The sequence below is a fragment of the Salminus brasiliensis genome, chromosome 5, assembly GCF_030463535.1.
Source record: "Salminus brasiliensis chromosome 5, fSalBra1.hap2, whole genome shotgun sequence".
Taxonomy (NCBI): Eukaryota; Metazoa; Chordata; class Actinopteri; order Characiformes; family Bryconidae; genus Salminus; species Salminus brasiliensis.
Window position 1 is genome coordinate 38,300,981 of NC_132882.1, and position 239,386 is coordinate 38,540,366.

At 37.0% G+C, this 239,386-nt stretch overlaps 5 protein-coding genes across 23 annotated transcripts; 4 read left to right on the top strand and 1 right to left on the bottom strand.

Moving 5' to 3' along the window:
- Positions 1–5,526: 5,526 nt before the first annotated feature.
- Positions 5,527–40,646, bottom strand: dtna (dystrobrevin, alpha). Of its 3 annotated transcripts, XM_072680270.1 has the most exons (23): positions 40,378–40,646; positions 34,912–34,973; positions 34,734–34,814; positions 33,451–33,664; positions 32,780–32,865; positions 30,822–30,976; positions 30,540–30,645; positions 29,624–29,790; positions 28,265–28,389; positions 27,965–27,973; positions 27,772–27,855; positions 26,329–26,400; positions 23,951–24,043; positions 19,103–19,193; positions 18,802–18,890; positions 18,473–18,586; positions 18,146–18,242; positions 16,591–16,753; positions 16,021–16,110; positions 15,649–15,766; positions 8,735–8,846; positions 8,287–8,314; positions 5,527–8,112 (listed from the first exon to the last, which is right to left on the bottom strand). In XM_072680270.1, the coding sequence occupies exons 2-21, from the start codon at positions 34,970–34,972 to the stop codon at positions 8,741–8,743; spliced, it is 2,121 nt and encodes a 706-aa protein (XP_072536371.1). In that variant the 5' UTR covers position 34,973; positions 40,378–40,646; the 3' UTR covers positions 5,527–8,112; positions 8,287–8,314; positions 8,735–8,740. The 3 variants fall into 3 exon arrangements, with proteins under 3 accessions (XP_072536371.1, XP_072536367.1, XP_072536370.1); XM_072680266.1 differs by lacking the exons at positions 23,951–24,043; positions 26,329–26,400; positions 27,772–27,855; positions 27,965–27,973 and having other exon boundaries at positions 40,378–40,641; XM_072680269.1 differs by lacking the exons at positions 23,951–24,043; positions 26,329–26,400; positions 27,772–27,855; positions 27,965–27,973 and having other exon boundaries at positions 8,735–8,843; positions 40,378–40,637.
- ccdc178 (coiled-coil domain containing 178) lies at positions 40,394–79,593 on the top strand. 9 transcript variants are annotated; one of them, XM_072680258.1, is made up of 22 exons: positions 40,394–40,523; positions 41,079–41,137; positions 44,622–44,692; positions 44,900–44,941; positions 45,593–45,693; positions 46,889–46,947; positions 47,035–47,120; positions 47,256–47,447; positions 47,693–47,913; positions 50,235–50,377; positions 51,827–51,980; positions 52,155–52,238; positions 52,799–52,935; positions 54,013–54,196; positions 56,545–56,607; positions 57,904–58,056; positions 59,334–59,447; positions 59,544–59,689; positions 60,276–60,435; positions 67,052–67,201; positions 71,021–71,155; positions 77,915–79,593. In XM_072680258.1, the coding sequence occupies exons 3-22, from the start codon at positions 44,641–44,643 to the stop codon at positions 78,059–78,061; spliced, it is 2,523 nt and encodes an 840-aa protein (XP_072536359.1). In that variant the 5' UTR covers positions 40,394–40,523; positions 41,079–41,137; positions 44,622–44,640; the 3' UTR covers positions 78,062–79,593. The 9 variants fall into 9 exon arrangements, with proteins under 9 accessions (XP_072536359.1, XP_072536362.1, XP_072536363.1 ...); XM_072680261.1 differs by having other exon boundaries at positions 45,598–45,693; XM_072680262.1 differs by lacking the exon at positions 44,900–44,941 and having other exon boundaries at positions 45,598–45,693.
- A 13,145-nt stretch (positions 79,594–92,738) lies between these two features.
- On the top strand, positions 92,739–104,519 carry klhl14 (kelch-like family member 14). The gene is made up of 8 exons (XM_072678988.1): positions 92,739–93,695; positions 95,746–95,867; positions 100,721–100,810; positions 100,943–101,021; positions 101,131–101,321; positions 101,461–101,619; positions 102,807–102,964; positions 103,394–104,519. Exons 1-8 carry the CDS (start codon positions 92,818–92,820, stop codon positions 103,532–103,534), a joined length of 1,818 nt encoding a protein of 605 aa, XP_072535089.1. The 5' UTR covers positions 92,739–92,817; the 3' UTR covers positions 103,535–104,519.
- A 465-nt stretch (positions 104,520–104,984) lies between these two features.
- Positions 104,985–132,274, top strand: abcd4 (ATP-binding cassette, sub-family D (ALD), member 4). 2 transcript variants are annotated; one of them, XM_072680271.1, is made up of 19 exons: positions 104,985–105,375; positions 105,549–105,667; positions 108,159–108,286; positions 109,669–109,808; positions 109,993–110,109; positions 110,800–110,925; positions 111,784–111,834; positions 112,019–112,113; positions 114,095–114,216; positions 117,578–117,669; positions 117,959–118,024; positions 122,802–123,007; positions 124,292–124,383; positions 124,515–124,551; positions 124,635–124,684; positions 124,872–124,924; positions 125,605–125,681; positions 126,902–127,017; positions 130,872–132,274. In XM_072680271.1, exons 1-19 carry the CDS (start codon positions 105,344–105,346, stop codon positions 130,938–130,940), a joined length of 1,788 nt encoding a protein of 595 aa, XP_072536372.1. In that variant the 5' UTR covers positions 104,985–105,343; the 3' UTR covers positions 130,941–132,274. The 2 variants fall into 2 exon arrangements, with proteins under 2 accessions (XP_072536372.1, XP_072536373.1); XM_072680272.1 differs by having other exon boundaries at positions 117,620–117,669.
- Positions 132,275–135,044: 2,770 nt separating this feature from the next.
- obscnb (obscurin, cytoskeletal calmodulin and titin-interacting RhoGEF b) lies at positions 135,045–233,396 on the top strand. Of its 8 annotated transcripts, XM_072680279.1 has the most exons (71): positions 135,045–135,102; positions 141,978–143,079; positions 144,010–144,279; positions 144,521–144,781; positions 145,278–145,583; positions 145,986–146,252; positions 148,521–148,627; positions 153,276–153,444; positions 158,705–158,980; positions 159,250–159,525; positions 159,769–160,056; positions 160,391–160,678; positions 162,695–162,970; positions 163,502–163,777; positions 164,200–164,475; positions 165,007–165,282; positions 165,708–165,983; positions 166,408–166,683; positions 168,097–168,363; positions 168,867–169,136; positions 169,266–169,532; positions 169,674–169,940; positions 170,039–170,151; positions 170,261–170,414; positions 170,699–170,860; positions 171,979–172,083; positions 172,256–172,522; positions 173,000–173,269; positions 173,641–173,907; positions 174,824–175,090; positions 175,220–175,486; positions 176,434–176,703; positions 177,451–177,720; positions 177,990–178,256; positions 183,405–183,671; positions 183,780–184,046; positions 184,246–184,515; positions 185,018–185,287; positions 188,431–188,697; positions 196,748–197,023; positions 199,559–199,831; positions 200,362–200,652; positions 200,922–201,191; positions 201,622–202,902; positions 203,169–203,450; positions 204,422–204,503; positions 205,421–205,554; positions 205,795–205,992; positions 206,113–206,151; positions 206,352–206,450; positions 207,722–207,940; positions 208,225–208,252; positions 208,385–208,428; positions 210,708–210,809; positions 214,876–214,932; positions 216,968–217,107; positions 217,744–217,944; positions 218,194–218,267; positions 219,566–219,736; positions 219,895–220,054; positions 221,729–221,845; positions 223,471–223,635; positions 225,237–225,395; positions 225,572–225,749; positions 226,688–226,801; positions 227,105–227,272; positions 227,364–227,466; positions 227,711–227,840; positions 228,027–228,129; positions 230,443–230,485; positions 231,121–233,396. In XM_072680279.1, the coding sequence occupies exons 2-71, from the start codon at positions 141,987–141,989 to the stop codon at positions 231,587–231,589; spliced, it is 16,518 nt and encodes a 5,505-aa protein (XP_072536380.1). In that variant the 5' UTR covers positions 135,045–135,102; positions 141,978–141,986; the 3' UTR covers positions 231,590–233,396. The 8 variants fall into 8 exon arrangements, with proteins under 8 accessions (XP_072536380.1, XP_072536377.1, XP_072536378.1 ...); XM_072680276.1 differs by having other exon boundaries at positions 174,824–175,486; XM_072680277.1 differs by having other exon boundaries at positions 174,824–175,486; positions 208,228–208,252.
- Positions 233,397–239,386: the final 5,990 nt, after the last annotated feature.

Genomic DNA, 239,386 nt, shown 5'->3' on the forward strand with positions numbered 1-239,386 from the left:
GCCTTGGTTTTCATTCAGAGCACAGACAACAACTGGATTGAGACCATTAATGGCAACCCACATTCTTCCCAATCAGATTTACATTTTATTTACTGTCAGATTTGTAGATTTACTGTAAAAACATTAAACACTTTTGGATGATAACCACTACTGTGAAAAAGTCCATACGTACGTACAAATATTTATTTAATGCAACAATCACGGAAGAAAGTATTCTTTCCTAAATTGCAAATGCACATGATTTTTTTTTAATTTTGAGCTCAAACATTGATACATAGATTGTAGTTTCAAATTAGAAATACATTGTAATTTTATATATAGTATTTTCCTTTATTATAAAAGATTATAAAACAATTCCAGGCTGCAGCGTACATTGGGGGAACTGCAGGCTCTGGAAAACTCAGATAGAGCTGCTCCTATATTATCAAAAAAGACAACTGAAAACCTCCAAAGCAAATGACTTGCGCAAGGTTAAGCCAACGCTAGACTGACACCTGACAAACATGAACTGCATACAAACGTCATGAGAAGGAAAAACGTCAATGTATGCAAAACAAAAGTCAGCTTATGTAAATCTGTAAATGTGAAAGTAATGATGTAAAACCTACAGGCATTTTGGAAAGAGCTGTAAACTGATGACACAATCAGCAAATGTATGTTTGGAAAAAATGTGTTTTGACAAAAAGATACCTTGGCCGACTGTTAATCATGCGGGTGCATGATTCTATTGTTATTTTGGGTTGTGTGGCAGGCAGTGGAACAGGCAACATTGCATAGACGGAAGAATTAATTTCACTTAATATAAGCAAATTCTGGAAGCAAATGTGACAGTCTGAAGATTAGAAACAGCCTGGCGTCTACAACAGGACAATGATCCAAAGCAAATCTTGAAATCGCAAATGCAAGCGGAAGCTTGTGGAGTGGCCCTGTGAGTAGATCTGTGGGTAGATGAAAATGTCTCCTGCCACGAAATATCTTCTGCCTGATGACTATACTAAAGTTCACATGGACTCATTGTTACCACCTTCATAACCATCATTACTTTCATTATTCTTACCATCACTACTGTGAGGCATATTAGGCACATTATATTCTGACTGTATCAGCACACCTGAGCAGAGGAACAGTCCTGTGTAGATGTACAGTGGCTTTTAATTAATGAGTAGTTTTTCCTTTTTCCTTGCCCCTTTGGCTTGCTTAACAGAAGGGTTTTCTATTACTGGATTCCTGTAAACTTTGTGACAACGGCAGTTGTAAAGTGATTTGATGTACAGTTAAGTCCACACATATTTGGACAGTGACATTATGATTTTGTCTCCATGCACCACAACAGCAGTCAAGATGTGACTGAAGTGTAGATGTTTAAATTCAAGGGGTTTCACAAAAATATTGCATTAGCTGTTTAGGAATTACAGCCATTCCTTTCCTTGTTCCTCCATTTTACAGGCGTTAAAAATCCTAATACTTCTATCAGTACTCACATTAGCAATCCAGTTCCATTGGCAGCCATACATGCTGGTACCATTAAAGCGCCTGCACCATGGTTGACAGTTAATGTGGAATGCTTAAGATCATTAACCCTTCCTTTCCGTCTCAAGTAAATTTGGTTTCACCTGTTCAAAGCACTTATTCCAGATCTGAGCAGGCTGCTTTAGTGTAATATGTCTAATATGACCTCTCTTTTCTTAAATGTGGTTTATGGGTTGCATTAAACCCTCTGTACTCAAATTCCTGAAGCTGTTCCTTGATTGTAGAGTTTGACACTGGTATGCCTACCTCTTCAAGAGTGTTCTTGACTTGACTTAGTTTTCTTCCGTGGTCTCCCAGGCTGTTTGTGAGTGTATTTATTCTTCACAAAAATCTTCCAGATTGTTCTGCTATTTCTCTGATGTGGTTGTTTTGTTTTATTCCAGCATAATAATAACCTCTCTCACCACATATTAAGAATAAACAGCTACAAAATGCAAATTCAGCTGCTGTAAAAAACTATGAAAAGACTATGTAAAATGCCTTTAATTCTAAAACAGTTAATGCAATATTATTTTGTATTTTTGAATGCTTTGAACTTAATTGGTCTATAATATAGTCACACCTTGGATGCTTAATTTCAAATTCACTGAGGTGGTGTACAGAGGCAAAATGACAATAATTGTGTCACAGTGCTTTTTCTTGTGATAATACAGTGCCATGTGAAAGGTTACCCCCACCCCGATCAAAATCATCTGTTACTGTGAATAGCTTAGTGAGTAAACAATGATTTGATTTCTGAAAAGCAAAAAAGTAAAGTATTTCTTTAATAGTTTAAGAAGGATTACATTTGTATTTCCATCTTTTACAGTTTTAAAGGAAAAGGGCCTAAAGTTTTGGAACCTTGTATGTATCTGTACATTTTGCCAATTTTTCTTTGCATAGTGCTTCTAGTTCAATACATCCATCTGGGTTGTCTATATGTTTCTTCTAAAACAAGAATTTGTCTGGAGGATGCAGGAAATGTTTTCTCATGATGATTCTTATATAAAGGTCATATTTGTGTAGGTGTCTGCTAAATCTTCCTAAATGACTTTTGCAGTCAAATGGGAGGTTTTAATTTACCTTTCTGGCAATCCTAAGAGCAGTTCCCTCCGAAAGTTCTTCCAGAAAATAAATTGACCTCCACTGTTCCTAGTAACTTCCATTTCTTAATTACATTTTTCATCTGACTTGCAGCAAATGAAAAACAACAGCCATAAGAATTAACGTTAAATAACCCAATTGAAATTCAGTGGAAAAACAAGCAATTTACAGAAATATTAATTAAAGTTTCTGTAGAGACAATTATTTTACAGATTTTTCCTAAATATTATGACCGAACACCATCAAAAAATGACAACACTACAAGTTATGCAGCAAACAAATATATCTTTGCTATTGGCTTCTGGCACCATCTAGTTGGCACCATCTACTGACACTTAGGGCAATGTGTTGTCATTTTCAAGCAAGTTGCCTTTTTCTGTGTTGTACTGTATTCACTCTTATGCAACCACAGAATTATTCTGTCATTGTTTGACATAGTTTTTTGTTGCAGAACTTTTAGCACTGTCCCTTTATCGAAGGTAATTGATTGTAATAATTCAAGAAAAAAATGTAAACAACCGCATTTCTCTGCAGAACGTTTAGTAGTCACTATATAAAAGAGACATATATGAATTTAGAATAAATTCAATTAAGGATTAGGATTACCAAAATTATTTCTATTTGCTAAATGCCAGAATAATGAGAGAGGGAATTTTTAAGGCATGTTTATTACTTTCTTCATAGTCAAACATTTAAATATACTAAGATTACTATGTCTTTAAACAATTTGGTACATCCCATATGATGATGTCATGTCTTCTGATAGGTTGACAATATCTGAGTTAATTAGAGACACACCTGTGGATGTATTTAGGCACACCTGAAACACACTGCTTCTTTGTGTAACATCATGGGAAAGTCAAAAGAAATCAGCCAAGATATCAGGAAGAGAATTGTGGACTTGCACAAGTCTGGCTCATCCTTGGGTGCAATCTCCTGATGCCTGAAGGTGCCTCGTTCATCTGTACAAACAATTATACGCAAGTACAAACAAGATGGGAATGTCCAGCCATCATACCGCTCTGGAAGGAGTCAGGCTCTGTGTCCCAGTGATAAATGTGCTTTGGTTCGAAATGTTCATATCAACCCAAGCACAAAAGCAAAAGACCGGGTAAAAGTGTCATTATCCACAGTAAAACATAGAAACATAAAAAGCCAGATTAATGTTTGCAAATGCACACAGGGATAAAGACCTTAATTTTTGGAGACATGTCCTGTGGTCTGACAAAACTTAAATTTAACTGTTTGCCTGTAATGACCGTTGTTACATTTGGAGGAAAAAAGGGGAAGCTTGCAAGCCTGAGAACACCATGCAAGGTGGCAGCATCATGTTGTGGGATTGTTTGCCTGCAGGAGGGAAGGGTGCACTTTACAAAATACATGGCATCATAAGGAAAGAACATTGTGTGGAAATACTGAAGCAACATCTTAAGACATCAGCCAGAAAGTTAAAACTTGGGCGCAAATGGGTCTTCCAAATGGACAATGACCCAAAGCATACTGCCAAACTGGTTACAAAGTGGCTTAAGGATAAAGTCAATGTTTTGGAGTAGTCATCACAAAGCCCTGATCTCAATCCTGTTGACAGTTTATGGGCAAAGCTAAAAAGGCATGTGCAAGAAAGGTGGCCTACAAACATGGCTCAGTTACACCAGTTCTGTCAGGAGGAAGGTGCCAAAATTCCAGCCAACTATTGTGAAAGATATCCAAAAATGTTTGACCCAAGTCTTACAGGTTAAGGGTAATAGTACCAAATACTAATGAAATGTACTTAAATCTTTGACTTTAAATAAAGTAATAGCCTTTATTCTGAAATTTAGCAAATATCAATAATTTTGGCAATTGACCTAAAATGGGAAACGTTTATTCTGATTTCATGTCAAACAGTGAGAAAAAAAATGCATGTGTTATTTTATATAGTGCATGAAAACCTCTGGTTTCAACTGTATATAATTATTTCTCATGGTCAATGACCTTCTGGGTTTGCATTCTGCAACCACCACCTTCAAAATTCCACCACATATTCTCTTTGGGGTTCAAGGCAGGTGACTGTGATGACCACTCCAGAATCTTCCAGTACTTCCTCTGAAACCAAACCTTGGTTGACTTGGAGGTATGCTCGAGATATTGTAATGTTGGAAGGGCCAATGATTCCCAAGCTTCAGCTTACTCACAGAAGGCGTGATGTTTTCTCAAAGAAATCTCCTGATACTTGATTGAATCCATCTTGCCCTGAACATGCTTTTTCCAGTGCCAACGGAAGTAAAAAGCCACAGAGCATCATTAAGCCATCACCATGCTTCACTGTCGGCAGGGTGCTCTTTTCACCATACGCTTCCTTCAGCTTCTTCCTTCTCCAGACATGCCGCTGATCTACAAGCCCGAAAAGTTCCAGTTTTGTTTAATCGCTCCACAGAACAGATTCCCAAACTCTTGAGGCTTATGTATATGCTATTGAGAGTATTGGAGCTGACATTTTTTGGATAAGTAGATCTGTACAGGCATAGAGACCTTCAGCGTTTAGTATGAACCTTGCTGTGCAAACTGTAATCTCAGTGCCCGCTGCAACCAAATCTTGCTTCAGGTCGTTTGCAGTCAGGTCTTTGACCACCTGCCTCTTCAGGAATGTGGTGGTGCAGTGATCAGTAACTTTAGGAGTTTTTGGAAAACTCTCATGACTTACGTCTTACTTATTGTTATATTTTTAACATGTAATCACACATCACAGTCAACAAACCCCTAGTCAGTCCAGGTATTTGATGTTTCATCTCAAGCAGGCGTTGGCGCAAAAGTTAGTGGGGTGTAAGATAGCAATCAGCATCGCACAGGGTGCAAGATAGGCCCCAGGTGACCCCAAGTTGCTGATTTGATTCTGTAAATGTTAACAAAAGCTTAGGTATGCCATGATGGTATGTGAGGCATAGGCCTAAACAATGCAACTAACAACAACTTTCCCAAAGGTTTCACAAACAACATTCTCATATCATCAATATAGCAGTACAATGTAATATCTTTATTTTGCTTTGCAGCATGCAAAATATAAGCAACCGATCCAAAATGCTAGATATATAATTCTTAAACTGGGTTTACACCGGAATCAGAATACGATTTACACTATATGTCCAAATGTTTGTGGCCACCCCTTTAAATTCAGCTACTTTAACTTGCACCATTGCTGACAGATGTGCAAATGCACACACACAGCTTATCTAGTTCCTGTAGAGAAGTACTGCCAATAGGATTCTCTGGGGCAGCTAAAAATAAACCTAAAGGCATCAAGCCTTATTCCAGGCTTGGGCTAAAGGGTAATAAACCCCCCAGAATTGGTGCAAAGGAACTGTGTTCTCTGAATACTGTTGGTCAATCCAATACTTTTGGGATGAGTTAGGGTGTTGGAGGTGATGATCACTAAGGCTCTTGTCACTGAATGGGATCAAATCCTCACAGCAATGCTCCAAAATCTAGTTGAAAGACGTTCCTGGGCAGTAAACAGTTGTTCCAACTAAAGCAGTTGTTAACTGCTTAACTAAAATCCTTTTTATTTTTGGAAGAAACAATGAGTAAGCAGGTGTCCCAGTACTTTTGCCCATATAGTATATTTTACCATTACTGTTGTGAAAAAGAGTGAAGAGTGTTAGTGGAAGTCTGCCAACCCTTTTTTAAACCTTTATTAAATTACTGAAAAGATTATAGCACATGCTTTCCACTGCTGTCTTGTGCAGCACATAACAAAATGAGTACTTATTTTCAGTGCATGAAAGGCATTATCACTAAGCAAAGTGATATTATATTTTACTCTGTAATCACAGCTGTTTTAAAGCTGGTCTTGCAAGCCTTATTTACTCAAATATTTGCATTGTTTTTGCATTATTGTCTTCAGATACTTATTTATACACTGCTCAAAAAAATAAAGGGAACACTTAAACAACACAATATAACCAAAGTAAACCAAACTTCTGTCAAATCAAACTGTCCACTTAGGAAGCAACACTGACTGACAATCAATTCCACATGCTGTTGTGCAAATGGAACAGACAACAGGTGGAAATTATTGGTAATTAGCAAGACACACTCAATAAAGGAGTGGTTCTGCAGGTGGGGACCACAGACCACTTCTCAGTACCTATGCTTTCTGGCTGATGTTTTGATCACTTTTGAATGTTGGTCGTGCTTTCACACTTGTGGTAGCATGAGACAGACTCACACAAGTGGGTGCGAGCTGCGGCAAGAAGGTTTGCTGTGTCTGTCAGCGTAGTGTCCAGAGGCTGGAGGCGCTACCAGGAGACAGGCCAGTACACCAGGAGATGTGGAGGAGGCCGTAGGAGGGCAACAACCCAGCAGCAGGATCGCTACCTCTGCCTTTGTGCAAGAAGGAACAGGAGGAGCACTGCCAGAGCCCTGCAAAGGACCTCCAGCAGGCCACAAATGTGGTTAGAAACCGACTCCATGAGGATGGTATGAGGGCCCGACGTCCACAGATGGGGGTTGTGCTCATACAGGCACGTGGAGGCCACACACACAATACTGAGCCTCATTTTGACTTGTTTTAAGGACATTACATCAAAGTTGGATCAGCCTGTAGTGTGTTTTCCACTTTAATTTTGTGTGTGACTCCAAATCCAAGCCTCCATTGGTTAATAAATTTGGTTTCCATTGATTATTTTTGTGTGATTTTGTTTTCAGCACATTCAACTTTGTACAGAACAAAGTATTCAATGAGAATATTTCATTATTTCAGATCTAGGATGTGTTATTTGAGTGTTCCCTTTATTTTTTTTTTGAGCAGTGTATATTAAATTGAGTATAAAACTGCTTGAACAACTGGAAAGGTACAGATTCCATTAAGCACTTAAAATGTCAGTAAATAAAATGATTGCATTCAAACCGTAACCAAATTACATGGTGAAGATATAAAGTACTTTACTGCAACATCATTTTAAACATTATTTTACATTTTAAAATAAATGTAATGTTTGGACATACAATCTAATCTGCTAAGGCAGCATAGTCATTTGGGATGTAAACACAGAAATCTCACAGAACACAGAAACACAGAAATCTCAAGATATCACACTTCAAAACAAAAACAAAACTACTGATCAGATTCATATTAAGAAACTCAAAAAATTGGCGTGCAAGTTCGGACAGGATATTTAGTGTGAGGAGCAACACGTTGGCTAGTTGTAAAGATAGCAGCTGTATTAAACCTGCTTTGCCCACCACTTTTTTTTTATTACAGTACTAAAGAAAAGCACACACATTCACAAAAAGCAAATGTAATATAAAGGTAATCTCCATGGTAATTGATTTTATGGCACTAGTGGTATTGTAGACAGCTGCTCTTCATCTCTGAGTCAGTTCACAGTGTTTCCTTAAAACATTGAGGGTCTATGAAGATACTTCTATATTTACAGAAGTAGTGCTTGTTTGATTCAGTAGACACCCTCTCTGTCACCCTGGTATACATGCTGGACAGTGCTTCTGGACTGCCTTACCCTCCTGAGAGTAGAACAGACACAACCTTTCTTAAATTGTTTCCCAATTGTTTTACATTTTACATCATGTAAGCACTTGTTTGAAATGTTAAATGTACACATGTTTATTATTTAGTGCATATCCTATAACACAATCATATGTTTTGGTATGTGATCTAGTGTGTCACAGAGTACTTACCACTACCATTAAAAGGGCCACGTCAAGCCTGAACAAAGACAGTTAGGATGATTATCATTTATTGAGCCAGCATGTGGTGAAATAAGCAGTTTACCATCAGAAACTGAGACAAACACTTGACAAATGGGAGGACAAACTGGAAGAGTCATCTCTCTAAAAAGCATGAACTGTGCTGCTCTACAAAAAGTAAAATGTAGAACAAGATTTACGGAACCATCTGCAAAACTGGCAAAAAAGTGTCCTTTTTATCACAACTGTTATTGTTGGGTTTAAAGCAACTGAATTAACAGCCATTTTTAAAGTTTTTCCATTTTTACAGGCTCAAAAGTAATTGCACAACTGACTGATAAGCAGTTCAGTAGCTAGGTATGACCCGTTTCTTCATTAATTTGTGACAAATTAAGGATGAAGACGCTTTTGTCCATATAGTATATGTGTGTGCATTCACCATATATTATCCTGTTGGTGTTTGCTCCTCCATCATCAGTTCTCTCTCTGGCTGCTGCTCCAACTCATTCCCAAACTCTTCTTTTCCACAGCCTTTTGTAGTTGCTACCCTGCTGGGCCCACCCCATCACAAATAAGCAAAGGCAATTGTTAAACAGAAAATAAACAAATCATATTCTTTTGACTGTATGTTTTGGGCAGTTCAGAAAATTGTTTAATACCAAATACCAATTTTTTTTATCTCTCTCATTTGAATTTTAAGTCACATTTTGAGGAACATGAACTCGATAATTGTATATTTGAAAGAGTCAATTGGATTATTGAGAGGCCAATCTAAACTCTAGAGTAGATTCTACACAGAGGGGATGGAGCAGCAGAAAATTTCTACTTTAATACTCTGAGTCCTCATCAGAAGGAACTGAATGAGAAGAATTAGGTACCGTTTAGCTAGACCCTGTTCAGCTGTGTTATTTTAAGTAGCCTCGTCAAAGTTGATTATTATTAGATGTATCAAATACCAGATGACTAAATTTTACGTCTGCTCTAAACAGCTTTTTTTGTGCACTTACAAAAGCAAAAAAGTATAAACACCCCCATGCATGTCAGGATTCTTTAGCATTCTATGAATCATAATAATGTACAAGTGAAATAACAGCACAAGTGAAAATCTTTAGAACGGACTGAAAACCTATTTTTTCTAACCTTTCTCCCATTTCTGTTTGAAGTATAAACAATATCTTGTTATGATGACACCTACTGGTGCAAACATTTTAGTAGCTCTTTCCCCTAATGCTAGGGAATACTAGTAGCTGCATTCCATTCCACAGCACCCATGTGGGGTGCCCTTGTATTCCCTACACACTAATCACGTGATATCGGCTAAGGGAAGTTCAGTTGGTAATTCCTTCATTCAGAATACCCTGCAACGTAATCACGAAAAAAAAGACAGCAATCTTTAGCCGCTCATTTGCTTTCTAAAGTAACTGGCAAACAAATGAACTGCAGCTATGTATCATATTATGCAAAGGTGTCAAAAGTATTCACATTCATTACTTAGGTAGAAGTGTAAATACTAGGGTTTAAAAAGTCTTTTATAGAAGTTGAAAGTTTTTTACTTAAGTAAAAGCGTAAAAGTACTGGTTTCAAAACTACTAAAAAGTATAAAAGTAAAAGTAATGTAAAGAAAACAAATGTTAAAAGCTTAGTCCGTGCCACAGGGGCCTATAGTGTACTACCCCACCTACATTTTTCTAAAAGCCATAATGAACTATAATGTTATATTAAAATGTTAATGTTGAAAAATGTTGGGATGCACTAGGCTACCTATTTCAGCTGCATATCTGCCCATTGCAAATTAATGCATTTTAGTAATACCAATTATATTAAAGGACCATCTATGTACACTATTGAGCATTAGCATGGAGCACTGTAATGGTGCAAAAAGTCAAACTTCAGAGGCCATGTTCTCTATAACCTTTTTCAGAATGTAAATGTGGTACTTAGTTGGAACATTTCACTCGAGTTCTCTTGGGTTTCTGCCATGGACATCTTCATACTAGGCTACATACGACATGCTATGTCCTTGCTGGAGTGTGAGGTGTCATGTGCGGTGGATCAGTTACAAACCAATAGGGTGTCAGAATGGTATATGTTTATACTTCCCATCCAACCACAATCAAATTCACACTTTCTGGATGGCACGATTTATCTGGTTAGGTTTTTTTTTTTAACGATGACAAGCCAGAATGAAAACAAACAGATAATGAAATGTGTAAAAGGAGGAGTAGAAGTAAAAGGTCAGCTGAAAAATAATTACTCCAGTAAAGTATAGGTAACCAAAATTTCTATTTAAGTAAGGTAACTAAGTTTTTGTACTTTGTTACTTGACACCTCTGAATATAGGAATAAATGTAATTTATATGTGACATACAACAAGGTCGTGTCAGGTTACACTGTGCAACTTTGCTGATGAGAGCAAGCTGTTTTAACCAACAATGACTTATAGATACATTTTACTGTCAGCTTCCTGTGCGGTGATCAACTTCAAACTGCATAGGGACTAATGAGTTTAAGTTGAACTGAACACTTTCACTCCCTATGATCTCTTAAAATGCCTGAATTCCCATCATCAGAGAACTGCTGGGGTGATTGGTATGTACCTTATGTTTCTTCATTCTAATCTTGGAGACCAGGTAAACTTGCTATGATTCAGGTCATCAAAAGATTGATAAACATCTGAGCTGAATCAGGTGTCTTAGAGAAGGAGAAACCTGATGGACTACTGATTAACTAATAAAAAGTGAAAAGGTGCCACATGACCTGCTGGACAAGATGGCGACTTTGTTTTTGAGTTCAGGGCTACCAAATTATTTTTATATTTATCATATCCATTTTTTTTCTCAATTGAATTATCTCAAAAATACCCAGGCAGGAGTTCTTAACCAATTATAGTAACCAATGTTCATGTCCTTTTAGGGACTCTATGTTAGTACTTCTGCAGGTTTGGGATACGAGTGTACACTAGTAACTGCTGAGGCTGAGTAGCCGCAAAGGCTTTGAAAGCTGATTGATTGGGTTACACTTCCTGTGTTCTATACTGTGTGTGCATTGAAGAATGGTTGTATCTATCTACCCTCACATGTTAAACTGTACTGAAACTGTAGTTTTGTGAATTTTAATACCTTGGTTTGCTCATCTGAGGTTTGGCTGCCAAGGGTGCTGCACTGTTGCATATAAAGGCTGTGATTCTCATTTTGTGAGACTTAAATAAACATTTTTAACAAATTGTTGGGTTGCAACTATGTCTAAGCATGCCCTATGTCAATGGTTAAGGTTCACCTCAGTATTTGTTAGAAGCTTTATAGCTGGTATTCATGCTTTTGTTGTCAAAGAAATGACTTGGGCTAATTTTGGTTGTTTAATCTGCAGGGGAGTAATGAATGATCTGAGAATAAATTGTAATGTATAGGACACCTCTGTGTATTAATACCACCTTGCTGAAAAACAAGATATATATATATATATATATATATACACACACACACACAGTGGGGAAAAAACGTAAGTTCTCCCACTTAAAAGATGAGAGAGGCCTGTAATTGACATCATAGGTAGACCTCAACTATGAGAGACAAAATGAGAAAAACAAATCTGAAAATCACATTGTCAGATTTTTTATGAATTTATTTGCAAATAATGGTGGAAAATAAGTATTTGGTCACCTACAAACAAGCAAGATTTCTGGCTGTCACAGACCTGTAACTTCTTCTTTAAAAGGCTTCTCTGTCCTCCACTCATTACCTGTATTAATGGCACCTGTTTGAACTCGGTAACAGTATAAAAGACACCTGCCCACAGCCTCTAACAGTCACACTCCAAACTCCACTATGGTGAAATCCAAAGAGCTGTCGAAGGACACCAGAAACAAGCAGCTTGGTGTGAAAAAAATCTACTGTGGGAGCAATAATCAGAAAATGGGAGACCTACAAGACCACTGCTAATCTCCCTCGATCAGGGGCTCCACGCAAGATCTCAGCCCGTCAAAATGATTACAAGAACGGTGAGCAAAAATCCCAGAACCACACGGGGGGACCTAGTGAATGACCTGCAGAAAGCTGGGACCAACGTTACAAAAGCTACCGTCAGTAACACACTACGCCGCCAGGGACTCAGATCTTGCAGTGCCAGATGTGCTCCCCTGCTTAAGCCAGTACATATCCGGGCGCGTCTGAAGTTTGCTACAGAGCATTTGGATGTTCCGGAAGAGTATTGGAAGAATGTCTTATGGTCAGATGAAACCAAAGTAGAACTGTTTGGTACAAACACAACTAGTTGTGTTTAGAGAAGAGTGAATGCTGAGTTGCATCCAAAGAACACCATACCAACTGTGAAGCATGGGGGTGGCAACATCATGCTTTGGGGCTGTTTCTCTGCAAAGGGACTAGGACGACTGGTCCGTGTACATGAAAGAATGAATGGGGCCATGTATTGTGAGATTTTGAGTGCAAACCTCTTTCTATCAGCAAGGGCACTGAAGATGAAACGTGGCTGGGTCTTTCAGCATGACAATGATCCCAAGCACACTGCCAGGGCAACAAAGGAGTGGCTTCGTAAGAAGCATTTCAAGGTCCTGGAGTGGCCTAGCCAGTCTCCAGATCTTAACCCCATAGAAAACCTTTGGAGGGAGTTGAAAGTCTGTGTTGCCCGCTGACAAACCAGCTGCCAAACCAGCTGCCACCTACCAGTCCGGCCAGGGGGCCCCTCACCCGCCACCACCCATGGCGGACCGGCGGCTCTCCCGCCTGCCGCTGCTGCCTGTTTGGTGGCCGTATTGAAACCTAGATGGACTCGTGGCTGTCTGCCACTATTATTATCACCACTATTAACTTTCTGTTGTATCTGGTTTAGTAATTTTATCATTAATGTTTAAATAGTTCTGACCAGAGGAGGATGGGTCCCCCCTTGTGAGTCTTGGTTCCTCCCAAGGTTTCTTCCTCCAGCTTTGAGGGAGTTTTTCCTTGCCACTGTCGCCGTTTGGCTTGCTCACGGGGGTCCTTCATGTGCCAACCTCGTGAAGACGTTTGACCTCTGTCATTGCCAACAAAGGATATATAACAAAGTATTGAGATGAACTTTTATTATTGACCACATACTTATTTTCTTGCACTTAACTTGCACAATTGGTGACTGACTAAATACTTTTTTTCCCCCACTGTGTGTGTGTGTGTGTGTGTGTGTATATATATATATATATATATATATATATATATATATATATATATATATATATATATATACAGTGAGGAAAATAAGTATTTGAACACCCTGCGACTTTGCAAGTTCTCCCACTTAGAAATCATGGAGGGGTCTGAAATTTTCATCTTAGGTGCATGTCCACTGTCCACAGACATAATCTAAAAAAGGTCGTTAGCTGCATACAGACACCTGTCCACCCCACAAAATCAGTAAGACTCCAACTACTAACATGGCATATCAATGATCCTAAGAAAGATGAGGAATCAGCCTAGAACTACACGGGAGGAGCTGGTCAATGACCTGAAGAGAGCTGGCACCACTGTTTCCAAGGTTACTGTGGGTAATACACTAAGACGTCATAATTTAAAGTTATGCATGGCACGGAAGGTTCCCCTGCTTAAATCAGCACACGTCCAGGCCCGTCTTAAGTTTTCCCATGACCATTTGGATGATCCAGAGGAGTCATGGGAGAAAGTTCTGTGGTCAGATGAGACCAAAATAGAACTTTTTGGTCTTAATTCCACTCGCCGTGTTTGGAGGACGAAGAATGATGAGTACCATCCCAAAAACACCATCCCTACTGTGCATGGGGGTGGAAGCATCATGCTTTGGGGGGGGTTTTCTGCACATGGGACAGGACAACTGCACTGTATTAAGGAGAGGATGACCGGGGCCATGTATTGTGAGATTTTGGGAAATAACCTCCTTCCTTCCAAAATCCCTGCTGCAGTGTGTGCAAACCTGGTGATAAACTACAGGAAACGTTTGACCGCTGTAATTGCAAACAAAGGCTACTGTACTAAATATTAACATTGATTTTCACAGGTGTTCAAATACTTATTTGCAGCAGTAACACAAAAATAAATTATTAAAAAATCATACATTGTGGATTTCTAGATTTTATTTTTAGATTATGTCTCTCACACTGGACATGCACCTAAGATGAAAATTTCAGACCCCTCCATGATTTCTAAGTGGGAGAACTTGCAAAGTCGCAGGCTGTTCAAATACTTATTTTCCTCACTGTATATATGTGGGTATATATATATATATACATAAATTTATGTCCAAATAGAATTTTAATTTTAAGCTTTAACAATGGCTCTGTGAAAGATCCTAGAATATTACTGGATGCAATACTAAGGTTTATTAGAAGTAGCACTGCATGGTTTTGCTCTAATATGCATAAGGCTAGAAGTGGATTTTGCAAGACTGGATTCTGAGCTTCACCACAATATTTACACAATTGGCAATGCAGAGATATTTGTTTAAAAGAAATTGATAGTTTAAAACACACTTCAGAATTTTTCAGAATTACAGACAGACTACTGATTAATGCATGTTTATTTGTTGATCATCTTTCATCTATTGGTGAGAAAATGTAGATGCCTATCTGGCTTTAAAGTTGAATGGTCAAAGTCTCTGCCTTTAAATTAAAAATTGTATTAGGAATATATTTTGGCAAAATACGCTGGAATGGAAATCAGAGGAAAAAGAACAATCAATCTGATCCGAAACTGCCTGTAGTGCTACAACATGATATCTTTAGTAACCACTTGATAATGTTATGTGATGATAGTAGGGTTAAATGACAGTATGGCGTTGCACAGTGCAGGAGTATTGCTCCTGAAACAAACTAAAGATATTGATGCCCTCAGACACCAGTGTGGGTTACCTTCTAGTTGAACTCAGTTTAATGTCCATCAGATTTGTTAGATTACTTTCAAAAGAGAGATCACTTATAATCACAGCTGTAAGAATATATCATATATAATTAATAATATAGTACATAGTAAATTAATTCTGTTAGGTATATGATCCTATGAAATCCACTACAAACCACGCAACTCTCTCTCTTTATTAGATTCTCTCCTTTTTAGCTGTAGCTTATTTGGAACTATCCACAGTTTAAAATAATGACACCAATAAGACTAACATTAAGCACTAGCTTAACACAGTTGATAATGGATAAATCTCTTGTAGAAACTGTAATATCCATCTTGATCATCATCTAATCCTAATCCTGTGGGCGTACTTGCACACAGAGTATGAGTCTTGACACCCAAGAAGACGGTATTGCCACCAAATTGCAGCCCACACATTCCTGTTGGGAGATGATAGCAAATGTAGAGGTATTTGGCTGGAAATACTTTTGGTTACCATTCTTTGGAGTGGTTGAGCTGTGCAGACAGCCTTTCTGCAGTGCTTAATGTGAAGTCATCAAACTGTGAGTGTTCCGCTTTTGCATCAGCATTATTGTCACTCTCACGGTCCTCTTCTAAAAAAAAAGATACACTGTGGATAAGGTCTAAAACAACCACATGCTATATTAAGTTCTGAAATTATATATAACTTCATATGTTATGTCCCTTGAAAGTTTTAAAACAAAACTATACAAAACGTCCTTTGTCTGCCCATAGAGGGCAGTATATAGACATGTACAATTACAAATTGTGCGTCTTAATACCAGAAATGTAGTCAGTTATATTAATTTCTGATTAGAGTTTTAAACAGTTTCAATGATCAGTTCACCTGAATGGAGCTCTTTAACCAGTGAGGACATTGTACTGGTAATGGAGTCTGCAGCGACGAGTAGGTCATTTCTTAAGTTCCGTCTGGAGCCTGGAGTAACAAATGCATTCATTAATAATTTCATAAACATTGTTTTAAAAAATCTTGCTGCTATAGTGCCAAATTGTGAACACCGTGATGGAGGGCAATTATGTAATGTTCTATGCTACAAGTCATGTACTATAGATTAATGACTTCCACTGCAGTGTTGTGGTGATCACTATAACCTCTTCCAAATCTTCACAAGTGTGATATCAAAAATGCAAGAATGAAACTAAGAATGACAGATCAATATGTGGTTTCTTCTAAAAGTACACAATTAGGCTAAATCCCTATGCAGGAAACGATTAGGGAAACCTTTTGATACCATAGGCAGGATAAACTATTTTGAAAATATGCATGTTGGAAGTGTACAGTTTTATTAGTTCTGTACACTAAAACATTCATGTAATTTTAGTCCAGGGATAGGTGGTGTGTGAACATTTAGACCCTAAAGTTCTAGGAAAGAGTGTGTGGTGTTGCTATAGTTACTCTGTGCAAATGCCTGCTGCACGTCTCCTCCTAGGCCCATAAGTGAGTCCTGAGGTGTTTGACTGGGGGTGTTGTTACCAGAAGTTGACTGAACAGGCATGGGGATGGAGCTGCTCACTGTGTGGCTTGGGGAGGAGCGAGGAGAGGAGCCAGCGCCTTGATTCTGACACAGAGAGAAATAAAATTGTCAATCAATGGATAAAATACCAAAAAAACAGATTAATAAAATATGTGCACCTTTACCTTTAAAACAAATGCACATGCTCAGTTCTTATATGTCCTGATTAACACACACAGTAAGAAAAGCAATAAAGCCCCTATGCCTGATTCAATCATAATCATCTAGTTAAGCATTTCCTCACCAATAATCTAATCAACATTCTCATTTCAGTGATTATCTAATTAACATACTCTGATCACGTAATAGAATGGCTGCTGCTAGTGAAACATGAAAGTATTCAGACTAATCAACACAAAAACATGCCTACACTTCATTGAGCGATCAAACAATCCTATTTTTTTAATGATTGAGAGTTGAGTTGAGTCATAGATATGTGATAAAAACTAAATTAGTAAAGAATTGACAAATAAAAATGAAATGTGTAATTTTACATAATGCTTGTTATACAAGCATTGTGACACACAGAAAGAGTCATCACAGTAGTAAGTAAGATTTATTAATATGAAACCACATCAGTACATACACACAGACATGTCAATCCACAGCCATTCACTTCAGTTTATTTCTTAGGGGGTATTACTATGCATTAAATCCAAAACATATTTTCAGAAGTGTTATAACTTACCGTATGCATTAATTCTTGTTCCTGTGAACAAAAATCTTTAAATTTTACACTGACATTTATGGCCTTTACTAGATCCAGAACATACCAAGATATTAGGAAAAATGCTGATCAGGTGAGACGTTACTGTTGTTTATTTGTTATTGTTCTTTCTTACAAAGAGACTATCAGAACAATAAACAGAATTTGCTTTAAAGAGTTTTTAAAACTCTCCCTAATTTAGTCTTTTAGCAATTTTTCACTCACTAGCTGGGAGGGTGAAGGCTAGAATGCACTTCCACTGAAACACAGGTAAACAGCCACTGTGTTTTCTCGAACTGATGTTAGCATGTCACTGTTCAGCTCATTTGCCAATTCTGTTACAGCATCTAACAGACACCTGTATTGGCTAGCATCTCAATAAGTAAATGGGGAGAAGAAGAGCCAGAAGACCCACCCATGAAGGTCAATTTTGCTCTCACAGACTCCTGACTGAATAGCTGTGGCATTGTGGAGTATCAACTTGCAATCTCCCAATGATAGTGCCAACACAGTGTTGCCACTTAGGGGCCTGTGATGTACCATTTTTGAAGAGTAAAAGAGCCATTAGCTAGTATATGAAACATCTAGAAGGACCATTTTTGTTGTAGCAGTGTGTTGACAATAAGTCAATCATTTGTTTCAGGAGCCCACCATAAAAGGAAAATCAACATTTCATTCTGAGGCAAAAAAAACCCCAAAACACCACCACGTGACTAGTCAGCAGTATGCACCTTTAACAGAAGCATGAGCTGCTCCAGCTGCACCATGAGTTCTCTTCGACCCTCCTGAAGAGCTGACATTCTCTGTTCTAACTCTTCTTTCCTCTGTCTAATTAAAGACATAAAGACAAAGAAATGTGCAAGATAGTTGCATGCCATAACAGATTTATTACATATCACAAATGTGTCATCTTTTTTGTATTTGGTAAAACAATTCTACTGAATTCCAGTGGGCTGAATTAAGGACGAGAGACATGCATTTAGTGAAGCAGTGAACTTGATTTGATGTGCAAACCTCAAAAGAATCCACAAAGTGTTGTTTGATGTGTATTTATGTACCTAAGCTGTCTTAGCTCTGTAAGCAGTGTAGGGTTGTGCTGGCCTTTGTCATTTGATGGCTGAGATGCTTCATCATGCTGCTGCCTCAATCGCTGAATCTCCAGAAGAATCTCCCTGTAAATATGTTAAACAAACTGCACACTACTTGACAATATATGCATAGTCTCTAGGTACTTAAATAAAAAGTTATGGAGCAAGAGACCTCTTTCAGAAAGCATACACTTTTGACAAATGTTATGTGCCGTCCATACAGCGCATGAAAATGGTGAATGCAGTAGGTACAAAAAGTCACATGTTGTGTAGGGAGATTCTTCTGTCCATTTCCTTACTTGTTCTTGCCTTCCAACTCAGCAATGAGCTGCCTCTGTTGTTTGTTTGTGTCCAGGCAAAGGGACATTTCACCTGGTGCTCTGGCTTGCTAGTGAGTAAATCAAATATATTTATTCACAGTTCGCCAGAATATAGATATACACCAAAATAATGCACTACCACAGATGCCACTGTATAAGAATGATATTTAAGAAAAAGAAAACCAAAAACTTTTTTTTTTCCAATTTTTTTTTTTTTTACATCCTTGTAAATATGTAGGTAATTACTACTGTAACCAAGAATAGTGATTGTCTGTCTTACCGCTGATACTTCATCAGCAGCCAATCGAGAGGCATAGCGGGCAATCAGGTAGTGCTCATCATCCTGGTTATTACTGCTGTTTTCCAGCAAGCTAAAGAAAATAGTCATATTCACAAGCAAAGTCATATTCACAAGCAAATTCAGTAAGTAGCACTTCAAATTAATTTATGTGGGTTACTTTATAAAGCTGCCAAGCTGCTGTAATAACTGAAGAAATGTCAAACTGCTGCTCTTCCAGACCACAACTCTGCAGAGATTATTGTTTCCCCTCTTCTAAAACTCAGAATTCAGCTCAAGAAGATCTTTCCAATTAGGCAATGAGCTGAATCAGGTGTGTTTAATGAGGCAGAATGCTAAACACTGCAAATCTGTTCCATGAAAGGGATCTGTTTTGACACCTTGACATAGAAAAATGATTCTCTGCAGAAGCAAACAGCACATGACAAAAATGGTTAGGGAAAACAATGGAATCATGGTTATGAGAAATGATTTTTCAAATAATTTGAATCATATATGTCATCATGCTTTATTTTCATATTAGGTCTATTTAAAGACTTGCAGACAAGCTATTGACATCTGCACTGGCATATTTTCCCCTCACTGCATGGGTGTAGCTATGTAGGAATTGTGTAAAAATATCAATATCTTCAATATCAAGTATTCAACCTCTAAATCATAAATGACAATTTTACTTTTTTTTATTTTAAAAGACTGACACTAAATGGATTTATTCTACTTCTATTGCAAATTGAGTTCATTAGTGTGCAATAACTCAAACAAAACAAGAACACTTTAAACAGTTCAACTAATTTTAACAAGTAAACTACTAACAAGTGGTTTCTCCAAATTCAACACAAAATGCCACTTTTAATGACTAATACAGATTGCAACTGTGTATTTAAAAGGATTGGTTAGTAAAATGCCACTTATAAATAAAAATCAGTTTTCACAAAATAAATTTATCCCATATTTTTTCAATGCGTAGTCACTGTTAACAAGTGAAAAAGGAATGTCTTTGTTATAAAATCTTTTTTTTGTTGCATAGGTTTGCTGTATACATTTGTAAGTCACAATGTTTCTAATATGTACCACAGGTCAGTACAACCATACAAATTAATAGGTTAATAATCAAGCAATGTTTTTAAGGTAGGGATGCACAGTCCTGGTCATGAAGATGTACCTGGTAGAATTTAGATCTAAACACCAAAATCTTTTATTCAGATTCCCTTGATGGCTTTCAATTGTTGAATGTTGCTATTCAAAAGTATGACAATAAAATAGTAAAGAATAAAAAAATATATATATATACAGTGGGTGAAATGAGTATTGAACACGTCATCGATTTTCTATGTAGATATATAGCATTTCTAAAGGTGCTATTGATTTTGTGCTAAGGATTGTTGTTAACAACCCTTACAATCCACAAAAAGACATCATAGCAAAGAAAGCATAGATGTCCATAAATTATGTGTAATAATGAGAAATGACACAGGAAATAAGTATTCAACAAGCATTGAACATTACTGAAATATATTTAAGACTCTGTACAAAAGCTTTTGTTGGTGATGACAGCTTCAAGACACTTCCTGTAAGGAGAAACTAGTCAAACTTTAAAGGCTCTTCAACATGCTTTTTGTTAAGCAATGGATTCTTGCGTGGTGAGCGTGCATACAGGCCATGGCGGGTTAGTGCATTATTTATTGTTTTCAAGAGGTGTGAAGTAACAAAGTACAAATACTTCATTATCTTACTTAAGTAGAACTTTTGGTTATTATTACATATTATTATACACTGCTCAAAAAAATAAAGGGAACACTTAAACAACACAATATAACTCGAAGTAAATTAAACTTCTGTGAAATCACACTGTCCACTTAGGAAGCAACACTGATTGACAATCAATTTCACATGCTGTTGTGCAAATGGAATAGACAACAGGTGGAAATTATTGGCAATTAGCAAGACACACTCAAAGGAGTGGTTCTGCAGGTGGGGACCACAGACCACTTCTCAGTACCTATGCTTTCTGGCTGATGTTTTGATTACTTTTGAATGTTGGTGGTGCTTTCACACTTGTGGTAGCATGAGACAACCCACACAAGTGACTCAGGTAGTGCAGCTCATCCAGGTAGGCACATCAATGCAAGCTGTGGCAAGAAGGTTTGCTGTGTCTGTCAAAAGGTAAAGGTAAAGGTGCACATATTTGTCACTGTACAGTGTGCACTGTACAGCGAAATGGGTCCTCCGCATTTAACCCATTTGTGGTAGTGAACACACACTCACACACACACACTAATGAGCTAGGGGCAGTGAGTACACACACACACCCAGAGCGGTGGGCAGCCAACTCCAGCGCCAGGGGAGCAGAGAGGGTAAAGGGCCTTGCTCAAGGGCCCAACAGTGGCAGCTTGCCAAACCCGGGAATCGAACCCACAACCCTGTTATCGGACTGTTATCAACCCTGTAGGAGGGCAACAACCCAGCAGCAGGACCGCTACCTTTGCCTTTGTGCAAGGAGGAACAGGAGGAGCACTGCCAGAGCCCTGCAAAATGACCACCAGCAGGCCACAAATGTGCATGTGTCTGCACAAACGGGTTGAAACCGACTCCATGAGGATGGTATGAGGGCCCGACGTTCACAGATGGGGGTTGTGCTCACAGCCCAACACCGTGCAGGACGCTTGGCATTTGCCAGAGAACAACAGGATTGGCAAATTCACCAATGGCGCCCTATGCTCTTCACAGATGAAAGCAGGTTCACACTGAGCACATGTGACAGAGTCTGGAGACGCCATGGAGAGCGATCTGCTGCCTGCAACATCCTTCAGCATGACCGGTTTGGCAGTGGGTCAGTAATGGTGTGGGGTGGCATGTCTTTGAAGGGCCGCACAGCCCTCCATGTGCTCGCCAGAGGTAGTCTGACTGCCATTAGGTACCGAGATGAGATCCTCAGACCCCTTGTGAGACCATATGCTGGTGCGGTTGGCCCTGGGTTCCTCCTAATGCAGGACAAAGCTAGAGCTCATGTGGTTGGAGTGTATCAGCAGTTCCTGCAAGATGAAGGCATTGAAGCTATGGACTGGCTTGCCTGTTCCCCAGACCTGAATCCGATTGAGCACATCTGGGACATCATGTCTCGGTCCATCCACCAATGTCACGTTGACCACAGACTGTCCAGGAGTTGCCGGATGCTTTAGTTCAGGTCTGGGAGGAGATCCTCATCAGGAGCGTGCCCAGGCGTTGTAGGGAGGTCATACAGGCACGTGGAGGCCACACACACAATACTGAGCCTCATTTTGACTTGTTTTAAGGACATTACATCAAAGTTGGATCAGCCTGTAGTGTGTTTTTTCACTTTAATTGTGTGTGACTCCAAATCCAGGCCTCCATTGGTTAATAAATTTGATTTCCATTGATGATTTTTGTGTCATTTTGTTGTCAGCACATTCAACTTTGTACAGAACAAAGTATTCAATAAGAATGTTTCATTCTTTCAGATCTAGGATGTGTTATTTGAGTGTTCCCTTTATTTTTTGAGCAGTGTATATTATATATTATTATTCCAGGTATTTTTCATGCAATTATCTGTACTTTCTACTCCTGACATTTAAAAAATAGCCTTGTCATTCCGGCTTGTCATCTTTAAAAAAAACAACAAAACAAAACAAACAAAAACAAACCCTATCCAGATAAATTGCGCCATCCAGAAAGTGTGAATTTGATTGTGGTTGGATGAGATGATGGATAAGTATAAATATAAACCATTCTAATAAAGGTTATTAATAACATGGCTCTGAAGTTTGTGCTAATGCTTAGTAGTGCACATAGATGGTCCTTTAATATATTTGATATTACTAAAATGCATTCATATATGTAGCTGAAACAGGTAACATCCCAAAATGTTTCAACATTAACATTTTAATATAACATTTGGCTCTTAGAAAAAGTTTTTTGAGGAGGTGGGATAGTGCACTATAGGCCCCCGGTGCGGCCTAAGGTTTTGGCTTTTGTTTTCCTTACATTACTTTTACACTTTTACTTAAGTAAAAAACTTAAGCTTATACTTCAAAATCTGTAGAAGTCTTTTTTAACCCTAGTATCTACACTTCTACCTGAGTAATGTTTCTTAATATTTGTTGTGTGGCACCTTGGTAATACGACACCTTTTTATAGGCTTTTTATAGTTGAAAAAGCTGATATTAATTCGCACAAAATGGCAGGATTGCTTTCTAAATACTGATAGATTTCAGGTGTTGTCATGACTTTTCATGGCTTTTTGCACCTCTGTGTTAAATACTTTTTTCCTCTGTCACTTCTCATTACACATAATCTATGGACATCTATGGTTTGATTTGTATGTGCAGACTGGATGGGTTGTTACCAACATCTGGTGAGAATTTCACGTCAATAGTGACACTTTGGTGACGTGTTCAATACTTATTTCACCCACTGTATGTTAATGGTTTGTTAGTTAGGACCAAAATAGCTGATAGATTTAAAGTAAAGTATTAATCAAAGGAAGATCAATTATTGTAAAAAAAACAACAACAACTAACCGTTACCTAACATTATTAAATTGTACATAGCCTCCAAAAAGCCTTGCCTTTTAGCAAGCTGCAAAAATCACAAAAGTAAACTGGCCACAATAGTCACCATGCCACATCTGGTCACACATAAACCCATTCTTTATTAAATGTAGTGCCAAATGTTCACATATCTATTTTTACCTCAAGAATGTATTACGTTTACTGTCAAAATAGATGCTGTCATTAGACTTAAATGGTGACTACAAAAGTAGATAAAGCAAGAAACCGCCAGAACAACTACAGCCAAGCTGGCCACACTAACCATGAACGGTTCTTTTGGAGGAGGTTCACATATAGCCCAATGAGGACATGTTCATCTGCAAGTCTGTCCGCAATATCAAGACTGTACTGAACCCTGAAAGCAGTGTTTCACAAACACACATTAGATCATGGACATATTCCAAGCCTGGTCAAAAATAAGGAAATAATATAGTGCTATAGTAAGGTAATTACAATTAAGCAAATTACAATTTAAGCCATTTCAAAAAAATACAAAATAGTGGGAAGTATTTGTATAAATAACTAAACAAAAAATAAATAATAAAAATAATATATAAAATATAAAAATATATAAATATAAATATAAATAATAAATAAAAATCTATTATATTAACTATTTAAAGCCTGGACAATTATTTAATTGACAGACATTTCTGATTATATAAACTAGTGTTTATTTGATATTCTGAACAATTACTGATTATTATTCTGAACACTTTGCCTAAATAACACATGACTTATTTTGCATCACATTTAGGTACATTTGGAATATAATGCTCATAGCAGTTTTTTGTTAAACAAATAAAAACATATAGAACACAAAATTGTTTAATGCCTTATACTACAGTGGGGAAAAAGTATTTAGTCAGTCAGCAATTGTGCAAGTTCTCCCACCTAAAGATGAGAGAGGCCTGTAATTGACATCATAGGTAGACCTCAACTATGAGAGACAAAATGAGAAAAAGAAAATCTGAAAATCACACTGTCTGATTTTTAAAGAATTTATTTGCAAATAATGGTGGAAAATAAGTATTTGGTCAATAACAAAAGTTTATCTCAATACTTTGTTATATATCCTTTGTTGGCAATGACAGGTCAAACGTTTTCTGTAAGTCTTCACAAGGTTGGCACACAGTAGTTCAGGTCTGGGAGGAGATCCTCATCAGGAGCGTGCCCAGGCGTTGTAGGGAGGTCATACAGGCACGTGGAGGCCACACACACAATACTGAGCCTCATTTTGACTTGTTTTAAGGACATTACATCAAAGTTGGATCAGCCTGTAGTGTGTTTTTTCACTTTAATTGTGTGTCGTCCTAGTCCCTTTGCAGAGAAACAGCCCCAAAGCATGATGTTGCCACCCCCATGCTTCACAGTTGGTATGGTGGTCTTTGGATGCAACTCAGCATTCACTCTCCTCCAAACACGAGTTGTGTTTGTACCAAACAGTTCTACTTTGGTTTCATCTGACCATAAGACATTCTTCCAATACTCTTCGGAACATCCAAATGCTCTGTAGCAAACTTCAGACGCGCCCGGAGTCCCTGGCAGCGTAGTGTGTTACTGACGGTAGCCTTTGTAACGTTGGTCCCAGCTTTCTGCAGGTCATTCACTAGGTCCCTCCCGTGTGATTCTGGGATTTTTGCTCACCGTTCTTGTGATCATTTTGACCCCACGGGCTGAGATCTTGCGTGGAGCCCCTGATCGAGGGAGATTAGCAGTGGTCTTGTAGGTCTCCCATTTTCTGATTATTGCTCCCACAGTAGATTTTTTTCACACCAAGCTGCTTGCTATTGCAGATTCAGTCTTCCCAGCCTGGTGCAGGTCTACAATTTTGTTTCTGGTGTCCTTCGACAGCTCTTTGGTCTTCACCATAGTGGAGTTTGGAGTGTGACTGTTTGAGGTTGTGGGCAGGTGTCTTTTATACTGTTACCGAGTTCAAACAGGTGCCATTAATACAGGTAATGAGTGGAGGACAGAGAAGCCTCTTAAAAAATAAGTTACAGGTTTGTGACAGCCAGAAATCTTGCTTGTTTGTAGGTGACCAAATACTTACTTCCCATCACTATTTGCTAATAAATTCGTTAAAAATCAGACAATGTGATTTTCAGAATTTTTTTTTCTCATTTTGTCTCTCATAGTTGAGGTCTACCTATGATGTCAATTACAGGCCTCTCTCATTTTTTTAAGTGGGAGAACTTGCACAATTGGTGACTGACTAAATACTTTTTTTCCCCACTGTATGTGATTTGACACTTAGTTGCCTTGGATAGTACATGGATAATCCTCCAGGGGGCAGACAACCCTGCATTTAATTTTACTGCCTAATTTAGGTTATTAATCATGAAACATGTTAAAATATAATACATGCTAAAAGGTTACAAAATAGATATATTTTTCTATTTAAAACAATAATTATTTGTTGCTTGGTTATTTTTACTTTTGCAAAAAAGTTGACACAAAGGTTTAAAATAAAAGGAAGATAAATCTGCAGAGGTAAAACAACAAGCAATATTTATTTAAGCAATATGTAATAATATTTCACGTAAAAAAATATATTTTTATTCAGTATTCATTTTTATCATCATGTAAAACTTGGCTAGTTCACACATACTTTTTATATTCACAGAAGGACTAACTTACCCTTTCCCTTTTAAAAGGTCTGGGGCAGCCCTAGCCAGGAGCTTTCTCTGCTTAACTTCATCATTTGCATCTCTATTTACACCGGTAAAAAGTGTTATCAAAGATTAGGTATCAAAGAACACAAGGGCAACACACCTACAATCACCTATATGTACATGCAATGTGTAAAGACATTTACCCTATGTCTAAGGTAGTTTCATTGTAAGGTAGTTCTATGACAGCTAGAAACATTAATACAACTTTAATTAACTTATTATTATTACTTTATTGCAAGTGTTCTTAGTGTTGATCCTGGAATACCCTTAAATTGCAGATTTAATAATTTTCTCTAATCCTAAATTGAGTCAGGTGTGTTGGCTGCAAACAAAAGACTAAACAGTAGACTGGCTCTGAAAGGTGCTGTTAGATCATGCATAACCTATGATAAAATAATTGTTATAACTATTAAATGTGTAAATATTCTGTGGTAAACTGTGGTATACTTTTATTTTCATTTTCATATATATATGTTGATGCTTGTATGTTTTCTCCTTTTATTATTTGTAAAATGCATAATTCGGCTAGTATCTATGTGCAACACTATTTTTTATTAAACAAATTTGTTAAAAAAAAATTAAAATTTGTTAAAAAGCTTTTATTTTTACTAATATAGACCGTTAATTCCCTTGCCAAGATTGCATTGAAAAGTAATGCTATAATATTGGACTGTGGCAAACACAAATGCAGATCTTACTGTTGGTACAAAAATGAGAAACTTTTTTCAATTTAAAATTACATCAAAATGAATATCACCTTGCTTACAGTATCACACTATATGTCAATATATTGACTTTTGCCAATACATAGTTCTACTATGTCCCAACACCACAAAACCTCCTAAAGTGAAGGATAACCTGAATCACTATGGGAACAAACAGATTTGTATGAAGAAATTTAAGTATTTTGTATTTTATGTTTCTATACATTATGTTTTAAGAAAACTGATGGTGACAAATCAGTTTTCATACCCAAATGGAAATCTATTTATCTAAGTTTTAAGTACTTTTTTCTTTAAACTGTTTGGAATGTCTAGAAAATGTCCTAAACACTACTAACTGGTGTCAGATGTGATTTGGGGTAAATCCTTCTTTTTGTACAGCTCATTTTAAAAAGGGAATCACTAAAATGCACATTTTAAGGGTACTTGAGGACCAAGATTGTGAACCTCTTTATCCTAAATCTTCACGTTGCACCTGGGGGCCCATTGCCCTGCACAGTTTTAAGCTCAACACAACTGATCCAGCAGATGTTTAGGTGTATCAATGTTTGATCAATGCAAGACAGCAGATCCCCAAGGATACTGCCACATTTATTTTAACTAGTTTGGTGGGCTGTTTTCAGATGGTGGGGATGTCTTCAGAGGTCTGTTTAATAGTGGTGTGTACAGGAAAAAGACGCACTCACAATCTGCTGGAGTAAGAGTTGCTGGTTGAGGGCATAGAATGGCACAGCATGTACTCATTCCCACTGTTTACTGGCCTTGGAGGCCTGGAGCACATCCATACAATTTATATGCAATCAGAAAAGGGAAAGAAAGTGAGACAGACAGATTTTTTTTCATAATACTACTATTAAGAAAAACATTTAATTTACTTACCAAGTGTCCCTTTTTTGTAAAAAAGGGAGGGAAAAACAAAAAAACCCAAAATGTTATTAAGACATAAAAATGCACTGATTTTTAAGATGGTTCATGGCTAAATGAACTCCTGAATGAACAAATATCATTTCAGCCAACTACTTTATTCTAATTGTGTCAGGAAAAGCTTGAGATATCAGACTGTAATAAGTAACAAATGTATACTGTGTATCTCACATGAAGAGGCACTAAATCAAAATAGTTTCATTGTGACAGTAAACAACAGCTTATTGTTACATTAGACAATTGGGGTGTACTTACACAACATGCACAAGGTTCAGATGTTTCTCAGGAGCATCAGAGAACATGGGATGGAGTGGCTCGTGGCTGGAAGCACAACTCAGAGATTTACTCAAGGCATTTGACAGCTTTTTTGCAGGGGATTTCTGGAAGACAAACCGTTTTTTTCCAGTGCACATATTAGAAAAAAAGCTCAACACTCACTTAAATTATCATATTCATACTTACTTATTAGATTGCACCAAAATTATGACATTTATTTAGCATCAGCCTATGCAAAGACAGTTTAGTTTTAGACTGAAAAATGGAAAGAAGCACAAAGCAAACGTAAATTAGTGCGCTCAGATAACTTTTACCAATGTCTCAGAACCTAATTAGGTTGTTAGGGCTATAGCTTCATCATGATCATCATTAGGTGATGCACATGTTAAATGTTTATATATACTCTGACTCCTCAAACCTGAGCAGCTGCTGAGCTAATTATTGATTGATGCCCACAAAGCAGGAGAATACTATAGAAGATAGCAAAATCTTTTCAGATAACTGTTTCTTCAGTTCATAATGTAATTATGACATATGAGTTAACATGAAAACTTTAAGAGAACAAAAAACAAACAAACAAAAAAACACTTCTCCAACTGTTATTCCCAAAGCATGACCGATTCACCTCCGTGCTTATCATCCAACATGTAGTTTGGCAAAGCTGGTATGCTGGTGATGGAATTAAACAGGCTAGGGGCATCAGGGAGAAATCTGGAACCAAGCTTGGTTCTTCAAACTAGCTAACATGATATTAACTACCTTCTTCAAAATAAGAAACTGGTGTGGATATATATTTTTATTTCTTTATTTAATAATTGTATTACTGGTTATTCATATTCTAATGTGTTAAAACTTACGTTAGAATAATGGTTTTAAATATTGGACTTAGGTGCCTAAAACCTCTGAAGAGTACTGTATACCTATATATCTAAAAGTAACATAATTAGCTCTATTCTGCTTTAGGGACACCACCTTTCGGTTGAACTGAGGTTAAATGCTATTAAAAGGTTAAATGCCTGTAGTCAAAGAAAAACATTAAAGACATCTTGAATATATTTAATATAAGGAAGTCTCTAATATATATTTCCACAGACACACTTTGATTCTTTGTATATACAGGGAAGTGTAACAAATTGTTCATGGCATGAACTGTACAATATGTTTTTCATTACATGCTCAGTACTAAGTCTCCATTCCAGGTACTGTTACCAGTGGGCACTTAGCTGCACACACACTATTCTGTTCCATCATTTAGATGAACAGCACCATCACCTAGCTTGACAGAAGGATATTACAGGAAGTAAGGGACACAGACACACATACACACCACCTTCGTACCCATGATGTGTATTCCTTCATCTGGTGCTGGTTGCTATGGGAGCCAGAGGCATGGCCCTTCCAGAAGCACTCCTGACAGAGCTGGTAATTATGACATTGTTGGCAACGGTAGCGAAATCCCATCATGCTTTGGCTGTGGCAGTGGGAGCACTCCACAGGGTGGAAGACTGGAGAAGAGCAAACAAAAAACGAGGAGCTGGTGTCACTGTTTTTTTTTCTTTTCACCATGTTCCCACTGTGCAGGTTACATCCCATCCCATCCCATCTTATTCAAACTATTGGGCATCATTCAGCTTTGTAATGTATGCTGTTACCAACATGCTATTCAGGTGCACACTGAAAATACACAGAGTAACATTTACCATTAACAGTAACAATAACAGTTCATTAGATACATCCTCCAGTGTCATCAAAATGGTACATTCCAACCAATCAAATATGTCAAATGACTGTGGTATGTTGTGTAAATCAGGCAGATCAGGCTAATTAATGTTGAAATTGGCTAAACAAGGGGCTTTTAATGACTTTTAACATGGCAAGATAGCTGGTTCTAGCATTATCCAAACAGCAGTAAACTAGTTTCACATGCAACCACTATAACGATTTACTGAGAACTACCACTGATGGGCAATCTTGTGGATGAAGACAGCCTGTGGATCAGAGGGGTCAAAGAAGAACAGCAAGAAGTGTGCAACCATATGCTGACAGACAGACCACAACTGGAGAACCATATCCAAAATAAAAATCAATGTACAGAGAGCCATCTCAGCACATAATAGCTATCAAACTTTACATCAACTATCCGCACAGCATAAAGTGTTGTGAGATGTTAGTAAAAGCATACTTCAATGTTGCACTGGCTATGACAACCTTAATTCTGCATTCACTTGATAATAGAATGAATAAAACACATTACCATTCTCCACATTAGCAAGCCGATGCATGAGTGGCAACCAGACAAGACATTGTGTGGGAGGGTCAGACATGAAGGCTTCCAGGAACATGTTCAAGGAAACCTGTTTCTTTACCAAAACAAAAAAGACAATAGTGATTACAGTGAGATTCATGAGCACACAAAAAAAAATTATTTCAAGTAAGAATTCTTGTGTTCATTACAGACTGAGGTCACAATTGGGGAAAGAATATATTAAATTATTTACTTTTTATAAAACGGTTTGTTATATTAACAGTTACCTACTTGTTGTGCAAAGCATGTTTTGGTGGTCTGCTCCGTGTAGCCAAAAGATGGCCCTTCAAAAACAATGGCAGGCAGCTTGAGCACCTCCTTCAGGAATTGGTCAAATTGTGAGTAAATCATAATCCCTTTGGGGTTTGCTATCTGAGAAAAAATATCTGGGGGAAAAAAAACATAAATTATTGTAGTAAATACAATGGGCAAGAGGGGCAGAGTCCACCACAGTTAATTTCTCTGCTCCAACAGATGTAGTTTACCTGGCAATTAACAACAGAGCACACACCTTGAATCAGGTGTGCTTTGAGCAGTAAAAACAAAAAACGGCAGAAATCCTTCCCTCCAGGAAGTGTGATATATAAGGAAGTAAGCAAAATTGAGACAGCAAACAAAATATATATGTAAGTAATAAAAAAAAAAAAATTCCAACGTATTTTTAAATACCTTTCCAGTTTAGAAAGATATCTAGTCTCAGAACTTAATGAACTCATTAGGCCTTAATCGATTCATTAGGACTGACTGGGCAGGTCAAAATTTGTTATTGGTAACTGTCAGCATCTAGAGCGTTTTTAAATGATCAAACTCCTCAACCCTAATGTTAAAACTCAACAACCACAGACTTAACTAAATCAGAAACATGATTCTACCTGATGTGTGTAAAACAGGGGAAGGCTATAAAATATATCAAAATATATCAGTTTTTTTTATTAGACCAAAAAACCCTTATTAACTTATTAGACTAAACTGGACTGAGTTTTCCTAAAAACATCTTAGGACAAAGATAAAATAATAGGGCAAGCATTACATAAAAAAAACACTCTTTATATGGAAATCTGGGCCCTGCTAATCTGCTGACCAGAAAGGCAACTCTCTCCTATGACTCCAAAGGACTTGCAGCATGGTTTAGCAGACGCAGGAACAATAGTATTGTTCTTTTTTGCAGCAATGCTCGCACAAACATGATTTGCACAAAAATTCATCAGAATTTACCTGTGGCATCATTAGTAACCGCTAAAGTATACAATATATATATATATATATATATATATATATATATATATATATATATATATATATATATATATATATAAACCAGAGGCATTTCGTTGTGTTGTGGACTGATGACATAAAATGGAATGTTTGGAGAACAAAGCAGTAGCATTTCGCAACCAGCAAAATAATAACTTGTCAATAACTGTTCAATGTATATTATGCCTTCCGGCAGTAAATATTCTCTCATTTGTAGGTAAGAACACTGCCCCAACATCTATGTAGATTAGCTGACTTAATGGTAATGTGACTGCTCTTTCTGTTTATATTGTACTAACAGTGTTGATCACAATATGCTTACTTTTATATACCCTCACTGACTAGACAAAACCTTTTCAAATACTGCAAACCAAACCAGCATAAATCAGTTTAGACAATTTTAGACTAACATGGAATTCTTGCTGGTCTAAGCTGTTGATTTCAGCCACATGTTTAAGCATTTCATGATAGATAAAATCAAATAAAATAATATGGTATGTGGTAATAAAATGGTATAAACTATAAAAAATATTACAATTATAAATTTTATTTTAGAACTAGAAACTTTTTGCAAGAAAGACTCCTAGCTAGCTGCAAAAGCTTTTGCAATCTGTGATATCTGCCAAGGAAAGTGTTACTAAAAAACTGTCTAAGGGTGCCCACACTGCTTCTGCTTTTAAATGGTTATGAATAATTATTAAGAACGTAAGAGCAAAGTTATGAGAGAAAGTTCAATGGCCAAGCATCTGCCAGTATTTTGACTAGATGCTAGACAAGGTCAAGGTCCTGGATAATAACTGAAAATGGCTTTCATGAAAATGACATTATCAAATTATGACAAAAAGGGAACATTTAGCACCTCAGTTTAAGTTATCATCAATCAACATTACTTTAAGGAAAATTAGTGTAAAGGTAAAATTCAAGGTGGAGCTTACATCTTAATTTGTCCAAAATCTTCCCCCCACATAATGTAGCAATGGCCATCTTTACAACAAATACTGAAATGTTGCCTTTACTGTCCCTGCAAGAGAAAGTTTTCAGTAAAATGATACATTCAATATTCAATTTGAAACAAGAGCAACTGTGGATCTATTTACAGGTTTCTTCTAACTTGGCAGAGCTAAAACACTACTGGCCTTCACCCCAAAACACCCCGGCTCACTCAGCCTAATCTCACTCACTCACGTTTTTCATATTCCCACAAGCACACAACATACTTCAGTGGAGTATTTTATTTTATTAGTAACTGGTATTTTATTTTTAAATCTACAAATTGACATTTTAGGGTATCTGTTTCACAATCTTGTGATGATTACCAGTTACCAAGGTTACTCTTTGGCTAGTACCACTCAAGTAAAGACACCCTTCTTGCTTCACATTTGTAATGGTGATAAATTATGTTACACTTTACTAACAATTTGCTTCTCTGAGAATATTCTCTGGGTAATTATACAACACCTACATACCTATACATTTAATTATTAAATTGGATTTGGTGCAGTTCAGTATGGGAAATGCTGAATACAAATCACTGTATCCACATATTTTAACAGTTTATATATATATATATTTTAAATGTGGCACTAGTTTTTCATATACAACTCACGGGTCATATGCAGCCAACAAGAAGTTAAGCAATAGCAAGGTGGATTGCTCCACACTAATCTGGTGTGTGGTGGGCATACGCTTGTTCAGCTGGTGAAAGATGGTAGACAATATTGCTTCAAGTCGAGCCACAGTGAACTCTGTGTTGAGGTCCATGGTGTTGAGGCCATTCTCCCTGAATGCTTCAATAACATTCCAGATATCCACCAAGTGCACTGTGAGCAGAGAAGTTAGATCCATTCTGGTAACTATATTGTAAGGTTACAAATATCAGAACTGCCCACTGTCACATCTATTACACATTTTACACAATTAAGAGAAGGATGGATAAATATGTGAATGCTAATGTTTTGCTAAGAGCAAGCTAATAATTGTTTAATAGCAGGCTTTAGGCTCTGTTTTGGTGGCCATACCGCAAGTGCAAGAATAAAGTGTAACACTACAGTGGTGGCAACAGATACAGTCATGTGAAAAAGTTAGGACAACCTAAATTTTAGATCTGTATTAAGAATGAAGAAATAAGGACATATTTTCTCTTCTTTCAAACAGTGTCTATAGACAAGTGTAACTGCATCAGCGTCACAGCAGCAATAAAACATTCACTTTGTTATTATTTATTTAAAAAACAAAATGAAACAAGATACCAATTTCTACTGATGATGAAACGTTAGGACACCTTATCAATCTCTCTGCAGTCTCTCTCTGATGTCAGATGCATGTACATCAACTGTGGCAAGAGATACCTGTAGTTCCAGCGATGACATTTTAGGAATGCTGGATACTACTTATGCATCTTGTGGTCTGCTCTTGGGTCGCTTGTCATGTTGGCAGTCGTTTTAAATGTTCTACGCTTGTACATTATTTTCCAGACAGTGCAATAGCTGATTTCTAATAATAGATCTTTTAAAAATCACTTCCTGGACTCATATCCATCTACTGTACAACCTTCTTGCCATGGTGATACCACTCATTTCAACATTTAAAAGTAAACCAAACTAAATGTCTGAGATTTAAATAAGACAGTATCCTCCAAAATATTCTCCAATCATGTTCTAATAGATGATGTGATGCGCCTGAGTCTAATTTTAGCCATATTAAGTGGCAATATTTTTTGGGGTGTCCTAACCTTTGCTTTACTAGAAAATTGCATATCTACTATTTTCATTTTACAAAAGGGAACTTTGCACAGAGCAGCGCAACTGTAAACAAATTAACTGTGAACATTTTATTTGAGATGCTATATATTTGATCATTTAATAAGTGGTTACTCCTATGCATACTCACAATTACACCTTTTCTGAACAAATCTTAGCTTGCAAGCTGTTCTGTAAGTTGATAATCTGATTGAATCCAACTCCAGGGCACCTGGAAGTTAAAAAAGTATCCTTTTAAATAGTGTAGTAAATCAGTAAATGTGTTTAAATTGTTAGATATAGAATAGAAGATATGCATTGCCACTTACGCATCTCGGCAAAGAGTTGTCTTCTGTCTGCCATAGTGCAGCTGCTGTTCTCCTCAATCATTCTGAAAAATTAAGCCAAGCCTACATTAATAAAGTGATGAAACCTGAGTGCTGGTACTCTATGCTAAAAGAACATCTTAACTTGAAACAGCCTGCTTTGACAGGGCTTTCTTTTTTCTGTTGTCTTAAAATTACACAAAGGTATAACTATTCAGTACTGTAAATATTAACTAGACACAAAGCATTTTTAAAAAGGGAACATTTATTATTTAGATTTATCTAGATTTAGATTTGCTTTTTAGGACATTATGTGTTTTATCCATAAATACAGCTAAAATTAAAATGTTGCATTGTTATAGATTTTATTGCCCAGCACTCACTGTAAGTAAGGTTGTGTAGTGAAGGTAGTATTTTATGCAGCAATGAAATAAATAAATGGCAGTACTATGTTACTGTGCAAAAAAAGTATTACCAAGAAGCAGTATATGGAAAAAGAACAAGCCTCTTAGGGAAAAGTATTTCCCCTGTACCAACTAGAGGTTTAATGGTACACAAGTTTAGGTTTAAACTTGGTTCAGTACAAGTATTGAATTATGAAAAAAACAAAACAAAAAAAAAGGTTCTTTTCATTTAATTTGAACAGATGTTAAGCAGTAAAATAAATGTAAGCATGTTCAATGTGATCCCACACACCCAAAAAGACAGACAGTTTTCATTCAATCCATCATGATTTCATGAGTTAAAATAAAATATGTTAAAAGACAGAATATCTGTATATACTTATACTTATTTTCAGTCATTTCAAATCCAAAAGTGAAAACAGTGAGAGATTAAGAACATGATCAATGAAAGGGAAATTGTAAATATTTTTGCATCCCAAAAGACTTGAGCTCTCAGATAACTAATCACTGTCTCAGACCTTAATTTGCTTAGAAGAGCTATTGTTTGTTCAAAAGCATCATCATAAAGGGCCAGGTGATTTAAATTTCAAAGCTCCAAAGACTCCTCAAAACTACTCCCAAAAATCAGCAGCCATAGGCTTCTACAAGTAGCTGCCTAGCATTCTGATAAGGGAAACAATTGAAGCATACAGAGACCTAGTTTGTATTATAATTGGCAAGAAGAAATGGCCATTAACAAGATATGCAGTAACACCTGTACAAATATGACACTGATTCATGGTCATTGATATAAACGTCCTTGCACCCTCACCACAAAGCATCAGAAGTTTTCAAAGAAACATTTAATAAACCTGATGCATTTTGTAAACAAATCATGTGGACTAATGAAGTTAAAATTAAATGTTCTAAACATTAAAAAACTCAAAATCTACAACATAAATATCATCAATGTATTAAAAGAAATGTGTCGTTTTGAGTTAACTTTTTGCAATCAAAATTCAACTACCATTGCAAACAGGTTTTGGTAAAAGGTTTTCAGCTGTTTGCAATCTACCAATCTGGAAGGAATGCTTCCAGAAGCTGGTGTCTGGCTATGCATCATGTTTGCAGCAGGTCATAACAGCAAAAGGGTGTTCTACAAAATATTAAAGATGCTTGTTATGAAGTGGTTAAATAATTCTGCAGTAGTCATTAAAAGTGGCATTTTGTGTTGAATTTTTTGCTTTTTTTTGACAGCATGGTTTCCAACTTGGCATACCTCCCATTACATTTAAACTTGTGCAGTCACTTGGATCTCACTATGGTGATACAACTCACTACAACAATCAAGAGCAAACAAAACTAAATGTCTGAGGTTTAAATACAACCGGCACCTTAAATCGTCTCTAATGATGTTCAAATCATCTGTAGCTGATATGCTAGATGCCTAGGCAAACACTGTTAATGTAGTATACTGGACTTGAGCTTTGGTCAGAGAACATTGAACTAGGCTATAAATAGCTGTGACTTATATGTTATACATGTCCTTCCAGCTTGAAATAACACAAACACAGAACAACTGCAGGAGAAATTAACCCAGCATTCAAGTGTGCCTTCTCCTGGGAGAACACTATTGACAGAAAAAAAATCTATTTTAGTCTATTGTCAGCTACAAGAGCTTTGCTGGCACACTCCATTTCATTGTCAAAAATGTTATGGGAAGACAAGAAGACAGTTTGTTTTATTTCAAATAGCATATTAATGTTTCTCTCTTTTGGTTATTCTGTTAGTATTTCAACTTGAGCCACTATGCCCTTTTACATGAGTCCTTGATTTAAATTGAATCCAAAAAGATTTGTCTTACACCATAGTTGAAGACCATTCACTAGGTTGTTTTGCATATTATTACTTACTTACTATAGCATATTCATGTGACACTTACCAAGACCACTGCTTTGTGGAAAAACCCTGCATAATATAGACACATGTAGCAGATCAGATTGCAGCAACTGATTAACTGAATACTCTTATTCATTAGAGCTTCCACTGAACTGTGATTGGTCAAGATGCTAAGATAAAAAAAACTGTAATTGTTATACTGTGCAGTCCTAATGTAACTTTGTATAATATAAATAAAATATAAAATATTAAACATTTGGGAGTATATTTAATTAACAGAATGTTTATATAATTAACACCAACAATATGTATTGTGAATTCAAAAAGCTTTTTTTTTTATTACAATGCACTCCTTGCTACTAACTGCTTTGAGAGAAGCCAATCCAAATGATCACAGACCAACACATGGATTAAAGTAACAGAGAGAAACAAAGATATGGGATCTGGCAATCTCACAGATTGTACTTATCCAAGCCTATTATTCTCATCAGTGCTCAGTTTGAAATGCATGATTAAGTTCAAAGAATGTGCTGCCCCCAATCCATGAAAACAAGAAATAAATGAATGTCAATGAATGATACTCTGTACAAAAAATAACAAAACATTGGAAAAACTAGAAAACTAGAATAAAATACAATAAAATGTGTTTATCCGAGTTTCTTACTAAAAGAGATGCAAATTGATACAAAATGCTAGGGAATCACTGCGGATTCACCAGGAAGGCAAATTGTAATTAATGTTTTTTGTTAGAAGTAAGTAACTGAATTTCCTTAGTAATCATGGCAAGCTTAAACTCAACATAGCAAATGTGCCCATTAGCGATTGGACACCTGACTTTGCAGTGAAGTCAAACAACATGACACAAAAGACACAGACAATAGTAAAATGTGGCAATGATTTTCAAAGTGTGTGAATACATACCCTTCAGAGAGCACCATGGTCCACCTCACTCTTATATGTACACTGTGTCACCACTAAAGGTTTGCAGACTGTAATGTCGCTCCTGCTATAGACGCTCCCTTTGCTTCTCAATAGGCCCACCACCACAACAAAAGCAGTGCAGTGAGGCGAGAGTGGCTCCCTGAAATTAGAAACTGTCAGGCTCCAGCCTGTGCTGCCCCTATCTTTAACTTCAAATGAGTGAAGCCTACATTCTTGCCCTACTTGCCTCCCCTAGCTCCAGCCACAGTTGCTATGTCTCTGGACGCTCCAAAAGCATCTCTCCTTTTACACTAGCGAAATGTACAGAGTTAATGAAATAAAAAGTTTACAGTGCAATGGCAAGGTAATAATTACTGTAATTTATGGAAAGAAATGCAAGCGTTCTTTGCAAACAGGTATTCACTGTCTCTAAAAAAGTAGTTACCAAAACTACTTTATAGGGAGCCTGTCCAGCTCATTCATTCTATGAAATGAAACGAACAAGACTACTAGAGGGCAGGCAGAAGTCCTAGATAAATGAGACTAAATGGAGCTAAAAGGTTCAAATGGTATACATGTTTGTAGTCTTTCAAGGGCAAACATCTTTCAATTTTGGCAAAAGAATGATGTAATAACTGAAACTTTAACGAGAACTTAACAGTATAAAGAACTTACTCAGCATAAAATAGACACTGTTATAAATCCATGGTACACCCATTGTTGTAAATGTAAATCACACTGTTGAAACATCATTATCAATGGAAAAATCATATAATTATTTACTTTGATTTGAATATATTATATAATGTTGTATATTATTATAATAAATTAATGTATTAGTTAAACATGCTATGTTATTTTATTGTATTTTGTGACTATTGTTTGAAATACATTCAGATGCCCTGCAGCAGATTATTGTTTCAAAACATCAGACTTGCTAAATTTATTGCCAACATAAACACTCCATAGAAGCTCACACATGAGTAAACAGCCCCACAGAGAATCACTGACAAGCACACTCTGCTCTTTAGGGGGGGAAAGGAGCTGGTCTGCCTGAAAATCACTGCAGCTAGCCAAACCACATTTTTGATAATGTGTTCCTTCTAACTTAACCCATTCTTACACTTGTGCCTCTCTGCACCAAGTTATTGCCTGCACCACCAGCCATTTTGCGTCTTATTTGTTTCTTGATCATAACAATGGGAAACAAAAGCTTCATTAATTTTTGGACTCTTGTGAGTGCCCTCTAGTGTTCTATGAATCCGCCCTTAAGACATAACTTAGAAGTTAAACTTCTCTATAGTTACAACAAGTCTACTGTATGTAGAATTGTTTTCAAAGATAATTTATAAGGATAGTGTGAGCATCACACTGATAACTCTCTCCACCAGTTATGATGATAATGGTAAAATTCTTATGGGAAATGGGCCCCATTAAGTATGGTGTTCACTTACCATAGCTCCTGCTGAAATGTACTGCTCTGACTTGTTTTAAAATGCTGCTTCCACGCTAGTGAAAATCCACTTAATAAAACCATTATAAATAAACCCTTATAAATAAAACATTTTACATATTAGACATCAACTTTCCTGCACCTCAGTCAAACATTTCTGGTTACAAAGAGCATTACTAATCAAATGGGTGTTTTAATTAATCACTGAGAATTACTTTGCGTGGGCTGCCAGCATACCGAATAACCTCAGATGCTTAGATGCTGACAAATCAAGAGTTCATGCAACCTGGCAATTCACTGATGTTTCTGTAGGGAGTGCTGTGACTGTAATGAACCGAACAAGTTAACGGACGAATTACAGAAACTGTAACGTTGTAACTGTAACAGTAATGTTGCTAAGTTTACGTGTTCACATAGCAGTGTTAATGTAATGTAATGATCACGAGTACAATAATAACAGCATCAGCATATTTTACCAAAGAACTGTATGTTTCCATCTGAAAGCCACCAAATAATCAAATCTAACATGTCATTGACAAACAGAAAATGACATTCCAATGAAATGTTTATTAGAACCACGTGACGTGATTATTGTGCTGTTTTTAAAGAGATATTCTGAGATGCTGGTCCTCTCTTGTGCCACATGTAAAAGAGCACTGCGATGAAATGTGTTAGTTTGACATTGACAGTCATAAACACTTTGTATAAGAGCTACAAGCAAACCAGACAATCAAACTCTCCTTTTTTGTCAGGCTTAGCTAGCACAGTGGTAGCACAGCTAACGTTAGGATTCCGCTTGCACTTGCTACTCACCAGCCCTCCACGGCATCACTGCAAAAAAAGGGATGGTTGTTTGCAGCCGGTAGCTAACTGTGGTGTCCCCAGTGTCTGCAGGCACAATAACAGTGCATGTCATTAATATGAAACTACTTTGTCGTCGTTTCCAGCATACTACAGATGTAAGTACGAGCTGTAACCAAATTCAGATCGGTTTTTCTCTTGCCTATCACGGCAAGGTCTGTTTCAATGACGTAATGCGGAATTTCTCCACGGGGCTGTGCGCAGGCTGTGTTTATAATACATGGGTTCACGTAGCGTGATTAAAAACCTATTTGAACCTGAACTGACATTTAGAATTCAGACATGATCAGTTTAATGCCAGACACGTTTCCGAAATTGTTTCGCATCCCCTTAGAAATAACATATGTTTATAAACGTGTGTTTTGTGGGTATTTAAAACTGTTTGCGCAGTTTTATGCGCGCGTTAAAGGGGGCGAGCAGCAAACGTTTTGCGCAGCGCAGCCCAGTCAACTTAGCTAGCTTGTGCTAGTTACCTTTTCGCTGGAAAGTTCATTTGTAAATGTTTTGAGACAGAGTTGTTTACTTGTATTTAACTTTTTACTGTTTTTTTTTCCATGGATGCCTTACATTTTCTTCAGCATGTAGCTATTGTTTATTAGGTAGCTAGCTAACTAGCTTCTGCTTGTGCTTTTGTTTGCGTGCTTGTTGCTTAGGAACCTAGAACTCGAGAGACAAATAAACATTACCATCACCCGTATTTGGACCTAAACAGGTAAGTTAGCTAGCTAATCCTAAATAAGCTCAAAACATTCAATTTATGAGCGATATAAGTGCTATGTAGTTAGGGATTGGCCTTTTGATATCATCAGTATATCGTGGCTGGTGTAGCGCAACAGTTAAAACTACTAGCTAGCTACCTGCCAGTGTGCTTCTACACAATGTGGAAGACCAGGGGTTCGATTCCTGGTCTGGGTGACTATGCTCTGCTACACCAATTAGCTAGATAGAGTTCTTGGGCAAGACTCCTAAAACTACACTGACTCACCTCTGTAAGACGAGTAACCTTGTAAGTCGCTCTGGATAAAAACGTCAGCTAAATACCGTAAATGTTAACGGTCTGACATTTGGTTTTTACGTTAGCTAGCTACATTACATTTAAGGCATTTAACAGACGCTCTTATCCAGTACAACAGTTTTTAATCACACTACAGTGTATACATTTTCCTTCTATTGGAAATAAATACGCAAATACGCAGTGTGGCAAGTATGAGGCCGTCTAGTTAGTGCTATACTATTTCTAAAACCAACTGAAAATTGTGTGCCAATAATGGTCCACTAGCTTTGCGTTGCTGATGTGATGCAATACATATGTCATATGTTCGTAAAGATCTGGAATTTAGTTGGTTACAACCATGGTCAACCTGCTATGTAATTTTGGAGTTGATCCGATTTATCGTTTTTAATAAATTTAAGTGAAAAAAATAAAAATCTCCCATAGAAATGCATTGATGAGATGTTGACATTTGAATTCTAACTGATAGCTTAAATTCACACTCTCACGCACCACACAGACTCACAGAGCCCAATGTCTCACATGCTCACAGCCTAATGCACAACAGCAGCAGCACACCTAGCAACACCATAGCAACCACCTGTGGCACTATATCAACCACCTAGCAACACCTTAGCAACTACCTAGCAACAACATAACAACCACCTGGGACACCATAGCAACCACCTAGCAACTCCATAGCAACCACCTGGGACACCTTAGCAAACACCTGCGACACATTAGCAAACACCTAGCAACACCATAGCACCCACCAGGGACACTATAGCAACCACCTGGGACACTATAGCAACCACCTAGCAAAACACCCCTTAACAAGAACTTACCACGTTTCAAGCACTGTTGTAGTTCCTTGAGGAAATGCAATTCTAGTTTTTAATATTCAATACCATTTCAACTGCATTACGTACCTTTGGATTTGCACTTTTCTTATTTCTAAAAGATTTTCAACCACGAGATTTAGTATATAATACAAAACCATCTTAATTTTTTTTGTCTTGTGGTTGAAATCCTTTAGAAATAAAAAAAAGAGCGAGTCCAAAGGTATGTAATGCAGTTGAAATGGTATTGAATATTAAAAACTGGAATTGCATTTCAACCACACATAGCTATAACACTGGAACTGGAACTTGAGGCTCAAAGTTTGAAAATTTGAAATCAAAGCAATCCCTGCTAAAATAATTTTCAAAAATTAGAATTTTAATGGCATTTCAACCACAACACACACAACACAAAAAGTAACTATGAATTGAGGAATCTAGGTGCAACTGATGTCACACAATCATTGGATTTTGGGTTTAAAACAATATCTACTTTAAATTTATGTAAACATAAATTTGTGAATGCAGAAACTAAGTGGTACTAAAAACACACAACCTTTGGATTTTGGGTGCAATGATAAAAAAATAATGATTAATAAAAAAAACACCTCTTCTCACAAGGAAGAAAATAAACACATAAATACTGTGACAATGTTGTAGGAGAATCTCTCCAAATTCAATACAACTATATAACTTTTAATTCCTACAGTTTCAGAATTATTTAACCCCCTGAGTGCCTTATAATAGCACACATGTAAATCAGGTGGCAAATTATCAAATAAAATCATCAAAGCATCAAATATGTGGACTGGCTAGTGGTCAGGCATTACACAAACAAGAAAAATGATAAAGATACCACAGGCACTGAATGTTGCAGTTGAAGGCAAAGTTCACTAGTTTAAAGTTAAAGAGACACTGGCTACATTACCTGGATATGGCAGAAAGAGGCCACCACGGGCTGCCACCAGATTCCTGAGGATGCAGATGGTCAAAAACCCTTGAGTGAGGGTTGCACAATAGGGCACATGCTAAACGCTAAGTGTCTCCATGTCCGTACACCTCTACTGACCAAAAAACACAAAAAGTCTGTTCTGTGGTGTGATTAAACAAACTTTTCAGGCCTATGGGTCAGCGGTATGTCTAGAGGGGTAAGAATAAGGCATAATGCTGAAAGAACACTTGAATACAGTGATGCATGGCGGTAGCTCAGTGATGATCTAGGACTGCTTTGCTATGGCACTAAGAACCTGCAGCATGTGCAGGGCAAGATGGATTCAATTAAGTATCAGGGGACAGAGAAAATGTCATGCCATGTTAGCCCATAGATATTTTTGCTAGCCGTCTGGCTGTGTACGAAACGGAAGGCAGTTGCATCAATGCCTTGCTGCCTGTGCTATCCTATAAGTCTGTAGGCAGCATTGTGATGAGAGTAGCACTACCTACAACTGAATCGCGTTTGAGAGCACTTTGAGGGCAGCAATACGTCATAACAGTTGGTGGCGTAACAAATAAAAAATCTTTAGACATTAAGGTTGCAAAATTGCAAAATTAATTATTACATTATTACACTCGCAATTTCTCATCCAAAATAAAATATTAAGGGAGAGCAAATTTACATGTGTATAAATTGCTGCTTGCTTCTGCCATGTTACTCTTCCTTGAGTCGGACTTAACCCAGAGGGTCAAAGCTAAGATATGCAGATGTATCATTAGCTGCCTTCACAAATTGTCAAGCTGAAGGTACCTTAGCAGGCATCATTTTAAACAAACATTTGATTTAGACATTACTCTGTACCTTCCTGACTTCAAAAACTGCATGAGTAGGCAGTGTTTATTAAGTTTTTAGACAGCAAGTTTGTGATGCGGTGCTAAATTTCATTCTGCGCTTTTTGTTGTTATGTAATAATATTACAGTATGTAAGTAATTCAATATTTTACTGAACTGGTATATCACCTATCACTAATATCTATTTAGAAATGTATTAATTGACAAATATAGCTATAATATATATGTGCTATAACATCAAGTGACCCTCCAGTGAAACAGTGGAAAGTATGATAACTATAATATTGTTTATAACTGAAATAATACACATCATAGTAAGCGAAAAATATCTATATTTTTAAATGTTAACTAACCAAGGAAATGCTGTTTAACCGATTTCATTTCCTCAGGTGCTGTTAGGTTATGCTGATAATTAACTCATTGGCTGGGTTGTTACTGTGCCATAGTTGTTAACCCAGCAGCTGGATTTAGGGGCGAAGAAAAAGAACTATGAACAATAATAGGCAAAATACGAATACAAAAAGTTTACCATGCAGTCAGTATAACTACATATTTACGTATACATATTTTTTTTCTCCAGATTTTGATGCATTTGTACAATGTCTGACACTGAACTATTAAAACTTCCATTAGAGGAAGGCAGCGTACAAGGTACGTTCTGATTTAAACACAGTTTCATAAAGTGTTAAAAGTTGTATAGTATTTTCATAGTATTTATTGTATATTATAGTACTGTTTATATTTATTGTGATTTAAATTTTAGTTTGTTTATTATCCATTAATATCTTCATACGTATCTACTTTTAACACTTAAAAAAAAACTGGTAAGAGAATTGTATATATCTTTTTTTCTGTCAGGTGGCTTGCTGTGGCAGGAGGCAGGAGTTGATGTACTCGCAGGTAGTTTTATTCACAGATATGTGGAATGGAGGCAAGACAGTATACAAAGAATGAAGAACTAGGGGACTTATGAACACTAACCAGACAAACCCAAGAACATAAACTGAACGATGCAATGACCAGACTTAGACAAGAAAAACCTAACAAGAATGAACTCTAGGACGTAAACCACTAGACCTTGACTAGACACACATAAAGACATAAACTGAGGGAGGTAACAATGAGACACTGACTAGATAAACATAACTGCATAAACTGAGCGAGGTAACAATGATACACTGACTAGATAAACATAACTGCATAAACTGAGCATGGTAACAACAAGACAATGACAAGATGCACTTAGGAACATGAATCAAGCAAGGTAACAACTAAACACTGAATGGACAAACCGCTAACTGACAAGAACATGTTGAGTACAGGAAAAACAAACACGTGCACTACATGCAAGGACAGACAATGGCAAGCTTGAAACACAGGGGTATATATACACAAGAAAGGATGAAAGAAAGCATATGGCAGGGCAAAACAAGGGCAGGCTAGACAAACAACTGAAACAGGCATAGTAAAAAACAGAACAGAAGAGACAGCAATGACAAAAACAACATTTTTATTCTTTCTTTTCTTTGTTGTTGTTTTTTTTTTTGGCAGATCAGGGTATGCTGACAAACAGTCCATCACCATGTGCAAAGAAAGCAATATGGCACATTAAAGAACTGAAGAAACATCTAGAGAACAGCAGGTGCCAACAGGTATCTTAAAACATGCACCTGTAACCTTGAGTGTCCACGTTAACTTGGAACCACCAGAAGCAGCAATGTATTCTAAATTTCACAAAGAATGTATATGTGTACTGAATCACTGGAACAAAAACAGTCTCTGAAATCAATATGAATTTAGTACAAAATTAGAAATTTTACTAGTAGTAAATGAGAACAGTTTAAGCATTAGAATAGGATTCTACAGTATCACCCAAAAACTAATTCACCTTTGGCCACTTTTTTCATTTTTTAAATTGAGAAGTAGTAAACACAACCTCAGCTTGATGTCCATAAAAAATATCAGCGTGTCCTGTGCAAAAATGTGGATGTCTTAAGCTCTGCAAAGACATCGCTATGGCTAGAGATAAAATAATGATCTTATTTTATATTTTGGTATTTGGTATTTTAGTTGTAAATATAAGACTGATGCCTCTTACTACAACATTTCTGTCTTTTTGAGCTCCTCTGTGGTTCATTCTGTTTGTGACTGTTCATAAAACATAAATGCTGAAATAGTCAAGTCAAGTCAAGTCAAATTTATTTGTATAGCGCTTTTTACAACTGTTGTCGTCACAAAGCAGCTTTACATAATTAGTACTTAATAAAGAACAGAGACAGAGAAGAAAGAAGGAATAACATGAAGCGTCAAAGACCCCCGTGAGCAAGCCAACGGCGACAGTGGCAAGGAAAAACTCCCTCAGAGCTGGAGGAAGAAACCTTGGGAGGAACCAAGACTCACAAGGGGGACCCATCCTCCTCTGGCCAGACTGTTTTAAACATTAATGATAAAAAATAAATACAAATTATCCTTGTGCTGCTGATGTTTCCAGTGCAAAAATCCCACATTTGTCATAGTGCATATATTTTACTCTTATTTTAATTTTATTATTAAACTAGTTTTAGCTTTGTCATGTGATGTTTTAGAAATTAGGTTTTCAGCGCGTGATTTCTGTAGACTGGATATATTTTTACCGTAGAAATTTTATCTATAATTTGACAGGAATTTAAATGTTTTATATACACATTCTTCTTTAAGCAGCCAGTAAAAGTCCACACCCACACAAACCTCTGTTTTTAAGGAGACAAAATGCAGTTAGCAACTTTAGATATCTAGCTATAGATAACTCGGAAAATTGAAATACAATATTCAATACAGAATTTAATGGATCTAGTTCTTCTGTTATAGGGGACTAATAATCAACATGATTATTCTGAGGGAAAAAAACTAAATGACAACACCAGGAGGTATGTAATTTCTTATCAAAATCATTAAGCCTATAACTATTGTATCACATCATTATTGGTTTGTTTGTTTTTATTTTATATTCTTAGGTTTAATTCTGTACATTCTGAAGTACCAATAAAACAGACTAAGCTGTGTACTGAAGGCACTGACCTTTGTCTGCAGAGTAATGATGGTATGTTTATTTTTCTAACATTTTGTACATTAAATACTGTAAAAACATAATTTAGTAAGGTAAACAAATTATACAGATATATTGGTTCTGAATGGCAATTGTTTATGTTAATCCATTCTGTTCTATTCACTTTAGAAAATGACAAATGCAAAAAGGTAGCTGGTGTCTTGCAAAAGGCCATGATGCTTATAGAGCGTCTGGAGTCAGACCGACAAAAGGGCATGGAGGCACTGCAAAAAGAAAAACTCAAAAGGCAGACACTAATGAAAAAGCAGAACAATCTTTTTCAATGGAAACAGCAGCATTTTGCTGCAGCAGTGCAAAATGGTAGTTGTGAATGATTTTGAAATGAAAAATGATTGTAGTAATTACATGTTTAAGGAATCTATAGAATAACAGCTTTTTGACACATGTCTTTGTGTTATTTAGTGTCAGGAGACTTGTAAAGAATGTGTTCCCAAATTGTAAATGTCTATAATGATTTGAACAGTATACTTACAAACAGTAAATGTGTTTGTTAATTTAAGTTTGCTATGGTATTTGAGCATTTTTCTGTTATTGTTGCATTTCAGAGTATGAGGCCAGCAACAGAGACATCACTGAACTGAGAAGGCATCTTAAAGTAAAGAAAGATGAAATGCAGAAAATGAGAAACAGCCTGAGCCACACAGAGAGGCAGAATCGTCAGCTGGTTGAGGAAATCGATTTTTTGAGGAAGCATAGCCCACTCATGAAGGAGAAGTTGCAACTGGAGAGACAAATGACGAAGCAGCTTAGATCAGCCCAGGCTGAGGTGAGAACAGTCTTTGCTGTTTACTGTTTATATGTTTTCCAAAGTAAACAAAACATGAGCAGGTTTGCTTACTTTGGAAAACATATATAAAACTTATATAAACAACCAAACTCAGACACCTTCCTTTGACCAGTTTGATCCAGTTTGCACACCGTATATTTTGATTTGTAAAGTTTGTACATTGCGTTGTATTTTGTATAGCTTGTACATTGCTCTGATGGTATTACAAAATACTAACGTATCAAATCAAATTATATAGAATTTATTTACTTATATATTTACTTTTTACAACTGATAAAAACAAATCATCTTTACAGAAATTCAGTAATGCAACAAAAGATGAATAAGGCATAAAACATAAAAACATAAAACCACTCGTTGAGTTAGCCAGGGGTGACAGTAGCAAGAAAAACTTCTTCAAATCTGGAGGAAGAAACCTTGGGAGGAACCAAGACTCACAAGATTCACAAAGTCAAAACCACCTTTACTTATATTAATAAAAAGTCACCATACCACAATATAAGTTGTTATGCCCAGGTGTACTGATATAGTCACAGTAGTGATGGTAAGATAATAATAATAATAATAATAATAATAATAATAATAATAACAACAGCAACAATAATAGCAGCAATTAAACCTCAATGTAGTTTGTAGTGATGGGTGGGCAACTAGTCAGAGGTAGGTAGCAGTAGCTGGAGGGTCTGAGGTAGGTAAAAGGAGAGCCTGACAGTCAAACTTTCAACAGTGTCAGGCCAGACAGATGGGCAGTCATTACCTTGGAAAAAGATAAGGTAGAATTAGTTCTGTTTGGATTAATGGAGTACAGAAAATGTGAATCATCAGTTATCAGAGTGTGGCGGATGACTTATGTTATCAGCCTATTTAAAAGGAGAATGCCAGAAGGTAACACAGACAAGATAGCACCCTGAAACATTGGCATCCATATGCTCCACAGATCTAAGTAATCATATGCAAGTGGCAGGATGGCTCCACCAGCATCTCAGTTTACCACAATTCCTTGTGTCTATGAACCCCTGGATTTGCATCATTTATGTAAAGGGAAACATTAATTGCCAAGTTAAACCAAACAAGTGAGTTTTCAGCCTAGTCCTGAAGATTGGGACAGTGTGTCCCGAACAATATCTGGAAGGTTATTCCAGAGTTTGGGGGCTTTATGCCTATGGATTTAGAATTCAATGTCATAAAATGTCCTGTCTGTGTATAATGTCAAATATCTATTCTGGGTCTGTCCAGTAAATAGCCACATAAGCTCAGTAGTCAGAATAGCAGCTATTCTCTGTGGTACTCAGTAGTGTTATTGTTGTCAAAATGTTTATAAATGTGTTTTTTGGGGTGAGCAAAATGTTATCCTGCTAATTAAGCTATAGCAGAGTGATTTAACATTTTAAAATGTGTTCACTTAATTGGTGACCCTGTAAGCAAACTGCTATTTGTTTTTGGTTGTTTTTATGGTCAAAAAGAGTGAATAGTCAATTATTTTAACATATTTTATTACATTATCTGTGAACACTGCAGTGATTGATCTGATAGTCCAGAGGTGTTCCACTGATTTTGTCTAAATTCACATTTCTAATGCCATGATTCAAAATCCATAACGCTCTTAAGACAACTGCAAAAAACATTTGTTGCTGAATATGTTATATGCTCCTGGACTATAGTCCAGGAGCATATAACATATACTATAGTATAACATATAACATATACTATAGTCCAGGAGCATATAACATATACTATAGTATAACATATAACATATACTATAGTCCAGGAGCATATAACATATTCAGCAACAAATGTTTTTTGCAGTTGTCTTAAGAGCGTTATGGATTTTGAATCATGGCATTAGAAATGTGAATTTAGACAAAATCAGTGGAACACCTCTGGATGAACAGTACAATTTAGATCATTCCATCATTAAGAAAAGTTAAATAACTAGAAAAGGAAATTAATATACAATATAAATTTTTTGATATATTGGAAGACAAAAAAAGCAAAAAGAATTATGCAAATTAGCACATTACTTAATGATTAGTTGATGACATTACCTGTGTACACGACATGGAACAAATGTAACAAATGTAAATAGGAGTGACTAATTGATCAGGTTTGGTTTCAGATTATCTGGAAACACAAACTATGTGGCTTTAAATATGTCTTTGTGTATCTAGCAAACTATATGCAAAATACATTAATGGGTAAATGCTACTGTATTTACGAGTAGGAAGTAAAGAGACAGTGATCTTAAACACTGGAAGCTTGTCCTCAAACCCCTTAAAACAGTTCTGTGTATTTTCATTTAGGCTAGTGAGGTTTTCACCCAGCTGTCCCAGGAGCTGAGAGGTGCACAGCAGGAGCTGGACAAGGAAGAACTCCTGCATAATAAAGAAAGAGGAATGTTTACCAATGAGCTCCAGGATGCCCGCAGTCAGCTTAAAGATGAACTGTGAGCCAGTTAATCAGTATCAAGATGAGTATATTGTCAAATAAAAAATACCAATAAAGTTGATAATGTGTCTACTGAATGTACTAGATAGGCAGGGACCATCTCCTGAATTGTATTAATATAAAATATAATATAAACTGTAGTAAATTGTCAGGTACTAATATAATAAAAACAGACTATATTTTCTATTATCAAAGTGATTTTACTGATTTAAATGTGTATGAAAAAAATAATTCATTTTGTTTATGTGGAACCAATGTAACAATTTAAATAATTTAAATTCAAATCACTTTTTCCAGTGTAGTCCTCAAAGGTGCACAGTAAGAAAAAGAAAGAAGTAAAAAGGTTTAGATCACTGTCTGTTCTTTTGTTTGCATGTTACAATGCAAATCTGTAATGTTATATTTTACATAGAAATATATACATATAATATATACATATACAATATATGCATTTGAAACTAAAATGTAATGGGTTATACTATATTAAGAAAAAACATGCCTATTAAGATCATAACACATTGTAAAACATTGTAGGAAACTACTGATTAAAATGAAAAACATTGCAGTAATTCTTTCCCAGTAAATCAGATTGCAGTATACACATTCAGTACTTGCATTACATCAAATAAGGCAGTGGGGGTCACTAAAATGCCAGGCTCTAAAGACACTCTTGGATCTAAGCATTATTTTAAGTGTCTCCTTGGAGAGTCTGTTTGGAGTCCCATTTAAACCTGTCAAGGCATGCTTTGCTCTTAAAATTGTAGAATTATATAACATTACATTTCATAGCAATTAAAATACAATATATTTAGTCTTATCAGATTCCAGATATTGTAGTGTTAGGTATAACATTCCAACATTCAATTAACTTAATTTAGTTAACCAAAAATTGTCAGTCATAAATGCAGATAGCTGTGAATGTAAAACACACTAATATTGAATGATTTTATGTTTTACTGTTGCCACAAAGTTTTAACAAACACACAAGACCATGAATTAAATGAACCCAAGGAGAAAAAAGCTGTTGAAATATATCAGTCTGAAAAGGTTTCCAAAAGCATTTTAGGGTTCTAGGGAATTACTGAACTATAGTAAGAGTGAACCACATTATGGACAAACTGAAAAACATAGTGTTGATCAATATTTGCAGGAGTGACCTGGATGTTGTTTGTGACTACACAGTTAGAAAGTGACTGGGCAAAACTATGAAAAGTGGTAGGAATAGCATAACATTCAAACATATTGGTGGGGCAGTATGGGGATGTTTTTTATTTTTTTGCTGAAAAATGATTCAATCCCTGACTCTGAAAACGTGTTCTGAGTTTTGCGATCCATAACACCACTACTATATTAGCTATAATACTTGCACTTACCAGCTCTCCATAGACAGAAGTGATTTAGATTAGGACGTGAAATAAGAAACTCTTTTCTTCTCTTTTGCTTTTAGCACTAATCTTCAGGAGCTGAAGTCCGATGGGGACTTTCACTGCACCAAAATTCTTGAGACTAAGAAGAAGGCTGCATTAAAACAAAAACAACTTGATGCCACGCTCCAGCAGAGTTTTTTTCTAGAAGCACAAGAAGCTAAAATAAATGATTCTGTAAGTGATGCAATAATATGTTTGTGTATTCTGCCCCATCACCCGAGTTACAATGACCAGCCGATGAAATTCTGCATAAATATTCAATGAAACCTATAAATTCCATTACATAAACAGGAAAAAAGGGTTCCTTGCTCATCGAAAACACTAATAATAAAAATTAATTTCCTTTAGATTGTGGAACTAAGAGCGAAAAAAGAAGGTAACATGATTAAACATCTTGGTATTGAACACCTTAAAAAACAGATCCAAATAACGGTAAGTACATATATTTAATATTAATTACAAGGAAAAGGTGCACTGTGTTACCGGTGATTGTTTAAGAGTAGGTAAATGAGGGTTATTATTATGTCATTGGGACGCATGTTATAAGCGTCGTTACACATGTCCTCTGGAGGGCAGGAAAGGCCCATGATTTTTTTCAGTTACCAGTTCATAGTGTTCATAACCACCACCATTTTGTTCTAACACAACACTCATGTTTCCAAACTTTGTATGGAAGTGTACAAGAGAAAAGTAAGAATAAGAGACTTTTTGCTGTCACTGAGTAAGCTTCAGTATGTACAGTATGTCCCCATCTACATATGCATAAACCTTGCATAAACCTTGACAAATAATATATTTCTCTGTGTCTATGTCAATACACCATATTACAAACCAACATTATATTTAACAAGGCATTTAGGCATTTGGGGTTTATGTATTAAAAACAAGATCAAACCTCACTTTTATCTGTGTGCATTTGTTCACTGCTTGATATGATATTTGAGCATACATGAATGCATCTACAAAACCATGTATCTCTTGCCATTTGTCAGAGGTCTGAAAATGAAGCAAAGCTTTCTGAGTATGAGGAGAACTTTAGTATGAAGTTCTTGGAACTCCTGCATCTGCGTGATGAAAATAACAAGCATGACATGGAAATTAAGGACTATAAAGGAAAGATCCACCAAAGGTTTGTAGGCCTTTATTAACAACTATTGTATGTCCTGAATGCTGTTAAAGTCGAACTATGTTTTAATCGAAAACATTACTTTGACTGCTACTTAACTGAAGCGAATAGATGTTTGCTCTCTAACACGTGTCAAATGACATATGTGTCATTCAGGAGTTGTGTGGATGCCTAATTATATCAAATGTCTGAAATGCGTTCACAAAGTGTTTTTAGTTTGGTAAACTCTTTGTCATGTCTTTTGAAGAGAACACTTTTATTAATGGGATTTTTAAGACATTCATTAAGTGTTTTTATATTTTAAGCATTCTTTATAGATGCATGGCTGCTTGTTGCCAGCCAACCTACCTAATGGAAGCAAGTAAACTCCTAATGATCGATGACCAAATTCATGGTGGACTAAGGAGCAGCTGTATCAGACAGCTTGGAGTCCACAGTTGTACATTTTGTAGTTAGTAAATACACTAAAAGCAAACAGGACACAAACATGTCAAGCCACAAAATGTAAAGAGAAATTCACACTCCCATGCAGCAAAAGAACATATGTAGACTCAATTTAAGTTAAATTATATTTAGTTAAATTAAATATTATACAGTGGCAAGATAGGCCAGGTGGTGCAAATCTTTATAAATTGTTTAACTTTAACGGTCAGAAGCAATGCTGCCTAGCACTCAAAAAAATTAAATAACTGATCCCCACAAAGCAGAAGGAGACTATTAAAGGATAGCAAATAGCTTATAGGTAGATGCTGGTAGATGGAAGAATGAAGCAAACATCACAACATCTATAAAAAAAAAGCTGATGCTGTCCATAATGAAATACCTGGTCAGCTGAAGGTTTTGCCATGGTTTACAGTCCCCCAGCCTAAACATTATCAGAACTCTGTAAATAGACCTTAGTAGAGCAGTGCATGCTATAATTTGAAATAGAGGCCTTTTTCGAAGAAAATGGGTGAAAGGAATACTGCTTAGAATATTAAACACCCAGACTGAGAATCAAACCCCAGTCTTGATGTGATAGCTCTTACTTATTGAACATTACTTATTTAAACTTTTATGTGCCATATCCACTTGTTGTAGCAAACAGACAACGGAGCAGCTGCAAAGGGACCGTGAGCAGATACTGGAGAAGATCAGTCAAATTGAGGAAAAGAGAGAACAGGCCGAAGGTAACCTGTCACTGTGGGCTGCCCAGCATGCAAGGACCAAGGCCAGTTTGGGCATCCTTAAGCAGCAAACCTTTAAACAGGAGCAGAGAAATAGGGTAAGTCAGATTGTAGGTTATTCTGGTTCTGTAGTTATTAGTTATTTGTATAATATATATATATATATATATATATATATATATATATATATATATATATATATATATATATATATATATATATATAATGTATTTTATATATATATATATATATATATATATATATATATATATATAATGTATTCCACCCTGTTATTCTATACTCTCAACTCACCTTAGCACTGCAGTATTTTTTATACATGACTTCAGTAACAGCCAACAAACAGATAAAACAGCTTTCATTAACAAAAGAGCCATTTAGAACTACACATCACACATAAACTATGTTTCTAAATGTTTGTGGATACCCTTTCTAGTGAGTGCTTTTAGCTATTTTGAGTTGCACCAATTGCTGACACAAACGTACAAATGCACACACACAGCTTGTCTAGTCCATATAGAGAAATATTGCCAATAGGACTGCTCCATCCAGTACTTTTGGGAGGGTTGGGGATCATTACTGCAATGAGAGAGATACACAGACACAAACAAAAGGGAAAGTGCTTGTACGTAACAGTCATGATGCTCAATTCAAAGCTTTTAAATATAGTAGTTAATCAACAGCTTGTGTTGATGTTTAAAACTATTACAAAAAACATAAGTAAATAAGTTTTGACCTCCTACTTACCTAGAATTCCCCATCATTTGTCACAAAGCTATAAGTATGTGTGCTGCCGAGGGGAAATACGTCTTAGGTAAGCTAAAGTTGGGTCGGCTTGCTCAAAATAATATTACACACAAAAGGTATGAGGACGTACAGTGGCATTAATGTATGTGTCATTGTATTTCTAGTATTGCTACTGCGCTGTTAGCGCAATGTCTGCTGGCCTTGCCTAGCATCGCTATTGTGGTGTTAGCACGCCAGGCCTCCAGCTTCGCCCAGCAGTGCTTTCGTGGGGCAACAGTGACAGTGGTTGGTGTGGTGCAACAGATAACACCACCACCTACCATTGTGTTACAACAACACCATGTGGGAGACCAGGGTTCGATTCACGGTCTGGGTGACTATGCTGCGCTACACCAATAAGAGTCCCTGGGCAAGACTCCTAACACTACATTGGCCCACCTCTGTAATACGAGTAACCTTGTAAGTCGCTCTGGATAAGAGCGTCTGCTAAATGCCATAAATGTAAATGTAAATGCAAACATTGCTATAATGCCGGCTGCCTTCCTTGCCCAGCATTGCTAGAGCAGCGTTAGACACAGCCATGTTCATGAGGTCTAGGCAGTGTCTTATGAAAAGGCACATAAAACATTTTACATATATATAACAACAATAAATGTGATTTTATACCACAGCACCTTTTCCAAAAATTAGAGCATATAATTCTACCCCATTGGTGAATTGCCATTCTATGATGATTCTACACAGCCAATGGCGGTCTGGCAAACTAGGCTTGTTTGTTTTTTTGTGGTTGCTGTGGTTATGTTAGTACTGTGTTATGTTGGTGGTGTGTGTGGTACAAAGTGGAGTGTGTGGTGTGTGTTTGTGGTGTGGATTGGAGTGTGCAGTGTGTGTGCTGTGAAATGCATGGTGTGTGTGATGTGTGTTTGTGGAGCAGAGTGTATAGTGTGTGTAGTGTGGAATGTGTTTATTCAAACTTGCATGGTGCTCCTTTCTTTTTTTCCACTCTGAAATTGTACAAAACAAAACATAATACACTGATCTTGCTTAAAATATTGAAAAGAATAAATTATGTAGCTTTATGTGTAACTTTTAATCTTCTACTCTGTGCATTACTATATTAACTGTAACAGACATTTTGATCAGTGATGCCCAAATGTTTGCATGCCCATGTATAAATGACTTCTGCAATTTTCACCATAAATACAGCAATCCTAGCAGAACCATGACCACAAAACACTGTTATAGTTAAAACAATAAAACACATGTAAACTCTGTTGCATGAGGAAAACGTATTAAAATAAGCAGACAATTTGCAGGCACGCTGAAAATACATTATAAAGTTTACAAGTTTACAAGTATTACAAGTTTAAAACTTTTACTCAGTAGCAAGTAGCTACGCTGTATTTACTGTTTATTGGCTTAATTAATGTTGAACATAGATAAATGCACAAAAAAATGACCACAGGGAATTAGCTAACTTATTCTCACCTGAAAATTGTTGAAAACCAACAAATCATGTATTGTGAACGGTTTGTTGTCCAAACTGTTGTGCATGGCTGTGCATCATGTTTGCATTTTTAAAGCTTGATTGTACAGAATGCTCCATTACTTAAAAGCAAAAAAGTAGATTAGTGGAGACTTGTACTGTTTAATAAACAGCTTAGTTTTCTTTGTTTATAAGGAAGAAGAAGACAAACACAAGATACAGCTAATGTGTGAGAGGAATAAGGTGGTAGCCCTCAAGGTAAGTCATATATTTGCTTTAAGAAAATTAATACTGATAAATGTGTTACTGCTGGTCTACCAAATTCTTAGTCCATCTCTATATTATTATGAGTACTGCTGCTTATACTAGGGTTTGTAGGATCTAAGTGTTTCTTAGTAGGAGTCCTCATTCCTAGTACTGGAGTACCTCTGCCCTGCATTAACAAATTAACTTGCCCTTTCTGAGGTAAACTGAATCTGTTAGAGCAGGAAAAACACTACTATGTAGAGGTACTCCACTACAAGGTTTGAGAAAACCACTTCCCTATCGCCTTTAAAACAGTTTAGAATTGGAATTTTATTTTACAGATAATGTACAACACAATTGAGACCCCTGTGACCGAAGGTTTACATACACTCATCATGGACATGAATGGCAATATTGGATGTTCAATTATTTCTTTCAGGTGTTCCTTTTCAGGGGCATAATGAGAGTACAACATACATTTTTATTCTTAATAAAACACAGGATTATAATTATACATCTTTTACCTTGCCAACTTCAACTTATTGACCAATATAGACCAAAACAGTACAATGTGAAAGCCCAAGTGCAGGTCTGAGAACAATTAATGTTTTTACACAACTGCAGATTCCAAGATCATCCGTTTAAACAGTTGTACTTAAGTACAATGTATTGTGCTGTAGCCACTTTAGACAGAGTCACTGTCTAAACTTAAGAGTCTCACATCGCTATGGACTGAGAAACTGCTGTTCAACACCAAAAAAAAAAAGACTGTGGCCCAATATTGACACTTGCATGCTTGATACCTCCCATGAAAATGAAATTTGTGCAGTCTCTTACTGATAACAGATGCAAGTACACTGACATCAAATGTGACAAGAGATACCTGTAGTTCCCCTGATGACATTTTAGGATTGTTGTAGACTTCTTTACCCATCTTGCGGTCTGGTCTTGGGCTGAACTTTGTTATCCACTTGGAAATTGTGAAATAGTTGATTTCTAATTGTGCTATGATTTTAAATTACTTCAACAATTGAGAGCAAACCAAAATCCTCCTAAATCCTCTAATCATTTGCAGCTGGTGAAGTCATTTCTGTCATTTTGTTGATTTAGTTATATTAGTCCCTCAATATTGTTATAATGCAGATCAAATGCATACTGTGGAAGTCATCGAGTACACTACACTACACTGCACTGCACTTTTAAACATAGAAAATGAATTTGTGGACATTGTTTTGTGGTAAATATGTTTTTGTGAAGAAAGTCTTTTTTATTGTTGTGTGGTGTTTTTGGTTTTTGTTTGTACTTCAGGACAATATATCCTCACATGTGGAAGAGTATAATCTTTTCAAACTGGACTGTAAGAAAAAGGAAAATGAGCTACTGAAGGAATATGAAGCTGTATCCTCTGCAGCTGCCCAGTTAGAGACTAAGATGGTTGAACAGAAAAAGATACACACTGAGGTATTTTGTGTGTGAAAGAAACCAATTCTGTAAAATTAGGATTATTTGAACAATTTAAATACTTATAAACAATAACATAATACTTACAGTTCCAACATGTTTAGAATATGATAACTGTTTCTAAGATCACATAACAGAAGTAGAACTTTAAACTTTACTGTGTGTAAATTGGTTACATATAAGACATTTTTATGCTGGCAAAGGATGGTATTTTTGCCTTACTGCGCATGCAATTATATGACAAAGAAAGCACTACTGACTTATGACATGACAAAGTCACACAACTTTCTGAACAATCACATGAAACCCTCCTGGGCTTTAAGTGATTAACATAGTGATAACCCTGTGACTGAACCCTGTTGAACCCTGAGGATAACAAAATACCAAAAAAGTCCAAAGGTAACAACACCCTCACCTTCTATTTGCAAGAACACATTGATTTAGTGAATGTACTGAATAACTATAGCCATTTCATCTCTATAGCAGAAAGGCCCCTTAGGGCTACCCAATACAACCCTTGTACAATGATCTTTACTCAACTCGGGTCCAGCTGAGGTTCAGGTAAAGTGTAGATATTGATGAGAGAGTCTGTTCTTGAACACAGCTTCACCATGGCCTAATAACAAACAAAATGTTAACTCACCACTTGTCAGTTGTGACATAGGGTTGATATAAACTCCAATAGATTGATAGATTACGTTGTAAACGTAGTCATGTAGGCCACAAGTACACAAGGTACACTAGTCTGAATGAGGGGACAAATCCCCGTAAAATGCCCCTAAAAGAAAATCACTATGACACACCAGTAGACATTTGAAGATGTGTTGGTGTGTTCCCAGGATGATGCCTGTAAACTAAATGTGTATCTTCCTTGTGCACTCATTTTATCAAGTATTTATATGTTTACTTTGCCGGTTTGTGTGTAACATCACAGCATCCAATTTTAGATATGATTAGGGCGATAGACTATTTCTAACACAACACTGACATGGTGATGGCATGGTAGCATGTGTGATGCTGTTATGAGTGTATCAAGCACAGTGGCATCAGCAAAATGTCCATAGGTTACTGTGATGATGATTTTCAAGATGACCAGGCTTAGCAGACAATGGACCTTATCTTGTTTTGTCTCTTTGTCAAGCTGTGTATGTAGCTGACACCACCCAAAACAGCCTATGTACCATTACTTCTGTGCCGCCTGATAGGACAGGTTTCTCCTGCTCACTTAATATGATATAATATAATATAATAATGACTGTTTTTTGTTTTTGTTTCAGCAAACTGTGGAACTGGAAAGGAAATTAAGTGATACTATGACTAAACGTAAAAACTTGTCTGATGAACTTGAAGAGCAGAGGAGTGCCTGTCTCAAGCACCTAGAATCAGAAAAAGTAGTTATGATATGTTTAAAAGTGTTTTTTTTGTTGTAGAAGGGATTTTTGGTGTTGGGTGTATATTAGTATACATGTTGTAATGATTGTGTGCAGAAAGCCCTTAGTGCAGTTTTAGTGAGACGTGAACAGGCATCCTGCAGGATTGAGGCGCTCAGACTAGGGTCTAAGAAATATACAAAAGCATCGGATATGATGGAACAAATCACTACCACCATGCCACACGATATAGAAGAACTACAGTAAGTACACAAACATTATGAAAGCTACAATATGCGCTATGTACATCTACAATTTAATATAGAAAAAATAAACACAGAATATTGGTCTTTTTTGTCTGAGCAATGTTACAAAGGAAAAAATAGTGAGATGAACTGTTGTACATGTGCATTCTATGAAAGCTATTGAAGGAGCTCTCTGAAGGCTATATAGAGGAAAATATAATTTTAGTTTAAATATAATTTAGTTTTCAGATGCACATTGAAAAAACATGGCTTGTGACCCCAATTTGCTATGGGAGTATGCAGATTGTGATAATTCACAAATCATAGTCTTGCTTGCTGGTGGAACAAAGACTTTTGTAGATTTTGTCTCTGTAATTACACAGAGTGGAACAGTAGATAGAGACTTTTTGATAGTTGCATTAAAAGACAAATTGTGCCGCTATATACACCATTTATATTATAACTAACTGTAAAATGTCATGATTGCATCAGGCCTAAAATACACTTTGGTGAAGGGCTATGTGTGCTTTGATATTGACTACTGAAACCTTGTATGTTTTTCAAAAGTTTTTGTTTATGTTTTTTTCAAACATGTTTTTTTAAGGAGCATGCATGACATGTTGGATTATAAGCATAAAACAGTCAGTGTAATGATGAACAGCCTGCAATGTGATGTGAAGGCCTGCAGAAACAGAAATAGGCTTTCTGAGGAAACCTTCTCTACTCTTCTAGCCCAACGGCAAGCTGTTATGCTGGATATTGAGGTCAGTGGTCAGCAGATTCAATTCTTCCACCATTGTCCAAATGTCCTGATACCATATTATTTTGACTTTTTTTTATTTTTTATTATTTTATATTTACAGATACAATGTATATGGCTATTTCCCAATGAATATAGTCTAAGTGTGGAGTAAGTTGCAATGTTAGTGTGGTTTACCATGAAAAATTTTTTTTAGTCTGGGCTTAGGCTTCATATGTGTCTACACTGAAAAAAGTGAAATGACCATGTCATTCATTTAATGTGTATTTAATGACATCACATCAGATCATTCCTCTTCCAGTGTTGCTGTCCACTATTACCTCACTTTGAAAGAGAAGTGTAAATAAGAACTCTTTAATGAAGTCAGTTGTATATATCTTCCATTACTGTTGAATACAGATGTATAATTATAATCCCTTTGCAGATCCATTTCTTTGAGTTGAAACAACTTATAATTAAGTTTAGTTAGTTGTTATTGGCAAATGGATAGTGATTGATCCATGCATTTAATGGTGAAAACACACAAAAATAGAAACTGCACTGATGTTGGATTTACGCATTTCTCCAGTAACTGAGTCAGTCATCTATTTGCATATTGGGTGTGTTGTGCTCCCTCAGGCACTGTTAGTGTATAGTCATACCCCCGGGCTACCGCATTTTACATAATCAGTAATAATATGTATAATGATTGCCTGGCCTCAGTGTTAAAAAAACTGTAAGAGCAAGTTACAACAGTTTATAGTCTTAACAAAAAAATTTAAATTCATTGTTTTTTTAATTATTTTTAATTGTTTGATTATTTTAATATACAATATACAAAAATAATATATTTAGGTCTAACAAATTAAAGCTTTTTCTTATTGATCAAAAGTATATATTTTTTTGAGATGATGAAACTAGTTCATGGGGAAATCAGAATCATACTACAACACTAGTGTCAGAGAAAGAAGTTCTCAATGTGCTCAATAGGATTAGGATAGATAATCAATAATGATAATAATATACATGCTGATGACCTTTAAACCATTCAAAATTCAAAATACACATATGACATGTGATGGTATTAAAAAAAGTTGTTCTGTAGACAAAATACATCACAGTAAATAATTGTTACATATATATACAAATATGTAGAAAATGAGGTTTTTTAGTTTTATGTTAAAACACAAGATTAATCTTAAAACAGGGTTGTCTACACTTTACAGTGTGTTAGGGACTTGTTTTTACAGCAGCGCACCATATTCTGATACCTAGAGTACAGCATGTTTTTAGCATAAGTATAGATTGTTTGTTTTAGCATTATCTCCTCATTTTATATTATTTATATTATCATTGATCAGTGTATGTCTTTTTTATTTCCTTTCATCATAGCTGCACTATCTTGCAAAGGCATGCTGATAATACATGTTTGTTCTAGTAATGCGATGCAGCCTCATATAATTTTCTGTAAGAAAAAATATGTTATGTGTTGCATGAAAGCCATGAATTATCACTTCATTTTCCTTTGGAAAAGCCATTTATTGGGGGAGTTGAGCTTCAGGATTATGGCCCCAGTCAGAGCCTCGCGCCTGATGAGAGTCTCACATGGCTTATCTAATGTGAAATCGCCATGTGGTATATAGTTTCATTAAACGGTGATCAAGAATGCATTAGTTCAAAACAAGAAAAGGCAATGGAGCTTAATCCGCCATGCGCGCACGGGTGCAGCAAACTCCAAACAAGTTGTTGGTGCGAGACAGGCGCAGAATTAAAAGTCTTCCCTCATAGAGCCAGCCTCCCATTAGTTGGCTGCAGAGCAGCAGAGCAGAGCACCTTTTCAGGCCTTCGCACTGAAAACAATAAAACAGCAGCACTTTCACTCAGTAGAAAAGTCACCATTTATATGGGTTAAAAAGAAAATGATTGAAAAAAGGTTTGAAGGACTTCCCGTGCATTTCTGTGAACTGTCAACATAAGCACTATGCAGCCAGTGACTGATCTGTGACAGTCTCTTGAGATCAAGAAGCTTTTGAACATAGTATGATGCAAATAAGACAATGGGCCCTATCTTACACCCTGCACACGGCATGTCATGGCGCTTTTTGCTCTCCTACACTCTGCCAACGGTCTAGTTTCACACCATCCGCCAAAGCACACCATCAAGCAAAGGTGCTTGCAAATATATCTAAGTCGATGGGCGTGGTGGTTTTGAAATGAGGGGTGGGTTTAGGTAAATTTCTGCTGTATTGCTATCTTGGCAGCGGAAAACACAGGTGCTCCACTGACTGAAAACAATTGAAATAGCAATTCGCTAAAGTCAGATCGCACCTGGCTCTTAAAAGGAATGGCGAGTAACACACTGATTTGTTTATTGCTCGCCCGAAACACACCCATGCTTAATTATGAGACTAAGTACATGCCTGTGTGTTTATGTGTTTTGAGCCGTGCAAGGCCTTCCGTTTCTATCCTTATGATAGCAAAGGCACACTGACAGGCCCTAAATCAAGCTGCACGGTGCATGGTTGGCGGCTCGACAAAAGATCGCTAAAATACGGCCCAGTGATGTATATTAGTTTGAATCTCCTCTTATTTTTTAAGTAAATGTATCTAATGGCTCAGACCACAACTAGCTGTAAATCATCCTGAAATGAATTTAAATGTAGATCACCTAGATATGTTTGGAATCAGTAGTTTGCTTCTTCAGTTTTGCATTTGGGCAACAGTAATGAAACATTTTTATCTCAACAATTGTTGTAAAGACTGCATGCCTAAATGATCTCATGTGCCAAAAACATGTCAACTTAAATTAATTTTCAATCATGTGTGTGTGTATCATGTGGCCATCATGTAGAATGTCCATAAGGCATATATAAGTGGTTAGTAGGGTGTTAGAGCTGAAGAACTTCATTCTTCATTCTGCATCCATGTCTTTAAAAAAATGTAGTAGTCACAGACTCCAGTAGTTTGTTTATTTGATCAAGAACCATTCTCGTCAAGGAGAAGAAAAGTAAAGAGAATGCAAAGTGCCGACACCATCAGTTTCTTACAGCCAACAAAGCGTAATTTGTTCCATTTACACTTCGGGGGCGCTGTCAGACAGACTTTGTCAGTGCCGCATGCAGTAATTAAGCTTTAAATCAATAGACTGCATTTGTCATGTTTACGGCCAGTCCCAGTGCTGGGTTCCACTCATCAGTTAGCACTGCACTGTTTTACTGCCCAAACGCACTCCATTATTTGTACAGGTATGCCGGAGAAAACACTTGGTCTCTGTCTCACCCACAGCTGTGAGAGCGGCATGGAGATGAGATGAGACAGGCAAATCAACCAGTTATTTATTGTAATTTGTTTACATGCTTCTCTAAGTGCCGTCTGATTATTAGTGTTTGCGCATGTTGTAGCAGAGTTTTTTTTTTGTTGTGACATGCAGAAGCTAGTAAATGTGTGTGCGCATGTGGTACAGTAAATTTAGTTATTGATGTTTATTATATACTCAAACAATTAGGAATAATTATAAAATAAATAAATGGGTACAGATGATGATGTTATATTTTGCTTGGAATAATTTCACCCCACCTAAGGCATACTGGGACAAATACTGGAGAAATAGAATTTAGCAGTAGTGATACATGTAACTGCACAAGTTTCCATCAGACACATATTGGGCAAAATGAAAAACAGGCAGATTGAGATTAGATTGATGTGTACTGTGAGAATAGATCAGTTTAAAAAGTAATGTATGTATTTACCTATATATTTAGATATGTACATATTTTAAATACATTGTGTAAAGGAGCAGCAGTTTGTATTGCACTGGATAGCATGAAGTAGTGAATGTCATGGCAGTATTAAGTTTAGACTTTCCTTTTTCTTTTGGAGGTAAAATAAGTGTACAGCATGCATCTGTACACTTTTGTTATTATTATTTTTTTTTTTTTACTTGAATCATTTTCAACTTCAAATGCATGTACAATGCATGTGTACAAAGCATGACTGTTATGAGGTGGAGTAGTGAAGTAAGAGTGAATTACACTTCCCACCTGTAGGGAGAAAATACCCTTACCTTTCTGTATTAGTCCTTCTGTTCACTTCTTATTTATTGTATACAATGGCTGTATCATCAGAGAATTTCTACAGATAAAATGACTGTACCTTATGTTTGAGGTGTACAGAGGTAGTATAATCCCTTGGGGGGCCTGTTGGTACATGTAGTCACGTATGAGACACAGCTCTGCACCTAAACTGGAGTCAACCAGTCAGACCGTAAGCTGATGGATTCATGCATTCTTTCATTAGTCAAAGCATGAATGCACTAGAAGAATAAAAGAACATGATTCCTATGGACCTGCCTGCAGTGTCCTGTTATCCTGGTGTGTGAACTGCAGAGGATTAACAGTTTGACCAGTGGTCTCAGGTTAGCCATACTATTCTCACCATTGTTTTCATCAGGTGGGATGTCAAAGTGATAGGTTGGAAGTCATTCGGTGCTGTTGATTCCCTTTTCTTGGGGACAGGAACCACACAAGAGTTTTTCCACTCGACTAAGAATCTTTCCACACTGCAGCTCAGGTCAAATATGTAGTGACAGATTTCACACAGCTGCTCAGAACAGAAGTTTCAGTACCTCAAGCTCAACACTATCTGGTCCAGCAGCTTTCCCCGTTTGAGTTTCCTCAGTGGCTTCTTCACCTGGTCAGCAGTGAACGTAGGTGTAGAGTTGCTGGACTGCTCAGTAGGGTGTGGGGATTGTTTGTGACAGTCAGTGGTTGTGTGTGGTCAGATTTGTAAATGTTTAGGTTGAAGGGAGACACTGTGAGTAGTCACTGGTGATTTATTATTGGAGACGCATTGTAAAGTCCTTGACAGTATAAGAGATGCATCCCATTCACATCTCATTGTTTAGACTTAAAGCATCTTCTCAGTGATTGTACAGTGGTGACCACTTCCTAACAATCCTAATGTTTACTGGGTGTATCTTAACTAGGGGCCCATACAGGATAGTGGATATTTGGTTTGGTAGTTGATTGTGGTAGTAGAATTGGTAGTAGATTGTGGTTTGAATAGCCCAGTGGGAGAGCTGTGTCGTTATACAGTGCCTTTAAAAAGTATTCACCCCCTTGGACATTTTCCCGTTCTATTGCTTTTCTAAATTGAATCATGGTCAATCTAATGTTGTTGATTTTTTGCTTTGTTTTTCTTTTTTACAATATTTTTTAAAATTCTATTAAAAGAACTATTAAAATATATATACAATGTAAAATATATCATTGCACAAGTATTCACCCCATTAAAGTGAATGACCTAAATGAAATGGAGATCACCTGAGTGCAGTGAATTTGTCTAAAGTATAAAGAAACCTGAACATCCTCTGAAATTCAGTTAAATTCATCTTTAAGAAATGGAAGAAATTTCATATGGCACATGTGTACATTTGACTAGAGCAGGCCGTCCTCACAAACTGAGTGACCAAGCAAGAAGGAGATTAGTGACAGAGGCCACCGAGTGATTGACTGATGACTACTCTTAAGGAGGTAAATGTTTCAGCAGTTGAAATGGACCAGACTTGACATATGGCAACTGTTGCCCAGGCTCTTTACCAGCCCAAGCTTTATGGGAGAGGGGCAAAGAAAACATGGCATGTGGGGAAACTCAAAGGTCAACCGAAAGAAGGTTCTTTTTGGCCACCAGACTCGATGCTATGTTTGGCAGACACCCAAAACACTGTACATCACCACAAACACATGAAGCATGGAATTGGCAGCATCAGTTTAACTCCTTCAGAGTGACATAGGTGTTGTAGTTGCTCACTTTTTATGCAATCACTTATTTTACATGCTATATTTTTATATAGTCATTGGCATTGCTTTGTGAAGATGTGGGATTTCTTTGTAATTAAGGAGTTGAAAAAGCATGATTGCATTTTAAAAGCAGTAAAAGGAAAAAATATCCTACTTGACTACTTTTTATAGGCACTGTATGCATCCTTAACTTTAGCATACAGCAGATCCAGTGTCCTGTTTTCTGTGGTTTTGGATTCTACAAACTGACTGAATGTGGGCAGACACATAGAGAAAGAAGTGTGATTGAGGTTACTTGACACTGCAATGAACACACTGGGACTTTGATTCTGTACAGCATCAGTATTTGGAAAGGTAAAATGTAAACAGTACAAACAACGGCTTGCAAATACTCATGAGGCAAATTGAATGGACCAAAAGCTACTTACAGGTCAGTGAGGCAATTAATAACTCAGAATATATATAATTGTCCTAATATTGTTGGACTTGTAGATTTACACATAATGTACTTAAGCATATGAAAATGTATCAAATTAACAAATTAATAAAGAGATTCATTCATAAATCTTTACAGAGATAGGAGTCGTGACGTCTGCAGGGCAAATATAGCAATTCTATTTGCTATTACTAGTTTCATAGGGCATTTAACTTCCTTAAAGTGTCTGACAAGTCTTCGCATGCATTTTCAAAATACATTTTGTGCACACAACATAGAATGGATAGATACTGTATCTCAAAGCTAATGTTTTGAATAAGCTTATTTATAAATATAGACAGCAGTTTGTATTGTGCTCAGTGTAATGTATGTTAATTTTACTAATGATTATACTCCTGAACATGCAGGCTAATTTGAAGAAAGCCCTAAAAGAGAATGGGGAGCTGGCACAAGAGTACATTGCACTGCAGAAAGCTCTACTGATCGCCAGGCAAAAGGTTGCCAACACATTACACGAGAAAAACGAAGCTGAAGCCTCACTTCATGATTTAAAGCAGGTAAAAGATCTGCTATGTCACTTAAATATGCTATATTTGCTGCATATAATTTGTATGTAGGTTAGTTTTGGGGTCTGTTTTTGTCTTGTACAGTCTGATAGGCTAACTAAGTCTGGACCAATATATCATGCAACCCTACTCCACTCCCAATTCTGGATGCTTTCACTTCATGACTATGGCACAAGTAGATGATTTTTCTACTGTCACCGGACTTCATGCTTATTGCACCTCATTTATGGATTATTAGTTAGCTTCTATTGAATTGCAAGAATTTGGTATAGACGACAATAAAATCACTGTTATCATCTCTGCATGAAGGTATGCAGAAGTATGGCATATCCAGTCTCCACACAGCCTGTCAGTGCTGGCTGGTTTTAGTTGGGCAGTCAGCAAGGAGGCCACTGCAGTAATCTAATCATGATGAGATAAGCCTTGTGTAGGAGTGTGACAGCTAGTCTCTAATGTTTATGTGTGAGTGTGTGTATTCCTCACCTGGGAAAGCATGGAAACAGCAGCGCAATGGTTTTGAACATGGCAAAAGTGAGGTTATCACTCTGAAACATTCCACAAAAATGTTAATATGACATGCAACCATCAGCAGTGTCTAAGGACTGGAAGTTAAGATGCTATTTGTCATAGCTGCTTTGTGTTTCTGAAGACAAATATATATTCATATAAATGAATTTATGAAGCATGAATTATATGCTTTACAGGCAGTGACTAATATATGGTGACAATGCTGCATATACAGTTGTTGGGCACTCTTGGCTAAATGACACATTTTGTTTTGTTGTGTTTTATTTTTGTTTCTGTCTCTCTAGCTAATTAAACATGAACACAGTATTTTCAGTATCTCTAATGCACATTTGCTCTGTCTTTTATCATGTAAAAAATTTCAAGTTTGTTTGGGTTGTCTTGTAAGCACCCTTGTTACAAATGATTTTCTATTTGCTTCCAGGATTTGATGATATTTTGTGAAATTCTTTTCTCCACCCATGCAATATTGCCATAGCCACTATATATAGCTCAAATCATGATAGATCTGGCAAAGTATTATTTTCATGAAATGAAACTGAAAAGATTACGTTTGGACAGACATCACTGCACAGTGGAATGGTGCCCCACCTTTTTGACACAGCTAAACTTTTATACAGGATGTTTTCTTTACCACAGATCTTCTAAAACTCATTTGATTTAAACTTACAGCCTGATTTGCTAATAAAAATACCAAAGCCTATGCTTGGGGGGTCCAAATGTTTGTACAGGCGAGAGTAACTATGTATTAGAATTCAAGAAAGAAAATTGTTTAATGTTTGATTAGCTACAGAGACTGTGCTACTACAAAATGGCCAATAGTGCCCAAATTTTGCAATACATTGTATGTGTATTGTTGCTGTAAATGTTCTGGAAAAAGCTGTAAAATGGAGAAATTATGTTTAAAATGTAACATATCATATCCTATTCAGCTCAAAACATAATGCATTCTGTATATATTTGTTTAGTTAATAAGATCAACATTAGGGCATACCTATGAATAATCACAGATGGTGTTTTGCTATTGTCATTACAGCACATAACATAACAGATAAAATGTTACCTTTTAGTAGAGTTTTGTGTGATTTCTACAATGCTACATTGTTTTTCATCTATTATTTTTGATTTAGACTAACTCTATAAAATAGCAGTATAGTGTATACATTCTGTAGTATTATCTAGCATTATCCTACCACCAGCAGCAGACAGTACAACTCTGGCAAAAAAGCAAAACACACTGTTTGTTCCCCAAAAGGCTAATACTTCTACAACTCCTCATCTAACTACATGAATGTTATCAAGTGAGAAATGCATGCAAAAGGCAAATCCTGTGGACGGGATTCTCCACGCTCATGATCAAAGCCTGATTTTCTTTTACTCAGTATTCAGCCTTTTACAGTTTGTTGTTTATTTTCAAACTAAAGATTCAGGGTTTTTTTTCCCTATATTCACAGGAGAGCGTCTAATGCACATAAAGGCTGTGAGGGACATGCACTATGCTATAGACAGCCATATGGGGAGGTGGTGATGAATATCTGATATTTACGCATCCACATGCATATTATCATAAAAGCTTTAAGCATTCTACTCTAATAGCGGTACTGTTAATATTGCACATATTTGATACATATAGAAACAAAAACATATAGAATTTAGATGGTGTATAAAGTATATCATGTTTAGGACGCTATTGAACTACACTCTGCAAGTGACACTGGAGAAATAGAAAAGACAAAGCAAGGATTCATTCTTGGACTCTTCTACAGTTTGCACATCCCATTTGACATTTAACTTACATTTAAATCACACTATTATTTATGGTAAGTAATACTTACCAATTTATCAGTTTACAGCACCAGAGTATTCACAAGCCCCCCCCATCCCCCCTCCCCCAGCAGAAAAGTACATTCAAAGGCATGGTCAGTAAGCATTTTTTCCAGAAATGCACATAAAAATACATACAAATTAATTAATACACAAAACATTGTGATTTGATGTGTGTGTCTGTTTACAGACCTATACCAAAGAAAAGCAAGTATTTACAGAAAGCATCCAATACTTTATCTAATCAAATTTACATATACTTCAATAAATGTAATCAGATGAGCTGCTCTAGCTCATTTTTATGTCATGACTATGTACGAAAAACATCACATGCACCCACCTGAGGTTTCGACTACACTGTATTAACCAGAATTCCCTAAAGGAAGAAAAACATCATTTGTTCAGTACAGTTATAGGATTCTATGCAGCTGATGCCCATGACCTGTTATAGGTGTTAGGAAAGGAATACCACTGTCTTTTTTGGTCTCTGAAGCATCTTACATAGATAACAGTCTAGTCTGAGAATGCTTCTTGAAAGTATACATGTCTTTTCCTCTTTTAAGTATTGTTATATTATATTAAAACTAGTTTACACATTTAACATAGTGTTCCATGTGGAATAAAATCCATTTTTTCTTCCTTCAGCAGTTGATGGCTGAGCTAATTCTCGTTAGTTCTTTCATGCTCTGAGGAACACATTGCCAAGCAATGATAAGCTTAAAGGAAGAGGAAAGAGATGGGGCGAAGCAAGCTACAGCATCCTTCAGAATTGAAACCCCCTTTTTTTGACAAAACTATGCTGAAAAGAGAAAGAACAGCATGTATCTCTCGCCCTCTCTCTTTCTTCCCTTCTATTTCTCTCTCTCTCTCTCTCTCTCTCTCTCTCTCTCTCTCTTACACACACACACACACACAAACACACACATGCACACTTCATTTTATTGTCTTCTTCCAGTGGACTCAGAATAATTTCTAATTGCGGCAGGGGGTTCATGACTCTTTGTGTATGTGTAAAATATGTCTTGAGGGGATTGGTATAAAAGTTAAAGTGGTTGAAGTCGAAATATTTTACTCATCAGCTTTGCAGTCACAGAGTTTGCCTCAGCTAGAACAAAACCGCTGAAGCATTTAGAGAAAATTAACCCCCCATCCTGGCAGCCAGATGTGACTGGATTCCACCCAGTGCACATGAGTGGGCAGGGAGAGCAGGAGACTGTGAAATTCCTGTCAGGCCCGTGTACTGCAGAATGGGCTATTGACTGCTTTCTCTATTTCCCTCCATCATTCTTCTTGAACACTGCCATTAATTTCCTTTCCTGCCTTACCAATTCTCTCTCTCCCTCTCTCACTCTCTCTATCTTTCTCTCTCTCTCCCTCTCTCTCTCTCCCTCTCTCCCTTCTTCTTCTTCTTCTTCTTCTCTGTTTCTCTCCTCTCTCCCCTGCTCTTTCCCTCCTCCCCAGCTTTCATTGTTGCAGAGGAGGATGCACAAAGACATGCTGGAAAACTTCGAACACCGCAGCGTCTACAGCCAGGCAGAGCTGGCCCATTGCCAGGCCCTCTCCAACGAGAACAACCAGAAAATGAAAGCCCTCCAGGTATGGGCTGTTTACTACACACACACAAACATGCACACACACACACACACACACACATATATAAACACAGCTATTTGTGTTGAAACAGTCTGTACACACTCAACAATGGGCACTTAGCTCAGATGAATTAAGGATGATTTAGTATAAGAGATCCTATTTGTGTCACATGATAAGGGTTAAATGGATGTAGGGGCTTATTAGACCACAGTAGGAAGGGCACATAAAAGTGGTTCTATCTTCTGTCTCAGGAGTCTGACCTAACTCACTCTCAGTTGGTGTCAGCAACACCCTATTGACTTTGCAGGAATACTCATATGTTGGCATAGATCAGTTGTCACAAACTATGCCTCTATGCAATCATGCAGTCCATTAATGCTGAATATCAAACAGGCCAAGCTTATTACTGAGTTTTTTCTGACATTTTGGCTAGTATTAAGATGTTTGCACCCACAAATTTAATGTCAGTCAGTTACATAAAAACACATTAGACATGGTCATATGTTGAAAATTTGTCAAACAAAATGATGGTCTTTCTTGGTACAGAAATTCTGAAGAAAATGTGGATTCTTAGTAGTGGGTGTGATGTGGGTGCTGTAATGAGGTGAGCTGTGGTGTGTTTGTGGCTCAGTCAAGGGAGGCCAGCTCAGGAAGTCAGCCTGGGGAATGAAGCATGAAGGCGAGGAGTTCTTAGGGATCCTCCAAGTGTGAAGGACAAAGGAGCAGCCTTACTCAACTCTGTCACAGCTTAGCATAGGTCTCCTCCCCCATCCCAACTCAACGCGCATGCACTTACATCGACACACACAGACACACACACACACACACACACACACACACACACACAGTTGATTTAATACTGTAATAACTATAGTCGAATGTAGTCCTGCTGCTATTGGTAAAATGCCTTCCATAGAAAGGGTGTACTGTACTTCACTGCCATTCACTGATCTATGTAGTAAATGCAGAGGGACAGCTTTTGGGTTTGGTTTTGCAGATTGTATGTACAGCATATAACAGGTTTACAGCTCAGTATTTTCGTAGCATCAGTTTGACCTCAACACTTGAAACATGCTTGAAACAGAACACCTTTAATTTAATGCATAAATGCTGCATAGAGCTGGCTTGCTTGATACTGCAGTAGCCATGCAGTCCAACACTGAGAAGACCCATGCTGCACAGTACAGTAGCTTAGAGCATCATCACTCTCCCTGTTTTAACTTGTGTAATGCATTCTGCATAGTTCAGCAGTGACCTTAAAAATCATGTAAGACACTCACTCAGCATATATCTAGAGCAAAGGATTAAGTACGAGTATAGGCCAAAGATACTTGTCAGTATCATTTTGGTTGGTATAGTACATAAAAAATAACCAAAAACCAAAAGCATACTAATAAACTTGAATAAACTTCTTATTTAAACCATATCACTCTGCTATCTTAAGAGTGTGCAGTACTGCTGTAGTGTGGCATAAAATAGCCATGCTCAACATCTCTAGCTCATAAGGGCAGTTTTCAAAAATATGTCAGTACAAAGTACAACCAATATGAACATTTTCACATTTTTAAACAGGTTTCTAGAGTTTAAGCATAATTTAAGCAATGCTTTATGGACTACAGTAAACAGTCAAATATGTTGTTTGATTTTAAGAAACCTGTTGAACAGTCTGACCCTACTGCATAGCATGAAACTGACTCACAGAACATTGTAGCAGGGGGAAGAAACTATACATTTGTAATATACTGCTTAGCATAGGGCTGCTCTTCTCAGTTGATTGGGCCCAATTTACCAGAAGCAAGAGGGTTGTATTACATTGGAGCAGTGAGAGTAGTAAAGTTTATTATATTTTTAATCCAGTCCAGAATTCATAACTGTAGCTAGCCTATGCTGCAAAAAAAAAAAACAAAAAAAAAACACAAATGCATAAAACAGAGTCTTTGCATATCTCTTTCTAAGGTCAAGTCTGACTTGTGTTTCTTGTGTGAAAGAGATGGAAATGATCATTGTATTAAAGAGTATTAAATGTTAATTCAAAGCCATTGTCTATTTATTTGAGTGCCTGCTGACTCAACAAAACAACTGCCATCTTGGTTCCAGAGCTTGGTGCCAGTATTGTAATTTGTATCAACTCTTTACCTAAGCTCTACCTAAGTTCTATGTGCTTAAACATGCTTATTTCTGTTTTTGAAAGTTTCCCAAGCAAAGCAATAGTGTGATATTACAGGATAGCAGGCCTTACACAAGATGCACATTTAGTCACAGTCTCACTGAATTAAAGAGCGTCATGTGGGATTACTCTTACCCATTGCAATAAGACTGTACAAAGCGTCTCCCTACAGTAGGGACAGTTCAGTTCCCGTTTGCTCACTGTGCTGATTTATACTGTACAGCTCAATGTTAACAGTATCATGACATGTGCTATGCTGAATTTAGTAACCTGCTACAGCACCTAAAATGTATTCACCCCCTTGTACATTTCCCCTCATTGCTTTTATAAATGGAATCATTGTTGACATAGTTTTTTTTATAAGAATTTACAAAAAACATATTTAATGTCAAAGTGAAAGCAGATGTCTACAAAGCAAGGTCAACTAAATAAAAAATATATCATGTGATTGCATAAATATACCCCCTAAGTGACTGACCTAATTTAGAGTTCCAGGCACTTGGTTCTGGTAGTCTCACGGTGAAATGGAGATCACCTGAGTGCAGTGAATGTGTCTCAAGTCATTGTAGTATTAAGACATCTGCCTGGAAGGTCAAGACAACAGAACACTCCATGAAACTCAGAGAAATGTTATTTAAAAGTGAGGTTATTTAAAATCAGAGGATGGATACAAAAAGATCAAACCTGGATACCAAATGTGTCTGAAAACAGTCTAATACACTCCTAAGACCATTCCGACTCTCAGGTATCCTGCTTTATCCTCTAAATGGGTGTGATTTGAGCCTCAATTAACTGGAATGCGGACTGTGCTGTGGTGTTTAGCATGCAGGCCAACTTATCTAAATATAGCTAGATAGTGCTAGCTACAAGTCCTAACACGGAAGAACCTGTCTCAATTTGCCATTCCGTTGTTCCCAACACCAGCTCAACTTCAACTTTGCTCTCTCAAACACAAGTTTTTATTCTCAACACTTGTCGGTAGGTCAGCAGTTAGTCAACAGCAGCTGCACCAAACTGTCTGATACTTGTTTGAGCTGTATCTGAGCTAGATAAGCAAAGGCTAGCTTAGCAAGAGGGCTAAAGATCCAAAACCATGGAGAAAAAAACTTTAATGGTAGTTACTCGATCTGAGTCATTCAGCTTTTATAATTGTGCTTTTTATCAGTCGGACTTGACTGTTATAATGCAAACAAAAGTAATACTAATTACATTTATTGAACGACAAATATAAAATTGTGCTTGTCCTGCTGTTTTTAAAATAACTCAAGTTGAGGTGCTACAGAAGTCACGAAAATGTACAACCATTTGTGATACTTGCTCAACTTGCAGCCACTCACCCCCTCACGCCTGGTAATACAGCGTGCCGCGTTAATTCTTTGAGACTCTATGACTGTATGAAAAAAGTATATTCCTCCCAACGTTACTGGATACTACCAGTTCTGTCAAGAAGAGTGGTCAAATGAGTCTCATTACTGTTCATTTAAAACTGCACCAACTTCTTGCTTTTGATGAATGTATACACTGAGCCCCAGAAAAAAAAAAAAAAAAAGTGTGCAAAAGGAAGAAATTTCAGGTCAACTAAGGTCAACTATCACTGCAGCAATCTGGGCTTTATGGCAGAGTGAAGGCCTCATAAAAGACACATGGAAGTCCCTAAATGACTCTCACTCTGACTGTGCAAAACAAGATTCTCTGGTCTATTGAAACCAATATTGAACTTTTTTTGCCTCAATTCTAAGCGCCACGTCTGGGGGAAACCAGGCAATGCTCATCACCTGCCTGATACCATACCTACAGTGAAGCGTGGTGATGGCAGCGTCATGCTGTGGGGGTGTTTTTCAGCAGCTGGGACAGTGAGACTGGTCAGGATTGAGGAAATAGAGCAAAGTACAGAGATATGTTTACTGAAAACCTGATACAGAGGACTTGGAACCTAAGACGAAACTAAAAGGTTACCTTCAAACAAGACAGTGACTCTAATCACACAGCCATGACAACACAGCAGTGGCTTAGGGACAGCTCTGTGAATGTGCTTAAGTGGCACAGCCAGAGCCCTGACTTGAACCTGAATACACACGTGGACAAAATTGTTGGTACCCCTCGGTTATTGCTAATTAGTGGACACACCTTGACTTAACGTCCCTTTGGTCATATTATTTTCAGTGGTGCCATTATTTCTGTCCAGGCCTGTTTAATGAGTTTACTTTTGTAAAAATAATTCTCATTTTTTCATTTTCATAGAATTTTTTTATTTATTACTTTTGTCAGATTCGAGTTATTTCTGTGACCATTGTGGGTTTTTCTTTCATTAACCGAGGGGTACCAACAATTTTGTCCATGTGTGTATGTCTACTGCTGGTTCCCATTCAACCCGATGGAGCTAGCGAAGATCTGCAGAGAAGAATTACATAAAATCCCATCATACTCAAGAAGACTGAAAGCTGTAATCACTGCCAAGGTTCTTCAAAGACAAGTACTCAGTAAAGATTCTGAATACGTATGTCAATGCAATATCTTTTGGGAAATTTGGGGGAAAAAATCAAAATTTTATTTTCTCATTAAAGGATTTTGAGTACAGAATGATGAGGAAAAAAACCTCAAATATATATCAAAAAGTGGAAGAGTTTAGGAACCACAGCAACTTCGACAGCAACCTGTCGAAGTTGTCCTCCTGCAGAGGGACCACCCATAATAATGGATTTAGAATTGGATATCATAGAAACATCTGTAGGTGTAATGTGTAGTAATACCTTTGTTTATATAGTGTACTGCAGCCCCCTGTGTGTTTTTTAAAGAAAATCACTGTCAGTATTTCCTTAGACACTTTTATGTAAAATATAATCAAAGCATTAGGAAATAGCAGTTCACTAAAATGCTATTTTAGTAAAATGATTTGATTTAGGGTTTATTTCCTTCTTTAAACTAAGAATATTGTGACATGGCATTAATTTGAATTGATTATTTGGCATGTAAAATAATAAATATATTTGGAAAATATTATTAACAACAGACCTCCAGGAGTCTGGGTCTAAAGTTTTTGTCTCTATTTATCTCTGACAGGAATGAATGGTGTTTTTAAACATTGCTGCTATTACTTCCTGTATTTTTATGTTTTTCATCAAATGTCACTAGATCTCCTGAATTATGTGAAGTCATTTAGGAGCTGAAACTATGATTGCTATAACGTGTATGCTAATAGATGGTAAAATGCACATTCAACAACAATCCAATGTATTGAGTTAGGAACATTCTTGTTTATCACAGGACATGATAGCTGGGATTTTTGAAAATCCCATTAATTTTTCTCAAAGAGAAATCTATTCCTAATGCGGGCATGATGCTGACTACAAAATAATCAGATGACTTCAGATGTCTATGGTAGGCATTTTAGCACCAACATAACAAGCTTAATACTAAAAGATATTGCAATCTTAGTTTAAGTCCCTTTTATCTTACACCATTTTGTTTATTATGTTGATATGACCTTCCAGTATTGTACTTGGTGGCTAGCAGCTTGAGAAATTGGGAGGCTAGATGGTTTAATTTAAAAGATCTTTCAAATCAACCCTACCCTACCTTTAGAAACATTCTCTGCAACTTTTGAAACTTCTTATCTTAGACACTCAACTGACAAGGCCTGAGCACCTGTAACAAGAAGTGTGCATAACAGATGCCTCAAGCAGACATATATTCACTTTCTCCTGCAATATTTTTCCTGCAGTGTTTGATCAACACTGGCTTTATTTAAGCAGCCAAATTCTTCATCGGGTTGCACAGGCAAAAAGACGCCCACACGCCCACTGGAGAGGAACGCCCATCACAAAACTAGCGCCACTGATTTGTCACTGTGTCTTCCTAAGGCACAAATGACTGCCTCCAACTAGCTCAAGTGGAGTGGAGGGATGTAGTGCAGAGAAGAGGGGGAGAGAGAGAGAGAGAGAGAGAGAGAGAAAGACAAAAAGACAGAGAGGGAGAGAGAAAGAGCATGAGGCTGTCATCTCGTAACGCTACTGCCAAATCGGGCACTCACTTCTGGGTTATGCAAGTTTACACCAGGGATAGCATAATTGACAATTGCTAACAACAGAGAGCAGGGTGGAGAGTTGTGAATGGCCGGTAATAATTGGAGCGGATGCCTGCTGTGCTGCTCTCGGGGGACCGTAATCCAAGATCTTGTTTCTGATATAATTGTTAGTCAGAGAATTTCTGCATGGCTAGGCCAGCTCAGATTCCCAAGCTGGTTGACAGTGCAAGGCAGTTTAATAGAAAAACTGGTCGCTGAGGTTTTTTAAAACAGATGTGCACTGAACCCACATGCACAGTTCACCAGGAGAGGTGCACGCCATCTCTTTCTCCTTTCTTTTCTTTTTTCTTTCTGTCTTGTTCTCTCCCTCGCTCTGCTTTCGCAAAAACAGTAGAGCCCCGGGCTGCTCTCAGTAGGCTGTGGCTGTGAAGGCACAATGCGAGGTTGGAGCATCTGTGGCAGTCTTCTCCAGCACCCTGCTACAGCCAGCTTTGGCTATAGCCACGCTGCCTCTGCTTCCTACTATATTAGTCGTCTCTCATTGATTCCATTTGCTTGCACATTTAAACAGGAGCAGTGTTCAGGAGCAATCGACCACATTTCTGCCTTTCTTCAAACACTGCCAGATGACTCAACTACCAGCCATGATGCCGCAGCAGACAAACAGAAGCCCATGGACAACGATGGATTGAACAAGGCAAAGCCTACAGCAGAGTAATTGGACACTCACCTGTGTACCAGACAACTCACTTATACCCCCCCCCCCCCCCACACACACACACACACTTACACACACCTCCAGCATGCTTCACTCTCTCCACCCTCTCTGCTCCTTGCAGCCCTATCCATAACAATGAAACAGGTGACTTTCATGCTGCTGTCAGGAATGATCTAATTTTAGCTGGGTGAATGATTGCAATTGGCTTTGCCTCATCAGATAATTAATCTATGTCACCATTAATTGGAAAAGAGAATAATTACGGGGCCGTGTTGACAGAAATTCTACGCTTCTCCAGATTCCAGGATCTAATTACACCTACTAAAACCCTGCTGACCTTATCCTGTGGTTAGTATACCTGCATAGCTCTAACTAGTATCTGACTAGGCTATGTCCTTCCTTTCGTGCACACTGTCTCTCTTTTTTCCTCTTTTCTTTTTTTTTTGTTTATTCCCCCTTTTCCCCATCTTCCCTGAGAGCTGTCTCTCTCAATCACTTTTCAATATTCAATCTTAATTTTGTGGAAGTTTAGCATTTTCAATGAGCTGGAGATGAATGATTAATGAATAAATTTAAATGCTTCATTTTGTCCATGGATCATTAGTCAAGTCCTTTGTGGGAAGGACCTGCAAAAAAAGGAGGGAAAATTATTGAGACATTAGCCTCAAGCAATCCAGGGGTAAATAGTATGCGCAGAAGGATGTTGCGTGAGCACTACCCACTGGCATTCCTCAGAACCCCATGAAAACACTACTGTCTTTTCTCATCACATAACAGATGTGCACTGGTGATGAGAGTTCATTTTGGAATGAGTTTCTCATTTCATTTCTCTGTTTTATGAGTACAACATAGGAGCATAGGAATGGCGATAAATAAAGAAATACAATTAACAACTTGCAGGTATAAAGCAAATAGGTTAAAAGAGGTTTCTGTAAGGAGGTATGTACAAATAAAGACAATTATATATAGGTTTAGTGGCTTTGCCATTGTTCAAAAGCTTTCAATGGTCAGCCCTAGCCAAATATTTGAATCACAAAATGTGGGTATGTAAAATCAGCATATCAAATAGTTGCAAGGAATGTTGGCAACCACACAGAAATTGTAGTGCAACACAGTTTTGTCAATATACCTAAATGTAGAACACATTGTTTTTTCAGATGCATTTTGTATGCATGTGAAAGGTCACACAGGTATCAAATTATCAAACTAATGTTGACATAGGTGTGTAGTTCCAAGTCATCATTAGTTGATATATTAGTTGTATGAAACTTTGTGTGTGTGCTGCTCTGTTGCCTTTCAGACTGTCAGAGTGAGCACAGCCAGATTCTTCTTCCGTCTAATGGCAGCCGCTACCACTCCTAAATCTCACTCTAGAGAGTTGTTAATGAAACAAGCCTTAACTATTGGCATTGCAATCATGTCAGATAGGCATACCGCATTGATAAAAAATCAGTGATTCTATTTCTTATGTAAGCACCTGTCCCATGTTGAACAAGACAGTCCTGAAAAGATATGTCCTGCATCCGACAAAAACAAAACCTTTTTTTAAATTATAATATATATAATATATATAATACTATATATATATATATATATATATATATATATATATATATATATATATATATATATATATATATGCTTGCATTGATAAAGTCAATGAATTCATGTTTCCTTAGTGTTGGTACTCTATGCAAAAAGAATACTGAATCCCTAATAGCTTATTTAGATGAAACATCAACATCTTATTTTTAAGTAATTACACCAAAAGACACATGAATAAAAGTTAAGTCTGAATAGATTAGTCATGTGTCTTTTGGTGTAATTACTTAAAATTACTTAAAAATAAGACTGTTTCATCTAAATAAGCTATTAGGGATTCAGCATTCTTTTAGCATAGAGTACCAACACTAAGGAAACATGAATTCATTGACTTTATCAACTGAATAGAAATTACATTTCCAAAAAAGGGATTTGGAAAGTTTTTTTGAACTATTCTTGCAAAACTGTCACATCCCAAAAACTGGGAAACATGAATTAAAATAATATTTAATTATAAAAAAATGAAAGTATACTAAATATATAATAAAATACTAAATAATGAAAACAAATTGACTATGCCAGTCAACTATATATTACATAGCACTAGTTCAAATGTAATGTATCTCTATAGCTCTATATATTTATAATGGACATCATCACAATGCAGATTTACAAAAAGCCAGGTCCAAGCTCCTAATTAGCAACACAAGGGCAACAATGCCAAGACTGAAAAGGAGAATCCTCCTTCCTCTAGAGGGAAAAATTACAGTTACAATGAGAACTGTTTGAATTATTCTAAAGCATTAAATAGAAGCATTCAACCCAATCAGTGAAACACATTAAATATTGTTAGAAGTCCATCTAAGATGATATAAAAAATTGAATGAATCTGGTGGAAAATATCTCATAGAAAGTCTCTTTGTAGTCCTTATTTTACACAAAAAATCCACAGCTTGGTTAGATTATTCCTTGTTCTATGCAAAACTAGTGTTCAGTTTAAATTAGTATGCTGCTGAGGGTAAATATTCCAAGCTCCATAATATTTAATTGTACAGCATTGTCTTATACAGCATTGCCCTACTGCTGTCCTGTATATCTCACATATGATATAGGACAACAATGTTCATGACATTCAGAATTAAACTCTATACTTTCACCTCTGTTCCTGCTGTGTTCTGCTTTGTAGTGCAGTGACTCTTGGTGGTCTTGGTGTAACTGTCTCTCTTTGTACAATAAAAGCCTTGTTCCCCTGTGCGCTCCGGATGCCATGGTCATGTTTTGAAGGATGAAGTGTCTCTCAGCCATCTCTTCCAATTCGGGCAGCCATATTTTAAATTAGTACACTTCCCAAACAAATTTATCTGCTCACCCTATCCTTCTAATCAATTCTGCTAAATAAATGACATCAAACCTGTAACGCCACTGTCATTAATTTAACCAGAAAAGTGCATCGAACCATGCACTAGTAGGTGCTGCTCAGATGCCAGTAATGTTTCACAGACATACATTTATGCACACACATGCACCATGACCAAAATCTACAAACTCAGATATGACTTCCTTTTGTAATTCTAAATCAAGGGTGTATGAATGCAGAGATGTAGTGTATATCGACTGCATAGTATTGCATAACAGAATATTTGTATGGTCCATGTGTAGTTTATGTATGTAAAGGCATTTTGTTAGCAAGATGAACAACTGTGAGCATTAATAATTAGGATATTGTCACTGTCACACAAAAACCTGGGATCTCAAAAATGGCAATTCTGCAGGAGAAGGAAAAGGTTTTATTCCATGTAATTTTGGAGCATTTCTATTGGTCTATTCACCATGATTTATTTCAGTGTAAAGAACAACCTGATTTAAATGATGTCAAAACAGAAATTTAAATTATGCGAAATGAAAATACATTTTTTGCGTGATAGTGACAGTATACTATATTATCTCATTTACATATGATATTATATACATATCATATACTATTTTTATCTCTTATGCATCAAGTTTGCCCTCTGTATGTGTAGGGTTTGATGAATACATCCCCTTGCCAATAATACTGGCCAATGTTGAGCTCACAGTCAGTGTTGACAAAAATCCAAATACTTAGTGGCTTGCTTTATATTGTAATTAACTGACACCTCTGATATTACCTTCAAGCAGAACAAAGAAAGAGAAACAAGAGCTACTTAGAAAGCAACAAAACTGCTGGGAACTGCTGGTAAACTCTTTGTAGTGTTAAAAACTAAAAAGAAAAACATTTCTCATTACATAATTTTAGGATTATAGCAAAGTATGGCATACATAAAATATTTAATTAAAGGCTTATGAAGACTGGGTTGTTCCGTATTCCGTAAAGTATTCTGCTTTATTTATGTTTACATTCACCTATAGTGTGAACATCCACTTTAAGCAGTCATCACCAATGAAATGCAATATATAGTCATTTAAAGCAGACAACTGTTGGTAAAAATACAGTCAGAAGTGATAGCCTTCAAAAGGCAAAAGGCAAATTTAAAATCATATCACAAGTGGACCTTTGTGGACTAATGTGTTTGTTTACACCTGTGAATTTGGAACTGATACAGTGACAATGGGTTGAGCTGTGTGAAGGATGCTGATGACTTTTGTTTTCTCATTTAAGGGAAAAAATGTCTGGAAAAAAATGACAAAAAAGGGAGGAAAGTGGCAAACAAATTCATCAGGAAAATAATGTATGTTCCTTTTGTCTCCACACTCGCCTGCTCTCCCACACATTCATCTTAACAGGATAATAATTTGTGAAAGTCTCTGACATTTGTGGCTAGCTAGCATGGTAATAAACCCATGGCTTGGAACGTTTTTTACTTAATTAGAGTCAATCAATCCAAACTTTTGCTCACTTACCGGTGTGAAACAGCGATATAATGAGCAGAAATCAGCACGGTGATTGGAAATACAAATTACAGCTGTTTAAAGGAAACCACACACTCTACTACGTGGCCAGCGATGCAGGAGCCTGCTGGGGACATCTTGAAGGGTTTGGTGCCAAATCGACGGCTACAGTAGCTCAGGGAGAAAAAGAGAAAGAGAGAGAGAGAAACAGAGGGAGTTAGACTCTTTATGCAGTGCAGGCTTTGGGGCTAATTCAGTATGACTACTGAAAATATGGGCTGTTTCAATTTAGCCCACTTAACAAGGTTGTTACTAGAAGGTGCTATTCTATTTGTGATCAATATTTAGTTTTACCCTTAACTAAATATTAGAAAAAAACTAAAAGAAAAAACTGTCTAACACCATCAAAAACAACATTATTATTTGTACCTAATAAAACATCCAGTGTTTCTTTATACTAGCACCATGTACTGTTGTCGAACTGAAAGTAAGCAGGAAGACTCGTCTTGCTGTTGCCTGTACCAGGTTAGCTAGGGAAGTCATTACATTTTCAGGCAAAGAAAAAGTTCATTTCCAAAGTTCCTAAACTACACAAGCCGAGCTTGGCAGCCACAGCTTGACGTTGTGTTACAGTTATTATTGTCAGACAATCCAAGGAGTGCAGATAATGCAAAATGCTCTGCTTGGTCCCCGTTTGTTTCACTGCTGACTGGAGGGAGTAATTGGGTGGTGCTGACCATATTAGACACAGAGAACATTTTCAAATGGGTAACACCAGTGGAAGAACAAAAGGAGCGGGAGTAAAATTACAGACTTAATGTCTGTGAATGTCTGTTTTTATGCACCAAATATATTTTTGTAAAATGAGCTGCAAAATAGCATTCAAAGAGTATTGCTAAAATGAAACTTATTTGGGACTCTGGTCCATGTAGACTGAAATTCATCACGTAATTCCTGCTCACAGGTGTACTTACATGCTGCAGATCTTCCAATCTACCACACCCCAAATGTGTTTAATTGTATTTCGATCTGGTAACTAGAAAAGCCACTGAAGAACACTGAACTCATTGTCATGTTCATATAACCAGTTTGAGACACATCAAATGGTTCAGGATCATGCTGGATGTAGCCATTTAAAATCATATCATAGATGGACCTTTGTGGACCTGTGAATTTGGAACTGATACAGTGACAATGGGTTGAGCTGTGTGAAGGATTCTGATGACTTTTGTTTTCTCATTTAAGGGAAAAAATGTCTGGAAATAAATAACAAAAAAGGGAGGAAAGTGGCAAACAAATTCATCAGGAAAAGAATGTATGTTCCCTTTGCCTCCACACTCGCCTGATCTCCCACAAATAAATTGTGGCCATGAAGGAATACACATGGTCAGCAACAATACTCAAATGCTTGGCTGTAGCAGTTAACTGATGATTGTTTGGTATTAGCCCCATACCATAAGACCACCTCCACCAGCCTGAACCGTTGACACAAGACGGTCTTGATGAAGTCATGTTGTTGGAGCCAAATTTTGAAAACTGATGCCACACATGATTGGATTAATCGCATTAATGAGAAGATGTACAAGTGCTTGGTAAGTGTATATGCAATGTATGGTCACAATGGTTCCACATTCTTAACTTGGATTGGTCAGTTGATTTGGGCTGAAAGATATTTTGTTTGTTATTATAATTATTTTTCATGTGGTGTAAACTGTTTTACACACTGTTTTAACTTGCATCATTTGTACATTATGACAATTGCATTTGATAATATCTGGAATCTAACTATCTATATTCCAGCATTCCACAAGAATTCTAATGTATGTGAGTCAAGTTAAGTCAAAGTTAGCAGCTAATACAGAGATCTGGGCCTCTAGTGAGGAAGTCAGAAGTGACAATATCAAGGAAAAAGCCCACAGAATTACATGCCATGAGGGCATGTTATGAATATTTATTTATTGAGTTTGTATTCATAGGAATGGCTTTAGTAAACGTTGTATTTCTTCTTCTTCTTCTTCTTCTTCTTCTTCTATTATTATTATTTTTAGTAGTAGTAGTATTACATAGATATGTAAGTATTACATAATCATAGGATTGTTGAGCATTTACTCATTTCAAATAACATTCTGTAGTTGTATATCTGGAAGCCATGCAGAGATCTTTGTTTCTGTGGCGTGTCTCTGCAAGTGGCGTTTGGGCGCTGGTTTAACTAATAAAATCTCCCAGTTCTCCTCAGAAATAAGCATCAGCTCTGCTCCGGTGGCTTTACCTTCCCCAGGTGATCGCGCCACTGAGCCTGCGGCCGCTCCAGCGCACACGCCTCTACCGCTGCTGCCAAGCCTGAGGGTGGCTACCCGTTAGAGGCACACACACACACACACACACACATATATGCACACTAACACGTATGCACTCAGGTACACATACCCAGAAGCAGACACACTCAGACATGCCATTGTCCCTCCAGTGCCCCATCGTGCCTTTGCCCTAGCTGCCCAGCTGCTCTCTTGGGTACACCTCACTACCTCCCCACCTCCATCACACACACACTCTCTGCTGCGCTTTCTTTGTCATGAATGATCATCTGCTGGTCTCCAAGCGCCTGGGCCCACCTGGTCGAGAACTCGCCCATTAGAAGCCCATATGTGAAAGAGAAGCAGCACGTCTATGTTTCTGCACCAAATCAACACCCATGTGGCACACATATTCTCAAGGCAATCCTTGCAGCATGCAAGTATGCTTGCACACACCCACCCACACACACTGTACTAATGGTGATTGCCTACATACAGTCCCATCCAATGCAAGTAATAGTAATAATAATAAGTGTAGTACTAGTAATGTAACACACATATAACACATGTCATAGTGAAAACAAGGCACATGAAACTGAACCTGCTTAAATATTTTTAGACTCCTGACCATGATGGGCATGACGGCTTGATGGGAGTCAAACTTATGAGATCCTGTCTCTTCATAAACACTTCTAGAGCTCTCTAGAGCTGAAATCATACTTCATGAAGTAGTATAGTTCTGGATAAATGTGCCTTTCCTTTCTTGCTTAGCCACAGAAATGTACATAACTTCACATATCTAGCAATGGTGAATTTGCCTAATGGCATGCTTGTTGAGAGACAGGAGATCATACGTTTGAATACTGACAACACAACAGCCATTGTTCATAGTTAGGAGTCTTAAGGGGATGTGATAGGTGGAGTTCTAACATGCAGATGGAATAAACAGTAAACAAATTAAGGGTGAGGGACACAGACTAAACATTTTACAAAATATTTAACCAATTCCAACTAGTTACAACAGATTCAGAACTCATAAATGTGAGATTAGAAACATTTGACTAATCTAAGTTGAGTTAACGCTCTGTAATCAGACCTGACTTTAAATATCTTTTTACAGTATGGTATATATACAATACAATACAAGCAATACAGTATTGCCCATGTCTTATATTGGGTATTATGATTAGTGATATGAAAGGTCAGATCATAAGAACAGAAAATAAAATAAAGAAAAAATCATATCAATCAAATAAATTGTTCATTATTTAGATTTTTGATTGAATACAGTAGCTACAGTAGCCAAACAAAATTACTTGAATGAATATATATTTACATCTTAACTTCCCTTAAGAGTTATGTTTTGCCTTCTCCTGTAAAACAGTTGTTATTCTCACTAAATAGAAGTAGGTATGTACAATCAAATTACCAAAATCAGAAGTATTAACAAAATCTGGTTTAAAAGAGTGCCTCGAAGATTAAAATTTCCTATAATTGGCCCTTCTACTTTGACCCTAACTAAATAATTTTCTATATGTTAATTCATATCTTTTAGGTGGGGGGATACAGATATATTCTATAATGCTGATACCTAACCCACATGCCCCCCCAGCCTCAAACACCAAAAATGCTACTTTCTGAAGGTTGCCATCTCACCACACTTAGTTAACAAAAATATTTCTACAAACAAGATGATATCACAGCACTCCATGATATTAATATGATATGTTCCCTGATCTGTAAAGCAGCTGGTTATCTTGCTTGCCGGCGATAAGAAAAAGTGCTGCGGATTTCCAGTTTGTGAGCACATTTGGGCTGAATCTTTCACACGTCACAAATTGCAGATGGGAAGCGGTGATCTTGAACAGCCGATCACCCCAGCGTGACCATCTGACACCTTCCATTTAGGAAAATAATACTTTCTATCTTAGCATACTCTCCCCTCTGCAGTCAGCCAAAGGAAATATGCCTGGAGGAGTTTCTGCTACTAACTTCTTCCTTCTCTCTCTCCCTCTCTCTCTCTCTCTCTCTGTCTCTCTCTCTATCTTTCTCTCAGTTTCTATCTCTGCTTTTTTTATTTAAAAAAAATAATATCTGTGCCCTGTACAGTGAACATTTAAATCTACCTAAGTGCAAAAATATATATATGTCCGTGAGTTTTATAGATTTACATGTAGGAAAAAGTACACTGCAAAGCACACTGTATATTAGCATACTGCAAAGCTGGGCAATATTAATGCTTATTCCTGTCTGATATTACAACAATATAATAGCTGTCATATCAAAAACATACGCCAATCAGCCATGACCATAAAACCACCTGCCTCACTGTGTGTAGTTCTCCCTTGTGCTGCCAAAGCATCTCTGACTAGTTGTGGCATGACTACACAAAAAGGAAACCTGTGGTATATGGCACCAAGATGTTCACAGCAGATTCTTGTAAGTAGGGGCCTCCGTGGATCAGACTGGCAGGGGGCATTGTCCTGCTGAAAAAGCCCACTGCTGTTAGGAAATACTGTTGCCATTAAGGTGTATACTTGGTTTACAACTATGTTTTTGGAGGTGGTGTGAGTCAAGAGAACATTCACATAAATGCCAGTAACAGGATACATGTAACAGTGTTACATAATCAGAAAAAAAACATTTATTGTATTTGTAACAGTTACATGGATTGCAGTTATATTTAAAAAATAGTTATTATTAGTAGGACTACATTACATCCTAAAATGATCACTATTCTTACCATATTTGTTTCTAATCAAGTGAATGTGTTCTTGTTTGTGAGATGCAGTTTTTATTGTTGATGTCCATTGTGACTTTTTCTTAGCCACCCTATAAAAATTTTGAGCTTGCCTCCCCTGGTGTGCTGGAAAAATGCCATGAACTAATAGAAACTTAATTTTTGAAGCAAAAATAAAAGCCATATTACTCTTCAATGTAAATTAGAGAGTCCAAGCCTGACCTGCTGAAGAGTGCCCGCTGAGGTCCCCTCTACCTGCTTCAGACTAGCTGCCACCTACCAGTCTGACCAGCAGCACACCCTCCTTCTACTGCTACCTGCCTAATGCCAATGTTAAAATCTAAATGGACTCTTAACTCTCTGCCACTATTAATATTACCACTATTAACCATCATTACTCTGACCATCACTATATTAAGTTATACTATACCATGATTTTTATATTATAATTATGATTATGTTGCACACCTGAGCAGTACAACAGTTTAGATGGTTTGATAAACTTTATCAATAATTTATAAATAGTTCTAACCAGAAGAGGATGGGTCCCCCTTGTGAGTCTCGGTGCCTCCCAAGGTTTCTTCCTCCAGCTCTGAGGGAGTTTTTACTTGCCACTGTTGTTATGTTTTATTTCTGTAAGATGTCGCCAGCAGGGGTAGTCAACACCAGACCAGCATGGGATTTACACGGGTCTAAGTTTGATGTTTTTTTTTTTGATGAGCCAGATGTTTTTTTAATTAATTTTTCACAATTACCTTGATAATATACAATTTTTTCTTTCCCTACAAAGTTTTGTAGATTGGGTTTTGTTTCAACAGCAGTGATGTGTGTATATATTTAACAAGTAAAGTAATCCTCCCAACCCTTCACATGCATTCAACTGTTCACACAGTGTAAAAGAAAAATGGATTCATCAGACCAGGCCACCTTCTAGAAGATTGTTGGGATGAGTGAAGTCCTTCAACAAGCAATGCTTGTAATATATGGTCTGCAGGTCAGAAAGCTTGATCTGCTAAGTGCACTACCCTCTGGACAGCTTGCCTATCCTGCTTGGTGCTGCTCCCAAACCAGGCTGTGATGTTCCTTGTGCGGAAGCTTTTAGTGGTGCAGGTTTCAAGTTCCGCAGCAACTTGGACGGCAGTCCAGTAGTGGTAGAGAAGCTGACAGGCCTTCTTCGCCAGGGAAATTATGTGGACCATGACAGGTCCTGCGAGATGTGCTGTCTAGACAATTGGCACATCACACACATTAGTGAGTCTCAGTTGTCCATGACGCTGTGACCAGTTCACCCTTTGTCTTTTTTCGGATCACTTTTGGTAGGTATTAACTACTGCTTACCGGAAACACCCCACAAGACCAGCTATGATGGCGGTACTTTGACCCGATCATCTAGACATCACATATTTCACAACATAAAACATCAAGCATTTAAGCTTAAATGCATGTAAAACAAATTAGCCTATAAATTGCTTCTGTTTTTGAAGGTCTTGATTTGCCAATTTTATTATTGTGTAATGGTCAGAGATTATAGACAAGGTTTTCTATCTAAATCTATTTGTTATCAGAGGCACTTTTATACACACACCTACACACCTCTGTCTGAAGCGAGGAACAGAGATCTAATTCCCTGCTATGCAGCCAATGGACCACTCATGAATGCTACATTTTTTAATTTGAACGATAAATAGGAGTTGGTTTAACAGTTGGGCAGAGAGAGTTGTAAATGTTCTTTGTGATTCGCAGTCTCAGAGGGTTTAATTAAGTCCACAGACTCTGCTTTAACATGATGAGGCTCACTCTACACCCCTCCATAACATGGCACACCCGGAGTGCCCCACCATCTCAAGTCCACAGGCCTCAGGAGAACTGAGACGCTAGACGAAGCTTAAAGACTCAGAGACTCAGAGACGGCCATCTCAGATGGTATAACAAGTCAACGGAGAATTGGCTGATATCATATCAATTTTGACTGCTGGTTTCTTCTTGTAGTGTAGTTGTACTACACTAAGGACATGTGGATATTAGTAATTACCATTATATTGTAGGTGCAACATAGATCTTTTATCTTTTATCAATTAATATTGTTGTAAATATTTAGTTACACATTGTTTATACACTTATTAGTCTAATGGATTTTATCTCTCATATAAGTCTTTAATATCAAGTCACAGTCCATGACAAATGAATATTTTTAGCTTCCATTTGAATTAATTCCAAGATTTTGGACCAATGTAAAACCTTTTTTAAGCATTTAAAGCACCAATGTAAAGCATTTTTAAATATACCCCCACATAAGTATTTAATACATGCCACAATAACCAATATCCAGCATGATTGATTTGGTATAGTGTGTCATGAACCGGTAACACAGGTCTCAGTCTTAGATTTGATAAAACATAACTACAACTTTGCTATGTTACTTTTTTGCTTGTTTGTGTACTTCTATCTGACCTTCTCTCCAAATACTCTCATTGCTCTATTTGGATGCCATTCTAACTAAAACAAGGGTGAAGGGGATTATAGTTTGTAAGCAAATTGGAAAGCACTATTAAATATATAATTTTGGACTAGCTAGTGAGTACCTTAGCATTACTGGCTAATAACGCCCTTTGTGGTAACATATGTAGTTTACCTACCATTTTAGTTTACAGTAATTTGAAACCTTATTGAAATGATAACTGGGTAAATATCCATTGGGCTATTTAATTATGGGTTTTACATTAGTACCCATGACTAGAGAGATATTCCATGTATTCCACATATTCCAAAATCCCTTATAATCTTTTTGAGGCTTTACATTCAGTTGAGTAGTTTATAATATAGTAATTGTGATATAGTGCATGCATGCCATAAGGGGCCCAGTTCCACAAAAGCATATAAGTTTTAATATCATCTTAACTGGTACAGGGAGTGGTCTGTGTGATGTGCTTTCAGACATTTAGGAATCATTTTTGTGCTAAGATGCTTTTGGGAAAAAGCAAACCCTGAAACCAACCCTGCAAACTGTAAGTACAAAGACAGGAAAGAGCAAAGTGTGGGTGTTTCTGTTCTGTTATTAGGCATATGGGTGCACAGTATTATTAAAGGGAAAGTAAGACTTATCATTTATAAACCATACATGAAAGAATATATATATATATATATATATATATATATATATATATATAGAGAGAGAGAGAGAGAGAGAGAGAGAAAGAGAAAGAGGGAGAGAGAGAGAGAGAGAGAGAGAGAGACCAGTTGGACTAGTAATGTAACTAGTAAGGAATTAGTGGTCATGTGTATGGGATAGGGAAGTGGAAATGTAAAGTGATGAGGGAAGGTCTGAAATTATGGAGTTGTAAATGTTTTTTTTTTTTTTTTGCAAATCTAAGTCAAATGGAACATAACTTATAGTGGTTATGTGCTTCTTGATGTCCATATGTTACTGACTAGGGGACTAGGGGACATCACTCACTAGTAAAAAGTAAAAGGAGCTTTCAAGCTAATTGTTTTTTAATCATAAATGAAGGTATAGTTAAATGCATCCAAACATACAGACATTAGCTTTCTGTATTCAGACTTAGTATTTGTAAGACAATTTTTACTTGTCAGAATATGACATACATTCTGACATTAATAATTAGGACAACGTGCTTTTTTTGCTTGATGCTGATGCAGGACTAAAGTTTGCCTCAAGTAGCTTCTTTTGAAGGACTAGCAAAAAGAGAATAAGATGGGGTGGGTTATTTTGGCGATGGAGATTAAGGCAGGGGCTTTTTGTCATTTGTGCGAGACAAGCCATTCATCCATCCCGTTCTCAGCCAAAAAAAGGCTGGTCCCAGAAATTAGCAGTTTCAGCTCAGCAGCGAAGTCGTCGGGCTGTGAAGGCACAGAGAAATTGACTAATTAGCAATGCGCACTAAAACTTGACGGTTCTCTCTATAACGGCGAAGGAAAGACTAGCTTTTTCCCTCTCCCCCTTTTTCTCACCCTTCTTTTCTTTTTTCCATAGATGTTTGAAATCGCAGTCATTTACGCTCGACAGTTTTTACAATAGCCTTGAGCCATAATTTTGCCAGTCTCTCCAGCATCCATACCCCTGCATGGTCTCTCTCCACCGGCCATGCACGACCGTTTCTCTCCCCAACCGTGGATTTCCTATTACTCTCGTTACGACTCACTGAGCCCCAGGCCCAAGGATAATGATGTGTTGTTTCTTGGTAGCATAATTTGTCACACGTATATTTCTTCTTCTTCTTCTCTTGCAGAAAGCACAGCTCCCTCTCAGACTCACACACTTCTTGTTAATTCCGAAGAACAAATGAGCAACGACAACATATAACGCGAAATAAGACTGTATGAGTTGGATTCAATGACTGTTTTCGAGCACCGACTGTAGACTTTTTTTTATAAAGAAAGCAAAGGATTTATTTAACGAAGGAGAACAAAGGAAAGTCCCGTGAGAACATTACGGAGCCGACGCTACTTTATTTCCCCTCAAGTCAGGTAAGTTTTGCCTTGTGTTGTGAGGGCTGGCTGCTAACGTCGTTTAGCCGTGCCAGGCGCTTGTTGGAGAAATGTGGCGACGGCGAAAGTGGGAGACGGTGGCAAGTTTAGCCGCGGCGCGTCGGTATGTGTGATACATTTGTCCTCGTACGAACGTGTCGACACGAAGAGCTAGTGTCAGTCGAATAGCGAAGGGGGGTTTACCTTGTCGAATATTTCACAATAACTCGCGTCGTCGACGGAGAGGCGCTTTTCTGCTGTGGTCGCCGGAGACGAACTAATTGCTTTTGTATCGGTCTGCGTTCATATCCTGAACGTGCAAATGCCTATATTAGCTGGGTATGTGTGTGGGTGTGTGTCAAAATAGCTGCACGACGTGTTCGCAACACAACCTGACCGTTATCAATAGCCTGTGTAGATAGATAGGCTATTTCGTAAGCTGCCTCGATGCCAACTTGAAGTTGCTGCAGTAGGCTGTGGGGCTAGTTTGTTTTGACTATGCGCTTCAGCCCGCAGGGTCCATTTGAGATGAGCTAGTCACGAGTGACTGAAGGGATGAAATACAAAGACCCACAGCACATACACGCACTTTAATCTTGTTTTATCCTTGCAGTGCAAGTTACATTGCCACGCATATGCTCCTGGCAAAACCACCGTGTCGCTGTAATGAAGAGCTCTATGGGCTACCAGTAACCGTTTTCTAGCCGTCGTTAAAACTTAAGTCCAGCAACAGCATAACAAGAGAAACTGTCGTCTTATACAGAAACTGAGACCAATGGCTCCGGCATTGTTTACTTGTAGGAGGCGTGAGCAGCTTCAAAGTCATGTCCAGATCGGGTGACCGGACCTCCACGTTTGACCCGACTCACAGCGACACGCTGCTGCATGGGCTGAACCTGCTGTGGAGGAAGCAGCTGTTCTGCGATGTTACTCTGACCGCTCAGGGACAGCAGTTCCACTGCCACAAAGCGGTGCTCGCCTCCTGCTCGCAGTACTTCAGGTCTCTGTTTTCCACACACATGTTAAACAGCGAGGGGCTCGGCAGTGGCAAGGACCAGGGCAGCAGTGGCACCCCCTCCTCCTCCCCGGACGACAAGCTCCTGCCCAGCCCGCGCTCCATCAACAACCTAGTGCTGCAGGGCTGCTCCTCCATCGGCTTGCGGCTGGTGCTGGAGTACCTGTATACGGCCAACGTGACTCTGTCGCTGGACACGGTGGAGGAGGTGCTGTCCGTCAGTAAGATCCTCAACATCCCCCAGATCACCAAGCTCAGCGTACAGTTCCTGAACGACCAGATCTCCGTGCAGAACTATAAGCAGATCTGCAAGATCGCCGCCCTGCACGGGCTGGACGAGACCAAGAAACTCGCTAACAAGTACCTAGTGGAGGACGTGCTGCTGCTCAACTTCGAGGAGATGTGCGCCATGCTGGACGCCCTGCCACCCCCCGTGGAGTCTGAGCTGGCTCTCTTTCAGATGTCCGTGCTGTGGTTGGAGCACGACCGCGAGACGAGGATGCACTACGCCCCTGACCTGATGAAGCGGCTCCGCTTCGCCCTCATCCCTGCCCCGGAGCTGGTGGAGAGGGTGCAGTCTGTGGATTTCATGAGAAGCGACCCGGTCTGTCAGAAGCTTCTGCTGGACGCCATGAACTACCACCTGATGCCCTTCAGACAGCACTGCAGACAGACCACAGCCAGCAGGTAGGCACTTAACGCACTCTCGCATCATATACATATTGATTATTTATGTAAACATGCCAGTGTTGCTATGCTGCTTGTTTCTGTTTTTTTTATTTGGGCATTATAAAAAGATGCAAATGTGCACATGTATATATGCATTTATATCTCTTAGCTCATATTGACAAAAATAAAAAGTGCCTCTCTTTTACATAGCTAGCTGTTTTAGTTGTAGTTGATGTAGTTATTCTTGTCAGTTTTATGCATGTTAAAGTTGGGATGTTTTCTTTTTTTCAGTCACAACATTTATAAAAATAATGTTAAAATAATCTATATCTCATACAAATGAATGTAGAAACAAAAGAATGACTGAATACCCCAAGGAATTTATTTTACATTAGTGTTCCTTTTATTGCTGATGATTTTGCTTGGACTTTTAACACACACACACACACACACACACACACACACACACATACACACACACACACATACACACACACACACACACACACACACATACACACTGCTTTGTGGTCATGCTACACTTCTTATTATGATTCATTAGGATAGAGTGCAGAAAAATGTATGAAATCATTACAATACATACAATATAATATAGAATACATACCATTATGTATGTCGTCATTATATATTGAATTGCTAAGCTACGTGTAGAAAATGTTGGTATTGATTCAAAGTAAATGTGTGAAAAGTTTTAGTAATGTCAGTGCGAGTGGGATAAGGTTAGTCCACTAAAGCACTAAAGGCAGAATAATAGTTTTTTTTTTAAGAAATTGGAAGTTGTCATAGTTCACTTATAATAAGCCCAGTGGTCATTTACATGGTCCAACTTTAGTTATTCTAACTTCAGTACTTAGTATTTACATTCTTATTGTAATAAGTAATCTTACTGCAAACTATGGTTAGGTACATAAAGCAGTGGCATAAGTTGCTTGATAAGTTGTCTAATGCTAATGTAGTTTTCATTGTAATGTCATATTGCCATGAAAAGCTGTTAATTATCTGTTCTGCACTACAGTTTTATCCACCCACTCTGATCTATACAAACCCATTTACTGGACAATTGCCTATCCTATTAACTGGTTATCATTTTTAGTTGTATAGACTGTTTACAGTATGGGATTTATTGGACAAAAATGTGAAACGTTTATTTGTATCCTTTCTGTTGACTACACTTGAACAAGGCTGAACAATTTGTTCATTATCCATTTTCACGTGCCACCATAACCGGGAATTGGTCTGGAGTTCTGACTGCTCATTTGGGATTTGGACCATTGAGTCTTCAGTGGTGTTCAGGCCTACTGTACTATCACTGTACTCATTTACCAACAAACAACATTAGGGTAGCAACACAATGATTGAAATAGCTACCACATTTTCCCATCTAGTTAGACTACCAGATGGCAAGCTGACACACAGGTTCAAATTGCAGTCAAACACTCAAAGTTCCAAGTTTTTAGCAAGCGCTGGTTACTTTATTATTAGGGTTTTGCAGTTACTTGCATTGGTACTACATTATGATAAAATTAACTCTTTTATTGTTACATCACCAATGTAAAAATGAACACTTACAGTGTTGCTTTAACAATCATAGTGTTGATTTAATACTCGCAAATTTACTGTGCATGCATTATGTTAACACAACTTTAATTGTATATGTGTAGACAATTGTAAGAACATTTACACCATTTAAAAAATGTTTGTCTAACACATGTGCCAGTTTGTGTTTTCTGGATAATCACAGCAATTACTGGTAAAACAGCCATTTAAAATACATGTTTAAGTATATGAAAAACATGACAAATGTATTTTATGGCATAATCAGTAATGTGTAATAGTTGTACTAAACAGTAATGTTTAGTACTTCTCACTTCACTTTACATATATATATATATATATATATATATATATATATATATATGAACCACTTATGAACACAGATATTTTGTCGATAGTAATATGATTATCCATCCCACTGTATATTCATTTATTGGAATATGAATTGTTATTAAGTTTGTATCCCCATCTCTTCTACCTTCTGATATTTCAGGATTCGCTCCAACAAAAAAATGCTTCTTTTGGTTGGAGGTCTGCCCCCAGGTCCTGATCGTCTCCCCAGTAATTTAGTGCAGTATTATGATGATGAAAAGAAGACATGGAAGATCCTTACAAGTGAGTGCCCTAATCTTTCACTGCTCTCTTTCTTGAAGGATTGTAGGTGCTTGAAGTTATGTCTTACCACAGATTTAACCTGGAGTAAAATAGAAATTTGTGCTCCTTAGATGCTTAAGGTAATGATGTATCACTATCACTTTTAATGTAACTTCTTAATCAGAGCGTGACTGTCTTCACACCATTGTGAGCTTCATGTCTGGATTCCCTTGCCTTTTTTTCAGAAGTCTGCTAGCATTAATTTTAATCTAATGATCTAGTGAGGACTTATTGCAGATGATCACACACATATTGATCTCACATATATTTATATTGCATCATATTAGGGCAAAAACTGGATCTGTATTTTTTCTCCTCAAGCAATATTCAATTAAATATTACAGAACTGTTTTGATAGAATTAACAGACTATTGCCTAATTTTGTTTCCAACTTATATATATATATATATGCTGCTTTTTTTGTTGCATTTTTATTTTATTTATTTTTATTGTAATACAAAACGTGTTTTAGTCAACAGTCTCTATTAAAGCAAAAATAGTAATTTGATAAAAAATAAAAACAGGACAAATCACATAAGATCATGTTTGGTAAATATTAACTAAAATAGACTACAGTGCAATTGATTTACTGGATACACTGCAATGAATTGTGATTAAACAAAGTCGTGTTTCAGTTTGATACTTAAAAAGAAGCATCATCTTTATTATCATTATCATCATCATTAAGTCCATTAAGTTCTTAAGTGTTACCTCACTTTTCTTTTTCACAGTGGGCTTCTCTTACAGTGGGCTTCTCTTCCAGTGCACTCCCCCTTACTTGTTCTGATCTAAAATAAAATGTAATTAACAACATAAAAACATTTTTAAAATGTAAAAAAAAGACATTTATATAACTTTATTTTATACAGGGACATTTTCTGCGGTTGCAACTTACTGGCTGTACCACCTAACTTTGCAGCAAAGTTAAAATGTAATAGGCTTCCAAATACAAGCTAAAATTTTACTATTTGCTTTTGCTATTATGCTGCAAAAAGCATTTGCTTAAGGGAAATTAAATGTTTTATGATCAAATAATATTTTCCTAGTTACATTAGTTGCACTACCTGCCATATATACTGTACCTGCCTACATATGTGATGAAAAAAACTATTTTAGTATTCAAGAAATATCTACAAATATTTTTACTCAGCCACAAAGTTTGCTTGGGGTCCTGTTGATGATACGTTTACAGTTATTACCTCTTTAACCTCAAACTCCAATGTTAAGGGTTGTGCCACCTTAAACTCTAATGTTGAGGGTTGTGCCATTGGAGAACTTAACATTGGAGAACTTAACATTGACATTGGAGAACTTAAATTTTTTTTATTTCTCTCAAGAGCTCTAAAACCTTTGATATTTTTAAGAATTTGTCTATTTGAAGGGTTTCAAACATACAATCATGCCATTTTTGTTTATTAGCTTGGACTATTGCTACTGCCTGACATGGTCACGAATCTCAAAACATAAAAGAATAGACAGGATTGAATACATGCAAATGTGGAAATACTGCAGTTGGACACAGAAATATGCAAGTCATACTGATGACAGGTTGTGTTTTTGACAGTTGCTGTGTAGTTTTCTATGTATGACATTTTTGTCTAAATGTTAACCTGTTTCCCTTTAAATAAGAGTCAAGGTTAAGTTGATGTAAAGTCATTTTTCTAAATATGTGTATATAATAACTGAATATAAAGAAAACAATCACTTGCTGAAATTTTAACTGCTAGTTAACGTTTATTTAAAAATAGATGCCTTGTAGGTATAAAACAGACTGTCTAGTTTATTTAGATAAGTAGATAAACAAGTACATGTGCCTTAATAAAAATGAAAATTATATCAGGAATTTTGTTGGTGTAATCTATGTATACAACCGCTACGTACTGCATTCTGACACATAATTTGTAGTATGCACTGTAATTCATTATTGAACTACATCCGCTTCCATATATCACATTCTTAGGGTCATATTGTAAATTTTTTTGTTTAGTCCATAAGCTTTGTGTGTCAAATGGCCCATGACTGATCAGAACGTCCAGACCGCAGAATCGTCCTCCTAACACATCAGCAACCCCACCGATGTCATTGGGGTGTGCAGGTTATTAATCATTAATCATAACTTTGCAATGATCCACAACCCAAAAGGGGAAACATGTTTGATTTGGAGGGGGAACATATTCTATCAGCACTATTTGCCATGACATGATGCTGCTTCTAAGATTTGTCTTCTTTTTACATAATGGAGTGAGTGCCATCTAGTGTGCTCAAATGGTCAGTTACCATGATATGAACAAAAGTAGTTTGTGCAATTTAATTAGTAATTTTTGATGTTCTAAATTAGCCATACTGTTATTGGCACAATGACTATTTTTTTATTTTAGTGTACAAGGCACATGACTAATCAATGCTTGACTGCTTGACTATTCAAAACTACTACTAATGCTGTGTAACCCTAGTCATATTTGAAATCCTCTAATATTGCTCTAACTTGTGGTTCTTTAACATCTCGTTCCTAGTACCAAAATAGTGTAGTGATTCCACTATCAGTATCAGTCAAAGAACCCCTTTTCAGTACTTAACAGAACCTCCTTGGCTTAAAATGCACTGTTAAAATGCAACATGATATACTAAAAAAGGAACATCATTTAATGTAAAATATATTATTTACACCCAGAGAGTTTCTACTCAAATTGATTCAACAAGATATCAGTGCAAGAAATGGTCTACACAGAACTGCTTTACCACAGGAAATATACCACATGTATAGTATATCTGTATTAATACATTTGAATCATAATGACATGCTATTTGATTTACATATGATATTTAAATAACAAAATATAATAAAAAAAAAAGGAAAACAGCAAATATGTCATATGTATGCCAAGTATCATAAAAATATATCATTTCAGGTTTTCACATTTAAATAGATAGACATTTTTTTCTAGTACATGCTTTTTTTTCTTTCTTTTTTTACCATGCATCAGATTCCTGTAATGGGACTGTCTATAATCCAGACCTCCATCTTTAACCTCCATCTTAAAACCTGCTAGTCCTCATGTTATTCTGCGCTTTAGAGCATGTTCACACTATGTAATTATTGTACTACTTGAATAAGAACAGCCATTAGATGACACACTATCCAGTGTTTCTTACATTATTCACAAGGCCAAAGAATGTGTTAAGCGATTTGGAGCGGATGTGTACAAATCATTGCCAGTTCCTGCTATGTGTGAATGAATGAAGTTCTGCAGTCCTAGACATCGCCTTCTTGACTTCTGTAAGATAAAGTTGTACTATCCTGACATTCCCTCTGTAGCAGTGCTTTGATGTTCCAGTAGCAGACTGACATTTGATTTCATCGAAGTGGCCAATGGAAAAAAGTGAGATTCAAGGCTGTCTAATTTTACAGCAACTGCGATCCATCAGGCAGCAGAGGGGTGACAGTGGAAATGAGTGATAGAGACAGACAGGTGGCTCTTAACGTACGACTGATTTATGCGGCAGAGGCATGGGCCAGAGATTTATTGAGTGAACATGATCATGTTCATTATGACTGCCACCCCAAGACCATTTCTCTCTATTCCAATGGGGGTCACTTTAGCAGTAGCGAAAAAAGTTAGAGAAGATGGAAAGGGAAAGCAGACCAGCTACACAGTCCTGCTGGGCTCTACATTTTCTACAGCATGTACTACGAAATAAAAAGGGACAGCTGAGCAAGACTAAAAAGACTAAAAAAGTATTCAAAATTTCTGCATGCTCAAATTATTTGAATTCTTCTTTGACTGTGATTCTTTTTTGACAGACAAAACATTCAACACTGTATTAAAAAAATATTCTCACATAGGCAGTAGCAGATGCATTGCATTTGTACTGAGTATAAAAAATGGTTTACATTCTGCATATAATATATAGCTTGATAATTTTTGCATTTTGTAATGTCTATTTATATATGCACACATTCTGCCAAAACATATTACTAGCATAATATAATAATATTACTAGGGTTTAATAATTTATAATGAAATAGTTTAAAAATAAAAATATACTCTTAACAATAAAGATGCAACCAATGGATTTTTGCAACTCTTTATGGAACAACCTTTGGATCCATAACGAGTCATATTTGTAAAATAGATCTTTGCAGCAACTCACATATTCTTTGCTTGATGTAAAGGTACGGTACCAATTTAAAGATTCTTCACAGTCATGCATCTATTTCAGAGGATTGTTTTTTTAGGGAACCAACGGTGGTTCAAGAAGTGGCCTCTCTCAAAAGTTTTTTTAGGAATGTACTCAAAAGTAAAGAGATTGCTTATGTGTTCGATACACAGATGCACAGATGCACAGATGCACCTGTCCAACACAGTTAACCAACAGAATGAGTAAATGATTTAAAAGTACAAAACTTGCAATCTTGAGTAAACATCAAATCAGCTGCCAGATTTGTCATACATTAATTAATTACACATGATCTTCATTACAACACAAGAATGTGTTATTGCTTTAAAATAGGACTGTATGTATGGAGCCAAATACCAGTATTGTGATTATATTGTTAGAGCAGTTAGCTATTGTGATACAGTTTGCAGTATGCCTATGTTAAAAATGCATTTTAAGTAATTTTACATAGTAAAAAAATTATTGACTTATTCATCCTCATTCATCCTACTACAACAATTATTTTACATATGTAAAGAATCATTGTTATAATTAACAAATGTGTCATTATAATCTGATTTATAATCTGAATGTGTTACACATCTGAAATAAGTAAACTAAATAATCTGTATAACTGCATTAATTATGTTTTACAGTAATGCCTTATAACAGTGCTCATCACTGTGTAGTAGAAGTGGAGAACTTTCTTCTGCTACTAGGTGGAGAGGACCAATGGAATCCAAATGGTAAACTGAATGAAAACAACAATCACTGAAACAAATAGTTAATTATAAGTCAAACAGTGTTTAATTTACTGAATAGAAATGTTGAAAAGAGATATTAATGAATGCACATTTCTTCTGATTAATCCTATACAGGCAAACACAGCACAAATTTTGTTAGCCGATATGATCCAAGATTCAACAGCTGGATACAGCTTCCTCCAATGCAAGAGAGGTATGGTGCCATGCCCATCCCTTGTTAATTGATTTTTTAAAATTAAATTACAGCTTTCAGATAACATACATAAAAATGTGCTTAATATGTCTGTCTGATCTTCTTTTAGAAGGGCAAGTTTCTTTGCCTGTTGCCTAGATAAACACCTCTATGTAATTGGAGGGAGGAACGAGACAGGCTACCTCTCCAGTGTGGAAGCCTATAACCTAGAGACAAACGAGTGGAACTACGTTTCTTCCCTTCCACAGCCACTCGCAGCACATGCTGGGGCTGTCCATAATGGGAAAATCTACATCTCAGGTGGGATGATTCAAAATTCTTATGTTCTGCTGATAAATTTAAATTGATCAGCATTTCAACTATGTGATGACATGAAACAACATATATGTGCAAATATGTGTACAGATAATATACTGTGGGCTATATATATTTTTTATAGGTGGAGTCCACAATGGGGAATATGTGTCCTGGCTCTACTGCTATGATCCAGTGATAGATGTGTGGGCCAGAAAACAGGACATGAACACTAAACGTGCCATACACGCCCTCGCTGGCATGAATGATCGTCTCTATGCTATTGGTGGTAATCACTTAAAAGGTATATGCTCCGAACTTGTATGAAGCATACTGCAGGTGACAGTAAACTGTACTCATTTCACTTTAAATATAAAAATAGCTAATATATCTGAGACTTAGTTGCTAGCAGTTTCAGACAGGCATGAGGTATTTTTACCATGAGTGTGTCCCAGCTGTCTAGAAGTCCTATCTATCAAGTTAGTGGCCGCAGATGATGCAAAAATAGCCAATTAGCAAGATAACAGTCCACCCTACATCTAAAGGGTTCAGCATGCACCTACCACTGTCTGACAATTATTAATAGATGTTATCATGATTTTTTGAGCTGCCATGCATATTTATCTAACTGACATACCACTTTTCCAGATTCTCGATTGTAGAGCATTTCTGTGAGGATTTGATTGCAGCAATGCTCCGTTTAGTTGCTTTTAATTGCATCTTATTCCTAACTCTGCAACCCATCCCAAAAGTATTGGATGGAGCGCCATCATCCCAGAAAATGATCCACTGCTTAATGCTGAGGAGCTTTACACCCCTCTAGCCCATGCCTGGCTTTAGTACCAATAGGTTCATGTTTATCTGTTTGGAGGAGACCTACGATTCTATTCGTAATACTATTCTACAGAGACAAGCTTTGTGTGTGTGTGTGTGTGTCAATAGTGGGTGCAACTTAAAGTAGCTAAATGCATTCATTTGAATATTAGAACATTTTGACATATAAGTAATACAAGTATTGTAATCTATTTTTGCGCTAATAGTCTTTTGAAATACTGATGTGTATCTTCTGATACTGATACTCATCCAATAGTGTTTTTGTAACTCTTTTATGACTTGTGATAAATAATCAGTTGATTTGTAAGCACATTTGGTAGTTTTTTATTTTTATTTCTAGGGAATCCTCTTTTTAATGAGCTGAAATTCTTAAATACTATTGGTTCTCTACCAGTATACACAGTTTCAGTCTGATCCTTATTATTGGGGAGAATTGATTAATTTAGGATTATACTTGTTATGTTTTGCCTTGACATAACATATCTTCTAGAAATTGAAATGCATTTATTTATTAATTTATATTTACTTAAGCTGTATGTGGAATAGTTTCAACACTGGTCTCTAATATATCACCAAGCCAGTATTTATTTTAAATAAAAAAAATCTTCAATCTAGTGGTAGATTATTTAATATTATATCCTGTATTCCTTTGTTCAGGATTCTCTCATTTGGATGTGATGTTGGTGGAATGCTACGACCCTAAAGCTGATCAATGGAACATCCTGCAGACGCCCATTCTAGAGGGCCGCAGTGGCCCTGGTTGTGCAGTTTTGGATGACAGCATCTTCCTTGTTGGAGGCTATAGTTGGAGCATGGTGAATATACTCATTCATTTCATTTATAAGAATAAGAGTAATTAATTTCTTGTGTAAAATACTTCATAATATCTATAATCATTTATCATACATCAGCAAAACACTATGAGATTATGGTAGGTTGTTTGCTATGTTATAGTTGAATAAGATACACTTTATTAGACACACCTACTTTTGTGGTATACATCCTTGAGGGATGACAGACACCTCTGTCTGATACACTTTTGCCTGCGCTACACACACTGACATGCCACTACCATGTCACTGCTGTCTTGACAATGGTCCAAGTGGTCAGCGAGGGCCATATCAGGGTACTTTCAATTGATGGACAGGGTAGTTGGACATGATTAATAGTGCAGATACAGATAACTGTAACTCCACCAACCGAAAATGACTTAAGGAATTTATGCTAACAATTCTCTGTTGCAGGGGGCATATAAGTCATCCACCATCTGCTACAGCCCAGAGAAAGGCACATGGACAGAGTTGGAAGGGGAAGTAGCAGAGCCTTTAGCAGGACCTGCATGTGCCACCGTCATACTGCCAGCTTGCCTGCCATTTAACAAATGATAGTGCATGGCTGACAGCAAATTCAGAGATCAATCAAGCCTTAGGATGGATAGAAGGTCCATCGCTAAACACAACCGTATAAGAGACTGTCCATGAGGAATGCCCTTGGTTGGAGATGAGGTGTACAAATTATTTTTTTACAGGTCTGACAAGAGCACTTTCTTTCGTTAAGAAAATTTTAAAAAGACATACTATTTGATGTCACATATTTAACGCTCTTCTGTATTGGGATTGAATGTTCACCTTTGATCAATTTTTTAATTGTAAATGTTTTGCCTTTACTTGATATAGCACGCATACTCTTCAACTGAACGGATATAGCTTCCATTTGTACTTTGTATTTTGTGCAAAACATTATTCAGAAGTTATGCAATGTTTGACCGAAATGTGTTTATGTCCTGGAAAGAATCAACAATCAAGGATTGTGCTTAATTCTAAACAAAATCATCATTCAGTGTACACTGTAGAATAGAATACTCTTTGCCACACTCTTGCTTGTTAAATATCGTGGCCATACTGTAGGTGGTACATCATTTGTACAGAGGAGAGAAAAGGAAGTCAAAATAAAAATCCTCTCAGCATAAGTTAAGAGGACTAAATTGGATGAACAATCAACATATTGTTTACTGAGCCATGTGCAGTATATGCATGGCCTGACATAAGAACATGTATTTTTCTGTGGGTGTGTTTGTTTTGTTCGGGATATTACCTGTTAATGTTTAACAGTGCCTATTTCTAAGACAAGGTTCATTATTCCCTGTGTGTCAGATAATCATAAAATGTTGATAATTGGTTAAAATCTAGATGAATGAATCTATCTGACTTCTACGTGAAATGATACACATCAATTAAATTCCAGTACAGCACTATATATATATATAATGTTAATTTTTGTTCTTGTAAATAATCGCTTGCAGTGGAACATTTTTGTGCCCATAGGATTTATTATCAAATCCTCTTATGTTATTTACATTTTAGACAATAAAAAATAAAGCAAAAAATTCTGGATTCTTATGGCCTCAGGAGTTGTCAGCTTCTTCTTTTATAACTGATGTAGAAATGTACATATCTGCATATCTGCAGATATCTGCATATCTGGTTTATTGATTGCTAATACAATACACATGCTGTATAAAACTCATCATCAGCTGCTAAATTTGTATAAACGCAATTTTTGTTACTCATCCTTTAGCCCTTCCAACAGTCAGCTTCTAAACACGACATATTCAGTTTCACGGGTGTGTGTAAAACAAACAAACAAACAAAAAACAGTGATGCCACTGTTCCTGACACACTTAACCCACGCTAGAAGTCCGTGTTACTGCTGCGTTAAGAATGCTCCACTACCCAAATACCCATTTGAAGCTTTATTGGGTTTATACAGGAGGGGGGCAGTAGAGCACTCTAAGGTTGCAATTTTTGCCAGTTCCTCATAGTAAAAGAAGAACTTGGGTGAACAATTTGACACAAAATACAGTGTTTATATTTTGTAGCGGGAAGGTCTTATACTTCTTATATACTTTTTTTAGCTGTTTTTGCGGCGACGAGGCACACTGCCATGGCAATCTGACATGAACGTCCAATTTGCTTCCTGTTCTTGATCATTCGGAGTGTAAGCGGGACAGTGAAATGACATTGCTTTGGAGAATGTTTGCCAGTTGTCACATGCTGTGTCAGACTTTAGACCTGGACCACCACAAAGTAACTTAGATAGCTCTATCCCTATTTTTTAAACGCGTTGGCTTTATTAGTTTTTCTCTTTCTACACTGTCTGCACTAGAGAAAGAGAATTGCCGTACCCCACGCCCAATGGTGCCATTGAGGAACACGGGTCTGAAAAGGTAGTTGCCTAAACTAAATGGACGATGTTAAGCGTAGTTTTAATACCAACGTGACATTCTTAAATACTTAAAATAACCTTTTTTTAATGTTTGATGCTTTGACTACACTAAAACCTAGTTAATAGTTCCTGTGATATAGGTCATTTCTTTTAATTACTCTTTTACCATTTCAGACCAAAGCTGGACTGGAAGTTTGTGCAGAGGTTCTTCAGCATTTTGAAAATTATATTCCCAAACTGGCTCAACCAAAACGTGCTAATGTTTGGGACACTGCTTGGAGTCACTCTTTTAGGTAACAAAAAACAAACAAGGAATGTATACTGTTGGGTATTAGTATAGTGTGGCTAAATGGTAAATGTACAAATTACATTGAATCAAATCACTACTGTCACGTCACAATAACTTGTAAAGGTGAGTAAACATTTAAACACACAACACATATATAGTATAAACCATGACACTGTTCCATACAATCTATTAATATAAATGTTTGAATGTAAGTGTGACTAAGCTGTTTAATTACAGTAGTAAAGCGCAAGCTGAAGACTGACTTTGTATGACGTGAGGGTGTTGTTTGTCCACAGTGATCCTTAGTGTTATGAATCAGGTGATTGGCTATAAAACTGCTGCTGGCTGTTCAGTAGCCTGATGACCTGGGGGAACAGGAATCGCGAGTGTTATATTTATATATGTGGTATGTCCTGCAGATGTGAAAACAGACATTGGTAAGAGTAGGTGAACCTCTTTCTAATTATCATTGTCTTCCTCAGACTGTGGATGGTGTATTATTCAGGAGGGTTGGAAGCCGAACTCTGGCGATATGCCAGGCTTCCCGCATCACCCTCTGTAAAACTTAGAGTAGTCAGAACGCTCCGTTTAGTGTGTTTTGTCAATGCCCAATTCCTCTGTAGGGTGAACTTTAAGGAACTTACAGTGCTGAGTCTGACCCTCCCCACAGTGTACACTCTTTCCTGCTTAAAGTTTGCTACTGTGTTTAACCCCTGCCACATGCTCTGTACTTTGGCTCCGTTTATGGTCTTTTGGAGGGCATAACTGTCTTTTATATATGTTTCTCAGTGCCACGATGTAACCGTCAAAGGCTCTGTTCACAGACACAGGTGCCTTTAGGTTTTCATTGTGCTTCCTCAAGGTCCCTTCAAAAAGTCCAATGACAAGGAGCATTTACTTTTATTAAAGTTGTGCTGGCAGTGGTATTATTCCTATATAAAACTTTTAGGAATCTCAGACATTATCCACTCCACAGTTTTCTCTCAACAAAGAAAAACACCAGGCACAATAACACATTTTTCCACAACCAATACACAAACAGTATTAAGTAATATGATTCGTTTGTTTACTCTTGACCACAATACATAATAAATCATGATGCATGCTATGTGATATTTAGAAATAGTGAAACGCTATGCCCAACCTTGTCACGTAGCTTTTTTTTTCTTTTTTTTTAACATTCAGTAAAAAAAAAAATAAAAAAAACCCAATACAAATACAGATAATTGGGAGTGTACAGATTGGCTTTGCCGGAGGGGTCACATCTGTGACAAAAATCGCTTAACAGCGCCCTCTACGGTCATAAACTTCGGCGGTCACAGATTTTACCGTACACCGGATTAAGCGCTACGTGTGTTCGTGGTTATTGAGCCATTGTAAAGTTTCCGATTGGATTAAACACGGACTGTCTTTGTTGTGACAACACCTTCTATGCACTGAATAGGACAAATAGGATTGATGCCGTACAACTATGTATATTTAAAGAGATCCATTAGCTGTGTGTGTGTTTTAATGATTAGGTTGTGTGTTTGTAAGGACACAAACCTGACGTACCACTTGCCATATATTGTTGTATTGTTTGTACTGCAATAAAAACAAACAAACAAACAAAAAAACCTTCTGTCTGAGCCGGTGGTGAGTCTCTGTACTCGTCAATGTTGTTCGACGAATCACGGAGCACTGGTCCACTGGTTGGTCCGACCAGTGATGGACCTCCTTGATAGTGGGCAGTTCCTACTTCAGATATATTTGGTGGAGGAGTAAATCCGACTTGCCGAACGGAGGTCGGGGGAGGGCTTTGTATGTCTCCCAGTATGGGGAGTAGCAGTGGTGCTGCACGTGATGTGTTGAAAGTATTTGGGAGTAACTCTTTACTTCAGTACTCTGCTTCAATACACAGGCCTCCGGGCATGTGGTTTCCTGCTTGTTGATAAAGACGAGTAATTAAGATTTAATTTAGAACTAGATAACTAGACGTTTATATTAAATAATATAACATGCCAATCTGTACTTTTTTGTAATTTACATTGCCCAAGGACAGTGATTTCATTTCATCAGGTGAAACATTGTGGTCACAGCAAATGGTCAGACGTGAGCCCAGTGGTGCTGGGCTTACCTTCTGTTGTGCTCAAACTCTGAATTGCAGATAATTAAGAAGAGGTGACTTTAACAGAAACAACGACTGTTACGATCAATATAGTCTAGTACTATTTAGTATTTAGTAGTTATTTAATCTAAGCCATACTGTATGTATTCATATATGTATATCATATTTTAATATAAAGCATACACATATACACATAACCGACAAAGAATGCATCACGTTTCTGTCCTTACCAAAATGATTTATTCAGTGCCCCATTTCTTATTCGTGCTTATTAGTATCTGCTAACAGCACTCTAATTTGTGTAGTTATCACTTTAGGTATGTCAGTTGTAAAGTTTAGAGTATGGTATACCTGTGCTGAAATTATTATTTTTTTGTGTCCCTGTTAGTTCAGTTGGTGATTTATCAGGTGGGTCTTATTCCAAGCCAGTTCTACAGTGTCCTGTCTCAGAAGAACTACAGCAAGTTTCAGGAGCTAGTATTGTTTGCCATTCTGCTCATCCTTCTGAACTCTGTTGTAAGTTATTTACTTCTTTCCTCTCAGTATTAAGGAAAACTATACATTGGTGAGATTAATGATTATGCCATGCAACAGCATCATTTAAAGGATAAAAGGATAAAGGTGCACGTATTCGTCACTTGTTTAGCATTTATTGAATGTATAACGTAATTATGTTCAGGAAGGTTTTGTTGAATTGAATATCAATATGATATTCATAATAATAATTAATGGAACTGTCGGCAGGTAATGCAAGTATGTATTCACTAATCTCACCTAGCCCCAGCATAAGGATCTATAATAGATTGCTACATTTACATTTCATACATATTTTATGATAACTGTTGATATAGTGGGGTTATTAGGGAAGTGGGTGCTAAGGCCATGCTTGGATAGCAAATTATTTTTTTTCATTTGTAGAAGGTAAGCTAGAGTTAGTTTGAACTTTTTTATCTACACATACCCACATTTGAAAAAGTAAAAATTTCAGCTCACAGTTTTTTATGACACAGTCAAAAAGCACAGCTTGGACAAGGAAGCACATATGTCAGTACTAGGCTTATTTTATACCCAGGCCATTTCTACATTCGGTGTTTGATGTACACAGTCATGCGAAACAATTATGACACCATATTAAATATAGTTTTGTAGTTAGAAATATGGACATGTCAATATTTGATTTTCTTTCAAACCATATCTATAGGTAAATGTGATGTAATTGCATCACCTTTACAAACACAAGGAAAAGATGACACGAAAAAAAATAAAAAAAGATGCCAGTTTGTCTTGAGGAAAAGGTTAGGACACCCTATGTCTAAATAGTTGGTTTCTCTCTGTTAAGACATAAAGGGATAGTGTTTGACTTGAACACTCAGTTAGACATTTCCTTTCTGATGGTATTTCTTTGTCTTTCTGTTCATGTTCTTTGATATCAACTGTGGCATAAGCTACATCCATGCCCCTTGATGACATTTTAGGATTGTTGGAGACATTTGTATGCTTCTTGCAGTCTGCTCTTGGGCTGAACATGACTAGGCTCCAGGACAGCCTGACCTGGACATGTTGGCAGTTGTTGTAAATGTATATGTGTTTAAGCTTTTTTGATTTAGCCATGGTGATATCACTCACTTCAATCAAGAGTAAACCAAACTAATTGTCAGGTTTAAATGAGACAGGCTCCTCCAAAATTCTATCATCTGCATGTGGAGCACCTCAATCTAATTTAAGGGATTTTGAGTAGTAATAACTGCGGGGGTAAACTATTTCTTCACAAGAAAATTGCACTAATGTAAAATTAAATTTTACAGATGATTTCTTAAAGGTATTTCTTCAGTTTTATTTGTTTTGTTATATTATCTTCATATCTTAATGTTGTGCAAAATTCCTCATGTGTTTTATAGGTGAAGAGTGTTGAACAGTACATTTGCAGTCTTCTGTACGTGAGCTGGAGGAAGTCTCTAACAGAGGATCTTCATAGAGGTTACTTCTGGGGACGGTGCTACTACACCCTTAGTGTACTCCGGAAGGATATTGATAACCCGTAAGGCAATTCTCTTAAGAGGCTAATCATTTGAGTTCTGATGCTGGACTGTCTAGTACAGATGCATGATTGAACCTTATACTTCTGTGTGGATTAGAAATAGACTAGATGTTTGTTTTGTTTGTTTGTTTACTCATTTACTTGCTTGTTTGGGTGAGTGGGTGTTTATGCATCTGTCACACAGGGATCAGCGGATCAGTCAGGATGCAGAGAGACTTTGTAAACAGTTGAGCACTATGGCCAGTAGGTTCGTCATATCACCCTTCACTGTATCCTATTACACCTACCAGTGTTTCAACAGGTGAGTGTTTTTTTTGTGCATTTGCCTTCTCCATACTTTTTACATCTACAGCAGGATTTTTTTTTATCATCGTTCATCGCATCAGTATTGTGTATATACAGTATGTCTACAGTCAAGTATTTAGACAGTAGCACAATGTTTGCCTATGTACACCACCTCACAAATAATTGTAAATATAAGGATTTATAAGCCACCTTTAGTTTCTACTTGTTTTCTTCAGTTTTCAGTCTTCCTTTAAGTGTCTTGAAAGAAAGAAAATTATGGTTTTGAAGAGACCAAGTCAAAATCTTGACTTGAATCCCATTGAGATGCTGTGGCAGGACCTTAAACGGGTAGTCCATGTTTGAAAACTCTCCACTGTAGCCATATTAAAACAACTCTGAAAACACTAATCACAAGTTAACAGCTTCTCTCAAATGTTTGATTGCGGTTGTTACTGCCAAGGGTGGCACAATCACCTAAGTTGAAAGGACAGTTGCTTTTTCACACTGATATAGATTTTGACTTAACCTTTATCTTTAGTAAGTGGAGTGACCATTTAAAAACTACATTTACTTGTTGTCATTATCTTATGGTTAAATTAACATTTAAATTAGACAATTTAATTCTTTACATTTTATTTTATTGCACGGACCATCAAGCATGTTTGAAAAGGAAGTACTATGTTTTCTGCTCTCTGTTTTTCCACAGCACTGGATGGATAGGAGTTCTCTGTATCTTTGGCTACTTTTTTGTTGGGACCATTGCCAACAAGATACTAATGGGACCGATTGTTTCCACCTTGATTCAACAAGAAAAGCTGGAAGGAGACTTCAGGTTGTTCAGTTCTAGTCTTTAAGAGAATCTTATTAGGAAAACCCATACATTCGATGCTTAACAGTGGTATAAAGAAGACAATGTATGTTTGTTTTCTTTCCAAGCCAACATTTCTAGATTCATTTCCATTAGAGAAGTTATAAAAACTATCAGTAACAACCAGGGTTTCTAACTTATATTTAACTTCTATTTATTTATATTGAATCATTGCAATAAATTGGAAATGTCAAGTAAAAGAGGTGGGACAAGAGCTGGTGTGTATTTCCTTAAGAATGTCTTTCTTGTAGTAGGTAAGTAATATTAATATTAGTAATAATTTAATATTTATTAATATTAACATTGTGGTATTGTGTTTATATTAGTAGTCCCTTCTTTTGAATGACAAACCTAGGCATATGGAGTGATGCTCTACTAGATTTCCTAGATTTATTAGATGCTCTTCCATTTTCCTTTTTTGAATGGAATGTAGCAGATTTCATGTACAAAATGTTAACAAAATAAATAGTCCGCTGTGTTGAATAATGACTTTCCAGGAACAACATTGGATATTTCTGGAGTTCTGATCTCATGACATGTACATTTAAATTAGTTGTCCAACATTTATTTCTTGTATGATATTTAAGTGAAAGTTTTCAAAGTTTACAATTGTTTACCTAGACCCAATATATCAATTGATAAGTTCAATTGATGTACTTTTGAATATGATAACACTATTTTGTCTATTGTGTTTTTTTCAGCACTGTATAGAATTGAAAGTATTTCAGTATGTGCTGAACAGTAAAAATAGAGTTTTATTTTTTATATGCAAAACAAACCTTAATCCCATCTCTGACATCTTTGGGTTTTGTATGCCTCTAGATTCAAGCACATGCAGATCAGGGTCAATGCAGAATCAGCCGCATTTTACAGGTCAGCTCCTTCTGATGTATGGTTATTTTTCTTTGTGTTATCATGCATATTGTTGTAGCTGGGATGACTACATGGTTGTCACCTTTTTAAAATTATTTTTCAAACACAAAACAGCTAAAGACATCATCTTTATGGTCTGTAATAGACAAGTTAAGTACAAGTCTCTATATTTGCCCATGTTCAGAGCAGGCAAAGTGGAGCACATGCGGACAGACCAAAGGCTGCAGAGTCTTATACACACACAGAGGAGTCTGATGAATGCTGAGCTCTGGCTCTACAGTAAGTCTCTACATCTTTGTTTTTACCTCATAAAATCCCAAGAGATAAAGGAATGCATGTTTGCATGTGTAAATTTGTAAATAATTGTTTACTAAACATCCAGCAAAGTTTAATGCAATGTCCAACATCGCAGCTTCACCACCATACTTCACAGTGGGGGTGAAGTTCTTTTCTGAATGACAACCTTTATGTTAAAACTAATCTCTGAAATTGGTTGCCAAAAAGCTCCAAATATGAACAGTAAATACGAACAATAATCTTTTTTTTTTTTTTTTTTTTAATGCTCTAAATTTCAGTGAGACCAGTGGTCATATTAGTAGTATTTTTATAAAGTTTATCAGAGAACTTAGGAACCTTTAATTAGTAATTCATCACTTCATGTTTCTCTGGGGTATAAACATGACATGACATGAGGCCTATTTCTCTTATCCACTCTCCAACATGGGAAAGACAAGAGAACGCAAGTTTATCTTGCCACCACAGTGAAGGTAAAAAGGTAAAGGTGCACGTAAATGTGTCCTCCGCATTTAACCCATCTGTGGTAGTGAACACACACACACTAGTGAACTAGGGGCAGTGAGTACACACACACCCAGAGAGGTGGGCAGCCAACTCCAGCGCCCAGGGAGCAGAGAGGGTAAAGGGCCTTGCTCAAGGGCCCAACAGTGGCAGCTTGCCAAGCCCGGCGCTCTAACCGCTGAGCCACCACTGCCCCTAGTGAGGAGGATGGTAAGAGAAGTAAGTTCTCCAAAGCTGAACTGTTAGAGAATTGCATCAAAGAGTTGTATCTTGGGGGTCACGGTGTCTCCATAACAACCCTCAAGTGCTATCTATATGCCAACAAGCTGTTTGGGAGGTATCCACAGAAAAAGCCTTTTCTCACTTGCAAGCATGAAAGGTCTGGAGTTCGCTTAGTGGTACTGGGACTTCTAATGGAACCCTGTGCTTTGGTCAGATGAGACAAAGATAGTGCTTGTTGGCAACAAACACTTTAAGTGGGCCTGGCGTAACACAAAAGATGAGTATGCGGAAAAGCACCTCATGCCGACTGTAAAGTATGGGGGAGGATCGGTGATGCTGTGGGCCTGTTTCTCTTCCAAAGCCCCCTGGAACCTTGTTAGGGCGCAAATTCTTTGACATTTATAATTTAAATCTGGTGGCCTTTGCCCAAAAGCTGAAGATGGGTCGTCGCTGACCCTTTCAGCAAGAAAATTACCCTAAACATGGCCAAATCTACACAAAAATGGTTCACCAGACCCAAAATAAAGCTCCTCCCATGGCCATCTCAGTCCCCAGACCTCTGTGGGGTGAGCTGGAGAGTGCATAGGAGAGGACCCAGGACTCTGGACAATTTAGAGATCCCTCTCTCCATATTCTCCCATCTTGTAAAACGTTGTAAAAGAAGATTAAGTGCTGTCTTGTTGGCAAAAGGGGGTTGTGGCACACATGATTTCATCTAAAAGAATAAAATATTTGTCCCACTGTTGGCTGACTTTTATTTCATGTTTTTTATTTCATGTTTTAATGCACTTGAATTAAAGTTTTTTTTTTTCTTTTTTGCATAGTTGTCTATATTATAGAAAGAAAAAAAATAGTTTATTAGAAGTCTAAGAAAACATCTTAACGAGGGGTGCCAATAATTGTGGAGGGCGCTGTATATAAGACTTGTTATAAGAACAGAAAACTGAAAGCATGTGGATTATTCCCTCTATGCATGTCTGAGAGTGAAGGAGGAGGGGATGGGAGAAACAGCAAAACCTACCATTATCGTAGCAATACTAAATTCACTATCATTTTTTATCCTAACTTCATTAGGTTTCATTTAGGTTTACTTCAGGGTTTACTTCTTAGGGTTTCCAGGTGGTACTTGCACTTGTGCAGCTAGGTTTCACATTATTTATCAGTGTTCATATACCATGTGAACACTTTGTTGTTTTGTCATACATCTTAAGTTTTCTTTGTTTCACTTTGTTATATGCAGTTGGTGTGAACACGTTTGACTATCTGGGAAGCATCCTTAGCTACATCGTAATTGCCATCCCTATCTTTTCGGGTGTCTATGATGGTATGACCCCTGGTGAGCTCAGCGCTCTTGTTAGCAAGGTAAGATGTAAGTTTATACGTCTGTCTGTATGTATGTAGAGCATAGTCTTTTGGAAGTCATCCTGAGCTCCATACTATTAGTTCTACTACACCACTGCACTGCAGTACATCAACATTTAACAACTATATTTGAACCACCTGTGGCAGTGAACACACTAGTATCTAAAGAAGTGAGAACACTGCAATTAGGGGTTACATACATTGCTTAAAGGCACCTGGGGATGTTGGTACTTATGTTGTACATTTACAATTGGGGTCAACATTTTGTCTCAACTGTAAACAATTTTTTTATAAGCAGTGCTATGAAACTGTGTTGGTCTTTAGAAAACTTTATGCTTTATTTTTGTGTTAATCTCCTATGAACACTACTGCTGCACTGTAGTTTCTTGTAGTACTCAATCACATTGCTTGCTCCCTTATTTATTTAAGGATATTAATTGGCTTTCTTCTATATAGCCTTTCCTCTAATCTTTGTAGGGTACACCCTCATAGCAAGAATGTTGAATCTGTCTGGTTGTGGACTGATGGTAGCGCTCATCTCAAATCAATATCATGGTTGATTGAACATTTTACATTGATTAAAATTAATGATTATTTTACTGACAGACAGACAAGCTATTTTTCCTTGGTTGAAGCTAGAGTTGCTCAGTGATTTGGTGTTTGAGTTCTCCATGTCATAGACTAGATGGGGCGGGTCATGTGACTACAGACACAATAGCATGTTTTTTGAGGGTACAGTACATGAAAACACAGTAAATAAATCAAATGCGGTATGAATGCGCTGTGCGGTATGACCAAAACATTTTATCCGTTTTCTTTAAGATTCTGACAGTTTCACTGTATTTATTTATTTACCTACTTTGCACATCTGAGATGTTATATAGTGTCATGCTGGCTAGGCTAGACAGTGACTAGGGAACACTCGCAGGGACAGTGTAATGCAAGATCTTTAATAACGGAAACAAAGGAAATAAACAGAAACAGAAGTGGCAGCAAAGTACAGGGTCAAACGGGAAACTGAAAACAATCTTTGACAACTCAAACGGGGCAGAACAGAAGAACCACCTGAGGCTGGTAGGCAGCCAGGGAGCTAAGCGCGACTGGGCAAAACAAAGGAGGGAGAAAAACTAGAACCAAAAGCAATCGGCAGGGCCAGTAAAACAAAACAAACACAAAACCGCGCTCGTCAGGCGCAACTAAACTTACTTGACTTGAAACTAAGGGATCGGCCGCCGAATCAAGGCAACAAACCAGCAAACCAAGAAGCGATGTACTCCTGAACGTGAACAGACTCTCATAAAAACTCCTCTAGAGAAACACCATAGACGGCCTCGAATCTCCGGAACATGAAGCCAACCATACAGCTTGGCATAGCAAGTATAATTCTCGGCGAGGAGTCCGCTTTAGCTCCCTGTATACCCCAGCTCTCAGGTGAAACAAATCAGAACACTAGACTCACTAGACAGAAAATATGGCGTCATACATAAATGGCTGTCAACATAAAAGTACTTCGTGACTGACGTGAGTCACGAAGTACTTTTATGTTGACAGCCATTTATGTATGACGCCATATTTTCTGTCTAGTCAGTCTAGTGTTCTGATTTGTTCACACATGTGGAACAGAAAGTCCGTAAGCAGGGAAATCAACCTAAAAGTCCCGAGGAGCCTGCGGCGACGCGGACCTGACATATAGGTTCATGGTTTATTCTATTTTAGAAGTGCAAAGAGTAGAAAAAAGTAAAAAAAAAAAAAAAAAAAATAATAATAAAATTAAAAAAAGTACTTTAGGTACTTTACTTTACTAGGATTTGCTTTGCCCCACAAAATGATGCAATAGATAGGTAAACATGTCATTACTTTACTCTTTAAAACATATCTTTAAATATTTTTGAATTGAACTTTATAAAGAAAATAAAAGCTTGTTTCAAGGGCATTTTTACCTCAAGAAGCCTTTAGTGTGTGAACAAAGGATCTAAAACATTCTTTATTAATTTATTGAAATTAACCCAGTTACCCAACCATCACACTCAAACTCAAGAATAAATTGGATAAACCAAGTCATCCTCATGAAGAGAACACAAAACATTCCCCTATGCCCACACAGAACTAGCTTAGCCTGACCAAGTATAAAGTTCAATAAAGCAAAGATTTCGCTGTGTAGCTTTATACTGTGGCCCAAACAAATACATAATCTTAGTCAATGCCACACCAAACATCCCAAACTCTGTGTAATGCATACATATGAATGGCCTCTATCAAATAGGTAAGATTTTGAATGGATATTTAATTTTCTTTTCCACAGTATTCATTTTGAGCAACAGTACCAGAAGAACCAGTTTCCATATTGTCTTCTTTGACTTTCCAAAGTTTAGTTGGTCAAAAAAAAACTGCCTTGTAAAAAATCTTGTAGCAAGGAACTCTCAGACAAAGAAGCGTAAAAAATAAAGAATATGTGTTAAATTAAAGACTGAAGTTCCAATCATAATCACCCAACACACAACATACAAATGTTTAGAGCTTACTCAACATCACTGCGTAGTGCAATGTTGGTGGTGTATTTTTATTTGCACAACAGGTGGCATAGTAGAGCTGTGTTTTAAATGCTTTGAAGCATCTAATCATTCTGTGTTACTGCTTCAAATACTTCTTTCTGCCTTATCCCTAGTTATATGTAAAAGTCACGTAAAAGTTATTATAGCACGCTATTTTTGTGCTACAGTAAAGTGAAACTGTAAAAGACAAAAGTTATCAGTATGTGAAACAGCGACACTTCTTTCCTCACACATGCTCACACAGGCCATTCACAGCCACCAACTTCCAGCATCCAACACATAGTGGGTGGGTGTAGGTGGTGATGTGGTGATGTGGTGGTGTGTAGGTGGTGCAGAGTTTGTGTGCAACGTGGCCACTGGTTCAGAGCTCACCTCTACAGGTTGTAATTGCTAGTTTGTAACAAAACAAATTTGCTGACAGTCAAGTCAAGTCAAGTCAAATTTATTTGTATAGCGCTTTTTACAACTGTTGTCGTCACAAAGCAGCTTTACATAATTAGTACTTAATAAAGGACAGAGACAGAGAAGAAAGAAGGAATAACAGTAGGGATTACTTTAAATTAGCACAAGCAACTCCTTGGGGAAGTGTGTAGCCTACTGTGCTAAGCATTTGTGCTGTCTGTGATCTGTCTAAATTATAAGTTATTTTTCTTGCATAACCTTATTACTCTTGTCCGTGTCAGGAATTGCCCAGCCTTAACTGGGGGCTTCTTTTTTCTTTCAAGTCAAGAGCTTTAGATTTCCTTCTGCACTTTAATTTTCTTCTGATATTCTTCTGATATTCTTTCTTCTTCTATGTTTTTCCCTAGAATGCCTTTGTGTGTATATACCTGATTAACTGTTTTACCCAGCTCATAGACCTCTCCGCTACAGTTTCAGATGTTGCAGGATACACTCATAGGTATGTTCCAAAATGTCATTATCTTCCTGAGAAATACTCTTGTTATATTGTCGTTTATCTATATATGTTTGTATGTTACCTATTATGCATGGAATGTTTAATAGCTAATGCCTGATATAGGTTAATTGAAAAGAGTGTTTGATAATTTAATGGGCTAATGTTAAGTACTTGGGTAGTATTACGCAATTGATGCATGCAAGTACTAATGTTGTAGCTCGTTAGCTTTAGTCATTCAGATGTCATGCCTTAGTATGGCTGTAAGCATATTTGTTTGTATTTTTTTGTGCAGAATTGGCGAGTTAAGGGAAGTCATGGGGTCAAGTCAAGTTTTGAGGGAGACGTATGACTTTCACAGGTATACAATTCTCATTTATATTATCAGGTGAGTTTAGGGTTGTTACAGTGTTGCGTCTTTAAAGTTAGTCACGGTTTATGATCGAGCGATGGTTCTTTAAAACCAACAGTTCTGTTTTAGCTGCAACATCATCACAGTTGCCTAAAACACTTAGGCTTATTTCTCAGCAGCATGTCTTCTTTATAGCGCCGCTAACTCTGATTGGCCTTTATTTACTTTTTTTTTCTCAATTTGTTTTTTTTTTTAAATGTTAAGTCAGTTATATTAAGTAATAAACAAACATTCCGAATAGGATTCGAACAAAAAACAGCATTTATTTGTCATGAGTAATACTGAATACTGAGTACTGAATGTCATCACCTACTTAAAAAAAAAACAACAATAACATTTAAAATCAAGATTGTCTTGTTAGAATCAAGATTCGTTCAGGCTCTGTGCATTTAAAAGCTGTGTGGGACAATAATCTTTGTGTTCTGTGTGTCGACCAGCAGTGGCGCACAGTAGCAACCATTTTTAGCCAGTGGGCCGTATATTTTTCTCAGGCATTAAGATTTATGTTATCTTCAAGCCTTGCTAGGGAGTTCTTACTTATGACTTGATTTACACTAGCAGTCAAAACGTTTAGAACACCCCTATTTTGCCAGTGACATTAAGCACTTAATAACCTGTCATGGTACAAAGTCCATGCGACCTTAAGCGACCTTAAATGGTAAAAACTGCCAATGGGGGTTAAAATAACTAAAAAGTAATGTAAAATGTATTTAGAAAGTTTTTTTTAGGCAACTAGTCATTGCTTAACAGCTTACAGGATGTCAGCTGTTCAAATCAAGACACTCCACGGCAGTATTTAGACTAAATTGCACATCTGGATTGCTGTCATAATAAGTAGAAAAGGGCAATTAACAAAGAAACACAGATAGACTATATATATACCACAACTCATAGAAACATAGGTCTTTCCTTTTTAGATAAATTTAAAATAAAGACAGGGTACAGTTTTGACTGGGACATTTAACACTGTCAGTGGACATCTTCGTTGGGGGTTCTAAAGTATGCCAGTAGTGTATGTTCAGGTGATTCTGATGAAAAAACAAAATTAATAAGGCATCAGTTGAAATATTTTTACAAGGAGCTAAATGCTTAGAATTATCATGCTGTACAATGATATGAACTTCATACACAAGGGGAATAGCAGCTTTTTATATATTTTTGTCTTACCCTTCCAGACATCAGGTGAAATATTTTTTCTGAGGAGTTAAATGCTAAGAGTACCGGCTTTGGCCAAAAGGGAGCAGTCCAGCCCAATAACATGCCACTGCAGAGACAACACCACAAGTATTTTGTATTTTGCCGTTATTTAATGATCGGGTAGTCAAATTGTTAAGCAGGTTTTTTTTGTTTTTTTTATAAATGATGATTGTAATAGCCCTTGAAGACGTCAAGATATTATCCTAATGTGTCTTGGTAAGTTAGCTATGAAGCTCAGCTTGCTAAAATTGTCTAAGTAGACAAGTTCGGTCTAGTAACTTGAAAATGTGTTTTTACATGGAAAATAAGCAGAATAACGTACACCTTGCAAAGTAAATGTGGCTTTGTAGTCAAGCTACTCATTTATTCTCCTGTTTATTTAGGCTTGAAAATGAACATGGGGTGGCTGTAAGTGTTTTAAAAGAAGGATTGTAATTTGAAGGCTACTGTTTTACTGTGAAAATGTGGATAATTACATTTACATCTAATTTATGTTAAATTATGAGCTTTTAGAAGCTAACCCTGTTAACCATTTCTCATACATCTAGCACTACTTTGTGAATTAAAACATTTATCTATCTATCTGGGATAGATAGATCCTATTCCTTGTCCTGGAGAGTGCAGATATGACAGGCTGTCCTGGACTCCAATTCATTCAAAGGTGTTAGGTGGAGCTCTGTCACTTAAGAACGCAATTGCACCTTTCCTCTGCTTTCCACTGTGGTATTTTAACTCCTTTAGCTGATTCTTGAGCATCCCACACTATACATGGAAATACATAAAAGAAAACCTCACGGCAATATTCCAACATAGTGTAAAACTTTCCCACAAGAGCAGATGCTGTTACTGAAGCAAATGGGGACAAACTCCTTATTATTAGTCAAGTCAAGTCAAGTCAGATTTATTTGTATAGCGCTTTTTACAACTGTTGTCGTCACAAAGCAGCTTTACATAAATAGTGATTAATAAAAGAAGAAAAAAGAAAATAACGTAAGATATGATGGATCAAAGACCCCCAGTGAGCAAGCCAACGGCGACAATGGCAAGGAAAATCTCCCTCAGAGCTGGAGGAAGAAACCTTGGGAGGAACCAAGACTCAAAGGGGGGCCCATCCTCCTCTGGTCAGAACTATTTAAACATTAATGATAATTAATTTTATTACTTTTTAACATTTCAGAAGAAACCTAGGACAAGCAGAAGTCCATGAACCTTTGGACATGTGTAGATCAGGGATATCCAATGCTGGTCCTGTACATCTTCTACACTGTTCATGGTTCAGTGGTTCAGTTTCAACCCTAGTCTATCATACCTGGTAATGAAGGTCTTCAGGGGCCACTGAACCAAGAGAGGTTTGTCGAATATGCACTCTCCAGGACAACTTGGAGACTTTGGCAAACTTTGACAACCCTGGTGTTTGTTTATTTATTCATTCATTCATTCATTCATTCATTATTTATTGATGGATGGATGGATAGATGGATATCTATCTATCTGTGCTAGACCGGATAATATTACATTGGTAGCCTACATAGTTTGAACCATCGTTAAGCGGCACAGATGTTTCCATAGTTCCACGAAACCTTCACAACCACTGTCGCTAAGTTTGAATTACAGCTGTAGGCCTGTGGTAAGAAGCTTAGTTCTTGGTGACTACGTCATCAATAATGCAGAAGATGCAGTCAAAAGAGGGCAATCATAAATAATAAATCCAGGAAGCAAAACATGTACATCAGTCAATAAACATAAAAAAAAATGTGAAATTGGCCAAATTAGCATTTATTATATATTATTATTTAAAATTTGTTGTAGTTAAATAAAAATGAATAAACAAACAAAAAAAGATATGGGTCCAAGTGCATTTTTTACTGTGTATGTGTACCTATGAAAATATTTTTTGTCATGTTAAATGAATATTTGCTAATACATTAGATATACTACATATCTGTATTTAATATTTCAATATAAATAAATAAATGTGTTTTAAACAATATTTGGTATATAGGCAGGATATTTCATTCTAAATCACTGGGAGATGTAATTGCCATTATAATCCACAATGGGGTTTCAGTAATAGTTGATAATAGTTAATAACAGTATATATATTGTTAAATGTATCCTATCCTATACTATATTTTACTGGCAGTGTCTATAAATTCATTGGCTAATAGTTACATTTTTTCCCTTAAAGGCTTTGCCTATTATTATTTTAACAATAATATTATTTTAATTAAATGTATTTAATTGCTAATTCCCCACTGCGGGACTAATAAAGGACTATCTTATCTTATCTTAATTCTGTTAATAGTATTGTGTATTGATAGTTGTAGTAAATTACAATGTGAATACCTTAAATAATACATAAAATTTGCACCGTTTCTGCTGTGAAAGTCAGACATAACACACGTTGAAACATTGTAGTTACCACTGCATTGGTTGAAACCAACATGGTTCAAACTACTGTGGTACGAACAAGGTCTGACTGTTTTGGGAAATGGATGAATGTCAGATGTTCGTTAGTTTAACAGTGCATTAGACCATGTTAGTTCAGTGCTAGCCTCCGATGTCCAATGTACACCTACTTACACAACTTGCACAGCTAAGTTGAGCTTCATTGCTAACTTACTAAGACACATTGGGATAATGTATACACAATACAGAAACTTAATACAGAATACAGGCCAAACAGGCTTAGCTAGCTTGTGACTCTCATACATAATTTTTTACTGTCACTCATTAAGGTCATGTTACCAGTTTTTTCCCATGGCTATAATTATCATTTACAAGAAAAAAACTAAACAAAAAAACTAAGTCTCACCTGTCACTGAATGATGGGCAACTTACTCCCGTTACTGCAGTGGCAGTCTCTTGGGTTGGACTGCTCCCTTTTGGCCAATGCTGGTACAGCATACTAACACTTAAATACTTAAAAAAAAAATTTCCCCTGATGCCTGGACGGGCTTCAGTACTTCCGTACATGTGGCCCTTAGGCCACAATAATAAGAAATTGCATTTGATGAAAAAAATGTCTTGCCAGATGTTAAAGTATTGGGATATTTTTAATGGCCCTTACAGCTGTAAGTAGTTTTTGAACATGTTGTGCCTGCAAGACACCCCAAGAATATCACAGAGCTAATGAACGAATGGGTGAAGTTTGACTGCAGAGTTTGTTACTTAATAGGATATCTATACTTTTACATATGCCAAAATTATTATAAAATGTTTTTGCGCTTTTATAATTTTATCAAATCTAAAGTTGCCATTACAATTTGCAGAATGAAGTATTAGTGTGGAAAAATATGTAATCATGTAAGATATGTAAAAATGATGTCTGTACATGGATGTGCACATCAGGTTCTGTTTTTCACTGTAAAAAATAGTAGAAGAATTCAAATTGGCAATACATAATTAGCAGTTTATTGAGAAGGTAATGGCGACAGTCTTTGTATGTTTGTATGTTTAACCCAGAGGACATGCTAACTGCAATATGTTTGTATGGGCTATATTAGGACCTTCTCCTTTTGTTAAATAGTGATGGGGAATTCCTGAACTCCTCTATTGAGACTGCTTTTGTACTGGACCAACTGTCTTATAAGTGTCCTGTCTCAGAGGAACTACTGGTCAAAGACCTGAGCCTTAAGATCTGCCAGGGTTCTCACCTGCTGCTGGTGGGCAACACAGGCACAGGAAAAACGTCACTTCTGAGGGTCCTCAACCGTTTGTGGGAACCTTCTATGGGTAAGAGAAATCGGGCATGATATATAATAAAAGAACGGTGGAGTTACATATTTAGAGGAAAATATTTAAAATATTTATGTATTATATTATGTATATATATTGCTGCACAATTCATCTGTCATTTATATTTTATTTATTACTCAATCAATGGAAACAGACTTCCATAATATCTGGTCAGGGGTGGTATTGTGTTTTGTCTTAATCATGAACATGAATGCCAATATTGGCCCTTCAGTGATTTTTCTGAAACTGTTCTTTTTCTGGTTTAAAATGAATTCGCACCATACATTTGTTGCGCAAATTGTTGCACAATTACTAGGGTGTTTCCTGAAATCTCCCAAAATTATACATACAGCACTCCTAGTATTTGGTTAAATGTCCTTTAGCAGAATTCTAGGATATTTGGCCACTCCTCTCTGAAAAATCTGTATATTTTGATTACATTTCCTAGCATTTTTAAGCACAGTCCATATTTGTGATAGGGTTGGATTCAGAACTTTAGGAAGCACATTTCAAAATATTAATGTCTTAATCTTATTTATTCATTCCACTACCACCTGTCTGTTTGGGATCTTTGTCCTTTTGAAACACCCAGTTATGTCCATTTTTCAAGCATCTAGCTGATGGTTGGCAAATGCAAAAGGAATTCTTTCTTCTTTATTGTTTCAACTTTGTGCAATGTACCAGTTCCTCTGGCAGCAAAACAACCCCAGAACATGTTATCACCACAACGCTCAACAGTGGCATAGTATTTTACCAAGTTAGTTATACCAAGTTATACAAGTTATTATTGACATTTAAACAACACTGTTCTAATATTTGAACTTTTGAGAGCATTCAAAAATCACTATGGTGAAATAACCTTGTCTGCCAATCACAGCTTTTATGTCTTGGCAGGCTATCCACCAGTCTTTCACATTTGCTGTTGAGTGACTTTATGCCATATATGCCATGTATATAACAATCATCTACAAATCTGCATCATGAGATTTCTGAATTAATTTGCACAAAACACATTATAAAACCTCCACATTTACCAAGATAATTAGAACACAGCAATTTGGTTAAACAGCACACTGTATACTTGATGGCACACAAGTGCATAAAAACAAGTCTTTGAGACTGAACCCATATATATTGTTTTAACCACAGTTGCCATCTGCAAAATGTATTCAAGATCTGAGTGTAGACTGAATATATTGTACTTCAAGGTTCTCCTCATGAGAATTACCTATAAACATAATACTCTTCAGTGACATGTTGTGCCTGTGTCCTCTTTTTCAGGTTCTGTTAAGATGACTACATTTTTTGGACCAAGGGGCATAATTTTTTTGCCCCAGAAACCCTACCTAACTGATGGCACACTCCGAGAACAGGTAAAGATACTCCTTAAACTTTTTATATGAGACTATTAACTTTCAATAATCAAAGTGAGACTCATAAAGTGAGGCTTTTTACTAATTTTTGGCTTTTGGCTTTTGCTACTAATTTTTGGATTTGGCTGAAGGTGATTTACCCATTGAAGGACATTTATCCAGCAGCAGGTATGATTGAATCTCATTTCAGGATTTGTTAATGTTATTAAAGTTGATAACAACTTTTAGTCTGATGGCCAATTGTTCCACAGGTTCTGCTGATGATGAGAGAATTAAGCAGTACCTGGAACTGGCCGGGGTGGTATGTATCTAGCTTTATTGTTTATTAATTTTAGAGTTGTTGCTTGATTTAAAACAATAATAAATTAAGATTACATCTTATGTCTTTCTTCCTTGTTTGCAATTTGCTCATAATCCTAGTCTAAAAACCCAGATATTTAATTTGCCTCAAATGTTTTAATAATCATTAGTTTGGTCCTATATTTCAGTCCAGTCTTCTGAAGAGGACAGGAGGACTGGATGAGCAAGTGGATTGGAACTGGTGAGCTATACAGTAAATAGCAAGCGGTAGTTTGGGCCCCATTTGTTGCTATAATTAGATAAGTGAGTAGAAGATGAACTAAAAGGTCTAAAAGGCATGATGTTAACTTTAAAACATTTTAACTAGGGCTGTCCAAGTTAACACGCTAAAAACGCATCAACGCAATCTCTATTTAACACAATAAAAAAAATAGTTAATTTAACTGAAATTCTGTCGGGCTCTGCAAGTCATTCGTAGTTCATGTTGAGATTTATGCGTGCACGGCATCTCTCAGTAAGATTAGAGGAGTGATGGAGAAAGCCACCTTTTGCATCCCTTAAACAAGAACTGTAAGACAAAGGGGGTGTTACTAAGTACTGACAATGTAGGATACCCAAACATTTGCTTCAGGTTTGTTTTCTTTTTTGTTATTTGTATAGTGTAACAAATGGAAATTTGGAAAAAAAGTAATTTTGCTTTAAATATTAAAGAAATGTCTCACCTTTAACTTTGGAAATCAGATCATCAACTTACTTAGCTTTTCACAGTAACATACGTTTCGACCAGGGTGGTGAAACATTTGCATGCCACTGTAGCCGCTTGATTCCAGTTTGATCATATAGTAAAAATATGTCTAGTCTATCTATATCTATATCCGTGTAATAAAAGATTATTAAGAGATTATTTTTCTCTTATTACAGGTATGATGTCTTATCACCAGGAGAAATGCAAAGACTCTGCTTTGCTAGACTGTTTTACCTACAGCCTAAATATGCAGGTCAGTAATGTCTCTCAGTAATCTCTAGGTCCTACGATGGGGATGGCTCAGTTTATTTAATTTTTTTTTTTTAGATCTGTTTGAGTCAGATCTGTCTGCTTAGTTTACTCATAAGAGCAAGTACTTTCAGTTTCTACATGGCTCTTTATTCAATAGCGTTGCTGTCTCTCCCCATAGTTTGCTACATTTCATATATTTTTCACTAAACCAGTCTAAGAAACTTAAGTAGTTAATTTAATTAGCAAAATGAAATATCCTAATATACTAATAAAATCATGACATGTGGAGAGAAGGGGAGCAGGTGTGTCACAGTGACAGGGAAGCTGAGTAGTAATAGAGTGAGCAGGAAGAGGACAAGAGTGTAGTTGAAACGGTAACGCAATCGTGTAGTATCTTAATGAGTGAACAGGGACTTGCAGGGGGGTATGCTGGTGGTCATTCAGTTAGTCAGTGGCTAAGGTCAGTATTTGGCATTGTGGTTGTCTGCCAATTCCTTTTAATACTACATTTCATTAATGTAGACTTTTTTTTTAGGCTTTATACATTCGTGTGTACTTAAAATAAAACTTGAATTTTAAATGATACTTGAGAATAGAGATTATGTGCTTCATGGCCACCTTTGATCACCAGTTAGTTGGTAAAAAGTAAGTGAGTACATTGGTGGTTTGTCCAGAGCACTTGCTACTCACTTTTGTAGTAGTGCTATTATCTTTATGTTGTAATATACTGCAGGAATTAAGTTCTGGTATGAGGTGTCCAACCAACTGTGATGGGCCAAAATGGCAGGGCCTTTTTTTTCTTTTTGGCTCTAGTCTAACCCTGATAAAAAAGAGCTGGCTCAAACAGGCAATGATTTCAAAAGACACATCCCTTACACATGCCCATGTATAATTGAAAGTCTTTTATGTACTGCATTGTTTTCTGTAACTATGTAAAATAAACACTACACTACTTTTATTGTTGGATGCACTGTAATCGTTTCTGAGCAAGTATGTACACACCTGTCTGTAATTTCCTTCTTTTATTGGAGTTTAAAGCAGAATTTATTGGATCACTTAAAGAAAATAACAGTTTTATGATCTCTACAGTCATTCTGAAAAAAACTATTTTAGATATTTTATTAGTAGTATTTAGTTGTGTTTTTTTTATAATTTTATAATAATTATTAATACAGAAAATGTTTTCTTTGTTGTTATGCTGATTGTGTTGGCTTGAACCAGTGCTGGACGAAGCCACCAGTGCTCTGACAGAAGAAGCAGAAGCACATATGTATAGGGCTTGTAAACAGTTGGGCATGACCCTTATTAGCCTAGGTCACCGCAGCAGTCTAGAGAAGGTAAGGAGCTCTCACTCATTTGCTTTCCTAAACTCTATTTCCTATATTAAAAAAGTAAAAATGTATTTTAGTTTTCCAGTAAAAGATGTTTCACACTATTACCATGGCCAGTCTAATAAATAAATAATAAAAACATGTTTTACAAACCAATGTAAAATATACATATTGGTAAATATACTTTAATCTACAAAAATGTGTGCAGTTAAATATCAAAATGTGTATTTTAAAAGAAATCACATAAGAAGAAGTCATATAAGAGCTTCTATTTGATCAAAACCCTGACCGTCCCAAAAGAGTGTGAGGATCAGGTCTATTATGAGTTTTTCTAAAATGGATCACCTTTCGTTTGAAAGCCTTTCTTAAGAAAAAAAAACAACTTAGTGAATACATTAGCGGCATTGTGCATTTGACCAACAGTAAATGTTGGTCAAATATACACAATTGCATATATTGAGAAAATAGCACATTTTGCATAATTCTATTTATAAAGAAATATCTTAAAAAAAAAAAAATAAAAAAAATAATATGCTTTAAATGCTTTTACAATACATGACAAAGTTCTGCTTTAAAAAGTGCAGAAATGAACATTCAATTTATTTAAATGAGAGTCTCTTAAACAGTTTAGACAGTTTAGAGTGGAATTGGTGTCAAACTGTAAAGCAGTTACTACAGTGGAAAATGTAATGTGTAATTGTAAAATGCAGAATATGTCCCACCATGAAAAGCAAATTTGCTGTTGTTTTCACGTTGCTATTTTCACATCTATGAAAACAATACAAGATGATTTGCATAGAATTGAATACAATACACACTGAACAATCCAGATACATCTGTATTACTTTCCACAGTGAGATACTTCAAACATTGCCTCATTGAAATGTAATATATATATATATATATATATATATATATATATATATATATATATATATATATACAGTGAGTCCAAGAAGTATTTGATCCCTTGCTGATTTTCTTTGTTTGCCCACTAATAAAGACACTATCCTTCTGCACTTTTAATGGTAGATATATTCTAACATGGAGAGACAGAATATCAAGACAAAAATCCAGAATATAATTTTAAAGAATATATTTTAATTAATTTGTATTTCAATGAGGAAAATAAGTATTTGATCCCTCTTGCCAAACACACTCAGTACTTAGTGGCAAAGCCTTTGTTTGCAAGCACAGCGGTGAGACGTTTGTTGTAGTTAACCACAAGTTTAGCACACACACCAGGGGGAATTTTGGCCCACTCTTCTTTGCAGATCCTCTCTAAATCATGAAGGTTGGTGGGCTGTCGCTTGGCAACTCTGACCTTCAGCTCCCTCCATAGATTTTCGATCGGATTGAGGTCTGGCGACTGGCTGGGCCACTCCATGACCTTAATGTGATTTTTCTTGAGCCAATCCTTTGTTGCCTTTGCTGTATGTTTAGGGTCGTTATCATGTTGGAAGACCCAACCACGGCCCATTTTCAGATCCCTGGCAGAGGGGAGGAGGTTGTCCCTCAGGATTGTGCGGTACATGGCTCCATCCATCTTCCCAGTGATGCGGTGAAGTAGCCCTGTACCCTTGGCAGAGAAACACCCCCAAAACATTATGCTTCCACCTCCATGCTTGACGGTGGGCACAGTGTTCTTGGGGTCATAGGCAGCATTTTTCTTCCTCCACACATGGCGGGTGGAGTTGAGGCCAAAAAGTTCAATTTTGGTCTCGTCTGACCACAAAACCTTCTCCCAATAACTTGGTTCATCTTTCAAATGATCATTGGCATACTTGAGGCGCGCCTCCACATGTGCTCTCTTCAGCAGGGGTACCTTTCGGGCACTGCAGGATGTGAATCCATTGTTGCGCAAAGTGTTGCCAATTGTTTCCTTGCAAACTGTGGTCCCAGCTGCCTTCAGGTCATTTGCTAACTCCTGCCGAGTGGTTGCAGGACGATTTCTGACTGTTCTCAGCATCATTGCCACCCCACGAGGCGAAATCTTCTTTGGAGCACCGGGCCGAGGTCTGTTGATTGTCATGTTATACTCTTTAAACTTTCTGATAATTGCACCAATAGTTGTTACTTTCACATCCAACACCTTACTAATCTTTTTGTAGCCCATTCCAGCTTTGTGAAGGTCAACAATTCTGACTCTGAGGTCCTGTGACAGCTCTTTGGTTTTACCCATGTTGGAGACTTGAAATCTGTGTGATCTGTCTGATTCTGTGGACAGGTGTTTTTCACACAAGTGATTAGTGAGAACAGGTGGCTTCAGGTCAGGTAACAAGTTGATTGGGAGTGTCTAACTGGTCTGTAAAAGCCAGAACTGCTAATGAATACTAAGGGATCAAATACTTATTTCACTCCATGAAATACAAATCAATTAATATATATTCCTTAGATTTATTTTCTGGATTTTCTTTTTAATATTCTGTCTCTCCATGTAAGAATACATCTACCATTAAAAGTATAGAATGATCATGTCTTTATTAGTGGGCCAACGAAGAAAATCAGCAAGGGATCAAATACTTCTTGGACTCACTGTATATATAGTACATACATACAGTAAATGTCCCAAAATTAAATGTAAAAGATCCATTAGTCTGGTTAAATGTTTGTATCAGAATTGAACTAACCTCCACCAATCCTCTCAAATGTATTGTATTCCACTATGTGACACTGTGAACGTGCCAAAACTACATGTAGTGCACATGATTGTATATAGTAGAGAGCAGTATTTGTGCCACAATGAAATGTAATCAAATTCAAGTAGGTATTTTTATCCAAAATAGCTGTTTTTGAGTCTTATAATTGGCTGAAATTTGTTTCGAGTACAAACAAGAAGAGTAGAGTTCATTCAGACAGGAAAATAAGTATTTGTAAATCCACTTATGTTTTATAATACACAGTTGTTGTTTCTGTTAACATTTTTATTTGAAGTAGTCATGGTCACAGAAAATGAGCAAGTTATGAATGATTCATTGCAGAGAAAACCTAATTGTTACTATAACTGCAAGATACGTTGATTCCTCAAATGAAACAATGATTACAAATATAAATAAATGTTGAAAATGAAATAAAAGAAATGAAATATTCATCTTTTTAAGAATTGCACGCTTCTCATTCCTCTTTTTAATATTAACAAGTACAACATTAACATATGTTTTGTTTTTAAAACTGTAGCATTCGGCATCTGGTCTAAATGATTCTTTATAAATTAGGAATGTGAAACCTTAGGTTAGCATTTTTCCCGTCAAACACACCCCATTCAGGCTGATCACCAATGCCTTTATGAGCTGAATTTGGAATGTTAGAAGATTGAACGCTGACCTGTGCCAAGCAAGAGTTTAACACGATCATCTAACTTGCTAGTATTGGCTTGTGTTGGATCTATTTTACAGCTGATTTACTGAAGCAAATTATAATTGGTTTATGTGACTACCTTGGCTATTAACAAAACAAAAATTTAACAAAACAAAAATGTCTATTTTTGTTAATAATGCACACTTGACTGTGATTGGATAGTGATTACATTTCATTGTAGCAGGAGACTTCTGTGTAATGTGGAAATGTTGTCTCATTTACACAATTGCATATATTGAGAAAATAGCACATTTTGCATAATCTATTTATAAAGAAATATCTTTAAAAAAAAAATAATAATATGCTTTAAATGCTTTTACAATACATGACAAAGTTCTGCTTTAAAAAGTGCAGAAATGAACATTCAATTTATTTAAATGAGAGTCTCTAATTTGTGTTTTGTGTGTGTGTGTGTGTGTGTGTGTGTGTGTGTGTGTGTGTGTGTGTGTGTGCGTGTGTGCGTGCGTGTGTGTGTTTTTTTTTTTTTTTTTTTTTTTTTACAGTACCATGATGTCATGCTGCGACTGTGTGGGGGTGGTCAGTGGGAACTCACCAAATTAAAAAGGGAGTGAATATTTAGATTTACAAATTAAGAATTTGTACACACACGCACACATACTATTTTTGTGATAAACACTCATTTGATATAAATATAATTACATGGAATATGGGAACCAATGTGATTCTAGAGCATTGTCTTTGTTTTTGTGCCTCGTGTTTATACAAAGATACATGAGTTACTTAATGTATCTTTATAGGCCTCACCTTACATTTGCATTTGTATATTGCAGTTTTGCTGCACGTCATTGTAATGTAGCTTTATTAATTGTTTAATAAAATATATCATTTGTAAATGCTAAAAAAATCTTAAAATGTCTATTATATGGTAGACTGTACAGTCAAAAGAAGTTAAATGACTTCTCATGCAACATGTTCTATCTGAAAAGGGCACTAATAATCTGATCCAGGCTTCTGTCAGGGAATGCTGTCACTGGCAGATCAGTTGCTGGCACTGTAAGAGTGGAGTTGTTTGAATGACCGTAATGACGAAGCTGTAGTGTAGCATTGTCACTGCTTACCTTGCTCTCCGTAATGTAATCACAAGAAACAGAGAACCATAATCATGATATATTTTACAGTTATATTCAGAACCTTTTGGACATTGACAATGTTATTGTTATTTTAGATGTATACCGCATCACTTAAAAATAAGTGGATAGTAGGTTTGTTGATTTAAGTATGGACATTGGACATTTGCATTTGAAGTATGAAGTCTAAAGTGCTGTCACTGCTAGTGAAGTGAACCATCATTAGGCTATACTATCAAAACAAGCCCATCAGAGAGATGGCAAAAACATTAGGTGTGGCCAAATCAACTGTTTAGTATTTCCTTAAAAAGAAACAAGCTCAGAAAACCAAAAGGTCTGGAGCATCATTAAAAATAACTGTTTTAGATAAACAAATTGTTCCCTTTCCAACAGTTGGCCAGATCAAGAACCCTGTAGGATGTAGCTATAACTGTGTCAAAACCATCAGTCAAGAGAAGTAACCTGAGTAAATACAGATGGTTTACCACTTAACAAGATTTTCAATTCAATTGTAGTTCAGATTTAACTAAATGAAATTTCAAAAGCGCAACATGTACGCTCAATTTCACAGTACCACTGTTAATTCATTAATTTCCTCATTGTTTGAGAGTGTTTCTTGCTAGACTAATGTGCACTCTTCTTGAAACTGAGCACCTTTTTATAGTTTTTTTTTATTGGATAAAATTGCCATATGTAAGTTATGATTACAGAGTGCATACAGTTTACCCAAATGACTCCATCTGCCCCAAGGGCCTTGTTAGGCCATTTGTATGATATGAAGTGAAAAAGAATAAATCAAAAAGCTTCTGTATACATAAGTTATTGTGTGAGTTGCTTATTTCTTAGTTGGTCACTTGGGGACAGCACGCTGGGAATGTACATTGGAAGCATCTTAGGCAGGTGTTGAAAAGATTTATACCCTTTGGTACCCTTTATACCCATTGGTCATCTTTAATTAAATGCAGATGTTAGGTATTATTTAATCAGGAGTTTTTCATTTGTGTTTCTTGTCTCTGGTTTTCATCTTTATAAATAGTCATCTATATAGTCTTTCACATACACTGCTCAAAAAAATAAAGGGAACACTCAAATAACACAGCCTAGATCTGAATGAATAAAATATTCTCATTGAATTCTTTATTCTGTACAAAGCTGAATGTGCTGACAACAAAATCACACAGAAATCATCAATGGAAATCAAATTTATTAACCAATGGAGGCCTGGATTTGGAGTCACACACATAATTAAAGTGAAAAAACACACTACAGGCTGATCCAACTTAGATGTAATGTCCTTAAAACAAGTCAAAATGAGGCTCAGTATTGTGTGTGGCCTCCACGTGCCTGTATGACCTCCCTACAACGCCTGGGCATGCTTCTGATGAGGATCTCCTCCCAGACCTGGACTAAAGCATCCGCCAACTCCTAGACAGTCTGTGGTGCAAAGGGACGTTGGTGAATGGAGACATGATGTCCTAGATGTGCTCAATCGGATTCAGGTCTGGGGAACGGGCGGGCCAGTCCATAGCTTTAATGCCTTGATCTTGCAGGAACTACTGACACACTCTAGCCACATGAGGTCTAGCATTGTCCTGCATTAGGAGGAACCCAGGGCCAACCGCACCAGCATATGGTCTCACAAGGAGTCTGAGGATCTCATCTCGGTACCTAATGGCAGTCAGGCTACCTCTGGTGAGCACATGGAGGACTGTGTGGCCCTCCAAAGAAATGCCACCCCACACCATTACTGACCCACTGCCAAACTGGTCATGCTGAAGGATGTTGCAGGCAGCAGATCGCTTTCCACGGCATCTCCAGACTCTGTCACATCTATCACATGTGCTCAGTGTGAAGCTGCTTTCATCTGTGAAGAGCACAGGGCGCCAGTGGTGAATTTGCCAATCCTGGTGTTCTCTGGCAAATGCCAAGTGTCCTGCACGGTGTTGGGCTGTGAGCACAACCCCCATCTGTGGACGTCGGGCCCTCATACCATCCTCATGGAGTCGATTTCTAACCGTTTGTGCAGACACATGCACATTTGTGGCCTGCTAGAGGTCATTTTGCAGGGCTCTGGCAGTGCTCCTCCTGTTCCTCCTTGCACAAAGGCGGAGGTAGCGGTCCTGCTGCTGGGTTGTTGCCCTCCTACGGCTTCGTCCACGTCTCCTGGTGTACTGACAGACACAGCAAACCTTCTTGCCACAGCTCGCATTGATGTGCCATCCTGGATGAGCTGCACTACCTGAGTCACTTGTGTGGGTTGTAGAGTCTCTCATGCTACCACGAGTGTGAAAGCACTACCAACATTCAAAAGTAATCAAAACATCACCCAGAAAGCATAGGTACTGAGAAGTGGTCTGTGGTTCCCACTTGCAGAACCACTCCTTTATTGAGTGTGTCTTGCTAATTGCCAATCATTTCCACCTGTTGTCTATTCCATTTGCACAACAGCATGTGGAATTGATTGTCAATCAGTATTGCTTCCTAAGTGGACAGTTTGATTTCACAGAAGTTTGATTAACTTGGAGTTATATTGTGTTGTTTAAGTGTTCCCTTTATTTTTTGTGTTCTATTTACCTAAACACCCACCACCATCAATTATAGCAGCATTTTAGCACATTTTAGCTCTAGCTATGTGTGCAAATTGCTGTAGAACAATTTCTTTTTCTCATTGAAATGTATAAGCGCCATGTATGCTAATAAGAACACTTTTTCAAGTAGCCTTAATTTGCCACCCTGTCAACAGTGAGAGATACACAGTCCAGCAAGTCCGATCACACTTTCTTGAGTTTCAAACAGTTTTAAATATGAACCAGCCCGGCCTGCTGCTGTCAGTCAAAGTGGTGACTTGTGCTGCAACCCTGGGAAAGGCCCTCTTGCTTTCAGTCTGCAAATACAGTCTAGAGTATTCTTCCGAGTTTAGAGTCAACTTATTTGTCTACACATGTTTATTTAAAAAGTAGATTCAATGTTCAGAGTGTGTTTTTCTACTGTCAGATCTGTTTAGTGGCCTGAAAATGCCCAGTAAACAAATAAGGAAATAAGGAGGAGGGGGTGGCTATTGCTGTCCATAATCCCTAAAGGTCACAGATATGTCTAGAAGCCTAGTTTAGCTTAGATGTGTCTAGGTGAGTACTACTTAAGCACAAATACAAAATACAATTTAAAGTATATGTTTTACAGTGCGGATAACATAGCAGTCAAGACCAACATTGTATTTATTCTAAACTATGTGAGAGCTTGTAAAAGACTACTCTTCGAAATTAGGTACTGGATTGGTGGGGCTCTTTTTTATAACAAATTTGTTTGAATATATGTAACTTGTTTGTTTAAATGGAAAAACAGACGTGGCACCTGATTAGATCCTCTGTTGTAGCTGTTATCTGACAGCTGTGGTCTGTGAAGGGACAGGTTTATTTTAGACAGGAGGCCGGACCCATTTGAAGCGTCAGCTATTTGTCATGCTGGAGGATCGCAGAGAAAAAAGGAACTTGCATAAGCTGTGTGCAGCAGGAGACTGAGGGGAATAACACTGTCCTCTACTCGTTTCCACACTTGTAACCAGACTTCTATAAGCAGATCTAGGATTCTTGTTCATTATCTTTATTTATACTGTACATCTGTCATCTGTCTTCATGATCTAGGAAAGGTAAGGAACTATTTTCTGTCATAATAGACATCTTGTGACTTTATAAGAGTAACACAGTTTAACAATTTCTGTATTGATTTGCATTCACTTCATTGTTTTAGACAGTATTAATGATATACTATAAATATATTCAGATTTCAAATCATATAGAGTGATTGGAATGATTGTATGCCTGTTTAGCACTGCACAAACACTCATGAATGCAAAATTGTGTTAAAAGTTAGAGTGAAACCCTTTGGCTTTTTGTGCCAGTGAATGTCCTAGCAAGCAGCTGATTGCTGCCCCTTCTACAAATGGCAATAGACGAAACATGGAGACATGTCCAAACAGCTGAGGCTATTTTGAGATCAGCTTCTCTGGGGGTGAGGTGGCAAAGATGGCAAATGTCATATCAAGCACACACCTCAATCTACTAAGTCATCAGCCAATATTATTGTTATTATTATTGAGTGTGTTGCTATGAATCACATTCATTACCTTACTTTTTCACAATTTCTTGTTTAATTAAAGCATATAATTGTAAGGTATTTAAGGTGAAATATGTTATGCACTTACTGAGTTTACTTATCCATTTGTTTGTTTAGTGTTTGAAATTATGAAGGATAGAGATAATGTTACCTAGTTTGTGTTCATGCTAAGAAATATTTTGCGATATTGCGAATATATAATATTGGCCACACATTTAGTGAAGCTTTGAGGGCTATATATACGTATGATAATACATACGAGTGATGGGTACATTTCTATAAATGTCATTGGAAGCATTGATATAGATGTTTGAGAATCCTCACAGCAAAGATTGACTGAAAATGCATGGCAACCCAATGGTTCAGAACACAAATAATGATATTTGGGCTCCCAAATCTCTCTCTCTCTCTCTATTTTTTTTTTTTTTTCTCCACTTTATTAGTTCACAGGACTTTCTAAAAATGCACCAGGCTTGTTTGGATGTTTCTTAGGATTTCTTCTCATGTAGACATAGACTGTGAAATATTTGAAGAGATGTTATTTTCAGTTTACATTTTTTTCCAGACATGATTACACCTAATTTCAAACCATTTCAAACATTTTATTTTATATACAGTGTATATATATGTATACAATTGTATACATATACAATTGACACTTGCTCACCAGCAAAGAACATACATATATATATGTTCTTTGAACAATGCTGATAAAATATAATATGATAAATATTATATCATGAAATGTCAACAGCATGTCAACCAGCATAAATTACATGTTAAAAATACCTTGCAGGTATGTAAGAGTAAGCTTATAACTTGTTGTGATCAGGACGGTTACCAAAATATAGAACTAATATATAAAAAGAAACACACCTGGATACCTTTAACAGCAGAAAGACAACAATGCATTCACCAGTGTTTTAGATCTTTTGCATGGATTCTATGGCAATTTTCTTACCTCTAACTTTTTCTTATAATTGGACACTGATATTACATTGGACATTGAGTTCTTTTGAAATGATCATTCAGTGACTTCATTTTACTGCATGCCATAAAGGCCCCCACATGCTTAATATTTTCTACAGGGTGGCGCTGTTATCACTCAACCAGCTCTGAGTGAATCAAAAAGAAAGTCAGGACAAACCATATTAAACATTTCACAACTGCATGCACAGTTACTGTGGTAAGAGGGACTTTTTGACTTTTTGAATCTTCAAAACATCAAGTAGACTTGAATTATTCAACTTCAATATGCTTTTTAATTCCTGTCTACACCTAATGCATTGCCTGAAGACACAGACAACGAAACACAAACCGTAACAAGTAACCAATAACCATCTAACTTCCATGTTCATCAGAATCCCAGGTGATGGTGACTGAGGGGCTCTGGGCTTCTGCAGAACCTAGGAAAAACATTGTCAGCTTTTGTATCTGCACAATCTTTTAACCTCCTGCCTCTAAAAGTCCTCCGGCTTTGCCATTGCTTCTAACTCCTACATGACTAAAGGCTAGATTTATACAACCGTTGCTACCCAGCCTGCTGCTAGCTAATGTTTGCTCCCTCAATAACAAATTAGACAAGCTGAGAACTAAGACTACAACCCAGCGTGGGATCAGAGAATGCTCTGCTCTTGGACAGCATACCGGACACAGCTCCGGTCACACAAAAAACGGTCCACTAACAACGCAATTAACACTGCCCTTTACACAAATCACACACCAAGAGGGTCAAAACTATAATATTCTTACCCATAATAAGACATCTACACCATATTGCGAAAAAGTATCCAAATCATTGAATTCAGGTGTTCCAATCAATTCTATGGGCACTGATGTATAAAACCAATGAGCTTGGCATGCAGACTGCTTCTGCAAACATTTGTGAAAGAATGGGTCGCTCTCAGGAGCTCAGTGGATTCCACATGGTACTGCGATAGGATGCCACAGGTGCAACAATTCCAGTCATGAAATGTCTTTGCCGTCAACTGTCAGTGGTTTTATAACCATAAGTTGAAGAGATTGGGCACAAAGCAAGCCCCTAAAGCAAATGTGAGCAAATGTGGTGTAGAAGAACTTGACCGAACCTCTAACGAATACATTAGTTTAACTCTATTGAGTTTATGACAACATTAGTTTTTGATTCTAGAGTCCTGACCGCAACCTGATAGAACACCTTTGGAATGAATTAGAGCTGCGACTGTGAGCCAGGCCTTCTCGTCCAATGTCAGTGTCTGACCTCACAAACGTTTTTGGAAGAATGGTCAAAAATTCCCATAATCACACTTCTAAACCTTGTGGAAAGCCTTCCCAGAAGAGTTCATATATTAAACCATATGGACTAAGAACGGGATGTCACTCAAGCTCATATGCATGTGAAGGCAGGCGAGCAAATACTTTTGGCAATATAGTGTATGTCAGAATGCTGTTCATCACAAAGTCCATCACAGGAACAGCCTTATACTGCATGACATGTACCACAGTAGGGCAATTAAGAAGGCACTCAACATCATTATGTACAGTAGACGCACAAAGCACAACCTCTTCACTCTTCTGCCATCAGGCAGACGCTACAGGAGTGTGAAGTCCAGGACAACCAGATTCTCAAACAGTTTTTATCCACAAGCCATCAGTCTTGTGAACATTTTTTCAGAATACTGCCATCACTATGATTGGTTGAACTCTAGCTAACACGCACACACTCACTTCATTATTGAACTGTACTTTGCTAAGAATGCTCATTTATTACATGCAGCAATAATTTACAGTCCACTTCATGACAATGCTCTTTGCACAACACAGCACATGTAACTTTACTGCCTCTTGGCAGAGGAATACAAAAGTCAAGTCAAGTCAATTTTATTTGTATAGCGCTTTTTACAACTGTTGTCGTCACAAAGCAGCTTTACATAATTAGTAATTAGTAAAAGACAAAGACAAAATAAATAATGTAAGACATGAAGGATCAAAGACCCCCAGTGAGCAAGGTAACCTCTTGCATTGTAGTGTAGTATTCAATGTCCGTTCAATGTCCATTGTATCTTAACTTCAGTTTTAATAGTCTTGTTCAACTTTATATATGATAACTTTAACTTGCATTGTACAATTTTTACAAAGAGGAAACCTAGAGAGTGTTTTTTTTTCCATGGAGTACTGCATAAACAATGCCATTAACATGAACTGGACAGTGTTTGTTTTATAATCAAAGGCTGCTTACTGAGTATAAACTGTACACTTTGGTTCAAAAGGTAGTCTCTTAACCTTTGTGGTCAGGGCCTAGTTTAAAGAGCAGTTTTTTTTGTTCTCTTTGTTTCTCTTTGTGGCCCATAGTGCCAAGTTGGAGTGGGTTTTTTTTAGATTTGATCTTAGTAGGATATCTGTTTGTGCAGGTAACTATTACTGTGCAGAATTATTAGGCAACTTAATAAAAAACAGATATATACCCATCTCACTTGTTTATTTTCACCAGGTAAACCAATATAACAACACAAAATTTAGAAATAAACATTTCTGACATTCAAAAACAAAACCAAAAACAAATCAGTGACCAATATAGCCACCTTTCTCTACGATGACACTCAAAAGCCTTCCATCCATAGATTCTGTCAGTTGCTTGATCTGTTTATGATCAACATTGTGTGCAGTAGACACTACAGCCTCCCAGACACTGTTCAGAGAGCTGTACTGTTTTCCCTCCCTGTAGATCTCACATTTTATGAGGGACCACAGGTTCTCTATGGGGTTCAGATCAGGTGAACAAGGGGGCCATGTCATAATTTTTTCTTCTTTTAGACCCTTACTGGCCAGCCATGCTGTGGAGTATTTGGATGCATGTGATGGAGCATTGTCCTGCATGAAAATCATGTTTTTCTTGAACCATACCAACTTCTTTCTGTACCACTGCTTGAAGAAGGTGTCTTCCAGAAACTGGCAGTAGGTCTGGGAGTTAAGCTTCATTCCATCCTCAACCCGAAAAGGTCCCACAAGTTCATCTTTGATGATACCAGCCCATACCAGTACCCCACCCTTACCTTGCTGTCGTCTGATCCAGCCTCGGGCCCATCCATCTGGCCCATGAAGAGTCACTCGCATTTCATCAGTCCATAAAACCTTAGAAAAATCAGTCTTAAGATATTTCTTGGCCCAGTCTTGATGTTTTATCTTATGTTTCTTGTTCAAAGGTGGTCGTTTTTCAGCCTTCCTTACCTTGGCCATGTCCCTGAGTATCGCACACCTTGTGCGTTTTGATACTCCAGTAACGTTTTTTGACTTTTCAGAGTCCGTCAAATCTCTCTTCTGACCCATTTTGCCAAAGGAAAGGAAGTTGCCTAATAATTAAGCACACCTTATATAGGGTGTTGATGTCATTAGACCACACCCCTTCTCATTACAGAGATGCACATCACCTGATTTACTTGATTGGTAGTTGGCCTTTAAGCCTATAGAGCTTGGAGTAGGACAACATGTATAAAAAGGATGATGTGATCAAAATACTCATTTGCCTAATAATTCTGCACACAGTGTATATATTTTATATATTTATTTTATATATTTATATATTTTTTCCCCTTAACCCATGGCTTTGTGTTACTCTGTATAAAGCTACTTTGTGAGACAGTTGTTACCATAGGACCCATGTTTAACAGGCAGGAAGCTTCAGTACCACCCATATGAAGACAGAAGGACAATTGCCTAGTAAATTAGACAAGGACCCTGTTAGATTCAGACTTGTGAGCCATTACCATCTCCTGCTGAAATGTGGCTCTTCAAGTCAGAGGGCTGGAGTTGTCCACATATGTACCATAGTGGGGAGGGGGGGGGTTCTGTGAAGGCTGCAATACCTGCTGATGAATGGGTCTGTCTTGAGTCATCGTACTTAATCAAGCTGTATGACCTGGTTAATTTCAGTGCATGAAAATTTTAGGACATGCCTAAATTGTTAAGACGATATACTGTACTGTACTATACTGTACTATACTGAAAAATTGATTCAATTGTTTTTGTTGTGCTTTCATAATTTTCTTTCTTTCATAAACTAAAAGATTTGAGTTATAGCCAAGGACGTACTGTACATCCTTGCACTTTATTCAGAGTAACCGTTGGAGACAGAACAATACAGCTCTCCATCAAATGATGATTATGGCCTTTCTGCAATCACATATACAGTTGCAAGAAGGATGTGAACCCCTTGAAATGTATAGTGTTCTGCATTACTTCATCATAAAATGTGATATGATCCTCATCCAAGTCAAGCGGACAAATATAATGTGCCTAAAATAATAACACATACACAAAAAAATTATCCTGCAGGTCTTTATTGAACACACACTGTGAACACACAGTGAACCCTTGGAATTATTAGCTGGTTGACAGTTAAGTTCAGTCTTATTTTGCCAGTATCGTTGTGGAGTATCAGTGTGCTCTTTTGCAAACTTCAGGCATGCAGCAATGTTCTTTTTAGTAAGCAGTGGCTTCTTTCTTGGTATCCTGCCATAGACAACCTTCTTGTTCAAGGTTTTACAGACTGTAGATTCATGAGCACAGATGTTAGCTTGTACCAATGATGCCTTTAAATCTTTGTCTGTCACTCCATTTGTAGATTGTTTCCCTCACTGTAGACTGGTGATTTTTTAAAGTCTTTGAAATCACTTTGTAAGCCTTTGTAACATTTTTTGATCGTAGATCCTCTAAAAATTATTTTTGGTGAGGCATGGCTCACATACGCATATCCTTCTTGTGTGGAGCAATCTCAAAGTTTGAGTGACTTTTATCAGTCAAAGTAGCTCTAGTTTTTTTTTTTAGGCACATTATTATTGTTTGTCGATACACTTAACTTGGATCAGAGGATCAGATCACATTTTATGACAAATTTAATGCAGAAAACCATCAAATTCCAAAGGGTTAAAGCCCTGAGTCATGTTACACTTGTCCATTAATGCATGTGAAATGTGTGTACACCCATAACTTTCTTTCAGTATTGAGAGAATCTTCCAGTATAGAGAAACTAGCCATTAAAAGATTTGAGGTCATTTGTTTACAGCAAGAACTGGAGAATGAAAATGTCTCCCTACACCTATCCCTCAACATCACTCCTTTTCTCTCTGTCCCGTTATTTTATCACTCCTCCTTGTGGCAGATCCTGTTTCACTCCTTCTACCTCTGCCAGTTCTTCTGAGCCCTTCTCCCTAGGCAATTCTTTTCTCAGTCAATCTCACTTATTCACTCTTGACTATTACTACTACAACTCTTACCCTTCTCCCTCTGCCATTTCTTCTTTTACACCCTTTCCTTGTGTCAGTTTCTTTAACTCCTTCTCCTATTCATATACATTTTATAATATTTACATTTATTTTTCAGTGGCCTTAAATGATTGATTTGTTGCTTTTGCCAAATGTTTTGTTGCTGCAGGAGTCAGAGATGGACCAAGATCTTTTTGGAGGGGCTCCACGTTTCCTGACCCGACCCAAAGCGTTTTCCCTCAGTGTAGGTCGAGATGCAACCCTTAGTTGCACTGTTGTAGGGACCCCTGTCCCTGCCGTCACATGGGAAAAAGACAGACTCTCTATATCCACAGGAGGCCGCTTCAAAACCGTGGAGGATGGGAATGTGTATCGACTTACTATCTATGATCTGACATTGGATGACAGCGGTCAGTACATGTGCCGTGCCAAGAACAATGTAGGGGAGGCTTATGCAGCTGTGACTCTGAAGGTTGGCCTTCCAGCTGCAGTAGTGGATCGTGCTCCTGTGTTCACTGTAAAACCTGCTTCTTCTCGAGTGGGTTTAGGGAGTGATGTTACCTTCTACTGTCGTGTGGCGGCCCATCCCAATCCCAACTTTGAATGGGAGAAAGATGGACGTTATCTAGGTGAGACCAATCGCATAAAGATCATATCAGACAATGAGTCCAGTTCTCTGCGGATTCAGAGCATTAGGAGTATGGACAGTGGCACCTACACCTGTCGAGCTCAGAACCCAATTGGCCGTGCTCAGGCTGCTGCTGTTCTGGTGGTGGACTTGCAGGACACCCGACTACTCAGCATTGACAAGAGCACATCCCTTCTTTCTCACATGCAGAAGCGTAAAGAGGAGATGTGCAAGGACATCTCCCTTTTCCGCATGTCCGACAGCTCCTCCCTGTCCTCCTCGTCCTCATCACGTATTGCAGAGGATCACGTCCATTTACGACTCACTCCTGATCAGGAACAGCGAGTCTCAGCTTTGACTGAAAAGCTCCCTAAAGGTGTTTTCACTCGAACATGCATGGTGACGGAGGGCAAACATGCCAAGCTCAGCTGCTTTGTCACAGGCCACCCCAAACCTCAGATAATCTGGAGGAAGGACAGAGTAAATATCAGCGAGGGTCGTAGACATATCATGTATGAAGACCAAGCAGAGAACTTCATCCTCAAAGTCCTGTACTGCAAACAGAGTGACAATGGTCTGTACACCTGCAATGCTTCCAACATGGCTGGGCAGACTTACAGTGCTGTGCTGGTGATTGTTAAAGGTAAGCTAAGTTTAAGCAAATATTTTTAAAGCAATTTCATTTCCAATGGCTTTTTGAGCAAAACTTTACATTGAGTGAGGACTAATTATTATGTTAAATATTACTTTAATTAAATTATTATTATTAATTATTATTATTAATATTACAATTATTATTATTGTATGTATCTATTGTATTTAGTAACAATATACATTATAATAGATAGGTACACCATTAGTAAAGATTCACTTATATTACACAAGTAACAACTGCAAACATTAATATTTTAATTACTTCCTCTTCATATACAGTATATAAAGTATAGTTGAATAAGCAGTGTTGCCTAAATTATTTCAAATCATTTGACTATGTAGAATGGTGTCTTTGTTATTGCTACTCTAGCCCAGCATGCTAGCTACAGCACTATATACCACTAACTTAAAAGCTCTCAGTAGCAGTAATACTAGTGTCCTTCTGCCCAAAACGTGTTTGCTGGTTATCAGTTTAGGTCCATTCAACCCCAGAACTGGATCACATGCGCCCGCGTTTTGGTATAATGGGAAAGAAAAGGAAACAATAATATTCAGACACAGTGTGTAACGTTAGGCCTTTACTGAGTCACTGTAGAAATGTTATAAAAGAGTGTCTGTAACAGGCTTAACAGGTATTGTCACATGATTGTATAGACTGTATAGATTGACTATATAGATTGTATTGTAATAAATTCCACAGGAATTTACACTAATGCCAAATTTTTGCTGTGCTTACATGTATATCTGATATCAAATAATGGTTTGCCTACTTTACTTATTAAAACAATGTTTTCATAAAATGGTTTGATAAAGATTTAGTGTATTTAGTTTAATAATAATAATTAATAATAGTATAATCACAATTTGTCATTTAGAACATGTATTTCCTAGTTTATTTATGTTGAATGTGTTGTTCTAGAGCCAAAGGTGCCGTTTAAGAGGAAACTGCAGGATGTGGAGGTGAAGGAGAAAGCGACTGCCATGTTGCAGTGTGAGGTACCAGTGCCGACGACTCAGGCCAGTTGGTTCATGGAGGAGACCCGTCTGGAACAGAATGCAAAGTATCGCATGGATGAGCAGGGCACGCTCCGTCGCCTTACTATTCACAACGTCACAACCAATGATGATGCTGTCTACATCTGTGAAATGAAAGAGGGAAGCCGCACTGTGGCTGAACTCACTGTTCTGGGTACAGAGGATTTATTATATGCCTTTTTATCACTGACTTTTATCCGTTTTATTTTTTTGATGGAGAAATTTGCCCAGTGACAGGTTGTTCTAAGCTGTTATGGCTGTTAAAGTTGTAGTACATAAGTAATCTCAAATTAGTTGAAATAAGCCTGTTTAACTGCTACAGCACACCTCTGCATTAGATACAGCAGTTTGCTGTAATTCTGTGCACAGTTCACAATTTCTGTGTCCATTTTCAGGCAACATCACCAAGAAGCTGCCAAGGAAGACAGTTGTGCCAGTGAGTGATACAGTGATCTTCTGTGTGGAACTTGAGCATCCTGTGGATGATGCTTACTGGACCAGGAACGGAGAGAAGCTGAAGGAAGATTCCAGAGTCATCATTGCACGCTCACTCAAGCAATACACTCTCACTATTCGGGACTGCACTGCAGAGGATTCAGGCGAGGTGGCCTTCATTGCCCGAGACTGCAAGACCTCCACCCAGTTTTCTGTTACTGGTAAAAGAAAAGCTAAAAAAATATTTAATATTGACCCTTTCACTAGTAAAGTAATTTTGTGTTTGATGCAATGGAATTGAGTTTTACAGTTTTTAGGAATTAGCTTATTGAAGGTAGTACTACACCCCATTCCATATTGCAATGTGAGCACACTACATGCTTTAAATGTGACAGGTACACTACATATGTACTTTATTTATTGCAGGATTCATTTTTCTCTTTGTTTTCTGTAAACAGAGATCAGTTGAATGATATTTTACAAGATGAAAGGGGGTGATTATTCCTGCACTTTGCCTTGATAGACATTCATGCAAAATAAAAATTAATTGGCTTAATGGTCTTAATCATTCATACGGAATATAAATGTTGTCAAAACTGTGAATGTTCATATATGTTTATTTTTACTTTTTTATTGTGCAGGCAGAAAATCAGGCAGTTTACTTCTAGTCTGCAAGTTAAGCCTTGTCCCTGAAATGATTATTTTAATTTCTCTCAGCACCAAGGAAACATCCCCCAGATCCCCCTGTCAACCCAGTTGTGCGTAACAAGACTGACAACTCCATTACTTTATGCTGGTCACGGCCAGAAAGCGAGCGCCCAGTGCCCATCAATGGCTATTTTGTGGAGAGGAGGAAGGTGGGGGCTCAGACTTGGGTTAGAGTCATGGGCATGGAAATCGTTTCTTGCACTGCATACACTATTAACGGTATAACTGAGGAAGGCAACTACCAGTTCCGCATTTCAGCAATCAATGATTTTGGTCAAAGTGCCTTTCTAGAAGTTCCTGGGACGTTTTACCTTGGTAAGCAACTTTAAAGTTATTTTTCATTTTGCCATGCTGTGTAAAGTATAAAACTGCATAGTACATTATATAGATAGTTAAGTATTGTGTTACATGTTTTAATGCCAGTTTAAATCTATAGGCAACAAAAACTAGTCATCAGATTCAAATCAGACAAAATGTATAAAATAGAATATCTCCACAGATATTGCTTAAACATTTAGACTTAGAACATGTGTTTGTTTCTTTTAAAACAATATGAGCAAAGCAGTCATATGATTTTTACAGTGAGAGTTTTTAAGAACATATCTGTATGTGCTGCTTATAAAGTACATAAATGTTTCCTAAAACATAAAACATTCCTAAAAATATATAGATGTAAATTTCTGTTTGTCGAATGCATTGTTTTTTTGTCCTTGTCAGAGCCCACAGCATCAGTGAAAAGCAGCCTGCAAAACTGCAGCACTTCCTCTGGTGAAGAAGCCACCTTCACTGTGGAGCTCTCTGCAGTGTGCTCTGGTGTTTGGAGCCTGAATGGCCAAGTAATACGTAGTGGAGTAGACTACCTCATCACTCGCACAAAGACCCTTCACACGCTCATTATCCGGGAGGTTACCACAGCACTGGATGGAGCCCAGGTCAAATTTGTGGGTGGAGGATCAGAGAGTGTATGCACTCTCAGTGTAAAGCGTAAGACGATATTAATTATATTTCAGATGATACCCTGGAGTTTCACATAATATTGTATTTTTCAGAAGAAAGATTTTATCCCAAAATAGAAAACACTTTGCTTTTTGTACACCCATCTACTTCCAATCTCTTTAAAATGTCAAGTCAAGTCAAATTTATTTGTATAGCACTTTTTACAGCTGTTGTTGTCACAAAGCCGCTTTACATAATCAGTAATTAGTAAAAGACAGAAAAAAAAGAAATAACATAAGAAGACATGAAAGATCTAAGACCCCCAGTAAGCAAGCCAACGGCGACTGTGGCAAGGAAAAACTCCCTCAGAGCTGGAGGAAGAAACCTTGGGAGGAACCAAGGTGGGTCCCCCAGACAAGGGGGACCCATCCTCTTCTGATCAGAACTGTTTATACGTTATTGATAAAAGTTGCCAAACCATCTAGACTGTTGAGCTGTTCTGATTATAATCATAAAATAATAATCATGGTGTAGTATAACTTAATATAGTCATAGCAGTGATGGTAAGAGCAATGCGAGTAATGATGGCTAATAGTGGTAATATTAATAGTGGCAGATAGTTTAGATAGTTATAGGTTTTTAGGTTTTAACATGGTCATTAGGCAGGTAGCAGTGGTAAAAGGGTGTGCCACTGGTCTGGCATAGTACTGGTAGATGGCAGCTGGTCTGACGCAGGTGGAGGGGACCTCAGCGGGCAATCTTCCAGCAAGTCGTGCTGACCATTTACTCTAAGAAGGTAAAGAGACAGAGTTAGTTCTGAATGGATTTATTGAGAGCAGAGAATGTTGAGCGGTATCGGAGTGTTAATTAAAAGGAGAGAGCCAGAAGGTAACACAGACACAGGAGCAGCCTAAAACACTAGCGTCCATCTGCTCCACCGTCCACAAACCTAAGTGATCACGTGCTACAGCTCCAGCATCTCAGTATACTACAATTCCCCGTGTCTGACAACCCAATGACCTACAACCTTTATCTAAGGGGAAACATTAATTTTCAAAAGCTAAACTAAACAGATAAGTTTTCAGCCTAGATTTAAAGATTGAGACTGTGTCTGAGTCCCAAACATTATCTGGAAGGTTATTCCAGAGTTTGGGGGCTTTGTAATAAAAGACTCTTCCCCTTGCTGAGGCTTTCTGAATTTTGGGAACTACTAAGAAGCCAACAACCTGAGATCTAAGTGCTCTTGATGGTTCATCATATGTAATAAAATCTCACAGGTACTCAGGAGCAAAGCCATGTAGGGCTTTGTGTGTTAATTGAAGAATTTTGTAGTCAATACGGAATTTAACAGGGAGGCAATGAAGTGCTGATAGAACTGGACTGATATGGTCAAATTCTCTAGTTTTAGTAAGGACCCTGGCTGCAGCATTTTGAACTAATTGAAGTTTATTGAGGTTCCTGCTGGAACAACCTGACAAGTGCATTACAGTACTGTAGCCGTGAGGTAATAAAAGCGTGTACTAGTGTTTTTGCAACCTGTAGAGATAAAGAGTTTCTTAGTTTGGCGATGTTCCTACTAATATTACCTATATCTTGCTCAAATGATAAATCTGAATCGAATATGACACCAAGATTTTTTAGCTACTAGACTAGGAATAATGGAAGCATCAGCCAAGTCTAACAATATTTCAGAAAGTTTATTTCTAGTGTCTTTTGGACCTAAAAGGAGAACCTCGGTTTTGTCACTGTTAAGAAGAAGGAAGTTATGTGACATCCAGAGTTTTATATTCTTTACACAGTTCTCCATTTTCTTTCATCTAAATGTATTGTCAGGTTTGGCTGATATATAGAGCTGTGTAATATCTGCATAACAGTGGATATTAACGTCATGCTTATAACCGAGCCCAGTGGTAACATGTATAATGTAAATAATAGTGGTCCTCAAAAAATAGAGCCTTGCGGAAAGCCATATGTTACTTTTGTGTAATTTGAAGATAAATCTTTTATCTTTACAAACTGATAGTGTTCAGTTAGATATGATTTGGACCACGTTAAGGCTGTTCCTGTGATTCCAATCACTTTCTTTAATCTTTCTAGTAGAATAGTATATTGTATCAAAGGCTGCACTTAGGTATTGTAGGGCTAATAGAAATACGTAGCCTTGATCAGAGGAAAGAAGGAGATTGTTTGTGATCTTCACTAGGGCTGTCTCTGTGCTATGATTGGGTCTGAATCCAGATTGGAATTTAAATGCAATAAATATATCATATTCATTCTGCTCCCTATACATAAATGTATTATTATTCACCCTTTCAGCTGCTCCTACTCGTTTTACCAAAAAATATTCTGATGCAGAGGTGTTCACATTCAATGCTCATTCCTCTGCCCAGCTTCACACAGAGGTGTCGGATGCAAGCATCCAGGTAAGTTACATTTCTTTGTTGTCTTTAGTTAATGATATGTCACAATTTACCAAATAAGGAACGCACAACAGTTTCACTGTCTGTATACAGTGGGGCCAAAAAGTATTTAGTCAGCAACCGATTGTGCAAGTTCACGTACTTAGAAAGATGAGAGAGGTCTGTAATTTTTATCATAGGTGCACTTCAACTATGAGCAAAAAAATCCAGGAAATCATATCGTAGGATGTTTAAAGAATTTATTTGTAAATGATGGTGAAAAATACGTATTTGGTCAATAGCTAGAGTTAAACTCAATACTTTGTAACATAACTTTTGTTGGCAATGACAGAGGTGAAATGTTTCCTGTAAGTGTTCACCAGGTTTGCACACAGTGTAGCTGGTATTTTGGCCCATTCCTCCTTTCAGATCTCCTCTAGAGCAGTGATGTCTTGGGGCTGTCGCTTGGCAACACAGACTATTAACTCCCTCCACAAATTTTCTATGGGGTTGAGGTCTGGAGACCTCAAATGGACCTTGAAATGCTTTTTACAGAGCCACTCCTTCATTGCCCGAGCGGTGTGTTTGGGATCATTGTCATGCTGGAAGACCCAGCCACGTTCTATCTTCAATGCTTTCAATGATGGAAGGAGGTTTTGGCTTAAAATCTCACAATACATGACCCTGTTCATTCTTCCCTTAAAACGGATCAGTTATCCTGTCCCCATTGCAGAAAAACAGGCCCAAAGCATAATGTTTCCACCCCCATGCTTCACAGTAGGTATGGTGTTCTTGGGATGCAACTCCGCATTCTCCTTCCTCCAAACACGGTTTTCAAGTTATATTTTGGTTTCATCTGACCACATGATATTCTCCCAATCTTCTTCTGGATTATCCATATGCTCTCTAGCAAACTTCAGACGGGCCTGGGTGTATACTGTCTTAAGCAGGGGGACACGCCTGGCACTGCAGGATTTAAGTCCCTCTCAGCATCTCATAATTTTGAGATCTTGCACAGGGCCCCAGATCAAGGGAGATTATCAATGGTCTTGTATGTCTTACATTTTCTTACAATTGCTCCCACAGTTTATTTATTCACACCAACCTGCTAGATTCACTCTTCCCAGCCTGGTGCAGGTCTACAATTTTCTTCCTGGTGTCCTTTGACAGCTCTTTGGTCTTGTCCATGGTTAAGTTTGAAGTCTGACTGTTTGAGGCTGTGGACATGTGTATTTTATACAGATAACTAGGTCAAACAGGTGCCATTAATACAAGTAACAGGTGGAGGACAGAAGAGCCTCTTAAAGAAGTTGTTACAGGTCTGTGAGAGCCAGAAATCTTGCTTGTTTGTGGTTGACCAAATAATTATTTTCTACCATGATTTATAAATAAATTCTTTAAAAATTGTGATAGTTGAAGTGATGCAAATTACAGACCTCTCATCTTTCTAAGTATGAGAACTTGCACAATCAGTGGCTGACAATACTTTTTGGCCCCACTGTATACCTCCATATGTCCATTATTAGAATTGAACATTTGACATACTGGTTTGTACATTTCTGTTATATGGCTTATTTTAACGTTTTACACAAAATAATACAATATGCAGACAAAAAAAGTTCAAACACACCTGACTATTATATTACTTTTTGCAGTTATTTGATGCAAATTTTGGTTTGCATTGTGTCAGTCTGTGCGTTTCTTTTTCTTTTTGTGGGTTTACTTTATAAAGTGTTTTGTTTCTGGAATGTCTGGTTTGCTTCTGCTTCATTATTTTGCTCCTGAATTGTAGCACTTTTTATGGGTGGATGGGTCTTAGAAGAAGGCATTTACCTTCAATTATTATTTGTCAACTGATTTTGGAGTGACAGGTGCTTTGAAACCTCACCAGATTTGACCACTTGCCCGTCTGTGTCGCCCGACTTCACTGCACTAATTTTTGTAATAAACTCCTCTTGAGAGAAGGGAAATAAGAAAATAAAGAAGAGGACTGGAAAGTTTCAGTTTATAATATATAGTACAGAGCAAATTGACTAGTTCCATTAATGGTTTAATCAGTGATAATTAGTGGTATCTTAATATGATCTTTTATTATCTCATTATTATAAGTAGTAGTAATAGTATCAGAATTATTATTATTATTATTATTATTATTATTAGTAGTAGTAGTAGTAGTAGTAAAATAGACCCAAAAATAAACATGCATTTCAAACTAAATATTGTCTGTATGTGTTTACAATTCTAGTAGTTTCAGCAGTATTTATACTTGGAAATAAATACTAAAACTGTCATCATTCAGAATACATTATCAGAGATTGTTAGGTGACACATATCTGGTAACTGTACAAGTGTGTAATTTGATTAAAGTCAGAGGCAATGTTTATTTGGGATTTGGGCACATATTAAAGACATTGTAACATTGAAATACCTGTGGTATGTCTCTGGGAATTACAGCAGCAAACTAACTGTACAGAACTCAAATATAATTACTACATGTGTGATTATGTTTCAGCTGGCAACAATTTATTAAACCTAACTGATGCAGTGAGTAGCTTCTTATTTGTTAAACAACCATGTCGAAAGACACATCACTTCTGTTTCAGAAGGGTCAAATTATTGGCATGCATTAAAGCAGAGAAAACGTCTAGAAAGGTTTCTGAAACTATTAAAAGCGAGTTTAGAACTGTTCAACACATTATAAAAAAATTGACAGACAGTGGCGAAACATCTTTGACGAAGGAATGTTGAAGAAAATCTTGAATGATTGTGATCTGCAATCACTTAAACGTTTGGTGAAATCAAATCGTAGAAAAAAAAACAGTAGAAATAAGAGATATTAGAATAGAGATAAGAGAAAATAGACTTAAAAAAAAAAAAAAAAAAGTACATTTAAATACAAAAGAATGAAACAATGAAAGAATGGGTGCTCAGCAAATTCCAGCATGGTACCGTGATAGAATGCCACATAGGAAGGTTCAGTTGTGAAATTTCCTGAAACAGTACTTGTCTGACTGCATTGTGTCAAATGTAAAGTTTGGTGAAGGGGGGGATTATGGTGTGGGGTTGTTTTTCAGGAGTTGGGTTCGGCCCCCCGGAACTTTTATTGCTTTTTTTTTTTAGCATACCAAGAGATAGAGAGAGATGAAGAGCGGGAATAGTTTGGGAATTGCCTCTTTCTGTTCCAACATGACTGCGCACCAGAGCACAAAGCAAGGTCCAAAAAGACATGGATGAGCAAGTTTGGTGTAGAGGAAGTTGACTGGCCTGCACAGAGTCGTGACCTCAACCCGATAGAACAACTTTGGGATGATTTAGAGCAGAGACTGTGAGCCAGGCCTTCTCGTCCAACATCAGTGTCTGACCTCATAAATGCGCTTCTGTCAGAAATTCCCATAAACACACTCCTAAACCTTGTGGAAAGCCTTCCCCTGAACTGAAGCTGTTATAGCTGCAAAGGCTGGCTCGACATCATATTAAATAAAATAAAAAAAATAAAATAAAAAAAAAGAATGAGTCCAGATGGACGTATCAGGGTAAGAAGAGAGGCGGCTGAAGTGATGCACCCATCATGCCTAGTGCCTACCGTACAAGCCTGTGGGGGCAGTGCTTTGATTTAGGTTTGCTGCAGTTGGTAAGGTCAAGGTTCAGCAACTTTATGTCAAAGAATGAGGTCAGCTGGCTACATGAATACACTAAACGACCAAGTTATTCCATAAATGGATTTTGAAGCTTGGTTTTGGTTTTGTAGACAATATACAAGAAAATGAGACTGAATGTACTGAATTCCCATTTCTAACCAAAAAATAAAGAAACAAGCTATTTGTTCCATTCAGTTCAAGAATCAAACTATTAAAATGTACACAGACCATGTTGGTAAATATTAGTTGATTTATTACTTTAGCTATTGTATAAACAATAGAATAGGAAGTGAGTACTTTTTGAGGTGGTATTGTTATTTTGCTCTGCAGAAAGTGCAAATAATGTTAAAAAAAAAGTTAATAAAGCACAGCAATTTAGTCATTACTACACAGCAGTGTTTAAAAGTAAGGCTGTCCTGAACTGATAGAGTTACTTGAGATGTGAGTCGATCCAGGTGTTGTTGTTTTTTTCATGAATCAAGTATCTGCTTTTAAAGCAGGATCCACTTCCGATCCTTAGACAGGAAAGCTGTCAATTACCAGGAAAAAGGAGGACAGATTAAACCAATCATGGCCACAAACACATTTTAATTTGGCTACAATGTAAAACACACCCACCTAACTTGAGCCGTTTTACATGAACTTTAACATGAAGTTTTAATGCAGTTCAATTCTGCTATTAGTCACAATTGTTTCGTCAACTTTAAAATGCAGAAATTAGTTTATCTCCTGTTCTGTACCTAAATCCGCTGGAAAACACTTCAAAACTGGCGGGTGGACATTGGCTAAGATTCTGATGAGGTTTCAGAGCATATGTCACTCGAAAATCAGTTGACCAATAAAGATTCAAAGTGGACACCTTTTTCTAAGAACCATCCACTTGTAAAAAGGTGTCAAAAGTCAGAAGACATATTCCAAGAAAGATAAATCTCAATCCTTTGCATTAATAAATAAATAAATGGGCATGATAAATAGCAATATGTAAATTTTTTTAACTTTCAGCACTGACTAGTGCACTGTATGTGTACTTCTAGGTTTCCTGGATAAGGAATGGCAAGGAGCTAAGACTAGGCAAGAAGTATGAGACCTCAAGTGTGGAATGTAAACGCACCCTGACCATTCATAATGTGACCCATGAAGACGCTGGAATTTATGAGTGCATATGTGATGGCGATAGTATGTCCATTCACCTCGCTGTTCAAGGTACCTTATGCTTTCATCAATAGTCAAAAAGTCATTATAGAGCATTAGAATATTGCACTTTCTTTTAGTGCTACACATTCATTTATACAATCGGTATACTATTAAACACCAAATGAATGCCTTACTACAAGGAGAGTGCTGTGTGGCGACCTGTAGCAGGGCTTTTTGTTTATTGGCTGTTTGTTTGTCTCTGGTCTTTAAGTTGTAATGATATGCTGTCAAAATGTGAGGACTTGGGATACTGCATTAGATACTCTTGCGCTGCTATTGGTTCGTTTGCACAACACTCTGTATTTGAATGACAAGGTGAGGTTCAGCGCATTCTAAAGCTGCATGGACATGCAAGAGAGTTGGCCATCTCCTGCTGTATAGGGACTGTTAAAATATATTAAATAATAATAATAGTAATTAATAAATCTATTAAATAAATATCTTGAACTCTCACCATTTGACCATCAAACCAGCTTAAAAAATTATTCACACACACATTTTTGTAAATAGTGATTAATTTGTTTTTACAATTTTAATAGTAAAACTCTCAAGATGTGACCATATGATGTCAAACTAACTTCTGGTGCCAAGCTTCTGGTGGAATTCTGTTATTATTCTTGGGTATTTCATCATTATTCTTAGCAGAACTTTATGCTGAAGAATTCTGAGGTAATCCAGCCTTATTCATCCACTCCATTCATCATCAGAGCATGATGCTGACACCACCAGGCTTACCAGTTAGCACAGTATTCTTGGGGTTAAATGTCTGACCTTTATTTCCCCAGTCAAACGTCTAGTCATTGTTGCAAAACAATTCAATATTTGTCCCATCTCACCATTTCTCTAAAAGGTTTTTCCTTTTCCACATGCTCAGCTGAAAGCTAGTCAAGCTTCAATTATTAAAGCAGGGTCTTCTTCCTTGGACAGTTGCCCCTCAGTCCATAGGGGTTGTAAGGTTTCTGGTCATCAGAAATAATTTCCTCTCAGATGAGGGTGTCAGTTTGAATCTTTTAACACACCTTAGCAAAGTTATTGAAACTCCCAGTGACTTGTGCTTAACAGTTTGAATTGATGATCTTGGAATCTGCAGTTGTTTATAAAGAGACTTTCCTGACTTATATAAGTATATGATCATGGATAAGTCAAAAAATCATGGAATATATAAAATGTATGTATAAAATTTATATGAAGTCAAATAAACATGAAATAATAATAATAATAATAATAATAATGATAAAATTATGTACTATTATGTAAATAACGGAAAAGCAAATGTATACAAAATAGAATTAAGAATTTAACAGTAGTGTGTAATGTAGAGATGAACATTGTCAAGTGTAAAATGTAAATGAATATGTGTGAGGTAGTCCTAGTTGCAGTATTACTTTATTGAAGTCCTCTAAGGCAACAGATTTTACATAGTTTCATGATAAGTTAACTATTAATTATTATTAAGAATTATTACAGTATGTATATCAATTCAATAATATGATATTTCAAAAAATCACAATGGATTTCACACTTTTCTGCTGTTTTTACCTAATGGGCAAGTAATTTTTGAAATAAACTCAAATAACTAAACTAAAACTAAACTAAACTAAAGTAACTAAACAAAAAGTAACATCCTATGTGTGTGTCAGGTATATAAAACACACAGGTGTATAAAACCCAGATCCAGTTTTTAAGATTTCTAATTACATGTGTTAGGATGGGAAATTGATTATAGTAAAAAAGGGCCATTATGTGAATAATGCTTGCAATTGATTCTTGCTTATTGAATTATGCCTGGTTTCAACAATGCGGTCACTTTTTTCAAAAGATAAAAAAAAATAATCATGTAGTCCGTGCAAAAGTGTGGGCACCCTAGGTGTAATTAGGAACATTTTGTAGTATCTAATGAATCTAACCTGCACTTATTAAACATAGGCTGCTCTAAGCAACTGTCTGAAGATCTGACAGTGAAAGGAGAAGCAACTGTCTGAAGATCAGTGAAAGGAGTTGATGCCCACAAAAAGCCCATCAGATAGCCAGTGATTTTCTTGTCATTTGTGCAGTGCGGACTGTTATTATAAAATGGCAGTTTGGTGGAACTATGGAGGTCAAGATAAGACCTGGAAGACTTAAGATAAGACTTAAGATAATAGTTAATATGCTGCTAAGACTATTTAAAAGACCCATATATTTGCCAAAAATCTGTTAAAGTTTAGATGAGCCGAGAGTGTGGTGCACTGTTAATGTACAGAGTTGTTTGCGCTAACATAATCTTCATAGATGAAATAAGAACGAAATTTTGCCTGTGATCTCATCTCAAATATCAGTGTTTAAAGTATGCTACAGAATATCTATTGATTGGAAAATGAACAAATGTACTGCACATATGATGTCAATTTAGAACTGGTCACAGTCAACAAAGGTACCAGCTAAATAAACAGAGAAATCACCCAAATTTACCATTTAATAATTTATTTCTTGTGGCCCAAAAGGGAACCTCTGTTTTGTCACTGTTTAGAAGGATAAGGTTACACAACATCCATGTCTGTCAAACAGTCTTCAGTTTTCTTTAATCGAAGTTCATCATCAAATTTGGCTGTACAGGATATGTACAGTTGTATAGCATTTGAGTAACAGTGAAAGTAAATGCCATGATTACTTATAACTGTGCCTAATGGCTACATGTATATTGTGAATAATATTAGGCCTAATGTGGAGCCTTGTGGCATTCCATATCTTACTTTTGTATAAATAGATGATCATTTACTAACGTTTGGTTAGGTAGACTTTGAACCAGGATAGAGCTATTCCTGTGATTCCAACCATATTTTTAAAATCTTTCAATGAGAATATCATGGTCTATTTTATCATAAGCAGCACTGAAGTCAGGTAACAGTAACAAGAAAACACAGCCTTGATTGGAGACAAGAAAATTCTTTATCTTAACTAGAGCTGTTTAGCGTTATGGTGTGGCCTGAATCCAAATTGAAATGCTTCATATATATGATTATTGTTCAGGTATGAACAAAGTTGTTGGGCCACAGCTTTATCTTGGAAATAATCAAGATCTTGGAAAGAAATGGTATAGAAATAGATCTATAATGACAATACACTATTTAATAACTGATCATTTAAAAGCTTTGGATTTGTGACATAGGCTAAGGCTAAGAGTTTTAATTATAACAGATAGTATTTATTAAAGTAGTTTTAGGGAATCTGTGTGCAAGTTACATTAAAGAGTTTTTGTTATTCTGTGAGGCAGAATATTCTGAGCATACTTTAGTGTGTGTGCCCTTCTATACTTAATAATGCCATCGTTCCAGGCAGAATGTCAAGTCAAGTCAAATTTATTTGTATGGCGATTTTTAGAACTGTTGTTGTCACAATACAGCTTTACACAATCAGCAATTAGTAAAAGACAGCAAAAAAACAATAACATCAAAAGATATGAAAAATCTAAGACCCCCAGTGAGCAAGCCAACAGCAACAGTGGCAAGGACAAACTCCCTCGGAGCTGGAGGATGAAACTTTGGGAGGAACCAAGACTCACAAGGGGGACCCATCCTCCTCTGGTCAGAGCTATTTATAAATTATCGATAAAAGTTACCAAACCACCTATACTGTTGTACTGCTCAGGTGTGCAATCATAATATAATAATCATGGTGTAGTATAACTTAATATAGTCAAGCCAGTGGTGGTCAGAGTAATGAGAGTAATGACAGTTAATAGTAGTAATATTAATAGTGGCAGAAAGTTAGGGGGCAGGCCTGCTGGTCAGACTGGTAGGTGACAGCTGGTCTGATGTAGATAAAGGGGACCCCAGTGGGCGGTCTTCCAGCAGGTCAGGCTGGATGAGTGGGTGACTATTTACTCAGAGAAGGTAAAGAGACAGAGATAGTTCTGAATGGATTGATAGAGAGCAGAGAATATTTAGCAGTATCAGTGTGTGTCTGACTACTCCGGCAGGTCTGACTATAACAGCCTAACCTAATTAAAATTAGAGCCAGAAAGTAACACAGACACAGGAACATTATCTGGAAGGTTATTCCAGAGTTGGGAGGCTTTATAGGAAAGTCAATGATAGTGAATGCTCAAATGATAGATTGTGGAAATCCAAATGTTACTTTTGTGTAATTTGAAGATAAATCTTTTACGTTTACGAACTCATAGCATTCAGTTAGATATGATTTGAACCACAATAGAGCTGTTCCTGTTATTCCAACCATGTTCTCTAATCTTTCTAGTAGAATAATGTGATCTGTTGTATCAAAGACAGCACAAAGGTCGAATAGGGCTAATAAAGATACGTTGCCTTAATCAGAGGCAAGAAGGAGATTGTTTGTAATCTTCACTAGGGCTGTCTCAGTGCTATGATAGGGTCTGAATTTCTCATACATGTCATTCTTATTCAGGTATAAGCAGAATTGTTGGGCCACAGCCTTTTCTATTATATTGTAGTTATCTATTTTTATGACTGATTGTGCTGATTTAAGATTTAAGGGTTTGACTGATTGTGCTGATTTAAGATTTAAGGGTTTTGGGTACATGCCCAAGCTAAGGGATGAATTTACTATACTGATTATAACCATTTTAGTATTTTGGTCGCTTTGTCGACCACTATTTCCACTCTGGAAACAATACTTTCTGTATTGTTTGTTTTAAGGTTCAAGTTTGAATGTTGTAGCATTGGGCGAGCATTTCTGTCTTGCAGAAATCAGTAATCATAGTCCCTGAGGCACCCTGGGCAGTTAGAACTGAATTGTGGTCTATATCCCTTAATAAATCTCGGATGCGCACCTCTAACTGGTCTACCTTCTCCATCAGAGATCTAACTAGCTGGCACTTAGCACAAACACAGCCACTATCATTATTACTAGCAATGGAAAAGGGAGCAGTAGCACTGTCTTTTACTGCACTCTTCTACTGTGCAGCAACCCCAGCCCAAATATGACCTTCATGGAAGAATCATAAGAAGAAAGTTTCCTAACTGTCCACATAAGTGTGGTACATTTTGAAAACAAGGGCCAAGGACTAATAAAGTTAAAATACTAAGACTTTTTAGACACAGCTGTAAAAGTAACTGTAAAAGATTAAAATAAAGTGATCTTGCCTAAAATATGAAAGAAATATCATTTTAACTGTTTAAGATCATTAATAAAACAAGTGACCAATAAATTTCTGCAACTTTGCTTTTTAGTGGCTTCTTTTAAATTTTTTTTTTTTAAACAGCACTTTTAGAATAGTTGTATATTAATGTACTCTCTCTTCCTTTGACAGATGAGCCAGATAAGTTTGTTGGCAAGCCCAAGGCTCAACCCCAAGAGGCTTCTCCTCTGGTGGGTGATGTAGTGCTCAGCTGTGAGGTGGCATCTCCTAGAAGTACTGTTGTGTGGAAGAAAGAGCAAAAAGAAATTGTGGAGGACAAGAGGACAACCTTTGTGTCACAGGGTATGCAGAGAAAACTGGTTATCAAAGGAGCCAAACAGAGTGATGAAGGACACTATTCATGTGAAACTGCAGATGACAAGATCACTTTCCAGGTTAAAATAAAAGGTAACAATTAATGCTGATTTGTATATGATTTAATTAATGCTTAATTGGTCATAAAGTAATTTTATATACACATGTGCTAATATAGGCATGCTAAAGCATACATGGCTGTTATGTTTGTCATAGTGTTTTTATTATAGTGTTTCACTTTATCCATGACTTATGATTATATGATCATAATGCTACTGAAAGCTTTGTATTCTTTGCTAATGCTAAGTATATATGCTAAATATTATTTATGAGTTTGATGAAGTTCATGATCTCTCCTACAGAAACGCAGGCCACCTTCATCAACAAGGAATCCTATCAAAGAGATGTGAAAGTGTCTGCCTTTCAGGACGCTGTTCTGAACTGCGAAGTATCAGACTCCAAAACTGAGGTGAAATGGTATAAAGATGGCAAACAATTGAACTCCAGTAAGATAGTTAGTACAGAGGCAAAAGGCAAGAATCGTCAGTTGGTGTTACGCAATGTGGAGGAGAAAGATGCTGGAGAGTACATCTGTGAAGCTGGAAATGAGAAACTGTTCTTTAAAGTTCAGGTGGCAGGTATGCAAGATCTTTGTACTGATTGATTTAAACCTTGCAATTTCTGTTATTACAGGGTAATGTATATGTATATGTTTTTTTGGTTTGTTTATTATTTAGTCTGCAGAATGATTTTTCTCTTTTTATGTCATCCTTTGTATTGTTTTATAGAGTTGACTTTGTATATGTATAGATACAAACGTGTGTGTGTGTGTGTGTGTGTGTGTGTATACTATGTGTGTATAATTTTTTATCATTCAATAGCTGTCCTTTCAGAAACACAGGCTGCTTTCATCAACAAAGATCAAGTGAAGAGAGAAGTGAACATATTTGCTTCTCAGAAAGCCACACTGAGCTGTGAAGTGTCTGACATAAAGGCTGAAGTGAAATGGTATAAAAATGGCAAGCAGATGGTCTCCAGCCGGGCTGTCCACATGGAGGCAAAGGGCAAGAGTCGTCAGCTGGTGTTGGACAATGTGGAGAAGCAAGATGCAGGGGAATACACCTGTGAGGTTGGAAATGAGAAGCTGACCTTTAATATCCTGGTTACAGGTATAGTGCATTTTAATAACAATTTGTTCTTGCTTCTGGTCTTTAGCGACTAGCTAAGATGTACTTGATTAATATACTTTAGTTATGTGGTAATGATGTAGGCATTTGAATCAGGTAAATTCAGTGTCACACTTCTCTGGTGTATAAATATTTTGTTCAGGGCTTGTTTCTTTGTGTGTTTTAAGTGTTATTTATAATAGGTTATTAATTTATTTTGTTTTATCCATTTTAATTTTTAAATAGTTCTGTTTAGTACAGCCTGTCTCTGCAATGTGAATGACTGAGTTAGATCAACATGTTGATGATGAACCTTTATTTTTTTTGTAATGTTTAGATGTCTGTTTAGAACCTCAATCAGCTTTTATCAACAAGGATTCCTATCAGAAGGAGGTGAACATCTGTCCTTCCCAGAAAGCTACACTGAGAAGCGAAGTGTCTGATGTGAAAACTGAGGTGAAATGGTATAAAGATGGAAAGCAGCTGATCTCCAGCCAGACTGTCCACATGGAGGCAAAGGGCAAGACTCGTCAGCTTGTGTTGGACAGTGTGGAGAAGAAAGATGCAGGAGAATACACTTGTGAGGTTGGACAAGAGAAATTGGCCTTTAAGATTCTGGTTACAGGTATAGTGCACTTTAATTGCTATTTGTTTTCTTTCTTCTGGTCTTTGAAGACATGCAAGGTTCACAGAACAAAGGTTTTAATAATAATCACACAAACCATTACATCTTGTCAGAAAGTCCTGGTGCATACAATGAATGAAGTAAGTTGCTATTAACTTACTTCAATTATGTACATTATTGCCATGTCGATATAATATACTAATCATCCAAATTACTAACAAACATCAGTAAAGTAAAAGACTTTATGGAGGACTTACTTTAAAAGGACTTAATGTAATGAACACTGCTCAAAAAAAAAGGGAACACTCAAATAACACATCCTAGATCTGAATGAATTAAATATTCTCATTGAATACTTTGTTCTGTACAAAGTTGAATGTGCTGACAACAAAATCACACAAAAATCATCAATGGAAATCAAATTTATTAACCAATGGAGGCCTGGATTTGGAGTCTCACAAAATTAAAGTGGAAAAACACTACAGGCTGATCTAACCTTGATTTAATGTCCTTAAAACAAGTCAAAATGAGGCTCAGTATTGTGTGTGGCCTCCACGTGCCTGTATGACCTCCCTACAACTCCTGGACAGTCTGTGGTGTGCAACGTGACGTTGGTGGATGGAGCGAGACATGATGTCCCAGATGTGCTAAATAGGATTCAGGTCTGGGGAACGTCCATAGCTTCAATGCCTTCATCTTGCAGGAACTGCTGACACACTCCAGCCACATGAGGTCTAGCATTGTCCTGCATTAGGAGAAACCCAGGGCCAACCACACCAGCATATGGTCTCACAAGGGGTCTGAGGATCTCATCTCGGTACCTAATGGCAGTCAGGCTACCTCTGGCGAGCACATGGAGGGCTGTGCGGCCCTCCAAAGAAATGCCACCCCACACCATTACTGACCCACTGCCAAACCGGTCATGTTGAAGAATGTTGCAGGCAGCAGATCGCTCTCTACGGCGTCTCCAGACTCTGTCACGTCTGTCACATGTGCTCAGTGTGAACCTGCTTTTATCTGTGAAGAGCACAGGGCGCCATTGGCGAATTTGCCAATCCTGGTGTTCTCTGGCAAATGCCAAGCGTCCTGCATGGTGTTGGGCTGTGAGCACAACCCCCATCTGTGGACGTCGGGCCCTCATACCATCCTCATGGAGTCGGTTTCTAACCGTTTGTGCAGACACATGCACATTTGTGGCCTGCTGGAGGTTGTTTTGCAGGGCTCTGGCAGTGCTCCTCCTTGCACAAAGGCGAAGGTAGTGGTCCTGCAACTGGGTTGTTGCCCTCCAACGGCCTCTTCCACATCTTCTGGTGTACTGGCCTGTCTCCTGGTAGCGCCTCCAGCCTCTGGACACTATGCTGACAGACACAGAAAACCTTCTTGCCACAGCTCACATTGATGTGCCATCCTGGATGAGCTGCACTACCTGAGCCACTTGTGTGGGTTGTAGAGTCTGTCTCATGCTAACACGAGTGTGAAAGCACCATCAACATTCAAAAGTGATCAAAACATCAGCCAGAAAGCATAGGTACTGAGAAGTGGTCTGTGGTTCCCACCTGCAGAACCACTCCTTTATTGAGTGTGTCTTGCTAATTGCCTATAATTTCTACCTGTTGTATATTCCATTTGCACAACAGCATGTAAAATTGATTGTCAATCAGTGTTGCTTCCTAAGTGGACAGTTTGATTTCACAGAAGTTTGCTGTACTTGGAGTTATATTGTGTTGTTTAGGTGTTCCCTTTATTTTTTGAGCAGTGTACTTTAATTGTCTAGAGGTCATCACATAAATTCAGTGCTGCACTTCTTTTGTGTATGAAGGATACTTTATACTGGTACTTTCAAGGCTTGTTTCTTTGTGTGTTTTAATTGTGTAGTAATTCTATTAAAGAGTTTTTGGTTTCCTGCCTGTTGATTTTGTACAGTTCTTAAAACAGTACATCCTGTTTCGATAATGTTGAATGACTGAGATTAGCATGTTGATGATGAACCTGAATGTTTTGTAATTGTCTGTTTAGAACCTCAAGCAGCTTTTATCAACAAGGATTCCTATCAGAAGGAGGTGAACGTCTCTGCTTTCCAGAAAGCTACACTGAGCTGTGAAGTGTCTGACATGAAGACTGAGGTGAAATGGTACAAAGATGGAAAGCAGCTGGTCTCCAGCAGGACTGTCCACATGGAGTCAAAGGGCAAGAGTCGTCAGCTGATGTTAGACGGTGTGCAGAAGAAAGATGCAGGAGAATACACCTGTAAGGTTGGACAGGAGAAAATGGCCTTTAAGATCCTGGTTACAGGTATAGTGCACTTTTTGGACTATTTTTCTTTTTTCTGAAAATTGCAGATTAGCAATGTGCACAGAATAAAGATTTAAATAATATCAAATAAACTATTACATGTTGTTTGAGAGGTCAGAAAATCATGGCATAGTCACTGTTGTTAAAGTCTTTGGCCATTCGATGAAGGGCGTACTGTATTTAACTATTTCTGTGTAGATATAATATTTAAAATCAACACAATCACTGCCAAACATCAGAAAATTGAAAGGTAGATGCACTTGATTAATATACTTTAATTATGTGGTAATGATGCAGGCATTTGAATCAGGTAAATTCAGTGCCCCACTTCTCTGGTGTATGAATTGTTTTTTCAGGGCTTGTTTCTTTGTGTGTTTTAATTGTAATTCTGCCTTATGTTATTTATTTATTTTGTTTTATACAGTTTAATTCTGTCCATTTTTTTTGTACATGCTGCCTCTACAATGTGAATGTCTGAGTAAGATCAGCATGTTGATGATGAACCTGAATGTTTTGTAATTGTCTGTTTAGAACCTCAAGCAGCTTTTATCAACAAGGATTCCTATCAGAAGGAGGTGAACTTCTCTCCTTCCCAGAAAGCTACACTGAGCTGCGAAGTGTCTGATGTGAAAACTGAGGTGAAATGGTATAAAGATGGAAAGCAGCTGATCTCCAGCCAGACTGTCCACATGGAGGCAAAGGGCAAGACTCGTCAGCTTGTGTTGGACAGTGTGGAGAAGAAAGATGCAGGAGAATACACTTGTGAGGTTGGACAAGAGAAATTGGCCTTTAAGATTCTGGTTACAGGTATAGTGCACTTTAATTGCTATTTGTTTTCTTTCTTCTGGTCTTTGAAGACATGCAAGGTTCACAGAACAAAGGTTTTTATAATAATCACACAAACCATTACATCTTGTCAGAAAGTTCTGGTGCATACAATGAATGAAGTAAGTTGATATTAACTTACTTCAATTATGGACATTATTGCCATGTCGATATAATATACTAATCATCAAAATTACTAACAAACATCAGTGAAGTAAAAGACAAGAAGGACTTAATGTAATGTACTTTAATTGTGTAGTAATTCTATTTATCTAAGGGTTTTTGGTTTCCTGCCTGTTGATTTTGTACAGTTCTTAAAACAGTACATCCTGTTTCGATAATGTTGAATGACTGAGATTAGCATGTTGATGATGAACCTGAATGTTTTGTAATTGTCTGTTTAGAACCTCAAGCAGCTTTTATCAACAAGGATTCCTATCAGAAGGAGGTGAACGTCTCTGCTTTCCAGAAAGCTACACTGAGCTGTGAAGTGTCTGACATGAAGACTGAGGTGAAATGGTACAAAGATGGAAAGCAGCTGGTCTCCAGCAAGACTGTCCACATGGAGTCAAAGGGCAAGAGTCGTCAGCTGATGTTAGACGGTGTGCAGAAGAAAGATGCAGGAGAATACACCTGTAAGGTTGGACAGGAGAAAATGGCCTTTAAGATCCTGGTTACAGGTATAGTGCACTTTTTGGACTATTTTTCTTTTTTCTGAAAATTGCAGATTAGCAATGTGCACAGAATAAAGATTTAAATAATATCAAATAAACTATTACATGTTGTTTGAGAGGTCAGAAAATCATGGCATAGTCACTGTTGTTAAAGTCTTTGGCCATTCGATGAAGGGCGTACTGTATTTAACTATTTCTGTGTAGATATAATATTTAAAATCAACACAATCACTGCCAAACATCAGAAAATTGAAAGGTAGATGCACTTGATTAATATACTTTAATTATGTGGTAATGATGCAGGCATTTGAATCAGGTAAATTCAGTGCCCCACTTCTCTGGTGTATGAATTGTTTTTTCAGGGCTTGTTTCTTTGTGTGTTTTAATTGTAATTCTGCCTTATGTTATTTATTTATTTTGTTTTATACAGTTTAATTCTGTCCATTTTTTTTGTACATGCTGCCTCTACAATGTGAATGTCTGAGTAAGATCAGCATGTTGATGATGAACCTAAATGTTTTGTAATTGTCTGTTTAGAACCTCAAGCAGCTTTTATCAACAAGGATTCCTATCAGAAGGAGGTGAAGTTCTCTCCTTCCCAGAAAGCTACACTGAGCTGCGAAGTGTCTGATGTGAAAACTGAGGTGAAATGGTATAAAGATGGAAAGCAGCTGATCTCCAGCCAGACTGTCCACATGGAGGCAAAGGGCAAGACTCGTCAGCTTGTGTTGGACAGTGTGGAGAAGAAAGATGCAGGAGAATACACTTGTGAGGTTGGACAAGAGAAATTGGCCTTTAAGATTCTGGTTACAGGTATAGTGCACTTTAATTGCTATTTGTTTTCTTTCTTCTGGTCTTTGAAGACATGCAAGGTTCACAGAACAAAGGTTTTTATAATAATCACACAAACCATTACATCTTGTCAGAAAGTTCTGGTGCATACAATGAATGAAGTAAGTTGATATTAACTTACTGCAATTATGGACATTATTGCCATGTCGATATAATATACTAATCATCAAAATTACTAACAAACATCAGTGAAGTAAAAGACAAGAAGGACTTAATGTAATGTACTTTAATTGTGTAGTAATTCTATTTATCTAAGGGTTTTTGGTTTCCTGCCTGTTGATTTTGTACAGTTCTTAAAATAGTACATCCTATCTCTACGATGTGAATGACAGAGTAAGATCAGCATGTTGATGATGAACCTGAATGTTTTGTAATTGTCTGTTTAGAACCTCAAGCAGCTTTTATCAACAAGGATTCCTATCAGAAGGAGGTGACCGTCTCTGCTTTCCAGAAAGCTACACTGAGCTGTGAAGTGTCTGACATGAAGACTGAGGTGAAATGGTACAAAGATGGAAAGCAGCTGGTCTCCAGTCGGACTGTCCATATGGAGGCAAAGGGCAAGACTCGTCAACTTGTGTTGGACAGTGTGGAGAAGAAAGATGCTGGAGAATACACTTGTGAGGTTGGACAAGAGAAATTGGCCTTTAAGATTCTGGTTACAGGTATAGTCCCCTTTATTGCTATTTGTCTTCTTTCTTCTGGTCTTTGAAAACGTGCAAGGTTCACAGAACAAAGGTTTTAATAATAATCACACAAACCATTACATCTTGTCAGAAAGTTCTGGTGCATACAATGAATGAAGTAAGTTGATATTAACTTACTTTAATTATGGACATTATTGCCATGTCGATATAATATACTAATCATCAAAATTACTAACAAACATCATTGAAGTTAAAGACAAGAAGGACTTAATGTAATGTACTTTAATTGTGTAATAATTCTATTTATCTAAGGGTTTTTGGTTTCCTGCCTGTTGATTTTGTACAGTTCTTAAAATAGTACATCCTGTCTCTACAATGTGAATGACAGAGTAAGATCAGCATGTTGATGATGAACCTGAATGTTTTGTAATTGTCTGTTTAGAACCTCAAGCAGCTTTTATCAACAAGGATTCCTATCAGAGAGAGGTGAACGCCTCTCCTTCCCAGAAAGCTACACTGAGCTGTGAAGTGTCTGACATGAAGACTGAGGTGAAATGGTACAAAGATGGAAAGCAGCTGGTCTCCAGTCTGACTGTCCACATGGAGGCAAAGGGCAAGACGCGTCAGCTTGTGTTGGACAGTGTGAAGAAGCAAGATGCTGGAGAATACACCTGTGAGGTTGGAAATGAGAATTTGGCCTTCAATGTTATATTGACAGGTATGTTGTCGTTTTTTTCGATTAGAAAAATGACATCACAATAGTGATTTAGACTTAAATAAAAACCTAATGATTTTTAATAAAAACCATACAGTACCAGTTGAAGGTTTGGACATTCATTCAATGTTTTTTTTAAAAATGTTATTATTTTCTACATCACAGGTTAATATTGAAAACATCAAAACTATTAAGTATTAGTAAAAAAAAATGTAATTGTAATTTATACGTTTGATTCTTCAAAGTAAACACATTTTGCTTGAATGCTATCCTTTGCACACTTTTGGCATTCTCTCAGTCAGCTTCATGAGGTAGTCTTAAGGTAGTCTTGAAGGAGTTACACATGTGAAAATCATCTGCTCACGTTTTCTGTAAGTGAAACCAAAAACTTCTAATTTCCACTCATCAGACCAAAATACACATTTCTACTGGTCTAATATAATTGTTTTGTGTTTCTTGGTCCAAGCAAGTATGTTCTTTTCTTGTTTATCCTCAGAAGTGGATTTTCATGGCAGCAATTTGACCTTAAAGGCCTGATTCATGCAGTCTCCTCTGAACAGTTGATATTGAAATGTGTCTACTTAAACTCTGTGCATTTAAGTGGACTCTAATCTGAGGATGGATTTATCCTCTGCAACAGAGAGAACTCTTCCTTTCCTGTGGTAGTCCTCATGAGAGCCAGTATCACAATAGTGTTTTTAGAACTGCAAATGAGGATACATTTGGAATTGTATGTACTGTCTGACCTTAATGTCTTAAAGTAAGATGGACTGTTATTTCTCTTTACTTAGTTGCATTGTTGAATCGTAGTGGAATAGTGCTATTCACTGTAGAGTGAACCCTACCAACCCTACCCTTGCACAATACAAACAAGGGTCTCAGACACATAGCAATTCTTGTCAAGGCACACCTGTTAATTAAAAATCATTTCAGGTGACTACCTCATGAAGCTGACTTAGAGAATGCAGAGAGTGTGCCAAGCTGTCATCAAAGCAAAAGATGGTTACTTAAAAGAATCTAAAGTATAGAGATCAACATTTTTCATTTTTGCAACATAATTCTGTGTTTAAACATGTTTAAACTACTCCTGCACTTAAATGTTATTTTTGTGCTGTTTTTGTAGCACTTGAATTTTGTTTTCTTGTTAAAACTGGTGTTAAAAGCTGAAAATTTGCATTTTGCATTTATTACATTTTACAGATTATTGACTAAAAACATTTTTTCAGTTGTATTTGGTTAGTCGAATTATCTCCATTCTCATGTTGCTAAATTGAAGATAAAAAGTCCTTATGTTTAAATATGTTAATAAAAAAGACTAAAGTTGGGGGGAAAAAATCAGTTTGTCGGTTAAGTTAAAGTAAAATGTAATGTAATGTTTTTGATTGATTACTGTTTTCCTTTTGTACATCCACACAGAGGCACCCCTAAAATTTGTGGCTGGTTTGAAGCCAGGATCTATAGCTCTAGAGAGCACAATGACCTTGTCCTGCCAACTGAACAAAGCTGTAGGTGATGTTTTCTGGAGACACAATGGAAAGGAAGTCAAGCCAGGTGGCAGGTTTGCCATCTGTGTGGATGGCACACACCGCTTGCTTATAGTGTCTGCTGTAGCCAAAGAAGATGAAGGAGAGTACAGTTGTGAATGCAAGGAAGACAAGACCACTACCATGATCACCATTAAAGGTGAGTTTAAACTTGAACTTCAGTTTACAGGTACTTGATCGGAATGATGGACTGATAAACGGACCCGTGTTTACTGCTAATATAGGAACAGCAATTAGTTTTTTCTTGTTTTGATTGATCAGGGTTGTGATTTTGTGATGACAATAATGTAAGCTAGCTATACACTGTATGTGTGTTCTTCACCTGCTTGCTTTTTTATACCTTGATAAAAATGTTTTCAATTTCTGTTTAGAATTTCACAGAGTGTAATTAAGACTAAGATTGTTTATACAGCTGCAATGTCTTTAATGAACCAGTTGTGAAGGCTTTGTGTTAATGTTTTTGTTGTCTCTGGCTTTAAAAAAAAGTCTTATTTTCAGTACAATAGCCAGTAATTTTACCATGAGAAAACATTTTGTTGTTCTTGCATCTTTCATAGTAGTTCTTTAGACAATTCAATTTTTATTTCTAAGTAAGGACATATTGTGGTATTTTAAAGTAACAAACCTTTTCTGGTATTATAGCAGCACGCCTGGTGAAGTTCACTTCCAAGTTGAGTAACGTTGTTGCAAACGAAGGCAAGGATGCCTTTTTTAAATGTTGCATAACTCCTGTGGATGTGAGTGTGCGATGGCTGTGCAAAGGCGTGCCCGTAACTGCTGGGTCCAAGTTTAAGATTGCTCATGGAGGGACCAGTCACTCTCTCACTATAACTGCTGTAACACCAGAAGATGAAGGAGACATCAGTGTTGATGCTGAGGGGAATATATCAAAAGCAACTCTACAAGTGCAAAGTAAGACATGGAGATATGTTAGTATAAAGTGATGTTGCACATATTTGTTCACATATAATAGTAACTTTTAATAGCAGGTTTTGATAAAAGGACATTTTATGTGAGTAGCTTCTTCATATGTTGCCTCAGAGCTCCCAGTTACCTTCCAGAAGAAGCTAGAGAACTTAATAGTTCAGGAGGGGGACAAAGTGCAGCTGGAAGTAGAACTGAGCAGGCCATCCAGCGAAGTGAGGTGGATGAGAAACGATGTGGTGCTGCAGCCTGAAGGAAATTTGGAGATTAAGATTGATGGTACCAGACAAACATTGATCTTCAATAATGTGACCTCTGCTGACCGAGGCGTCTATTCGTGCGAGACCCTAGATGACAAGACTGAGGCAAAACTCACAATAGAAAGTATGCTTTATTTTTCAAAAAATCTGCTTATTGACACCTGTAACCTGTTGTAACAGTCAGTAGTCATAACCACACATGTACTTTCTCCCTCTATATGTTGTTATGCTCATTTTATTGTCTCTCTCCAATCATGGCATTAAGGGAAGAAAATTCAGGTACTGAGAGGCTTAAAAGAGATCAAAGTCCAAGAACAGGAGACAGTAACCATGGAGGTAGAGCTTAACCAGCCTAATGTGGAGGGTTCCTGGAGCAAGGATGGCCAAAAACTGAAAACAGGTCCCAAAGTCCTCATTACTACTCTGGAAAATAAGCATTCGTTAACCTTGTCCCAGGTAAAGATGGAAGATGGTGGCACCATCACTTTCCAAACAGAAGATGTCCATACATCTGGAAAACTCACTGTGACAGGTTTGTTTATGCCTAATCTAAAGGAGCTCTTTCATAGATTAAAATGAAAAGGGCTGAATACAAAAATGGTTTCTGAGCTGTATCTTTTATTCATAAAGAACCCGCTGCAAAGATCGTCAAACCTCTAAAGGATATCAAAGTCCCTGAAAAGGAAAAAGTTGTATTTGACTGTGAGGTTTCAAGAGCAAACGCTGATGTTAAGTGGTTTAAGGTATACAGATCTTATTTCTCACTCTAAATTTGATTAAAATACAGTGTCTACATACTGTGCTATTGTACTAAACAAGAACATGAGTGGCATTTATTTTGTGTTTTTTCAGGATGATGTGGAGCTGAAACCTGGGAAGAAATATGTAGTACATTCTCTGGGTCGCAAACATAGTCTAGTCATCAAGAAATGTACCTATGAAGACCAAGGCCTGTACAAACTGAAAACAGCTGATGACAACACATCAGCAAAGCTGATTGTTCATGGTACAGGATAATTCATATCTAAGTGATAGTTTGAAAAATTCATGTTTTTATTAGAAATATTATTGTTTTTTTATTAAGAATACAATTGTTTTTTATTAAGAATATAATGAACAATTTAGGACTTTTAATAATTATTTTATTTTATTAAAGGTTTATTATATTAATAAGCATACCATTATTTTTTATATTAAAGTGCTGTGTAAGTTTCTATGCCAATTTTAGTCATATTCATGTCTATGGCTGGGACCTCTTTTAAGAAAACCTTAATTTTGGTTCTCTCATAGCCAGAGACATTAAGATCATGAAGAGGCTGCAGGACGTGGAGATGATGGAAAAAGAGAGTGCATCATTTGTCTGTGAAGTGTCTCATGATGATGTAGAAGGCCAGTGGTATAGGGATGAAGCCAGACTTAAACCTGGAGACAACATTAAAATTAGACAAGAAGGTGGGTCAGGCTCTGAACTAGAAGCAATTTCTGAAAAAGTAAGCATCAGAATATTTAATTGTACTTTTGTAAGATTTTTACTGGAGTAATATATTGAAATTGTATACTTTCATGTATACATGTTCAAGAGAAAGAAAATACCTTTCATACTGTTAGTAAATGTTTATATTTTATGACCTTCAAAGCCCAGTTTCTTTGAAAGAGAGAAATCTCAGGCCTGGAGATTTTTCTTTTGCCATTTAGTTTTTATGCCTTTGAATTGCATTGATGCTTAGAATGATATTGCCCACAATAATGCTAAAATGTATTTGTCTAAGAACTAATATAGACAAATGCTTGACAAGTTTCTGCATCAAATATCACCCCCAAAAAAAGAAACATTTAATTTATTTTTTGCGTGGCAGTCCAGTCTAGAAACTTTTTTGCTTACAAACGGCCTTTGTTGAAATGCACATGTTCAATAACTGGCTTTTGCCACTATGCTGCAGAGATGAGAGGTAACCTTAGGTTGGCTAAAATCTGTGCTGTTTCATGTGGGTTTGAAATATTATTATAAAGGAAAGTAGTGCGAAGACATATAGCATAGAGTATAGTGGTGTTAACCTATGTTAGCTTGACTTACCCTGCCTTACTTACCCTGGTTCACAACCATATTCAAACTCGGCTAAATAAATTGGATGGCCCTGGTAATGCAAATCGTTGTGGAAAAGAGGATGAAACTGAACTTCTTTTGCTAGAATTAAGAAGCAGAGTTAAGCTGTTTCATCAACTGTATACAAGCTACTTGAATACTCAAGTTTATTTTGGACTATTTACCACAAGTGCAGCTCACATACTTGTTAATTGAAAGTTAATTGAAATTATGAGCAAATAAGGGTTTTAAAGTGTGAGTGCATATCTACGCATGCATTAGGCACAGATCATGTTTCTTAGCAAAATGTAACAAGTTTATACAAAAAAAAACATTTATTAGGTAAGTACACTTGTTACATTGTTGGCTTCATCATGCTTTTTAAAAATGTGCTTAAGGAAATATTTAAACAATTTGGTAACAATCAGAATCAGCCATGTGTGTAAAACACCTAAACAAAGGGTTTATTTTGTTTGTTTTTTTACAGGAAGAACATATTTTTTACTCTTTAAATCTGTGAAGGCTGAAGATGCAGGTGAAATAAAGTTTCTGGCTGAGAAAGTCTCATCAACCGCTAAACTCATGGTCCAAGGTTGGTGGTTTAAAGTACAGATTGTTGCATTCTGATCAATAGTAATAAAAAAACAACAACAATTAACTAATGAACTAAAGCAGTTTTTTGTAGTGCTTGTCTATTGTCTAACAATCTCATTTAATGCAGTTTTGGAGATATGCTTTTTCTGAGAAGTTTATAATCATTACAGAGCTACCTGTGAGATTTGTGAAGAAACTGAGAGACAAAATTGCTATGTACAAGCATCGTGGATACTTAGAGTGTCAGGTGTCTCGGGTCAGTGCCAAGGTCACATGGTACAAAGACAAGAAAGAGATCAAACCCAGCAAGAAGCATGAAATATCCAGTGAAGATATCTACCGCAAGCTCACCATTAATGATGTGGATTCTGAAGATGAGGCTATGTATACGTGTGATGCTATTGATGACAAAACCTCATGTCAATTACTTGTGGAGGGTAAAAACTTAAAAATATATGTAATATATTTTAACTTATAACTTAAATAATGTAATATATAAATGTATAAATGCTGATACTGCACACACTAGACCAGAGCCAATCTATTAATTTATGTGTTTATTTGTTACAATTATGTAACTTCAGAAGCAAAAAGGTTGAAAGTTGAAAGTTGAAGGGAGTAATAAAAAGAGCAGTCATGGAGAAATTGGGAAAGTGCATTGCAAAGTTTGGGTGCAAAAGCACTAAATGCCCTGTCTCCTATAGAGGAGAGCCTAGTGTGAGGTACAGCAAACAGATTACTGGTAGGTCAAATACAAGTCACTTAGTATAAAGATATTCATTACTTGTCATCTATAACAAGTTTAGCATGTGTGATACTCTAAACAGCCAGTAAAAGTGTTTTTATTTGTTTGTTATAACTACATTTACAGGTTAACAGTGTTTTATGAAGAAATGTATTGTCATTACTTCCAGAACAGGCCATCAGCATTGTGAAGGAGCTTAGCACAGTGGAAGTGACTGAACCATTTGCAGCTCACTTTGAAGTAGAAATTAGTGTGGAAACAGTCAAGCCAGTGAAGTGGACATTGAATGGAGTTTGTCTAAAGGAGAACAGCGATATTGAGGTGGAGAAAGAAGGAACAATGCACCGTCTTACATTTAAGAAGACCAAGACTTCCATGTCAGGCTCTGTGCAGTTCACTGCTGGAAAAAGCAAATCTACAGCTCAGCTCATTGTCAAAGGTTAGGGTTGTTACCTGACAATAGATGTAATAAGATGTGATTTAGGCAGTTCTGTTGTCTGTTTTGAATCTTTTTTTTTTTTTAATATTACCTACACTTGCATATTGCCTCTGGGTATGTGCATGTTTTGTGTGTTTATCAAGCATGAATACTGGACTTTGCAAACAGGATGGTCTTTTCATTGTTTCCATGACAGAATGTGACCTAATTAAATAAACTAATTGTTCTATTTGCCCAAAGAAACTAGCTCTTAATCTGACACTTAATCTGACCTTCTGAAATCCAGCCACAGGGCTTATATATTCTTGTGAAATTAAGGCTGAAAACAAATGTAAAAATTAACGTGGCAACTGTTTTAAATTATCCCACAGAGCGTCCCATTGAGGTGGTAGAGGCTCTCAAAAATTTAACTGCCAAGGAAAAGGAATCAGCCAAGTTTACATGTAAACTATCGGCTACACCAAAAGAAGTGCGTTGGTTTAAGGGTCAAACTGCTCTGAAACCGTCTAACAAGTACATCATAAATCAAAGTTGTGCTGAAGTGCAGCTGATTATCCACTCACTGAATTCAGATGATGCTGGAGAGTACCTCTGTCAGGCTGGGAACTGTGAGAGCAAAGCCGCTCTCAGAGTTGAAGGTAAAGCTTTAAGGAAACTATTTTGACAGTTTTGCCCAGAATCCTGTTATTTGGTATCTGTAGTAATGTGTGAATAAATAAATAGCAGCTACCAAACAGTCACAGTGATTATATATGTTCTAGTATTAATTACAGTTATCAATCCACACCTAATTAGTACCTAAGTAGTAAATCGGTGCTTAATGATGTTAAATCAAGTGTGCTGGTGATAAAACTAGTATTAAACTAGTATACTTTTACGTTTAGGTTTACTTCTGTTCTATCGTGAAAAAATGAGGACACCCCATGAAAGCCTTTATATATTTTAACATATATAAACATATTATATTTAATCTTCATTTTAAAGTAGCATTATTCAAGAATTGACTTTTTTTTTTGCTTCTGGGCTGACCTACAGTTGGGAAGTGGAAATTGCAGTTTCAACCACCACTAAATGATTTGCTTTTCATGTGAATTTTAGGAAGTGGGAGATACAGAACTGACATCTGAAGTGAAATAAGCTTGTAGATTGAGGCGCTAAAGTTACATTACACAAATGGGACAGCGTTATACAATGTTACGCAGGTCTCATGGGTATTGCATCACCAAAGTTAATTTTTTTAAATTTATTAAGTTATCTAGTTTTTAATTTATTGAAATGCAATTTTCTTGTAAGGAAAAATGTTTACCCGCCCATATTTATTAGTATTTAAATTTTCTACAATTACAATAATTCAAACCCCTGTCTTTTAGTTTGAGCTAAACAGCAACATTATTGGTAAATTTGTACTTGATTACTAGTGTCATTTATAGTGACATTTTGTTTTTAATTTTATCTTTGTTATTTTATTTTACACTGTATTTCAGAATAGCTTGTATTGTTCGAACCGTGGAGGAAAAACTAAATGTATGTTTGTTTCACTCTATTATTTAACAGTACGTAAGGTTCAAATCACGAAACACTTGATAGACCTGGAGGTTGAGGAGGGTGCTGATGCAGTATTTTCCTGTGAAGTGAATTATGCGGATGAAGAAGCTCAGTGGTTCCTTAATGACAAGCCACTCTTCAGTAATGACCTTAATGTTATCCAACATGTGGGTAAGACACATTCTGTTACTCTTAAGAACCTGGCACCTCAGGATGGAGGGAAAATCACCTTCATTGTTAGCGAAGAGAAAGAATCGGTCTGCCTGAATGTGAAAGGTGAGTTGATTCTTCTAGTCACAAGTAAGATTAAATTATTTAATTTGTTTATGAAATGTAAAACACACTCTGCAAATGCATTGCTCTTGATTTGTTTTCATGTTGTAATTTCTGATTTTTGTAATGCAGAAAAGAAAGCTGTATTTCTAAAGTTGCTGGATGATGTAGTTGGAGAAGAAAAGGGCGCAATAACCCTTAAATGTGAAGCTTCAAAGGCCACAGTGTGTCCCATTTGGCGGAAAAACAGTGCAGTCCTTTCTGCAAGCAACAAGTATGAACTCATACATGACGGCAGGAGCTTGGGGCTGACTATCCGTGACCTCACACAAGCAGACACAGGACAGTATAGCTGTGATGTTTGCACAGACCTTACAAAGTCTACAGTTACTGTAAGAGGTATGAGGAAAGGAAGACTCTGTCACATTATCTCTATTCATATTCTATTCATGGGACTTTCATTACACTGGATTTACTAAAGGTGTTTACTAAAAAATGTTTACTAAAAACTTAGTCTAGTTGTCTAGTTGTCACTTGACACAGTTATTTTAAACAGGAAAAAAAACTAAACTAAAAAAACAAAAAACATGCCCCCCTTGTCACACAATCAACCGTAATCTAATTTAATAATAATCTAATCTAATCTAATCTAATCTAATAATCTCACAGTAATATAATTTAGTTCATAATTGAGATCAACTAAACTAGGCCACATGACAATCTGAATAATAATCTCTTTATTTCACAAAGTGTTACACATTCAAGGAATTTTACATGGGACAGCAACACAAGTATGACATGCAACAAGCAAACAGACTTTTAACAAGTATTACACTAAGATAGAAAAGTAAACTAAACAATAGAGGGAATAAAAAATAATGAAGTTACTATAAAATAACAAAGTACCACAAGTAATAAAGAGTTGAGGGAGCTAAGAGGGATGTAAAAATATGTACTTGTACAGATGAATACTGCATATCTTTACATACATTTATATCTGTAGATACATGCTGAATAGACATGTATATTCAAACTGTTATGTACAGGACATTACAGATGATTTAAACATTTACAGAAAATAAACATCTGTACAGCTGAGCAAATAATCATAGTGCGAATGAGCAATATGTTATGTAGCAGTACTGTGTCGCAGTTAAATCCAGTTTGGTTTGGTGAAATTTGAAAGTTCAGGTCAGTTATAGATTAGATTTATAGACTAGAGTGTGAGTTTATAGACTGGAGTGTGAAATCCACCACCAGGAGACCAGCTGCTTGACATATAAAAACTCATGCATGCATTTTTGTTTAACTTGCTTTTGTTATATGCTGTTTTCTATTAACCACAGACATCAGTATTGGCATTACAAAGCGCCTGAAGTCAGTGGAGGCTAAGGCTGGTGAATGCTGTGTATTTGAATGTATCCTCTCCCGGGAAAGCTCAGATGAGTATTCTTGGAGCCTAAAAGGACAACACATTACTTCTGGAGGGCGTTTTCAGATTAGCTGCAAAGGACGCAAGTACACACTGACCATTAAAGGAGTGACTGCATCTGACTCAGGGGATGTGGTTTTCAAACTTGGGGAAATGAATTCTAGGGCAATATTATCTGTTGAAGGTGAGATGTTGCCTAGGACTGCCAAGAGGCATGACTAAAAATGTCATGATTTAAAACATTGACTACTTTTCATCAGACTGTATTTCTGTCTAGCTACTGATTAATTTGTCGTTAATTGTTAAAATCTGTGTAGCTTTCTCACTTGAAAGGGATCCACATAGGGATCCTCCTTTCATTTTAATACATTTTTCAACTCAGTTTTTAAGTATTTTAATTTTCCACCATGAGCAATAATAATAGATTGTGTGGCTTTGTTCTGCATTAGAATGTAAATTTTCCAGGTTATTTAGTTTCACAGGTTACAGGATTGGTTTGAAAGTGTTTTTAGGTAGTTTGTTGGCAACCACTTAACAACACATTAGCAACCACCTGGAATACCACAGTAAGACCTTAAGCCACTACCTGGGATACTAACGTGGAAGTTTTATGGCATGGTGTCTATGACTATTCACACCTTTATGTCTGTCCCTCTCAATATAACTATTATTAGAGTCTCCAGAACCTCTCTCACTAGATCGAGCTATCAATCTATCTATCAACCATCTATCAGCTCTTATACACCACATACCACTCACAGTACACTCCACACCGCACACCACACATACAATAGCAACCGCCTACCAACATCTTATCAACCACCTAGGATAAAATTGCAACTACCTAGAACCACTACTGGTGTATTCTAATTTTCACCCCTTTTGATTTTGTAGATCTTTTTGGAATGATTGTGTTTTGTGTTTGCCTCAGGTGAAGCTCCATTCATCTTCAAAGAGCTACAGGACGTTAGTTCTGCTACTGGAGAAGATGCTATATTCTCATGTGAACTCTCTCAGCCTGGCTTGGAGGTCAGCTGGTTTAAGGATGGCAAGTCCATTCGGAGGAGTCAAAAGTATGAGATTATTGTGGAGCATGAAATTGTGAAGCTGATTGTCCACAATGTGTCTGCTAAGGATTCTGGAGAATACAGTTGTGAGGTCGCTGGTGGGCTAACTTCAAAGGCAAAACTGGAAATCAAAGGTGTTTTTTTTTCTCTCTCTCTCAAATTTGACCTTCATATATTTTGCTTTTGGCATACATTTATCTGTCTACATTCATGTCTAACTAAAATTCAGATTCAAATATCTTCATTTCATTATGTAAGTGTTTTGTTTTGAAATGTTCTACATGTAACAGATCTCAAATAACATGTGCTTAATTCCTGTTCTACCAGCATCTGCATTTGATTTGAAAGGTGCTTTTGTGTTAACATTGCAAAAATGTTTTAACTGACTATTCTCTGTATTTAGAACCAGTGATCAAAATCATTAATGAGCTAAAGGACATCACTGCAGAAGAAAAAGATACTATCACTTTTGAATGTGAAACCACACAAGCAATTACCAAAGTCAATTGGCTAAAAGGTGTGAAGGAGATAAAAGCAGGAAGAAAATACCAAATTACACAAAAGGGAACAGTCCTTATTCTCACAGTGAAGGACTTGGATCAGACTGATAGTGATACATACACCTGTGACATAGGAACTGCAAAATGCACTGCAACTTTGACTGTTCAAGGTAAGTGCCTTTTTGAGAGCTACACATGGAGCATAATATTATTTCCAACAATTTTTTAGCTACACAGCTGTTAATGATTATCCACAGCTCACATTGCAAAGCTCTTATATTTAAGCCTCCAACCCTTACTTAAATATTTTTGTTCTATATGTTTCTCCTATTGTTGTTCTACATTGTTCTGCAACTATTTACAGTAGGAAATATTTTTCCCTGCTTAATGATGGTGGCCCAGGGTTTGGTATAGTCTATCATCTCTACTCAATGATATGTCTACAGTAAAAATAAGTCACACGTGTAATTTAAAAAATATCCATGATGAAGCCATATGTGCCCGAAAGTCCCAGAAAGCAAAATTGGCCTTGCTGAATCTGGGTGGGTAGGATGGCCTCTCCCCCATTTATCAGCAGGATGCTAGTCCTAATGCTTTTCTACCTGCATGATCTACCTAAACTAGTCCATTAGTATGGTCAAGCTTATTGTTAACATATACCAATATATGTCATTCATTTATTTATTTTTGTACATGATTCAATAATAACAGAGCTGTTTGAATTTCTTTCTGAGGATTTCACATCCTGTTTTATGGCAAGTGTGAATCTGCGCATCATGACAATATTGTATACCTGCTACATTAGTGATGACACAAAGAGTGAATATTGAACTTGGCCATGGATTCCAATTTCATGAAACAAAGGAAAATCAAAACAACAAATGTGTCTTATCACGTCATTTTATGCTTCAAGTTGGTTTAAACCTCAAATGACACTTTATGATGTTGCATTGCTTCCTTTGATTTCTTGTTTCAAACTACAGCTAAGGAACCAAGAGGTCATGGAATGTTAAAAGCTCTTACTTAAATGTGAGCTTTTAAAACCTGATCATGCAGTATAGTGGAAGAAAGAAACCTAAAGTCTCAGATCAGAAGGAAAATATAAACATTTGACTTAGAGCAGCTCAGGGCACCACATAACATAAGTAATTTATATTGCACAAAATTGTCTTAGAGGCTGCATCTGTTGATCAGTTAAAGTGTGTGACAACTGCTATAATAATGAGTTGTAGAAGTTACCCTTCGTAACCATAGTTCTGACTTTGCTCCAATATGCAATGGCTAAAAATGGACCCACAGACAACACTGGCAGTAATTTAGTTAATTGGGAAAGACACAGAGGACTTAAACAAAACAAAAATATCATACTAAGAGCTGTAAGAATTGTATAACTGCATATATCCTACAAGTCCTTTGCACTGTACTGGAAGGATGAAAGGTAATCAAATGATAAAAGGGCATCAGTCAGAATAATTTAGCACTGATTTGTAATGACACTTCCCTCTGAGTAGTCAAGTAGACCCACACCATGCCATCAAAATCCACTCTGCAGAGATATCAGTGTCAGAGTCAAGTTTGAAGCCCTGTACCATTCTCTTGAGGTATGGCACACATGCCTTCACCCACTTGAGCAGAATATAGTGAAGCATTAGTCATCTGACTTACTTTTTCCACATCAGTATAAACCAGTGCCTATGGTTTTTGCATTACTGAATCGTTAACCGAGGGGTACCAACAATTTTGTCCACATGTGTTTTCATTTAAACATATGCTTAGATTGATACAATAGATTTCCTTTTAATCCTATTTTTTCATTTAACACAATTGAGGCATGGGGCCTTTTCCCCATTTTAATTTTACATGTATTTTAGAATTATATTGTGATCCAAGAACTAAGATTAGCACTTTTTTGTTCCCTATCTGCTAATACTGGCTTTGTAAAAGTTGTGATAATTCTGGTAGATTTGCTTTTGCTATAGCATCTCTTTATAATACACAAGTTGCTTTATGCTTCCAGTAACTCTGATCCTCTCAGTAAGACTTTTCTACATTTTTCTACATTTTAGTAACTGCCCTGTCATTAAAATAAACTGGCAAACTGCTTGCCTTTAATAGTTCTATAGCCTATATGTATTTTATTTTGAGGTCAGTTTACAAAATGTATGTGGATATTCATAATACGTACATGACAAATTTCCAAACCCTTTTTTAAATCTCGCTTTATCAATGATGAAAGAATAATTAATGTAACTGTAATTTCAACGACCTTTCATTTTCATTTGCAGACTGCTTGTTACACATCAACAACAATCTCGCTTAGAAAGCTGGCTAACAAAATGGCAAAAAAAAAAAAAAAAAACATTGAGAATTCAGAGACAAATGGCCAGGCTCATTTGTGTTTTTATACAAAATTTGTGTTTTTATAAAAAATGCAAGAAAAGTGGCTGAAGCAGAGAAGTCTGTGAAATCGATGTAAAAAATAAATCTGGGTATGGTTAGTGCAAATACAAACAGTAGTGAAAAATTGAGCATTTAGACTCTTAAAGTGATGTGTTCATAACTAGTTCTTGACTATGCAGAGTTCAGTATTTTAAGGTTGTATGTTAAGGGGTAAAAGGGGAGGCAGGGCAGGGAGGGAATTGAGCATCCTGACTGCGTGGTGGGCCGAGCTGTCCCTCAGTCTGCTGATTCTAGCCTTGAGATTCTGCAGTCTCCTCCCTGATGGTAGCAGGCTGAAGAAGTTGTTCAGTGGGTGGGTAGGGTATGTCATGTAGGGAGGGGAAAGAGGTGCAGACAATTCAGCTGCTCTCACGATGCGTTGGAGGATCTTGCAGCAGGACGTGGTGCAGGCACCATGCCACACAGTGATGCAGCTGGTCAGGATGCTCTCGATGGCACCTTTGTAGAAGGTGCGCATGATGGGGGTTGGGGCTCTGGCTTATCTCAGCTTGCGGAGGAAGTAGAGGTGCTGGTGAGCTTTCCTGGCCAGTGATGCTGAGTTGTTGCTCCAGGACAGATCTTCTGAGACGTGCGCTCCAAGTCTGTCCAGTTTGTGAATGAGTTGTTGGAGGATAATAGTGTTGAATGGCAAGCTGAAATTAAAAAATAGCTTTCGAATATAAGAGTCTTTTTTCTATAGATGTGTGAGGGCTGTGTTGAGGGCAGTGGAGATGACATAATCGGTTGAAGCATTAGGCTGATATGCAAAATGAAAGGGGTCCAGGGAGGGAAGGAAAATAGCCTTGATGTGTTACATGACTAGTCATTCAAAGCACTTTATAAGGATGGGGGTGAGTGCCACCGGACGGTAATCATTGAGACTGGAGGGCAATGCCTTCTTTGGGATAGGGATGATTGTGTTGGCTTTGAAACATGTGTTGGCCTGATTTAGCGAGATGTTAAAGAAATCCATGAAGACAGCTGCAAGTTCCTCCACATAGTCCCTTAGCACCCGACCAGGTTGTTGTTAGGACCAGAGTCTTACTGGGCTTTGATCTCACTGAATGATTGCCTCACACAGACAGAGAACAGTGTCGGCACCTGATTGTTGGACGGAGGAGAGGATTTCTGTGCAGATGTGGTGTTTTATGCTTCAAACAGAGCAAAGAATCCGTTCAGCATGTTAACATAGAGGTGGTGCTCCTGCAGGTCTACATGGGAGGCTTGTCTGTGATGGTCTGCATTTCCTGCCACAGGCTCTTTGCATCTTTGCTGTCGCTAAAGTTATGAGCTATCCTCCTAGAATACTGCTTCTTAGTCTTCCTAACATGTCAAAACAGTTAGAGAGAGGACTGTGCGAATGGCCAGAAACCTCTCTAATTAGCAAATTCATGATGGAAATTAATCTTCATTCTATTCACGTGAATAACATGATGAGTAATCTATTTTCAGGTCGACATACCTCTGTGAAGAAATGTTTTCAAGCATAAATCTGGCCAACAGCAAACTTCACAGCTGTCTCAATACTAAAAGATTTCAATCTTGCTTGAAAATCAAAGTGTCCTCATATAGGGCAGATAACAAAAAGCCGTTTTTTATTTAGGCTCCATGCTCCAAATTCAGATATACATATAGACAGTTTTCCTGACAGCTGTTTCTTTAATATTAATATATCACTTAAAACAGTTCCACTCAGATGCGACTTATAGCAGCGCAGATAATATTTTATCTTTTGCTTTATCCTTTTTAGAACCATTGTCTTAAACTTCGGAAGTGTGTATATGGAGACTGCAAATGATAAGCTCATATGTTTATATTTTTCTTACTTGTTCCATGATGAACAAAAACATATCTGTTGATATATTAGCTGTGGATTAGTCTACATGAGTCTTTTTTCCCTGTAATCTAAAGAAATGTAAGATACTAAAAAAAACAAAAAAAACAACAAAAAAAACAATAGAATAAACATTAAGTGATGGCTCCAAAGGTGGTTTGATTTTGTTTGTAATAGGACAGATTGTCTCTTCTTAAAAATTGGGTTGCCAACCTCTGGTATATTCAGTGTAACTCTAGATCTAAATTACTCCTTTCTACCTAGGCAGATTATATCTGTCCAATATGATTTATTAAAGATGCACAGGACATTATTAACAATTTAGTTAGTATAAAATGGTATATACAGGTCTGGTTTTCAGTATTAGAAAGGGTTTTGTTTTGTCAGTAAGGATGAATAAGATTAAGCTTACAAGTTGGTACTAATATATAGTACAGGACACTTGTTTAATAACAGTAGGAATTGTTTAGACAACAGCACATTCAGCAGTTAGCTAACCATAAAGTCAGCTACTTAACTAATCTGCATGAATTCAGTGTTAATCTTTTTACTTTAAAATCTTTCCTTAAACTAGTCTTGAGGCAGAGAGAAAATTCACTGCCACAAGACATAATTTATATTGGAAAGTGAAACACTATGCTAACTGTAACGGGTTACAGTTGATATTTTTGTATTATTGTGTAACACCATTACATGTATTTCATTACTACCTATCTCTGGTAAAGCATATTACACAGTTTGACCCTTCAGTCACTGTTGCTGGTCTATGCAGTTTAAGGATGATTGCTCTTTCATTAAGATCTTTAACTTGCAAAAAAGCATCTTTTCATTTTAATATCCTTTCTTTTGGAAGAGCCTTAATTAGTGACATAAGTTGTGTCATTATGCTGTGTGGACATAATACAGTGTTCTGGTCTTGCTACCCTCTTATTCTAATGTATTTTCCCTGTGAAAATGCTGTACTGTTTTATTAAATTAATCCACTAATCAGGTTTAATTGTCTAATGTGGTATATGGTGTCTTATATTACTATTTAAATCATTAGCTCTTCCAGCGGTGTTCATTCAAGGACTGAAGAATCAGAAGGCTGTGGAGGGGGGAAGTGTCACCTGGTGCTGTGAGCTTTCAAAAACAAGCATACCTGTTCAGTGGCGCAAAGGTGCTGTTGAACTTTGTCCTTGTGCCAAATATGAATTCAAGCATGATGGCCACCATATGCAGTTGGTCATCCACAACCTTGACCCCGAAGACTCGGGAGAATACACTTGTGACAGTGGCGATCAGCAAAGCACTGCATGCTTGGAAGTTCAGGGTAGGACTGCAGTAGTCTATTTCTTATAAAGGATAGCATAGTAGCTTTTGGTTTTCATCAAGACCATGGCAATGAAGCCCCTCATCTTCCCTTATCATCATTTTGCAGCACAACCTGTTCTATTTAAGACACCTTTACACAAGCTGGAAGCAGAAGCTGGAGAAAATGTTGCTTTTCGATGTGAGCTCACTAAAGCAGGAGCGCCTGTTGTATGGAGAAAAGGGAAGAAGATTCTCCAATCCAGCAGTAAATACCAGTTAAAACAAGATGGAGCACTGGTAGAGCTCTTAATCTATGGGCTACAGGGAGCAGACTGTGGAGAGTATTCCTGTGATTCTGGGCATGAAATGACTTCTGCCCTACTCACTCTAAAGGGTATGAATAGAAGTCATTAGCCTTTTTATTTTAAAAAAGCAGTGTCCTTTCAGATTTTATGTGATGAGCATTTTCCAAAAAATCTTTTTTTTCAGCTACAAGCATAGATCATAACTTATGTAATTATTAGAATCTTAGAATATTTTTATTAGTTATTCTGAAACTCTGGAAATTAACAGTAATAATTTGTGTTAAATAGAACATGATGTAACCGTTGAAGCTGGATTGAAGAGCTGTATTGTTAATGAAGGAGACAATGTGACATTCGAAGTCTTCGTGTCTCATGAAAATGCCAAGAATGTCAAGTGGATGCTTCAAGATGTCCCCCTCCAAAACAACGAGATGAATAAAATTCGAATGGAGGGCAGAAGACATACACTTACTTTAACGAATGTCACTCAGAAAGACTCAGGCACTGTGACTTTCCATGTGGGTCCCCACACCTCCTTTGCTTGTCTCACAGTGAAAGGTAAACATGGATTCTGAAGATTCCACCATCTGAAGATTTCACTTTCTGTAATACTTTGTAATAGTCACATTGCTTTTTACCTCTTTATAGATAATATGTACTGTCATTGTTTAAAGAATGCCTAAAGAATCAATAGCTGTATGTGAAATATTCCTGTGCATGTTTTGTTGTATTTGAACCTGTCAACATATTTTCAGAGTTTTTGGCGCATATTTTTTAAGCAAACATTTTTACTTTCTTGCTTCTGTGTGTGTTGACCTTACTTACCTTACTCTTGTAAAATATATAGCATAGTTTTTGTTTACACTGGATCTTTTAGGGACTGCTAAGTCAGCTCTGTCTTGACCAAAGTTTCTCTTTGGTAATGCAGTGTATCTGTGTTTGCAATATACATGTACATGTGCATATGGTTTAGTTATTTTGGATGTTGTTTCTTACATTAAATACTGTTTATATACTGGTATTAAGGATCCTTATTTATCAACCCTATATGTGTCTCCAGCAGTTCCTATGGTTTCGTTTGCCAAAGCATTGAAGAACCAGGAGGCCACAGAAGGAGATAGTGCCACACTATGCTGTGAAACGTCAATCCCTGGTGCCCCTGTGACCTGGATTAAGGGCAAGAAAGTTCTGTCTGAAGGTGAAAAGTATTCCATTCAGGAGAATGGTACAGTCCAAACGCTGGTGGTTCACAAGCTATCAATGGATGATGCTGGTGAATATATATGTGAACTAGGAGACAAACAAAGCAAAGCCACTTTGACAGTCAAAGGTAATTAATTTAAGTGTTTTTCCATTAAGCTTTTCACATTGCCTTAATATTCACATCATTCTGATTGTTTGTTGAGCAGGTACAGTTGAAACCAGAAGTTTACATACACTATATAAAAAGTCACATTCATTTTTCTCACTGTCTGACATGAATTTAAAATAAAGTTTTCCCAATTTAGGTCAATTAGAATTCCCAAAATGATTTCTATTTGCTAAATGCCAGAATAGTGCGAGAGGGAATTTTTATTACTTTCTTCAAAGTCAAAAGTTTAAATACATTTCATTAGTATTTGGTACCATTGCCCTTAAACTGTATGACCTGGGTCAAACATTTTGGATATCCTTCCACAGGCTTCTTACAATAGTTGGCAGGAATTTTGGCCCATTCCTCCTGACAGAACTGGTGTAACTGAGCCATGTTTGTAGGCCACCTTGCTTGCACATGCCTTTTCAGCTTTGCCCATAAATTTTCAATAGGATTGATATCAGGGCTTTGTAATGGCCACTCCAAAACATTGACTTTGTTATCCTTAAGCCACTTTGTAACCAGTTTGGCAGTATGCTTCGGGTTATTGTCTGTTTGGAAGACCCATTTGTGCCCAAGCTTTAACTTCCTGGCTGATGTCTTGAGGTGTTGCTTCAGTATTTCCACATAATGTTCTTTCCTCATGATGCCATCTATTTTGTGAAGTGCACCAGTCCCTCCTGCAGCAAAACAACCTCACAACATGATGCTCGACTTTCCCATGATGGGTCCACCTGAAACACACTGCTTCAGAAACTTTCAAAGACATGACATCATCATATGGGCTGTCCCAAATTGTTTAAAGGCATAGTAATCTTAGTGTATTTGACAAAAGTAATAAAAAAGTCCCTTAAAACTTCCCTCTCTCATTATTCTGGCATTTAGCAAATATAAATAATTTTGGTAATCCTAATTGACCTAAAACAAGAAAAATATATTCTAAATTCATGTCAGACAGTGAGGAAAAAAATGCATGTGTCTTTTTGTATGGTGTATGTAAACTTCTGGTTTCAACTGTATATTACACTCACTTCTGACATTGTGTAGTCTCATTGATTGGCCCCTAATTGGCCCCTGCTTATTCTTCTTACTAGATTTTACTAGATGTGTAACAAACATATTGAAAATCTTTAGTTAAGACATTTTATTTAGCATTATTAGTCATATGCTAATTATGTTTAATGATGTGATCACACTTGGCTTTATTCCTAAACTGCTTTCAGCTTCACTGTTTAAATATCTTGTGATTTTGAGATCACTGTATGCTAGCAGGCAACAAATATATTTTTCAAATACATTACATCCTCCTCCAACCTCTTGCACCTATCATCGAATGGTTGGCCAGGTCATAATTCTTCCCTAATAACATTCTAGGTGAAAAATGCATTATTCATTTCTGATTCACTGTACTGTTATCTACATAAATTGTTGCTGTTAGAATTCATCATTTTTATTAGTATTCTTTGGAAGAGTTGGCTTTTTTGCCCTCTTATCTCTTTGTCTAGAACATGTACGAATTACAAGAGAACTTAAGGATGTAACAGTGACGTCTGGTGAAGATGCTGTCTTCCAGTGTGAGGTGTCCCAGACAGGAGTAACTTACGCTGAGTGGTGGCTAGGCTCCAATCACCTACAAAACAATGACTTGAATCAAATGAGCTGCCAAGGGAGGGAACACAGCCTAGTTCTGAAAATGGTCACACCTGATGACTCGGGTGATGTAGCCTTTGTGGTTGGCTGCAAGAAGAGTGTTGCCTGCTTGGTGGTGCAAGAGAAACCCCAAGGTAAAGGGAGCTTAGAAGCCTTCCTGTGCTCATCAGTTGTTCCAGGTTTTCATTATTTAATCACCAGCTAGCTGTATTCTGTCATCTTATGTGCTTTGACCATCTTTTGATTTTGTTCCAAAAACAACTCAAGGAAATTTTAAGAGACATCAAATTGTGCTGATGATAATCAAGTCATCAGTAATTTTACAATATCCCACATTAGCACAATTAACAGTAGTTTGTAAAACATTTTACATTATAGTAAAATGTGATCCAACCTTTATTATATTAATAACACAGGTTGAGTTCAGATGTAAGTAAAATAACTGTTGCCTGCTTGATGGTGCAGGAAAGAGTGTATTCTCTTTAAAAAGTATTAGTATGTTTTGAGTGAAAGCCTGTCCGGTTTAATGAGTGTAGCTTGAAAATGGAAAATGACCTGATTATTTCCTCTGGACAATTTAGGGGATAAAAAACTATTTACAGTCACAGTTTGTGGACGTGAGTATCGAAATACATACTACTTTTGCAGTAACTCATGTTAACTTATGTTCCCTAAGTGTAAAGAGCTAGACAGTTATCTTGGATTATACATTTATAAATTTTTCAGGATAGCCATGAATGGTCTCTCCTTCCTAAAAATGTGTTTTTGGACTTTAGGTTGACATAATGATGTAGCACTTAGTTATGGGTTTCTCCTGTCAATAGTTATTAATTAATATTGTCAGAGAAACCTCAAAATGACCAAAGAAGGAGAGTCACACTGTCCTGCATGACCTCAAACCCTGAGGCATACGTCATGTGGTACAGAAATAAGGAGTGTTAATTAAGGCAGGGGACAGACATCTACTCTACAAGGATAGAGCCATCCACCAGCTGTGTATCCCTAGGGTGACAGAAATGGATGCAGGGGTATATATATGTCTATATATATATGACCCTCTTGCTCCATTTTTGCTTCAGTTTAGTAATACAGAATAATGTGTAGACTTACTTGTGTACTTAGAGTTGTTGTCTTGCTGCATGACCCATCTGAGTTTCATTCTTGTTTTTTGTATTCACCTGTACATAGAATTTTTTTCCAGGCTTCTTTGATATCCTACCATTCAGACCAAAAGTTAAGTTATTCAAATGTGAGCTGGCCTGTTAAAGTCAAATCTGATTGCAATCCTCTTAATTGAAACACAGGACAAAGTGTTGGATTATTTATCTTAGTAAAAACAATATTTTTTAAATGAGTTGTCTTTAGGTCAAATGTATACAAAATGACAAAAAAAACTGTAAGGGTATAGCATGACTAAATTCTTGAAAATCACTAGTGTTCTTCACTCTTCTTCTTGAACTAATCATCAGGAATACCAGCATACTTCTGCAAAGAGTTACAAAACCAGAATGCTCTTGAAGGTGATACAATTACTTTGTGCTGTGAACTTTCGAAACCAAGCCACAATGTAGAATGGCGTAAAGGAGGCATTGTGCTGCAATCTGGGAAAAAATATGAGCTCAAGCAAGATGGATGTAAACAAGAGCTCCACATCCATGACCTGGAACCAGGAGACAGTGGCTACTACACTTGTGATGCTGGAGACCAATTGACAACAGCTTCAGTTTCAGTTCAAGGTAAAACTGAAAATTAAAAATAGCAATAATATATATGGTTTTAATGTGAATCAAGCTCAATGAAAAGTCACATTATTTTTTACATTTACAGTTTACAAAGGGATAGGTTAATGAAATAGCAACACATAGTTTTCATACACATCATTTTTATTTTTTTTTTACACTTCCTGCCTATGAAATTCTTCTATGAAACAATTATGATTATTGTTATACAGCAGGACTATTGTAATTCTAAAAGCATGCAGCGATGTTTTTGATTAGCTGAGTGGTGTTTATCTGTGGTCTCTACAGAGGCTGAGGTGCTTATAGTGTGTGGTATAAAGAACACTGATGTCTTTGTGGGAGAGGAGGCAGTGTTCTCCTGTCAGCTCTCCCGCCGTGCCAAAGGGAGAGTCCAGTGGTGGCTGGATGGAACCCGTTTGGAGAACGGCCCCTTCAGTGTTATTGGGGTGAATGAAGAAAATGTATATACTCTCACCCTAAAGAACCTTGCACCAAATGACTCCGGCACTGTCTTATTCAAAACGGGCAGCTTGACAACCTCAGCAAAGCTTTTAGTAAAAGGTACCAGACTAGATAGCTTTCTTGGGGGAGGGAAGAGCAGCTCTTTTGTTAACACCCTGCAGCATTGTGATAAGAGCCTAATACTAATTGTAGAATAGGTTTAGGTTGAAACATATGTGTCCATGAATTTCCTAAACATGAAGACTTTAATTATTATTATTATTATTATTTTGAATTATTATTATTATTATAAGGAAAATGTATATTTCTCTTATTTTTCCACACTGAATAACAAGTTAATGATAAATTGCTGTTGATCTTGATTTGTATTTGTCAGTTCTCTTAATTGGACTCAAGTCAGAAAGTCACTATTAGGTCTGGTTCGCTTAGAGTTTGCACTGACATATTTGACATTAAACCAAAAGGGTAATTATCAGATCCATATAGGTGAAAAAAAAACACAGCTGATTAAGCAGATTTTATAACATACATAATTGAACATAAACAGAAAAGTTCCTTCTGTGCAAGAATGAGGGACAATATGCCAACAGCCATAAAACAAAACATTTTTAAAACTTTAAACCGGGTGTAACTGTGTATGTGTTTAAACAAATGGTGATCTTAAAATATTAAGAAATGTATCATCTTTCTTTTAACAAACTGGTCATCTTTTACGTTATTCACAGTAACAGTAATGTCTGTCTGTGCATGCTGAGGTATGGAACTATAAGTGGTTGGAAATGTAAAATGTGTTACACAAAACAAGTCATGTTGATGTAAACTTTAATAGATGTACAACGAGACTCTGATCATTCTCCCATAGCATTTACTGATCACAATTCTTTTCATTTAAACCAAAAAGTAATTTTTTGGATTCTTTGGTCCATAGAAAAAAATCCCATTTGGCTTCTTTGATTTCCTGCCATTCACATCATTCAGATGTGAATGGCAGGATCATTCAGTGAATGGGTACTGAAGTCACAACCATCCTCTTGATTTAAACATCTGATCAAGGTAAATCTATTGGCATCATGCCTAATCCTGGGTGTGGGCTAGAGGGGTATAAAGCTCCTTTACGCTGTGGAGCTGTGGAACTGTATCCAGTAGTTTTTGAGTTGGGTTGGAGTGATGACATCCAACATCCTGATCTTACTAAAGTTTTGTCACTGAATGCAATCAAATCCTCACAGTAATGCTCCAAAATCCTTCCACTGGGACAATCCAACAAAGCACAATCTTTTTAATACCCTTTAGTTTGGGAGACAATTCAAGTCAAGCCGAGAGGCTTTATTGTGATTTCAACTATATAACTATATACATCCTCCAGCTAATGATCCTCCAGCTTTAGCTATTGGCAAAATATGTGCAAATGGCACAATAAATGAGCCAATGTTACAAAACGTTTGGCCGTGTAGTGAATGTACAACAAACATCTAATGTAAAGAAACATTTATATATGAAATGTGCAGCTTTAGGAAATTCATGGATTATAGTGTCAGATCATGTAGGGTCCTTTGAGATATACTTATGTGGTTTACTTATTGGAGCATTTGGAAATCACTTAAAGTATACAAGAAACCCCAAAAGCGTACATAAAATGCAAATTGATTTGCACCCGCTGAAGTGGGTCTATTGTTTTGACATTGTGACTTGATGTATGAAATTATGAGCAATTGAAAATGACCTGTCAAGAAGTCATAATAGGAATGAGCATCTCATAAACTGCATCTCTTCTTGACTTATTTTATTAAATCAAATCAAATTTATTTGTATAGCTCTTTTTACAGTTGTCATTGTTGCAAAGCATCATTCCAGTAATAAGACAAAAAATGTTGTATTGTGAATGATGCATAAATGCTCCAGGAAAAAAATGTACATAGCAATTATTTTAGAAATATTCATTTTGTTTATACTGTGCTCAGGGATGCCTACAAAAGGGTCTGTGTATCCTCCACGAATGCCTGAATGAGTATCTTCTATGTCAACTCACCTGTGCATGCCTTTTTATATACATTTCTAATCATTTAAATAAGTAATTTGAACCCACCGTGGATCTGCCATGGCTTGCTGAAGTGTGAACAATGGGTCTTATTATCTATATCTTATATCTTATCTATTAATTAGATGTTTTGGTTATTATTCCCCAGAAGTATTCGAGTATAGAGGATTATCCACTACTGTACAACACACGTTTGTGTTAACAATTAAACATGTTTATGTTGTTGACTGAATGGTCAGTAAGTGGATGCTTGTTTATAGTAGGGATGTACTTGAACTACATGTGTGAATAACCTTTAATACATGCAGACCTGCTGGGACTCAGAGAAAGCTCAATTGGCTATACTCTCTCCAGGGTGGGTAGATGACACTTTCTCCCCTCATCACTCCAGTACAATGTTGGTCAGTACTGGAGTATGCTGATCAATAAATCAGAGCTGGGTACACAGTGCTTTTCTTAAAGCGCATTGGTTTTGTAGCGTGTGTCAGTTATCCACCCTCCCAGTGTTGGGAGCATTGCATGTAAAAGGGTGAGTATGTATGGGTTGGGTAATTGGCGATCCAAATTGGAATAAAAATGGGTACAAGTGTTACAGGATCCACTGTTGGACCCTTCATAAATGTGACTAAGTGTATGAGCATGTTGAGTGAAATCAATTATCATGTCTTTAGTCTGCCTTTAGTTAGCCTTTAACTGAAGATGTGTAAGCAAGATATAAAAGTTTAATTTACCCATACCAAATACCTAATGTCTTAATCCATCTGATTGGACAGGAGACATATTGATAAAATCTTGTGAAAGTGTCTTTTTAAGGAAGACATGTTTTAAAATCACTAATATAAAATCGCATTAAATGAACTTCAGTTTCTGTGCTACATCAGATATATTTACTATTATAAAAAAAGTTGTTGGAACATTTTTGTTATAAAAAGTGGGAGGATTAAAAAAGGACAGAACAGTACTGATAAAAAGTTCTGCTATACGAATGCCTTCAAAGAGCTACAGTATTGTTTGTTCAAATAGGAAACATACACCACCAGTTTTTCTTGTTACTTTAGCATGTTGGTTCAGCCAAACGTCTTATGAGAAGCTGAACTTATGCAATTACCGGAAGTTTACCCACTTGTTTCTCTGGTATTGAACATTTCCCATAATCACCAAAGACATAGTCTGACGATTCCATATGTTTATATGTAAGTCTGGTAATTGTAGCATGATATTTGTTGCACAATATTATTCTATAGACAGCCCCATTGACATTACAGGCAAGCAGTAGATCCCTAAGTAGAGCAGAATCCACAAATCGGCATGATGATGAAGATCCATTTTGGGTTAGCATCACTTGGAACACTTACAGATTTAACTACATCTGAATAATTTATTCCGACTGTTAGTGTCTCTCTAGTATGAACAATATACAGCTACTCAGCGTGTAATTTACAGACAATACACAAAATATACAGAACAATAGTATATACAATGTACGTAGACTATACCAGGACATTTCTATACAGTGTGCTTTACAGTGTTATTCACAGAATAGCAGTCTGCAACACTATACAGATTAAATATTGTGCAACCACAGCAGTGTACACATGAAATGAATAATGGTGCAGTAATGCAGTAACTGTAGGAAAAAGTGATAATAGTTTTTCAGTAGTATTCATGGACTATAGCTGAAGATGACAATCAGCTGTTGATGAAGGTGATGGCCTGAGCGTAAAAACTGTTTTTGTGTCTGACCACCTTAGTGGACATAGTTCTGTAGCGTCTGCAAGATGGGAGCAGCCGAAGAGGTTGTGACCAGGGTGCAAGGAGTCTGTACGGATTTTCTCTGCCCGTTTTATGGTTCTTGAGCAGTACAAGTTGTGAATGGAGGGCAGAGAAGCACTGATGATTCTTTCAGCTGCCCTTACTGTTCGCTGCAGTCTGTTCCTGTCCTGTTTTGTGGCTACTCCAAACCAGACAGTGTTTGATGTACACGGGATGGATTCAATGACTGCAGTGTAGAACTGGCTCAACAGCTCCTTAGGCAGACCTAACTTCCTCAGCTGACACAGAAAGTACATCCTCTGCTGGGCCTTTTTGAGGATGAAGGAGATGTTGGGCTCCCACTTCAGGTCATGAGAAATTGTGGTACTCAGGAACCTGAAGGTCTTTGCAGCTGACAACAGGGTTGTTGAAGATAGTGAGGGGCAGCAGAACTGGGGGGTGTTTCCTAAAGTCCACTTTCTTCTCTACAGTCTTGAGCGTGTTCAGCTCCAGGTTGTTCTGACTGCACCAGAGTGCTGTCTGTTTAACCTCCTGTCGATATCCACACTCTTCATCATCCTGGATGAGTCTGATGACTGTAGTGTCTTCTGAAAACTTCAGTTTAACAGACAGGTCTTCAGAGGTGCAGTCATTTGTGTAGAATTTAACTAACTCAACTATTCACAATAACAGATATTTTAAGTAAAGGTGCCCTTTTGCATGCAATGTACAATAATAATTTTAATAATAAGTTCACCTCAGGTGGTGCATGATGTGCGTTAGTGAGAGAAGGATAAAGGAGCTGAGGCTGTTAAGCTTGTCTAGATTTAAAATTCAATTCTGATCTTTACTAACTAATATTGGCCATCTCATCTCATATCTCATGAGTGATCAGCAAATTACTAATAAAGCATTGGTGTGGGACTATTCTTTCCTGTGCTGTACCCAGATGCACCAGCTTTGATGTTCAGCATCAGGGAATCAAGGAATGTCTCTCCTATTAATTCAATATTGTCTGTGTTAGATGGGACAGGCAAAACAAGTGTTAAATCGTGTTGTTTTGTATGTCTGATGAACTAGCTATTCCAATGTGGTTACATATGTAGATGATGTAGTGGTTCATAGTACCTCTTGGGGGGCCCAGACACTGCACTGCAAGGCATTTCTGTAATCCTCTACCAAAGATAACTACATGAGACAAACACTTTGCAGTCTGTAGTGGACTTAGCATGGCTTAGTCATTTATTTTCTTATATATTTTTTAAGCTGCCATGTAATTGGCCCTGTAACAAAGTAAAATAATACTTACAAATAATACTTACAAAAATGTACATTTCAGTGTCAGACAAGCAATTTTTTGTCACTGTACTAGATTTAACTGTTAACTTGTCTGTGTATTTTAGCGTATATTTTAACTTAGCAAGAGATATTATTTGGATTCAAGTTTAGGTGTCTTAAGTATTTAATAGTTATCCTCAGCACAGCACCAATATTACATGGTGTAACCTGCAATAACAAACAGTGTATTTTTTTATTTTCAGTATATATATTGCATCTAATATTGTGGTCTAATTCTAATCTGTTCAGGTTTGAATAATTGTTTCTAATTGTTAGCCAGTTTATATTGCCTTAACTTGCGAAATATTGGTGCGAGATACCAAAACAGTGGTTTAAATATGAACTGTCACCAATACATCGCCTTGCAAAAAATTTCAATCTCTCTGTCATCAGATTAATCTGAATTGCAAATTACAAAAATATGTGATGCCATATGTTATTTTAAAATACTATATGACAGAGTTATAATAAAATTTAATCCAGAATGTATTTAAAAAGTAAATACTTCTTGAGGCAGATTGTAATTATTATACATTATTTAGAGCATGATGAATCATAAGTACAAATATTGCATGAATATTGTCTAGTGTTTTGCTTTTAGTATTTCAATATACACTGTAAATGTTATTATTGGAAAAAAACAGATTAATTATTAATATTGCCCACTTTTGAAAGGTAGCATATTTAATTTAGGTTTGGCTCCATGAAAACATGTCGCTGCTTTAATGTTGTGTTTGTTACATTATTTTTTTATAATGTTCACTCTGTGTACTTTCCAAAGCTTCAGTGCGGCTAAACCCCTTGTTTAAGTGAGCATGAAGTGGTGAATTTCTGTGGCTGCTCCATGCATGTACTCAGTTGTAATAAGTTGCAGTTTTTATGGCTGATGTTTCTAATGCTAGATAGATTTAAGGAAATTAAATCTCAGAGGCATTTTTATGCCAAATGTGTTGACTTCTAATTGAGCATGTATTTTAAACTACCTCTGCTCGTAATTCACCCACCATTCATAGATTCCACTGTGGAGGTGGTCAGTGCCATGGAAGACATCAAAGTAGCAGAGAACCAGCCAGCAGAGTTCATCTGCCAGTACTCACGGCCTGTCACAGCCATATGGAAGCGAAACAGGCAGCCAGTGCAAGCCGACGGTCACAGGGTAGTAGTGGAGCAGGATTGGAATGTAGCGCGGTTGTACATTAGCCATGTAACCCCACAAGACATGGGTACATACTCCTGTGAGACAGAAGGGACCTATATTGAGGCACAACTAAGGTTGCAAGGTGAGCGTTCCGACAGCTCAACCTCACATATGCATATTATTTGAGCCTTGAACTTGATGTATTACTTAACGTGAACAAAAATTCCCTACTAAGATAAAGAGCTCTTTCTTTATAATCAGGAATGTAGGTATGCATAAATGGTCTTAGGTGACATTTTTTCCCTTCATGCACCTACAAGTTGGCAGTAGTTTATGTGGTCTATGAACTGTCTCATGTTCAATTATAACATCATCAGGAGTGTGGAATAGTTGGGAATTATTGAAAATTCCCTGTCGCAAACTATGGCTCAACACCATTCTACACCAGTAAGGGTCTTTGGACAAAACTCCTAATGTCAGGTTCAGACTACACATCTTAATAATGAAAGTAGTTCGATAAAACACCCTTGGCTGACTCCTCACCCCGTGTCTCGTGGCTATCATTGGGTGTAGCTAGTAGCTGCACTTCCACAACAATTTTCACACTACAAGATTTAGATATATTAAGCTTTCTGGACATTTGTTGGGGACTTGACATAGGCATAGGCAATCACTCTACAAACTTACAGATTGCGTTTTACACAATCTGCTAGTTTACACATAGCGACCAAGCAATTACCAAGCAAATGCTGATCTCCATAAAAAGTTACTGGCAATCTTCAGGAACAATTGCCAACTTGAAAATCATGGCTAAAATCATGTATTGTGAATCTGGCTACATTCTCCTACTTGTGTACATGCTTTAAATGTGCACATGATTTAATTGTGCATAAGAGAGACAGCCAAAATCCATGAATATAAATGTAGTAGTTTGAAGCTCATCTTCTATTTTTCTTGTTGCAACATGTGTCACAAAATGATGGCATATTTATGGTTGAGTCAGTATTAATGTTAGTTATCTTTTGGATGGTGTGCAAAATTCTTAGGACATTTAAAGTGGAAGTCGAGGGCTTAGCTTGGGTCCTATTGAGGCATGGCAACAGTAAATGCATCATGATTTTTAAGTGATATTAATTTAATTATGCTTTTGCTTTCATACACTATTGCTTTGTGCTATAAAAACAACACATATTGTGTAGCTTAATCTAAAGCTAACACTTTAAATAAATGCAAAATGTTGAATGTCTGAAATGACAATGTTTTATTGACACTGTGCTGTCATTCAAGTTTTATTCAAGTTTCTCATACCTGTCCTACAGCTAAGCCCATTGACATCATTCAAGGTCTGGAAAATGTGGAGACTATTGAAGGTGGAGAGGCACTTTTTGAGTGCTCACTATCCCACCCTGAGACCAAAGACTGCGGTTGGTTGATTAATGGAACACCTGTGAGAGAGTCTGCAAAAGTTGAAATTGTTTCCTTTGAGAGTGGTCGTCGCCATCTTTTGCTGCTGAAGGAGTTACAAGCAGGTGATAACTGTACAGTAACCTTCCATGCTGGCACCGCATCAACGTCTGCCCTTCTTTCAGTCAAAGGTTGGTCACATGGTCAGTTTTGTAGAAAAACGTTTGGTAAAAGAAATGTGTTCTTTTTAGATCATTTAGATCAGTTAGCTTTGAGCATTTGAGCATTATCGATAACTAGGCAGACAAGTGTGTACTTGATGGTTACTTAAAATATTTTTGTTTTCTAAGAAATAGTGGTAACAAGGCTCGCTAATGAATATTTATAATATATATATATTTTAAAAATTGTCATAATTCGTAGGGTGGTGGTTTATTAGACCATTACCTAAATAGAGTTTTTAGGAGGCCCCCTCTTTACTATATATATATATATATATATATAGTGTATATATATATATATATATACTTACTATATATATAATCATTACTTGTCTTACTATTCATTATTATATTTATATATATATATATATATATATATATATATATATATATATATATATATATATATATATATAAAATAATGAATAGTAAGACAAGTAATGATTATATATAGTAATGATTGTTAATGGTGGTAATAATATAAATGGTAACACATAGAGCCCATGTAAACTTGAACATAGTCAGTAGGCAGATAGCAGTAGCTGGAGGGTGGGCAGCTGGTCTGATGCAGGTAGCAAGAGAGACCAGAGGTCAGACTTCTATGACAGTCAGCCCGGACAAGTGGGCAGTCATTAACAAACCTTAGTGATTGCTGCAAGCAGCGGGACGACAACACCAGCATCTCATTTTACCAGTATTCCCATAAGTATGTCCATAAATCCATGGATCTGCAACCTTTATCTAAAGGGGAACAGTAATTACCAAAAGCAAAACTAAACACATGATCTGAAGTTTACTGAGGTTCCTACTGAAACATCATGATAATAGTACATTGCAAAATATTCAGAAGATGTAAAAAAGCCATCCTAGTAATGTTGGTCAAATAATAGATCTGAATTCATTAGATTTTTGGCTGTTAATCTAGGAATAACAGATAAACAGTCAGCATTCTTACATTAAATGATACTGTGCAGTGTGGATGAAGATGGATGATGGTTTGTTTGTAGATTGTAAGTGATAAGCAAATATTTGTCACCCCTGATCAAAATGTTTGTTACTGTGAATGATAAGTGAGTAAAAGGCGTACAGTTAAAGATGATACATATATTTTATATACTTTGAGCAACATCACTGTTTTGTTTATTTAATAATTTATTCATGTATTGATATATTTTATTAATTTACACTTTAAAAATGGGTTTGAAGCAAAAGCTTATAAAGACTTCTTATAGCCAATTGGAGACTTTTAAGTCTTGATTGATAAATTCGTCCTTGTAAAAGGCACAAGCCCAGTGCATGATCGATCCATCACTGTTCTTCACAGTTGGAGAGGTGTTGTTTTCTTAAAATTCAGCTTTTTTCTCTAAACATTACTTTGCGGCAAATTGTGGCAAAAAATATAATTGTGGCAAAAAATATTTTAACCTTCAGTTCACAAATATATCTAAAGGCTTGTTTTGATGTTCCTTTAAAATGTCTTACACTGAATGGTGGATGCAGGAAAGGTGTACCACCAATCTAGAGTCTGATAAATCACCCTAAAAGTATTTTGCAGTCTGATAGGGGTTTTGATTTGCCTTTCTAGCAATCCTACAAGCAGTAATCTTTCTTCCAGACCACTGTTCCCCGTAACTGCCATTTCTTAATTGCATTACAAACTGAGGAAGCAGCCACCTAAAACATTTCTACAGCCTTTGTGGGCATTAATTATTTTCAATAGAGTGCTAGGCAGCTGCTTGTTGGGATTTTTGGGATAAGGTTGGATGAGTTTTTATAAAGTGGACTGTTTTTTTTTATTTAATTTTATTTACTCACTTAAAAACTTTAACCAAAGGGGTACCAAATATTTTATTGCCACGCTATTTGCAAATATTGTTTCCATATTTTGTATTGTATTTGCAGATTCAATCATATTTTCACACATCAGTGACATTAGACCATGATCAGTGACTCTTATAACTTATTTATCAAAAAAGAAACTGGAAACTGGTGATTTGAGGTGATCGGCTGATGATCCTGAAGTGCCATGGCTCTAATAAATTTCTGCATATAAGATAGAAAGAGTCTTTGAACCTCTTTGCTAAAGAGGTTGTATTGTAGGCCAGCAAAGGGATGATAACATATAACTCATGGAGTTTAGATTTGGGTACAATGAGGTCAAATTTAGCAAGTATAAAGTGATGACACAAAATTAACATTATTTTAACTAAATACATTGAATCTTTAAACACAACTTCCTGTACCTGAACCCCTATCCCATCACAGACATAACATTGTCAGAGATAACTACAGCCTGTGAAATTAATCAGAATTAAATGAAAGGTGTCTTTATTAAAAACAAAATATATAATATAAAGTATAAAATAGGATTTTCATGCAGAGGAGCATCTGAAGAAATGTAAAAGTAATTAAATGTCATTATTTTAAATAATTTCTTACCTATTCAGTGTCTTAATTTAGTTTTTATACTTTTGGTTGTATTAATACAATTAATTTGTAATTCAGGTTGGCAACTGGAAGTGGTGAAACCCTTGGAGGATAAGACAGTCATTGTTGGTGAACAGGTGGAGTTTACATGCGTTTTAAATAAGCCAGTGCAAGAGAAAGACTTAAGCTGGTATGCTAATGGTTCTGAACTGAAGCCAGATGATCTTTGGGACATGAAGATTAATGGATGCACATGCAGCTTGGTCCTAAAAAAATCCCATGCTCAGTCACCACAGGAGATCACCTTTGCTGCTCAGGATGCCATTTCAGTCGCCAAACTAATTACTATTGGTAGGTGTAAGCAAACAAGTATATATACTTAGCCAAAATTCACTGAGTTGCTAGTTTATTATGCACACTTTCCTTGAAGGCCTCCTGCACACACTGGTCATTTTATCAGGTATCCCTGCCATAGAAGTACACTTTGTTGGTTTGCAAATACTGACTGTACCCCATCTGTTTCTATTTACAATTCTCTACCACCCTTCAGCCTGTGGAGGCTAAAACCAGAGAATATTTTGATGAGGGAACATACTGGCACTGATATGGGGTATAAATAAAGGGAGACTGAAAGTATAAGTAGTATATTTGGAAGTATAAACATAGAAAAAGCACATATGTGGTAGGTATCCCTGACGAAATGGCACAAGTACAAGTGCATTGCAAGTTAATAAACTGGTAACTCATTGGATATTTTCTGTTTTACATGACTGCATCCTGACAGACCATACCACAATAGTGGTTGTTTTGCATACTTAAAGTTCTAGTATTCTATTGCTGCATTAGGTTAATATATTGTGTTTGCTTTCCTGTTGGCTTAGCTGCACCTGATCCCCCTGAGGATCCAGAACTGGTGAGTAAAGGGCCAACATCAGTCACCCTGTCCTGGTTTACACCTCTCAGTGATGGAGGAAGCCCAATCCTTGGGTACCGCGTGGAAATGCGACAGGTGGATAGTGCACTCTGGTTGCCCTGCCATGCAGAGCCAGTGTGTAATACTGAGTTTCTGGTGGATAGCCTTATCCCTGGGTCAGGGTATAGGTTCCGGGTGGCGGCTATTAACCGTGCTGGCATTGGTGACCCTGTCCAGCTTCCTCAAACTATTATGACTGGTAAGAGAAATAGCCTGTCATCCCCAATGTAAATGGGCTGTTCTAGGCTGAACAGACAGATATATGTAAATCTGTAAAAAAAAAAAAAAAAAAGTAATCCCTATGTTTTTTACAGCGTGTACCTGTAGTCTAATTACTTATTTTGTACTGTAACTGTAACATTTGGAGTGGCAGATGCTACTATAATTGAGCACATTCAGATTCATGCTATACATATAATGTGGAGGACTGCAATTGTCTTTGTTATTTTTATTTTTTTTTATCTTTAGATGCACCAGTGACTGTAACCAAAAAATTAAGTTCCTCTGAGCTCCAAAAGGGTAAGGTTGTCCGTCTGGAATGTGAGCTCTCTTCTCAGAGCAAGACAGTTACATGGCTAAAGGACAATCGAGAGATTGAAATGGGATCAAAGTACCAAGATGTAAAACTGGGTAAATCCCAAGTATTGCTTATAAGGGATTTCCAGCCAGCTGATCAGGGTGTCTATACCTGTGTCTCTTCAGAGGAGGCTGAAACCTCAGTCAATGTAAACCTTGAAGGTACCTCAATGTGGTTGACATATACATTACAACTTACACACTGACTCATTTCATAATATGGCCTTCATTAAGTATGTTCAGCTAAGGGCTTTGCATTTCAGTGACCTAATGTTGTTAAAAACTAACTCATGTAAAATGTGTATGACACGTATGTAATTAGGATTGGCAGTGACTAACAGTGACTAATATTGCTAATTACATAAATTTGTCTTGCAACATGGCTTACTCAGTACGGCTCAGGTTTAACTTTTTACTGGATGTCATTTATTTTCTTTTCAAATTATATATTGTTTAGATTATGACTAACCATGTACATTTATGCATCTTATATGAACTAAATATGAACTTTTGTTTTGTGTGTAAACAAGCAAAAATATATAATACTGGAGTCAGACCTGGTGTGCAAGTCAGACTGATGTTTCCCTTGTAGGGGAGGACACAATGATTTCTCAGCTTCAGCCAGAGGAAGGTGACCAGCCAAGCTTACCCCTGGAGTCTGCCTCTGAGGGTGATTTGCATGCTTTATGGGAGTCTCTCGCTAAGAAGCGGAGAATGAGTAGGGAACCCACATTGGACTCAATCTCTGAGCTGCCTGAAGAGGATGGTAAAGATAAGACACAAGAACAGCAGTGTAAAGTACTGGAGAAAGAGCAGAACAGAGGGAAGGAGAGCCCCACTGAGCTTACCTCTAGTATCAAACCAGAACCAATTCTGTATACCACCTCTGAAGATGAGTCCATTAGCAAGGCTTCAAGTCTGGTGTCGTACCTCAAGAAGAGTAGCAAATCTACCTATACAATGGAAAGTCATTGTGAGACCACTGCCTCCAATAAGCTTTATGAACACTTCCATATGACTGAGCAATCAGTGCAGCAGACCGGAGTCAAGACCATAGAGATCAGCAAGGAGGGTGAACCAGAATTGCAGGAAGCTGCTATTAAGATCCAGGCAGCCTTCAAGGGTTACAAAGCCAGGAAGGATATGCGACCTGCATTCAAAGAGGTCTTCAAGGACCAGACTAGGGAGCCTAATGGGACAATTCATCTTGAATGTGTCACAGAAGGTAAGCCAGATAAGGTTCGCTGGCTGAAAGATGGTGACCCTCTGGTAGATGGCAAGCATTACCATATTGACATCTACAGTGATGGCACTTGCTCTCTAATTGTGACAGCTGCTACAACCAAAGATACTGGGGTGTACACTTGTGAAGTCACAAACAAGTTTGGCGTTACAACTCACAGTGGAAAAGTGACTGTTGGAACATTGAGAGAGTCATCTGGTCGCCGGCCACTCACTCTGGGATATAGTGCAGACAGTGAGCCTGAAAGCTCTTCTGGCAGTGAGATGGATGAATCCTTACGACAGGCAAGCAAGAGATTGCGAAGGCTTCTCCGCACTCGTCTTCCACCGGATGTAGAAGAGGAGCCGTTTGTCAGTGCTGATGAGGGTGACTTGCAGCCGCCTGATCCACATTCATATCGTGAGGATGACCGTTACATCTATATTAACTTTAACACCCGCAGTGAAGCTCAGGTTGCATCCCAGCGTTTCCAGCAAATGTTCACACAGCAAGGAGTGCCGGTGGAAACCACTATTCTTGAAGCAGGCCCTAAGGTCGAATTGCGCATCATGAAAATGGGTTTCACCCAAGATGGCTCGCAAACCCCAACTCAAGATCAAAGCCTACCTGCTTTTATGACTGGAGCTCCTGGTATGACAGATATGCTTCCATATTGTTTCTCCATTCTTGTGTGTGTTGATAGACCTGATTGAAGTGTCTTTAATTTGCTGTAATGTGTGTAGATTTAAACTAGTTCTGTGTGAGTAAATTATTGTTTTGTGACAGTTTTGTCCTTTTTCCTTCATACTCTTGCATAAAATCTTTGGACTGCTACCTTGCAAGTAGTGCTTTGGAATGTTTGGCCATGTTTTCAATTATTCTTTCTATATCGTAACCACTACACTTTGGGCTTGCAGCAGCCCCAGTCTTCTTGACGCAGCTTCACAGCCAGGAGGTCCCTGATGGGTACCCAGTGAGCTTTGACTGTGTGATCATCGGCAAACCCTTTCCCAGCATACGGTGGTTTAAAGATGGGAAAATGCTGCAAGAAGATGACCATTATATGATTAATGAAGACCAAGAGGGCTGTCATCAGCTGATTATTACTGCTGTACAACCATCGGACATGGGCGTGTACCGTTGTATGGCTGAGAATGATAGTGGCATCGCTTCCAGCAAGGCAGAGCTTAGAGTGGAAAGTGAGTACACTGTTAAAAGAAAGTGTCCTTAAACTAAAAAAAAAAAAGAATCTGCAGAAACTAAACTACAAATGTAGTTAATTAATTAAGAGTTCTTGCCACTGAATTGCCACTTTCTTTTACCAGTGACCCTTGTTATATCTTAACAACTACTTATTCATGCATGAGTTTGCATTGATGCACTGTGTAGCAAACTGTGACCATGAATAATATTTTATACATTTGTCCCTATTTGATTATACAACAGTTCTGGCCACGCAGTCTCATTAATTGAGAAGTGTTCTACGCTGTTTGGTTGACAAGCGTTCTTTCATGGCATCAGCTGTATCATGCCACTGAATGCCATTGGCAAAGCAAACAACCACACCGTTGCAATGTTTCTACTTCTTACTTACTTTACATACATACAGAAAATATAAACATTTTAAGATTGCACTTTGGTCAGGTTCTGAATATGAGTGTGACAGCAGTTCTGCACCTAATTCCAAACATTATTGCGCCTAACCTTTTTTTTTTATCTCTGACAGCAGGGCAAATAAAAAACCTTAAATCAGCCAGAATCTAACAAAATACTATTGCGCTAAGATTATGAGCTTTCTAAAAAAAAAAAAAAAAGTGAGTGAGAAAGTTTTATTTACTTATTATCTATGAGCTGCTGCAGATTCGTTTACACTTTGTAAGGAAAGAATTTCCAGTATTAAATATGTTTACTGCCAAGTTATTTATTTTATGAACTGTTGTATAAAAGCAATAGACATGCAAGGTGTATTATTTGATAAAGGTGCTGTGATGATCAACAGCATTCGTGATAACACCCCCTCCCATATTCTAGTAATTTAATTAAAAGATCGTACTGATAAACATGCAATCATTTCATGTTTTTTTCCCCAATTGAATTCTAAGTATAAATGCATTATGTTTTCATGTTGAGAATGCAGTAATAATGCTAAGATGTATTTTTATTTTTACAGTGTCCTGTAGCTCAGACTATGACACAGCTGCTGATGCCACAGAGACATCTTCCTATGTTAGCGCTAAAGGCTATGTTTCCAGGTACAATTAAGTAGTTTTTGCACCTACAAATGTTTTGTATAACTTGAATGCACATGCGGTGAAGTTTCAGACTTCACCGCATGGCTATAACATTAGCAGCACTGACAGATGAAATGAAAAACATTATTAATCAATATGACAACATTATCTTCATCTGCAATGACATCTGTTAAGAGGTGGATATGTTTGACAGCAAGTCAGTTTTTCGAAATAATTAATGAAGAGTCCCCACTCCACAGGATTTAAAGTACCTACTGCTAATGTCTTGGTGCCAGATACCACAGAACACCTTTAGAGGTCTTGTGGTGTCTATGCCTCGAATAGTCAGATTTGTTGTGGTGGCACAAGGGGGACCTACTCAATATTAGGCAGGTGGGAAGAAATGTTATGGCAGATTGGTGTGTAGCCTATATATACTTACTATACTAAATATATGCTACCAGTTTGACAAATATAATAGTGTTTTAAAATAACTTGCTTCAGTGCATTTACTTGCAGTACATATCCAACATTCTGTTTTTCTGTAACAAATAAATGCATATGCTCATGAATAAATCATACCTAGTAGCTAGTTATGGGCAGTACTTGATCATTTTATAATTTGTATCAAAGTACTGAAGTGTTTTGAATTTTGGAGTAATTGTAAAATATCTGCTGTGAGGCATCCAAATTTGGAAGTAAATGGGTGAATTGTTCCTGAGAAAAATCCTAACAAAAGTCTACATTGTGGTGTTTCATGTACCTTTGTCCATCCCTGCTAGTGGAATTTCATTTATTTATTGTTTGTTATTCATTTATTAATTTTATAATGTTATTTTTTACCTATATTTTATTTTGTAAAATTAAAAGAAGTCTATATTTCATTCACATAATACTTTTAATGACCCCCACATTTTTTATTTTGCTCAATTTTCTAGTTCTGAACATAGGGACACAGAGGCCTTTGAATCAGTGGTGGAGGATGAACAGCTCCCTCAGGTGTTGGATGAGCTACATGACCTCTATCTTAGTCCAGGAGCACCTAGTGCCAAGATGAGTGTTCGGGTCAAAGGTTAGATGCATTTAAAACAACTAGCTCTCTTGAATTGGCAACATATCCTGTTGACTTGTTGTAACAATAAAATATTTAACTTATTTTAAAAAGTGTATCATTAATATATTATTTGAGATATGCCTGCCATGTACTATTAAACTTGCATTAAATGAAGCAATTTAAATTAATTATCCCATGTGAGAAGAATGTTTAATTTAGCTTGTGAGTAGCTCCTAATATGTTAAAATTGATTTTCAGGATTCCCTGCACCAAGAGTTTATTGGTTTAAGGATGGCACACCATTGCAGACCTCAGACAGAGTTTTAGTGTCATCAGAGAGAGATGTGTATAGTTTGGAGATTGTTGAGGTAAACTGTGAAGACAGTGGGGAGTATTCAACCTACATCAGCAATGCAGCAGGCTCTGCCTACTCTTCTGCACGTATGGTCATACTTGGTGAGTACACACTATAATAATGTGAATGTGAATTACATGAATCATAAGATCCTTTTGGAAATTTAAATATTGGTCATATTTTTCACTATAGTCTATTTTTTTGTGAATATATACTTGTAGGTCCAGGGGAGCAAATGCCTGATTATGTAAAACTTAGAGGTATGTGCTATAAAGATTAAATAAAGTAAACAAAGTTATATATTGACATTTAGAGTTGTAAGAGGCTATGTGGATGTATACGTTCGATTTGAACAGTAATAGAACATTTGTAAGAAAACTGTGATGCTTAATAGAAATTGATTTTTAATTAGATCTTTTTCATGTCATTGTGTTCAAAAACACTGTTCACCTCTTCACAGACTCAAAAGAACCTCTAATGCCCCCACGTTTTTTGGAGAGGTTTTGCAACAGGACAGTGAAACAGGGAGCAAGTATCACATTATCAGTCAAGGTGGAAGGTACTGTATTGATGCTCTTTGTTAATAACACTCTGTTACTGTCATAACTGACATTTTTGTAGTTCCATTTTGTAGTATTATTGTTGTTGTCACCTGTACTAGTACTATATTTAGTTCAACCTTCATGTGAACTCCACAATGAGGGTGACCCTCATTTACAATGTGGCAGAGGTGATGCATAAAATATTGATTGAAAATTAAAACATGAAATGTGTATAGTAAAAAAGAAAAATATGAAAAAAGATAAATTATTAGAGTTATCTAAGAGTAGAATTCTAATTTATGAAAAATCTAGAAAAGTCTAATTTAAAAAGTAAATATTTTAAATAAATAAATAAACAAATCAATAAAACTGTGAAAACATAAAACAAGAAACTATAGTTAAGCAGTAACTAAAATAATAATTAGTAAAAAAATAAAAGAAAAATGGTTAAATGAGAAGTGAACTACTAAAACAGACCAAAATCTTATAGAATATTAACTAGAATTAAATGAAACTGAAGGCTGTGTGGAGGTGGTTAGAGACACTCTTGTTACCTGAAGGATGATCCAATCACTGGAACGAGTCAGGTAGTTTATGTTATTTTAAATAAGCATTGTTGTGATATATAATGGCATATGGCCAGTAAGTGCTTTAAAAATAAAAATTAGCCAGTGTGTTTCTCGAGTCTAGAGTGTAGTTGCTGACACATGTTGGTATATCACATCACCTTTTCCTGTGTGCATTGGAAAACACATTTTATATACAGGAAGCCAAGTTTTTCTCTCGTTTGCCTGTAATCTGTTAACATAGCCATATGCCAAATTACTTATACTCAACTCTTTCCATATCAGATCCCGTTTGGATTGTGATTTTAAAAGGATTTAAGTCAATATTAAAATGTGAAGGACAAAATGCCTCTACAGGCATGAGCTAAGAAAATTCATGAAACAGTCTTTGAACACCTGTTAAAAAACGGTTCTGCCAAAAATCAGATTTACACCATTTTGCCCCAATATAGTCTGTCACTTATGTTAAGTAATGTCTGTTACACTTGCTTATGTCGCATGATGTTTTTTATAAAAAATAGACAATATTGAATTTTAAAGATATTATATCATGCAGTGTCTGAATTATCTGCAACAATCTAATATCATTTTCTGCCATATGCTCTCGCTATTAGCAGTTAATAGCAGAGTTTGCAAAGTTTGAAGATCTAATTTTAGAAAGCCTCATAAATGTTCTTCATTAATGCCTAAATGAATATGTTAGCTTATGTTCATTTCGACAGGTTCTCCAACTCCATCCATAAACTGGCTAAAGGATGAGCCCATGAAGGATGTTCTGTGGATAAAAGCAGACACACCTGGATACAAAGTCGCCAGCTCAGGCTGCCTGCACAGCCTAATCTTGATGGATGTTGGAACGGAACACAGTGGCACCTATACCTGTATTGCTACCAATAGTGCTGGTCAGACTCTTAACACTGCTCGTCTGGATGTGGAACATGGTAAGAAATTCCTTTAAAGTATGTATTTGCTCATTTTGGTCACACATTATTGTGATGGCTCCTACAGATGTACAGATTCTACAGATCTGTCTATCTGTCTATCGCTATCTAGCCTGGCACTTTATCTATTTATCTATCTATCTATATATCTACACATTTACTTACCACTTACCTACCTACTTACCAACCCACCCCCATCTTATTTCTGAACCTATACTGAATACATTTTAATTTTTTTTTATTTTATTATTATTATTTTTTTTCACCTTTTTAATATTTTCCAGCAGTCCAAGAGAGCAACATCACACCAGAGTAAGTTCATGAACAGCAAAGTCTTTGGAAAAATTACTGAAAAGAAATGGACTGAAATACCTTTGTGAAACATTCATGTATAATTATGCACATATGAAAGCTTGCTTACTTCATTTTTGTGTCTTATTTTAGATTTTTGGGAATTACAATTAGTCCACCAAAGGAGGACAGTAAAGGTGAGAAAAACAATTACTACCAGTGTTCAAGATCACTAGAACCGAGTCCAAGTCATGACCAAGACTTTTATTAGTAAAGTCAGTTGAGACCGGAAGTGGCTTAAATTGATTAAAGACCAGATTAAGATGGTTAAAGACCAGATTAAGATGGTATTCATTGTATATAAATAATAAGAAGAAAATAGGGAAAAAGAATTAGCCTGCAATTCTTTGTACATTCATTATAATTCCTTATACATGATATATATTAATAACTAATATTGGTAGTGCTACCAAAATATATATTTATAGATATTTATTTATCTGTTATGTTAAATTACATTGTTTAATAGTTAAGTAGTCAGTAAGTACTAGTCTTTTTATGGCAAAAGTGATTCACTGTTAATTCCTAAGGAAAACATCCTTAGCTCTCCTTAGGATCCGAAAAATATACCTCTTAGTTTAAATACTACTAAATACAAGTCAGTATAGATACCACATTACTCAATGCACTCTTGTACGTTGTACCCTTGGAAGACGTGGATCTTCGGTCTGTGTTTAAAGACGACAAGCAACTCCGCCGTTCAGACATCCAGGGCTTTTCTACCACTTTGGTGCCAGGACAAAAAAATGTCCTCCGTGGATCTTAAAGGATGGTGGGTCAAGCTGAGTCACACTTGAAGACCTGATTGTGTGCATGGGAAGACCAGTCAGAAGGGAATTGCAGTAGTAAAGTCTTGAAATGACAAGAGATTAAAAAAAGGACCTGGGTGAGTCCAGAATGATAACTGGTCATCCATGACTACACCAAGGCTTTGTGCTTCTGCAGATGCAGTGACCAGGAGATGGCAAGATCATGGTAGATCCAGTAGTTCCAGGGATGTACAGCAGCTGATTTTGCTGAGGTTGAGTTCAAAGTAATTAGCTGCCATCCAAGATGAGATGTCAGCAAGACACTTTGAGATGCGAGTTGAAATCTATGTCTCAGAAGGTGGGAAAGAATGATTTAATTGTCTTAGCAGTGGAAGAGAACCCATGAGAGGCAGATTTTGCTGCATGGAGCTTCTCTGTAACTGCAATGAGAGCAGTTTCTGTACAGTGTGCCAGTTTGAAGTCAGACTCGTTTGGCTCCTGTAGATTGTCCTCATAGAGCATTAGCTAGCATGCTTAGCACTAGCTTGGCATTGCTTTGTGAAGTGATATATACAGCCACGATTATAATCACAACAAATTTACAAGGAGCAAAAAAGCTCAACAGCAGAGGAGCAGAGGAGGCATCATTGGTTATTTACCCACAGTCCACCACCTTTTGGTATGCATCTATGAAGCCACAACTCCATAAAAATGAAAACCCAATAATTCCTGGTTTGACGATCTGTCATAGGCCTGAGTCTCAGTTCGTCAAGCTTGTTATCCAGCAATCAGCCATTTTTGAACAGTAGGCTGGAAAGTGTGAGATCGCCAAATGATGAAAGTTTGCCCATGTCTAGTAATGTTTCTCTGTCATAGACAATGTCTGACTTGCACATACTGGATAGTTCATTAAACACACAAAATACAGGAGTAGTAAGCACAAAGTCTGTATGTTAGCAGGAGAAGTAGCTAACTGATGCCCTTGCCAAGCACTACAGTGGGAAACAAAAAGTATCCAGTTAAGCCATCACTCATCAACGCACTACTCAGTTCTTCACCGCATCACAGTGCTCCAGTGAGAATTCTGCAATTAGCACATTAAATTATAGCCATATTGACATTGTAGATTAAATGTTGCTATACATACATTATAAATATAAAATAATGTTCAGTTACCTCATCAAAGCAGCCTGTTCTTTTTTTCACCACAGTGAGCTTCAGAAAGGGTAAGCTCATACCCTCAAGCTCATGAGTGTCAGCTTGAATCTGGCCTGGCAACATATTGAGTAGTATAGAGGCAGAGTGCGTTTTGGCCATGCCCACACTGTAGCCAGCTTGTCCAGCTCCCTGCAGCCACAGAGCCATGTAAAAACTGAGCCCATACAGAGACATTTTGTTTTATTATATATATATATATATATATATATATATACAATAGCAAATACTTCTATTTATATTTTGTGGAAGTTTACCCACACAAGGGGCGTGGTTTCCCTACATTGATGTAATGCACTCAATGTCTATAGGTCCACTTTGCTGCCACTCAAAATGTGTTTCTTTATTTTTGCACGTCAGGCCATCACCAAGATGACTGATCTGTAAATATTTAAATAACTATGTAAATTAAATTAAAGCTTTATATAGAACCATATTTCTCTGTATTTCAGGAGAGACCAAACTGCCTTACCTGGGTGGAGTAGATACTACAGAGTTCTTACAAAAGCTTACCTCCCAAATCACAGAGATGGTTTCTGCCAAGATAACTCAAGGTAAGAGATTTTTCTGGGAGCTGATTGAGTTAATAGATTTTATTAGTTTTATTTAGGCGTAAATAGCATTTACTTAAACATTGTAATTAATAGTGTTTAATCAAATATTTTTCTTGATTTGTTAAATTAAGAAGTCAAAATGCTTTCTGGTCTGTATATGGAGCAGGGATAGCAAATCTTAAAATAAGAGTAAAATAGAAGAAAATTTATTTTAAAATAATTTGGATTAATAATAAATGATAGATAAATAATAAATGATAAATGATTTATAAATGTGTAAATAACACCCATTGATAATAATATTATTTACCATTTAACCACAAAAAGAGAATACTCAAACTGAGTAAAGTAAGACCACATACTGTATAAAAAACACCAATGAGATTTATACCCATTGATAAGGCCACTGATTTTACTCTACTAAATAATACTGGTTTAAAAACAATTGTAAAATGTACAACCTACGGCAAATATCTCAAAATGCAGCAAACATAATATTTGTGGATCAGAAATATCCAGAATTTAGAAATGTACTTTGTTTGTGGATGTGGAATGTTTGTGGAAACCCCTTCTAATGAATGCATTCAGCTACTTAAATTGCAAACACAGATGTGCAAATCCCTGTAGAAAAGTATTACCAATAGAATAAGACTCTATGGAGCAAAACAACATACAGTGGGGAAAAAAGTTAGTCAGTTTAGTCAGTCACCAATTGTGCAAGTTCTCCCACTTAAAAAGATGAGAGAGGCCTGTAATTGACATCATAGGTAGACCTCAACTATGAGAGACAAAATGAGAAAAAAAAATCTGAAAATCACATTGTCTGATTTTTTAAGAATTTATTTGCAAATAATGGTGGGAAATAAGTATTTGGTAAGTAACAAAAGTTCATATCAATACTTTGTTATATATCATTTGTTGGCAATGACAGAGGTCAAACGTTTTCTGTAAGTCTTCACAAGGTTGGCACACACCATTGCTGGTATGTTGGCTCATTCCTCCATGCAGATCTCCTCTAGAGCAGTGATGTTTTGGGGCTGTCGGCGGGCAACACAGACTTTCAACTCCCTCCAAAGGTTTTCTATGGGTTGAGATCTGGAGACTGGCTAGGCCACTCCAGGACCTTGAAATGCTGCTTATGAAGCCACTCCTTTGTTGCCCTGGCAGTGTGCTTGGGATCATTGTCATGCTGAAAGACCCAGCCACGTTTTATCTTCAATGCCCTTGCTGATGAAAGGAGGTTTGCACTTAAAAAAACCTCAATACATGGCCCCATTCTTTCATGTACACGGACCAGTCGTCCTAGTCCCTTTGCAGAGAAACAGCCCCAAAGAATGATGTTGCCACCCCCATGCTTCACAGTTGGTATGGTGTTCTTTGGATGCAACTCAGCATTCACTCACTCATTGTGTTTGTACCAAACAGTTCTACTTTGGTTTCATCTGACCATAAGACATTCTCCCAGTACTCTTCCGGAACATCCAAATGCTCTCTAGCAAACTTCAGACGCGCCCAAATATGTACTGGCTTAAGCAGAGGAACACGTCTGGCACTGCAAGATCTGAGTCCCTGGCGGCGTAGTGTGTTACTGACGATAGCCTTTGTAACGTTGGTCCCAGCTTTCTGCAGGTCATTCACTAGGTCCCCCCGTGTGGTTCTGGGATTTTTGCTCACCGTTCTTGTGATCATTTTGACCCCACGGGCTGAGATCTTGCGTGAAGCCCCTGATTGAGGGAGATTAGCTGTGGTCTTGTAGGTCTCCCATTTTCTGATTATTGCTCCCACAGTAGATTTCTTTACACCAAGCTGCTTGCCTATTGCAGATTCAGTCTTCCCAGCCTGGTGCAGGTCTACAACTTTGTTTCTGGTGTCCTTCGACAGCTCTTTGGTCTTCACCATAGTGGAGTTTGGAGTGTGACTGTTTGAGGTTTTGGGCAGTTGTCTTTTATACTGTTAACAAGTTCAAACAGGCTCCATTAATACAGGTAATAACCTGTATTAATGGAACCTGTTTGAACTTGTTAACAGTATAAAAGACACCTGCCCACAACCTCAAACAGTCACACCACTTCTTCTTTAAGAGCCTCTTAAAGAAGAAATTACAGGTCTGTGACAGCCAGAAATCTTGCTTGTTTGTAGGTGACCAAATACTTATTTTCCACCATTATTTGCAAATAAACTCTTTAAAAATCAGACAATGTGATTTTCAATTTTTTTTTTTTTAAGTGGGAGAACTTGCACAATTGGAGACTGACTAAATACTTTTTTTCCCCACTGTAAATCTATTCTGCCTTATGACAGGCATTTGGTAAAGGGGTATAAATTTACTCCCTTTCCACTTTTATTGCTTTTATTAATGGAATTATGGTTAATAATGAATAAATATGATGCATTTAAAAATGATAAATATAAAAAAGAATGATAAAAATTATACATATAAATACAAAAACATTCAAAGTGAAAACAGATTTGTAATGTCAACTAAATTAATTATGTGTAGTGTAAAAAAAAGACATGCATAAATATTCACCCCCTTGAATGTGACTGACCTAATTCAATGATCCAGCGGTCCAAGGTCATTGGTTAATCAGTATTTCTGGCTACAAATACACCATAAAACTCCACTCACTGGGAAAACTCTGAGAAAAGGTGATCAAACAGTTTAAGTCAGGGAATGGATACAGGGGATTCAATTTGCAAAAGTAATAAAAGGGGAAAAACATCCAAGTGGGTGAAAATTTGTATAGGCCCTGTAAAAATGAAAAAAAAAGTTTGCACAGTGTTTGAGTGTTTCAGCTTTATTTCTATTCTTTGTGTGTTCGTTAATAGACAACCTTTCTAGTATACATCTCAAGGTTTCAGGAGGTTTTTGATGAAAATTAGGCTCACTCTGGCCCATCAAATGTAAAGATGCCTAGCATAGAGTTTAGGCTTTAATCTATGTCACTGATATGAAAATGAGGTTACTTGTTTGATGAAACTATGAAATGTGACTCATTGCCAGTGCTTTGACAGTGTATACTTTTAACATACCTTCCAAAATAAAATTTAGATTCATATTTATCAACACTTAAGATAATATGCATTACTGTGTGTTTACAGTTGTGGTCAGAAGTCTATCCAAATTGGGCTATCAGAAGCAAAACTATGTAAACCAAGAAACATAGATCAGAGGACATATAAAAAACACACAGCTCAGAACTAACGCCCAAAACACGCATGGTGTTACTCTTTGAGGACTTATAAAGAGTGAGAGGATCAGATTCAGATGAGTGGGGTGGGGCGGTAAACAAAAGAGTTTAATGGAGCAAAAGCTGACCAAACGTTTGCACTGGGGAGAGGGGCACCTGGCAAAGGTCAATAGCAAAGTCTTATGGTTAGTGCAGAGAGACGTTGAGTGGCTTTCCTTTTGATAAAGACAAATCACTGTAGTTATAAACAGGAAGCTGAACATTCAGGAGACCAGCCTGAAAATTTAGATTTCTTTTCAGATTGTGACCCTGAATACACACCAAAGATAGCTAACATTTACATTTGCCTTTATTGCTGTAATTACATTTTTAAAATGGCCTTCCTAAAGTCTTGACCCTTAACTCTTACAAAAGATATGTGGACTGTGCTTAAAAGTCAAGTCCATGTATTTGAAATATCCAAACAGAATTGTCTCAGACAACAATTAATGGCTACCAAAAGCATCTGGTCAAGATGCAACTTGCTAATGGAACTTCTTTCAAATATTAGGTGTGCTTGTATATGTTTAACCCCCTATGTTTAATTTTGACCCTGCATTGTTTTTAGAAAAAAAATTAGCATGACATTTATGTTTATGATGAATGTGTGTACACTTCAGAGCACAACTGTCTACATTGAATTTAGTTGAAATTATGAAATATTGCTAATAAGTATATCTATTCCTTCTAACTGCCTCTGCACATTGCCCACAATGCACTCATGAACCTGCCTCCCCTAGAAATTTGAATTCCATTACTCATTTAGCCCATAATTCATCCTTCCTCCCATACCTTCACTTGACCCATATGCTGACAAACATTAATTTGTTATTCAGACAGCTTACAGAACCATCAAGTGCTCCAGTGGATGAAATCATGGCCCAAAATAACCAGTATGTATCCAAAGAACCCACAAATTAAACAGTAATCCTGATCTTATTGCTAACTTGCGTCTCTGCTGTAGTTACTATGTAAAATATTATTGCACATACATTGTTGTTTATCTGTCTATTTTTATTTATTTATTTATTTTTATTTTTATTATTTTATTTTTTTTAAGTATCGGTCGGTTTAGTATCTTTCTATCAGTCCTCAACAACATCAAGTGGGATGTATGGCATATGGAAGGTCCAGATGTCTTTGAAACCAGGGCCACAGTTTTGAACATCATGTAGAAAATTAATAGGCTGTATATAAAGTGTATATAATAGAAATTTGGTAGAAATCTTTGGTTCTGTTCTTTGTTGTAACAATGCTTCTTGGCGATTATTCCTATACTGTTGGAAACCTGTTCATTTTCATTTAAATGAAAATTTGTAGGAACATGCATTTATGGGATAAGCAGTAGGGCTGAGTATATGGGTTTTGCCTATGAACATTTTGCCAAATCTGCTACGCCATTTCCAAACAGCTTATTTTACTGTTGTTATTGACACTTGTTTTGAGCTTCTTTGTTTTGAGCTTGTATTGATCACCAGGAAAAGTTTGGGGTACCCCCAGCTTGAAGTTGCGCTATTGCAGGGGCCCTATCCAGATCAATCAAACATGGCATGCTGATTCCTGGAGCAGACACCTACTAACAACTTCAAGCTACTGTACACAAAACCAAGTTGCAGCATTATTTGGAGTGTGCCCTCGTACTGTCTCCAAATTGAAGGCCAAGTTTCATATAACAGGGGCTGTCAGAGACAGGCCGCGAAGTGGGTGTCCCAAGAAGACGATACCCCAAGAAGATCGGTTCCTCACCCTGTCAGCACTTAAGTACCGTAGGCTATCTTTTACAGATTTGCATTCAAGGTTTGCAGGACAATATGGCCGGCTGCTCTCTGCCCAGACAATCCAGAACAGACTGCACACAGCCAATCTCCAGTCTCATCAGGCTGCTAGGAGATCTTGCAATGACTGCCCTTCACCGTCAGGCCCGTTTGCGCTGGTGTCGGTGAATTTGAAAGGGGAGAGGATGGAATGGCCTGCCAGCAATTGAACCATTATGATATGATATATAGAGAGTGAACGCTGATATATATATATATGAAATGAATGCTAATATATATATATATATATATATATATATATATATATATATATGTATATATATATATATATATATATATATGTATATCAACGTTCATTCTGTACATAGCAGCATTCATTCAATATATATATATATATATATATATATATATATATATATATAGAGAGAGAGAGAGAGAGAGAGAGATAGATAGATAGATATAAAGCCCCCCAGCATTGAGCTGTGAAACAGTGGTACTATGTATACATAATACAAGTCAAACCCCGCATTATTTTTAGTAGTCTACTGGTTGTGTTGCAATGCCTTTATTATTGTCACTCCAACCTGCAGTCTTCTCCTCACAGTTGAAACTGAGACTGTTTCCAGCGTTAGGATTACAAGGTGTTGAAGCTGATAAATGTGATAAATGTGTAATGCTTTTGTGGATTTGGGTCAGTCTGACCTCTTCCTGTCAGTTTCTCCACTCTGCCTTTATTTGTAATTACTTCTGATTAACAAGTGTGCACATGTTTCTTTTTTTAATTGCCTCTATCTAGACATTATTGTAGAAATGCAGTAATAATGCAGTGTTGTCTAAATACTGCAGTAACACAGTTTGTTACAGCATGGCTTTTATACAGACCAAAGGTTTGTAAGTAATCAGCAAGTTTGGACATGTGTGTGTATATATATATATATATATCCCCAGTTATGGCAGCCTATTAGACACAGCTATACATACTCCTTAACCATTTATTCTCTTCATTTGTCCTGGCATAACTGGCATTAGGAGAAAGGCCCTTTTAGCTGAAGTTCCTAAAACCTACACTATGACTTTCAGTAAGGGTGAAATTAGTGACACAGGCAATTTTTAACTATGCTTTTTATTTTGTTCTTTCTTTTGCACATTTTAGCATCATTACGTGTGCCAGGAGCTGACAGTGATGACGAAACTAAAACTCCATCTCCATCGCCCCATCATGGCCGCTCACGTCCTCCTTCACTGATTGTAGACTCTTCCTCAGAATCAGATGAGAGTGATTCCAGAGGAGAGGTAAGTCTTAGTGATTCTAAAATTACATTTAAATTTATGGCATTTAGCAGACACTCTTACCCAGAGCAACTTACAGAAGTGCTTTGCTGTTTACTCAAGAATAGCTAAATTGAATAGACTAGAATTCAAAGATACCTCTTAGCTTAGACACTACTAAACTCAAGTCTATATGGAGATCATAATACTCAACACTACACTTCACCCAAGTACTCTCGGAAGAGGTGGGTCTTCAGTCTGCATTTGAAGACAGCGAGCGAAGTTTGTTCCACTACAGCATAGTCGAGTCAAACGCAGAATGAAGACCCACCGCTTCCGAGAGCACCTGGGTGAAGTGTAGTGTCGAGTATTATGGTTTCCATATAGACTTGTGTTTAGTAGTGTCTAGGTTTAGAGGTACAGGGGGGCCAAAACATATTTAGACAGCAACTGATTATGCACTGAAAATTACAGACCTCTCTCATCTTTCTAAGTAGGAGAACTTGCACAATCAGTGGCTGACTAAATACTTTTTGGCCCCACTGTATCTTTGAATTCTAGTGCCAGGTGCCAGGACAAAAAAAAAAGCCTGGATGCTCGTCTTGAATTGCTGCTATACATGCATTATATATGAATTCGCTACACATTGTCTCTGTGCAGATGTTTGATATTTATGTAGCAACAGCTGACTACAATCCCATGGGGTTGAGTAAAGACAGCATTGCTCTAAAAGAGGGACAATATGTGGAAGTTCTGGACTCAGCTCATTCACTTAAATGGCTTGTACGCACTAAGCCCACCAAAAGTACACCATCACGCCAAGGGTGGGTTTCTCCTGCATATCTTGACAAGAAATTGAAGGTAAGTACAGAAGTTCAAGTGAGGAATAACAACTACATTTAGCTGTGTTGGCTGCTTATATTTAGTTCATCATTGAATCCTTAAACCTAGTAAAAAAAAATTACAATTACATTTACTAAAGCATCTTTGTTGGTACACTGTGCCTTGAAATGTTTAACATAAAGTCTGACTAAACATGTACCTATATAGCACATCAGTATTAAAAGTGGGGCAAAAAATATTACAACTCTTTGCTGGATTGTACTGTAGCCTTCTGCAGAAACAGGGGATGTCCCAGAGACCACAAGTGAAGTCACAGAGGGGGAGTACAAAAGAAGACTTTGGTGAGTTCTTACACACTAGATGTTTTTTTTATCCTCACTGTTTATGAAAAAACGTGTTTATTACATTGTGAATGTTTGCACAAACATTTTTGAGCCTTAACATGCCACAATCCAAAACACTGCTTCATACTGACAAAATGTATGATTAAAATCTAATCTTTATAGACATTTAAGCTTATTCATTAAGTTAGAAAATACACTTCTACACACAAAAAGCACATGACAAAATTTGTAGAAGCAGTGCCTTTTCCATAGTTATGTATCAAACATTAAGAAAAGAGGACTGATATACGTTTAGTGTGTTATTATTGTGAAACATTTACTAACCCAGCAGCTTGGTTACACAAAAACTACTTATAAACTTTTTGCACTGGATTGCTCGCAATTACTGAACCATTTCATGCAAATCAGACAGATGTTCAAAAATAAAATGTTTTAAATAAAATAAATGTTTTAAATTGTATTAATAAAGAAAGTTTAATACTTTAATATTGAAATAAAAAGGTAAGTTTTTAATGCCCCTGTTAGTCTCATTCCCTTAGAATCATCCAAAAGAGATGGACTGTGTAGCTTTGAGATTATCCATGCTTTTCCACATTTTTGTTCTTACATCCTTATTCTGCACTTCAACATAAGACCAACAATAGTCATATCAAACCAGTGTAGGAGCTAAAATCTGAGATTATTTTTAGCAACCTTTGTCAAACTTGTAGAAATAGTCTACGAAGACAATCTTAAAACAATTAGAAAACAGACATTCCTATGGCAGGAAATAAAATAAAGACCTTTCAAATAAAGACCTTTATATCAACTCCCAATGTGGCCAGGTCAGGCTATCCTATTAAATAGCAATCCTAAAATGTCATCATAGGTAGCTCTTATCACAGTTAATATCAAAGTACATGCATCTACCACCAGAAGGGACTGCACAAGTTTGAACAGAACATGTGTTGCCGAATGTTGTCTTTGTTGTTGTCATTCCACAACTTACAAGTCGCAAATATTTTGGGTAGTAACGGATAACTGTAATAGAAACTGTAATAGGAATCCAATTTATGTCTCAATAAAGTTAGAATAACCCCACATTTACTTTAGGACACTAAGAATTAGGAGCACCACTATACTAAGGATCTGCATGTGTGATTGAAGTACTTCTATTCTATTCTAGTCTTCTATGCTAGGAGATTCTACAACATTCCAATGTTTATGTTCAAAGGGACAGTGGAACTGTGTGGTCATGCTTTTGTGTATAGTGACATGGGTTATACAACAAAATATTTTGTCTATGTCATTGACAGCCAACTCATCCAGGATCTAATCAGCAGTGAGAATGAGTTTGTAAGAGAGATGAATTTCCTTACATCACATCATCTAGAACATATTGATGATGAAAGCACCCCATCTGAAATTCGTATTAATAAGGAGTCCATCTTCCGGAACATTAATGACATCAAGTCTTTTCACACCAGGTACTCAGCATTTCAGGATCACAAATTACAACAAGCTTTATTAATGGTACATTTAAGCTTAATTTGAGATAGGGCTGACATGTGAAATGTGGAATAAAGGAAATAAATCTCATAAAATTCTTTGTTGCTATTTCTGATTCTTTGTGTTTTTTCAACAGCTCCCTGCTCCCAGGGCTGAAAGATTGCGACACAGATGATGATATAGCAATGCGTTTTCTGAAAAATAAGCAAGGATTTGAGAACTATCTTCAGTATTTGGTGGGCCAGACTCAAGCACAGGCCGCCATCAGTGAGAAAAATGTCCATCACTACTTTAAGGTATGCCATGCAAAATGTTGATCAAAGTACTGCTTGTCGTTGCTAATCGTCCATAACTTATTTGTATTATTTGGCTGTCAATATGCACAGCCCAAATACCCAAATACATTACATTACATTATGCAATGTGTCAATGGAGCTGTGGCGTACAGTGTTTATTTGCAGTTATTTCACTTGGGAATAGTGAATAGAAAACCAAATGAAGACATGTAAGACACCCTACACAACAGCTAGCAAATGCATGTCGCTGTCTATTGCATACCACTATGATGCACTGACCCATTTTCTTTTTTCAGTGCCAACAAGTAAATCAGTAAAAACAGTAGAAAGATCACAAAAAAAAACTAATTAAAACAGACTGACTTTTATAAATCAAGCAATGGCTAATAAAAATAGCTTTAGTGCACACAATATTTAGAAAATAATAAAGGCTTTAAACAAACTATGACTTACTTTTCTAGTGCGTTTACATGGATCACTAAGTTTGTATTGAAGTAAAAAATAGTCTTGGTCATGCAGAAAATAACCCAATATTCACAATGAACTTCACTGGTGTATCTGGTGTGGAGTGTTTTTTCTTCAAAAGTTCCTTTAAGGATATATAACATCATGGACTATAACAAACAAGCAGTTTTACATCATGGTTGGAGCATCTCTAGAAATTTCAGGACAGTGGTCTAAGCCTCTACCACAGGAGTCTGGAATCATCCTACTCCAGGTCTGTTTATCATTAATGTGTACAGGATCAACAGGTATATATGACTTGATATGATGACAAAAATATATATACATGGACCTCACTTTGTGCTTTTTGTCATTCCAAACAAGAAAGTGCCTTCTCAAAACTGTTTCCACAAAGAAAGCCAATAACAGTATCTAGAAGGTAATTTATGGTGGATGATGGTGCAAGATTTACCTTCACTGGACTTAGTCTAAATTATGAAACACATCCCCATACTGCTGCTTGTGATCTACTCTTGGGCTGAGCTTGATTGAATAGCCTGACCTTGCCATGTTGGCAAATGGTTTAAATGTTCTCTGCCTTATGGAATGTGGAATGGCTAATGGCTTTTAGATCTTTTTAAATCCATTTACAGACTCGTATGCATCTGCAGTCTCAGAATCGCACCATGTTAAACCACTCACTACAACAGTCAATAGCATAGCAAGCCAAATGTCTGAGGTTTAAGTAAGACTCCAAAATCCACTCTAAAAATGTTCTAATTATCTGCAGCTGATGTGCTACAACTGATTGTAATTTAACATTGTGGTATTTTAACATTGTCATGTAAATTTTATTTTAATAATTTTAAAAAGACATTTCTTCAACAAAAAATTGCCATGGCCATATGTCTAAATATGTTTAAAATTTTATGACTTTCAACTTCAAGGTTTATTATGTTTTGTGTTCTGCTTTACTTTACTGTATGTTTCAGGGCATCTTTTAGTCACATTGCCAAAATGTTGCAGCTGTAGTGCCTTATGTCTCCCTCAAACTCCCTTAAGCTTTCTGACACAAACAGAAGTTCACAAATGCATTGTTTATTTACTGTAATCTCTCCGTGCAAATATTTCAGCCATTTAATATCTATGAGAATATATAATTACTGTTACTGTTTGGATAAATGTTTAGATTAGTAATGTTCATTAATACAAAAAAATACTCTCAACTAGGAATACACAGATTCTCAGTTGGCAAATGTGGACCCTTCTGAAGGTCCAGTACTGAGCATCAGTAGTTATCTTCAGAGACCACTGGAAAGAATCCAAAAATACAAGGACTTCCTAAAGGTAACTGTTTATACTGCAAACTATTTTTTAATCAACCATAACATTCGTACCACCTGCCTAATATTGAGTAGGTCCCCCTTGTGCTACCACCACACATTTAAAGCATGGACTTCATGAGTCTTCTGAAGGGCGTCATGAGTCCTCTGAAGGGCGTTTTAACTGGTACCAAGACGCAGACCCTTTTTTCCTGTTTTAGGTCAATTAGGATTACCAATTTCTGTTATTTTGATTTGCTAAATGCCAGAATATTGAGAGAGAATTTTTTAAGGTTTAAATACACTATGATTGCTATGCTTTTAAACAATTTGGGACAGCCCATATTATGATCTCATGTCTTTGGAACCTTCTGATAGGTTTATTGGCAACATTTGAGTTAATTAGAGACTGTGAATTGTGAATGTATTTTAATGCATACTGAAAAAAACTGCTTCTTTGTGTAACATCATGGGAAAGTCGAAAGAAATTAGTCAAGGTATCAGGAAGACTCCGGCTCATCCTTAGGTGCAATTTCCAGATGCCTGAAGGTGCCTCGTTCATTACATTTACATTTACTGCATTTAGCTGACGCTCTTATCCAGAGCGACTTACAAGGTTACTCATATTACATAAGTGGGCTAATGTAGTGTTAGGAGTCTTGCCCAATGACTCTTATTGGTGTAGCGCAGCGGTCACCTAGACCAGGAATCGAACCCCAGTCTTCCATGTGGTGAGGTAGCTCACTGGTAGGTAGTGGTGTTATCTGTTGCGCCACACCAACCACCTGTACAAATAATTATCTGCAAGTACAAATAAGATGGGGATGAACATGCTTTGGTCCAAAATGTGCATATCAACCCAAAAACAAAAGCAAAAGACCTTGTGAAGATGCTGGTAAGAGTGTGTCATTACACACAGTGAAACGAGTACTGTATCGACATGGGCTGAAAGGCCACTCTGCCGGGAAGAAGCTATTACTCCAAAAAAAAAAAAAAAAAAAAAAAAAACATTAAAAAAAGCATCACGAGGAAAGAACATTATGTGGAAATACTGAAACACCTCAAGACATCAGCCAGGAAGATAAAGCTTGGGTGCAAAAGGGTCTTCCAAATGGACAATGACCCGAAGAATAGCAAGAGCAAGGCGGCCTATAAACATGCCTTAGTTACACCGGTTCTGTCAGGAGGAATGGGCCAAAATTCCTTCCAACTGTTGTGAGAAGCTTGTGGAAGGATATCCAAAACATTTGACCCAAGTCATATAGTTTAGGGCAATGGTACTTAATGCTAACTTTTGACTTTGAAGAAAGTAATAAAAAAATGGCTTTAAAATTCCCTTTCTTGTTATTCTGGCATTCAGCAAATAAAAAAAGAAATAATTTTGGTAACCCTAATTGACCTAAAACACAAAACGTTTATTCTGATTTCATGTCAGACAGTATATGTGTGTGTATATATATTTTACATTCACTTCCATTGATAATTAAGATTAAGATTCAGATTTGTTAAGTTTTTTTTCTTCTCCTGTAACATTACCAGTTTGAAGACAAAATATAACATATACATTTTAAGATCTAATCTTGCAAAATGTGTTTTCAATAAGTATATATTAAAAAAAAAAATAATAATATATATATATGCACCCTGCAGGAACTGATCAGAAATAAGGCGAGAAATGGACAAAACTGCTGTCTTCTGGAAGAGGCCTACACGATGGTTTCTTCGCTTCCCACACGCTCTGAAAACACACACCATGTGTCCCTCATTGAAAACTACCCTGCCAACCTGGAAGCGTTAGGAGAGCCTGTCAGACAGGTATAGCTAAACACACCAAACATGTTTTATGTGCAACATCTTTTGGAATCCATGCCACAAAGAATTGAGACTTTGAGAGTAAATAGATGCCCTATCCAGTGTTAGTATATTGTACCTAAGTTCTAGTGAGTATGCAGGTCTGTCATTGAGGTTATTCTCATCTCTGTGTCTGACACATCACATTAAACTTAAAGTTATCTACCCAGCAAGCAGATAAGAACAAGTATAGTGCCCAGAGGACTGCAATTTACTCTCTCATTCCTCTTTGCAAAACTGCTCAGGCTCTGTAAGGTTGCACAGGGATCAGGAGTGAACAGCCTTTTTCAAATCCAGCCACAAATGTTCTTCTGAATTGATGTTTGGGCTTTGACTCTACTACTCCAAAACATTTACCTTTCTCTGTAACTGTATGCTGTATGCATCATTGTCTTGCTGGAAATTAAATGTTTTCCCAAGCCATAGTTCTCTAAATACTAAATCAGATTGTCCGCCAGGGTTTCTTGATATTTTGCTGCATTTATTTGACCATTTACCTTACCATTTACCAAGGCCTGCTGACAAGACACATCCCCACAGCATGATGCTACCACCACCATGCTCACGACTTTGTGTTGATGTGCACCAAACATAGCGTCCACCAAACATAGCGTCTATTCCGATGGCCAAATAGCTTTTTCATTATTTTAATATTTTATCAAATTCTGTACATTTCATAGAGAAGCGGAAATTCTAGACCACTAAAATAGCAAAAATCATTTTAGGAAAGTGGAAACATGGAGTTTAGGTAGTTCTTGATCCAGGTAATTGTACAGTTTTAAAACACTGTTTAGAAATCTAAGGTTATTCTAAAAATCCTTTAGCATTTAAGCATGAAGCACAAGTTTTATCAATAGAAAGATAAAGGTCTGTTAAATAACAATCCATCCATGAATAGAAAGATGCATTGCAAACAGCAATTAAAATCTCATCCTCTTCAATAAAGGTGCAAACATTTTATAATTTTCTTTCATCATGCAATTTATTTTGTTTCTAATATCAATAGCAATACATTTATGACTTTGTTTAACTAAAATGTCAAAACGGTTTTATTATGATTGTAGAATAACTAAGATTGTTACAGCTAAGCCAAGTGACTCAAATAAATCAAAGTTCTATGATGTTCTATGAAAAACAATGAAATTCATCTTTGATAAAAAGACATGTATCATCAGCCAGATAACAAATGTCAATTGTCTGTTCATACATATTTGTATTATAAATGTTGACTAATCTGGTGTAAGAACAAAATACAATCAACCAGAATATGGCACAAAAATATTAAAAAAAAATATCCAATTCAGTGATTTGAAAATATAGCGGATGAAAAAACAAAAAGACCTTTAAAAGCTTGTCCTACATATGGTGCCATCTTGGCTACACTACCACAATGCATTTAACAATTTACACCATCCACAAGACATAATATAATAGCAGGAAGACTAGTTTTTGTTTTTCTGCATTTATTGACAATTCTGTTTAGTCTGTTTGACTGTCATGTATGCAATGCTGTGTTGGAATATATTTTGTTTTTATTTTTGTATTTGTGTATTTATTTTTGGCAGGGTCCCTTCATAGTTTGGGAAGGTGCTCCAGGAATCAGAACATCCTCGAGGGGTCATCACCGTCATGTCTTCCTCTTTAAAAACTATGTCATCATCTGCAAGCAGAAACGAGACACAAACACAGACACCCAAGCATACATATTCAAGAATATGATGAAGGTTCAAAAGTCATATGCAGTATATCATAAATGTAATTTATACATGAGTAAACATACAATGGCAGCTTTTAAAAGATTACATTTATGTAAGATGTATTCAGAACCTGTATCACCCTTGTAAAAAAGCATGATTATATATAGTAATATTAATACATTTGAACTGTGCCTGTTTTGCAGCTCACAAATATTGATGTGAATGAGACTGTGGAAGCTGATGAGAGGGCATTTGAAATCTGGCATGAGCGTGAAGACTCTGTAAGGAAGTACACTTTGCAGTCACGCACAATCATGATCAAGAACTCCTGGCTCCGTGACCTCCGCAACCTCCAGCAACGCTACAGCATGCCAGCATGGAGTAAGTTCCCTGCTTACATCAGAAACTCATCAAAATAGATAAAGAAAATCCTACACCACACCATACAAAATCCTGAAGATAGTTTAGTAATAAAAAATACACACTGCAAATTGATGGATTTTTTTATTGGTTAAAATAAAAACACAGCAGAATGTCAAAAAATGGAACATCTAAAATCATTAGTTAGATCATGGAAGAATGCAATCTATACAGCTTTGCAGCATGCCATGTACCATTCTAGGTAAATCCAAATGTGATCGGCAGAAAAGTAATTTAAAAACGATCTTGCAGGTAACCAATTCTTGAGTTCTATGATATCTAAACTGACTTGACAACAAATCCCATTCATGTTATGCAAGCATTAAAGTTAAATTTTGGTCTCATCTGACCAGAGCACCTTCCTCTATTTATTTGGGGAGTCTCCCACATGCCTTTTGGCAAACTCAATTATATTTAACTAGGAATAGTAACTCAATTACTATTTTCTATTTTTGTCTGTGAATTAAGGCTTTTTTCTGGCCACTCTGGAAATAAAGCCCGGCTGGAAAACAGACTTGTTAGAGTGGTCATATATTACGAATGGGGTTGTAACAGTAGTTATAGCCATAATGGCACATATAAATGCAGTTAGTTAAGTACCTTAGTTAAGTATTTTAGATAGTAGCACACAATGAAAATGAGGTTGGTTCAACAAAAGCTGGTGGGTAAATTTGAAGAATAACTGTTTTGAGGCTGGACATAATATTCCATTTTAAAACTTTCCAATGTCAGTGTTGAATGTTTTCTGCGGTAGTGCACTGCTACAATAGACAGTAGCTCTGTTTGAAATAAATATTTTCATGTACAAATACCTTTGAGGCAATGTTCCAAATGTGCTAATTATCTTTGTAAGACAAAATATGTTATACATAAATTGTTTGTGTTTGAATTCAAAACAGGTCCACCAGATTTTGATGCGGTGTTGACTGATTGCATAGCAGAGTTGGGACAGACAGTTAAGCTAGCCTGCAAAGTCACAGGGTCACCCAAACCTGTAGTGACATGGTTTAAAGGTAAGCATGACAATATCCTTTTTTTTATTCTGAAATTCATAGTTGTACTCCATTAACATACATTATTCACAAGCACAGTGAGGAGCCCCCCTTAGGAGGTAACAGAGGAATTTAAAGTTTGCAGTGTGCAATATGTAGGGTTTTCTCAATTATTTTGATGGTGATAAACATGTACTGGTTTGTTTGTTAATACAAACAGATAAGTCAGATAACAGACAATACAATCACTTAACTGAACTAAAACTGAATTAAATTTACTTAGTAAATCAGAAACTAGCTTTAACCATGCATATGAATGAATAGATGGACGGACTGTGGAGGTAGACCCTCACCATATCATTATTGAGGATCCAGATGGCTCCTGCACTCTCATTCTGGACAACATGACTGCTGATGACTCAGGCCAGTACATATGCTTTGCCACCAGCTCTGCAGGAAACGCCAGCACCCTGGGCAAGATCACTGTACAGGGTGGGTCACATGGCAGACTTCATTTTCCTTGAGCTTAATCTTAAGCTTATCAAAAGTAATTATATTTGAGAACTTTTTTTCACATTTGTAGTGCCCCCACGCTTTGTGAACAAGTTAAGGAATGCTACTTATATCCCAGGAGAGGATGCTCAGTTTACTTGCACAATACAGAGCGCTCCCAACCCAAAAATAAGGTAAACATTTACATGTTCAAATGTTTGACAAATAAAAAGTATATAACTATGTGCACAAAAAAATACTTTTTAGTGCACCTAGTTATATACTGTTTATTTGCATTGATTGAAATGTTTCCAACAAAAACGGTGTTAGTATGTGGAAATTATGTACTAATTTAAAGTAAATTCAATGCATTACATTTTTCAGTCTTGACTTCAACTTTTGTTTGCCATGAATTTTTTTTTTCTTACTCCTATTTAGGTGGTTTAAAGAAGGCAAATTGCTAACCGACCAAGAAAAGTATCAGACATACAGTGAATCACGCAGTGGAGTAGTAGTTTTGGTTATTAAGAACCCTGGAGAGAGAGACCTGGGGAATTATGAATGTGAGGTACAGTAGTGCAATTCAACAATATACCACACTATACATTATGCAAACTAAATCTGAATAAACTGAAAATGTATGTAGAGTACTTTTGAAATTACATTATGAAACACTGAATGTATTTTTAAATGCTAGACTACATATTTCAGTATACTGAATAATAAGTGCTGTTGTTATATGTTATATTTGCAGCTGTCTAACCACTTGGGCAGTGCTAAGTGCGCTGCAAATCTAGTGCTTCCTACATTGGCAATGGCAGGAGAACACAGAGGAGACCAAGCTATTACTATCGAAGGTAGAAATACTTGACATCATTATATACAACCTGCTCTTAAATTGTGTAGTTTGTTTAAATTGCATTATCTGTAACAAAAAAAAAACACATTGCTCTGGTCAAACTATAAATAATTGATAAAAAGTAATATTATCATACAAGTCTGTTGTTATGCTCAAGTGTACTGATATAATGAAAGTAATCATGCTGGTTAATGGTGATGATAATAATAGTAGCACATACTTGGACTCCTTATAGACCTCAACATAATCAGTAATAGGGGGTCTGAGGTAGCAGTAGCTGGAAGGTTGACAGCTGGTCTGATGTGGGTAGCAGGAGAGACCGATGGTCAGTCTTCCATCAGTGTTTGGTCAAACAAGTGGTCGGTCATTTACTTGAAAAAAGATAAAGAGATTGAATTAGTTCTGTTTGGACTCATGGAGTACAGAGAATGTGAACATTACCAGAGTGTGATCTGATTATAACAGCTTGACTAAAGGGGAGCAAAAACTGGCATCCGCCTGCTCCACTGTCCACAAACCTGAGTGATCACATGCAAGCGGCAGCACAACAGCACCAGCATCTCAGTTAACCACAGGTCCATGAACCCCTGGATGTGGAAACATTTATTACTAAAACCTCAGAGCATTCAGCCTAGACATTAAGGTTGCAACTATGAGTCCTGAAAATTATCTGAAAGGTTATTCCAGAGCTAGAGGGGCTTTAAAGGAAATGACATCTTGCAGATATTCAGGAGTTAGCCTGTGTAGAGCTTTATATGTCAATAGAAGAATTTTATAATCAATACTGCATTTAACTGGAAGCCAGTAAAGTCCTCATTAAACCGAGCTGATATGTGTTCTCTGAAATAATGGTGCTTTATTGAATAATTTTGGAATGCTTTGGGGAGTTGGTGATGAGGTGGGGTGGTGATCATTCAACATCCTAAACCTTACTAAAGCTCTTGTTGCTGAACTCAATGAATTCCTCATATCAATGCTCTTAAATTGAATATAAAGCCTTTCCTGGACAGTAAAGACAGTTACTCCAACAAAAGCAGGATTAAATCAAATCAAATCTAATGTATTTGTATAGTGCTTTTTACCACTGTTGTTGTCACAAAGCAGTTTTCCAACATAAGACCCCAGTGAGCAAGCAAGGGGACAGTGGCAAGGAAAAACTTCCTTTAGAGCTGGAGAAAGAAATCTTGAGAAATCAAGACTTACAAGGGGGACCCATCCTCCTCTGGTCTGAACTATTTATAAATTATTAATAAAAGTCACCAAACCATCAAGACTGGGGCACAGCTAAAACAGTTAAGAGTAGATTTTAACATGGCCATTAGGGAGGCAGCGGTGGCAAGAGGGCGTGCAGCTGGTCTTACACAGGTGGAGGGGGGAGCCTGGTGGGTGGCAGCTGATCTGCCATTTACTTAGAGAAGGTAAAGAGACAGAGTTTGTTCAAAAGCTAAGCTAAACAGAATTCAGCCTAGACTTTGAGACTGTGTCTGAATCCTGAACATTATCTTGAATGTTATTCCAGAGTTATAAGGAAAGGCTATTCTCCCTGCTGGGTTTTTTTTTTTTAATTTTGGGAACTACTAAGAAGCCAGCTCCCTGTTATCTATATAATCGTGATAGTTCATAATCAGTAATAAGATCTCGCAGGTACTCAGAAGTGAGGCCATGTAGAGCTTTGTAGGTCGATAGATGGATATTATATCAATACAAAATTAACCCGGAAGCCAATGCAGTGGTGATAGAACTGGACTGATATGGTGAATTTTTCTAGTTTTAGTAAGGATCTTGGCTGCAGCTTTTTGAACTAATTGAAGTTTACTAAGGTTCTAAGAAACAACCTACAACAATAGTGCATTGCAATAATCTAGCCTTGAGGTAATACAATTGTGTACTAGTTTTTCTGCATCCTGTAGAGAAAGGCTATCCTAGTAATATTAGCTACATGTTGGTCAAACTATAGGTTTAAATTGAAAATAACGCCAAGATATTTAGCTGCTGGACCAGGAATAATGGAAAAATCTGTCAAGTTTAACATCAAGTCTGATAGTTTCTTTCTTACAGCTTTTGAACCTAAAAGAGAAGGAGAACCTCTGTTTTGTTATTATTTAGGAGAAGGAAGTTGTGTGACAACCAGAGTTTTACATACAGACTTCTCAATTTTCTAAATTTATCATCAGGAATGATGGTGTAACAATTGTTTCCTTTTATGTATATCACAAACAATTTAAATATTTAAACCTCATTTGTTCTTATAAAACTTTTTGTTTTTGACTCACTACTTTTTTATTCCTAACATCTATTTTCTCCTTCTTAGTAATGGAGCAGGAGACCAAAGCACCTAAGAAAACTATAATCATGTAAGTCTGTACAATTACATATGCAATTTAAGTGAGTCTCGCATGTCTTTAAATTACACAGTATTTTTTCCAGTACACCACCGTATTCAATATTTTGTGACCATTTGACATAGATAAAATTATTCTATTCATGCAGTGAACACACATACATACTAGTGAGCGAACACACAAAATGACATAGTGAGTTTATGTGCGTATGTGCCATGGATTGGAGGGTAGCTAGAGGGGAGCAGAGTGGGTTAAGGGCCTTCCTAAAGGGTCCAAAAGTGGCAGCTTGCCGAACCTAGGTATCAAACTCACAACCTTGTCATCAATAGCCCTGTATTCTCTAACCATTGAGCCACAATGCCTTTTAGTTTAGTCTTTTTTGCCTCTGATAAAATCATTTTTTATAGTTAATTGTCTTTTATACAAATTAACCAAGACAAAATGCTTGGAAAAATAAAGGGATACCTCCAAACCAAACATCAACAATAATATATATATTTTTAATTATTTTAAATTATTTCAAAAAATAAAATACATTTTCTCATGCTTATTTTGGACCATTTACAACTGTGAGCAGTTGATCATTATTGGTTAGGATGTAAATATTTGTATGCAAGTCTCATAGACACTTTGCTTTCCATGTGCAGAGAGGAGACTATTACCACTGTTGTGAAGAACACTCGAATGAAGCGTCACATGTCACCTCGTCCATCCTCAATGGGAGTGCACCGTTCAGAACTTTCCACTCCTGAGCCCCAAAGGCAGAGACGTACAATATCCAGAAAGCCTGTACCCACTCTTTATTTTACAGAGCCTGAGGGGGCCACAGCCAGGAACCCCAAATGGGTGGAGGTGGAGGAGATTATTGAATATAAAGTGAATAAGTCTCCAAAGTTACCCAGGAGAAGAGGTGTTTCACCTAGCAAGAGACAGCTACCTGATAACCCTAATGCTAACAACTCCAACAACAAATTAGTAGAGGCAATGCAGATGTCCGTAGCAAATGTGGACTCACCAGCTTTGTCTTTGAACAGTGGGGAGAATGTAACAAAGAATGAGTCCAACAGCAAGTTAGGATTGGCTTGTATTAATGGTATGAATATGGCAGAGCTTTAAACCCCACATTTCTGCTTATACATATGACTGTATGTCAGTCAAACAATCACTTACTCTTCAGATCAACAAGAAGCAGTAAAATGAAAAAATAAATGGAGAACTAGTTTTAATGTTACATTGATTAGAATATTTGATTTGAAGTCACATATCTAGCATTTAGACTTAAAGGGGAACATTTCTGTATAGTGCCCTTGCATGCATATACAAATCACATTCAAATTCTCAAGAATAGCAAATTGCTGATCATTCCAGTTTGAGCTAACATTTTCCTGAAAGCAATATTTGGGTGAAAATTGGGAAAAAATAATTATGCAGTTGGCCCCAACATATGTGAGCAAATATGAAACTGTATAGCACATATTATACACCTGCTCTGCAACACAAACCTTATGAATTATGAGCTTTTGATTATCTGCATTGCATAGAAAGACTTATGAATGAAGTTCAGAAACTTGCATATGACAAATATGGGTATGTATCAATCTTGCATGCATGTATGTGGGACACACCACTATGTAGTGGGGGTGGACAAATGCTCTAAGTATTCTAAACAGAAAATGCCCAAATCACAAAATGATAGAGCAGCTTGTATTTGTAAAGGGCACAGGTGTATAGAGATTAATTAAACACAAAAAACTCAGTTAACAACATGTTCGGGACAATGGATAATGAAAATGTTTTTAAATTTTAAAAATAAAAACTGTCTGAATACTTTAGACTGCATCTTTTACAACATGAAATAGTTTTATAACACTGTTACTTTCGAGAGAAAGTGTGCTTTCCCATTTACTCTTGTTGCCTTTCTCTTCCTCTTTACTCTTGTTAACTCCCCTTGTTTCGCATATACAGTTGTGTGACTGTGATATATTGATATGCTGACTACTATGCCATATTTATAAAAAGTGCCTTGTTTTTTGTCCAGTACAGTGAAGTTTGTCAACTCTGGCAAAACACAGTGAATTGCTTGAACTGAAAGAAACTGAAGATACAGGTTTTTAAAAATTGCACTGAACTAAAACAGGTTTAAGGTTTTATATCATCAATATCATCAGTGTGGCCTGTGCAAAGGATTGTATACTGTATACTTACTTATCTAATCACTAGAATGTGCTGGCGTGTTGTGGAATTCACAACATTAAAGCATGACAGAGCCACCCACACCCTCTTCACTGATGGCAAAGTGTTGTTGTCATGAAATGGTGGCTCCTTTTCTCTCCAAACATAGCCTTGCTGATTGTGGCCAAAGTTCTAGTATGACCTCATCAGAAAGTTTGATTTAGCCGATGGTTCTTAATTACGATTGGTGACGAACCTTATTTGCTAATCCAGGTCTAGGAGCCTTAGCAAACCTTTGCAAAATTTGTTATGACAGAGTTATTGTGCATTAGTAATTGCCAACAATATTGTTTTATGTTTGAATAACTACAGAGGCTGTGTTTACTACTTCTCAATAGGTTGAATGTCTTTTGACCCAAACTTTTACATACAACTGTATATTTGGTTATAGTTATAACTGTGTTTCTTATTTAACTTTATCTTGTGTCAGACATTACAGTCTACATTTACTAATCCCATAATAAGTGCATTTACAAATAATGTACTTTACAAATAATGAACTTTAGTGGAAAATCTTGCATTAACCAAAGATGTGTGTGTTTGTGTAGAAGAAAAGGCAAGTCACATGTGTTTGTTTTGTTTTGAATAATTAAGCTGACTGTCTTGATGACTAGCACAAACTGCCTCGGAGTGTCTAAATTGTAAATGAGGTATTCTAAATCTAAATAAAATATGTATCTTGCTAAACATACTATCTTACTAAATGAGATTTAATACTTTAAGTAATGCCAATAGTATTGACTGCCATGACTGTATGATTATGGTTGTGATTAATTATGGTTGTGGTTGATTGTGTTTGATTTGTTTCCCCCCAAAGTGTTCAATTCATGGTTGTCATGGCCCCAGGGAGCAGATACTGGCCCTAAAGCAGGGTAAAAAGGCAGCAACAGAGCATTCCTTAAAAATAATTCACTCACCCTGATCTCAACCTGGTCACAACTGTTAACACCTTCAAACACAAAGAATCTGAAGCAATGGAAGTCAGAAAGGCTAAATTATATCCAGAGGAGAAACAATGCAGAGTTCATGAAGGATTGTATTGAGGGAAAAGAGGAGACTATAATAATGAATGTGGCGAGCTACACAAGGGTGAGTGTCAATATTCTAACCTAATCTACAAAAAAACTGTTTTATTACAGCACTGATAGACTCTGGAGCTGCATACATTTTATGCAAAAGATTATATTGACCGAACCTTTGCACAAGCTGTGTCAATTCCAGGAAAGCTCTGTAAAGTTCCACAGTATAAAGGAATTGATGGTAAACCCATAGGAGGTGGTATGGTTAATGAAATCCCAATCCTACTTAAACTCAGCATTTTCATTCTTCATTCTGAGACAATGTCCTTTTACATTGATTCCCTATAAATTCTCTGGTGCTGGAATTGTGCTGTTGATTTGATGCCTGGAACCACACCCCTATGGGTTTATCCTCTTTCCATACCTGAATCAGAGGCCATAGAGGAATACATTGCCGAGGAACTTAAACTTGGAAATATCCACCCTTTCACTTCCCTGGAAGCAGCAAGAGTTTTTTTTTTTTTTTTTTTAAACAAGGACGGCAGACCGTCAGACCCTGTAGCATCAACCATGAAACATGAATAATTCTGCCAGGCCACCATATCTATGAAGTGTATCTATCTGGATCCATGAAGTGAATAAGGTCTTCCGTGACATACTTAATAGGTGGGTCATTGTATAGATGGATAATAAACTGACATAGTTCAATTCTCGCCAAGAACGCCATTCATGTTCAGCTGATGGCAATTGCAAGGCAATGTACATACATTATGACTAAGATGTAACTCTTATACAATTAGTTAATGGTCTGCGAATGCTGAGATTTGAGGAAGAATATTTAAAATGTGTGAATTTCACCAAACTGAAATCTCTTTTCCAGGTTGTCAAATTGTTAGTTAAGATCCTTGCATTGTCCTTGAACTGTAAAAGAACTACAAAGATTTTTGTGATTTTCTGGGAACTACTGAGGTGTTCTTGGAAGGACTTCTCTAGAAAGGAGACTCATGACCACCGTCTTTTAGTTGCAATCATGAAACATTTTATTCCAATAAAGAGTACAGTGTGGAAAGAGTCTGCCAAAACTCTGTGTCCCTCTGCTGTCTCTCCCTAGACAAAGGAACACCGCACGTTTTATTCCCTACTACACGTCATATGTTGTTGTAATGTTCCCATATGTAGGATGTCTATCCCATAATCAGCCCCCACCGTTGCATACATAGTACACATGAAGACACTGCTGGATCCACTTAACATCTCGGTTACATTCATTGGAATGTATGTCAAATCTAAACAATCTCCTATAGAGAGGAATTTCTCTGCCCTCCATAAAATTTCTCTCAGAACTAACTTTCTCTTTTTACCTTCTCCGAGTAAATGGCCACCCAGCCTGACCTGCTGGAAGATTGCCCGCTGATGTCCCCTCTACCTGCGTCAAACCAGCTGCCACCTACCAGTCCAACCAGCAAGGCCCCCCACCCACCACCACCCATAGCAGACCAGTGGCTCACCCACCTACCACTGCTACCTGTTTAATGACCATGTTAACACCTAAATGGACTCGTATCTGCCACTATTAATATCACCACTATTAACTATCTGTTGTATCTGGTTTGGTAATTTTTATCATTTATCATTTGTTTGAATAGTTCTGACCAGAGGAGGATGGGTCTCCCTTGTGAGTCTTGGTTCCTCCCAAGATTTCTTCCTCCAGCTCTGAGGGAGTTTTTCCTTGCCACGGTCGCCATTGGCTTGCTCACTGGGGGTCTTTGATCCTTCATGTCTTACGTTATTTCTTCTTTCTTCTTTGTCTCTGTCTTTTATTAATTCCTAATTATGTAAAGCTGCTTTGGGATGACAACAGTTGTAAAAAGCGCTATACAAATAAATCTGACTTGACTTGACTATAATTTTACAGCTCATGCACAGTTTTACAGAGTTAGGCCTGGAAATGGACCTCGCTCTCCTTTCCCAAGTCTAGCCCATGGGAGCCTCACCATATTATTCCTCAACTCCATTCCTTCAGGTCTATGAACAACCACATAGCTAATGAACAATACTTCACTACAATTCACAATTCTAATCAGCCCTGCTTCATAAACCTTTAAGTTGCAATCCACTATTGCTAGATACAGGGACCAGATGTGTTTGCTACAGAACCATCATTGTCATCATTGAAAGATGACTAGTAAAGTCATTTACAACAATGTTTTAATGAGGTAAAATAGGACTTACTTGAAAAAACAGATGTTCTGTAAAGAACAAGATCAATTTCAACATTTGAATGCTTTACAAAAGGCATGGCTACAATTCATTCAAAGATTCATTTAAAAATTATTATAAAATGAATATATATAATTTTAGGTGAATTTATCAAATGAACATCTGCCAAATAATCAGTAAAAAAAAGTGCTTGCTTTGACTTGCTTTATCAATAAAAATGAAAATAAAAAATAAGAGAATAAAAATCTGTTTTATAGGTCAGTTAAATTCAGTGTTTATTCAGTGTATTTTTATTAGTAGTAGAAGCATATTTTCACCACATTTAACAATAAGGCTACTTTTCACATAAACCTGTCAAACCATTCTGAGCAGCACTAGGCTCCGTGCTTTTGGATTATAAGAAGGTTCTTCTTTGAACATTACAACAGTAGCATTTTAGGTCACAGGTTTATCATGTCATATTTTGCGTTGTTGAGGAGAATTTTCATTTTTAAGATACAAAGCAATTGTAAATCTTGTAGATTAAATTACTGAAAGTCAATTCTTTATAAAAGAGAACATGGGCCGTGTCATAACTAAAAACAGCTCAAATGGTCCTCTAATGCTTCATCAGCTTACTTTCAGTAAGCAAACAGCTGGAAGGCAAAAGCTGAGGATCTGTCAGAAAGCCAGAGAACAATCTGCCAGCCTGGCACCTCCTTCTCATGCTGGTCACCAGTCTGGTCACACACTGCTTTGGGATGGCCTCCCATTCTTCAACCAGCATTTGTCGCAAGTCAGTCACTCTGACACGAACAGCACACCCAAGCTGATCCCACAAGTGTTCAATGGGGTTGAGGTCAGGACTGCTGGCAGACTATTCCATCCTCTCCACTCCCAATTTCTTAAGGTAGGTTCTACCACTTTCTAGCACTTATTTTTTTATATCTGTTTAGTCATCTATTTTGTCGTAACTGCTTTTAGATTGTGTTTACAGTCCACAGTTTAACAAAAAGACTAAACAAAAAGCAGAGAACCCCTACAACAACGTTTATTTCGGTGCCCAAATCAGCTGAAAGCGGTAAGTGCAGTTTATTATGGCTGTTGCTGGGCTTTTTCAGTGTGAGAAGTGTGGCATGTTTAGCCTAGACCCTTTTCCCACCGCTAGGGATAGCATTTGTACTAAATGCAAGCTAGTTAGCTCTCTGGTGGAAAAAGTGGACCAGTTAGAGGTGTGCATCGTGGGGTTACTAAAGGATAGTTTTTTAGGTTTTTTAGGTAGGGATGGCGTCCACCCCACATGGGAGGGTGCTGCCCATGCAGCATAGCCCATAGTCTGCTAGTTAGTCGGCAGAGTAGTGTAAAAGGCTGCTGACAATCCAGAGCCGGGACCAGGCCGCAGACAGACAGGCTATACCGACCGCCTGCGTGCTGTTTTGAGGCATCACCCAGGTTTCACCGTATTGAGACTGTGTCTGTGCCCCGAATTAAACCCAAACATCCAAACATTGTTTAAATAATTTAATTAGTGTTAAATTCTCGCATTCAAACGATAACAGCACCACCTCAGACCTAAAGCTCGGTCTACTTAATATTAGATCATTAACCTTGAAAGCAGTAATTGTAAATGAAACTATGTGATCAGAAACTGTATGTTTTCTGCCTCACTGAAACCTGGATTAGACTGAATCAATATTTAGCACCAAATGAAGCCACCCCAGCAGGTTATAAATATGTACATAGCCCTAGATTATCAGGCAGAGGAGGTGGAGTATGTATAATCTACCAGAATACACTTGATATAATTCAAAAACACTTTATCACTTTCACTTCTCTACATTAATATATCAAATCCAGCCACACATAAAAATGCATTCACACTAATTAATATTTATAGGCCTCCAGGGTCCTACTCTGAATCTTTAAAAGAATTCAGTAATTTTGCTGCAAACTTGGCAGTGTGCAGCGACAAAGTTATAATTGTAGGAGACTGTAATATTTATTTTGAAAAAGCAGACGATCCATTAGCAAAGGCGTTTGCATTAATCTTAGATTCTGTCGGCATCATACAAAATGTAACTGGACCCACACATTACAGTAATCATACCCTAGATTTAGTCCTGACCCTGGGTGTTAGCATTAATAATCTAAATATTCTACCTCAAAGCTCAGTAATATCAGACCATTATCTAATCTCCTATAAGCTACATTGTAGGCAAAATGTTAATTTGTCCCCCCCACCACTGTCTAAAGCATGCAATAATCCCAACCGCTGTACAGTTCACTGAAAACTTCCCAGACTTATCGACCTTAGCTTACACTCCGTCAGAACAAATAGAGCTAGTTAAATTAACAAACGGTCTAGAACATACCCTTCGATCAATGTTAGACAAAGTAGCACTGTTCAAAAGTGAAATAACAAGGCAAAAGAAGCTCGCACCGTGGTACAGACATCAAACACGTACCCTTAAACAGTGAGGAAACTAGAGCGTAAATGGCGGACGACCAAACTAGAGGTGTTCCACTCTTTATCTGGAAACAGTACATCAAAATAAATATTTCCAAAGCCACTATAGTTGCTTCATGTTTTATTGTTTTATTGTTAACATTCTTAAGCCTTTACTGCAAAATTTTTTGGTATACATATTCCATTGGCTGATATTGTCCATGTTTTGATATTGAAACATACGACCTTACATATACAGCCTTATATATTAAAAGGAATAATGAAGTAGTGCACACCTGTTCCAGGTGTAGACTGTCACTCTTCATTTGTCCCAATATGCCAAATTGACACTCAAATTCATCTGTTATTTGTATGGGAGAAAATAAACCGCCGGCAGCATCTGCAAAGCAACCAACATTGCGAATGACCCCACTCACCCTTCACACAAACTGTTCTCCCTCCTGCCAAAGGGAAGAAGGCATCGCAGCTTCCGGTCCAACACGACAAGACTCCGCAACAGCTACAGTGGGGAAAAAAAGTATTTAGTCAGTCACCAATTGTGCAAGTTCTCCCACTTAAAAAGATGAGAGATGTAATTGACATCATAGGTAGACCTCAACTATGAGAGACAAAATGAGAAAAAAAATTCTGAAAATCACATTGTCTGATTTTTAAAGAATTTATTTGCAAATAATGGTGGAAAAATAAGTATTTGGTCAATAACAAAAGTTCATCTCAATACTTTGTTATATATCCTTTTTGGCAATGACAGAGGTCAAACGTTTTCTGTAAGTCTTGACAAGGTTGGCACACACCGTTGCTGGTATGTTGGCCCATTCCTCCATGCAGATCTCCTCTAGAGCAGTGATGTTTTGGGGCTGTCGGCGGGCAACACAGACTTTCAACTCCCTCCAAAGGTTTTCTATGGGGTTGAGATCTGGAGACTGGCTCCTTTGTTGCCCTGGCAGTGTGCTTGGGATCATTGTCATGCTGAAAGACCCAGCCACGTTTCATCTT

Coding starts and splice junctions, on each gene's coding strand:
- ccdc178 (XM_072680258.1), top strand. CDS start 44,641: ATGTCTGACACTGAACTATTAAAACTTCCATTAGAGGAAGGCAGCGTA. Junction 50,378..51,826: donor AGTCAGCTTAAAGATGAACT/GTGAGCCAGTTA, acceptor TTTTGCTTTTAG/CACTAATCTTCAGGAGCTGA. Junction 59,690..60,275: donor CACGATATAGAAGAACTACA/GTAAGTACACAA, acceptor TGTTTTTTTAAG/GAGCATGCATGACATGTTGG.
- dtna (XM_072680270.1), bottom strand. CDS start 34,972: ATGATTGAGGAGAACAGCAGCTGCACTATGGCAGACAGAAGACAACTC. Junction 18,243..18,472: donor ACAGAGCTAAGACAGCTTAG/GTACATAAATAC, acceptor GTCTTTAATTAG/ACAGAGGAAAGAAGAGTTAG. Junction 16,111..16,590: donor GCAGCAGGCATTTGCACAGA/GTAACTATAGCA, acceptor TTGTTACTCCAG/GCTCCAGACGGAACTTAAGA.
- klhl14 (XM_072678988.1), top strand. CDS start 92,818: ATGTCCAGATCGGGTGACCGGACCTCCACGTTTGACCCGACTCACAGC. Junction 93,696..95,745: donor AGACAGACCACAGCCAGCAG/GTAGGCACTTAA, acceptor CTGATATTTCAG/GATTCGCTCCAACAAAAAAA. Junction 102,965..103,393: donor GAGGCTATAGTTGGAGCATG/GTGAATATACTC, acceptor TCTCTGTTGCAG/GGGGCATATAAGTCATCCAC.
- obscnb (XM_072680276.1), top strand. CDS start 141,987: ATGGACCAAGATCTTTTTGGAGGGGCTCCACGTTTCCTGACCCGACCC. Junction 145,584..145,985: donor TCCTGGGACGTTTTACCTTG/GTAAGCAACTTT, acceptor TGTCCTTGTCAG/AGCCCACAGCATCAGTGAAA. Junction 225,396..225,571: donor TATTCAAGAATATGATGAAG/GTTCAAAAGTCA, acceptor CCTGTTTTGCAG/CTCACAAATATTGATGTGAA.
- abcd4 (XM_072680271.1), top strand. CDS start 105,344: ATGGTGCCATTGAGGAACACGGGTCTGAAAAG. Junction 123,008..124,291: donor TTTGTGGGAACCTTCTATGG/GTAAGAGAAATC, acceptor CCTCTTTTTCAG/GTTCTGTTAAGATGACTACA. Junction 124,685..124,871: donor ACCTGGAACTGGCCGGGGTG/GTATGTATCTAG, acceptor CCTATATTTCAG/TCCAGTCTTCTGAAGAGGAC.